The following is a 288,358-nucleotide window of genomic DNA, read 5'->3' on the forward strand; positions in this document are numbered from 1 at the left end:
ACCTCAGATCCTATGACTGCACAGGCCATGTCTCAGATCCTTCGAATAATACAGACCAGACCAATATTCTATTTCCTCCAGTTTAACCTTCCCCAAACTAGTATTCTTCTGAAAATAACATATGCATTATGTATTCATTTATTCTGCAAATGCTTAGTCAATATTTACTCTGTGCAACACCCCTCTTCGAAAAAGGTTCAATGGACTGCCATTGCCTATTTAATTAAGTCCAAACTCTTTGGCTTTGCACTTGAAGTTCCAAAGAATATCTACATTTTCAATTTGATCTCTTCCTGTTCACTGAGATGGACTGTGGATTCCAGGCTGACTGCCACTCCATGAATGTCTTTCATTGTATGTGCCTCTGCATTTCTGTTCATACTGCTCCACCCACTTGAAATGTCCTCTTCCATTCTATCTGGTGACACCCTTCCCATCTCTGTAGGTTGAGCTGTGGTCCCCTACTTCCCTTAGCAATCCTCAACATCCCCAGTTTTTAATTATGACTCTATCATTTAACGGTCACTATTCATTGACTTATAACTACATACTGCCTTCTACCATGACTTAGCTCTTCATATTTGTGTCTTACCTTTGCAGCGAGGTTGAAAATCTGTTGACTATATAGGTAGCTTCTTATTACTTTGTACTCCCTACAACACTGAATATAATTCATACAATGGAAAAATCATAAAAAAATTTTCTGTTTAAACCACTTGATACAGGAGGGATATGAAAGAGGACCTGTACCTTCCTAACTCATCCTTTCAATCATTTTTCTCTCATCGGTTACCTCAAGGGGTCCTAGATGACAATAACAATAAGAAAAATATAGTAGAGCTGTTTCTTTATTGGATTTGGGTTCTAGAAACAGAGTATTAAGTGCAAATATTATATAACCAAAATTCCTTTAAAAATCTCTTAGGGAAGTGCTATATTGGAGATCTACCTGGTGTCAAAAAATTTAACAAAGCCAGTTTTTCTTCCAATCTAAAAAAAAAAAATGTTTCTTCAGTTTATCCCCTGATTAAATAGCTAAGAGCCATGCTATATAATGTATATGTATATACAAGTAGTAAAATCATACTCAGAATGGCAAGATGCTCACAGTACAAAGGCATGCAGCGAGGGAACATGTTTCTCATACTTATTACAGTGTATGGACTCAGTGAATGTGGAATGGTGGAATGAAATGTAAATTCTCTCTCTCTTTAGTCATTTGTTTCCCAAAACTTAAATGCTTGTTCAGAGGGGATCTGAAACTACTTCTTATGTTATGAAGAATTCTAAGATGGTCCTTAAGATTCCCACTCCCCTATGACCCACACACCCTCCTCCTACTGCGTGTGGGCCAGACCTCTGAATATGATGAAGTTCACTCCCAAGACTGAGTTACCGATCAGTTGACTATGAGTTCATCAAAAGGGAGATTACCCTAGGTGGGCTTGACTTAATGAGGTGAGTGCTTAAAGTGACTTGGAGCCTTTTCTGAAGAAAGAAATGAAGAGACTTAAGAGATTCATAGAGTGAGAGGGCCTATGACATATGGAGAGGGCCATAGGACAAGGACCTGCCAATTGCTTCCAATTGCTGAGAATGATTTCAGCTGACAGTTAATATCAAAATTGGGCCAACAAGTCGAGAGAGCTTGGAAACATATCTCCCTTAGTCTCATCTCTGGATGAGGGTATACTTGGCTTACATCTTGATTTTAGCTTTTTGAAACCATAAACAGAAGGCCCACTTAAAACGTTCTGAACTATGGACCCATGAAAACTGTAAAATAACAGATTTTAAACTGGCAAGTTTGTGGTAATTTGTGACACAGCAAAAGAAAACCTAATACATCAGCTTCCTATGTGTCTGACACATAGGAATAATGTGTGCTAAATACTTTAAATATGATTTTTTTATATTACCTTTACTGTAGAGCTAAGGGTTCTGAAGTTTAGAGAGGGTACATACTCTGCCCAAGTTTGCATAACTAGGAAGTGACAGAGACAAGAGTCTATATCCACATTTACCAACAAAGCCCATGTTCTTAACCGCCACTGATAGGAAAGCTGGGCATTCTTAATAGGCCTTACTGCCTCTGCTAACATCTCAAACTCTCTCTGTACTTTCATCAAGCTCTGCATGGTTGTTCACTCCTTACTGAGAACTTCCTCACTTTAGTGACACTGCAAAGAACCAGTTAAATTTTTTCGTTAAACATCTGTGAAATGCCTACCGTAACAAAGCACTGAAGGAAGTGCTGGGGGAATTCAAAGACTGATCAGACTGAGCCTGACCCTTAAGCTTCTTGCACCACAGTGGGAAAAGGAATTCATGCATAAATATCACAAAGGAGTAACTAAGGAGGCAGGGTGGAACTAACTACCCAGCCTGGAGCTTCCAAGAGAAAACATTTGTCTGTTAATGTACCTGAGAAAGGGGTATTTATAGAGTAAGATGCAGAGACATGTTTTCATGCTCACGTCAGACAAGATTTTATATTTATGGGGGTTTCCTCGTTCGGTAAGATTGGGAAATAAATAATAAGTCATTGGATGTTTGCTTCCAAAACTTTAGATGATACCAGTAATAACTTCATTTATTGTTCCCTCACTGTAAGCTAAGCAATGTTCAAAGTACTTACAAGTTATTATCCTATTTAGTTCTCAAAAACCCAACAAAATAGAAATTATTATTATTGTTACTGTAATTTTGCTGATGAGGAAACTCAGATACAAAGAGGTTAAGTAACTTGACTAACATCACAAACTCTGAAGTTTGACTCTGGTACATACACTAGGACACATTCCACAACATGACCATTTTATTTGAAAAGGAGAATAACAGCCATGCATAAAATGAGGTAGGTGAAGGGAGACAGATATTTGCTGCAATTGGTCACAGAATTCATCTATGTTTCTCAGCACCCAAGGCAAAATGGGAGATAACTTGATGTACACAGCCTTCCTAATCTGAAAACATTTACTGAAATCTAAGAAAAATTCATAACTAGGGTCCTTACATGAGGAGCATTTTGAATGACATTGTACACTGTATCTTATATAAGATTTTGACGTGTTCTGAGATTATTATAAACCAAGAACAAAATAGTATAGTGAAGTTCTGTGAAAGCATGTAGAAATTAGTTAATAAAGTACAGTATATACTTTTTTACTTGACACAGTGGGAATGGCTGGTTAGCAGTCCTTTCAAACTGCAGATCACGAACCATTAGTGATCATGAAATTAGCTAAGTTTTTAAAAAATTTTACAGACATATATTTATGTTGAAGAGGGGGATACATCACAAGTTCAAAAATAAATATAGACATACCTTGGAGATATTGTGGGTTTGGTTCTAGACCACTGAAATCAAAAGAATATCAAATGAATTTTTTGGTTTCCTGGTGCATATAAAAGTTATGTTTACACTCTACTGTAGTAAATTAACCGTGCAATAGTATTACATTTTTAAAAACAACGTATATGGGGAATACACACACGCACGCACACACACACACACACACACACACACACACACACACACACACTGGAATATTACTCAGCCATAAAAAAAATGAAATCTTGGTTTTTGCAGTAACATGGACGAAGCTAGAGAGTATAATGCTAAACAATGTAAGTCAGTCAAAGAACAGCAAATACCACGACTTTACTCATATGTGGAATTTAAGAAAAAAAAACAAATGAACAAAGGGGGAAAAAAGACAAACAATAAAACAGACTCTAGTTAACTATAAAGAACAAATTCATGGTTACCAGAGGTGGGTGGGAGGGATGGGTTAAATAGGTGATGGAGATTAAGGAGAGCACTTGTAATGAGCAGCGGGTGTTGTATGGAAGTCTCAAATTGCTACATTGTACATCCAAAACTAATACGACACTGTATGTTAACCATACTAGAATTTAAAAAACTTAATAAAAAATGTACATACCAGGGTGCCTGGGTGGCTCAGTCAGTTTAGTATCTGACCCTTGATTTTGGCTTAGGTTCATGATCTCATGGTTTGGGAGTTCAAGCCCCGCATCAGGCTCTGTGCTGACAGTGTGGAGCCTCCGTGGGATTCTGTCTGCCTCTATCTGCCCCTCACCCACTCACTCTATTTCTCTCTCAAAAATAAATAAAATTAAACTTTAAAAAATGTACTTACCTGAAGAAATATTTTATTACTAAACAATGTTGTCATCTGAGCTTTCAGCGAGTTGCTATCCCTGATCACAGATGACTATGACAAATATAATAATGATGAAAAACTTTGAAATACTGAGAGAATTTAGAAAGTGTGACACAGAGACACAAAGCGAGCAAATACTGTTGGAAAAATTACACCAACAGACTTGGTCCATGCAGCGTTGCCACAAAACTTAAATTTGTAAAAACTGCAATATTTATGAAGTGTAATAAACTGCAATAAAGGGGCATGTCTGTATTGTATAATAAAAATTTTGGTATGTTAGTGGGTTTATATGTACATATCATCTTATAAATATGATTTACATTTTTTTAAGTTTAAAAGACACTCGTTAATTTATGCTATTCACCCTGTCAGACTATCAGTTATTCAGCTGGGATACTGTCAAAGCTTCAGCTTCATAAAAGATCACCTAAACTGAAGTCATTACAAAGTGTTTGGAGTTAGCACTTTGAGTTGCTGACTAAAAGGAGACCCTCGTGCTTCAGATTTAAGGCAAAGAAGTGGAAAGGAAGTCATTTTTGAATCAAAGACGTTTCTATTTGTGCTGAGATGGAGAACTGCAGGAAAGTGTACAGGAGGGACAAACATTTTTTTCATGAAGCCTGAGATGTATTTGATCTATTTTTTTTTTTTTTGAGAGAGAGAGAGGGCAAGTGGGAAAGGGAGAGAGAGAATATTAAGCAGGCTCTAAACTCAGCCAAGAGCCTGATGTGGGACTTGGATCTCACGACTGTGAGATCATGACCTAAGACGAAATCAAGAGTTGAACATTTAACTGAGGAGCCCCATATTTGAAATATTCAAATGCATGAGTACTCCCCTCACCCTGCCCCATGCACAATTAGGTTGGCCAAATGACCTATGGGTCCATGATGGTTGTGGTTTCATCACTTGTCTGGCTGAAATTATTAATAGCTTGCCCTTCCACTCTCAAAAATGTCCTGGATGGATGACAAATTATGTGACCACCCTTTCCACAAGCAAGGAAAAATGTCCCTGGCCTGGAAGTATTCTGTAGGGACAACCTGGCTACCAAAGATGTTCTATCCTTTTATTCAAATTAGGATTTTCTCATGCTTCTCTTTCTCCTGGTAAGCCCTCTGAGAGATACCTGTCAGAGGAAACTCCATGTTTTCCTATTCAGAAGTGTCAATAAAGAGCAGAGAAACTTTTCTCAGACCAAAGTTCATTAAAGTTACTCTAAATTAAAAAAAAAAAAAAAAAGAATGTAGGCATACTATCATTTGGATGGTCACAATTAAGACTGCTGTGCTCAAGGTGTTTCTGTTATCCAGTTAAGATTAAGCAGTACTGTTATAATATCTGGGACATAATAACTTAAGAACACTAAAGGTGTTCTTAGTATATATGTCCTGTATTCATGAAAAGTTGGAGACAGAATGGCATCACAGAACACCACAAAAACGAAGGTTTTACTTTCGTACAAATAGAGAAAATTAGTGGAAGAATTGAGAAATTAAGTGATGCATGACAGCCAAGACAGTCTGAAATCTAAGGCCCTATACCTTACCAGTTAATAGCATGCTCAGTTTTCAAGTGGCAACAGTTTCAATAGAACAGTGTCATCTGTGATATTAACTAATGCTATTTATTTCAACTTTACTTTTCAATTTTGAAAATATAGGGTTTTGTGGATTTGAGAGTTGTGTAAAATCATATGTATATAGAATTTTATACACCGTTCTGTTTCTTTTTAAATAAATAATAAAACACTGGAGCTTCAGAAAATGTTCTTGCTCCTTAAAAGGGGGCTCCCATATTACCAAAGTTTGAGATACATTACAGTGAAAAATAAAAGTTGTTTTCTAAGAAAAAGAAATGGAAACAACCAGGCTTTCTGGCATATTGGCTTAAAAGAAATGTCAGTTTAGCAAAATGAATGTAATTGCCAAGAGTATGAAGTAACACAGGCATGTGCCCTCTTCAACCAGGCTCTCTCCTGTCTGCTTCTCCCTTGTCGGACACACTGCCTACTCAGACCTTACTCTTCTATTTATCAACTCTTCCTACACGTATTTTGGTTCACTATTGTCTATTTTCTTTCTTTAATATACACAGTATTAGTAGCCCTTTACCTCAATCTGTTTCAGCTCAGAAACTTTTCAAAAGAGAAGAGAATAGATTAAATAAAATAACGAGTACGTAAATACTTAGAACAATGCCTGAAATATAGTAATGGCTCAAAACATATTTAGAGACAATCTGTTTTACTCTAAAAATTAGGCAACCAAGATTTAGAAAGTTAGAGCCTATTTAATGTTACAGATAGAGTTAAAGGCAGAAGTGGCTCCAAATCATATTTTAAATAAAGAAAAAAGAAAAACTCTGGAGTAACTGATAAGTTTATGGAGAATAAGATTTTTCTATAGTTTCTGCAAGTGCCACTTTAATAATCTATTTTTTGACTGTCCTTGATATGCTGAAGTACAATTTCTTTTTCTATTTTAAGACATTCTCATCTGCTGTTCTGCCCTTGGATATTCCTTGTAGGTTTGAAGTATCCTCTAGAAGACAATTATGGATTTATCCATTGGCATTCCAACCTTATTATTGAGCCTATTTCATTTTAAAATTTTCCCACACTGTATGCATGCCTAAGCATGCTCATAATACAGTGGGTTCTCTATTTAATTTACATCTCTCAGTCCAATGCACAAGCTTTTGAAAATGATTTGACTATTCTTCCAATTCACTATGGAAAATTTAAGTATTGCAGCCTAAAATATGCCTGTATTGTTTTCATGTAAGAGTGTAAGAACAACAAGACTATATTCTTAAAAATCTAGATCAACTTTGAAAAAAATAACAAGTCCCCTAGTAGAACTTCAGCTAATTCTAGAGTGGAAGTGCTGGCAAGTTATTTAAGGATATCCCAACCAATAAGCTGAGACACTTCATACATTGTGATGTTAGGTTTCCTCAACCTGAGTATTCAAATTTTGATGAAGTTAAAGAGGATGTAATTGTGTGTCTGTGTGTGTGAAAGAGAGTGACAGTGAGAAAGATACAGATCTCAAAGCAAGAGGACCTAGCATGAAATGCTAAGGGCTCAGGTTTCATCCTGTAGGCAACAGGGAGACACTGAAGAATTTTAAACAGGGTAATGACATGATGGGATTTTGTTGTCGGAAGACAACTTCAGCAGCAAAATAGAGTGGACTGTGTTCCCACCAACAGTGCAAGAGGGTTCCCGTTTCCCCACATCCTCTCCAGCATCTATAGTCTCTTGATTTGTTCATTTTAGCCACTCTGACTGGAGTGAGGTGATATCTGAGTGTAGTTTTGATTTTTATTTCCCTGATAAGCAACAACGTTAAGCATCTTTTCATGTGCCTGTTGGCCATCCGGATGTCTTCTTCAGAGAAGTGTCTATTCATGTTTTCTGCCCATTTCTTCACTGGGTTATTTGTTTTTCAGGTGTGGAGTTTGGTGAGCTCTTTATAGATTTTGGATACTAGCCCTTTGTCCGATATGTCATTTGCAAATATCTTTTCCCATTCCGTTGGTTGCCTTTTAGTTTTGTTGTTTCCTTTGCTGTGCAGAAGCTTTTTATCTTCATGAGGTCCCAATAGCTCCTTTTTCCTTTTAATTCCCTTGCCTTTGGGGATGTGTCAAGTAAGAAATTGCTGCGGCTGAGGTCAGAGAGGTTTTTTCCTGTTTTCTCCTCTAGGGTTTTGATGGTTTCCTGTCTCACATTCAGGTCCTTTATCCATTTTGAGTTTGTTTTTGTGAATAGTGTAAGAAAGTGGTCTAGTTTCATCCTTCTGCATGTTGCTGTCCAGTTCTCCCAGCACCATTTGCAAACTGGTGCAGCCGCTCTGGAAAACAGAGTGGAGGTTCCTCAAAAAATTAAAAATAGATCCTGTGACCCAGCAATAGCACTGCTAGGAATTTACCCAAGGGATACAGGAGTGCTGATGCATAGGGACACTTGTACCCCAATGTTTATAGCAGCACTTTCAACAACAGCCAAATTATGGAAAGAGCCTAAATGTCCATCAACTGATGAATGGATAAAGAAATTGTGGTGTATATACACAATGGAGTACTACGTGGCAATGAGAAAGAATGAAATATGGCCTTTTGTAGCAACGTGGATAGAAATGAAGACTGTTATGCTAAGTGAAATAAGTCATACAGAAAAAGACAGATACCATATGTTTTCACTCTTATTTGGATCCTGAGAAACTTAACAGAAGTCCATGGGGGAGGGGAAGAAAAAAAAAAAAAAGAGGTTAGAGAGGGAGAGAGCCAAAGCATAAGAGACTCTTAAAAACTAAGAACAAACTGAGGGTTGATGGGAGGTGGGAGGGAGGAGAGGATGGGTGATGGGTATTGAGGAGGGCACCTTTTGGGATGAGCACTGGGTGTTGTATGGAAACCAATTTGACAATAAATTTCATATTTAAAAAAATAAAAAATAAAGAATTCGAAAAAATATATATTAAAAAAAAAGAGTGGATTGTGAAGTGTAAGGCAGGAGGTAGGAAAAAATTCAATAGCTCAGGTGGGCTTAACTAAGGCAACACCAATGGTATTAAGACAGAACAATAAAAAAGGGTAAAACTTGGTTATTATCTAGAGGTAAGAGTGAAAAAAAAAGGAAAGAGAAAAACTGAACACGACTCCCAGGTTTCCAGCTTGAGAAGCCAGACGGATGGAGGTGCTTCTAAATAAAATGAGAAGTATGCATAGAGAAAGATTAAGGACATTCACTCATATGGCCACAATTTTCTCAAGAAACTAGGAGGCAGGAGTATCTTCTGAGGGAGAAGAGGAGAGTGTTTATCTAGAAAAATTGTAGACAATAGTGGAAGTTCAGGAAAGTCACTAATGGGAAGGGAAAAGGAAGCTGGCTCAAGAATAGCCAAAGTTATTGAGCAGTGTAAAAGTCTTAGGGGAGGCAGGTGAACATGAATCTGTAATGAAATTAATCTGCACAGTTGTGTGAATATGTAATGAGATCAATCTGCACTACTATATGGTTTTCTTTTTTCCCAAATAATGCTCGGCCATCTAGGTATGACAGAGGCAGATTCAGGGACTACTGGACTAATCCAGAGTTGCAATTTGAAATATCAGAGGCAGTTGAATCCAAAAGTAAGGGGAGATAAAAGCACTGTTCGAAAAAATTTTTAAGGCATCAATCTTAGTGTTTAGTATGATAGATAAGGAAAGGAAAACAAAAGAGGAATGAATAGTTTTAAGGGAATGAAGCTTTAAAAACTACAGGTGTCAAGGAAACTGGATTATAGGTGTTCTTTTAGTGTTTATTTATTTCTTCAGAGAGATAGAGGGACAGAGTCCCAGCAGGGGAAGGACAGAAAGAGAGGGGGACACAGAATCTGAAGCAGGCTCCAGGCTCTGAGCTGTCAGCACAGAGCCTGACATGGGGCCTGAACCCATGCACCATGAGATCATGACCTGAGCCTAAGTTGGACGCTTAACCGACTGAGTCACTCAGGCACCCCAGAAATTGAATTATAGTCTTAATGAGAATAAGAGAGTAAAAAAGTTGGAAGGACAGGGGGTACTGAGATTAAATTTTCCTAACTACAGAAATTCTAGATCTGTGCTGTCAAGTATGGTTAGCCAAGAGCCACAGTGGCTACTTATATTTAAAATAATTAAAAAATAGATTATGTTCCTCTGAAGGAAGATATCATATGTTTTCACTCTTATGTGGATCCTGAGAAACTTAACAGAAGACCATGGGGGAGGGAAGGGGGAAATAAAAGTTAGAGAGGGAAGGAGGCAAACCATAAGAGACTCTTAAAAACTGAGAATAAACTGAGGGTTGATGAGGGGTGGGGAGGAGGGGAAAGTGGGTGATGGGCATTGAGGAGGGCACCTATTGGGATGAGCACTGGATATTGTATGGAAACCAATTTGACAATAAATTTCATATTAAAAAAAAAATATGTTCCTCTGTCACATTAGTTACATTTCAAGTGCTCAGTAGCCATGCACGGCTACCATACTGTCCATATTGCACAGGTCAGGTAAAACACTGCCATCATATAGAAAGCTCCATTGGAGAGTGTGTCCCTAGATAATGCCAAGTTTTAGAAAATGCCCAAGAGTGTGAGCCTCTGAAGACAATGAAGACAAAAGGCATTGAGAGAGAGGCAGTAAAGGAACCAGAAAGGCAGGATATTGGATGGGCTTTCCATAAAGGTGTTGAATTCAGCCTTTGTCAGGAGTTCCAATGGAGAAGATATGAGCCAAACACTAAAGTCCTCAGTGAATGCAGAGTGTTAGCAGGTAGATGAACACAAAACCTTTGTATGGAGTTGCAATGTGCTTCCTAATGACAGTATATCCTAAAACCCTTTAGGCCTAGTGTAGTGTCCTTTATTTGTGAAACACACTTGACTGACTCAATCTAGACCCTATCCCAGAGAGATATTCCAGATCCTACTTAAACCTCTCCTGAACCATTCTCCTCGTTCAAAAATCACCTCTTCTGAAACTCCATCAACTTGCTTTGGCCAACTCAACACTGTGGGGTGGAAAAGAAACCTGTTAACCCTATATAGTCAGGTTAACTAGGTAGTTGAAAATAATGTGCCTATGGGCAGAGCTCTAGTTTCATATAAAACATTTAACAGAGATTAGCTATAGAATATATGACAAAAGCCATCCTTCTTAATCAAAGAGCACAGGTAGTTTGTGTATGTCTATTCTGCTTATTAAACACATTTGTTATAATTTAGGACTTACACTGAGGTTTTTTATAATTGAGTCAAGAGGCATATCTATCTCTCTTGGGATAATGTGTAGAAATGCATGGGGCGCCTGGGTGGCTCAGTCGATTAAGCGGCCGACTTCGGCTCAGGTCATGATCTCGTGGTCCGTGAGTTTGAGCCCCGCGTCGGGCTCTGTGCTGACAGCTCAGAGCCTGGAGCCTGTTCCAGATTCTGTGTCTCCCTCTCTCTGACCCTCCCCCGTTCATGCTCTGTCTCTGTCTCAAAAATAAATAAACGTTAAAAAAAAAATTAAGAAATGTGGTACAGCTAGTTGGCTATTCATGGCTATATCATACCGAACGATTTCCAGTAGCATCAGAGGTAATTGCCACCACCATGTTCTGTTTTTTCTTAAAAGTTGGCAGTTATGGGGGCGCCTGGGTGGCTCAGTCAGTTGGGCATCTGACTCTTGATTTAGGCTCAGATCATGATCTCACAGTTTGTGGGATCAAGCTCCACATTGGGTTCTGCACTGTGGGGAGGCTGCTTGGCTCTCTCGCCTCTCACTCTGCCTCTCCCCTGCTTGCATGTGTGTTCTCGCTCTCTCTTAAAATAAGTAAGCTTAAAAAAAAGAAAAAAAAGTTGGCAGTTATGAGCTATAAGTCCACAGTAATCCATGCCTACTCACACCAGTTCATGAGTCAGCACTGGTTCCTTAGTCTTCTCATTTCTCTATCCCTCACCCCCATGATTAATGTAACAGTGGGAGAAAAATACTTACTGTTTTGGAAAGGCTATTACACCTTGTTTGGATTAGTAACTATTAGTCTTTCTCTAACTTAATAATTGTAAGTTGAAATAAGTTCAGTCCCCCTTTTCTATCACCAACATTAATCTCTCTTACTTCGTCCATTCATCTTGACACCTGCAATTTTACTCCTACTTGTTTTTAAGAACTAGAAAGAAGCTGGGTCCTGCTTATTTTTCACTAGGCTATACGTTTTTAGTCTCTGTTGATTCTCCTAGGTTGTACAGTTATTTGTGTGTAATAGGCTCTTCCATAGCAATATGCAGCAGAAAATTCTTTTGACAAGCCATAGCAAGCTTAATTGAGTCATGACGCATGCCATCAAATAGCTTCCAGGGAGGCAAAAAGCCCTTTTTCTAAGGTAGCATATGACTTCACCGAGTTTCAACATGACTATATGATCTCACATAACTAAGGAAATTACTTTTTTTCATTTGTGAAGTTACAGGAATGTATGGAGTTAACATTTGATTGAGCTAATTAAATTTTAAAGAGCTCTCTGGTCTACCAGGCTTTCTTCTTCCTTAGACTTAGAGAAACCTATTTTTAAAAAATCTTAGCATTAAATTACAGGTCAATTTTTTAAAGTTGGTTTGGTTTTTTGTTTTTACTCTATTGTTTAATCAGCCCCTAATGAGAATCTCAAATCAATTCTTGTTAAATTTTCATCTTATTTTAAATGTCACACAGTAAGTAATATTAATAGAAACTATTCTGTTAAGATAGCGTTTCTGATTCTCTCCCATTGACTTTGCAGCCTGAAGCCAATCCAAATTCTGACATTACTTGTAATGTTTTCAGGACAGATGCTGTTAGGGCTTTCAGCACAACTGGTAGGATATCAGCAGACATTAGTTAACTTGTGAACCTTCATCTGAATATCCTTCAGATACCCATGGGATCTGGGTGATATTATAGCTCCAATGTCAGCCTGAAAAGTAACATCAGTAATGGGTACCATCCTTACTTCCTCCCCACTGCAGCAATAAGGCAAGGAAGGGAGATTGTAAACCACTGGTTTGAACCATATAAATGGGTTGTGCTATCTGTTATATTTGTCCCCAAAGCCAAATTTACCTAACACATAATATAAGTAGTCCCATTCAATTGCATCAAAGGACTTCTTTGCATCTAATAAAACTGTTGCTATTGGTTCCAATTTTCTCTTTGTATTCCAGAAGAGTTGCATTAGCCTATGCAGATCATCTGATGCTTATCTTCTAGGTATAAAGCCTTCTTGAATAGGGCCTATTAGATTTGTGATTACTTTATTTAGTCATGTAGCAAGTGTTCTGGTACCTATTATGTTACACCTACTCACATTGTAGGAAAGAATATTTTTTACAATACTGCTAAGGGGGTAACATGCAATCTTGAATATGAGGCTATATGGATACATATAATAGGATAAAGGACTGTATGCCACCTTGATTCCAAACCATAGATAATATCCAATGCTTTAAAAATTCAGTATAAACCATTTAAATGCATTACATTTATTCACAGTCTATTTCTGAAACTAGTGGCTATTCAGTGTGCTGAAGGCAGAGAGAAGTTAATGTGTTGGTAAGCAACCTAAATTTTTATAAAGCTATTTTGAAAGTAACTCAATGCCACAGAAAGTAATATCAATTACTCCTTGCTTTTCAATTGACATTGCAGGGCTGCTCCAAATTTCTATTCTTCCGTTCAGCATCTGCAAAGAAAAGGAAGGCACAGAGCACCTCCATGGGAGATTTCTGGGTATGACAATCAGAAGTATTTTAGAACACACCCTGAAAGACTCTAGTTTTTTTCCAAGTACTGATGAACCTTTGATGCTCTGTGACTAAAGAATTGCATACAAGTGAAAAACTAAGTGATGGAGAGTAAGGGAGGGCCAGCTGATAAATTTGGGGGTTCCTATAACCTATGTCTTTTGAGACAGCATAGTGTAGGGAGAAGGGCCTGGGCCTTTGGATCTAGTTTTCACCTTGGCTCCATTCTTTACTTACCAGAATAGTACAAACGGCACTGAGCTAGGGTTTTCTCATTCACATAAGGCAGTTACAATACTCACTCCTCAAGTTGTTTTGAAGATCAAAAAAGATAACATGTATATAGAGAACTTAATAATATTTGATGCTCCACAAATGCCAGCTGCTTCATTATAATTAATGTTAATAATAACATAAGTTATACACACACACACATACACACACACACACACACACACACACACACCTACCTCTATTTGCATTTTTCAGTAATCACAGGAAGGTCAAATCCAATGGCACACTGAGTATTCAGATTAGGCTTCATGGCAGCATAATGGAAAAATAATGACATTCAACAAAGTGCACTGTGAAAATTTACTTTGTGATTAACCTACAGAGAATAAATGCACTTTTAAATCTATAATAACTGAAGAAGGGTTTCAAACTCAAAAAAAAACAAAACAAGCACAAACTTAAATAAATAAATAATAAGTTTTCCATTATCATTAATTTTCTGTATTAATCCAGTATATTTCATTGAGTCCAAGAGATCTGGTTTTTCATTCCCAGCTATAGGAAACTCTTTATATATGCTTGCAAATTAAAAAAAAAAAAACAAAAACAAAGAAACATACCAAAAAAAAACAGTTAATGAGCAGTCTGTAGTTTAAATGCATAGAATATAGTAAACAAATTCAAAAAGATTCAGCTTCAGCAGAATTTTCTATTTCTATAGTCAGTTTATTTTTTTAAGTTAATTTCCAAATAGATATTCTCTTTTGAAGTATGCTGCAGAATTTTTCTTAATAGTTGGAAAAGTACATTTGGACTCTAAGTGAAGTAATTTCTAGAGAAAACACATGATCCAAACCTGAAGCTAAAACCCTAAGTTCATATACAGAAATGTATACAAGATTCCCAGATACATGTAAACAGAAAGAGTCACTCAGTAAATGGTATTGGGCTCTGGTAATAGTATAATCCACTCTCATTAGGCATCTCCCTCTTGTGCATTAATATGTGACATCATACTCTCATATAACATTTCATAGCAGAGTGAAATAAAAAGCCCCTCCAGATTGCAACGGTAAGATAATCAGATTCTGTAGTGCTCATTATGACTGCAATTATGTAACAAAACTCTCCAAATATAGTTCAGTTATTGTAGTTATTAATCATTCTGGTTTTGTTTCAAGTACTTGCTTTATAGCCTGCTGGATAGACTCCATTATTCTACAACCTGAATGTCGAAAGTCAAACTTGCGCATGTGAATCTGCTGTTCTAACAGCCTTTCAACATAATTTACCCTTTCAATTTGTATTTGTGAATACAAAAAAAAGTGGAGAAATAAAGCTGGTGTCAATAGAGTCACTGACCTTTGCAGTAAACAGAAGATAGTCCTTAGCAGAAAACAACGTGGCAAATAAGAAACCTATTTTCTAGAACTAGAAATAGTGCTGCTTAAGAAGTTAGTCTCAGAATTCTAATCAGTTCTTACAGAAAAAGGATAGGGGGTGGGACTTCTAAAGAATCTGTATATTTGATAAGGAGAAAAATTATGAAAGGGCCAGGAAATGTGCATTTTTAAAGGTTCAAAGCACTAACATCATGGATAGAATGTATTCCTAAACACATTATGCATAAAACCATGTATTCTGACTAATTTAACTACAAAATGCCAACTAAAAGACAGGAGATGTATTATACAGAACAAATACCATCTGCAACACCTTAAACCAGTGCTATAGATGTATTTTCAGGAAAAAAATACACCTGGAAAATTCTCAAGCCTAAATTCTGAGATGCCAAGTATTAACTAAATAGGATTCCAAACAGACCCAGGGAAAATGACTCCATAATTATTTAAATGTTAAAACAGAAAGAGCTCAGGAAAACAAATAAAATAACACATTGACATGGTTTACAAAATGTAAGTCACCAATTTCACGTAGTCCATGATTTTTTCAATTTGGCCACATACATTGGGCCCCAGGCTTTGCCCTTATCTGGTATCACCAAGAGTCCACATTCCTGGCCAGTGGGAGCAAATGTGAAGTCTTGGGAGCAAGTCCTTGCCATTTCCTTAATGTCCACGGGCATGATGTTACTGTAGGAGTTTAAAATTTCACTGATGACATCTTGATTTTCTGCCTTGGAAAGTGTGCATGTAGAGTACACAAGTAACCCTCCAGGGCGTAAGGCCTTAATTGCAGACCTGTGTGTCATCAGGAAAATGGAGAAGTTTGGTTAGATTCATTAAAAGAAACAGATGAAGTCACAGGTCAAGGAAGCTTATATACTTGAAACTACCCTTACTCTGATTCAGGCTGCAAGAACTTTGGATATTTTCTAGCCTTACAACTATTTCTTTCTAATGTATCCCTGGATGACTTGAGAAAAATGATAATCAGGTTAATCAACATGGGAAAAACAGGCAGTGTGTTTGACAGGTTCCTTGCTTTGTTTTTTCTTTTTCTTTTTTTTTTTAAGAATAGGAAGATGGGTGGGGCACCTGGGTGGCTCAGTGGGTTAAGCATCTGACTTCAGCTCAGGTCATGATCTCATGGTTTGTAAGTTTGAACCCCACATCAGGCTCTGTGAAGACAGCTCAGAGCTGTTAATGTAATGGGTTTGTCTTTGAACATACTGAGTGGTACTAATAGGTAGGTGGGAAGAAAACATCTGAACTTCAGGAAAGGAGTTAAGGTTCAGTGATAGCTGAAGTCATAGTAGTAAATAGGATTTCCCAGGAAAAGAGAAGAAAATAAGTGGTCTGGGGTGCCTAAGTAGCTCAGTTAAGCGTCTGACTCTTGATTTTGGCTCAGGCCATGATCTCACGGTTCAGGAGTTCGAGCCCCATATCAGGCTCTACACTGATGGTGTGGAGCCTGCTTGGGATTCTCTCTCTCTCCCTATCCGCCCCTCCCTGGCTCGCTCGCTCGCTCTCTCTCTCTCTCAAAATAAACAGACTTAAAAAAAAAAAAGAAAGAAAGAAAATAAGTAAACTAAAGACAGACACTAAGAGAATACCTACATTTAAAGGGAAGCAAAACTTAGAAAGGAAATAAAGGCAGCTTCACCAAATGAATATGTAGCTTTGAGAAAAGATGGAAAGGAAGGTGGTTTTTGTTTGTTTTTTATTTCTTTTAGGGGAAGACTTAAACATAATTGTAAATGCAGATCCAGGAGAACAGTCCCAGGACTTCACACTGCAAATGAAAAAGTTATTAGCTTCAGAAAAGAGGGGTTACAGCTCTTCATCTAAAACAATGTGGGAGCACGAACAGGGAACTAGGATGTTGGAAGGTAAACAAAAGTTCATGACACAAAGCCTTGATAATAAGAGGGGAGTGGGAAGTAAGGTAATCTCCTGAGAGAAAACTAGAAAGTCTTAGTTCTGCTGCTGTGGTGATAACCTCTGAGCAATTACTACTCAAGATTTTTTTTTTTTTTTTTAAGAAATCCATGTTCTAGAATCTGTACCAGATTTAAGTCTACAGACAGCCCCATGTCTCACATCTGTATTTAAAAAACTAGAGCACAGGCCAATAAATGAGGTTACCCACATGATCAAAACTAGTTCAAATTCTATTCCCTATTTTCAATTATTAAAGGATTGAAGAATTCTAATTCAAAACAAAGAAACTGATGACAAGGTTTTCTTTCCTCAAACCTCCTAGACACACTTAAACAGTAAGGTAAAAAATATATACATATGTATATTTTTAAGTACAGACTCAAAACAATAAAATAAATAGGACAGAATTACTAACAAAAGATTTCAACACATTTCTGAAAGATGATATGCAGACAGGGGAGTGGCAGCAGTTCACCAGAGTGGAAAGAGCCTCTCATGGTGAGGACAGCAGCCACAGAGGGCATAATTTGACCTGTTGAACTACAGAAGAGTTTGGGACCAGGAAATACCAGAGGTGATGTGATGGGAGTAAAAAGTGAAAACAAAGACACTGATTCAAAGCATATGTAAGAAACCATGGAGGGGCACGTGGGTGGCTCAGTTGGTTAAGCATCTGACACTTGATCTTTGCTCGGGTCATGATTCTCTCTCTCTGTCTCTGCTCCTCGCCAGCGCACGTGCGCTCTCTCTCCCTCTCTCTCAAAATGAATAAGTAAACTTAAAAAATTACATCACCATTAAAAAAAGAAAAAAAGAGAAAGAAACCATACTCCCATACTTAGCAAGTCAGGAAGCCAAGAAAAAGTTGCAAAGTTTTTGTCTAAGGAAGTTGAATAAATTGTTTCGGGAGACCTAAGACAGTCACTGTAAGTGTTTGTCCCCGAATCCAAAGACCTCTACATTCTACCTTGAGGAGAACCTCCAGGGTAACTGCCAGCTTCTCATAAGGTGACATCACGAGGCAAAAAATTCCACCCCTATAATAAACTTCCTAGTACTTTATTGTCCCATTAAATAAAAAAGTACAACCTGCCAGATAATTTCAGTTGAAAAATGCTTAAGCAATGTGTAAGAGCAAGAACAAAATAAACAAACGAACAACAACAACAAAATGGCCTAGGAAAAAACAGAAAATTCAGAAAACGAGACATAATAAGACCTAATAAATGCAGAAAGATCAGTAAAGATACAGCACCCACAGAACAGTAACACAATGCCATGGAACAGGACCAAGGAAAAGGCTCATAGGTATTAAATATATGTTCATCATGATAAAGAATATTTTGTAGAAGTGTTTGGAAGTTAAGGTTGAAGAAATCTTCTAAAAAAGTAGAACAGATTGACTGAAAATGAGACAAGTAAGGTCAAGCAGATCCAAATTTCAATTAACAGGAATACCAGAAAGGTAATACAGAGAACTGGTAGTGAGGGACATTAAATCAATGAAATAATAAGAGTAATTTCCAGAGATAAAAGGAGTGTTCATCAGTAGGCTAGAAAGAACTCATCAGTAGGCTAGAATTATTATTTATTGAGCATCTATTATGTTGTGCTTTGTTCTACAAGTTAGGTATATATTAAAATAGAACAACAACAACTATAACAACAATACCCTTTGATTTCATGAAGCTAACATTCTAGCTGGGGGAGATAGAATATTAAAAAAATAATATCAATAGTAAGTCTGTCATGAGCTAAACTGTGTCCCCCCCAAAATTCATTTGAAGTCTTAACCCCCAGTACCTCAGAATCTTACTGTATTTGGAGATTGGGTCTTTGAAGAGGTAATTAATTTAAAATGAGATCTTTAGGGTGGGCCCTACTCCAATGTAACTGGTGTCCTTATAAGAAGAGGAAATTTGGACACAGAGTTACAGAGAGAAGACCACGTGAAGACGCAAGGAAAAGACAGATAATCTACGAGCCAACCAGAAAGGATTCAGAAGAAACCAACCCTGGGACCCTGATCTCAGACTTCTATCCTCCAGAAACATGAGAAAATAAACTTCTGTTGTTTAAGCCACACAGTCTATGGTACTTTATAGTAGTCCTAGAAAACTAATACAAAGTATATACTCACCAAAAAACAACTTGTGAGTGTGTGTGTAAACAAATACATATATACATACACACATACATATAAACCATAAACCTAAACCATATATATGTATGTATATGTGTATATGTATATATATACACACACACATTTTCTCTATATATGTGTATGTACATATATATGTATATATTTATATACACACACAACATATACAGTAAAACCTTGATTGCAAGTAACTTGTTCTGCGAGTTTTCCATGAGACAAGCAAACATTTCTAATAAATTTTAACTTGATAAATGAGCAATGTTTTGCAATACAAGTAGTACAGGATGCTGAATGTCACATGATCACAACTGAGCCAACGGTTCTCGAAATTCGCTTTGACATACAAGTGTTTTGGATCACAAGCATGTTTCCAGAAAGAATTATGCCTATAAACCAAGGTTTTACTGTATATGGGTGTATGTGTGTTTGTGAATTTTTTCCTCACCAGACAATCCTCTAAGTCTCTCAAAACAGTGACTGCATGTCTAACAACTTAACTCAGTTCTGACACTATTCACCTGGAGTTAGCATCAGATCCCACAGGTTAAGGGCTAAGCCCTACAAGGGTGCCCTTCAGATGACAACCGGAAATCCAGGCCACTTCTGACTAACCTGCCATATGTTAAACGTTCCCACAACCCCTGTCCAACAATTTGGTGGAATGGCTCACAGAACTCAGGAAAGGAGTTTACTTACTAGATTACTGTTTTATTATAAAAAGATACAATTCAGGAACAGCCAGATGGTAGAGTTGCAGAGATGGAAGAGTATGAGTTTTAAAAGGGGTACAGATTTACTGTGGGCTTTCCAGGCATGCCACCCTCCCAGCACCTCTTCCTCACCAACCTGGAAGCCCTCCAAATCCCTTCAGTGTTTTTTATGGAGACTTCATTAAGGAGGTGTTATTGATTGAAACATTAGCCACTGGTGATTCTACCCAATCTCTCTGGCAGGGGAGGCAGATGGGAGGGAAGCTGAAAGTTCCAACCCTCTAAACACACGGGTGGTTCCCAGAAAGTCCTTAGAAACTTTCCAAAAGCCACCTCATTAACATAAACCAAGGTGTGGTTGAGAAAAGTTTATCAATAACAAAAGTTCCTTTCATCTTTACAAAATGCAAACATTATAACAATAGATGTTCCTATCCCTCTTACCATTGAGGAAATTTCAAAAGTTTTAGGAGCTCTGGCCAGGATTCAGGAACAAAGACCAAATATATTTTCACAATATCACAGGTTGCCTATTTTTTTTTAACGTTTATTTTTGAAGGGGAGAGAGACAGAGCATGAGTGGGGAAGGGGCAGAGAGAGAGGGAGACACAGAATCCAAAGTGGGCTCCAGGCTGTCAGCACAGAGTCTGATGCAGGGCTCAAACTCACCAACTGTGAGATCATGACCTGAGCCGAAGTCGGACGCTCAACCGACTGAGCCACCCCGGAGCCCCTATTTTTTTTTTTTTTTTTTTTAAATCTAGCAATAGGTTCTATGTAGAAAATTCAAACAGGATAAGAGGGTTAGAAGAGTTTGGATGGAGGAGACGATTGCAATTTTAAATGGGGTAGTTGGAACAGGATGACATTCAGGAAGTGACATTTGAACAAAGATCTGAGGAGGTAAGGAAGTGGCCATGCAAATATCTGAGGGAAGAGCATTCCACACAAAAGGAATAGCCAGTGCAAAGACCCTATAGCATACTTGAGGAAAGAGGAAAGAGGGGCTAGAGTGGCTAAAGCAAGGTGGGCAAGGGGGTGGCAGGACGAGATGAGATCAGAAAGCCAAGAGGGGAGGGGTGCAGAAGGTCTTAGATTACTGTAAAAGCTTCAGTCTTATAATGAACAACAACAAAAAAAAATCCATACTTAGATGCATTAATGTTAAACTTTAGAATTTCAAGAACAAAAGATGCTAAATGCCTCCAGAAAGAAAAATGGGTCACCAATAAGGGTTCATGAAACTGACTGGCATCAATGGTGTCGCTCACCCCAAACCCTGGAAAAAAAGCAATTTAAAGTGGATGCTACTTACTGCCAAACTGTCAAATAAATATAGAGGAGAAATACAGAAACTTTTCAGATATCTGATGACTCAAAAATTTTACCTCTAGCAAAATGAGGAGCTCAATCAAGAAAGGGGAGAAATGGGCGCCCCTGGGTGGCTCAGTCGGTTGAGCGTCCGACTTCGGCTCAGGTCATGATCTCACGGTTCGTGAGTTCGAGCCCCGTGTCAGGCTCTGTGCTGACAGCCTGGAGCCTGGAGCCCACTTCATATACTGTGTCTCCCTCTCTTTCTGTCCCTCTCCTACTCTCACTCTGTCTCTCTCTCAAAAATAAACAAACATTAAAAAAAATATTTAAAAAAAAAAAAGAGGGAGAAATATACTGAAAATAGTAAATGTAACACAGAAAAGCAGTGAGGGGAGTGAAGCCCAGGATGATGACTACTCAGGAGCCCTAGAGGTAACTACTCCAGGCTAGAATGACAGGGAGATCATTAGAGCGAAGTGAGAAGGGATGAAGAGATGAAATGACTGAAAACTAAGAAAACCTTGAAGATCTGGTATATGCAACTAGACTGGGGCTGGGGGGAGGGAGGAAAAGAAGAGAGAGAGATTTTCCCATCAAACTGGACTGTAGGAAAATTTTCCTTTCAGTGGCACTTGATCATTACACTGAAGCAATAGAAAAGAAAATTTAATTCCAAAGTATCTGTCCATTCTGCAATGAACAATATTTACAGAATTAACATACACTGATTATGGGTTTTCAATGTTCAGAATCATTGCATAGACTGATCTTAGTAATGCTTCAGAACAGATTTTTACGTCCCTGAAAGAATACTGTCCAACCCAAACATAAAGCTACAGACATTGGGAAGAAGGGAGGGAGAAATGGAAGGCAGAATGGGAGTACAAATATTCTTGTAACACAAAGAGAGAAACCAGGAGATAGTGGCCTGATTATTGCAAAAAAGAATAAAGCTTGAAGTATGCCAGAGACACATTCCAATACTAACAGAACAAGAAGCATAAGTATAAGCATGCAGTGTACTAAGTTTCTAGGCTGAACGAGAAAGAAATGAGAACAGGGTAAGAACTCAGGGTGTAGAGTGTGGTGTGAAGAGGTAAGGGTGGCGTAAGTGAGACAAACCTGAGCAAGAAGTCAGTAGTCAACGTCCAAGGCTGTTAGGTTAAGAAATGACAGCTAAACGTACTAGTCAGAGGTTTGGGAGTTATGTACAGAATAAGTAAAGAACAGAAATAATTAGAAGTGTTGCCTATGAGGAATAAGACTAGGGAAAGAGGGAGGAGGGGTAGGAGTAAATTTCCTTTAAGTAAAAGCTCATTTTTATTTTCAATTTTTACCCATATGTGTATTTCTATGATAATACAAATTAAAGGAGCTATGACAGTAGGATAAATATCAAAAATGTTCCTACAGATGTCAGTTATTTTTTTTTCTTTTTTTACTCTTAAGGAATTAACTCTCTAGAAAACTTATTCCCTGAGGTTCCAGATAACTAAAATTTTATGGTATTCAGAATTTCTAGGCTCTTCATGTATTCGTTTACTGATTAAAAAATATTTCGGGAATTTCTTACCACTGAAAGCCTATTTAACCTTCAGTGTTCGTTGGCAGTGTCTAAAAAATTTCTTATATTTACCTTTTAACTGTTCACTGTGCCCTAAATATCCCCCCCCCCGCCCACCACACACACAAAAGGCTCCTATCTAGACACCAGACATGTGAACTATTGTGTTCACATTTGTGTAGAGCCTGTAGTAGGAAGAATAATGGCCACATGGCAAAGTTGTCCATATCCTAATCCTCAGAACCTTTAAACACCTCACGTTAAGTGGCAAAAGGGTATTTGCGGATGTGATTAAATGAAGGAACTAGAGATGGGAAGATTATTTTGGATTATCTGAGTATGCCCAATGTAATCCCCCAAATCCTTAGAAATCAAAAAGAAGGCAGGAGAGTCAGAGGAAGAGTTGATAACCATAGCTAAGGCAGGAGTGACAGGATTGCTGGCCAAAGACCATAAACCAAGGAATGTGAGCTGCTTATGGAAACTGTAAAGGTAAGGAAGCAATCCTCCATCTCAGTCTGTTTAGGCTACTGTAACAAAAATAACAGACTGGGTGGCTTAAACAATAAACATTTATTCCTCACAGTTCTGACGGTAGGAAGTCCAAGATCAAGGTACCAGCAGGTTCGGTGTCTGGTGAGGACCTGCTTTCTGGTTCACTGATGGCCCTTGTGTCCTCACATGGCAGAAGGGCTGAGGGAACTCTCTGGGGTCTCTTTTATAAGGACACAAAACCCATTCATGAGGGCTCCACCCTTATAACCTAATCACCTCCCAAAGCCCCACCACCTAAAACCATCACCTTTAGGATTAGGATTTTAACATCAATTTGGGAGGACACAAATGTTCAGTCTACAGCACTCACCTAGAGCACCCAGAAGGAATTGCAGCTTTGCCAGCACCTTCATTGTGAACTTAGAACCCTCAGAAGTGTAAGATAATAAACTTGTGTTACTTTAAGCCACTAACTTTGTTGTAATTTGTTATAGCAATAAAAAATTAATACACACCTAGTGACAGGTTTTTTTTTTTTAATTTTTCTTTTACAGTAACCTACTAAGGTATTAGCAGACTTTTCTAAAACTGCATAAATTACAACTACACTCATTTTGGATCATTTTCTGATTATAGCAATGGGTATAAAATTTTCTTTAAAAAACTCAGATTACTGTGTAAGGGATATATACACAGTTTGAATGGAGATCTTTTAAACCCCCACTAAAAGGACTTTGTTCCTAGTTCCACAATTAGCAAAGCCAATGCCTAATCAAGTAAGTATGATTCTTTCTTATTACAATTATACAAAAGTACACAGAAGCCTCATCATCTACAAACAATATGTTCCTGGCCTAATGGAAATTTAATTAATTTCTACAATGTTGGCAATGTTGGCTAATTCTTCTGTTTTTTTTCTGTTTCCAACATTCATAACTTATGTTTCTAAAATTAGGTTGGTATAAGTTAACTGGTCACATTAATTCCTACAGAAAGAAATTGTATGTGGCAACACAAAGGCCTTTTTACAAATTGGGTTAATCTCAACACCACAGGGCAAACTGTTAGGGATTTCTGTAAAATGGTTGTTGCTATTTTGCTGCTGCTGATGGTTGTTTGTATACCATTTTTGTCCTTTTGCTTGTAGTAGTTATAGATTTCAAGAATACCATGATTTTGTATTAAAAGATCAAGGAAGGGGTGCCTGGGTGGCTCAATTGGTTATTCATCTGACTTTGGCTCAGGTCACCATCTCATGACTGGTGAGTTCGCGCCCCGTGCCAGTCTCTGTGCTGACAGCTCAGAGCCTGGAGCCTGCTTCGGATTCTGTGTCTCCTTCTCTCTCTGACCCACCCTTGCTCATGCTCTGTCTCTCTCTCTTTCAAAAATAAATAAACATTAAAAAAAAAAATCAAGGAAAATAGATAATGTGAAAAAACTCACTCCCAAGGTTCAGACAGCTGGGAATTATTGTAAAGTATAAAGATATCTTTATAATGAGCATTTATCAAAACATATAATAGTTTCTTCAGTTTGACACATAAATGGCAACAGGTACTTAATTTTAGTTAAGGCTACAGTATATAACAACTGCATAATCAGATTAGTTCAATGGTTTAAAAACCAATACTTCTGGTATTGGCATCTTGATAAATTAATTTAGTATGTGTTTCACAATATACTAAGTGAAAATTAACACACTTCTAAAATATAAGTACTTAAATATGCACTACTTTGCCTACTATAGTTGTGTCTAGGATAAATCATCTGCTTCTATAATAATTCACACTTTGAAACAGTCCATAAGAACCAAGTAATTATTACTTCATCCCAATCATAAAAAGACTATATATTATTTTTTAGACAGTATGGTGGGAGAAGGGTGTGATGCTTCAAGACAGAAATGATTACAATCAGAATGGAAGAAAGATACTGCTTAGTAGATCTTAACAAGCCCAGTAAGAAATTTAAAATTCCAGAGAGAGGGAAAACACATTTAGAAGTCAGAGAGACTTGAATAATACAAGTAAACTGGCAAAGCTGTGGTCATGACCATATAAATACGTAAGTCAGGACTAGAGAAGAAAAATAAGACATGTTGGTTCTGGGGTCTGGTAGAAGGCAAAAAGGTTCTCTATGATTGTGTAAATTTCTGTCCATGAAAAGTTCTTTTTCTTTTTTTGGTTTTTAATAATAGGAAAGAAAACTAAGTTAACTAAGCAACATCCATTTTGGCATAATGGTATCCTCTGCTAACCTTTTCCAGATGAGCTGTGGCCCTGTGGTTTCTCAATGACTGTAAATTTCACAGCTTAACAAGAACCTGAGTAATGGGATATTTTTCATCTATGACAGAACACTAACTCTACTGCATCGAATTACTACAAACCAAGTTGTGTTAAGACTGCCATTATTTACCACTGAATTATAACAGATGCTAGAGAGATGGTCAGCAGAGCTAATTATACTTGCCAGCAGAAGGCAGAAAAAGATGTCATGACTGACTCTAATAGATGGAGCGGAAGTATTATTTTGATCAGATTAGGTAGAAGGCTAACCTAATACCTTAAGGTGAAATAGAAACTAGTAGACATTATCTTGGGTTAGCTATATTACTGAATACACAATGCCTAACTATAATGCAGAACTGGGGGAAGTACTTCTAAAGGAAGCAGATATGCCACATAATATAATCCCTCTATCATATCCCTGAAACATATATATTGTCTTCAGAAACCTCCAATCTAAGTGGTTATCACGCTTAATCCTACTTGAAATAAGAAATTAAGATTCTACCTCACAACACTGTTGTAGGAAATAAAGCTGGTATTAATACTATAGCACAGAATAAAGTGGGAAATGCTTTTACCTCAAGCACTCCTAATAGAAAAAGAATGATGGCTTTCTTGCCACAGAACCTATGCTAGATAGCCTGTTGCTTTATGGCAGGTATTGGCTATACTACTGTCTCCAAATCTTTGGTTGTCTTTCAGTATATTATGAAATAAGCTGAAAAGCATTTTGTGCTTGAACCACCTAGTTTATGAAGCAACTAAAAACAAAATAAAAAATATTCTTAAAAAAGCCATGAAATTAAGAATAAAATGTTAAACTAAATTATCCCATTTACAAACAGAAAACCTTAGCTGATTTTTGGCACTTCACAGAGCATACCCGAATGATACTTCAGGTCTACTATCTCTTGTACATGCCTTTGTGAAATCCAAACGCTCTGCAACCTACAGTTGTTCTAAGTTTGTGGCAGACTCATTTGGCTTCAAAATCTGACCTAAATTGATGTGAGGCTATTTATGGTCAAGACTTAGCCCATGTGACATAACTATTCCTAGGTTTTGTTGAAAACATATTAATGTTTGATGACAGGGTGTGGCCTCAGACCCTACTGGGGGCAGTGGGTGACATACCAAATATCTACTACATTACCTTTTTAAAATCCAAAAAAAATCAGAATTCTGAAACATATCTGGCCTCAATGATTTTGACTAAGGCTTCAGACTTGTATTTTAGATTCAAATGAGTTACAGTGCAAAGTTACATAAATATCTTCTGTACTATATCTACATGATAAATTAGCCACACCGTTAACTGATGAAAGCTTAATTTAATTACTTTTAAAAGTAAACCATTAAAATCTTAACTTTAAAAAGCATCAGATAAGTACGTCTGCAGTCTGTATACAAGAGTCCATCAGTGTTTTCCTATTCTAACATCAAGTAAGAAAAAAAATTGGTTTTGTGTTCTCTCAATACACCAAAGATTCCCCCTTCTCCCCAAAAGTGTTTTGATTTGTACATGTGTATTTTTTATTTTATTTTTTGTATTTCTTTTTGTATTTTTTGTATTTTTAAAGAACACTTTGTACAATCAATAATAAAGCCTTTTTATCAGGAGTTTATTTTGTCATTTTGTTCACTGCTTTTCACTGAATCTCTTTATCCTTGAAAGATCTGCTTAAAGAGAAACAGAGAATTAAGCCCCAAGAGCCATGTAAGGTACTGGCTTAGACATAAGATGAGAATGGGGCACCTAGGTGGCTCAGTCAGTTAAGCATCTGACTTCAGTTCAGGTCATGATCTCACAGTTCATGAGTTCAGGCCCCGTGTCGGGCTGTGCTGACAGCTCAGAGCCTGGATCCTGCTTCAGATTCTGTCTGTCTGTCTCTCTTCAGATTCTGTCTGTCTGTCTGTCTGTCTCTCTCTCTCTCTCTCTCTATACCCCACCCCTGCTTGTGCTCTGTCTCTCAAAAATAAATAAACATTAAAATATTTTTAAATAAAATAACATTAAAAAAAAGAAATAAGATGAGAGGACATTGCATTCCCAGCACAAGAAGGGAGATCACCTTTGTATTTACAGACTGGTCCACATAGTCTTCCAGCTACCAAGAAGTAAAGTATGTAATGGCTGAGTGGGGGAAAAAAAATCATTACCTGACTGTCATACCTTGAAAATAAAATGTATTATTTCCTTAATCAAAGCATAAGTTCAATGACCTTGAAAAACTAAACGCACACACACACACACACATACACACACATACACACACACACACCCCTAACTAACATGTCTTGGAACCCTGGCAGCTATCAAAGTTCCAAACTGAAGGTATTTATTTAACTTAACCAAAATTGAAAACATGATGTAGGGTGTTCTGTTGTTCCTAAGGCAAATCTCTGAATCTCAGAGAATGTTATTTGAATAGCTCCTAAAACAACCTAACACATTTTTAAAATACAAATTCCATTTTTCTGGTCTATTCTTTTGGTCCTTGATTAGAAATCTGGCATTCTGTTGCGAGGGTCAGTGTTAATTAGATCACTAAATTTAACTGTTTTCTGCATTTAAAAAGAGTGAACCAAACTGCAGAAGAAAATAATCAGCGCGGCAATAGTGCCATCTTTTGACCAAAGCAGAAAGTGATTCTCTCCCCCTTTCATTAATTCCTCATGATTTACTATCAGGAGATAAACAACATCTTTGTATGTCTTCCTTGTAACGTGTTTGAAGTGACAGTCACTGACCCTCTTACAACAATTTCTGGTGTAGAAGTAAAGCAATCATAGATGTCTGTACTTTTGAAAAATTAAGAATACAGCTAAACATTACTGTGATTAATATATTTATTCTTCATCTTTCCTCTCTTCCCTTCTACCAACATTAAAGCATCAAGGCAATAGCTACCATCCGTTCAGATGTAAATACAGGGAAGCAATCAAGTAAAATGGACTTAAAGATTCCTTTATTGCCACAATATTATCAAGCTTATTCCCTTCCTCTTAGAAACTCTAGTATTAAACATTTTTTTTTAAACCAGCTAAGAATGTAGTTAATTTTAAAAATTTTAAATGAGCATAGGAGCATCAATCCTGAAATGGGTCCCCTGTAACCATTTAATATTCAATTCATATTTCAGAGATTCTATTTAATACTACTTTATAAGGTTACTGGCAACTTGTACAGAAAAGAAAAACATTTGTATAATTAATACTGTGAGAAACGTATGATACTACTGGCAGTCTTTGTATCTTACTACTCAAATGAAAAACTAAATCCAAAACTGAAAAGGTTAAATGCTTCCAGAGGACACTGCACACACAGCACATGTTCCTCTGTGAAGAAATTTTTACTTTTTTTTTTTTTTTTTAGAATAAAAGAGAATATTCCTGAATCAATGGGAATATGGATTTGGTCCAGGAATCAAATGAGATGTTGATTCCTATGTTAGCCAAGTGAAGGACAAGTGATCAGTCTAATTAGTAATGTTTCCTTATGTTTATTTGGTACTTAATTTAAAGAGCACCTCACACATGGAGTCTTAATAAAACCTTATGAGATGCACAGGGTAAACAGTCTGGCCCAATTTATCAAATGGAGGGTCACAAAGACTCAGTGACTTGCTCAAAGTTACACAGTTAATTAATGCAGCACAAAGACTGTTATCCTAATCTCATACCAGGAAAAGGACTGCAAGCCTTACCACTGCTATATACCCTGAAGCAAATGTTACCACTGCTAAAATAAGTATGGAATCTAGGGCAATAAGACAGAGCATGCCACATGCATACATTTTGTCATCTCAACTGTCCCACATACTCACCTTCAGTGAGGAATAATCATATACTTCCAGGTACTTTTAACAAAAAGAAACTAAGAATTAATAGGTCTGGCACTATGACCTGCAACTCTTGGCTACCTGTTCCTTTTATAGAATATACAACCTTCACCTATTCAAGTGCTATAGCACAGAATTTATGATGAGCTAAATGAAAGCAATTACTTCATGTTGACACATAATTTGAACCTCTTCGCCAGTCTGACATCTAAATCATAGTTGTAAAGAATTTTCACAAACTACACTCAACTGTTAGAACCTCTGAGTTAGTCACTCCATTAAAATTCCAAATAATTTGGAATAATTCGTAAGTACTCCAAATTCCAAAGAATCTGGAAATTAATTTAGCCAAATATTATTTACACAGCCTTAAATAAAAATATGTTTTCCTGGGGCACCTGGGTGGCTCAGTTGGTTCAGCATTCGACTCTTGATTTCCGCTTAAGTCATGGTCTAGAGGTTTGTGGGCTCAAGCCCCCCATCAAGCTCTGCATTGGTGGCACAGAGCCTGCTTGGGATTATCTCTCTTTCCCCCTCTGCTCCTCCCCCGCTCGCACACGTGCACTTTTGCCCCCTTCTCTCGCAAAAATAAACATTAAAAAATAATATTTTCCTCAGAAGTTTATTGATAAAATGATTACAAAACCAGACTAAAAGGTTCATTTTCAGCTTTGATCTTACCATACTATTTGATTCTGTCATTCATCCTCAACCTCAAGAAACATTCCCCAACTTTGGTTTCCTGGACACTTTGTTCACTCCTCCTTCTACAAAAGTCTAACGTTCCCTTTCAGCCTCCTTATCCACCTTTCCTCTACTTCCTATCCATTAAATATAAGTCTTCCCTAGAATTTTATCCTTGGTTTATTTTTTTTAATTTAATTTAATTTAATTTAATTTAATTTAATGTTTATTTATTTATTTAAAGAGAGAGAAAGCAGGGGAGGGGCAGAGAGAGAGAGAGAGGGAAAATGAGAATCCCAAGCAGGCTCCAGGCTGTCAGTGCAGAGCTCAACGACATGGGGCTGGATCCATGTGAGATCATAATCTGAGCTGAAATCAAAAGCTGGATGCTTCACCGACTGAGCCACTCAGGTGTCCCTAAAGATTTTAAAGTAATCTCTCCACCCAACATGGAGCTTGAACCTACAATCCTCAGATCAAGAGTCGCATGCTCTACCGACTGGGCCAGCCAGGCTCCCTTCTTCCTAAAGTTGGATGTGTTACATGTTATCTCATTCAATCTTTCAATTAAGTTTTGAGACATGAATTCTTATTCTCACTTTGCAGATGAGAAGACCAAGGCAAGATACCTAAGCAACTTGTACAAGGCCACTCAGTAAATACACAAACCAAGATTCAAATCCAGGCAATAGAGCTCTACAGTTCATGCTGTTAACCGAGGTGTTACCCTTGACACCTTCTTTTCCTTCCCACTCCAGAGCCAATCAATCACCAAGTTCTACTAATTTTCCATTGAAATTATCTTGCAAATCTAACCACACATCTTCCTACTAATCAGTTAGTTAAGGCCTTTGTCATCTAATTCTTGACTACTGTTAAATTCTTCCAAATTGGTTTTCTTGTTAAAGGGTATTCTTGTAAATCTTTGTAGCCTCCCAATGTTATTGTTATCTGATCAAGGGATTTCCAACTTGTGACAAACACTTTTAACTGTTCCCTAATACCAGTTCTCACTTTCTTCTGTAGTAATGCAATTTTTAATTAGATACAGTTAAGGCCAGTTTCCTAAATTGCCTTTCACTAAAGATAGTCATAGGACTAAGTATGACCCAGGAGATGTGAGTAGAAGTAATGTGAGGTATGTTCTTTTGTTCCTTCCTACTAGTTGCAATGCAGATTAAACAGCAAGAGCTGGAATAGCCACCTTGGAGCATGAGATAGAAGAAAGATGAGGTCTGGATCTCTGATGATTATGGACTCTGGCAATCAACTGATTGCTGGAACAACCTTGAGAAGCCTACTCAGGCTTTTACTCACTTAAGTCACTATTATTTTGAGTCTTTCCCTTTGTCTATTTCTTTCTCTATCGGTTAGATTACAAGAAAAAATGATCTTATACCGAATTTGGCACCAAACGTGGACTTGCTTTAGCAGAATCTAAAATGTAGAACTGGCTTAGTAAGAAGGAAATAGGGGGCATGTTCAAACAATACTACCGGCTGGAAAGCCAGTGACTATTAATTTTATATGTGAATTTGACTACGCCATTGTGCCTAGGTATCTGGTTAAACATTATTCTGGGTATTTGGGGGTAAAATCAACATTAAATTGGTGGTCTTTGAGTAAAGCAGAATGCACTCCATAATGAGGTCAGACCTCAACCAGTCACAGAAGGCCTGAACAGAAGACTGACACCTCTCTTGAGCAGGAAGGAATTCTACCAGGTGGTAGCATTCAAACTTGAACCACAACATCAACTTTTCTTTAGATCTCCAGTCTGCTGACTCATCCTGCAGAGTTTGAACTTGCCAGCCTCCATAATCATGTGAGCCAATTCCTTAAAAAAACTCCTTCTCTCTGTATATATACACACATCCTATGTTTCTCTGGAGAACCCAGAATAATACAGCCAGTAACCCTTATTATGCCACAGAAAAACATTTAATAAAATCATTGTTTATCATATCTTGGAAGATAGACCATATGCTAAACAAAGCTTATAGAACTCTAGGGTGACTAGAACAAAATCTCAAAATGTTACTCTAGGTTAATGAAAGAAAGCTCTGAAAAGATCGCAGTAATTTGGAAGGAGCGCTGGAAGGAATACAGCTCTCCTAAGGAAGGCTCTCTGCCCATGGGTTATAATCTAAATCAACAAAGAAATTCGATAATTTGGGCCTTGCTAGGGTTGAAAGAGTCGACAGATTCCATGCCCCAAAGTAAAGCAGTGATCAAAAGGTATTCCTGAAGAGGCAGCTCTTGCAGAGATAAGACAGTGGCCCCAAGCCTCGCTCTAGCACTTCTGAGCAAATGTTCTTATTCGGACAGTGGGATTTAGTCCAAAAACAAAGATGTTTCTTTCACACCTCATCCAATAAAATGGAACATACTCTGATATACACAACATGAATAAATATCAAAAACATGCTGAGAGAAAAATTCCAGATAATAAAGAATACATGCTGTTTGATTACATTTTATATAGTTTGAGAACAGGCAAAGCTAATCTACAGTAAGAGATGTCAGAACAACGTTTGCCTTTGGTGAGTGGAGCAAATGGATTCTGAAGAAGCACCAGGGATCTTTCTGGGCAATGGAAATATTCTATATCTTGATAAGGTTGTGGGTTACACATGCCTATGTAACTGTCAAAATTCCTTGAACGCACATACAGCCTCGTATATGCACATGTTAAAGATCCACTGGCTCAACTTGTAGGTGGGGTAGGGGGTAGCTCCTCCAGCAATTATGGGTTCTTCCTTCAGCTACCCTGAATTCTAGACCATGTTCCTGTGCAGTTCCATAATGAAATGCACGTGCTAGTCTGCAGATCACCCATATCATTATAAGCAGATGCTTAGAGGTGATAAGAGACCTATGAAGGTTCTGGTGCTAGAAAAACGTGGCTACTCTGTCCTTCTGGGTTCTAGTGTGTCTTTGTACTCCCCCCCCCCCCCACTTTGTGTGCTGGTTACTAGCCCTGGTTAACTTCAGGTTCCACACCAGAAGTAGAGGCACAATTATACACAACTTCTACAGACTGTTTAACCAGCTTCTATGGATTCAGTAAGATCTAATTCCTAGAAGATCCCTTACTTCACTTACAGAGATTCTTCTCTGACCAAACCCTAACTAACAGTCAGTCAGGAATACCTTGTTCCCTGTAGAATGAGACAATATTGTGTAAGTAACTATCAAGTCAGTAAAGGAGTTAAAATTCATTCTTTGCCTCATCTTTCTAGGTGTTTAGTAAATTCTAATGCTTACATAATTATTTTCCAGTTTCCTTTCGATCAAACTTTTATTCATCCTTCTAGACCTATTTCAAAGTTCACATAATCTCCGAAACTTCCACTGACTTCCCATGAAATTCCTTCCTCTTCTATTTTTCCCAAGCAAGAAGTTTTCAGCTCCTTGAAAACAGGGTTTATATGATATGCATTGTTGCCTTTTTCATGTATAGCACAACTGGAAAGTATGTTCTCAAAATATATTCATTAAATGAATGAATGAATGAATGCCACCTCAATTAAGAGGTAGCTCAGGCAGAGAACTTTTCAGTGTAAAACAAAAGAAATACTTCATTGCAACAAGTTGCTTCATTGCAACTAACACTCAAAAATTCTGAATAGGGAACAAACAGCTCAAGCAAACTACAACTCTCATGTTGTAGAACAGATGGAAATGTTAGAGGCCAGAGGCTTTATTTGGAAAAAAAATAATAAAGCTTTTGCCAACAAGTAATTTATAAAAATGAGATATTTATAAAAATGGAAGGTTTTTTCCCTTGCTAACAGGGGTAGATAAACTCCTAAAAAAAGTAAAATAATCTATTAAGGAAGGTTGCTACATAACAATTGTGGTCTCAATTCTGATTGAATGGAATAGTTTGGTAAATTTTAGTAAATGAACTTGACTTTCCATAGGGAAAACCATGGCCACTACTTTAAAACTGAGATATGTGGTATTGTGATCTTGTGATATATAATATATAATAAGATCTTGTGATCTTGGTCTTCATTCCTTTTTCTGACACAGAGCTCCTAAAACCTTGAAATTTTCTAAGAGTGATTGTAACAAAGGTTTCTTTTGTTACACTAATGAGATGACTTTGGACCTCAGCTAAAGAAGGCTACTGGTTTCCAGGGAAACCAGTCATATGACCAGGGGATTGGAACTTTCAGCCTCACCCTCGAATCCCTAGGGAAGGATGATGAGCTGAAGATTTAACAACTGCCAATGATCAACAATTTAATCAACAACCATGCCTACATAATAAAGGCTCCATAAAAACCCAGCAGTTTAGGTCAGAGAGATTCTGGGTTGGTGAACATGTAGAGAAGCTGGGAGAGAACGACATGCGCAGAGAGTGCATGGAAGCTCTTGCTCTTTCCCATATACCTTACATTCTGCATCTCTTCCATCTGGATGTCCATCTGTATCCTTTCTCATTTTCTTTAATAGAATTGGTAATAAAATATTACCAATATCTATCTTCTATCTTTAGAAGATATCTCTAATATTACCAGTATCTACTAATTCTGTCTTCTTTAATAGAATTGGTATTCTCTGAGTTCCATGAGCTGTTCTAGCAAACGGAACCAACAAGGGGGTCATGGGAACCTGTGATTTATAGCCCATTGTTTAAAAGCAGGGTGACAAACCTGGACCTGTAAGTGGCATCTGAAATGTGGGTGGGGGCAGCCCTGTGGGACTGAACCTGTGGGATGTGACACAGCAGGTAGAGAGTGTCAGACTGAGTTAAACTGTAGGACACCTGGCTGATATCACAGAGAATTCCTTAGTGGTGTGGGCAAGAACTCCCCGCCCCCCCCAACCACCACATTGGAATTAATACCAGAACCCTTTCAGACACCAAAAATACCATTAAGACATACTTAAAAATGAAGGTTACCCTTGACACTGTCTTTCTGGACACATAAGGGAAATTTAACAGAGAAAGTTAGTGTGGGGGGCAGGCAATTGGATTTAAAAGGAAGAAAATAAATCTAGTCTTAAAAAAAATTATTACCCTAATTTGATATACTAAATATTTTAATTACTACAAGGTAATTAACAAATAATAAAACCACAACTTTAGCCGACTGTTAGGAGCTCACAAAGCTTTTATGTTTAAGTTGTTCCTTTTCTGTCCCCCCACAATCCTAAAAGTTTAATTCCTCTATTTTTTGTATCATTTTTTCCTCTGAGTATTTCAGGATATTTCCATTTCATTTATTTTTCCTTATCATCCCATATTTTTTTCCCATGTTACATTGTTGGCTTCTAGTATTCCTTTAGAATTTTTCTATTTTTGTTCCTTATTTCTTTCATTTTTCCATGGCCTGTTTCTCATCATTTCCACTCTGTTTGTATCAGCTATTTCTGCTGGCAAATAGCAGTCTAAGAAAGCAAATACCACTATTATGTACTATGACCAAAGAAAACATTAAGGTGAAAAGTTGAAGCTCATGTACAATCTATCAAATAAATGCAGATTCAAAATTAAGTTTCAGATACTTTAAGCATCTAAAACACAGATATTTCTGGGTTGATAGTTACCTAGTGCTATCATCAGTTTTAAAAGTATTATTTTACAAGCCTTGAGGGTACCCTTCACTATGCTCACAGTAAGTAATCAAATTTCTAGATATCAAACTGTTTATTATCAAAGAAGTTCTGCAAATTCAAGATAGAGAAACATGACCAAGCTTGCTATTTTCAGAGATGCCATACCCAGCAGCTATTCCTTTATCAACCTAAGAAACAAAAATAATGCTGATAATTATCTCCTCTCCACTGGCAGAACTTTTTACCTTGAAGAAGGAATATTTTTTATATAGTATTTTTATATGTGGTAGAGTGGTGTGATAAAAGATGCTAGATACTCCTGAAATAAATTATAAACAAGTTTTAATACATTTCTTATACATTTCTACTTGGAGATCTTTAGTATATTTTCTCAATTGTTAATTACCTCATTAAGATGAACACAGGAGGGTTGGTTAAGTTTGAAAAGCTCTCTGCTGAGACTGAATATAAAGGAAGACAGTTTTGTGTTGTTTAAGTTAGGAAGAGTGACAACAGACCACATTAGGTCTGCCTAACTTTTATGTAGGGTCTTTAATCTACTATCAAATATTGTCTCTTCACTCATACAAAGAAAAAGAACTAATGAAAAGCTTTGAAGAAAACCACCAGAATTGACTAAATTTTGGCTCATGGCAAACATGCTTATAAATGAAGACAGATTCCTTCTTACAGATTTAAATGGTCTTTTAAAGTTTTTTCAAACTTTTTTTTTCTTTAGTAAAAAGAAACTTTCTTCAAATGACAACCTACAAGTTTAACCAGATGAAGATATGCCTCTAGTTGGATCTAGTGTAGTATAAGTCATCCCTCTCCCTCCCCTCAAGATGGCTCCTACAACAGTGCTACAGAATCCCTATGTCTTTATAGAGCAAAGCTTAAAAGCCACTATTGTAAATAATTGTTTAGAGGAAAACAACAGGCTGATATAGCATATGTTCTCTGATCACAATAAAAATTAAAAAATAATAAGATAACCAAAAAATACCCATATGTTTGGAAACTGGAAACAAACTCACAGTAAAAAAAGATCAACAGGGGTGCCTGGGTGGTTCAGTTGGTTGAGCGTCTGCCTTTGGCTCAGGTCATAATTTCACAGGTTCATGGGTTGAAGCCCCATGTCAGGTAGTCAGGCTGTGCACTGACAGCACGGAGCCTGCTTCAGATTCTCTGTCTCCCTCTCTCTGTGTCCCTCCCCACTCACCTGTGTGCGCTCTCTCTCACAAACATTAAAAAAAAAAAAAAAAAAAAAAAAAAAAAAAGATGAACAAATTTAAATACTAGATCCTGAAAAGACATAAAACTTGACAAACCTCAGGCAAGACTGATTAACAAAAATAAAAGAGAACATCATTTTAAATCCTGAAGACACTAAGAAGATAATAAGGAGATACTGTATACAATTTTATGTCAATAAGTTTGTTGACTTGGATAAAATGGAAAATTACTAACAACAAACTCTCATAAAACTGATTAAAAAAGAGAGAGAGAAAACTTAAGAGTCCTGTAACCTTTAAAGAAACTAAATCAATGGTCAAAAATTTTCCCACAGAACTCCAGGCCCATCATGGCCTCCACGGCAATTTCTATCAAATATTCAGGGGAAAAAAATACTTGCAACTTGCCATAAACTGTTCCAGAGAATATAAATGAGAACCTACTCTTGAATTCATTTTATGAAGCTCCTATAACCTTAATTCTAAACTCTAAGAATGTTTCAAAAATGAAAACTTATAGGCCAGTTTCACTTATGAACACACATGGAAAAAATCCTAGGCAAAATATCACACAGAATCCAGAAAAAAAAATCACCTATATATATATTTCTACATATTACAGAATCATGAGGGTTTTTGTTGAAAATCCAAAAGAATCTATAAATTTTTAGACTTAATAAATTTCTCAATATCGTGAAATAGCAGGAAAATGTCAAAACTGTCTGAATTGGTAGACTTAATGTAATTCCAATCAAAATCCCTACAAGTTTTTCATGAAACTTGAAAAGCTGATTCTAAAATGTATATAAAGATGCAAAGAACTGAAAATGGTCAGGATACTCTTAACAAAACAGAATGAAATAAACAACAAGGGAATATCTGTGCCTACATATTATGATATTAATGCCATGGTAATTAAGTCAGTATAGCATTAGCTGTTGGGTCTATAAATAAAGCAATTGAATAGAACAGAAATCAGACTGATGTTAATGTGGACATTTGATTTACAAAAGAAGTAGCACTACAGACTCCTGGCAAATGGACAGACTTTTCAATAAATGCTGTTGGGAAAATTAAGTATCCATGCACAAAGTTAAAAAAAATGAAGAATGGAGAAGGAAAAGACGGAAGAAAAGAAAGTAAGATTCCTACCTCCCACTACTAAGCAAAAATCAGCTGAGGTGGATTATAGACCTAAGTGTAAAAGTTAAAAAATAAAGCTTCCAGAAAATAACACAAGAAATTATCTGAGGTATGGAAAAGACTTCTTAAAATAGGCCACACAAAAAAGCATTAATCCTAAAAGAAGACATAGATGTAATAAATTATACACAAAAAGCAATAAACTCTTCTTGTAAAACAAAAATAAAAGAACCAAAACACCAAGAAGAGTGAAAGGGTGAGCCGCCATGCCACAATATGGGAGGAGATATTTGTGCCACAAAATTGTGAAGGGACTGATGTTCATCCTTCTTGCAAGTTACACAGGTAGCATGCCAGTTACAGGGATGTAGGTAGAAGACATGAAACTCCTAAATCAGAACTAATGGATGGTTAATTACCTACAAAATAATAGCAGCCAATTCAAACAAAATTTGAATCTGCCTTGTGTTACCACTGGTGCCCAGAACATAAAAGGAACTCAATAAACACTTCTAGAAAGAATATATGGTTAGGGGAGAACTGTCACCATCCTTGCCACATGTTTCTATGAAGAATGAAGAGATTCTTCCTCCTCCACCTACAAGGCAGGGGTAGGCATTTTGTTGGAGTAAACAATGCAAGACTCTCCACCTACTTACTTGAGCCTCTGCAAACAAGGAGGAGAAGTAGCTAATGTAGTCAATGAATGGTATCCACTGTTATTATTTTTACTAGTGATGGAGCCAAAATGGAAAAATCACTATTCATGGAACATCACAAACTTTCTTGTTCTCTTGGACCTGACTAACCTCTGGCACAAGTCCTACCCTTTCATCTTTTTAATCATGTTTCAATGCACAGGATATAAAGGGGAAGGGGTTTTACTTTTTAAGTGTTTGCTGATTAGTTGAATGAATTCTAAGAGTTAGATGTGGGACTGGAATAAGAGGTTTCATCAGAGGCACCGGGTTGGGGTTTAGGGTGAGCTAATACAAAGGACTGGATTGTCAAATCAGATTCTCATGAACCTACCTACTATCAAGATTTATTAATAATTTCAAGTACACAAGTAATCAAAATGCACAAAAGAAGCAGGGACATCCAAAGTGGCTACCTCAGTCTTGCTTATAGCTCAGAATAGCTCAAACAGAGCTTCTAGCTCAGAATGTTTTCTAGCTCAGATAAGAGATGAGTTCTCTAAGCAAAGTTCACAGGTAAGTTCACACAATGGGGAGATGTCATATTTCTAATATATCTTAAGGAGTTGAAAAGCTTGTATGACGTTCTCTAGAAAGCTGTGTCTCACAAATCTACAGATTCTAGGCTGTGTTTACCACAATCCTAATCAGGGATATTCTGCTCAAAAAATGACATAAGTAGGAGTTCTCCTGACAGCAAAATTCATTAGTCTATTCACCAAGGAGGTCAGTTATCAACATGTTTAACTGGGTCACCTGCCTTCTTTCTTTCCATGGGAGTGCCTCCATAGAAATCAAGAGAAATGGATCACAGCCCAGCTGCTAACTCCTTTCCCAGAGAGTTAGCAAGCTCTTCCTGGATCACTGAAAAGGCTGATGTTTTAATCTCCACTAGGATTTCTTTTTTAACGTTTATTTGTTTTTGAGAGAGAGAGAGAGAGAGAGAGAGAGCGAGCGAGGGAGGGAGGGAGGGAGACACAGAACTCAAAGTGGGCTGCAGGCTCTATGCTGTCAGCACAGAGCCCTACATGGGGCTGAAACCCACGAACCACAGGATCACGACCTGAGCCGGACGCTTTACCAACTGAACCACCCAGGCGCCCCTCCACTAGGATGTTTTGTACCTATACCTATTTCTTGCATTTATGATATCCTATCATAAGAAAGTCTTTGATACTCCTAACTACCTGAATGAATGAATGAATGAATGAGGGATTTAATATGCAGTCATCTCAAAAGTATATTTTCAAAGACTATTTACTAATTAACATGTTCATGGGGCACTTGGGTGGCTCAGTCGGTTGAGCATCTGACTCCTGGTTTTGGCTCAGGTTATGATCGCACAGTTCATGAGATCCAGCCCAGCATCAGGTTCTGTGCTTATGGCATGGAGCCTGCTTGGGATTCTCTCTCTGTCTCTCTCTCTGCCCCTCCTGTGCGCACACACATGCTCGCTCTCTCAAATTTTTAAAAATAATAATTAACATGATCATAAATTAAATAGACAAAGATACTGAATTCTATTCTGATTTCTATTATAAATACTATATGCAGTCAAAGAAGTTAAGTTGGTGTAAGTTTCAATGGGTGGCTTATTTTCTGCTTTATATTTCTTTGTATTTTTCAAATGTTTTATGAGGCTAAACTACTTCCATGTTAGGAAAGGTTATTAGAAAAAACCTCTTCAGTTTAAATATTTATCTGTTGCTTACTTTGTAAAATTTGCTTTGTTACACCCATACTCCATCCTTAACATGACCAAAGTTGGGTGTCCCTCCTCTTGTTCCCTCTGTACTCTATTCTACTACCACATTCTTGCCGCATTTTAAAACAATTGCCTTGAGGACCTTGAGAACAAGGAGCATTTCATATATATTTTAGTATCTGCAATGCCTAGCAAAGTTCTGATATAAAGTACTTAATAAATGTTGGATAAATTAATAAATGCTGATAAAATCTTATTTTCAAGATTGTATTTTTTTTAATATGAAATTTATCATGTTCCATACAACACCAAATGCTCATCCCAACAGGTGTCCTCCTCAATGCCCATCACCCACTTTCCCCTCCCTCCCACCCCCCCCATCAACCCTCAGTTCATTCTCAGTTTTTAAGAGTCTCTTATGATTTGGCTCCCTCCCTCTCTAACTTGTTTTTTCCCTTCCCTTCCCCCATGGTCTTCTGTTAAGTTTCTCAGGATCCACATAAGAGTGAAAACATATGGTATCTGTCTTTCTCTGTATGACTTATTTCACTTAGCATAACACTCAAGATTGTATTTCATATTGTCAATCTATACTTGAGACATTTTTAGTGTTGAAAATACAATAGATACAAACTTTGGATGTCTCTTCAACCTTTTACAATTGTATTTAATGTGGAATATTTTGATCTGTACAATCTTAATAAAAAGAAGTGTGTACTTTGTGCAAATTACAGATTTAAAAAAAATTTTTTTAATGTTTATTATTGAAAAAGGAAGAGACAGAGTGTGAGCAGGGGAGGGGCAGAGAGAGAGAGACACAGAATCCAAAGCAGACTCCAGGCTCTGAGCTATCAGCGCAGAACCCGACGCAGGGCGCTCAAACCCATGAACCGTGAGATCATGACCTGAGCCAAAGTCGGACGTTCAACTGACTGAGCCACCCAGGTGCCTCAAACAAATAACAGATTTTTAATCTGAGAATCTCTGACTCCTGCCATCTAACTTGAGAAAAAGAAGAAAAAGGAGGAGGTAGGGGAGTAAGAGAAGTATCAGCAGTAGCAATAGTAGCCGTAGGGGTATTAAGGGTTTGCTTGTGTTTTCTGGATTCCAAACATACGACTAAGCATATCATGATAGTATGCAAAGCTAACTGAATTAGTTGACCTTTAAAAAGAAAATATATACATAGCTGAAACACTGGTGGAAATCTTCCATTCTAATAGACCTGTATGTCCAAAGATTATTTTTCCAACATGAATATATCAACGTTTTAGTCACTGTGTTGATGAATGATGAAGACTCAGGCTTCACAGTCACCAGGTATCCCTTATCTCAGCTCAAGAGCATGACAGAGGAATTGTTGGTGATTTTTATTTTTTTAATGTTTCTTTTAAAACACAATTCTTGCTGTCAGAGTACCACTTTTTAAGGATAGTTATCTGGATGATTTATACAAATTTTCAAAATGTTACTGAGTAATCTAAGCTTCCTTTTTCAATGAGTTCACAAATTGGATTTTACTTGTCAAGTAGTGAGAAAAAAGAACCAGAAGGGGTCAGTATTTTAAATGTGATTGATTTTCTCTGGGTAAATAGATGACATGATACATTACTGCAATAACATACCAATATTTTTGTTATAAATCATACTCTTCAGTTCGTGCTTTCCCACCTAAAAATCATGTAAACTTCTCTTGCACAAACACCATGGCACTTTCTAGAGACAACATGTATATCATTTTCAGCATATTTTCTCACTCTGTTTATCCTAATACATTTAATAAAAATGAGGCAAGAGAACCTGATTATGTATGTACACAGTTTGTAACAGAAACGACTGCTCTCAGAAATTATTTTGAGAAATGATAATAAAGATATACTTTCAAACGGTATTCAATTAATAAAAATGTCTTATGTTCAATTATTCCTTATATCATTGTCCTACATTCTCATCTTCTGAAAATGGTTTGGGGACACATGTGTAAGAGAGTTGTATACAGTTTTATCTTCCTGTATTGTAAATTAAATAGAAGAGTCTAATTTTTCCATTTCTGTATGGATAAATCAAAGGGTCCTCAATAAGTGTACAATGAAGCCATATGCTTTGGTATCTATCTACTGTCATCATCGTGCCCTCTAATAAGCTTTTCATGCTAAAAAGAAAAATCAGGTTTGATCACTGTTTTCATGATTATATGCATACATTAATCTTTAAAAGAATTTTTTAAAAAAGACTTACATATCTACTAATATTAGTCTTTAAAAAAAGTGTAAATCAAGAAACTTCTATTAAAAAAAAGTATCAATTTTAGGGGCACCTGCGTTGCTCAGTCGGTTAAGCATCCGACTCTTGGTTTCAGCTCACATCATGATCTCGTGGTGGTTCGTGAGTTCAAGCCCCGCTTCCCGCTCCACACTGACAGTGCAGAGCCGGCTTGGGATCTCTCCCTCTTTCTCTGCCCCTCCCCTGCTCACTCTCTCTGTCTCTTTTGAAATAAATAAATAAACTTTAAAAAAGTACCAATTTTAATTTAGGTATCACATTCATAAAAACATGTAAGATTAATATTTGGCTACAGAGTATTGTGTTTTCAAAAGCTACAACTGTAAACAGTGTGTAGATGGCCTATTTAATATAAATATGAATGATTTCTGATAACGTAAATGAATATACAGCCATAGAGAACATAAAGTATCTTTGTGTACCATAACCTGTCAGCTGACAAATGCAAATACAAGTCTAGTCTTCAACAAAACAGTACAAAAAGTTTTCCTTATTTGCCTCTCAATTATCCTCTTGTTTTCTCCCTCCTGAGTGCCATCTTCTGTCCACAATATCAGGCCAGGCAATATTTGCTTGCTTGCCTTCTAATTGCTCTTTGCAAATGTAAATAAGGATCTACTATCAACCCTTTATACTTTTGACTAAAATTCACACATCAATATATTTACTCTCTTGCATATGTTTGCATTTGAAACCTTTTATTTCTTATTGTGGAATAAAAGGATTACCTTTTGTTAAAGGGAGGTAAGGCAATAACTAGGTGAAAAAGATTTCGAAAAGAGTAGGGAACTTCTTTATATGTGGTATGGTGATAGAGCTATGAGAAAATTACTATATATGTGTGTACACACCCACACACATATTTCATTTTCTGGAGTCAGGGGCAGGTGATACAAGAGAAATTGTGGCTAGAGTTATCATTTTTTCCTTTATCTTTTTAACTCCCAGACTTGTAGATGTCAGGGAACTAGAACTGCTTTCTGTGCCTAGAGCTTGGGTATCCCACGCTTTCCCCGGTATCATCATAATCATACCGCAAAGGGATCCAAAGTTTCAACTAGTCTAAGTGGCTCTGAAAACTCTCACACAGACCAAGCATCAGGGACAGGAAGTGCAGAGTAGCTGGTCAAGGAAAAGAATACGAGACAGCTGGTATGATGGTGCTCCCCATGTGATTACATGAAAATCTACACCTGTAGTGATTGAGAGGTCAGTTTTGCACCTGTTCGATATGCTACTAAAATGATGTAGCGCTAAAGCCACTCCTTTTGGAGACTAAGACAATGGGGGAGGGGAGGGGCCACTAAGGAAGAGGCTTCGTTGTTAAGGCATAAGAAGGTGCCTATGTGAGGTTTATACAAATGCAGGACCTTCATGATGATGACTGTAATGCTATATGATGTTATATATAACATAATGATCTCGCATTAGACTGTGCTGATAGCTTGGAGCCTGGAGCCTGCTTCAGATTCTGTGTGTGTCTCTCTCTCTCTGCCCCTCCCCTGCTCACCCTCTGTCTCTCTCTCTCTCTCACTCTCAAAAATAAACATTTTTAAAATGTAAAAAGAAAAAAAAAGGAATAATGTAAACATCCAAAATTAGAAGATTAAATAGCATAGGATAGACTGACGCTATTTAATATTTCACAAAAGTTGAAAAGAACAAAGTAAATCTACAAGGAAAAAAAAAACTAAGAAAAATTAAGTACAAAAAAGCAAGTTTCAGATCAATATATACAAAACGATAGCAGTTATTTTTTAATGTATTTCTCTATGAGCATGTAATTGTAAAATGAGCTATAGAACAAGTTTGGAAGAGTGTGCTCCAAACTTAAGTCCAACAGTTAACTCAGTGAAGAAAGCTGGTATTTGGCTGGGTCTACGTCCAAGGGGGCTTTTTGCTTCATTTTCATTATCTGAGTTTGTTTACAATGAAAATGTTTGCATTTAATAGTTGTACAATAAAATATATTTTTTAAATGCTATCAAGAGATCAAGTAAAATTAAAATTGAAAAATATCTATTTATCCATTTAATGGATCTTTAGTATTTTTAACAAGCATAGATTTGGAAGAATAAAGGGAACAGAAAATAGATTACCATGAATTGAGACAAAATGGGAGGAAAAGCAATCGACAGAATATAAAACACAAAAAGCTTAATAATGAACAGGAAGAAAAAGAAGTATAGGGAGGCTTTTTCATGAGAGAAAGAACAATGATATTCTCAGGAAGCCTGGTTGCTTAATCACACCTTAAAAAAAATTAGAGGTCACAATGGTAACAAGCCATCATAACACTTATTGTCTATTACAAGGCATAAGTTATAATAATAGTAAGGCCCAGAGTAGCTGGAATAATTAACCAAGAAGCCAGATCAACATGCCAAAGCTAATAACCCAAGAGGTAGAAGGGGAAAAGTGATATAAAATTCTCAAAATATCTTAGGGTTTAGTAGATGAAAGGCTGACACTGCAATCATATGAACAGTTTAAATGCCAGATGAGTAACATCTACAATGTTACAATCTACCTCTAATGGGTACTAACCAGAATAGCCATAATGAGCTGATACTTAATCCGGTACAAGAACAAGACTACATATTAGTTGACTGTAATACTTAGATAATGGCATGTATTCATTGTTGTGTATCAATCAGAAATTGGAAGCAAACCACATTGTCAGCAGTGTATAAAATGTTAATCATTCTTATTCCACATGTAAGAGAGAATAGGTGATAATGCATCATTTAACCATATTTTAAATATTTCAGAGAATTTTTGTTCAGCATTAAACAACAGGAATTGCTTGAGAGTGGAGTATAAGTAGAAATCTCTTTTAAAACCAGCACGGTATGTCTCACAGTGTCTCTTTTTAGAGGAAAGCCAAGTATCTCTTGGTGGTCACATGCTTCTAGAAAACTCTTAAAGGGCAGATAAGTGCTAACAATAAACTACAACTTCCTAGGAGGCTGACTCATCCAGAACAATGTGTCCATTACCAACAAAATACAACCTGGTCCAAAGCTACTATTATGGGGGTGCTGTTCAGGTCCTGAAGAAAGAATAGGGTGCCGAACCCTAGATCTGAGACAGTCCAGATATGCAAACAATTTTAAATGACAACACACAGCAATACCAAATTTCATTGAGTGGATAGGAGTAGTGAGTCCTTAGAGCAGGAGAGCTGAAGGGAAAAAGGTTAAGAATTTTCTAGATACAGCCTTTGGAGGAATAATTACCAACACCTACACAGGAAACCCTCCATTTGGGGACTTCTCTGTGTCATGATTTGTCATGCCTATTTAAATTACATTAGAAGCCGGAATAAACTTTTGTATTAATAGCCCTCACCTCAAGAGTTCTATCTGCAGAACAGGCAAATTGCTCCTTTGGCTTATCCTCCAGGCTGCCTTCTGAGAATCAGAAGAGAACAACCAATTTCGATCATTTGAACACGGAGCATCAACTAACACCTAGAGAAAAAAAGGATATATGATGCAAATACGTAGTACATGGAGAAGCTATGTAAAATGTGATTAAAAAAATAGCTAATAAATAAAGTCATTTCTTTTAAAGCCAAAAATATATCATGCTAAATTCTTCATGACCTTTCTTCAGTAATACTTTACACTTCCAGTGTTTGTTTTTCTGGGGGGGGAGGGGGGGTAACAGGAGAATTAAAAGTCTACTAACGTATAATCACATTTCATACTTGACAACTACAGCAAAAATTTTTACAGAAGTTACTCATTTTAAACAGACATAACTATATTTCTGAATTCTCAGCATTTACTCTTAAGAACTAATATTTCAATTTTGGTTTATTGAAATGTTCTCTTTTTCTTCAACTGTCATACGCTGATATGAAATATTACCAAATTAAAGCAATACAGTGCACATGTTTGTACACTGACCCAAATAACATCTGATCTTTTCCTGAGTATCTTTGAGGCACTTGGAAATGAAAAACATTCAATAATCCCCAATCCCAATGTTACCGCTTCCTTTGAACCATGCTGACCATCAAATAAAAACTGCTTCCTTGTTCACTTTATCAAAATTTCCCAGTGTACTGAGAAATTGTATCAGGCTATGTCTGGAAGCAGATGGAAAACAACAACAACAAAGCAGCATAACAGCGGTATCATTGGGAGTCCATCAGTTTGTCACAATGTAATAACAGTACCTTGTCAAACATTTCAGGCTGGGCATCTCCCATTTCTCTGCCATCCAATTCAGACACTTTAATTACATTTACCAAAGGCTGCGGGATGAATGATTCTAATGTCTGCCTCAGCCACCTCAATCTCAGACTATCATGTTCATTACAGTGAAGATAACCTAAATATAAAGGATTAAAAAGTTTTAAACTGAATGCAATGGAACTGTTAAATTTCCACTTTTGACCAAATAAATTTCAGAAAGAAATTCATCATAATCATGCAGAAATAGGGCACAGAGATAAATATTATGATTATGTTTAAAAAATAGCAATACACACACACACACACACACAAATTTATAATAGTCATGCCTTACACAGCCCATCAGCTCTGACCACACACTCATTCAAATTTAATTATGGATTCCTAAAGATATGCTATGCAACCAATACCTCAAACACAGTTCTCCCCTAAAGCTCTAAAGAGCAAATGATATATTTGGTGTATGATCTTTCTTTTCCGTTTTTGTTTTTTTTTTTTTGTTTACTTTTGAGAGAGAGAGACAGACAGACAGAGGAGTGAGTGGGGGAGGAGAAGAGAGAGGGAGACACAGAATCTGAAGCAGGTTCCAGGCTCTGAGCCATCAGCACCAAGCCCAAGATGGGGCTCGAATCCATCAACCCTGAGATGATGACCTGAGCCAAAGTTGGATGCTTAACCAACCAAGCCACCCAGGCACCCCAGTTTTCCTTTCTTTCCTTCCTTCCTTCTCCCCTTTCCTTTCCTTCTTTTCCTTTCCTCCTTCTCTTCCCTTCCCTTCCCTTTCCACCTCTCCTCCCCTCCTGTCCCTTCCCCTTTTCTTTCTTCTTTCTCCTTCCAGGAAAGAACATATTAAGTAAAAGAAAGTATATGGTATATGGGAAAAGACACATAAAGTGCTGTTGGCTCTATGGGAAATCATGGGCTCAAGTTATGAGCTATAAGACTCTGGAGAAGTTTCTTAGCTGTCTTTAAGAGTCTCAGTTTCCTTTTGTGTCAAATGGATATTATACCTAGTGAAGGGATTCAGAACATGCATCTCTAAAACATGCCACTTTGCCCTGTTGATTATTTTGAGTTAAAGGCACCTGAATAACAGCAGATGCACAAAGGGCATTTCTGCCTTTCTCTTTCTTCCTGAAAGCCAGAGATGAACTCTCACATGACAGACACTCTCCCTATACCAGAAGGAAAGAAATATTCTGATCATCAAGAGATGAGGAGTTAGGGCCCAGAGAAATCTGCACAAATAGACCTTGTTAAAAATTCTTCCTGTCTTCTCCCCAACATGGGTTACTTTTCCACAACTGGCACTTTATGTTCAACCTAGTAATATAAGCACTTAGACTTGGCCACTTTTTTGGATCTTTGTTTTCTTGTGGCAACTCCCATATACATGTAAAATTCTATTAAACAAAATTTATATGCTTTACTTCTACTAACCTGTTTTATGTCAGTCTCAGCAAAATGTTATCTCCTCTACACTGGCTGCCTTAAAAACCTGTTCAGTTTAAAACGTGATACTTTAGTAATATTTCTAGCATAGGACTGCAAAAGTAGTAGTAACAAATGTTTATGATTATTAACAATTCTTGAGTCCTTATCAAGCGCTAGGCCTTGCTCTAAAAACCTTACATGTCAGGGGGTGGGCCTGGGTGTCTCAGTTAGTCAAGCATCCAACTCTTGATTACAACTCAGGTCATCTCAAGGTTTGTGGGATCAAACCCCACATCTGGCTTCATGCTGACAGCGTGGAGCCTGCTTGGGATTCTCTCTTTCTCTCTCTGCTCTGCCCCGGCTCACATGCTCTTTCCCCCTAAATAAATAAACATTAAAAAAAAATCAAAAACAAAAACTTTATATGTAGGGTCACATTTAATCCTCACAAACCTGAGGTAGGTACTTTTTTTAAAGCTGAAAAAAAATTTTTTTTTTATTTTATTTTTGAGGAGGAGGAGAGAGAGAGAGAAAGAAAGCATGAGCAGGGGAGGGACAGAGATAGAGACACAGAATCCGAAGCAGGCTCCAGGCTCTAAGCTGTCAGCACAAAGCCTGACATGGGACTTGAACTCATGAACCATGAGATCATGACCTGGGCCAAAGTCTGATGCCCAAGGACTGAGCCATCCAGGCTCCCCCTGGTACTTTTATTGTTATTTATATTTTACTAATGAGGAAACTTAGACCATGAGAGGTTAAGTAATTTGCCTAAGTTCAGAACCAGAAATCCAGACAGTTCCAGAGCCCTACCTATCATTAAGCACCTCTTAAGCATCATGCTATATACTGTTTCTCACTATAGAAGGCACCTATAAATGGTTTATTCCCTAGTGAAATTGTGATTTGTCTTTTCTTTATTTAAATATATATGTACATATCTTTTTAATGTTTATTTATTTTTGAGAGAGACAGCACATGCACACAAGTGGGGCAGAGGCAGGCAGAGAGAGAGGCACAGAGAGAGAGAGACAGAGAGAGACACAGAACCTGAAGGCCTCAGGCTCTGAGCTGTCAGCACAGAGTCCAACATGGGGCTCGAATTCATGAACCATGAAACCATGACCTAAGCTAAGTTGGAGGCTTAACCAACTGAGCGACCCCAGGCACCCCTAAGTATACATTTTCTTAAAATTAATTTAATCATTTAAAAATTGTATTTATTTAAATTCAAGTTAGTTAACATAGAGTGTAGTATTAGTTTCAGGAGCATTATTTTCTTCTGCTGTGTCTGTTAAGTTCCCGATGAGCGAAATCATACATTTGTCTTTCTCTGACTTATTTCGCTTAGCATAACACACTCCAGTTCCACGCATGTTATTGAAAATGGCAGTATCTCATTTTTTTCAATCACTGAGTACTATTCCATTGTGTATATATACATCTTCTTTATCCATTTATCAGTCAATGGGACACTTGGGCTCTTTCTGTAATTTGGCTATTGTTGATAGCACTGCTATAAACACTGGGGTGCATGTGGCCCTTCAAATCAGCACTCCTGTATCCTCTGGATAAATACCAAGTAGTGCAATTGCTGGGTCGTAGGGTAGTTCTATTTTTAATTTTTTGAGAAACCTCCATGCTGTTTTCAAGTGGCTATACCAGTTTGAATTCCCATCAACAGTACAAAAGGTTTCCCCTTTCTCCACATCTTCACCAACAGCTATTTTACATGTTTGTATATATTTATATATATCATAGACGTTATATGATATATATAAATATATAATCTATGAATACAAGCATATGTTTTAAAGTTTATTTATTTATTTATTTACAACGAGCGAGAGAATGTGTAAGTGCAGGGGAGGGGCAGAGAGAGAGGGGGAGAATCCTAAGCAGGCTCCACACCATCAGCACAGAGCCTGACGTGGGGCTCAAACTCATGAACCAAACCATGAGATCATGACCTGAGCTGAAATCAAGAGTCAGAGGCTAAACTGACTGAGCCACTTAGGCACCCCTACAGGCATATTTTTAAATGCACAAAAGTACAAAGAACATCAAAAATTACCTCAAACCAATTGTCTTCAGGTAACCATTTAACATTTTGATAATCACACCACATTGCTTTATGTGTATACTCATATAAAACTTATATAAGTGGAATTATATATTATCCTCGAGTTGTTGCATCTCATTTTTCATCTACCCTCTCCACCAGCTGCCCATCAAAAGGAACTTAAACTATCAACCCAATATAACCCTCGTTTTCCACATATACTATGCCAACACTTTAAAAGAAACACTACCAAGTCAACAGGTAGAAATATAAGTAATTGTTAAAGGCTGCTAAATAGTACATGAGATGGAGACGCCATCCTTTATTCATCCATTACCAATCATTGGGCATTCACATCGCTGTCACTAATAAAGCACAGTAAACATCTTTATACAGTTATCCTATTATAATATTTTATTATTATGACACAGTTTCAGAGAAATGGATAGGTTAGGGCAGGGGAATTTTTTACTTTTAGTAAATATTACCCGGTCCTTCCAGCAAACTCCCACAAGAAGTGTTATTATCAAAGTGGTGTTGTAGTATAACACGAGATGGGATGTTGTAGTATAATCCTTGATCTACAACACAATTATCTTTTCATTTCCATTTGCCATTTGGTTTTGCTTTTCTGTCAATGATTATTCTTATTCTTTGTCCTTTTTTTTTTTCCCTGTTCCACTATTTGTATTTTTTTCTACTAGGTAAGAGATATTTTCATAGTATAGATACTAACTCTCTATCTGCCATGTGATCTGCAAATCTTTCCTAAATTGCATTCTGAATTTATTTGTAGTATCTTAATTCTAAGATAAGTTTCACAATTTTTTAATAGTCAATCATACCACTTTTATAATTTCTAGGTTTTTTGGTCTTATTCAAGGCAGTCTATTCAGACTAGATTTTCAGGTCTGACTCAGCTCAACATTCATGCAGGCCATGTCTGGCCTCATCCCACAGGAATCACAGCTTGCCAAGAGGGAAGGGTGAGACACTCCTCTTTCATGGAAGACCTTAGGCAATCCTCACAGTTGGTAATTTAGGTGCAAGATGATAAGAATCACACTGGGCAGGTGTAGGAGCTGTCCTGGCTTAAAAGCTTCATGTCCCATAGGAGACAAGATCTCCTCTAACAACTCTATAGGCACAGCTTCCAGGATCCCCATGAGGGACATGCCAAGTTACAAGAATCCGTGTACTCAGGAAGGCCCAGTCAGGGCATCCCCATGAGATCTCTGGGGCTTATTTATTCTTTCTCCAAGTGCACATGGATTTTACCCTTCAGGGTCTTTTTTATCATGAGCAATGTTGCCTGGAAACATAGTGACAATATGTCCGGTTACCAGGGAAACAAAGCTGGAGTACTAAATGAAGGTGAAATTCTAATGTAGAGGAGAAATATTTTTGTAAACCCTTTGCTCAAATATATATCTGTATAAATATACATGCATTTACAAATCTATATATATCTACACATATGTTGTTGTTTTTTGATTGCCACTCCAGGATTAAAAACTTTTAATGATTTCCCATCATCCATTAAAGTTCAAACTAGTGATTTATTTCAAGGTCTGTGATAATAAGCTCTCACAACAACCTTTCAATTTTGCAACCTCCTGCTATTTTATCAACATACTCTGTGCTCCACCAAATTTGACTGACTTGTCCACTTCTCATGCATACTTCAAACCTCTCTTACAGTACTTACCATAATTTGTCTTAGGATAGAGGTTTGTGTGTGTTTTGCTTACCTTTCCTACTACCAGTGTGACATGACTTCTATACGGAAAGTGCTCAGGAGATGGCATCAATTTTGTCAGGAGCAGAAAAGAGTAGAAAATTACTTAAAGGGGTGCCTGGGTGGCTCGGTCAGTTAGGCATCTGACTTTGGCTCAGGTCATGATCTCACGATTTGTGAGTTCGAGACCCACGTCAGGCTATGTGCTGACAGCTCAGAGCCTGGAGCCTGCTTTGGATTCTGTGTCTCCCTCTCTCTCTGCCCTTCCCCCTCTCACTGCTCTCTCTTCCTGTCTTAAAAAAATAATAAACATTAAAAAAATTTTTTTTGAAAAGAAAGTCACCTTATTTGCATTTGTATGGGTAGTATACTCTTTTTTAATTTAGTTTATGTGTTTCAAATGAAAGAAGAGAGATCACAACCAACACAACAGAAATACCAACAATGATAAGAGAATATTATGAGCAATTATATGCCAACAAATTGGGCAATCTGGAAAAAATAGACAAATTCCTAGAAATATATAAACTACCAAAACTGAAACAGGAATAGAAAATTTGAACAGACCCATAACCAGTAAAGAAATTGAATCAGTAATCAAAAATCCCCCAACAAACAAGAGTCCAGGGCCAGGTGGCTTCCCATGGGAATTCTACCACTCATTTAATAGGTATTAAAGTTAATACCTATTCTTTTGAAGTTGTTCCCAAAAATAGAAATGGAAGGAAAACTTCCAAACTCATTCTATGAAGCCAGCATTACCTTGATTCCAAAACCAGACAGAGATCCCACTAAAAAGGAGAATTATAGGACAATTTCCCTGAAAAACATGGATGCAAAAATTCTCAACAAGATACTAGCAAACTGGATCCAACAATACGTTAAAAGAATTATTCACTATGGTCAGTAGGATTTATTCCTGGGATTCAGGACTGGTTCAATATCTGTAAATCAATCAATGTGATACATCACATTAATAAAAGAAAGGATAAGAACCACATAATACTCTCAATAGATTCTGAAAAAGCATTTGACAAAATACAGCATACTTTCTTGATAAAAACCCTCAAAGTAGGGATAGAGGGATCATACCTCAAGATCATAAAGGCCATATATGAAAGACCCACCACTAATATCCTCAATGGGAAAAAACTGAGAGCTTTCCTCCCAACATGACAAGGATGTCCACTCTCACCACTGTTATTCAACACAGTTTGGCAATCAGTCAACAGAAAGAAATAAAAGGCATCCAAATCACAAGGAGGAAGTCAAACTTTCACTCTTTGCAGATGACATGATACTTTGTGTGGAAAACCCAAAACTCCACCAAAAATGCTAGAACTGATACATGAATTGAACAAAGTTGCAGGATATAAAATCAATGTACAGAAATTGATTTTATTTCTATACACCAATAATGAAGCAGCAGAAAGAGAAATTAAGGAATCGATCCCATTCACAATTGCACCAAAAAACATAAAATACCTAGGAATAAACCTAACCAAAGAGGTGAAAAATCTATACACTGAAAACTATAGAGAGTTTATGAAAGAAACTGAAGACACAAAGAAGTGAAAAAAACATTCCATGCTCATGGATTGGAAGAACAGATATTGTTAAAATGTCAATATTACCCAAAACAATCTACACATTCAATGCAATCCCTATCAAAATAATACCAGCATTTTTCACAGAGCTAGAACAAACAATCCTAAAATTTGTATGGAATCAGAAAAGACCCCGAATAAGCTGGAACATCACAATCCCGGATTTCAAGCTGTATTACAAAGCTGTAATCAAGACAGTACGGTACTGGCATAAGAACAGACACATAGATCAATGGAACAGAACAGAGAACCCAGAAATGGATCCACAAACGTATGGCCAACTAATCTTTGACAAAGAAGTAAAGAATATTGAATGGAAAAACACAATCTCTTCAGCAAGTGGTGCTGGGAAAAATGGACAGCAACATGCAGAGGAATGAACCTGAACCACGTTCTTACATCATACACAAAAATAAACTCCAAACAGATGAAAGACCTAAACATGTGACAGGAAGCCATCAAAATCCTAGAGGAGAAAACAGGCAACAACCTCTTTGACCTCAGCCACAGCAACTTCTTAGTAGACAAGTCTCCAGAGGCAAGGGAAACAAAAGCAAAAATGAACTACTGAGACCTCATTAAGATAAAAAGCCTCTACACAGTGAAGGAAACAATCAGCAAAACTAGAAGGCAACTGACCATAAGAGGCTTTTAAATACAGAGAACAAACTGAGGGTTGCTGGAAGGGTGTTGGGTGGGGAAAGGGCTAAAGGGGTAAAGCACATTAAGGAGAACACTTGTTGGCATGTGCACTAGATGTTGTATGTAAGTGATGAATCACTAAATTCTATTCTTGAAATTATTATATGTTAATGTAATATAATATAAAGGGCTAAAGGGGTAAGCGCATTAAGGAGAACACTTGTTGGGATGAGCACTAGATGCTATATGTAAGTGATGAATCACTAAATTCTATTCTTGAAATTATTATATGTTAATTAACATAGATTTAAATTTTAAAAAATTAGTTTACGTGTTTATTTTGGGAGGCATTAAAGGATTTGCTAAGGCAGCTTATGGACAGGCTAAAAGCTCTTGTCTAAAAGCTTGAGATCACTAGAAAACAACCTAAGACAAAAGTTTGTTACGGAGGGGATGCAATCCCAAGGAAGTCAGAGCGAGAGAAAAAAGGAAGTAAATCATGCAAAGGGAGAGCACAAATGTAAAAGGGTTTGTAATCAAGCTGGCTACAGCACTGGTCAGTCTCTCAGGATATGTCCACAGTCTGAAAATACTGAGCCTTGGAAGAAACTATGGGGTTTAACAATATAGGGAGGAAGAACAATGAATCTGCTGGCATCTTCTTGCCTCCTGCCTCTCATTGGTTAAAGTCCCTCTCAATAGCTGCTAACTCCCACACACTTCAGGTCTGTGCTACCTGGCCCTAGCCAGAGAGTCCCAAGGCCAGTTACAGCAACCACTTAAGTGTGGTGATTTCTGCTGGTCAGCTAGCCGCTATCTGGAGGCTCCTCAGTTTGTGGCAGTAGTAACATCAGCAGCAGATACCCGCAGGAATAGCATGAATCTTTTCTAGGGTTTCTCCAGTCTGGAAACAATTCAGGTGTCTCCAGCCCTGACGTGAGGAATGACAGTAAAGGTGAAGCCAAACATATCTGTGGTGGAGCATAAAATGGGGCCAAGGCAGCTCCCCAAAGTCACACCTTGTCCCCATCAGATCCTAAGAGACTCAAAGGAGAAAAACATGTCTCTAATTATTTTTCATTCCACTTCTCCCTTTTTCTGGTTTAAATGTTTTACATTCCATTTCCATTATTTTATTAGTAAACCTAAAGATTTTAACATGCATATGTAAAAAAAAAAAATCTACATTAAGTCAACCTTTACCATTTTTCCTAAAAGATATAAGAATCTTTTAATTCTCCTTCTCAAACTAGATGCTATTATTACTGTGCATTTGGGTTTTATTTGGGCTTACCTTTTTTAACTGCACAAATTATTATCATTGTCTTCTACAGTCAATGGCAGATTCTTCCCATATATTTCCCATAGTCTTTGATCTTCATTTTTTCTTGTATGTTTTATCATCCATCTACAATGGCTTTCCTTCTTCCTGAAGCACATCCTTCAGAATCATCGGTAACAAACTTATACTGTCTCTCTCTTTGTCTAAAAACCATGTCCATTTCACTTTTGCTCTTCAAAGATATTTTGGTGAATGTATTTCTGGATTTACAGTCATCTTTTCTTAGGACATTGAAAATAGCATTCCTCTGAATGCTAGTTTCCATTGTTACTCTCAAAGGTCAATCCTCAGGTTGTTGTCTTTTGAAGGTAAAATGTCCACTTGACTGCTATTAAGATCTTCTCTTTATTTTCAGTGTTCTACAACTTGACTATAATGGTCTACACTGGCTTAGTTGTGCTTACACAAATTCAGAGAGTTCTGCTCTCATCATCAAAGTTGAAGACAGATGGTTTTCCTTTCAGTCCCTTGGAGAGGACAATTTCTTCCTAGTTTACCTTACATGGAGGGTATACCATTTTGGAATCTCAGCTTTATGTAAGTTAACCTCCTAGCAGATGCTCTTTTGGGGAGGCTCAGTCTTCTATTCTTACATTTTCAGAAGTAATGAAAAACATGCAAATTTTTCAGGTTAAGCAAATGCTCTCAAGTGAAAAGCTAGCTTCAATGCTTAGTTGATCTCCTAGGTTCCCATTATCTCTTAGATTTTGGTCACTGAGTATTTAGAGATCATTGACTGTGTTTTTCTTTAATATTATATCTTACATTTCTTAGTTGTTTTCAGTGGGAGGCTTGGTTAGGAGATCTAGTTTGTCATTCTGCAAGAACCGAAGTCTTAGTTACTTCTATATCCTTCACATCTCCACACCTTCACATCCAATGCCTTTCACGTGTAGTATGTGCTCACTAAATGTAGCTAACTTGATTTGAAACATGACATTATAATAAAGAATGAATTGCTAAAACTGAAAATCAGGTCAGTTTTTCATTAAATTATAGCTTTTGTCAAGATTCTCAATATAGCATTTTAAAATACCTCTTAGTTCAAATATAGTTTTATGTTGTACTACTGTTTGGTGTAGATGTAGATTTTATTTTAAAAATCTTAGATTGGTTAAACTTTTTTAAAATATGTAATATATGACATCACAACCCAAGTCTCATATATATATATATATATATATACACACACACACACATATATATAATACTATATATTATATATATGTACATATGTGTATATATATGTATATGTATATGTGTGTGTATATATATTATATATATAATATATATATTATATATATATATAATATACATATATAATACTAAGACTTCCTACATTGAAGCAGAATTAACTTCAAGCTTAAATTGTCAAAAATAAACCAACTCTTGGTAATTTTTCATCTAAGCAGGAAAGGAAGTGAATTTAACAAATACTTGCAAAAGTCATTGAAGCTTTACATCTATATATGGTAGCCTTCGTCCATGGAAAGAAACTGAAGCTGATAGTTTCATTTATTAATTTATTTTGGTGCAACTGACTTAAAAAGAAAAAAAACAATTCTGCCTATTTTCATTTCTGTTCATTATTCCTTAGAGCCATAAGCCCTAATTATGATTGTCTGAGGAATTAGATTTTCCTCTCAACACAAATATTGAAATAATAATATTGTCCATGTATTACAAGTGCTATGAAAGCTAATGATAAGGTTCTCCCAGATATCTGAAAGCAATGTTACAAATTCACAAAAGAACAAAATGGTAACAACAAATTTGTTAAAACATGGTTGACGACAGATTAAAATACACTTGAGAATACACCCACATCAAGATCCTGGTTTACTAAGTACCTGTTACGGAATGGGCGTGGTGCTAGCAGCTGCACACACAAGTGAGAACTTGCGCTACTCTCAAGAAGCTGTCTAATGGAGGATGCTGGTAACATCAGGAGACCTCAAAACACAGTCAAGTGTACATTCGTGAAAACCTGAGTTCAGAGCACAGCTCTGCCACTTACCTAGGACAATTTAGGTTAACTTCTCTTTGTCTTGTTTTCATCTTTAAAATGGGGATAATAGTGCCAACTAATGTGGCTGCAGGGTTAAATTAAGAATATGCACACCAGAGATAGTCACACTGTGTTCCTCAGAGCCCTAGGATTTCATAAACGTATTTATACAGAAATTTTGATTTATGCAATGTGATTAACACAGTCCTTGGCACATACTAGGTATTCCAAAATGTTTTTATTACTAACAAAATAAATAAAAAGTGCACCTAATGCAGGGAGTTCTGGAAGGCTTTCTAAGAAAGTTGATTCCTGAGTGAAAATCTGATGAAAAAGCAAGCAGGGCAAGAGGTAGAGAAAAGTGATATCTGTAGGGTGTGTGAAAGGCCTGGAGGCCTAAAAGGAAGCAGGAAGCAGAATAAAAGCAATTCAGTAAAGAAAGGAGTCTTTCTCATCTTTTCTACCACCAAAGGCTAACTTAGATGGCAAAGGTATTACTGACAGCAAAGAGAATTCCATGGAAGGATAGAGCCCTCAGCCAGAAAGTTGATGAAGCCACTCTACCAAGCTAGGTCATTCTTAGTATGTTAATGCCTTCCTATTTAGAGTAGAATTCTTTGCTCTTTTTCTACCAAGACCAGGACATAACAAAGGCTGTGTTGACAAAAACAAAAACAACAACAAAAAAACAATGGCACAATCCATCACTGTGCTAACATGTGGGTGCAGCTGGACCAAAAGAGAAGTACACTAATTTCCTTAATCATCCTAAAATATGAGCTTTTTAATCATTCAAAGCTGTGAGCCTCTTGGCCCAGAATAAAGGCCAGTGCTGATCTAAAGAAATTCATTGTATAAATGCACATTTAGTTGCAGCCATCATTATAGGTTTTGCTTTTAAAAGCTTATTTTAGCATTGCTTCTGCATTCCAAATTCAAGCACTGTAGCTAACCTAATTTGGGCTTTGAGCATCAGCATGAAGACATCTGTACTTCTTACTAAACCATTATCATTAGTCCTACTTAGATGAAAAGCTACTTTACTTGGAACACTGCCTGTAGTTCATTGCCCTTGATGTAAGAACAGGAAGATTCCTCTCCACTTCAAACTCCTAGAATATCAGTTTGCATTCAGATTCCTAATCAAATCACCTTCCCTATCATAAGTATGTAAAATATTTATAGCCTACCTACTAATGAGGATAATTTAGGATTAAAATGCTCTCTTCAAAACGGTACCCAAATTCGACATTTCTCTTCCATTTTTTTTTACAATACTAAAAATTCTGTATTCAAAACTGATGTAACAGCCAAAATAAGAATACTGTCAAAAGAACACAAAAAGAGTGAAAATAAAAATATTCCTTATAACACATGATTCCATAAACCTTCAGGTCATTATTATATTTGTTATAAAAATAATAAAATAACCTTACAAAATGATCTCTTTGGTTGTGATTTCTTACATTAAAAAATATAGCAAGCTTCAATAATGGAGGTTTAACCACAATTCGAAAACACACAGCATGTTTTCTCCTAAATACATATTCGTACCAATGACTAGTACAACTGGATTCACAATTCTCATAAAAGTTTTTGAAATCTATTTCAACAGGGAGTGCCCTCAAAGGAAGATATAAATTAAAAAAAAAAATAAGGAAGATATAAATTAGTCTTCAAACTGGGATATGTATGCCCTAGGGATATATAACAACTTTCTAAGGGATAAGGAAGCTTGGATATTTTTAAAGGAAATCGATTTTCAGGGGCGCTCGGGAGGCTCGGTCTGTTAAGCAGTTAAGCGTCTGACTCTTGATTTCAGCTCAGGTCATGATCTCACAATTTTGAGGTTGAACCCTGCCTCAGGCTCTGTGCTGACAGTGTGTGGAGCCCGCTTAGCATTCTCTCTCCCTTTCTCTGCCCACCCACCCCCCTAACTAGTGCACTCGATCTCTCTCTCAAAATAAAAAAAAATAAACATAGAAGAAGAAGAAGGAGGAGGAGGAGGAGGAGGAGGAGGAGAACAGGGAAGAGGGAAGAAGGAAAAAAGGAAGAAGGAAGAAGAAGAAGAATCAATTTCAGATCATCAACTTCCTAAAGCAGAACACCAGGGCATCTCTTTTCACAACGACCCTTCACCAACCTCATAACTGAGGAGCATGCTTCCCACCCATCCAGAATCTTATTACTGCAAATTGTGCCAGGGTGTAAAAACTTCCAAAGCACCAAAGGCAGTTAAACACATGGGTACCCTGGCTGAGAAAGTAAATGAGTTAAACAACTAGGCGATGTAGCCTTTTGTAATTGAGATGGTTTGTAATCCTTTGCCTTCAACAATATCAAAAGCAGACCAGAGTGCTCCCCTAACAGATCATTAAAATAATGCTTGATTAAAAATATCTGTGTGATCTGGGGTCCTAACTCAAGAGTTTAAAGAGCTTAGTGAAATTACTGTAACACAATTTCCACCATTTCCACCATCTTATCTCTATGAACAAAGGCATTTACATTTATAAAAATAAAAACATCAAACAAAAACCAGACGTAACTGTTGCTAAACCCTGTCTTCTCAAGCTGTAAGTAATATTTATCCAGGGAAATCTGAAATAATTTTTTGAAACAGTCTCACCATCTAATTAAGAATTTTTGATGAATGTTGACTCATTACTTTTAATATTTATAAAAATGTACATTTAAATACATTTCATCATTTTTGTACTCATAATAGTAACAAGTTACTTCCAAAGAACTTTTCAAAATCTTTTAGAACTGCACTGTCTAACACCATCCCCGTTTGCCACATGTGACTATAAGCCCTTAGAAGGTGGCAGCTAGTCCAAACTGAAATGTGCTTTAAAATATCCACTTTAAAGACATTCTAAGAGGGGCGCCTGGGTGGCGCAGTCGGTTAAGCGTCCGACTTCAGCCAGGTCACGATCTCGTGGTCCGGGAGTTCGAGCCCCGTGTCGGGCTCTGTGCTGACTGCTCAGAGCCTGGAGCCTGTTTCCGATTCTGTGTCTCCCTCTCTCTCTGCCCCTCCCCCATTCATGCTCTGTCTCTCTCTGTCCCAAAAATAAATAAACATTGAAAAAAAAAATTAAAAAAAAAAGACATTCTAAGAAAATTAGAATGCAAAATACTTCATTAATAACTTTTATTTTGATTACATGCTGAAATAATATTTTGGATGTACTGGGCTACAATGTACTACTAAAAGTAATCTCAACTGTGTTTTTCTACCTTTTTTAAATGAGTACCTAAAAATATAAAATTTTATGTACACTTCATATTATATTTCTACTGGACAGAACTTATAACCAATGATACAAAAAATGGTTTTAAATATGTATATTTTTGTTGCTTAAAAGTATGACAAGGTATCAATACAAGATTCTTAAGTATGAAAGTAACAATAAAAAATGTTTGTTATTGGCTTATCAGGATTCATGTTATGACAGATTTGTGTTTATGAAATGCTGCAGTTGTGTTCAAAATTATCTGCTAGTATTTAGCTGGAAAAAAAAATGCTATTACACTGATTTCCTCAGCTAAAACTTCCATTCTTCTACATACTGTCCTGATTTTCAGGCTTCCAAAGTCTGCAAACTCAATCTTATATTTCTCCTCATGTACTTTAAGTATTTTGTAATACATGGCTATTTCAGAGTTGTCAATTACTGAAAGAAAAGCACACTACCTGGATAAGCGCACTGCAGCAGAGCTATTGATTTACCTCCAGGAGCTGCACACAGATCCAGAACCTTCTCCCCATCTCTTAACTCCAGAGCCAATACTGGGAGAAGAGAGGCGGCATTCAGGAGATAGTATTTTTTTAGATTTCCAATTTGGTGTCTTTCTGAAGGCATTCTGTCTGGAGTTTTACTAAGGTAACACTTCACTGATTTGGGATAGTAGGGTAAAGATCCTTGAAAGAGTGTGTGATAGCCCTTTAAACGTAAATCTCTTTCCAGTTCAAAAGAATAATTGAATCGGTTAAGAAGGACAGCATATTGCCAGCATGATGGTGTTATTAGTATATCCCTAGAAATAGAAAAAGAAAAACAAATAAACATTAGTATTACACACACCAATATAATTTTGTAAGTAATTGAGTGAATGGGGTCTTAGTCTACACTTACCTGTGTTTTTTTTCAGAGTCAGGGTTATTACCATCGACTTTGCCCTTTTGCCTCAGACCATGATATGGCTCAGTCTACTGGTGTTATGACATCCTGCCTTTATTTAAAACTTTGGCATTTTATTCATCATAGGTTTTCTTTCTTTTGCATCAATTGTGCCCATTAAGGAATCATTTATTTTGATTATTGGGTTTTAGGGGCCCCTTAATATCTGCATCAGAAAGGAATGCCTCCTATGTCTCAGCCTAGTCCCTTCCTGCACAACATCTTTCCAAAAACACGTGTTTTTACATAACTCTGAACACATCAAAATAGATGTCAGTCTATCACTCTGCACAAGGAAGGGTTTTTCATAAAGACAAAATTTAAAACCTGAGACTGCTAATATTGGAAGGAAAAATACTATCATTAAAGAGTGTTTAAAGGAGTGAGTGTTAAAGTCTTCCTCTCATGAAATCAAAGTATGGAAAACTAACTATAGTCAACTCTATCGTAACAGAGTTAATGAGGTGCTCAATGGCTCAGATGATACAAAACCAAGGATGATTTAAAAATCACTTATGGCTTGATAGTGCCACCCACCCCCCCCCCCACACACACACACCTCCACCAGCAGATTTTACCTTCCTAATTTCTTATTCAGTCCAACATCTAGATCTCTTAACAGTCACAAGCTCACATCAACTGACAGATGATACAGCAGGAAATATTTAATTTATTTACAAGCTGACCTTTCTAGCTGAGTTATTTGGGAGCCTCATTAACCATGGTCAATTAAATAAATTCCAGCTGCTACTCACCCTGGAGTTGCCTATGTGAGAAATGGCTGAATTGAAATGTAACACCTGCGACTGGAATTGTGCCATGTGAATTTCAACTGGGGACTAATATGTGAAACTGCTTTCTCCTTCACTGCCTCTTACTATGATGGTGCATCATCATAGGACCCAGTACCTGTTTTAGGAATTCTGGAGGATGACAGCCTCTTTTTTTCTTTTTTTTAACATTTTATTTTTTGAGAGAGAGAGAGAGTGTGTGTGTGTGAGTGGGGAGGTGCAGAGAGAGGGAGACACAGAATCTGAAGCAGGCACCAGGCTCTGAGCTGTCAGCAGAGCCTGACGCGGGGCTCGAACCCACGAACCGCGAGATCATGCCCTGAGCTGAAGTCGGACACTTAACCGACTGAGCCACCCAGGCGCCCAGCCTCTTTTTTTAAGAACATGCTTTGCAAACTTTAGCATGCATCCAGTGTCTATAAAAGACTGCTGAGCCCTACCCAAGGACTTTCTGATTCAGTGGGTCGGAGATGCGACCTGAGAATTTGCATTTCTAGCAAGCTCTCAAGTGAGAATGATGTTGCCAATCTTCGGGGCCATACTTTGGGAACCAATGCATTAAAATGGACCCAAAAGGGAAATCTGTGAACATCACTGCTGTAACTCTTACTTCAGTACATCCTAATCTTACCCTCCAAACTGGATGAAAATCTACTCACAATTTTGAATCACACAGTAACAGAGAAATAATGGTCAGAAACATAATTCATACAGATTGGAGTGGCTTGGCTGACATGTGTCCATCCCTTTAGCTAACAAAGGTAGGTCACTTTCAATTGGTTAATATCTGACAGAGCAAATCTCTATTCTCTTTTTTTTCTTAAGAATTTCCAAAGTGATTTTAGAATGTTAGTTCTTTCAGATGAACTTCAGAAATCAGTGTGTCAGTTAATAATTTATAAAATATCTGCGAACATAGATAGAAACTTTGACTGGGATTATATTAAATGTACTAAATTTGGGAAGAATTAACACCCTTATTGCAGTTAGTCTCCACACTGAACTATATGTTTATGCATTTATTCACATTTTCTTTTAGATCACTTAGTATAAAGGTTATTAATCTTGCATATTTCTTTTCAACCTTATTGTACATAAAAGGACAGTTAGTTTAGGAATGCTAGTTATTTTCATATATTATACAATATGTTAAATCTTGAAGGATAAGGAGGAATTAGTTACAGGACAAAATGAGAAAGAAGTTCAAGGGCAAAGGCTATAGCACATGCACAGGCACATTCCCATTTGGGGAATTAAAAGTAGTCTAGGGGCGCCTGGGTGTATCAGCTGGTTGAGTGTCCAACTTCAGCTCAGGTGGTGATCTCACAGTGTGTAAGTTCGAGGCCCGCATCAGGCTCACTGTTGTCAGCGCAGAATCCGCTTCGGATCCTCTGTCCCTCTCTTTCTCTGCTCCTTCCCCACTCCCACTCTCTCAAAGATGAATAAACATTAAAAAAAAAAAAAACAGTCTAGTGTGGTTTATGGAAGATTATATGGGTCAAGTATAAGATGATAAAGTTTTAAAATTTTATCCTGTATGTGATGGGAAGTTATTGAAGGACTTTGGGAAGACAGCCTCACTGGATTTAAAAACACACACGGCAGGATGAGGCAGGAAATCTTCAGAAATTGTCCTCATTCTTTAACAACTAGATAAAACAAGAACTTGCTTAAACAAATTTTCTTGGGAATGCAAGCTGGTCAGCCACTCTGGAACAGTATGGAGGTTCCTTCTAAAAATAGAACTACCCTACGACCCAGCAACTGCACTACTAGGCATTTATCCAAGGGATACAGGTGTGCTGTTTCGAAGGGACACATATACCCCAATGTTTATAGCATCACTATCAACAATAGCCAAATTATGGAAAGACCCCAAACGTCCATTGATGGATGAATGGATAAAGAAGACATGGTATATATATGTATCTATGTGTGTGTGTGTGTGTGTGTGTATGTATATGTATATATATGTATATATACATGTATATATATATACACACACACACACACAGATACATACATACACATATACATGTGTATATGTATATATACACATATATACATACATACATACATACATACATACATACATAGTGGAGTATTATTCAGCAGTCAAAAAGAATGAAATCTTGCCATTTGCAACTACATGGATGGAACTGAAGGGTATTATGCTAAGTGAAATTAGAGCAAGACAAAAATCATATGACTACTCATATGAGGACTTTAAGAGACAAAACAGATGAACATAATGGAAGGGAAACAAAAATAACATAAAAGCAGGGAGGGGGACAAAACAGAAGAGACTCATAAATATGGAGGACAAACTGAGGGTTACTGGAGGGGTTGCGGGAGGGGCTAAATGGGTAAGGGGCACTAAGGAATCTACTCCTGAAATCATGTATGCTAACTGATTTGGATGCAAATTTAAAAAAAATAAAAAATAAAACAAGTTTAAAAATAAATAAATATTCTGATTCCTCCTAACATATACCCTGCCCTACTGAACTACTTGAAGTTCCTGGAACATGTTGTCTTTAGCCTTTACTGGTCTCAGTATAAACTGCTCCCTCTGCCTAGAATGACCCTTCCTCTGACCTACAATGACCCACCTGTAGCCTGGTTGACTTCCCTACTCTCTACTGAGGGGGGTGGTTTTGGATTTCTCTCCCCAGGGAAGCCTTTCTACCCACAACCCAACTAACCTGCTCCACCTCACCCTGATACTAATAACAAAAATACTGATTATATACTTACAATATGCATTTTGCATGCTTACCCCATGTAACTATCACTACCGTGAAGAGGAGCTATGATACCCATTTTTGAACTTACGTAACTAAAACTTTCAGAAATTCGGCAACTTACCCAAAGCTACATCACTCCTAACCAGAAGTACCTGGTTCAAAAATCTGGCTGACATAGTGTGAGATCTGGTACTGTAGCATTAGTGGCATACCACAGGGAGAGACAGAGAATTTGCACCTAACCCTCACTTAGTGTCAGCGCCCTGGCCTGCCATCACTTCTAACACTGGGGAATAGCCTGACGCACACTGCCCTGAGGACCCGACATGTGACCACTTGATGAACGGGCTACTCAGGCTGGTGCTTCCTAGCCCTGAGAAAACAAAACTGCCTATTAATGTAGATCTCAGCTCCCCCTGCACTCAGCTACCAGTGGTGTTCCTCCCTCCAGCATGGGCATGTGCGTGTGCACACATACACATACGCACGCACACACACACACACACACACACACACACACACACACAAACAATTCTTCAGTGCTTGTGATGGCAGGATGATGCCCCTGAGGCTGGCATGCCAATGGCTACTCAAGTCCAAAGCTCTGACTGGATGGGCAAGTAACCTGTCAGACAGTGGATGGGGTGTAATTAGAGGACTCAAGAAGACATTCTCCACTCTCAAGATTCATGAGGAGTCTGAAGCTGTTCCACTTACTGGTCTTCAATGACAGAAATTCAAGTACATCAGCAGCCAGATGAACTGGGACCCACAAGATGAGTGACCTGCAAATGTTTTGCTAGTACCTCCAACTGACACCATTTTGAAAAAAACTATGTACCCTCTGGCACATTTTAAGTTGACATCAAAATCTTCACCATATGTTTAAGAATGTAATTTCCAGCATACTATAAAAATTGACATTTTAAAATATAAATTATACCACTTTTTAAAATGTATCCAATGGAACCTAAATACCAGAGTGATTTTGAAACCCATCATTGTCCATTTAAAAATTCATGGACTGACTCTTCTTAAACAGGTGAAAATTTTACAGCTCTTTTTTCTATTTACATTCTATTTCCCCATATCACTTTATCCTAATACATTTTCGTGCTTGAAATCTTTTATTGCCTTATTGTACTTCTCTGCTACACACACACACACACACACACACACACACACACACAAAGTCTATATATACTAAATTTGTTTTCCTTGTGGCCTAAATCTCTGTTAAAATGGAAACTTGTTAGAGCTGTCATTACAAAATTGATGAAAATAACCTATTACTGATTTGATAATAATTAAACATAAAAAGAAAAGGTGAGGGGTGCCTGGGTGGCTCAGTTGGTTAAGCATCCAACTCTGGATCTCGATTCAGATCATAGTCTCACGGTTTATGAGCCCTGCATAGGGCTCTGGCACTGACAGCATGGGGCCTGCTTGGAATTCTCTCTTCCTCTTTCTCTGATGCTACCCCACTCATGCTCTCTCTAAATAAATAAACTTAAAAAAAAAATTTAAAGAAAGGAAAAGTGATAGGAAATGGATCTCAATGAAATGAGCTTCACCTGCCCCCATACATCCAGAGATGAATATTACCTAGTGCTATACTGAGTCAGGGTTCAAATCAATTTTATTCCTATTTTGTGTTCACAAAGGTTGATAAAAAAACTTCACTTACATAAATGGGTGGGAATTTAATGTTTTCCTATAGCAGTATCTCCCCTTTTGACTTGTATTTCTTCCTGAGTAATTTTCCCAAATTATTTAATGACCTATCTTCAAAAATACTTTAAATGATCGTTAATTGACAACTGAATTGGAGCTCCTTACTTTTGTTAAAAGCAAACCTTGGAAACCACATGACCTGTCAAAGATTTGTTAGTCATTAGTCATTTACTTTCTAAACCCTTACAATGACATTCCAACAGCCTCTGGCATATGGAGGTGTTGACACCCTGGAAAAATGCAATGTGCAAGAGTCAGGAAGGTTAAAGTGTGTCTTTTTTTTTGTAAAGTGGGAGAAAGACAGTAACAGAAAGGCAGGTTTTGAAAGGAGAGTAAATACTCTCTTAGGCACATGAGGAAACTGGTTTTCTGAAAGAGCATACATGAAAACTGAGAATCTAGAAGTTGATTGCTGTAACTTGCCTGTGCCCAAATATCCCTTGAAAAATTATATAATGTATTATTTTATAATTATTTGATTTATACATTATTTGATATTATTTTCATTCAATTTTTTTGTGAGTTCTTCTTACTGTTCTATTCTCCACTCTACCTTCCTACCTAATGATGAGGATGAAAAATCATTTTATCTAGGTATTGCTAAGCAAAATTAGTATAACCCTGCCAATTACAAAATCAATTAAATTTTTATGGTTAAAAAAATTAAAATTCCTTTTATGGGGAGGCTGGGTGGCTCAGTCAGTTAAGCACCAGATTCTTGATTTCAGCTCAGGCCATGATCTCATGGTTCCTAGGATGAGCCCCATTCAGGCTCTGACAGTGCAGAGCCTGCTTGGGATTCTCTCTCCTACTCTCTGCCCCTCCCCCCCCCCACCCCACATGCACGGATGCTCTCTCTCAAAATAAAGAAATATTTTTAAACATACAAAAAAAAAAAACCCCTTTTGTTTTATTACTATTGGTATCCACTAGAAGGTGGTCATTCAATCATTTTAAAAGTCTGGTTTAGAAATGAATGAATTCATGGATTCATTTAAGAGCACCTAAGTATGCTTGAGACTTTTATTTTTATTCTTCAGAGATTCTTTAAAAAAATTTTTTTTTTCAACGTTTATTTATTTTTGGGACAGAGCGAGACAGAGCATGAACGGGGGAGGGGCAGAGAGAGAGGGAGACACAGAATCGGAAACAGGCTCCAGGCTCTGAGCCATCAGCCCAGAGCCTGATGCGGGGCTCGAACTCCCGGACCGCGAGATCGTGACCTGGCTGAAGTCGGACGCTTAACCGACTGCGCCACCCAGGCGCCCCTATTCTTCAGAGATTCTAATGATGAACTGACCACCTACTGTTTCTTGCCATTGTTTCCTTAGTATCTCTTATAGAAGGGTAATCTAATTCCATATTTGTTACCTACAGTACCTCAGATAGGAAGTCCTGAGTGAAGGTTTGTGTTTCTGGTAAAGACCAGCAAAAGGATGAAAATGCTGCATATCTACTCCCTTGTATCAGGAGATGTGTGCACATACTCCCAGGGCTGGGACTCCAGACCCTTCACAGCAGCACATGCGGTAGAGGAAAAGGCATGGATTTTTAAATCACAGGCCTGAATTGGCCATTAAAATTGGTACTTTCTAACTTCCGAATTTTAAAGGGGCTAAAAGTTATTACTTCACAGGAATTTGCACAAATTAAAGTTGAATATTTGTGTAAAGCCAACATAAGGAACAAAATAAGAAATACAGACACTAGTTCATTTCTGTTTTCCCCAACCATCCCACTCTATTCCCTTCACAGATTCTGGTAGTGGAATCTGGTTATATAATATCTTTTCCCCCATATGTGAATTATGTGAACTCTGGATTAATGAGAAGAGTGTCTAAATAAAAAAACATATATATTTTACAGACATGCCAGACTTAACTGAGGCTCTTTTGTTTTGCTTTCTACAAAGCACACACAAAATTTCCAAAGTTCATGTAAAGATTTCCAAGTAATCCTCTCCTCATATATATTTGAAGGCAGAATGAATATACATATATATTTCATTCATTCATCCGTATTATATATATATATATACACACATATATACATATATATATATATATATATATATATATATATATATATATATAAAATCCATCTTTGTATCCCAATACTTAGCACAATGCCTGGTTTATTAAACACTAAATTGTGAGTAAGTAGATGAATTGCTCGAGTCTCAAGGTATTGGTTCTTCAAGACCCTCCCTTGTTGGGAGACAACTTAATAAATTATGAGAATACAATCTTGAAAGAATTATAATAGCTCTATCAACAAAATGCAATGGAAACACAAAGGCAGAACTAATTTTGTCAAGGGTATATGAGACAGCCTGATGGAGGACTGGGTAATAACATTAATAGTAATAAAAATAATGCTATCACGTATTGAGGGTTTACAGTTTGTCAAACAATATTCTAAGCACTGTGTATGTATATGAAATCATTTTATCTTCCCAAATAATTATTCGAGATAGATCCTATTTTACACATTAGGATAGTGAGGCAGGGATGTTAAGTAACTTACCTAGGTCATATGCTACAAGATGCAGAGGTAGGATTGAAACCCATACTTTAACCACTGTACAGAGGGGAAAAAGGAGAGTGTCATTCCTTGCAGAGGGAACAGCATATCCGATCCCAAAGGGATGAAGGAGCCTGTCTACCAGGAGAATGTATTTAGTACAAATAGAATGCTGCAGACAGCAGGGGAGCAGAGGAGGCGTGTACTCCAGGGGTGGCCCAATGGCACGTGATGGCAATGAGAAGCAGCACCACACAGAGGGTAAAACTAACTCCCAAGGTTCTTTCAAACGTGAGCTGTGTAGTACTGGGCAAGTTAAGTAACCTCTATCTGTCTCGGCTTTCCTATCTGTAAAATGTCAATAGTAGTAACTACCTCAGAAGGCTGTACAGAGGATTATGTTAGTATTTGAAAAGTGATTAGAATATTGCCTGGACTATCGTGCCATAAAGCAGCTGCTACAACAAGCCAACAGATAAATACTAAAGGTAGGAGACTATGGAAAGAAGCTAATGTAATATGCCAAGTAAGAAATGATGAAGGCCTAACTCAACAGTAATAGAGGGGATAAAAATGAAATCCAAATTAAGAAATTTCTCAGGAAGAAGCAAAAGCTGGGCATTTAAATTTTGATGGAGGCAGGGTAGTGGTGTATGGGAGTACATAGTTTGGGAGCCCCCAAGACCGATTAAAGTCAGTCCAGGTAAGAGACACGTGGTGTAGAGTGCAGGAAAGATCAAAGCGTGAAGGTTTCGGTTGTCCTTTCCAGGGGAATCACAGATGAGGACAACTTTTCCCTGCAACAACATGTGTCAATATGTTGTACTGCCAAGTAGGAAGGCTCACCCGAGACTTGGAGTCTAGATTTTACTGGGGTTCAGTCACACAAACATGATCAATTGGCTAATCGTTAGTCTCCAGCTCCTCTGGAGGTCGCAGGTCAGAGAGTGAGCTGATACCATGGCCCACAGCCGCCACCATAAATCACAGTTAGACTTTCCAGTGTGGCCTAGTCCCCTGGGTATACAAAGACACTCTCAGGCGGGACATTCCATGGGCTTACAGATAACCTCCAAGGAGCTGAGGGCAAATGCCAAACTTACTTTTGATTCAGGTTCATTCTTTATCTTGAAGGTGTGGAGGAGGAGAAGAAACATATTAATGGTGACACCTTCAGTTGAGATAAGATATGCAAGTAGCAAATGACAACACAGATTTGGAAGGGAAAAATAACACGCTTTTGAGATTGCCTAGTATGAAACTAAGTGAAGTCGCCAGAATATACTGAGGACTACGGAACAAAGTTTGTGGAGGACCGCAAAGCTTGAGATGGCAGCATACTGAGGGAAGTTTAAAGTCCTACCATGAATGGGCTTACCTGAAGGGTAACATGTAGGCAACAAACAGAGCAAAACTTGAACACACTGTAAACAACTTTAAAGGATTCTCAAAGGGTGACTTGTTTAAAAAAAAAAAAAAAGCTATTACAAAACAGTAAAATTTAAATAAATATTAAATCTTCCCCACTATCTAAATCTGTTAGATAAGAAAGGAAACAAAAAATGTTGAGTAAATTTCTAGGCAGAGGACAAAAATGCACTCACCTTTCCCTGGAAGTAAACAGACTCTGCAAGCATGATACCATGTCTTCCGAATAAAAGTTAAAGAAACCAAAAATATTTGTTTTTATTTCCCCATGCCATCTTCCATGCTCAGACCATTTTCTAAACTCAGCCTTTATTTTGCCCATGGCAAATTTAGCACATTTATGCAAAACTTAAATTACCATGAAAACCCAATAAAAAGACAGATGAAGCAGAAGGCACAGCTAATTAGATGGATTTGAGGTTCATTGCTCATTTTGTTTAGGGTCAAACAATAATTTATAAATCTGTCTGAGCACATTAAATAGAAAAATAACTCATTACAGGGTAGGAGTAGCCAGACTACTATAGTCTGAAAACAATATACCTTTCAAAATCTTTATTTTTTTTTTAAATCATCCATATATGCCTAATTACACCCCAGGTGTGCAAATAGGGATTAGCAGTGGGAGTTCTTGAACCAGAAAGACTGGACACAAATCCCTGCTCTGGTTTTATCAGGTGAGAAACGGGAAACCCTAGAGCTTTGTTCTAAGGATCACACAGAGTCAATATCATCTGGTACATAATAAACATACAGTAGGTGTGTGGTTATTTGGATATAGTACGTTAAGTAACTTTGCACACCAAAAACATAATGAATTTATTGCACTTTACTCTCGTTCTTTCCTCTTTCTGCTCTGTGCCAGAAGACACCCATTTAAAATCTACTTTTGAAATAAAAACCACAATTATAAACAACTTTTTCATATTCTAGCATTTACAAGTTTCTAAAACAGCGTAATTTGTCCTAAAATGGTCTCAGAACAGCCTCAGACTTTACCATCAGTCACTGTGTAATCTGTTTTAAAAAACGCTTAAAGCTATCGTTTGTAAATGAGAAACTGTTATTGAGTTGATCCAACAAGAGATTAAGACAACAATGCAACCAAATTCCATGGTTTACAGCCACAGAACTTTTTCTTTTCCCTGAGCAAAACGTATTGGGCTTTTGCCCCTGGCTTCAGAACTAGCGGATCTTTTTTCAGGCTAAACTGCCTGGTTCTTTTTGCTGAGGTAACTCCTGTGAAGTCCCAAGGCCTGGCTTGTCCTCAGGCCTTTGCTGGCACCCTCAGGCTCTGTTAAATAAGACAAGGTACTCCTGCCTATTTCTATCAGGATATTTGTGGAATTAGTAATTTATAAACTATGAACACCAGACTGCAAGCAGATTAGACACGGGGACTGTCTTGCACTTTGTACACCACAAAGCACGGGATATACTATATAAGAACTCAATGTAAAGAAGCCATGGAGTAACACTCTGACCAAAGGTAAAACTCACTAAACACACAAATCAAACTTCTATGCATGAAATGTTTGTTTTCTGTAATACATTTAAAGAATCTGTGTGTGTGTGTATGTGTGTGCACGTGTGTTCAAAACATAGCCAGACATGGACACGGGGAAGACATAGGATTATCAAATAAAGTCACTCTAGCTAAGACAGAGCAGTGCTAGCTGTAAATAGGTTGTTTCTTCTGAATTCAGAAACCAGACAAAAGTTTTCAGATTTTTCTGCTACAGAATTAATTTTGTCAAACTGGTGGGCATTCCTGTTTCAAAGATCAAAACAGTTGCTCAAGCAAGGGCATAACAATTTTTTTCTTACTATCACTACAAAGTTTTCTTTCTCCCCTTTCCATTTTCCTATGATTCCATCTATCTCTTCCTAGTTCTTCCCTTCTCTAGCCCCTGTAGGAAAAGGGAAGCCAGGTTTAGATTCTTTCACCCCTTCTCCTCACAGCACCCCAACCCCCACAAAAGGGTTTACTTGTGTTCTATCATAGGCATCAAGAGATATATTACACTAACCTTATTGTATTCCAGGCATCTCCAAGTTCTTTGGAATACTGTTTTTCAAAATGATCCAATACAACTTTGCAAATTTGTTTTGCAAGCTTCCTCTCTGATTTTGTTTTCAGCTATAACAAGAAAACGTTGCTGACACAATCTAATATTACAAATTTATTCAACTTCAAATTAACACAGTTATTTTCTTAAGAACATGTTTTAAAATAATTACTAGTTCTTGCAAGGGAGCAGTACCTCAAATGCAACAAAACTGTATTATGACATTCTATTTATGAAAAAAGAGGGTGTCTTCAAATAATTATTAGTCAAATGGAAAACAAAGGTTAAAGAATTAGTGGCATTAACAGAAGCTGTGTTAAAGGAACAAAATTAACTTAAATAAGCCAATCTAGGTGTTAACATTAGGGGAAATTGGGTGAAAAGCATATCGAAGTCTGTATTATCTTTGCAACTTTTGTAAAAGTGTTCTAAAATAAAAGAGCTTATTTCAGAGGGGGAAAAAAGTCACTCGATTCCTGTGGAAACTTCCTTGCAATTGGATTTCAGTTACTCATCCAAACTTAATCGAGGGCTTGGTACGTAACATCGTTCTAAGCTCCCAGGACAGAACAGTGATAGTCTCAGTCCTTGAGGAGCTTGCATTGTGTTCAAAGCTGAGGGGTGTAGGTCATAAACTTTGAAGACTAGATTGCAGACAAGTTACTTGGGGTGCAGGGGAGTCTTGGGAGAAAACGACTGAGAACGCTCACGAGAAGGCATCAGAGCATTCAGCATTATTCTAGGGCTTTGGACAGTGAAGCCAGAGAAACCAACAGCTCGCGAAGTTCCCCCATCCCGACCCCCACCCTCGCCGAGGCGCCCAGCTGGGTCCCAGCCCTCACCCGGGTCAACATTATCCCGCTGGGAGATGCCAAACAAGAGGTCTAACCATCCAGCATCCAAAACCTCCAGGAAACCAAAAGCACAGCCTCACGCGCGAGCTTGACCCGCATTCCCTTCCAACCCTCACTTTTCCGGTTCAACTTCCCGCGAGATACTGCTTTGCCAGCGTTATAGAAATCTCGCCAAAAAGATCCCGCGAGAGGCACGCGTGAAGTTCCTTCCTCGGGAGGCAGGTAGAGGCGTTACTTACTCCCAGGGGCGTGGCTAGATCCTGGGGCGGAGCCTTGAGAGGCCAGAGCTTCAAGTTGAACCTTTCACATTAAACGGATTGCTGTGTGCTTGCCGCTCAGTTAAAAAAAAAAAAAAAAAAAAAAAAAAAAAAAAAAAGACGAAAGAAAGAAAAGGAAAAGGTGTCTTTGTTACTGTTAGGATTTGTATAATGACCATTGTTGAAAAATGTTCTCAGGAGCTAAGCTAGTTACTGCATTAATCTACCAAGTTTGATGACCCTCTCACTTAGCTCAGATATTCAGAACTCAGGGTAAAAGGGATGGATATGATGAAGAAATTAAGGCACCTATTTCCTAGAGATGGTCAATTGGGATAATCTCTTTTAACAGGGAGGGTTAAATGATTAACTGAAATACGGTAAAGCATTTAGCACAAAGAGGAGGAAACAGTAAATGCCCAAATGTTAGCTGCTGCTATGTATTCTCTTCACTCTCATAATCTTCGAGAGTATTATCATCACGTTCTGATACCAAAAGCCTCAAGACCAAGATGACCCTACACACTAGCCTCCCACCCACTTTTTACTAGGAGCAGTGTTACTGGTTCTGAAGAAGGTTTTACACCCAGTTTATTTGCTCTTTTAGTGTTACTATTCAGTTGCTCCCTTGTAACAGCAATCAACAATTCATCAGGAAATCAGGGCTTCATATGGTCCCTGGTATCTAATGAGCATCATCATTTTGAGACCTTTGATGCTCAAAATGTCAGTATAGGCATATATCACAGGTATAAATCCTAGAACAGTGTAAAATGAAAATGTTCATCACCTCTAATGTGATTAGAAGCTTAATATATTTACTTATTTACACAAACCCCCTTTTTAAATCTAATAATGCATACGAATTCATATTCTAAAAATACATTTAGATTTGGTGCAAAAGAAAATTATAGCATTAAGGAGCCAAGTGATTAAATGCAGTTTGTTGTGTAGGGAAAAGTCATTAGTCTACCTTTCAGCCTCCATATTTGAGATTTTATATTTTTTCTGTGCTCATTACAAAATCCTGCATTTAATGAATTAATGTGGTAGTATATTTGCAAAATAGACATTGTCAAGACTTTTAAGGAGGTAGTAGAAATCATACTTTATTTCTATTAGGGAAAGGGGATGTGTAACGCTTAGAAAGAGGTCATATTGGTTCTATTATATTGTTTTTTACTTTTTTAGCATGTTTCTATTTTCTGATATTAAGTAAGCTAATGATTACCGAAGAAAATGTAAAAACAAAAGCCTATGAGAATGAAAAATGGGCATGATGCCATTAGAGATCATCACTATTGTTATATTGGTGTATTCCTCTAATTTTATGCATTTAAAAAAATTTTTTTAACGTTTTTTATTTTTGAGACAGAGAGAGACAGAGCATGAGCAGGGGAGGGGCAGAGAGAGAGGGAGACACAGAATCCAAAGCAGGCTCCAGGCTCTGAGCTGTCAGCAGAGCCCAACACGGGGCTGGAACTCACAAACCGGGAGATCATGACATGAGCCAAAGTCGGATGCTTAACTGACTGAGCCACCCAGGCGCCCCTGCATTTTCAAGGTTTATCAAACAATATGTATAATGTATCCTCTGTTTTTATAAGCATTTTCTTATATTAAAATTCTTCATATACATCATTTCTAAAAGTTGCACAGTGTTCCAAGGTATGCAGGTTACTACACTAGCTACCCCCTTACTATGGATCAACAGTTTTGTTCATGTTTCTTTGCATGTCTGATAGCCTTATAAATTTTTTTATTATGTCCTTAATTTGAGGTTTTCAAATCTCATTAGTTATTATATTTCTTTTGTAAATATCACCTCATGTCCACTTACCTATAGATGCCTGAGTGCTATTTTTATTTAGAGTGTTAACCATATCACATTTTCAAGTACTTTCCCATTTTTTCTTACAATCCTTTGACTTTAAATGTGAAAATACTTTAAAGTTTTATGCAATTGATTTTGTAGTTGATTCCATTGCTTTTTGGCTTGGAAATTTCTTCTCACAGAGGCAAGCTATTATTTGTTTCTTCCTGTCTTTTTTTTTTCTTTACAGTTTGATATTTAATATTTAACCCATTACTCTATCTAGAATCAACATTAATGTATCATGAGAATGTTAGTGGACTCCCCCTATCTCACACCAAATAGCTACTGAAGAATAAACAAAGCTCCACACTGAATTTTAAAAATAGAAACTGTTAGCAGACTTGTTTTAAATCACTGCAGATATAACAAATTGAGCTGACACAAATGCCAGCAATTATATATTTTATTATTATTACTAAAGAATAAAGCAACTTAATAAGGACCTACACTGGGCAGGAAAGGAATTTTTACATATCTAAGCAATTTTATCACAAAGCCATTTGATATAAGAAGTGTTTCAGTGGGCATCTGGGTGGTCCAGTCGATTGAGCGGCTGATTTCGGCTCAGGTCATGATCTCACAGCTCCTGACTTCGAGCCCCACATGGAGCTCAGAGCCTGGAGCCTGCTTTGGATTCTGTGTCTCACTCTCTCTGCCCTCCCCGCTCAGACTCTGTCTCTCTCTGTCTCTCTCTCAAAAACAAATAAAGATTTTTAAAAAGTGTTTCAGAATAGGTATACTTTATAGGCTTCTGTATGTTTTATTAATTTTCATATTTACATAAAACATTTCTCAAAACCCTCATGTTTGTAGAGAGGTTTGTGTGTCAAAAAGGTAAAGACAGGCTTTGCAGTAAAACAATCTAATACCAAAAGACCATTAGCTCCTTACAATGAATGGCAGAAAAACAAAACAGAGAAATTCACAATCAAAGCAAGAGAACAAAGCATAGTTAGAGGCAATCTTGAAATTTCACCTCAGGAGAGTAGCTAATTAGCAGAGACTCTCATTTTATTATTTTGGTCCCCAAAGTGGTATGTACAAACAATCCACTGGGACTGGGAAGTAAATATAACTTGTATTTTTATTTAACTTTATAAAAACTTAAAAAAAAATTAGGGAGAGGTACATGTACAAAGTACAGCCAAACATGTATATAACTGTTAGGAGCTGAAACTTATCCCTTCAAAATTCGTATGTTGAAGCCCTAAGCCCCAGTACCTCAGAATGTGACTATTTAGAAATACTCTTTACAGAGGTGAGTAAGTTAAAAGAGTCCTTTAGGGTGGGTCCTAATATAATCTGACTGGTATCTTTATAAAAAGAGGGAATTTAAACAGGCTGAGATGCTAAGAATAAACACACACAGTATAGAGACCATGTGAAGAAACAGGGAAAAGGAGGCCATCTATAAGCCAAGGAGTTAAGTTTCAGAAGAAACCAATCCTGCCAACAAGGTTCCAGACTGATCTTGGACTTTCAGACTTCAGAACTGTGAGAAAATTAATTTCTGTTGTTTGATCCACCAAGCCTTCGATACATGTTATGGCAGATCTACCAAATACAATAACTTAAATATTTACTGGAAAAGAGGTGTCATAAAAAAATGGAGACCACTTACTCATTTACCTAGATCATAAATTCTGTTTCCTCATCAGCACACAGAAAGAATTTACAACTCAGGCTCTAAACAAGCAAATAATTATATTCCTATTTTTCCTTCAATTATAAACAGCTTTCCTTCGTGAAAGGAAATTCATTTCTGGGCCACCTGGGTGGTTTACATGGTTGAGTGACCAACTCTTGATTTTGGATCAGGTCCTGATCTCACGGTGGTTCTGAGATCAAGTCTCTCGTCCTCTAGCTCTGAGCTGACAGCAAGGAGCCTGCTTGGGATTCTCTCTCCCTCTCTGCCTCTCCCTCGTGTGCACATGCACTCTCTGTCTCAAAAATAAACATTTAAAAAATTAAGTAAAAATAAAGGCAATTAATTCATTTCTGATTTCCTATCTCCCCTCTCCCCCTGCAAAAGGCTTCCATTAGTGCGTCCACAAAGCCAATGCATTATTGTTATTTTGATAATTTATAATCATACTTTAAAGTAAGTCTTGAAATATCTGAATCTGTTTTTTGGATCAGATGGAATATTTTCTTGATAAATAGTATTAGCAGAATCTCACTTGCAAAGTCTACTCCACATAGAGAAAACTTAAGTATTTAAAGCCAAGGATAATAAAGTTTATAAGCGACAGCTTTATTTATATAAGCAGTTTCATTTTTGATAAGCTTTTGACACCTAGAAGTATTAGATTAGTGCAGAACAGGAGAAATCGAATAATATGAAAGACATAGCACATAGAACTAAGTATCAAATAAAATAAAATATTGTTCTAGTAAAAGAATACTTAGTAAGAGATCAGCTGCAAATATAATGGCACATTCTATAATGTTTCTGGGCTATTCAAAATAAATTTTATATATTAAGTCTTTCATTTGACACTTAAAAGACCATTTAATTTTAAGCTTGCAGAAAACATGGCACTTAATTTTTACAAAATTGTAAGTTTGATTCTCCCATGATAAAAGTAAGTAAAATTTTAAAAATTAGTCTGAAAAATTGAGGAAAACACACAACCAATAACTCTAAAAAAATTCATTATTAATGTTTTGGAACATTTTTTTCTAGTGCTGCTATCATAGTGTCATGGTTAGAATCACTTATGATATTGGATATATGTTATGTATGCCTTTTGCATAAAGAATTCTGCAATAAGTAATTATTTTTGAAATAAGTAAAAATATTATCTTTGGATCAGTAGCAGCTTTAACAAAATACAGACATTGGATCATCTAGAATCATAAAGTGATATGATGTTATTTTTAACTGCCTTTAAAATGACAATATTCTTTTCTACAAACATAAAAACTTGTGTGCAGAAAAAAGGTTCCATATAAATATCATTATTTTAATCTATTGACTTAAAATTTCTTCCAAAAGTCATATTCAAAAAATCCTTTTCTATTTTATTACCAAAAAGAAATCATTTAAATTTATCAAATGAAAAGCAAAGCAGGATACTGATATAAATTATTTTTATTGTGTGAAAATGTCATAATTCATGATGATTATGAACAAAAATACAGCATATAACAAAATAGGCATTTACTTGTTAAAAGCAACCTGGATTTACAAAACTTCTTTTAAAATATTTTTAGAATGCTTTAAGAATGCAAATTACTTTTTTGAGAGAGATATAAAACATTTATTTCACTTTATCATATATTTAATTTCAAAATCATTTTTATTCATTTCTAATAAATGAACTCAATAATTACTGTACACTACAGTAATCACTGGTAGGAAACAAAAAAATTTAACCTTTGTTTATTCTCAAACTAGATGAAAATTTAAAAGATGGCAAAAGTAAAAGTTCAGTTTTTTAAAAAAAATGACTAAATGTAAATGTTACAAAAAGGAGCCAAAAAGATGTACAAACAAGTTTTTCTCTAAAATCCAATTCAAAATTTACATTCTGCTTTCTTGTGTTGCTTTTCCTTACATTTCAGCCATTTATCAAATTTAGGTTGTTATAAAATATGACTAAAATGTGATGCTCCAAAGTTAAACTTTTAAAGTAAATAACCATATTAAACTGCCTTAGACCTACTTAATCTTGTTATTGTTAGATACTAGTATATGTCTGTTGTCAGTACAAGTTACCCAACTTACCAATTTTAACAAGGTGATAAGGATTCATATTGTATTTTCATATTGCATTTTCACCTTGATATAAACGTACACTTTCAATTAAATGCAACATTATGAATCTATTACTCAAAGTATATTTCTAAAAGTTTGTCTAAATGCCAGACAAGTAGAGAATTCTACAGATGCCATTCTTTACTGCAAGAAAAGTGCTATTATTTTAAATTGGGAAATTATTTTGGAATTATTTAGTAATTTTAAGCCAACATTTTTATTCCTATTGATTAGTTCCCAAGCATTTCCTGGTTATAAAACACAAGTCTCTGTACTTACAGTGGCTTTTTCAGTCTTTCTGCCTTTATTTCCAAGGCACAAAACAATTAGAATAACCTAAAAGAGTCATTGAAGCTTCTGATAGAATGAGGGGGTGACAAGGAGCATCCTGATCTGAAAAGGTCTATCTTATAAAAGAGGTGTTCATTAGGAATTTTAATAATATCTCACATAACATTTTTATTCATTTAAAAAGCATATAGGTCAAAAAAGTATTTCAAGTCTCCTTGATTTATTGTGATCATCACCAAAAAAAAAAAAAAAAAAAAAAGCAAATGACAAAAAAATTGAACTCTCCTTGGGTAGTGTTTTCAAATAATATAATTTGGTAGAGTAAAGATCTAAGAATCTATTTTTAAAAGGCATTACTTTAAAATTAGGTAAAATTAGAATGTACACTTCAAGGACAATACTATTATGAAATATACCTTAAACCATATAAATATGTCCTGTTTGTGTAGTTCATGTTTGTCAAGTAAATCAACTCCATTTCCAGACACAATTTAAACAAAGCATCTATAGAAAAGTGCACAGTCGATATCATAATAATTAAAATTCTTATAAGTTTTAGAAAAATATAAAAAGTTAAAAACTTAGGTTATAAATTCCCAAGAATTCCCCTTCCATGCACATGTATCTTACAAAAAATGTTTAGAATACAATAATAAAGACTATTAAACATATAGTAAAGAAAGTGTGCAGAGTCCATTGGCTCTTTTTCTGAAGAGGTTTTCCTTCAGGAATATGCCCATGAGCAGGACTGTAAAAACCAGAGTCAACAGTAACTCCTGCTAACTTGATTCAAATGCTCATCCCATCTATTGGTCATTTTCCTTCCTTTTTTTTAAACCATGAATAACATGGATAATTGTCATATCAGCCAGGTCTTTGGCTATTTATCTCACTGAAATCACTATGGTTATCTTGCCCCAGTCATCAATGCTTAGGGTTTTTCTTCTTTGAGAAGGAAGGTCTTCTAGTTGATCTTGCAGATCTTTAAAAAGCTCATCACATGACTCGGTTATGAAACCACATCATGAGCATCACTGTTAGGCCTCTGTCGTGCAGACAGGGGAGGCAGTGGCTTCCCATAGAAATCTAAGAAAAGAAGGGATACCAAAAATATAAAACAAATGTGGTAAATCAAAATTTTTGATACAATTCATTATTTACCAACCAACACTTTAAAAGAGTAGAGCACTCTGACTTGGCAGGAGAAACAACAGGTGAGGAGAATAGAAAAAAAAAAGTCAAAATTCCAGAAAACTTGAATAGATTCAAAACACAACCAGTAGGATAAATTCCTAACTCTAGATCATAAATTAATTTCCACTTGATTTAATAAAAAGCTATATCTAATATATATATATATATATATATATATATATATATATATATATAAATAATTGTTATTTCCAATCACACATTCATTTGCATTAGAACAAACAAATAAAAAATATTCAAAATCGATGGAAACTGTTGCCAAGGCCCTGGTAAGTCAGTATGTGTATAATCCATGTTCTCATCCAATGGCTATTCTAGGTATTTTGGGAAAAGAGTTAATTATCTTAGTTTTCTGGTAAGTCGTAATCTTTTACAATGATGATTTACTATTAGTGATTTAAGACATATCTGATACAAAGAAAGTCTTATTTTATATTTCTTAACAAGTTCCTGTCCCTTAATTATTATAAACTGGCTTAAATTTAAGAGAATATGTAAACCTTCAGGAGCATCTGGGTGGCTCAGTTGGTTGAGCATCTGACTTCAGCTCAGATCATGATCTCAGGGTTCATGAATTCAAGCCCTGAATCGGGCTCTGTGCTGACAGCTCAGAGCCTGGAGACTGTTCTGGATTCTGTGTCTCCCTCTCTCTCTCTCTGCCCCTCCCCACTCACACTCTGTCTCTCTCTTTCCCTCTCTCTCAAAAATAAATAAAACATTTTTAAAAATTTAAGAATACGTAAACCTTCAGGAAGTAATTCTTTCCTAGCCTATTACCTTAAAATTATTATAGAAGCAAAGATTTTTAGGATCACTTGAAATAAATATATTAAAAATGTATTACAGGTCTGTTTCCAGTTTCACATATGTGGAGAGTTTGGCTAACTAGCCCCTCATGCAAACAAGCACATGCCCTAGATAAGAGCCTGCAAGGTCACAAGTAAATGTAAGTGCCTGATATGACTTCCCCAATGCCCTTTGTGACCAACAGTCTCCCTCACCTTCCAGGGCCTTCCATGAGGTAAGACTATGGTGGAGCTTCTACACTCTTTTGTTTTGAACTCACGAAACTGGCCTTAGCATGTGCCCCAGTTCCTACAGGTTTCTCTGCTTGTACCCTGCCTTGATCTCCCCCTGTGGAACCCTCAAGGTATGCCATATACTTCCTCCAGAACCTGTGAATAATAAATTTCTCCCACTTTGATTTCTCTTGTGGTCTTTTTGAACCAAGGTTTACCATCTAGCACCCAGAGGCCCTACTTAACAAATGTCAATTTAACAAAGTCATAACAGCATTTAAGGAGATTGGAAGTCACCACTGCATGCTATAAGAAGTAAAAAAAGCTGAACAGACTAAAAAAAAGAAACAACAATTTGTCTCAGATCCTTAAGGGGGGGTAAGTCATAAGACAAACCACTGCCCCAATACCAAAGACAAACTGGCAAATATAGGGAGTCTCAGTTTACCAGAGCAGACATTCATGAACAGAATCTGTGGAGGAAACCAGTGCCCGGTAAGAAAACCCGAACTGTAGTGATGAATTGCTGGAGGCTTAGTACACAGAAGTCTGAGAATAAAAGACTCCAGGGGGACTAAGTCATAAGAGGATCCCCACAATACTGTGAGATTTATCTCTAGGAACTTAAGCAAATTCCCACAATAAATACGGGAGAAAAGTCCCCTCCTGCTTCTGGCAAGAGAGGGGAAAAGAAACCATTTAGAAATACCCCATAGCACTCTGTTCTGGGGCACAAGACCTGCTGTCAGGAGAAACTAGTTAACCAGAACCTAACCTAGTGGGGTATTATCAAACCCTAACTGATCTCAGGAAGGAAATGACCAATTTCAGCTGGCTCTATCCATTCTGTGCATTCCTTTTCAGCAGAAAAAAAAAAAAAAAAAAAAAAAAACAACTGAGAAACTTTTGTGAAGTTCATAGTCCAGAGGCACAGGCTCACTAAAAGACTAAGATCTAATCATAGACATATAGAACACTTCTCCTTCCACCACACATCACCACCATATTACTAAATGCCAATTTGTAACAGTTCTTTTCACCTGGGACATCATGTCAGGCTATCAAAATAATAATAATAATAATAATAATAATAATAATAATAAAATAATACAAGGCATTCAAAAAGGCAAAACACCCAGAATTTGAAGAGCTAGATCAAACATCAGCAAAAGACATGGCAGGAATGTTGGAATTATCAGGCCAGGAATTTAAAACAACTATGATTAATAGACTAAGGGCTTTCATGGATAAGTAGCATGCAGGAACAGATGGCAATGTAAGCAGACAGATAGAAATCCTAAAAAAGAACCAAAAACCCGCCCCCACTGTTACCGAAATGAAGGATGCCTGTGATAGGCTTATTAGTAGACTGGATGCAACTGAGGCAAGAACCTCTGAGCTTGAGGATAAATCAATAAAATCCTCAAAAACTGAAAAGCAAAGAGAAAAAAGACTGGAAAAACAAAAACAAAACAAGAGAACATCCAAGAACTGTGGGACAAGTACAAAAGGCATACCTTATTTATAATGGGAATATCAGAAGAAGAAAGAAAAAAGAACAGAAGCAATATTTGAAGCAACAATGACTAAGCCTTTTCCCAAATTAATGTCAGACATCAGAGCACAGATCCAGGAATCCAGAGAACACTGAGCAGGATATATGCCAAATGAACCACATATAAGCACATCATTTTCAAATTACAGAAAATAAAAGAAAATTAAAAATCCTGAAAGAAGCCAGAAAAAAAAAACAAAAACACCTTTCCAACAAAGGATCCAAGATAAGAATTACATGCAACTTTTCCTAAAACACCGTGCAAGCAAGAAGAAAGTAAAGTGAAATATTTAAAATATTTAGAGGGAAAAAAACCACACCCACCTAGAATTCTGTACCCTGCAAAACTGCCCTTAAAAAGTAAAGGAAAAATAAAGACTTTCTCAAACAAAAATTGAGGGAATTTATTGCGAGTAGACTTGCCTTGCAAGAAATGCAAAAATTAGTTCCTTAGAAAGAAGGAAAATAATATAGGTCAGAAACTCAGATCTACATAAAGAAAAAGCATTGAAGAAATAAGTAAAAGTAAAATGAAAACACATTTCTCTTATTCTTAAATGATCTATAAAAGTTTGTTCAATGTATTTATGTATATAAACATATTTATCTTATGAATGTATGTATACATACATATATACACTTATGCATGCTTATATATATAAGTCAAATGAATGACATCAAGGCACAAAGAACAGGAGAAAGGAATTAAGATTATTTGATTACTGTAGGCACTTCAAGTACCCATTAAATCATATAGTATTATTTGAAAGTGGACTTGGATTGGTTGTAAATGTAAATGCAAACTCTAGAGAAGCCAGTAAAAACGGTAAAAAAAAAAAAAACAAAAAAAACAAAAAAAAACAATTAGTATACCTGATGTGCTAAGAAAGGAGAGAAAATAGAATCATATAAAATGCTCAATTAAAACCAAAATATGCAGGGACGCCTGGGCAGCTCAGTCGGTTAAGCATCCTACTCTTGATTTTGGCTCAGATCATGATCTCATGGTTAATGAGACTGAGCCCTGTGTCAGGGCTATCAACGCAGTGCCTGCTTGGGATTCTCCCTTTCTCTCTGTCTGTCCCCACTTGTGCACATGGACTCTCTCTCTCAAAATAAATAAACATTTCAAATAACTAAATAAATGAATAAAACCACAAAAGGCTGAAAAAGAGTGAAAGACAAAAATAGGAACAAAGAATGAGGGCAACACATAGAAAACAGTAATGGATATGGTAGATATTAATCCAACTATACCAATAATCACTTTGAATGCTAGATGGTCCAAATTCAACAATTAAAAGGCAGAGAGTCAGAGAGGATCGAAAAGTACGATCCAACTATAGGCTATCTACAAGAAAACCACTTTAAGTATAAAAATGTGTCAGCAGAAAATGGCTTTTCAAGCAACTACAAATTCAAAACAACTAGTAAGCTGCAAGGATACCCTAATAAATCTTAATGTAATAGTATAACATAATGAATTAAGAAAGGTATGGATTTGAAAGCTGGACACACCTAAGTTCGAATCCTAATATTGTTACTTGGTAGCTATGTGACATTGGGGTATAGGTTCCCTGTGCAAAAAATGGGGATATCACTGCCCATTTTACAAGGCTTTTAGGAGAATGAAAATGAGATAATGGTACCTGAAGTGCTTAGCAACATGCCAGGAACACAGAGCATACCATTAATATTATTGCTATATCATTATTATTTAAATTAAAACAATTATTTTTGATAAATTTCAAGTATGACTTTTCTTATTTCTTATTTTCAAAATTAATGAGAATTTTAATACGTTAACAGAACTCACAATTAAACCAGAGTGAATATAGTTTCTAATATGGTATATTTAAGTTTATTAAACAACCAAAACTCCAGAGGTTCCTGGGTGGCTCAGTCTGTTGAACATCCGACTTCGGCTCCGGTCATGATCTTACGATTCATGAATTCGAGCTCCATATTGGGCTCGCTGCTGTCAGCCTGTCAGTGCAGAGTTCACTTCAGCTCCTATGTCCCCCCTCTCTATCCCTCCCCCACTCATGCTCTCTCAAAAAATAAACATTAAAAAAAAAAGTACCCTCCTACAAAGAAAAATCACATACACGTGGCAAGAAATATCTTTTTCCCTCCCAAGAAATTATTTTATTTTTACAATTTATTTTGTATTATTTCTTTGCCAGGAAATAAAATCATTCATACAAAGTAGGTTTCTTATTGCCTTAAATGTAGGGAATATATGTTGATGTTAGTGCCCAACTGATAGGACCAACTTAATTGCTAACACACATTTTTATAAAGAGCTTCAAACTTTTTAAACATGAAATTGAAGAGTAGTAAAACTACATACAAAATTTTATCTTCATTCACATTTTAAGATATGAAATATTCTTTAGTGCATTTGGTGTTTTTAGCTAACAGAATCCTTGATATATTTCCCATAATGTAAGATACATGTTAATGAAGTATGGATTGAGAGTGTTTACATAGTAAATACACATTCTCTTTTTAAGTTTCTTTTCTCAATGCATGTCTTAACTATTACACTGAGCAAGCATTATAGACATTAGAAAAGTAAAATGAAATTGCTATCAAGGTAAATGTCTATTATCAAAGAACAAGTAAGAATTTGCCTTAAAAATTCCCAATATAACTATAAAAAATTGTTTTCCAACCGAGTAAGTTTTAAGTGCTAAGCCAATAGTAGTTACCTTTTAATTACTACTCTAGTTCATCATGTATCTGTTGTTTACTTGCCATTAACCAAGTGCAAAGAAATGTGTACCAAGCTAGAGAAAAGAAGAGAATGCAATTTTAAAATTTGCAGCTATCAGCATCTCAGATAAACCTTAAAAAATTATTTTTATTACAATTTTTAATTATACCTGTTTTCTTCCCTATTAATGAAAGCAGTTGATTGTACTTTTTTTTTTTTTAACCCAGGTTATGTATACTTAGATTTAAAATTTATGGGAAAGGGGCACCTGGGTGGCTCAGTTGGTTGAGTGTCTGACTTCAGCTCAGGTCATGATCTCACAGTTCATGGATTAGAGCCAAAGCCCCGTGTCGGGCTCTGTGCTGACAGCTCAGAGCCTGGAGCCTGCTTCAGATTCTGAGTCTCCCTTTCTCTCTCTCTCTGCCCCTCCCCCGCTTATGCATGTGCACTCACTCGCGCTCTCTGTCAAAAATAAAGATTAAAAAAAATTTCTAACTTATGGGAAAAAAAACAATAAAAATATTTTAAAACTTGTGAAGTTACAGTGTTTTCTTCTCTGCTCTGGGAAGCTACATTTATTGATACATACTGAAAATTAACTAAATTATTGGAATATGGTGGTCTTAAACTTAGCTGATTTATTACAATTCTTTCCCATGAGTTCTAATTTTAAAACAAACACAGGAAAGTGAGGATGAACAAAACAAAATAACCTTCTCAACCCATTTTTGACCTTTTTCCACTTGCCCTTAACTAGCTTCCCCCTGCATGCTACCATTACTTCTTTTCTCCTCATTCTATAAAATTTCTCTCAGAAACAAGAAACTATCATTCCTTCCCGCATTCATTCAGTAAATGATTACAAAGCATCTATTACAGGCGAAGATTTCATACTGTGTGATAACAACTGAAAAAAAAAATCCATCTGTAAACCCTCCACCCACCAGGGTCCCTTCTTTTCTCCTGAGTTCTTGAATCTTTCTGGTACTGATTGGCCAAAAGACATTTACAAATAAATAATAAGCCTACAGACACCTCCAAACCATATCTCCTTCCTCAGGTATTTTCAGTCTTAGAGACAGCACCAACCTTCCAGCCCCTTGAATAAATAATCCTCTATTCCTCTCTCCCTCGGCCCATACATCCACTCATCAAATATTAATTACTATAATTAAGATATTTCCAGGGTGCCTGGTTGCTCATTCAGTCAGGCATCAGAATTCGGCTTAGGTCATGATCTCACTGCTTGTGGATTTGAGCCCCGTGTTGGGCTCTGTGCTGACAGCTTACAGCTTGGAGCTTGCTTCAGATTCTTTCTCTGTCTCTCTGTTTCTCTCTCTCTCTCAAATAAATAATCATTAAAAAAAAAAAAAGATTTTTTTCTGCGTACATTTTTTACTCTTCATTCCAATTTCTATACCTCACTTCTCACTGTGACTGTTACAACAGCCTCCTAGATGGGATCTTGACCTCAAGTATGGCCACCATCAAGTCTGTACTTTCCATTGTGACAGAAAATTATTTTCCTAAACAATACACCTAGTAACACTACTTCCCTGTTCAAAAATGTATAGTGTCTCTTGGAAAATTATAGCAAGTCCAGACATCTTAACATATGTGTAAGGGACTTCACAATCTGACCCAAATCCATAATTCCAGTTACAAAACTCTTTGAATAAAAGTATTTTATGCAGTTTGATATAATTTCAAGTTACATGATAATGCTTTTCTAAACTTCTGATTTTTCTTTTCTGCTGGTAAATGGATCTCCATAGTAAACCAAGTTCTAGATTAGGTAAACAGAGCTATCAAAAAGGGAACTGGGTATTTTTTTTATTTTTATTTTTTTAATGTTTCTTTATTTTTGAGACAGAGAGGGACAGAGCATGAGCGGGAGAGGGGCAGAGAGAGAGGGAGACGCAGAATCCGAGGCAGGCTCCAGGCTCTGAGCCATCAGCACAGAGCCCGACGCGGGGTTCGAACTCGTCAACCGCGAGATCGTGACCTGAGCCGAAGTCAGATGCTCAACCGACTGAGCCACCCAGGTGCCCCGGGAACTGGATATTCTTGATAGAGAATTTTAATGAGCTACGCTATATATAATTACACTTTCGCATTCTAGAAACATTTTATTGCAACAGCCTGACCTGATGGTCTGAAATCAGAACTTCTGCCTGTTGTACAAAGCAGTTCTCTATACCCAGCTTCCCTTTCTCTTTCCAAATGTGGATTTCTAATGCCATGTATTGGCTGAACTACACCTTATGCTAATTTCATCCAAAGAAAACTGTTTTCTAGAGTCAATAAGTCTTTCATAACTTTCTATTTAGCTGAACTTCATTTGGTTTACTGATTTAGTCTCTGATTTTACAAACTGTGTTGATTTTTACTTCATTCCAATATTCAGCGGCTGAGTCAACTTATTAGAAGCAGACAAAAAACAATTATGAAGCATTATCACTGAGTACACTGAGCATATACAGGGCAATGCTGTTTTTAATACTAAGGATAATTGTAATTTCTCATATTTAACTTAAATTGCTTTAAAACTGTCCCCATTCCATAACAATTTACATAATTATGTAATGGATAAACATAAACTATGGTTATTTTTACCTCTGTATTCCAGAGTAAACAAATTATATAGAGCCAAAAGTCACTAAAGAATAAAAAAATTAAATAAAATAAAAAGAGTAAAGTATAATGAAAAAGGATGGTTGTGGATTTGAAAGGCTTCCAAAAATAAAAGTTTGTCAAGGTAAAGAAAAGTGGATTTAATATGTATATTTTAAAACTGATCCTTTTGCATTACCATTATGACGTGTTTCACCAAGAGGCTCAAGTTTTGGAAGTCTAGTGACTTTGGGGGTTCCCCAGCCAACTAAAGAAAAAGAAAAACATTTTAAAACACTGTTAAACAATGTCTCTTTAGGCCTGTTGAGAGGTTCCCTCCCTTGACAGGAATGTATATATTTGATGCCAGGTCATATATGTATGTTGAATGACACAGTACTGAATAACCACAAAGGCATTTGAAATAGTTTTTATTGAAAAATGTAATTATAGGCTGGTAACATCTCTTTTAAGTTTTTACTTTAGTTAAAAAATATAAGCATCTTCACCACCATCAAAAATTACCTTAGGCTACTATTCTAGCTTCTAGCCAAGGCTAAAAGAAATTTCTTCTAATAAGTGAAATACTAGAAATGAGTCTTGAAATAATTCTCAAAGGAAAATATTACCACCTAAAGCCTTCTAACAGGGCTAAAAGGACACCACAAATATATACATTCAGATATTTATTGAGCACGTATAGTATGTGAGGTACTATGCCTAGTGCTGAAAAATTACAATTATTGTGCAGTTAGTATGTCTTAGTGTTTTACATGCAATATTCCTTTTAATTCTCATAACAACTTAGAAGGTCAGTATGTAAGTCGGAAATATATTGGAAAAATTCACACATCTTGGTTTTAAATGTTAACTTTCAGGATGAAAGATTCAACTATTTAAAAACTTACATTAGCCATCCATTCATTAAACTTAAATTCCTTTCAGAAATCTGGACAATGATACTTCAAATAGGACCTGAATTCATTCTAGAAAGTGCTGGTGTAAAGTGTCCTTATTAATTTTACTTTTTTTTTTTTTTTTACTTTTAGGAAACATTTTTTTCTGATTAAAAAAGCAATGATAAATTTTGAACAAAAGGGAGAAAAGAGCTTTTCATAAATTCACACAAAAATAAATATACTGAATAAAACTACAAAATTTCTTTATTTTTCTTTACCGTTTAAAGCAGTAAATCTAAATTCAGTACCAATATCAATTTACTCACCAGGAGGAGGAGGCGGGGGTGGTGTTGGACTCTTAGGAGCAGAGTCATCTGTATTAACAGGTTCTACACGGTGACTCCTTTTTATTCTTAGTTTCTTAGTTTTCTTTTTGCTGTTATCTATAAGAATATAAACATTGAACTATATGCCTTTGAGAAAATGTAAACTTCTACAATAAAAAAGAATGGAACCAGACTACTGATATTATCATTACCATAAAAACAGATCTTCAAACTTTGGAAATTGTTACCAGTAATGAAATGTGAATCTGCTTTCACTAAGCATAAAATTTTAAATGATTCCTTATTGAATTAATACTTAATGAATATGACACAAATGGAAAAAAGCCTGTATTTTAAGTTTTATGAGAGATTATTCAGCATACAAAAAAAGTTCACATTTCCAAAAGTAACTTGTATTTTTTCCAAATGTCATATCAAGTAAATATAATTGTCTAATTCCAGGCATTCTCATGAAACTCAGAATGGCCCAGGGAAAGGGGAGAGATGTTGATTTGTCTCAATAGAATATACAGAATGATTCTAGGTATAAATAATCCAAAATTAATCCTTTGAATGTGAAAAAAATACCCTAATCAAACTTAAACACGTTACCCCTTAAAATAACCCCCAGACAAGGTATGCCCAATATAAATAAATATATGTAACCAAAATCACATTATTGGACATTGCAGAATCGGTCTTCTTTCTAAAAAATAACTATAGATTCTCACTTAAGCACATATAAACAATTTAAGGCCATCTATGCCATTAACATGTAAATTTTAACAGTGTAAACCATATGGCCATGTAGTTAAATAACCAAACATCAAAGTTACTAAAGTATTTTAAGTGACAATCTCAAACTGCTTAAGTTATATGTATGTAATACATTTTATAAAATGGGAATTATCTATTATGTGAGAAATAGCCAACATTATGAAATCTACAAGGCAATGAGAAATATAAACATTTTTAGAAACACATACTTTTTCTAAATAAAGTAGTGTCATTTGAGACATCTTACTCCACAGAGAAACAAAGACATCGTTTTACAGTTAAATCATAAGCTTTACAGATGAGAAAAAGGGAAGAGAAAGTCCAGAACCATATGGTATTTCAGGATGGGCAGTGGCTCAGGGTCATGAAACAGCACAGGATAATGGTCAGATGATCTGTCCCAGCTACAGACAAGACATATGATCTTAACAAGCTCCTCAACCTCTCCAAGTCCCTGATTTCCTATTCAAAATAATGGGAATAATATACCCTAAAATTATTTACATTAAATAATATAATCCTGCATTAAATAATCTAAGGTATCTGAAGCCAGGTTCTAAAGCACAAAAATGTTACTTATTACTATTATAGTTATATGTTTGACTATCTTAGATCTTCTTCCTACACCGTACTTTCAAATAATCTGCCAAATATTTTTCTCTTTAACAATGTGTAACTGTTCAAAGTTCTTTCAACATATTGGGAGGCCACTTTAAATCTACTTTCTGTTTAACTCTGTTAACAGAGCTACAAGGGTATGAATATGGCTGCCCTAACTTCCCAACTTACAAAAGGTATAACTTTCAAGTCTAATTTTTTAAATCTGAACCTCAGGGATTGAGATCTTATTTTTATAATGTTTCTGATACCATACAAAAATTCTTTTTTAAGATTTATTTCCTTATTTATTTATTTAGAGGGAGGGAAGGAGAGAGAGAATCCCAAGCAGGCTCCATGCTGTTCGAACCATGAGATCATACCTGAGCTGAAATTACAGTCGGACACCTAACCCATTGAGCCACCGAAGCACCCCAAGTATGTACAAAAATTCTTATATACAATGGAACCATACTGCTAGCCAGAAATTGCAAGGATGTATGATTATTGGTTCATATGTCAGGCCCTGTGCTAGAAGAACTGTAGGGTTATTTTTGTTTTAAGTACTAAAAGCCCTGTGGGAAAAATATGATGCTTATCCCCACCTTAGAGATGAGGAAACCAAGACTGAAGAACAATACACTGTAACACAACAAATATCTCGATTCTATCCCAAGATGTCTGATTCCAAACACAGGCTGTCTACGAAACCAAAGACATGAACTTCCCGTTAAATCACAAAACCACTTAGAGAAAACAAAGCAATTATGAACTGAAGATTTTGTATGATATTAAAATAATAGGAAAATGGCTACTGGCTTTAAATACGTTCATGGGGCATCTGGGTGGCTTAGTCAGTTAAATGTCCAATTCTTGATTTCGGCTCAGGTCATGGTCTCATGGTCTTGCCTTCTAGCCCTGCATCGGACTCTGCGCTGACCGCACAGAGCCTGTTTGGAATTCTCTCTCTCTTCCTCTCTCTCTATCCCTCCCCCCTTCACCCACTCATGCTTTCTCTCTATCAAAGTAAATAAAATAAAAACTTTGTTCAACTGAGTAGGTCTGCATTCTATGGAAATAACAAGTCAATAAAAGAAGTGACACTGATTGCAGTATTATGAAGCTTAAAATAAAACCCAAATAAAACTCCCTAAAAGAGCCTTAAAGGCTAAATATATTTCAAGGATTCCTGGGACTGTGTGCTATATTCCAAATTTATGAAACAAAATTGAAAACAGAATTTTCTGCTGAAATTCATTTCAATTGCAAAGGATCACATTTTAAGGTATCATGAATAAAAACATAAGTTAGCAAATTAAGGAGAAACCAAAAACCATGAGAAAACCATGATAAATAATGCATTTGGAGACAAAAAATATTATAGTACATTTTTTGTGAAAACAATCATGACAAATGATAGATGTATCATTAAATTCTGTGTATGTGTGTGTGTGTGTGTGTGTATATACACATATATATACATATTTTTTTAAATATATTTATCACCTAGATTTGTCACCTGATTCTGATGATCGCTGGTCTGTATCATCTTCATTCTCCAACTGCTGTGTTAATGCCTCTTTATAATTTTCAACTATTCCAAGCTCATTGTTTTTTTGGCTATTGTCACTGATCTGGCTCTGTGTCTCTATTTGCTCATTCTCCGTTTTATGTTTCGGGGGGCAGCCATCACTGTCTTTCTCCACACTGTGTCTCTTTTTGTCTTTTTCAAGTTTTCTTTCATTCTAACAAAAATGAAATATATCATTTTTAATATAAAAGTTGTGTATCTAAGACAGTTTTAAGGGAGAAATCAAATAATCCAAACGCATTCTGTAACTTCAGGGCACTGTGATATTTTTATTAAAAAAAGCATTCGTTGAATATATCATTAAAGCATACTAATTGGTAAACATGCAGAAAACACATATAGTATAAAGAAAGAAAACAAATAATATCTGTAATTCCACAATCAAAAGATGATCTCTACTTGGTGCATGGTCACTAAGAGGTGGTTTCTTCTCCTACCCCACATATGTACAGGTACACCACCCACAAACATACATGTGATTGAATGTCTCTCTATATATGCATATTTATTTTATGCATTTGTTTTTTAAACAAAAAAGAATTTAAGAATGTATATTTCTTTCCTTGTCAACAAATATATGAAGTGCTTAGACTAGTATCTGACCCATAATAAAGTGTTAGTTATATGTGTTAGCTATTACTACTTTCATCAATTACATTATCATTTTCAAGGTTATAACGTAATTTACCAACTCCTAATCAGTAGACAAATTATTTTCAATTTTTCATTATAACAAATACAGTTATGGAATTCGTTTTTTAGAATAAATTCCTAACAGTGGAACTATTGGATCAACAGGTAACTAAACACTTCCCTTCAGAAAAGCAACAGTGAATTTACACTCCAGGCAAAAGGTTAAGAGAGTGACATTTCCCCATATCTTTTTCAATCCCTGTATACCATTATCTATCTTTTACATGTCCACCAAACTAATAAATACATATTTTTACCTTAGTGTTAGTTTCATTTTTTTTTTATTGCTAGTGAAAATGAACTATCAACTACACTTACTGTCATTTTTATTTTTACTTTTATCCATGGTAACCCAAAACCTTTTTTTTGTCCTCCTAGATTCTCATTATTTTCATAGGAATTGCTAAGGGTTTGTTTGTTTGTTTGTTTGTTTGTTTGTCTTACGTGTCTCAGATATTTTTCATTAGGGTTTGTTTAGAGTTTTTTGCTTTTAGCTTTGTAGAACAGATCCTTAAAAACAAATATAATAAGACCTATCTGTTTTTTACTTTATGATTTGTGGCTTAATTGTCCTGCTTTAAAAGTTTTCCTTCTCCAAGTATATGCAAATATTTAACTATATTATGTGCTAGTACTTTTTTTTTTTTAATGTTTATTTATTTTTGAGACAGAGAGAGACACAGCATGAACGGGGGAGGGTCAGAGAGAGAGGGAGACAGAGAATCAGAACCAGGCTCCAGGCTCTGAGCTGTCAGCACAGAGCCCGACGCAGGGCTTGAACTCACGAACCGCAAGATCATGACCTGAGCCGAAGTCGGACGTTTAAGACTGAGCCACACACGTGCCCCTGAGCTAGTACTTTTAAGGCCACTTTACACATTTTACACATTTAAGTCTTCTGGAGTTCAGTCTGATATTTGCTATTCATTAATTTTACTTTTTTCCAAATGATTGTTCAGTTATTCCATCTCCCTTTTCTCTCAAATATAAAATGTCACCTTTACCTTACCCTAAACGCTCATGTATAATTAGGTTTGTTACTATTTGTACCATTGACAAGTCTCTTCTGGAACGAATACTTCACCATTTTTTTTTTTTAATCTATAGTAAATTCAAAGGAATGCAAGGTGATTCTCTAAAATGCAAACATTTTAAAAGACAAGTTTAACGGAAGGAAAAAAATACTTGCTCAGTAAAAAGAAGACTTCAGGTCATTTGTTTTCATTTACTTCATTTCTTTACTGATTATTTTCTTAAAATTAGCACAGTTTAAAAGCATAGTAACTTTCCGCATGCCACTAATTAGTTCAGGGACTTTCAATATAAGGTATGCTACGCTGCACACCATATTGTTCACATCTTTATATTGTGAAAAATACACTGGTGATAGAAGGACTAAGGCCTTCTAAGAAATTTACAACCGTGGTGCTATAAAATAATTGGTCATTATTTACAAGGTGAACTTTATTACAAATATAGAGTAAATTAATGTTTCAAAGTGCAAAGTCAAACTTGATTTCCTTGTCTACCAATATTTTTTAAAGAACATACAACAAAACTTGGAAAACATGGTATTTAATAGGATAGAGATAAATCAATAGGTCAAGTTATTAAGACAGCTTTAATATACTTAGAAAAGCATATACTGAAGGTAAATGTGGCGGGGTTAATAAAAAGATTAAATACAATTAACCTTCTGGTATCGAAGCAACCCAAGACAAAATATCTCCTATTACCAATTATTCTGCAAAATAAAGCAATACCAAAACCATCCAATCATCTTCTTACCTGTGGAGCTGCCTCCCTCCTCAGCAGCAGCCCCAAGGAAGAAACAATCATCCACCTTTCCAGATGAGGACCTGTGTGGAAGGAGGCAGTGACAGGGGAAGAGGAATGGAGAACATACAGGTGGGACCAGCGAGCCAGCTGCCACATTAAGCTCTGAGTGAATGGAGAGCAGATTTAGAAAGCTCTGCCTCGAAGGAGGCATGGCTGCGGATGGTGACTGAAGCAGGGCCAGCGCAAACTCTGGACACCCAGTGGAGAAATGAAAACGAAGATAGAGACATACAGACACACATACACAGCTCCTTCTTCATGATTAAAATCTACAAGTTAATTTTGGTAAAATTTCTGACAATCAAAATTAAAATAAATGATACTCATATATAGGAGAACTTATAGTTTCCAACATTCTTAAGTATTCTGGGAAAGTAATTAAAAATCATTTACATACTCTAAAATGCATCACAGGCATCCAAATATTACTTTAAAGAGATAGTAACAGCAATACAGGGACAAAGTGTAAAAAAGAGTAAATACAGCTATCCTATGAAATAAACGACAAAAAAAAAAAAAGATTTAGCAGGACAGTAATTATGGCAGTTGCCACATTCAATCTTCGTTTTCATTCTCGGTTAATTCAGGAGTCATCTCTCCTTTTTTATATCAGATCAAAAAGTAAACTTTACAAGGAAAAAAAAGCAGTAAGCCTTTAATCCATCTCTCCCATTTAATTTCTTTTAGGAATAATCTCTGGTGAAACACTTCTCCCCACCTCCTTTCTCAACTTCTAACTTTATAACTTAAGATAGAAAAAATCACATTTGCCACCATCCGTACCTCAAGGATGACAGATGCGATTGGCTGGAAAGGATTAACAATAATTGGTTCGGAGTCCAACTCAGCCAGGCTGCTGTTTCCATTGAGTTCCGCCTGCTCTCGTTCTCTTTGTTCTCTATTGTTTGAGGGAAAAGTTTTGGAATTCCTTATGAGAAAACGCTGAACCATGTGTAAGAACATTTGTAATCGGCTTAACGCTATTAAATTTAGTAAGTTAAACATCTGGACATGGCTTTCAATTACTAGGAGATTTTCAGAAATCCTTACTTCTGGTAATAGGCCCCTAGCCACGTGTAATAATTGGAACTTTTTATTTGAAGTATAGTTGACCCACAATATTACATTAGCTTCAGGTGTACAACATAGTGATGTGACAAGCCTATACATTATGCTATGCTCACAAAGGTAGCCACTGTCACCCTACAACACTATTATAATATTCTCTATGCTGTACCTTTCATCTCCATCAGTTATTCATTCCATAACTGGAAGCCTGTACCTCCCACTCCCCTTTACCCATTTGCCTGTCCCCCCCTCCTTCCCTTGGCAACCACCAGTTTGTTCTCTGTGCTTCTGGGTCTGTTTCACTTTGTTTTTCATTTGCTTTTTAGATTCCACATATAAATGAAAACATGGTATCTGTCTTTCACTTATTTCACTTAGCATAATACCCTCTAGGTCCATCCATGTTGTTGCAAATGTAAGATCTTGTTCTTTTTTATGGCTGAGTAATATTCCACTGTTAATCATTTGAATTAAAAAAAAAAAAGGAAATGCTGACAAAAATAACATTCCCTATGACTGACTCCTTAATGTCAGTGGTAGTTGCTAATTAATTTTCTACGTGCAAAGGTTTATATTCACAGATTTGTTAATTACTCTCCCAAACAAATGCTGTCCTCTTCATTGATGTTAACAAATAAGTCCTTGGGGCGCCTGGGTGGCGCAGTCGGTTAAGCATCCGACTTCAGCCAGGTCACAATCTCGCGGTCCGTGAGTTCGAGCCCCGCGTCAGGCTCTGGGCTGATGGCTCGGAGCCTGGAGCCTGTTTCCAATTCTGTGTCTCCCTCTCTCTCTGCCCCTCCCCCGTTCATGCTCTGTCTCTCTCTGTCCCAAAAAAATAAATAAACGTTGAAAAAAAAAATTAAAAAAACAAAAAACAAATAAGTCCTCTTGTTAACAGCCTTCTTCAGGGCTGTGTCAAACTGTATATCACATATGGAGTAGATAACAACTGTTGCTGCAAAGAAGTAAAGAAACTATAAAACTAAGTTGCTCTATATCACTCAGATTAAGTATTTCCACATGAGTTACTACTGAAACATACACTATCTCTGTGATTCATAGTTAATATTGCCCCATACATGAAGAATAATAAGTTACTTTTTAAAATGAGTAGCTGGATGTTCACCATAAGTGTGGTCACCATCTGTCAGCATACAACTCTATTATAATACCTTAATATGTTCCCTTTGCTGTACCTTTCATCCCTGACACTTACTCATTCTGGTAGCTGGAACCCTGTACCTCCCACTCTCCTTCACTCATTTTGCTCCACCCCCAACCCCCTCCCCTTTGGCAACCACCAAGCTCTGTTTTTAATTATAAATTAATATACTAGGGTCCCTCTGTAGGGGACTTCCTTGGCAGAAATTTGTCCCCCCTCCCTCCGCCATTTTTTAATGAGTTGTCAAGACTAAAAATCCTGGCCAGTTATATAAGAACTGTGTTGTGTCTCTTTTACCAAGTTGATGCCAATCCCTGGGGCTTCTTGATGTCCAACTAGCTGGTTTTTCCCTGGTAACATAGATATGTCTTTCCAAGTCTCTATAAAACAACAAAGTCACTGAATATTTTAACTAATGTTTCCATACAATTCTGGCTCCTCTACTGTACTACTGCATGTATTACGAGCAGGGACCAGATCTGATTCATCTCTGTATTGTCAGTTTCTTATGCTGAATTCAAGACAGAGATATTACTCAATAAATTTGTTGGAGTGAAAAAAATAAACAAGTAGCTGAAGACAGAAGAATAAGTATTGTAGATCTACAACTACACTGTAAGTATGGTAATATGAATGCTCATTACTATGACATTTATTATTCTCTATTATGGAAATATATATCCTTTCATTCTAAACCTAGGAAGCCAAGAATTAGAGATTTGCAATTTATTACCTCTGTGACTTTGGACTTATATCTAGATCTTTAAGCCTCAGGTTTCCCAAAAATGTTTATAAAAATATGTACTTCATAAGGTTGTGCAAAGTACTCTGTACGTGAAAGTACTCTGTAAATGAATATACCTACAGGATGGTAATGTTATTCATTTATTAGTAAGCAATTTCAGGTTTCTGGCACTGACATACTATTTTCAGATATCAACAACAGCATGTTTTGCTATTTTTCAAAAATATCTGAACCTTTAATTAAATAAAAAGTTTTTTGTTGTTTTTTTTTTAATAACTCTTCTTTAAATGCCACTTTTAATTCCAAAGTCTCTCTGCTCAACAGGAGAGGCCTCAGACCAGAAGTGGCGTGGCTAGGAAAAAAGGAGGAAAGGAGAATGGGTATCACAAAAGCCACAACATGTCCTAACATCATCTAGAATATCTTTATGGAAAAGGTAAAAACTTGAAAAAAAGTGACTAACATTAGACGACTTCTTTCCAACTAAATTTTTTTCGTTGTTTGTTTTCTTAGTGGAAGAAAAACAAAAGAGTCTTCAGAAAACCGTGGTCATGTATTTTATTTTTATAAATACATAAAAGGTATACTTCCATGAATGACTGGTTGTACCAAGCTTTATATCACTAAAATATGATACACTAGGAGAAAAAACCCAAAGACTCTCACATGTACCAAAATAAAACCTCACACTGGTATCAAGAGAGACCTAGATGAATGATCTGCTCATATTCTTGAGTACTTGGAGATGGAGAGTATGTCTCTAGAAATATTTCTTTCCGGGGCGCCTGGGTGGCGCAGTCGGTTAAGCGTCCGACTTCAGCCAGGTCACGATCTCGCGGTCCGGGAGTTCGAGCCCCGCGTCGGGCTCTGGGCTGATGGCTCAGAGCCTGGAGCCTGTTTCCGATTCTGTGTCTCCCTCTCTCTCTGCCCCTCCCCCGTTCATGCTCTGTCTCTCTCTGTCCCACAAATAAATAAACGTTGAAAAAAAAATTTAAAAAAAAAGAAATATTTCTTTCCTTTAGGTCCTATCTCCAAATTAAATGACAGATACCAGTAATCAGAGGGTTTCTTCAACAGTGTAAGGAAGCATCTCACAAAGGCATCACCAAGAGCACTTAGTGAGTTCTTGCCTATCAGACTACAGCTATGTTAAAGTACATGGAAAGCCAATATTATTTAGGTATATGGAAGATAACTTTATATCTTACAGGAACTCACTGAAAAATCTTCATTTTCCCCCTCCTCTACCATATAACAATCCAGTGAAGAAAGAAAGAAGAATCATGGGATTAAGTACTAAACTCAACTTCTAATCAAATCTGAGTACTTTCTTCCAGCATTAAGATTATTATAAATGATTTCATGGTAAAAGTTACTTTTTTTTTTTTAATTCAGAGTTTGCTAAATTCCATTTAAGAGTTTGCTCTCAAGCAACGTATTTTAAAAATAATTTTTAAAACATCTTTTAAAATACCGAGACACTGCAATTTTTTTTAATTTACATCCAGTTAGTTAGCATATAATGCAACAAAGATTTCAGAAGTAGATTCCTTAATCCCCCTTACCCATTTAGCCCAATCCCCTCCCACAACCCCTCCAGTAACCCTCTGTTTGTTCTCCATATGTAAGAGTCTCTTATGGTTTGTCCTCCTCCCTGTTTTTATATTATTTTTGCTTCCCATCCCTTATGTTCATCTGTTTTGTATCTTAAAGTCCTCATATGAGTGAAGTCATATTTGTCTTTCTCTAGTTTCGCTTAGCATAATACCCTCCAGTTCCATCCATGTAGTTGCAAATGGCAAGATTTCATTCTTTTTGATTGCTGAGTAATACTCCATCGCATATATATACACACCACATCTTCTTTATCCATTCATCCATCAATGGACATTTGGGCTCCTTCCATACTTTGGCCATTGTCAATAGCGTTGCTATAAACATTGGGGTACATGTGCCCCTTCGAAACAGCACACCTGTATCCCTTGGATAAATGCCTACTAGTGCAATTGCTGGGTCGTAGGGTAGTTCTATTTTTAATTTTTGAGGAACCTCCATACTGTTTTCCAGAGTGGCTGCACCAGTTTGCATTCCCACCAGCAGCAAGACACTGCAATTTAATCTACTTTCTGACAAAACTAGTGCTGAAGATCAGATTTTACTTTAGTTGATAGATCCACTGGCAGCTTACCTTCTATCTTTGCTTAGACTAAAGAAGGCTTGCTTGCTTGCTTGCTTTCTTCCTTTCTTTTTCATTTTTTTAATGTTTACTCATTTTTGAGAGAGAGAGAGAGAGAGAGAGAGAGCGAGCACGGGCAGGGGAGGGTCAGAGAGAAAGGGAGACACAGAATCTGATGCAGGCTCCAGGCTCCGAGCTGTCAGCACAGAGCCCGACATGGGGCTCGAACTCACAAACCAATAGATCATGACCTGAGCCAAAGTCAGACGCTTAACCGACTGAGCCATCCAGGTGCCCCAGGAAGGCTTTCTTAATCTATTGACATATTGAACCCAATAATTCTTTGTTATCAGAGATGGTCCTGTGTATCACAAGATATTTAGCAGCATCCCTGGCCTCTACCCATTAGATCCCAGTAGCAAGCACTCTACCTACTCCCAGCCGTGACAAGTAAAAATGTCTCCAGACATTGCTAAATGTCCTCTGAAAAACAAAATCACGCCAAGAATTGAGAACCGCTACAAGAAATAAGAGAGAAAAATCTTCAAATTCTGGGAATTAATAAATACCTACGGAATAAATTTAATTACTATAACACCACTAAGAAAATTAGTACACTCTCACTCAAATTTGTGTAGAGAAAGATCCACAGAAATGAAATATTTACCTAGTGTCTTCCTTCATATAGCAAGGGGAAACTGAATAGACAAAACTATAAAATTATTCATAAAACTGTGGGGTTCTGGACTTTTCAAATGCACTGTGGTACAAAATTAATCTACTTACCTTTCTTCTCGTAATTTTCGCACTCGTTCAGCCCTCTCTCGTTTCTCTTGTTCTTCAAGAGCACGCTGTTCTGTTGTGTCTCTTTGGATGCGTTCATTTAAAGCATCAAAGTCTCTTGCAATGATATGTAGGAGCCAGTAAAGGCCTTTTTTAATGGACTTGTCAATTTTCTTTCCATAGCCCAAGACTGCTGAACAAGGTTCCTGAGAAACCGAAATTTATTTGACTTAAAGATTAAAACTAAGAGTTCTCCACAAAAATGTTTATAAACTATTAAGTGTAATTACTGGCAAATCAAAACTAATCCATTAATTAATTATATGAAGCATCTGTTTGTTTAACTTATAAAACACACCTTTGCAATGATTACTAAACATTAGTACATATAATCTGATATATTTTGTGGATAACATCTGTAAGCTGTGAAAGACATTACAAGAAGTCGACAGTGCCAATTATAATTTTAAACAAACTCATTGGAAGACAAAACTGCACTGCCAGAAGAAAAATACCCCTACTTATTAAAAACAGCAGAAAGTTTTAATTCCTTATACCAGGGAATTTATAGCATTGAACATCTTTTAAGATTGACACCCTAATGGCCATCTTCTGAAGCCAGAAGGAGTGACTAAATCTTCTGTCTACCTTTCTTAAGATTGTAGGATAACTCTCCTGATAAAATCTTCCAAACTCATTATAACCTCTCCTATGCTTACATTTTGTATTTATAGTAGAGCATGCTACAATTTTTTTTGTTTTTTTTAACTTATTTTTGAGGTGGCGGGGGAAGAGAGACTATGAGCAAGTGAGGGACGGGCAGAGAGAGGGGGACAGAGGATCTGAAATAGGCTCTGAGCTGATAGCAGAGCCCGATGTGTGCTCAAACTCAACAAACTGTGAGATCACAACCTGAGCTGAAGTCAGACACTTAACTGACTGAGCCACCCAGGCGCCCCTCTACAAAATTTATAGCATGACATGTTTGTGTAACTTAAAGTTCCTATGAGCAATATCTTAAACAAAAAGCAAATCTAAAGTCTTGGAGATCATGAAAGATAGTTTATGGAAGCAACAACCAAACAGAAAAACAAATGTTATAGTATTAAATAGTATCAACAGAACAGGGAGAATGTGATTTCCTGGGTTAAAAAAATTTTTTTTAAACACTAATAAATTATTTTGTTAGCTGCCTACCACCTAATTGCCTATCACCTCTACAAAAACATATCTCATAGGGCAAAAAATCACCAAAAACTTACTATTTGACATAGGCACTTGTGCTCATTGACCAATTTTTCCAGAGATAGGCATTCAATCACATCAGCTTCTCCTAAAGCCCCTTCCTTGTCTTGTTTATTTGCCAACCTAGAGACACATAAATGAAGTAGTTTTATAGCAAATATATAAGCATAAAGTCACTTAGAATTATTTTGATCATGTTCTTCTTAGTCTAAAGATTTAAGCCTACTGATTACAAAACATACTGGTTTTAGAGAGTATTGTAGTATCTATGTTATCATTTTCACTTTATTTATTACTGCTAAAATAAGTTTGTAAGATTTGGCCTATATAAAAGGAAATCAAGTAAACAAAAGTGTCAAGAAAATAAGCAATAGGTCAATAGGCCAACAACAAAACAAGCTATAAAGAGAAAAAGAAGTGGACTGCTAGTTTCCACAGCCCTCAGCAATCAGTTCCAGCTTTCACATTAATTATGTCCTTATCTTTTTTTTTAATTTTTTTACTTTAACATTTATTTATTTTTGAGACAGAGAGAGACAGAGTATGAACAGGGGAGGGTCAGAGAGAGAGGGAGACACAGAATCTGAAACAGGCTCCAGGCTCTGAGGTGTCAACACAGAGCCCGACGTGGGGCTCGAACTCATGGACCACGAGATCACGACCTGAGCCGAAGTTGGACACTCAACCGCCTGAGCCACCCAGGCACCCCATGTCCTTATCTTCTTAAAATACAAACTGCATCATGTTTTCAAACACCCAGACGTTCATTCTGAGCCTGTACTATTGGAGTTCATCTATATTTTCAGTGTGTGAATATGTCCACATAAATGTGCAACCTATTGGAGAGGTGGGGCCACGTTTTAAAATTTTTTTTTTATGTTTTATTTTTATTTTTGAGAGAGAGAGAGAGAGAGACAGCATGAGTGGGGAAGAGGCAGAGAGAATCCAAAGCAGGCTCCAGGCTCTGAGCTGTCAGCACAGAGCCCGGTGGGGGGCATGAATCCATGAACCACAAGATCATGACTTGAGCAGAAGTCGGATGCTCAACCGACTGAGCCACCCAGGCACCCCGGGGCCACTTTTAATTTATTTGGCATAGTATTGGGCATAAAAAACATGACACTCAATCAGGAACATATTGAGGAAAAACAAAATGAAAAACTAAAATAAATTATTGAAAAATAGGAATTACTACAAAATAACACCGTTTGCCTATCAGATGGCAGAGGACAAAAGTTTAATAAAACACTGTCATGGTCAGGGTTTGACAGACATTTCAGAGCCAAATATGTTATTTAACAAATATATAGAATAATAAATCTAATGAACCCTTATCACCTATCTTTAAAAATTATCAACATTATGCCATTCTTGCTCATCTACTATCTTTTACTTGCCCTGCCCAGTCAAGTTACTTCACCCAGCAATTTAAAAATTAAAAAACATTACCATAATACACTATCATGCCTAAAAAAAAATTAACATTCCTTGATATTTTTTATGTTATGTCCAAATTCAGATCCAAACAAGATACACATTACAATGTATTCGTTTAAATCTTTCTGAATCAATATCATCTGCAGTCCCAACACACCCACCCCTGCAACATTACCACCACCACCTCTTTTCCTCCCATGACATCTATTTGTAAAACAAAACAAGCCCTATTTCTATAGAATTTCCTGTGTTTAGTACGATTCAGCTAATACCCTCCTCATGAAGTCATTTTAACGTGCATTTCCTGTATCTGTAATTAGATACACATCGGTAGATGCGACATCTGTAGTTAGATGTACTGGTTGAAATTATGACAAGCATATTGCATAGATAGTGCTAATATGATACTTAGAAGGAATATTACATCTAGTTATACAAGCTTTAGTGATATTATAATAGATCAGTGGATTCGTCTAGAGTCAGCTTGATTCGTCCAAAATAAAGTTCCCGACTAACCTTTCTTTCATCTAATGATTTTAACAGGCATAATGACCTTTGCTTAATTTCATTATTTTACAAGAGCTTATCAAATCATGATGTTTCTGGTTCTATATTCCTGCTGAATTTACTAGCTATGTTTTGTCTAAAGAATCAACTTTCATCAACTACTCGATAATGCTTAAATACAATTCAGATAAAAGTCAACATAAATGTTTGATCCTTTGCTTCATTTCCTAGTTTTCCTAAGAGTGAATTGGTGCCTTAACAACCTCCAAAGGTAATCAAGTTGCTTTCTTTGGTTTGTGGAGGGATAGATATCATTATGAACTCATGGATTTTAGAGGTGCCTGTCTGGCTCAGTCAGAAGAAGAGCATGTGACTCTTGATCTCAGGGTCCGGAGATTGAGCCTACACGTTGGGGGTAGAGATTACTTAAATATCCTCAAACACACATGTATATGATAACGTGTTTTAGTTTCTTTTAGTCGGTGTTCTTTTTTGAGGCTCAAAGTTACAGATTTTTGGTCATTGGGAGTCCTCTTTGAACTAGCTCCTGTGTTCTTTTGGCACAACTCCAGTAATCTTTGATAGCTTCTTTGCTTTCCCATGAGAAACTATATCCCAGGGGCGCCTGGGTGGCTCAGTCAGTCAAGTGGCCAACTTCAGCTCAGGTCATGATCTGACAGTTCATGAGTTCAAGCCCCACGTCAGGCTCTGTGCTGACAGCTCAGGCCTGGAGCCTGCTTCGGATTCTGTCTCCCTCTCTCTCTGCCCCTCTCCTGCTCATGCTCTGTCTCTCTCTCTCTCAAAAATGAATAAACTTAAAAAAAAAAAAAAGAAAGAGAAAGAAAGAAAGAAAGAAAGAAAGAAAGAAAGAAAGAAAGAAAGAAAGAAAGAAAGAAAACAATGTCCCAGACCTGAAATCATCAGTTTCTCTAAGGTGCCCTGATTCCTTTCAGTAAGGAAGGAACTGGTATTTTAAAGACCACAATCTGGGGACTATGGGCATTTACTGCTATTGACTTGCCATTGCTTCTAGACCCTTTCAGTGGATAGAGCTAGGAAAAATTGGTTTAGAAAAAAATTAAATCATGAGCTCATAGTGATTTTTCCATTTTAAATCAAATATTAGTTTTTACTTAGCTTCATTTGTAGTTCTTTTTTCTTATACTTAAAAACTTCAGTTTGTAATCACACCGACATTAACAATTTACCATACAGTATAAAGAGTTTCAACACAATACCAATATTATTACTAAAAATACTTCCAAATGCAGGTTAAGATCTCATTGTGGTTATTTTTGTCTCTAACATATTTCCCACAAAAGATGCATGAGTCAAAATACTGGTTTTTAAAATTACTTGGAATAATGCTTCTCTGTGTGGCTATGCCAACATCTAGATATGTAGCCACGTTCATTTGTTTCAGGCTTCTTTTGCTTTTTACATACAGTTTTATTATTTTAAGATTTAATTTTTAAAACGTTTATATGGTTCCAAATTCAAAACTGTAAAAACAAGGTACAATCAGAACTATTTTCCATCTCTGTCCCTGTCCCTCTATTCCTTCCGTTCTCATCTAGGTAACTATTTTCATTAGTTTTTAGCTCATCCTCCCATTGCTTCTTTTTGAACATATAAACATATATATGGGGGAAATGGTATTTTAAAGTACACAATTTGGAGACTATGGAAATTCACCATTATTGATTGGTGGGGGGGAGGAGTATTTGTGTGTATATCCACCTTTCCTTTTTGCCTCAAAAACTACTACACTATATACACTTTTGTGCACTAGCATGCTTTTTTTAATTGTAAATTCTACAATTACCCTGTAGTATAAAGAAATCTTTTTTATTACTATATTCTTTATTAATGAATAAAACGGTCATTATACAGATGTTCCATTTATTCAGCCAGGCCTACATGGAAGGGCTTTTGGGTTGTTTCCAGTGATTTGTTGTCACAAAGAGTGCTGTGAAGAGTAAGCGTGTGATGAGTTATTTCTTATTTTGGAAACATTCCAAGGATATAGCAATTTCCCTCCTCTTACCCTCAAATCATAACAACTCAGGCAGCAAAAAAGGGAGAGTAAGAAAATTCAGTAAGGTGAGAGAAATTTCATTTCTAATCCTTCCTGTAAGTATTTCACTCCAATGAAAATTAATTTTGAATTGTTATACTGTATATTATAAACAGTATCACATATTACTGCACACCTTTAGGTTTTCCATGCTGAAACTATTTTAAAGTGAAAATAGCAAGTATAAGTAAAAACAAGAGTGAAGTGGAAGGTTTAAATATGAGCTCTTTTCCGGCTGGTATGGTTCTGAAATTCAATGATTTCATGAGTTAAGCCCTTGGGATTTCCTAAAATAAAGCAGAATTCAATCATCTTAGAGTAAATGGAACAAAAAGTCTTCACCCCAAGCTTGTTTCCATTCCTATTTATTCCAAATTCTGTAATATTTAGCAAGTTTTAATACCTAAAGAAAGCAAAGTAACATCTATTTAAAGACAAACCACCTTTTTCGTAATATCTTTTATGCATAATACAAGATCAAAATTACAGAGCCTGTGCCAAATGCTCTATGTAGGCAGTTTAACAAGGACTTCCTGTTACCGGCTAGCTCCAATGAAAATGATCTTCCTTTAATCTAAAGAATAGGCAGCTAACAGGCAAAACCGGATCCTCCAGGTGTGAAGCAAGCAATTTGTTCTTCTCGTTTGATACTAACAGCAAAAGGACAACTCTACGTCTAACTTATTTGACTTCATTATTTGGCTTTCAATTACATTAACTAGATGAAAACCATACAGAAATTAGCCTGTGAACTATAAGACACAGGCTTAAATAATTTGATTGAAACGTTACAGATAATTCAGCTGTTCTCTCAAGGGCAGGACTCCAACACTGCAGGTGGAAAAGCAACAAAAAGAACAAGACAAAGGTAAATAAAACTACTTTTTTGTACTTTTCAATGCAAGACATCCATAGACTGAAATGTGTGACATTTAAAAATAGCTCAACAGATAATTAAAGTTACTGGTTTGCTTAGATTTCGACCAGGTAACTGATCTGTTCATTTATACTGCTATATCTTGAATAAGGTTTGGGTTTAGAGCTCTTCGAAATAAACCACTATAATAAAAATCAACTTTTTCTTTTAATTCCTTTAAAAAATAACTTCTCATTTTGGAAACACTAGAAAATCAGATCCTCTAAAAACAAACTTAAAACGCTTTCTTTTGTAGACTATAAATTAGTCATACTGTGCTTACTTTCAGAATACTTTTACATTTAATTGTGAAAAGACGCTTATGTCCATACACATATACACATTGACACACATGTATAATATTTTTAAAGTTAAGATAATTTCCTGTAAGATCTTAATTTCTTCATTGTTTCTGAAAATCTTTTAAATTGGAAGAAATTAGATAATAACTTTGTTGTAAAAGGACTACAGTAAAAATATCAAAGTACTCAGATTTTTAATGTTTCAGTATATTCTATATTCTATATTTTAATGTTTAAGTATATCCTAAGTACTTAAATTATAAAACTTAATATAAATATATTTGATTTGATGGTTTTAAAACTTAAGTCAGTACTATTTAAATGCAACATATATATAGGTAGTCTGATATGTTCAGAATTAAGTAATCTATAGAAGCTTAACCAAAACCTATTTTATTTTTTGATATTTCTTCCAAGTTATTTTATAATTCCTACCGTGTTAGATCTTAATAAATAGCCCATTTTCAATCAAAATAATAATGACTTTTATTAAATGTTTTAAGGGTGGACTTGAAAGTTGGCTATGATATATTTAGAACATATTATCTCCATGGCTATGTAGTTTTAAACTTAATATAAAAATCTTTTCATGTATGTACAGCTTAATAAGATAAGTGGGAGTTCAAAATTATACCAAAGTCTTAAATATTTAAACAAAAATGGTCTTATTGTTACATTACGCAAGGTAATTTAACAATTTATTTACAACAAATGAGTAGAATAAAAAAGTACTGAAAGACTGCATTATAAAAAATATGAGATAATTTAAACTCTGAGAAAATATATGCAATTTTCAATATTTCTTTTTAGTTTGCTTTCCATATTTAAGCAGCCCAAGAGGTGAATTTTCCATGAACAGATGCTTTCACTTTGAATTAGGAAAATGTTACAAGTTGTCTTCACACATAAAAGCAAAAGAATACTCTATTTCATGTTGGATAAAAACTGGTTACATTTATTAAAATAGTGTATTTAATACAGTAACTGTAGAAAGAAATTTCTTACTAAAAAAATCTATAAATCTGTAAATATCTGTCTCAGGGTGTATGTTTCTTAAAGCATTAGGTAATTTTTATTCATATTTCTGTTTCTGAGAATGTTCCCTGTTTGTAATAGGGCGGAGAAAGTTTTACATCATACAAAGTTTACTTTTCTATTTCCCAGAACAAATTGTCAAAGTTGATTACCATATTTATAAATTAGTCTTCTTTCTTTTTGCAAATATCCTGTTTAAGCTCAAGATAAGTCAGTTATTAACAGTACAATTAAAAATTGTATAGCAACACAGTAAGCTAAACATACTGACAGAGGATTCATATTTGGATAGAAATCTTCCAACATTAAGAAAAATACATTTAAGGTACAAAAAGATTATATACAATGGTAGTCTCATCAATTTCATGTAGCCTAAGCAATTACACATTTATGGCTTCATGAACTCTGTCTCTTCCAACTTTCAAATTCTAATATACTTACATGTCTCACTTTACTTAATATTCTAATTTATGAAGCTGTAAAATTAAGAGGTTAAATTGGAAATAGTTATGCATGTACTTATGAGAAGGTAACTACTAGGAAATACAATTTATACGTAACATGTAAGTGCAACTGAGTACCTCCTACATTAAGTCAATTTTGGGGCAGATTAAGAAGAATTTAAGGAACATTCTGAACTATGTTAACTCTGTAAAGATAATCACCTATGACTTTCAGTCAAGATATACAGATATCCCACCCTCTTGCCACAAACATATGGAAGTATGGGGTGCCTGGGTGGCTCAGTTGATTAAGGTTTCGACTCATGGTTTCAACTCACATGATTTGTGAGATGGAGCCCTACGTCAGGCTCCACACTGACAGCACGGAGCCTGCTTGGGACTTCTCTCTCCCTCTCTCAAAATAAAACACATTAAAAAACAAAACAAAACAAAACATGTAGACATGTTTGATGTAGTCTTAAGGGAAAAAACACAAAATTTAAAATTGCATCATTACATTTGAAGTAAGAAAGGGAAATTTCCAGATGCTAGAATTGAAGAGGCAACACACAGCCAAAATGGACAGCAGGAATTAAAGCTAACTCCATGCAAATACTTTACCTTAGAGGCTGCAGTTTAGAATTTGTGCATAATAGGGGACTAAAACTGAGCTTCCTATAGTGGTAAACTAGAAAAAAATAGAATATAGTTCATATACAGTTACAGGAAAATCTCTGTTGGATTTAATGTCAGGATTACAGTGGGAGGTGAGGTATCCACTGAGGCTATAAAAATCAGTAAGAAAAAAATCCAGACCCATATGTATATACCTGGGCTATAGAAAAAGCACTAGAGAAAAATCAAGCCCATATTTATAGTACCTGGGCTAAGAAGGCAAACTCCAGAGGGCCCTAGTCATGCCAAAAACAAACAAACAAACAAAAAATGGGTTAAGGATGTATCCATAATGCAGAGCACTCAGGACATCCTTGTATAATACAATCACCTACTACTGACAAAGGTCACAAAATACACCTGCCCACCACCAGAAGAAACAGTCTGTGGCCACAACAAAGGAATTTATTCCTAAGAAACCAGAAATAATCTAATAATTTAAGGTATCTTTAACATAAATACACTTTAAATGTTCAAAAGAAATATGCTGTCTCTCAAAAAAATAAAATAAAACATTTAAAAAAAGAAAAGAAAGAAAGGCATTGGATCTATAAATGAAGATCAACACAGTATAAACTGTATCACTGATTTTATATAAGCATTATTTACTATAATATGCATGCCATGATACATAGCACTGAAAGGAAGTCTGTTTTTCCTTTAATATCAGTAACATATTTACACCTACAGAATAAAAGATGTGGAATATTTACTTGATTTTTTCTGGAAAAATTATTAGTATTAATGAATAGAAAATACTATCAATATATTTTGGATTCCTTGAAGCATGTTTTATTCAAATATTAAAATGTGAAAAAAAAACAAATATTAAAATGAGGTACACAAGGGAACTAATCTTTCAAGAACAGAAACCCAGGAAAAGACAACCTTAACAAGGGTGAGAGTCAAATGTGTTGGTTTCCAAAATCAGTGACAGTAAAATTTACTTTTCTAAAAGCACTTACAAAGGCATACTGTGTTACAATAGCAATCTGAAATATTCTATTCCTTAAAACATTTTTTCAAACTATGATGCTTGAGAAAAAGGCTTTTGATGGTACTGATCACTTATTGCTAATTAAAACAAACAAACAAACAAACAAAACCGTATCTATCCAGCCATAAAAATGTTAGAGGGGGTTGTTTCAGGATTTGTTCTAAACCATGCAAGCAAGGAGAAAGTTGGGGACACTGCGGTTCTTGAGAACTGTGAAATTTAAGCATTGCCAAAAACTACTTAGCCATAGATAAGCATTAAACAGGACTTAATTTTCATGAATATAAAAATCAGAATCTGTTTTGTTTTGGTCCCTACCACCCCCATCTCTCATCTGAGCCTCTAATACTCAGTCTTTTCTTTTTCCCATGTTATCAAGGATAAAAGTCAGTTCTTTCAAAACTAAAAGTGCAAAAAACAACATAACTATATAAAGCATAGTATATACATTGTAGCTGTAAGAATTCATAGTAACAGGTTAGTAGAAAACAGAAATCTGTGTACATATATAGAAATGAAGTATTACTTCTTATCTCTCTTATCTCAGCCTATGACTGTGAGCCTAAACAAAATATAACAATACCTATCTCTACCATGGTATCAAGGATAGGATTCAAAGATTCTTGGAGACTTTCTGTCACATAGGTATATGAGATAGAATTAAATCTTTTTCCTCTTCTAAACTGTAAAGTGCTTAATTTGGTCTAATTATACTACAGGTTATAATAAAGCTGCAAACAACATAATTATTTTAGCTCTGATATACTATATTACCTTCTGCAAGAACTTTATTTTAGTCTTTATAGTAATTATACCAATTTATTATAGTACTTATACTAAAAACACTATTTGATACAGACCAACTTCATTTAGAGCATATTTCACTAGGATAACCTATTTCTAGTCACTATAGAAATCAGAAAAAGAACAGATCTGCAATCAGGTAGTCTTGTATCTGAATGAGGTTCTGCCACTTTTTAGTTATGTGGCCTCTGGCAAGTCACTTTACCTTTCAGATGCTAAGAAAGTTAGAGGAATAGCTAAGAAAGTTAACATCCAAATAAGGGGAATTTTAAAGAAAGTAATACAAAGAGAATGGAAAAGATGAAGTTTTTGAAAAATTAGGAACCCCTTCCCCCCCCAAAAATCCTAAATACATCAATTTCCAGACTGAAAAATCATTCAACTTCCAGCAAATAAATGCAAAAAGATGTACCCCAAGTCATGTTATTGTGAAAATTCAGAACAGTGAGATTAAAAAGAAAAGGCCAAGACTTTTATGAAAGGAAGGGGAAAAAAACGATCCTATTTAAAATACCAGGAATTCTATGGCAGATTTCTTAAGGGCGACAAAGAATGTTAGATAAAAATGCAGCAAGGTTTTCAAAATTCTATGGAATATAATTTCCAAGTAAGAATTATATCTGCAGAAAATCTGTCATTCCGGTATTAAGGATAGAATAAAAATGTTTTCAGAAATATAAGTGATCACCACATTTATGTTTTAAAAGGAAACTATGGTATGCCCCCAAATCAAGGGAATAAACCAAGAATAGAGATGACGAACTAGGAATCAGGAGGAGATAAGACACAAGAAAAGAGAAAAATATCCAAACATAGCAGCTGTGTAGTAAATCAGGTCATACTAGAGGGTTTCAAGAAAGAAGCCTCAGAAGATGGAATAACAACATGAAATAAAAGAAAAAGAATACCTACTATATTTGAATATATTAAGAGGGTATTTTCAGTTCAAGTCAAGAGTTTACAGTGAAGTAGTAATGCACATGTACAAAATTAAGCAACTAAAAACCTGAGGTAATTAGTATTTTCAAGAGAAATTTAAAAGTTACATGGTTCTTGATCTGAGTAGTGGTTACATGGATGTGTTCACTTTGTGAAAAATCATCAAACTATACATTTTTATTTGGGACACTTTCTGTATATGTGCAAATACTTCAACAAAAAGCTTTCTTAAAGTGAAAATACACATTTCCTAGCCTTATCCACTGAAAAGGCCTAGAAACAATGAAAAAAATTATCTGAGAAAGAAAATATAGCCATACTACCTTTTGTGACTCTGGTATATGTAATATTTGGGTAGTCAGAATAATGTAAACACAGAATACTAACCAAAAATTGTGATATAACTATACTGAGAGGGAAAAATTGAGGGAAGACTGGGGGTATAATGTGGTTAAACCACATCTTTCATAGCAGAGATACAGTAGAATATTTAAAACTGAAAAAGCGGAAACACCTATGGAAGCAAATTACCTAGAAACAGAGAGTTTAAAAGTAACATACAGCTAAGGGGCTGGAAACAACTGCCTTTGGGAATGGGAAAATGGAAATGAGGCGTGGTGGGGCAGGCAAGGGTCGGCTGTATATCTTTACAAGCTTTGAAGTGATTTGACTTCTTAAACTGTCTATGTGTGCTAATTTGAGGAGAAAAAAATCATATTTAAAAAGCCAATTTAAAAAAGACAAAGTTTTGGGGATGCAAGCTGGTGCAGCCACTCTGGAAAACAGTATGGAGGTTCCTCAAAAAACTAAAAACAGAAGTACCCTACAACCCAGCAATTGCACTACTAGGCATTTATCCAAGGGATACAGATATGCTGTTTCGAAGGGGCACATGCACCCCAATGTTTATAGCAGCGCTATCGACAATAGCTAAACTATGGAAAGAGCCCAAATGTCCATCGATGGATGAATGGATAAAGAAGATGTGGTGTGTGTATATATATATATACATGTTATATATATATATATATATATATATATATACACACACATTATATATATAATATATATAATGTATATATAACATATATATGTTATATATACATTATATATATTATATATAATATATGTATATAATGGAGTATTACTCGGCAATCAAAAAGAATGAAATCTTGCCATTTGCAACTACGTGGATGGAACTGGAGGGTATTATGCTAAGTGAAATTAGTCAGTCAGAGAAAGACAAAAATCCTATGACTTCATTCATATGAGGACTTCAAGAGACAAAACAGATGAACATAAGGGAAGGGAAACACAAATAATATAAAAACAGGGAGAGGGCAAAGCATAAGAGACTCATAAATATGGAGAACAAACAGAGGGTTACTGGAGGGTTGTGGGGGGGGGTGGGCTAAATGGGTAAGGGGACCTAAGGAATCTACTCCTGAAATCATCATTGCACTATATGCTAACTAATTTGGATGCAAATTAAAAAAAATAAAATTAAAAAATAAAAGAAGGAAATTCTACATTTGCAACAACATGGATGAAACTGGAGGACATTATGCTAAGTGAAATAAGCCAAACAGAGAAAGACAAATGTTGTATTGTGTCACTTACATGTGGAATCTTAAAAAAAAAAAAAATTTCATTTCATAGAAACAGAATAGAAATAGAATGGTGGCTGGGGAAAGACTGAAATGAGCAGAGATAGGTAGGTCAAAGAGTACACACTTTCTATTTAAAGAAAAATAGGTTCTGAGGATATAAAGTACAGCATGGGGACTGTGGTTAATAATATGGTGTATATATTTGAAAGTTGCTCAGAGTACATCATAAGTATTCTAACCACACATGCAAAAAAAGGCTAATTATGTGAAGTGAAGGATGTATTCATTATGTTGAAACTGGTAATCATTCCACAATGTATATGAAGTCATCACACTGAACACTTTAAAAATATACAATTATATTTGTCAATTATTCCTCAATAAAGTTGAGGGGGAGATTGGAAGAAAAGCAGTGTAAACAAAAGAAATTACCTCAGCCAAAAAAAAAAAATAAAAGCAGACAAAGTTTACAAGCAACCTGACATCCTAAGCACTAAGGGGAGGGGTTTATTGTCAGCATCAATAAGGTAATACCAGAGAGAGCATATAGATAAGGAAGTAATAAATAATGCTAAACCAAACAAAGAACAGTAGGGAGCTATTCAAGACACATCATTAAGCTAACTGACTTTTTAGCATCAACCTCCCTCTACACCAGAAAGAGGGTGAGTCTTTACCAGAAGTATATAGTAAATTATGGGTGGTAATTCTGCTTTCACAAAGTTGCCACATGAGAAAAAGTTTCTACAATCACTTCCCAATGTTTTTGAGTGTTTTTAAATATCTTCACCAGCATGATCATCAGACATTTAATAAAATACTGAATACAAAAGAGCATATAGATGATCCCAGCTTTATGTAATATATATATATAATGTAATATATATATATATAATGTAATATATATATAATGTAATATATATATAATGTAATATATATTCTGGGAAATTTATATTATATATCTCACACTGGATGAAGCACTAGTCTAGAAGCCAGGAAATCTTGCATTATTTAACCAGTACTACCATTAACAAGCTCTGGGTAAGACATTTAACTTTTCTGATTCTCAACTTTCCCATAAGAAAAATGTGGAAATTGATTAGCTAACTTATAAGGCTTCTTTCTGGAATCCCATTCATTGCCTTGGCACCCCATTTCCTACAGCCTGGGTACTATCCCATGGCTCTTCATCTTCTCAACAGTAGGTCTCATAGTTCAAATACCACCTTAGAGAAGATTTGCTTAATTGATCCATCAAGATCTAAAATTGTCTCATTTATTTGTTTAATTGTATATTGCCCATCTCCCCTCAGAGAGTAAATTATTCCAGGACAGGTACTATTAAATAAATACTACAGTATTTAAAACTTTGCATATAGTAAGCCTCAATAATTATTTGACAGAATGTCAGTCCTTTAAAACCAAAGGAATATTATTAGGACGCTGGTTTAACTTTTCGTGCAATGCAGGCCTCATTTCCACATCATCAACTGGGTCATCAATCAAGAATCTTGAACATCTCCAGTGACAACAAGCCTATTAACTCATGAAGCAGTTCATTCTATCTTGGGACAACTCTACTCATTTGAAAAGTCTTCTTTACACTAAATCAAACCTCTCTCCGTGTAATTTCCACTCATGTCTCTTGGATTAATGCCAAGTTAAGTCTGGTCCCTCTTATACATACAGACCTACACATTTCAGAAAACAGTTGTAGATACTCCCTACATCTCTGTTGAAGGAAAAGTATTTCCATTCTTTTCAGTGATTCTCCTTGTATTATGTCCCTGAGATTGTCTTCCAATCCCTGAGATTGTCTTCCAATCTCAACCTTCCCGTGATAGTATGGAAATTCCCAATTTTTGAATTCTTATCTCAAATCATCAGAACTTAACACAGTCCTTCTCTTATTTGCTTTGACTAACATAAAGTCAGTGGAACAAATATCTTTCTTAGTCAATCTAGACATGACAATATTATTCATGAAAGCATAATGATTATTCTAATATAAAGCTCATAATCAACTAAAACCTCCAGTTATTTTGATCAGCACTGCATGAAGATAGGATCTTCCATTTTATAGATGTAAAGATGCTTTCTAAATAATTAGTTGCAATATTTTATATCCGTCCTGGTTAAACATAATTTTGTTCCTTTTAGTAGAGTGTTCTATGGTATTTTAATCTTTGAATCCCAACTCTGTACTTGAAGATCTCTCCAAATTATGTGTCATCAACATATTTGATAAGTATGCCTTCTGTGACAACACCCAAATCACTGATAAAAATATTTGCATAAGCAATATCAAACACTTATATCCCATAGCATAACAGCATAACATTAGCAATACTGGCTGATTTTTCTCTGGCTTATACTGATATTATGTGTGGTTCAACACACTATTTGTAACTCCCCAACAGCTTCTTATCTGCAAAAATATCATGAAAGGCATTATTAAATGCCCTTCTAAAGTCAAGATGTTCTATGAAAATATTTTATTAACATGGATTGTCTTTTTAAATATATTTTTGTTTTTATCTAAATTCCAGTGAGATAACATACACACACACACACACACACACACACACACACACACATGTCCATAATTTGGAAGTAAATAATACTGCTATAAACATAGGGGTACATGTATTCCTTTGGATTATTACTTTTGTATCCTTTGGGTAAATATCTAGTAATGCAATTGCTAGATCATAGGGTAGTTCTATTTCTAACTTCTTGAGGAAACTCCATACTGTTTTCCAGAGAATACATCAGTTTGCATTCCCCTTACTCATTTCATTTTATATATATGCATAACAATGAGTGTATATATAGTACATATACATAAATCAATATATGTACATATAAATTATATATGTATATACATACACGTGTATAGACCTAAACACATATATACGTATATATAAATTATATACGTATATATGTGTGTGCATGTATATGTGTGTGTGTATATATAATGTACACCAAATTTAATCCTGTGGATAACTACCAACACAGGATGTGATGTCAACCCTATCAGCACCCCAAAATAGCATTTTATATATTGTCATTTCTGAAAAAATAGCACTTAATATGAATTGGTAGAAATTTTGTTCTAAGTCTGGATATCTTTGCAAAGGAATGCTAAGAATAAGGAATCAGCATAATCAAACCAAGCATATGTGGATATAATGGATATGTATATATATATATACATATATATATGTGTATATAATAGATAAAAAAACAATGCTATGTCAAATGTGTTAATCAATCTAGAAGCCTCAGAAATTAAAAAAAAAATCCAATATTATCTATATTGCTTCCATCTTTCCTATGGAATCTGCCGTGTCACTAAAATGCATATTTAGCAAATGAGTTTAACATTACATAGACCAAATTAATTAGGAACAATATCTTTAGTAATAAGGGCATTTTCAAAGTGCCCTTTTACTCCTAAAAGTTGAAGATATGGTCAAATCTTCCATTTTAAGATATATCCTCCAGATGCACAAAAATCTATTAAATGGCAGAATCATGAGATGAGACTGAACTACTTATTTGGGGGCAATTGTATCTCTATCACTGCTTTCTCAGCTATTTCACCCAACCGAACAGGACTCATAGTAGGCCCACAGGGTATGCAGTAACTTATAAATTATTTTACATTACTTTTCCTATTCAGTTATCTTTATGAGGAAATACTTACTGATTTTTCTAATTTTTCAAACTCTTTTCAGAAAACTAGGAGGATTTTTCCTGGGAGACACACATTAGCTATGTGAAGCCAACCGTTACTGAGAGAAAATGCCAAACTTTTCTTTGTTCAACACAATCATTTTTGCTTCTTAAAAGGAAACGGAAGATGAAAGACCGACTTCAAGAACTAAAGCAACGAACAAAAGAAATCGAACTCTCCAGAGACAGGCATGTGTTGACTACAGAAGCAGAACAAGGGGTGTTTTTGCAGCAAGCTGTTATTTATGAAAGAGAGCCGGTAGCTGAGAGACACTTACATGAGATCCAAAAACTACAGGAGAGTATTAACAATTTGACAGATGATGTTCAAAAATTTGGGCAGCAACAGAGAAGTCTGGTGGCTTCAATGAGAAGGTTTAGTCTACTTAAGAGAGAGTCTAGCATTACAAAGGAGATAAAAATACAAGCAGAACACATTAACAGAGGTTTGGATGATTTAGTAAAAGAAGTTAAGAAGTCAGAGGCTGAAAATGGTCCATCAGCAGTGGTGACAAGGATACTTAAATCTCAGCATGCTGCGATGTTCCGCCAATTTCAGCAAACAATGTTTACATACAATGACACATTAGCAGCAAAGCAGGAGAAGTGCAAGACATTTATTTTCCGTCAGCTCGAAGTTGCTGGAAAAGAAGTGCCTGAAGAAGAAGTAAATGATATGCTTTATCAAGGCAAATGGGAAGTTTTTAATGAAAGCTTACTTACAGAAATCACTATCACTAAGGCACAACTCTCAGAGATAGAACAAAGACACAAGGAACTTGTTAATTTGGAGAACCAAATAAAAGATTTAAGGGACCTTTTCATTCAGATATCTCTTTTAGTAGAGGAACAAGGAGAAAGCATCAACAATATTGAAATGATAGTGAATGGTACAAAAGAATATGTTAACACTACTAAAGAGAAATTTGGACTTGCTGTAAAATACAAAAAAAGAAATCCTTGTAAGGTATTGTGTTGTTGGTGTTGCCCGTGCTGTGGCTCAAAATAAAGAAGCTATTTTAGACATTTTTTCCAGTTGTAGAATGAAGGATGTCCCATATTTCAGCATCTTTCTTCATTTTACAGATCCATTCACATACCTTTCATCATTATTAAGTCATAATTTTCCTCTTCAGCCCTTATCTACTAGACCAACAGAAACTTCTTCAGTCAGGGACAAAGCAAGTCATTTATTAAACCAGTATAGCTAGTTAACTTTAAACTCACAAGTTAACTACTAAAAATGAGATCAATGATCTTATGTTTCCGTTCAGGTACCAAGCTCTATTATGTATTTTGTAACTTTTAATGCCTTAACAAGATGAATGTAAGTGACAACTGCTTAACCAATCCTTCTGGCTCATTTGAGAGCATTTCAGTGGTAAATTAAGTGCATGAAACAAGACCTCAAAAAGTGCTATATTAAAATCAAACCAGAAGCTGTGTCAAATCTTTTATGCTCAGATGGGTAAATTAACTCGGTGGTCAACAAATCATGGAAAAATCCAACTATGTACTGAATGACGAGTCTGGTTGGTAACTGAGAGCTGAATCTAGCTTAAGGCCTAAGAAAGTAAGGCACTGTTTTCCTGAACTTGGGTCCATTCAGGACATTGTAGTACAGATCAGGAAGGTTGGCAAAGAAAGTAAAAAATAAAGGCAATTGCATTCTCAAAAGATTCTCTATCACTTTACGGTGAAGCTGAACACTGCACAATGGGCTAGGGATATAGTCTAAACTCACGCAGGAATAGAGTTTTGGAATTCACATTTTAATGGAGAAAGCAGGTAAAAAACAAATACAAATATTAGATACTGTTAAGCTCTTGGCAGAAACTTAAGGTATTGAAAAACTGACTTTTGGAATGGCTTCTTTTCCTTGGGTGGTCAGTGAAGGCCTCTCTGAAAGGGAACATTAAATGAATATCTAAATGATGAGGACAAGGAACAGTATATCCCAGGCATAGAACAAAGAACCTGAGGATGATATAACTTACTCTGTTTAAAGAAAAATGAGCAGTACAGCTGTATCATAGTAAGAAAGGAGTAATGAGGTAAGAGATAAAGTTAAGAAAGGTCAGCAGGGGCTAGATGAAAGGCTTTGTTGGCCATGTAAGTCCGAAGTTTACAGCAAGTACAATCAATGTAAAGCCCTTAGACTGTCTCTAGCCTGAAAATGACGTTATGTAATTTATCTGAGAAAAATCATCTTGTCTGCTGTATGTGGGTTAGAATGGATTTGAGGCAGATGAGTGGAGGACAAGGATGCAGGTATAGAAAACCACCAGAAGGGTAATTCAGCAATCCCAGTAAGAGATGGTGGAAGCCTGGACTAGGATGGGAATGGAGGTGGGGGTGGGGGTAGCATTACTAACACTCAAGGTTAATACAGTGTGTTATGTCTCAGCATTGTTCTAATAATTTTACAGTTTTGCCCACAAAAACACTAGGTACGGTGAGGTTAAGTAACCTGTCCCAGGTCACAGAAACTGTGAGAATCAGAATTTGAACCCAGGCTGTCTGATTCCAAAACAAATTCTTAACTACTAGGTACTATATAAGTGGCGATGAAAAAAAAATTAGACTAACTTGTGATAGATTTCAAAGCTAGAATCTACAGGAGACTGATTGGATGATCTCGTGACCCTGGGATCATGACCTGAACCAAAATCAAGAGTCACAGGCTCAACCAACTGGGCCACCTAAGTGCTCCAGAGGTGGGTGATTTTAGAATGAAGTTACCTAAAAAGTTTGTAGATCCAAAAAAATCAAATACCCAGAGAAGAGCCTGAGGCATTCCAAAATTTCCACCTAAAGTGGAAGAGTTAATAAAGGAGATTGAGAAGAAACTATTAATGAAGTATAAGGAAAACCAAAAAAGTGTGCTACAATGCAGAGTGTTAAAAGGACAAAGTTTAGGAAGAAGTCAACCTGACGTAAAATAAGAACAGCAAACTGACAATGGATTTGGCAAAGTGAAGACAAATCGTTGACTCGAACATGAGCCATTTCAAGGATTTGTAGGGATAGAAGCACAAGAGAAGTACGTTGAAGAAAGAATGCGATATGAAGTATAGCAGCCACTACGAAGTATACTTTTCAGCTATGTGAATAGAGGACTGTGAAAAGGAATGAACTGCTTGAGAAGAATGCAGGGTCAAAGGATTCCATAACACTTAAAGTTAAGAAGTCCAAGAGCACATCCTGCTAATGGGAATGATCCACGCTGGCAAACTCTTGATATAAGAAATGGAAGGGATTATATGCAAAAGTAGAAAGGATTGGGATCTATAGTACAAATGGAGAAGGTGGCCTTGGATAGGAGCAGAAGCACTTTTTCCATATTATAGTCTCGAGAAAAGGCAATATTTAGGAATAAAAGCAGATAGTTGAACAAATTTGGTGGTCCTAAATGAAAGAATTCTTACATAAGTTTCTACTTCCTTAAAGAACTAGGAGGCAAAATTATTAGTTGAAAGCACAGTGGAGTTGATGGATAACAGGAATATACATATACATAACCTCCTAACACTATAAAATAAATTTTAAATTATAAAATACAAAGAAATTGAAGAGCTTTCTGCTGTGTCAATTATCAAGTATTACCAGAGAAAAAGATGTTTCATCTATGTCAGCTCCTAATGTTTAAAGAACTTTATAAAAAAGATAAATTTAAATCCAATGACAAACTCTCCACCTAATCAGGTGGTGATAAATTTCTTCTGCCCCTTCTGAAGTTGCACTATATCCTTTTATCTATGACATTACTGATACTGGTTTATAATTGTTCCCAAATTGTTTATCATGGAAACTGAGAACATTAAGTATTATTTAATATTCACTAGCATAATTATGTCCAAAAGCGTTTGTAAAACTGTAGAGTTCTATTAGTATTTATATCTGCACATAGTGCTTTTACAGCAAGACTTAACACAGAAAGATTCATGGCAAAGAAATATATCACATATAATTTTCACTGTTATATTTTAAAACTAATTAGAATCACGCTGGGAGGACTGGATGGCTCAGTCAGTGGTGCAGTGAAGCGTGACTCTTGATCTTGGGGTTGTTGAGTTCACGCCCTATGTTGGGTGTAGAGAAGGGCGCCTTGGGTAGCTCAGTTGGGTAAGCATCCGACTCTTGATTTCAGCTCAGGTCATGATCTCACGGTTTGTGAGATCAAGCCCTGTGTCAGGCTCTGTCTGCACTGACAGCACGGAGCCTGTTTGGGAATCTCTCTCTCTCCTCTGCCTCTCTCCCCAGCTCATATGTACGTGCGTGTGCTCTCTCAAAAAGTAAATAAATAAACAAAATAAAGTAAAATCTTAAAAAAAAAAAAAAAGAATCACCTAACCTAAGCAAAAAAAAAACCAGAATACTTAATTGGTTGCTTAACATATTTTACATGTTATCCACACACTTACTAGGCACTAAAAGTATTTTTTTCCCTTAAAATGATTACCTTAAAGGGAAAAACTAAGCATTAGAGGGACAATATTAGAAAATCTACTGGTAAAATTACTATGAGCACCTGGGCTCATGTTCTCACCTACTAAACTATGTCATTTTCTGTAATCAAAAGCTTCATGTAGCCTGAATTCATATAATGAGACATTTTAAAAGCTCTCCTAATTCATCTCCATCCAGACACAGCATATCATCAACAATAACTATTCATATCCATCATCAATCACACTTGCAAAGCCACTAGTAAAGCACTGCACTAGCTGCTTTAAATACATGATCTGAAATTCTCATGACAACACACTTACTAAAATCCTTATTTACAAGTGTAGACACGGAAACTCAGAGCAAATAACCTCCCCTAGGCCCGTCTGACTTTAAAGTCAGAGATTACAACTTGCAGCTGTAAAATAAATAAGTCATGGGAAGGAAAAGTACAGCAAGGGAATACAGTTGATGATGTAGTAAGTGTATGGGGACAGGCGGTAACTACACTTAACCACGGTGAGCATTTTGTAACGTATACACAATTGCTGAATCACTATGTTGTACACCTGGAACTAGTATTACATGTCAACTATGTTTCAACTAAAAAAGAAATTGGAGGTTATGTTGATTCCAGTGCAATTCATACTACTGCAAAAGTTACTCACTTTTTTCTATTGGAAAGGTCTTCATCTGTTCAGAATATCTAATTTTAGTTTTTTAAAAATTAAGTTATAAATTGTTAAAGCAAGAGTATACAGGGGTACATGAGGGTAGATAATATATTTCATACCTTAATCAGAGTACAGGTTAATCTCTATTGTACCTAGGGGAGTAAAAGGAACACTTTCTAAGTAAATAAACAGGTTAACATGATTACAGGGCAAAAAGTTTGAATAGCATCTATTTTTAATCTCTTCAGTCACTTTTACTTTTCTACTGAAATGGTTCACATGATTATATACAGCTGAATACAAAAAACAGAATTACAATATTTTACATCTACTTTTAATACAAGAGGTATTTAACCACTAAGTCCAAAGAAGTGAAGTGACTTGCCAGACTCATAAACAAATGCACACCAGCTCTTAGAATTCAGGTTCCAGACTCTCCATCTTCTCTCTAAACCCATGGTTTGTCAATTTTTCACCATTATTTCAGAGATTTTCATCAAAATATTATGCTTATTAAGTAGTAAAGCTATAGAACTGTAAAACATAACTTCTGAGCTAATAAAGCTCAGAAGCCTAATGATGTTCTATGATTCTGACCTTTCAAGAGAACTCTCAAGGCTGTGACATAAAGTGACATTTGGCTGAGGCTTCATTTGCAGTGACACATGCTATCAGGCTGGTGTGCAACAGCATGTCAGGCAGAGCCAGAGACTGTCTAGGACCTTCTATTGTGTTGATCTAACTTTGCTCCCATAGCATGAAAGAATTCTGGCTCCACCAATTTGCAGTTTTGTGATTATAGACAATACTCTAATTTTTCAGGTTTATTTCCTTCTGCTGAATGGCTAAATTTTCTCAGAGGTCTGATATTGTTGTCTGTTTGTTCATCATTCTAGGGTGGGAAGAGAAAGTTATCTAGATGTTGAAGTTAGTTCTGAGAGGCTTTGTGGGTCCTAAATCAGCTAGTTTAGGCTCAGTCAAGGGAGGAACAGAAGATGAGATGAGATGCTGTCATTAAATTTTGCTCCTGATCGGTCCAGATGTTTGTGGACTGGAAGGAAGCAGCTAAGTGCAACAAGGGGCACTAGAGCCTGCCTCCTAATTCAAGTAACCTTGCCCTGCCTCTCCACAACCCACCAGAGCTCCTAGCACTGAGCTTAGCAGGGTTCTTCCCACTTATTGCCTAGTGGACTCTTCAATGTCACACCTATTACATGCTAGGGTTGTATCAGTTAAGCACAATTTCTTATCTGCATGGGGCAGTGAAGGCTACCTGAAGGACTTTAAGCAGAGGAACTGTAAAATGATCAAATGTGTATGCTAAAAAGAGCTCTCACATTCTTTATATACTCCTGCATTGTTTCACTTGTTACAGCATGTACCAGTTTTATAAAACATCAAATTTTTTGGTAAAACACCAAATTTTGTAAAGTTGAAAAACATCAAAAAAAAAAAAAAAAAAGAAAAGAAAAAGGTTCCTGCTAGCAATGCAGAGAAGAGCTTGGAGGATGGGATAGACAACAGAGAGACTGGTCAAGACCAGTAAGTAACAAAGGGAACAATGTAGAGGGGATGAAATGAAGTACATCAAGGCAAATAGAGAGGGAAGTGGAGACTCAAGCCATATTAATACAGTAATATCAACAAGAGGAATTACTTGTAGGTCAGAGAGAAAAAGGTAAACAGGAGAATTTCCAAACACAGGTTTGGGGTAGATATTTAAGAGGGGTTTAGAAACATACAAAAGACAATGAAATACAGGGGCTTCTGGCTGGCTTAGTCAGAAGAGCATGTGACTCTTGATCTTGGGGTCATGAGAGCTTACTTAAAAATGAATAAATAAATGTATATACATATATACGTATATGTATATATATATATACTTTTTTTAAAAAATAAAAATTAAGGGGAGTCTGGGTGGCCCAGTCAGTTGAACATCAGACTCTTGATTTTGGCTCAGGTTATAATCTCACAGTTCATGAAATCGAGCCCCACATTGGGCTCCACACTAATAACACAGAGCCTGCTTGGAATTCTCTCTCTCCCTCTCTCTGCCCCTTCCCTGCTCATGTGTTCTCTCTCTCGCAAAGTAAATAAAACTTTAAAAAATACATAAAAATGTAAAAAGGTGAGGTACAAATTTTCATATATTATATGCAACTGTATATATTATGAATTTTGCAAGACTATGCATAGGAAATTCATCAGAATGTTAGCAGTGGTTGGCTCTGCATGGTCAATCAGCTTTTTTTTTTTAAGTTTATTTATTTATTTTGAGAGCGGGGGCTAGGGACGGGGGGACGCAGAGAGAGGGAGAGACAGAATCCCAAGCTCTGTCAGCACAGAATCCGATGTGGGGCTTGAACTCACAAAACCTGAGATCACGACCTGAGCCAAGATCAAGAATCGATGCTTAACCAACTGAGCCACCTATGCACCCCTTGATCAACGTTTTTTAACTCATTCTTCCCTACATGTTCTAAATTTATTAACAATGTGCACTTTTTGAATGTTTTGTATACTTTTTAAGCACACTCATTTCAAAAAGCAGTTTACCTTTATTAATAAGAACCCTTTGGTTGTAAAATTCCCCAGATGAAAATTGGGCAAATGGCAAATCATTCTATATTTCACAAGCATATTATAGTATCCATAATGAATTCTCATGTCTTTGTGAGATCTCACTGACCACAAAATTATAATAGTGAAGCAATCCCCTAGTTGGAGGTTTTCTGGGTTTTTTCACCTCTATTCTGATAATCTATTAGGTGAGGGAGGTGAAAGAATTGGAAGCAGGCCTCCTGCTGTCATTTGATTCTTTAGTGATAACTGCAGTCGCTTATGAACTGCATGCTCCCATCTCGGGGCTTTTCCACATACATCTGCCTGACTGCCTCTCTCTCCTCAAGTGTCATCTCCTCAGTAAGACCCACTATGATTATCCTGATTACAAGAGCAACATACCCCTGCCATACCACCACCATAGGATAAGAGATCTTTACTTTTTTTTCAATATACTTATCACCGCATGTCTGATATAACTTATTTATTACATTTACTGTGCGTCTCCAGCCCTAGAATGTAAGCTTCTGAGGCCACACATGGATTATATTGTTTTGATCCCAGCAGTATCCCCATCACCAGAACAATGACTAGCACATAGTGGATGCTCAGTAAATATTTGCTTCATTAACACATGCACGAATTAATAAATGAATAAATTCAGTAAATGACTATTAGGTTAAAAACTACACACACGATTATGTTACACATGAGCATCAGTCTTCTCAGTCATTAATACTTTTTACTTTAGAAGACGCTGGTTCTTTGCTTAAACGTGTAGAGACTAATTAAGCCTATGTGGTTCAACAAAATTCATTCTTCATATATGTCTATTAAACTTCCCTTCAGATTCAATAAAGGTAAGAATTTATTACACAAATCACTTTTCTAATTGGTTAAATGTATAAAAATTAAGCCATAAAACCTGTACTAATAAATAATGCCATAAAGTCTTACTTCGTGTAATCAGAGCTTCCAAACTGCCTCATTTAAAAATGTTCATTTACTACTGAGAACCAGTAAGAAACTCTGCTGATAATTTCTCACTTAACCATGTGGTAAGCAGGTTTTTTTTTTTTTTTTTTTTTAATCCTCAGTAATGAAACAAGCATGAGGAAAAAGGACAAGAAGGCAAGGGCACACATTCAGCTCGCTCTGATTTTAAGAGCAACTTAAAGAACTTTCACTTTATACTACGTCTTATAGGTACAGCACCATCTGGTGTTTACTATGCAGAAAGGCTATGAGGGCAGGTGGTGTAAAAGTCCTTTGTCACTTTGTAAAGAGTGTTAGGCAGCTGGACAAAGTGATACAAGCATATGACTAAGTTGATAACACAGATCACATATTCAATTTGGAAATACAGAAATAAAAATTTGGCAATCAGTGTGGCATTAGAAGAATAAACTTCTTAAATAACTTCCAGACAAGAATACTCTTTAAGAAAAACAGGACAAAGGCAAAACATAAATAAGTTATTAAAAAAGGGCAAAAAATTTTCTGAAAACCATTCTAGAATCTTATTAATAGGTCATTTCAAAATGCAAAATTTGATAAAAAGTAAATTATCAAACAAAACAAAGAGTTTACATTTGAATACCCAGAAGATTGAAGTATAACTCTTCTTTATAATATAGCCTCAACCCTTAATCCCTACAGAGAACATCACAATAAGGTCTCACTATATAAACAATCCCGTTAACTGCATACATTTTATTATACTAGGACATGATGATTTTAGCTTACTCAGCTTATTTTAGCTTATTTTGGAACTTAGGTAAATTTTTTTTATTGGCTAATGCCACTGCTCCTGTGTTTACAATGACACCAACATTACTTACACCAGTATAGGCTTTCCCGATATCCTAGGATGTCTTAGCACTTCTGACATTGTCTCTTTTGTCTCTTCCATTCTCTCTTCATCACTGGAATCCACAACAAATATTACCCCATAGGACTCAGCATAGTAATTCTTCCAGATACCCCGAATTCTTTTTCCACCTCCCAAGTCAAAGATGGTGACTTCAAATTTTCCTTGTCTGAGGTCAATTTTGGAAAATCCAACAGTAGGAGCTACATCTTCAGGATACTCTGTTTCAAATGACACAAAAGAAACAACCTTAGACTTTAAATTAATAACATTAAATACACAAATTAAAGGACATAAAAAGTATTTTTCATAATTTAGTCTTAATTGGAATGTTTATTATTTGCTTACACACTAAGCTTTACATCTAAGCATACTGGTAGATATGGGGAAGGGTAGATACTATAAAATATCCAACCAGAATTTATGCTCCATGCAGACAAAAATTTCTGTATTTTGCTTATTTGTTTTGTATTGACCCCAGCTCCTAGAATAATGTCTACCATATAACAGGTACTTAATAAATATCTGTAGAATGAATAAATAAACTCTTGCCTTTAAGGCTATTGACTCTCCAAGTTAAAAACAATAAAAATTTCAACCCTTGAACACTACAGCCATCCCCAGGGACCATTACAACTTCTGTGAAGCTATAAAGAAAAACTGAATATTTAGAGAATAGTTGAGAAGAACCAAAGAATGGGAGAAGCTATGAAGAGTAGGACCACTCTTTTCAAACTACTGAATTAAAGCTACAACTGAAATAAAAAAACTTTTCAGGACAGCTTACAAACATAGAGCAGATTTCATTGTTTCCAAGGAACATGTTTCATATGTTTTCATAAATTTAAAATTGAATTTTTTTGGACTTCTGTATATGACAATACAAAGAAGGCATAGGATGCATGATTATAACTGCCAAGGGGGTGGTAATAATGACAACATTAAAAAGATAACTAAGGTTCAAGAAAGACTTCAGCTAGGAGCTCAGACTTAGGCCTCAAAGCTAGGTAGTATGTAGACAGGCAAAAGAGTGAGCTAAGTAGCAGAAATAGCAAAGGAAAGAAAGTACAAACTGAACTTTGGCGCAAACCCTTAAGATTGGGAATGCAGACTTAAGAGAGTTCTGAAGACAGAGAAATGGAAGCTGAAGGTATTTCAGCAGACCAATCATATAATTAATGTGACTAAAGTAGTGCTTTTTTAGGGTACATCTTTGCAAAATCTCTAGAGCTGACTAGAAATGAGAGTGACGGCCACTTTTCAGAGAGATATGAAAATGAGAAGAATGGAAAGAGAGAACTCATGAAACATTAATAGAACCTGGTGATTCAATGGTTATGAAGAAGAGTTCAAACTTCATGTTTGTCTCTTTCACTCTCTCTTCACCACCAGAATCCACAACAAACATTACTCCATTGGACTTTGTTTACAATGGTCACAATCTACATTAGGCTTTTTAAATTAAAATCAATTAAAATTAAATTAAAATTTCAGTTTCTCAATAGAACTATCTAGATCTAAAGTGCTCAGAGCCACACAAGGCTAGTGGCCCACACTACACTAGACAGAGCCAATACAGAACATTTCTATCATTGCAGAAAGCTCTGTTGAATAACACTAGTGTTATTATTCCCACATTCAACAGAATATTTGCTATTACAAAGATAAATTTGAAAGGCATTTGCTGCTAGGCTTAGGTGTGACTGGGCAACAGACTTGCCACATACTACTCCCTTTCAGCAACTACTTTAGTGCAGTTTAAACAACTCCCTAGAGGCACCTGGGTGGCTCAGTTGGTTAAGCCACTGACTTTGGCTCAGGTCATGATCTCACGGCTCATGGGTTTGAGACCCACATCAGGCTCTGTGCTGACAGCTCAGAGCCTGGATCCTGCTTTGGATTCTGTGTCTCCCTCTCGCTCTGCCCCTCCCCTGCTTGCGCACGCTCTCTGTCTCTCTCTCTCAAAAATAAACAAACATTAAAAAAAATTTAAACAACTCCCTAGAAAGTTAGCAGAGACGTTACAAGTCACACTTTTCTAAGATCTTCTTTATCTAGGAGAAAAAGAAAAGTTTAGAAGCAATATAAGCAGCGTGATATTCCTAAAACAGGATTACCCTAGACATCTAAAACAAATGGATCTAATCCAGGCCAGAATTGGTTTCCATAGTTAAAACAGGCAGCCATCTTTGAATACGAGTTTAGAGGTGCCCCCAGGAAATTATCAGTGCAAATAAATCAACTATGATGGAGTAGGGATGAGGGAACTAATACGTATAGACACCTACTCAGTACCAGGACTTTGTTAGGCATTAGGATGTAAAGATGAATAAGATAGGGTTGCTGTCCTCAAAGAACATACAGTACAATATCAACAGATATGTATTAATGGAATTAACACAAGAACCTATATTTCTATGAAAAAAGTCTAGAGAGGATACTATAAGGATGTTATAGATTACATGTGTCCATGCCCCCCCTTTCCCCCACCACCTTGCAAAACTCCTATGTTAAAACCCTAATCCCCAGTGTGTTAGGGAGGTGGAGGTGGAGTCTTTGAGAAGTAATTAGGTTTCAGTGAGGTCATGAGGGTGTAGTCCCCATGATGGGATTACTACCGTTATAAAAAGAGACACAAGAAAGTTTGTCTTGTGTCTCTCTGCACCAAGTAAGAACACAGAAAGAAGATAATTGTCTGTAAATCAGGAAGAGGACTCCCTCATCAAGAACCCAACCATGCTGGCACCCTGACCTCACACTTCCAACCTCCAGAACTGTGAGAAATAACTGTTGTTTAAGCCACCCAGCCTATGGTTTGGTATAGCAGCCCAGACTAAGACTGAGGGCATTCAAGAGGAAAAGGGTAAAGAGGAGGGAGGGGAAAGTTATGGTACACAAAGGCTTCAGAAAGGCCGTGAAATAAAAATGAAGTCTTAAAAACCACAAAATTATAATAAAGAAGGGAGAAGAACATTCTAGGCAGGAGACCAACGTAAGCACAGATAAAATGATGGCAACATTCTCAGGAAACCAATTCAAATTAGGTAATTTTTTTTTTTTTTAATTTAACGTTTATTTATTTTTGAGACAGAGAGACAGAGCATGAACAGGGGAGGGGCAGAGAGAGAGGGAGACACAGAATCCGAAGCAGGCTCCAGGCTCTGAGCTGTCAGCACAGAACCCGATGCGGGGCTCGAACTCACGGACCGCGAGATCATGACCTGAGCCGAAGTCGGACGTTTAACCGACCAAGCCACCCAGGCGCCCCCAAATTAGGTAATTTTTTTAAGGTTATATGGTAGGCAGAGCCAGGACTCAAATCCAGGTCAGAACTTTAAAAGTCTTCCCTCCCTGATTTGTCTATCCTTTCCTCTGGTTCCTACTCACGGTTCTGTGTTTCAAGACTCAGGACTAAATGTTCTGGATACAACTTCCCTATAAATCCTTTCTGATAATTCCTTCCTACTTTCAGTATCATCTGCACTATCATAATATTCTGTCTTCTTGCTAGTCCTCACAATAGCCTATACCTTCTCAGTAGCTGGGACCAATCGTTGTATCCTTAATACTTAGCACAAAGTATATAGTGGCTCAACATTACAGACTGCCATGACAGCTGAAGCTACTGTTCTTACATCCATCCTTCCTTTTGTCATGCCACATATTTATCCATCCGTTCATGCTAGTAGCCATTTATCATGTGTCTATTATAGATCAGGGATCATAGAAGAACCAGGGGTACAAAGACAAATGGTTCCCAACCCTGAGGATTTCGGTAAAGTATATGCGCTAAGACAATCTCTGCGAAGTCCAAGATAAAGTGAAATATATCATCAATAACTTATTTATTGAGCATCTATTGTATGCTAAGCACCGTGCAAGGTCCTAGATACACAATAATAAGATCCATCTTCTGACCTTACAGAGCTCTTACATAGAGGAGAAAAGGGGAAACATAAACAAACAACTATAATACAATGAAGATATTTTATTTTTTTTTCGACGTTTATTTATTTTTTGGGGACACAGAGAGACAGAGCATGAACGGGGGAGGGGCAGAGAGAGAGGGAGACACAGAATCGGAAACAGGCTCCAGGCTCTGAGCCATCAGCCCAGAGCCTGACGCGGGGCTCGAACTCACGGACCGCGAGATCGTGACCTGGCTGAAGTCGGACGCCCAACCGACTGCGCCACCCAGGCGCCCCAATGAAGATATTTTAATATCCAACAATGCTAGGGACCAATTTACACAACGAAGAATTTTGCTACCCAAAAAACAACTGTTCCTTAGAAATTATTAGGAAATAGCACTGGACAGTCAGAGAATCCTAGTTTTTTAGCTGAGCACATACCTATTTAGGATAAAAACTTAAATCCCTAGCCTCTGTGGCAGCTAGGAATGGCTATTAGAACATATTCTAGATGGTGAGCTAGTGGTGTAGCATTAAATGTTTAACCTCTCTTGCAGGACTTTGATATGTAGTGTTTGTCATTTTCCATGGTGTGAATACTCCCACTATGGCCAATTTCAAACTACCAGTGTGAGGTACCTGAACACACGGTTGGGAAGGGATATACCTAACTGGATCTCGATAGCTGATATAAGCCAATAAGAGCAAGTAAGAGCCAGCTCCAAAATACCACTGAAGTGATGTGGCAGCTTCTAGTCCATGCCCTTAAAGGAAAAGAAAATGGCCTCCCTTCCACTTTACCTCTTCCCTCAGCTGAAATGCACAGTACTAGTGAGCCATCTTGGACCAGGTAGGCAAGGGAAAAAAAAAAAAAAGAGGAGAAGGAACATAACACCATGGGGGTGTTATACCAGCCCTACACTACTTTTGCATGCACTATTATGAGAAATAAAATTCTATTTTGTTAAGCCATTGTTATTTTAGGTCTCTTGTTAGGACAACTGAACCTATATCCAATGAATACAATCACTTTGACAGCTATTAAAAAAGAGAAGTTGATTGAAAGAAGCAAAGGTCAAGGTATGGGAAGTATTCCTTGATTAGGAAGCTATAACATTCTAGATGAAAGACACTAAGGATGTGGATTTAGACACTACAGTTAGAAGAGAAGCAGATATATCCCAAAAGAAATGTCGGGGGGGGGGGGGGGGAGAAAGGGAAGAAAAGAAACAGAAATGAGGCAGAAATAAGCTGAAGAGTGGAAGCCATGGCAGATATGTTGTAAGAAGACCACCTACTACACCTATGGCATGGCTGAACTGAGACACCAAAATGAGCAAAACTGCCCTTTGGGAATTTATGGTCTGGAGAGGTGAAGAGATACAGGAACAAAGGGGGTAATTAAGTAGTGATACAAGCAGGTATAGGTAAGTATAGTCCAAAGCAGAGGAAGTAGCCAAGTCTACTGATGGTGATGGGAATGGGTAAAGGTAGCAGGAGGTTGGAAAAGACTTCATAAAGGAGACTATACAAAAAAACCATCTTTAGAGACATTTAGATATTCTGCTTTAAAAGCAGATATTCCCTGTACTAAGACAAGTGGGAAGAGCATAAACAAATACAAAAGCATGAAAAGGTTCCACTGGAAAATTTCATGTAGCTCTATATAACTGGAATCTTTAAAAAAAGAAAAAAGGTAAGAAATCAGCCACTGGAGTAGGCTGAGGAGTAAACAAATATGAGATAAAGAACAAAAACAGAACCAGAGGGGAGCTCAAAGTGGAAAGCAGCTTTGACTTTTTGTTCATGATGTAACACCCTGAGTATTTCTTTCTAAACTCAGAAAGAGAAACTGATGGATATATGGAGGTGAAAATCAGAAGAGAAAGATCCTAATGGAAAGAGGATGTTCTAAGTACACACAACAAATTAGATAGTCTGATTCTTAGATTCTACTCCCTTGAATGTAAGGCTTTGAAGAAATGGAAGAAGTGAAGATGTTTAGATGGGCAGTCATGGCCTGCAGGCCAAATCTGGCTCACTATTTTTATATGGCCCTCAAGCTAAGAATGTGTTTCACATTTTAAAATAACTGCAAAAAAACCCAAAAGGATAGTATTTCATAACACATCAGATTTCAGTGTCCATAAACAAAGTTGCATTGGAAGGTGGCCATGCTCATTTGTTTACATATTGCCTATGGTTGCTTTTGCATTATTATGTCAGGGTTGTATAGTTGGGAAAGAGACTGCGTGATCCTCAGTCTCAAATATTTACTATCTGGCTCTTTAACAGAAGAAGTTTGCCAGCCCCTGGTTAAGATGATGACAGTCAGTGCTCTGCGAGGATATAAGCTAGGAGATAGCACGAGGGGTACCATAAGAATCCACAGATAATAATACACAATTTATATCTAATATTACATGGTAGAATATGGGGTGGCAAAACATTTTCCTTCAAAAGCAAGTTTTGCAAGGTGTTAATTTTCTTTCATAAACTTCCATAAATAAAAGCCCCTGACTATTTGGTATGCGTATCTTGTTGCAACATTCTTTTTCAGCAAAAAATATATGTTAAGTTTCTTCTCAATTCATACTCATGCTTGGCTGATGCTACATCTTCTGGGTACACAACAAACTCACTAGCACAGTTGCTTCTATGTTGTAGTAAACAGCATTAAATTAAGACTAAGTAAATACATCCAATGAGATGTAATATAAGTGACATAAAACTCTTCAGTAAAAAAGAGGCCCTACTTTTAACATAACTATAAAAATTACATATCATACTGAAAAACAATCAAGACGCGCAAGGAAAGACATGCTGGCTAACTGTATTTCTACCTCCGTTTGATTTAGGTGCAGCCTTGGGACTAAATTCTGGCCAAGAGAATGCAAGTGGAAGATAGGTATCCTTAAAGATGGGCATGTCCTTTTTTACTTTTTCCCTCCTGTGCTGAGAAGACAGATGTAATGTCTTTTATCTGATCAAAGACCTCAAGGATCCTCTGCACCTCTGCATTTATTCACATCTGAAACATGTTAATAGGCTGGTACTAGTAAGCTAGAATCTATTCCCCATATTAGCCACAAGTCTACTAAGAATATAAAGAGATGGAGTGTATACTATCTGTACCAAATGATTATGTAACAAAACAATTTACATAAATAAATAATTCGGAGTAATTTAATAAGAAACATTTTCAACTTACCTCCTTGGATTCCCTTTGCCGTTGCCGTTTTACCAGCATTATCAAGTCCCACCATCACAAGAGTCACCTTTCTTAAAATAATAAAAATTTAAAAATCACTTTTGAGTTAATCCAATATCAGGGGAAAATAAAAGCAAATTCATTCACTCAAGCAACATATAAGGAACATCTACTACGTATAGGACAATCTGCTGGACCCCAGGCAGTTCAGTAATGAATGAAACAGATTCAAAAAACAAAATTCTTGAGAAATATCCTTGAAGTGTCATCCTTTTGTTCTATAAGCAAAAAAGGAAAAAAATAAAAGAAAGTTGTACAAGAGAGAGTACAAAAGGTAGAGAAGAAATAAGAGAAAGAAGGAAAAGGATTCTAACACATGAGCTACTTATCATGGCTAAAGATTCACACACACCAACGGTGTGTTCAGCTCTGTTTTTAGATATGCAGCACCTTTCCAAGTATAAATCTTAAATACAGTATAATAACATGATTATTAACTTAAGTGCTAACATATTTTGGAAGAGTGTTCCTAAAATTATAAAGCTTAAAATACTTTTGATGACATAGCTAAACTTCAGAGAATCAGAAAAAAAAAAAAAAGTCTAGTTCAATTTACAATCGAAGAAACATAAACCCAGACTTGTAAGACGACAAGTTGCTTAGAGTCAAAACCAGAACCTAAGTCACTTAATTCCTAGAGACTTCTTAAACCTGGCATAGGTATAAAGGAACAAACCTATTATAATGGTCCTATTACCTTGGCAATTCAGTCTACCACTAAAGCTCATTTCTGTTTCAGGCTGAACCACTGCACAATACAAGTGGGAAGACCATTCATTAACACCATGGATTTGGGAATATAGAGAGAAAGTCGCAGCATAACACAGCTGTTGTGTTAAAACCACAGGGCCACACTCCTATGCGATACAGTCAGGGTTTCTGCCAACTCATCTTCACTGAGGATCATCTCAAGAAGAGTTTAAAAAAACAGAGCTTAGGGGGCATCTGGGTAGCTCAGTCGGTTGAGCGTCCGACTTCGGCTCAGGTCATGATCTCGTGGTCCGTGGGTTCGAGCCCCGCGTCGGGCTCTGTGCTGACAGCTCAGAGCCTGGAGCCTGTTTCGGATTCTGTGTCTCCCTCTTTCTCTGACCCTCCCCTGTTCACACTCTCTCTCTCTCTGTCTCAAAAATAAATAAAACGTTAAAAAAAATTAAAAAAAAAAACAAAAAACAGAGCTTAGATGTTAGAAGGGGTGTTCTTTCATCCCACTAGCCCTCACTCTCTTGGATATGTTGTGTTGAGTTTTTTTGTTTGTTTGTTTGTTTGTTTTTAATTCCAGATGTCTTCAAAGGATTCATATAACAAAAAGAAAGGACAGAGTTGAGGTGTGAGGCAGACAAGTTAGGGGTTGCACACTGAGGAAGAACACACTCGGTCTTGCAAAAACCAAACTGGTCGCTTATTAAACCAATTAAATAGTTACTGACCACCCTCTGGACGCTAGACACCAGTGTTCTAGGTACTTGAGATATACCTTTTTATTCAAATGACTACAACAAAAAAAAGCAAACAAAAACAGACACAAAAACTCTTCCCTTACTAAATTTACACGTTAGTGAAAAGAAACAATAATAATAAATGTAAGAAATAAGTACATTATAAGCTATGTAGTATGTTAGAAGGTGATTAGTTACTATAAAAAGAAGAATATAGAGTAAAGCAGGCTAAAGGGAGGCAGGAATGGAGATGGGAGCCAGGTGCAGTTTTACATTAGGGTGATCAGGGCAGACCTTCTTGAGAAGGTAAAATCCAAGCAAGGCCTTGAAGGAGGGAGTTAGTCATGCAAATATCTAGGGCAAGAAAGAACACCCAGGGCAAAGGCATTAACATGGGGGTATGCAGGAATGTTCTAGCATCAGCATGCAAGTCAATGTGGTAAAACCCAGTGAGAATGGAGCAGGGAAGGACAGGGAGCAGGGAAGGACACCAGAGGCCAGATCATGTGGGGCCTTGTAGTTGAGGGCTTTGGTTTTTGTGAATGAAGTTAATTTACTCTCCATATTAATTTCCTTTGTTATCCAAGAGCCTTAGTCTTCTAAATGTTTCAACCATCTCTACCCACCATGGGAAATGAATGGAAGTATATCTAAGCTTGAGTAAGTGCAAGAATAAAGTAAGCCACAATTAGCAGCATCCCCTTACCCCAACCTTGTCAGCCAGTGGTGGGGTCAATGGGAATGTCAAAGAGAACCATGACAGATTACGAATTTAAGGAGCTGTCCAGACTTCAAGATGTATTACAAAGCTGTAATCATCAAGATAGTATGGTACTGGCACGAATTTAAGGAGCTGACGTTGTATGTGAGGTCCAGATATCTCTGTGCATACAGAAATTTTGCCTGCATTATCAACTTCGAAAAATATGAATTTACTTCTTAAGGAAGCTGTGTGTGATTTTTAAGAATATAAATTTATTATTTTGTTTGAAGAATTCATAACTACTAAATATCAAATAAGATTTAAACACAAAATAATTCCCTAAACAAAATACAATAAATGATTATCCAAAAGAGATGGATGGATAATGTCACATTTATATAATATTTTAGGTAACTCAAGTTACTAGATATACAATGAATTAGATTAAAATGATATTAAATTCAATTGTCCTCTGAAAAATGTATGATGCATTTCAAGATCCCCCATGCTTCAAACCTGACCATAAACCAAAACAATTACCATGAGGGAACAAATGCCCACATTATGCTTATGTGCATCATTTATTCTATAAATATTAATTATACACCTGTACAGAGCAGCACACAAACATCCACAATCCCTAGCCCTCCTATACCTTACAACAAGAAACAGGTTGCTGTCCTTCCTTCTGTATTACACAGGTTGCATCTTAACGTTTTCTCTCCATTCTTGTCTGTCAGCCTAAAAAAACCTTCCAAGTAATTGCTATTACACATTTTGAAACACTGCTCTTAAAGCTAGCTACCAAAGATATTTGCTTTTTACTTTAAAAGCTTTCCTTTCTAGGGGCACCTGGGTGGCTCAGTCAGTTAAGTGTCTGACTCTTGGTTTCAGCTCAGGTCGTGATCTCACCGCTGGTGAGTTCAAGCCCTACACTGGGATCCGTGCTAAGAGTGTGGGGCCTGCTTGGGATTCTCATTCTCTCTCTCTCTCTCTCTCTCTCTCTCTCTCTCTCTCTCTCCCCCTTCCTGCTTGTGCTCTCTAAATAAATAAATAAATAAGTAAACTTAAAAAAATGCTTTCCTTTCTTACTAAAATATTAGGTTCAAACAAAAAAAGTCCTTCAAACATACAAATCACTTTGGAAAATTATAATTATGCTGAGACTGGCACAAAATAAGCCTCTCTAGATTTCTTTTTTACTTTGACTACTGTTGAAAGTAGTTAATTTTTTAGATCATTATGCTATATACTTGAAAACATGACTTTAATTAAATACTTGAGGTCATTAAAGTCTTAATGAATAAACATAACATTAGCAGTACAAATAAAAATCAGCATGAATTACTCCAATCTCTGATAACAAAACATTGAATTTATACTTTCAGAATAGAATGGATTTAAAAGGTTAACATTCACCTAACACTCAAAATCCTATGCAACGTTTTAAAACATGAAGATGTACAATCTAACACATGTTAAAATGTACATGTCATTACACCTGCTTAAAGTGTGGTAAATTATTACTGGGAACAGTTGGCTGTGGTACAAAAATGGAAGACATTCTATGTCTTTTAATCTTATGATTACTGATCAAGTACATTAATCCTTCAATTGAAAAAAAAACAGTATACAGTGTTCTTAGGGTCATAGCATCTGGAAAAGTTGACACTAGCAAAAAAACAATCATTTAGTCATTTGATCAGACAGTAATTCAATACAAGTACATTAGGCATTAGGCATTACAGACACAAAAATGCCTGAGACATGGTTTTCTATCTCAGTGTCCTCATCTTCTAATGAGAGTGACTAAAACATAAACAAATATTAGCACATTGTGACACTATGACAGTTGAATATGCACATCTATATATGCAAGATGTTTAAGTAATACAGGGCAAGATGATTTTAGCCTAGAGATACAGATACAGAAGATCAGGGAAGCTTTTTACACAAGGCAATATCTCAGCTAAATTGTTAAAGTGGAGAAGTTTGCCAAGCAAGGGAAAGGTGCAAACAGAAGGAGGGAGAATGAAGAGATTCCAGACTGAGAACACTGCCTGGGAAGATACCATACCAAGGAGGGGAGAACTGGCAGGATGTCGAGTTGCTAAACCCAGGGGTTAAGAGCACACCTCAGTAGAGCCGTATTAAACAAAAGGAGACCATGCTTGCTAGAGGCTCATCATACATAATCACGACTCACTACAACTACACATTGAGTGTAAAGGAAACCTGATATACTTCTGCTTTAGGAACTATTATCAACAAATAGTTAACAATGTGACCTTCCCAGAAGTTATCACTTCATTCTTATTGCAGTTTATCCCTGAGTCTTTAATTATATATCAAACTAGAAAGGCTGGGATGGGAAGGACTATGTTTTTACCAGGAACAAATAACAGGGATTATGTGCAATCTGATATATTTGCACACAGTTGGTATTAGAGAGACCTGTATTCAAGTCCCAGATTTGCCACTTCCAAGCTACATGACCTGGGCCATGTTATTTAACTTCTTAGAATTTTATCAGTAAAATGAGATTATAACAACTATCCCATAGGGATGTGGTAAAATGAAATATGACAATGCAAGTGAAGTGCTCAATGTCTGTGGCACAAAATAAGTGCTCAATCAATAGCTATTCTTACTATACCACAAAATTTAAGCTAGGGAGTCCATGAGATGAGACCACAAAAACAGGCAGGAACCAGATTACAGAAGAGAATGAACAGGTTTCAGTTTTACACACATCGACAGCAGTGCTCGCTCATCTCACACTGAAGTCTGAAGCTGTAGAAAGATCTGTCTTGGGTTTATGAGACATACCTGGTAATTAAAACTATGAGAAGAGATGAAAGATCCCAGGGAGAGCGCAGGATGGAGAAGAGCCAGGGGAACATGGCACCCCAAGAACCTTTGAAAAAACTCTTAAAACTGCAGTCAGAAAGAAATGAGACCAAAGAAATGGCTGCACCGGGAATAGTTTCCAGAGGGGTGAAGAGACAATCAATATTAAATACTGCAAAGTTTTGTAAAATAGAAGTATCTTTTATATAATTGCCCCAAATTAAGTAACTCAGAAGAAAATGCTCTCATCTTTTCCCAAATCCTGCAATAACCAAAGCTTTGAATTTACACAGTATGTCTCAACAGTTCAAAGCTGTTTTATCCTATCATTTACATCATACCGTCCCTGCAAGCAGAGCAGGTACAAGTTACTCAAGGCTATAGCGCTAATAAGAAGTTAGTCAACAGAAGTTTCCATGGGAAGTTTAAATACAATGGTTTGTAAAAATAGTAATAATTATTTTAAAGGAAACTTGAACCATTTGTTTAGCCTGTAATTTATTCACATCATATATATGCACACAGGGGCGCCTGGGTGGCTCAGTCGGTTAAGCATCCAACTCCAGCTTGGGTCATGATCTCACGGTTCCTGGGTTCGAGCCCCATGTCAGTCTCTGTGCTAACAGCTCAGAGTCTGGAGCCTGCTTCTCCCTAGCTCTCTGTCCCTCCCTGGCTTGCACTCTGTCTCTCTCTTTCTCAAAAAATATTTTAGAAAATATTTATATACATGCACAGAGATAAACATGTGACTCGTTTTCATCAAGGAACCTTGCAAGTATCACCTCAGACTTAGGTCTGTCACAATCATAACCTAGTTTATGGACCTAACAGAAGGTAGATTACCTAGTAACAGGGATACTAAGGTCATGAATTGCATGCGGCTAATAAAACCTAATCATGATGTCGATGGAATCTAACTATAGCATTTTTCTGCTTAAAATCCTTAAACAGACTCAAGTCCCAACTCTGCAGACTCCTCTTCTGACACTCTCCTCCAGTAGGCCTAAGTCCTGCTATTCCCCTAGTCCTTTCTGTCCTTCCTGACCGTCCATGCTACCACAGCAAACAGACCTTAACTTTCTCATGCAACTTCTCACATAGTGTCCTCTACTGGAACTTGTCAATCAGCTCGGGAGCCCCAGGATCAAACGTGCTGGGCACACATTAAGCATCTTTACGGAATGACACAGCATAATATATTTTCTGACTCCCCCATTTGCCTGAGTAAACATTATGTAAAATGAAAATATATAATTTTCAGTTGATAAAGTATTACAATGGATTTAATTGATATTAATCTTCACATAAAAGTAACCGTTCAATCTTAGAGAACGTAATCACAATTATTTATCTTCTTACACCAAACTGACCGAAGTTTTCTAAAGAAGTTTACATGCCCAAGTTTTCAAGGAAATAATTAATGGTGAGAAAGATTTTTAAAACTGAAGTAAATTCTGAGTAAAAAAAAAAAAAAGTAGGGATTAAGAGTCAAAAGCTTGTTTTATATATTTAATCTCAGAGTCTCTTTGTTTGTTTTTTTTTTTTTTTTATTTTTGGGACAGAGAGAGACAGAGCATGAACGGGGGAGGGGCAGAGAGAGAGGGAGACACAGAATCGGAAACAGGCTCCAGGCTCCGAGCCATCAGCCCAGAGCCTGACGCGGGGCTCGAACTCACGGACCGCGAGATCGTGACCTGGCTGAAGTCGGACGCTTAACCGACTGCGCCACCCAGGCGCCCCTCTCAGAGTCTCTTTGTATGTAACAGATAAATAATTTGATATGTCAGAAATATAAGCAACATAATACTGGGCTTTTGAACTCAGATTCAGAAAATATTTGAATTATTAATCTTCTCTGAGTGATTTTATTGCGATCACTTGAACATCTACAATTCTAAACTTCCTGATCTATCAACTAAGGAGACAATACCTCAAATGAGATAATTACATAGAAACTATTTCTAACTTCAAAAATATTTTGCAAGTTAAAATAAAATATTTCACTAAAACACTAAGAAAAACTGACACATCAAATTGATATTACTGAAAATATTTGGAACCACATAAAGCAAGTTCCAAAGTTAAAAAGTAATGTAGACACATGTAGAAGACGACACGTGGGAACATTATTTTATGATAAATGTACAAGAGAAAGAAAAAAACCTACCACAAAAAAAAATTGATACAATAAAAAATATTTACCAAAAAAAAATTATGGCGTGATTTTATTGTACAAGTGCATTATTTGCTGACATTTTAATTCAAACTGTGGAGTTCAGGATAATGTTACATCAAAATCACTACCTAAATTTATGGAGCATTAATAAATAGCAAGAGGACCAAACTTGAGATCATATGCTAACTCTGAAATCTTAAGTCAAATTCTTAGTGTCAATTTATTCATTCCTAAAATATAAAGAGGTAGAATACGAATGTCCCTAAGTCCTTTTTATCCTAAAATTCTAAACTTCGTACTGAGGATAAACAAGAAGCCGTAGGGGTTTAAAAAGAAATGTGAAACATTCCAGTTCTGTGTACAGCACATCAGATAATCCTTGCTAATCTGTATGTACAGCTTAATTAACAAATTAAAAACTCAGCAATTTCTATAAATGGCCTAGGATTTATAGTTATATTTATTTAAACCAAAAAACATGGCTATGTACGCCTTACCAAACACCACAGTGATGTACAGAAAGCATTAATCTGCAGTGCTTACTGTAACATCTGAGTCTCTTCCTTTAGACTGGGCCAAATGAATAACAATTTACTAATAAATTTGCGGTAAAGCTTAGATAGGCTGAATTGTAACAACAAAAAACACAGGCAGACAAGAAACTAATTCTAGCTAGTGGTTACCTCTGGGGATGGATTGGTAGGACATTAATAGGATGTAGGGAGCTTCAAAGATTTGTTATCTATTTTTCTTTAGAAAAAAAAGCAGAAATGTGCTAACCAAAAGTTAATACTTGTAAAGTCTGGGTGATAAGCACATGAGTACCTAGTATATTTTTCTTTTTGTTTACATTAATAGTAAAAATACTTTTAATTTATTTTTTAATGTTTATTTATTTTGAGAGGGCGTGCACATGTGCACATGCAGGGGGAGTAGGGGCAGAGGCCAGGCAGAGGAGCGGGGAGGGGCAGGGGGAGTAGCATAGAGAATCCCAAGCAGGCTCTATGCTGTCAGCACAGAGCCTGTGTCGCAGGGCTCAATCCCACAAACGGGAAGATCCTGACCTGAGCTGAAAACAAGAGCCAGATGTTCAATTGAATGAGCCATCCAGGTGCCCCTACCTATTTTTTAATTATAATATTATATAACTCTTGTTGCCAAATTTTTTTCATTTAAATTGATATTAATTTTCTGCTTCTGTTAGGTGAGTCACTTCTGAATTCATGCCCATGGGAAGCTTGGGAAGCACAAATTTCTTCAAGATCCAGGCAAAATTATACCGCTTCCAAAATCCTGCTTTCTATTCTTGCTAAAAATCTTGGAAATCGTCTTTCAATTCTTGCATATTCTATCATATTTTTTTTTTTTTTAATTTTTTTTTTTTCAACGTTTATTTATTTTTGGGACAGAGAGAGACAGAGCATGAACGGGGGAGGGGCAGAGAGAGAGGGAGACACAGAACCGGAAGCAGGCTCCAGGCTCTGAGCCATCAGCCCAGAGCCTGACACGGGGCTCGAACTCCCGGACCGCGAGATCGTGACCTGGCTGAAGTCGGACGCTTAACCGACTGCGCCACCCAGGCGCCCCTCTATCATATTTTATATGCACTAATGCACTAATACCAAGATGCTACTTGGTATAAATAATAGGCATTCAAAATATGTAAATGATAATATGTAAGGGTAAGGACCTGTTTACAAGGTCCAGAATATACTGACCACCATGGCTTGGGGGTCTGTGTCCAGGATGAAGCCTGTTCCCTATACACAAAATAAATTTCAGTAGAGTTTTAAATGTTAAAAATTAAAATATGAACATATTAGAAAAAAGGTGTAGGTGAATATAATCTTGGATACATATAATGGAATATAATTATTACATTGAAAGAGTGGTGTATTTAAATAAAAATTTTAAAAATTTTTTTAACACTTATTTATTATTGAGAGACACAGAGCATGAGCAGGGAAGGGGCAGAGAGAGGGGGAGACACAGAATCCGAACGATGCAGGGCTTGAACTCACAAACTGTGAGATCATGACCTGAGCTGAAGTCGGACGCTTAACCGACTGAGCCACCCAGGCGCCCAATAAAAAAAAAGTTTTTAATGGTTATGCTTCAAATGCCACCAAAAATTTGCAAATATAACAAATCAAAAAAATATATCTGCAATATATACTACAGAGAAATGGTTACTACTATATACATTTAAAATCTCTTTTAGAAAATTCAGTAAGAAAATGCACTTGCCTTGATAGAAAAATAGAGAAGGAAATCGTTGGGAAATTCCCAAAACAAGAAATACAAAAGTCCGAGGGAATTGATCTCGAATTCCATTTCTAAAAATATTTATATAAGGATGCCCACCCAAGCACTGCTCACAATAGTGAAATATTTTAAATATCCTAAATATCTAATAACAGGAATGATTAAACATTCTTTGGTGAATGTATAGAACACACTATTCTGCTTAAAAAGATGAGAAACGTGTAATGTTGCAAAAAGATGTTAATTATGATTAGAGCAAAAATAAATAAAAAGCTGTGAAACAGCAACTGTATTATCTATTGTTTAAAAATTCACACATATGGAAACTATCAACAAAACAAAAAGGCAAAGAATGAGAGAATATATTTGCAAATCATACATCCAATAAAGGATTAATATCCAAATGTATAAAACTTAGGAGAATATACAGACACAACTCAAAAAAAGAAAAAAAAAAAAAGCAACCTGATTAAAAAACAGGCAGAGGACATGAACAAATATCTTTCCAAAGACAACTACAGACAGACAACAGGCACATAGTGATGCTTAACATCACTAATCATGAGGGAAATGTAAATCAAAATTATAATAAGATATTACCTCATACTGGTCAGACTGGCTATTATCAAAAAGACGAAAAATAACAAGTGTTGGTGGAGATGTGGTGAAAAGGGAAATCTCATACACTATTAGTGGAAATGTAAATTGGTGCAACCACACCCATTATGGAAAACATATAGTACGGAAGCTCCTCAAAAAATTAAAAATAGAACTACCATATGATCCAGCAATTCCACTTCTGGGTATCTATCCAAAAAAACAAAACTACCAATTTGAAGAGATATATGCACCCCTATGTTCACTGCAGCATTATTTACAATACACAAGATACGTAACCAACCCAAGTGTCCATTGATGGACAGATTTAGAAGAGGAACTATATAGATATGCAACGGAATGTTACTTGGTCAAGAAAAAGAATGAAATACTGTCATTTACAACAAGGATGGACCTAGAGGGTATCACGCTAGGTGAAACAAATCAGACAAAGACAAATATCATATATTTCATTTATATGTGGAGTCTAAAAAACAAATAAACACACAAACAAAACAGAGACAGAGACAAGAAACAAACTTGGTTACCAGAGTGGGGAGAGATGGTGTGCAGGTGAAATAGGTGAAGGGGATTAAGAGATACAAACTTCCAGTTATAAAATAAATAATTCATGGGGATGTTATATACAGCATCAGGAATACAGTCAATAATACTATAATAACTTTGTATAATGTCAAATCATAATTACACTTATCATGGGGATCATTTGATACTGTATAAAAATATTGAGTAACTATGATATACACCTAAAGCTAATAAGATATTGTATGTCAATTACACTTCAATAAAAAGAAACTTTACAGATATGTAAGAGATTCTACACCAAAATGGGAATCTTTGGGTATGAGATTGAGGGTAACTAATATCTGCCACTTTTTTGCTTAGCCATCCATGCCATCAAGCCATCCTAGAGGACCAGTGAGAAGAGCTGAATAAACATTTCATTACAAAACATGGATAAGTAGAGACAAATACAAGGTGCAAAGCAAACACAATGAAAGGGTAAAGAATCTAGCTGGAATGCAAAGACAGTTTCCTGAAAGAATTGCCCAACTGACAAGTGAGGAATGATTAGGAACAGCCAAAAAAAAGAAGGGCATTTGGTGAGGTATGGAGGGCTAGAGAACTTAAGTACCCCAAAACTGACACAACAGGAGGAAAAAGGAAAAAGACCACTGGCAACAGTGTAGAGAATCAATCAGAAGGGAACAGTGGAAAGACTGTCAAAGACATCTGGGGGAGAAATAATGGAAAGTTTAGCTAAAACAGAGCAGTGGGTATGGAAAGGCTAAAAGAGTGTAAGACATATAAGTGGTATTAAACAGGTAGAAACCAAAGGACTTGATGATTTGAGAGAACAAAGCACAAAGAGGTATCTAGAATCACTCCTGGCTAGATTTGGGTAGGGATTGAGGATTCTTGTGGAACAGGATAAGTAAGTCTTCAAGCAGTAGAGGAGTCTTTGCTGGAAATATGAACTTGAGGTCAATGTTTAAGTAGCCGCTGAAGTCTCTGTGTGGTGAAATTGCCCAGGAAAGGAGAATATACGGAAAAAAAGAGAGAGTTGAACACAGAATCCTGGGGAAGACTTGAGAGTGAGATGAAGAAAGGCTAAATGCCAAAAAGAGACAGAAAAGACAACAGATAGAAAGGTAAAATTTTTTTAATTCAGAAAAAATAAAATCAGAGAATTTCAAGAAGAGAATGGTCTTACGTGTCAAATGATGCCAAGAGATTGAAAAGAATCCATTGGATTTAATAACCAGGCAGCATCTGGTGTAGCAGGAACAACTTCTGGGCAGAAGTCTCCTAATGTAGGAAGTTAAGGAATGCATGAGAGGAAAGGAGTTAAAGTGTCAGAGACAGGAATCCATAGCCAACTCTTCCATCTGGAGTGAAGGGAAAAAGCAATCATAGCTGCAGGGACAGAGGGTTGTTTATCATGGTGGGCACAGAATAATGGCTTCCCCACAACGTCCACATCCTAATCGCTGGAACCTGTGAATATGTTACCCTACATGGCAAACCGATTTTGCAGACACAATTAAGTGAAGGATCTCTTATGGAAGCTTATTTTGGGATGGCCCAATTCAATACAAGAGTCCTTATAAAAGGGACTCTTAAATGTCCTGGTAAAAGATCAGACAAAAGAGATGTTATGCAATTGGCTTTGAAGATGGAGGAAGGGGGCCACAAACCAAGGACAGCAGGCAACCTCTTCCCAACCCCCCCCCACCCCGCTTCCCACCCCTCTGGAAAAGGCAAAGAAAAACAGATCCTCTCATAGAGCCTCCAGAAGGCATGCAACCCTGCTGACCCATTTTAGACTTCTGACCTCAGAAATGCAGGATAATAAATTTGTGTTTTAAGTCACTAAGTTAATAGTAATTTGTTACAGCAGCAATAGGAAACATTTGGTTTGCGTTGTTTTTTTTAAGTAAGAGAGGCTTGCGCATGTTTGGCACACTAAAGAAAACAGATCAATGCTATGAAGACAAAAGAGAGACTTTGTATTTTTGACAATAAAATTTAACAAAAAATTTTGGGGTAAAAGTTTAGGTTTATTCTTGTATCCCAAAAGTCTTCTCTGTGATCTCTGACAAAATGCTGAATAACTGAAGCTCACTAGGAAATGGGAAATCACAAGAAAATCAAAACTTTGTTATAATTTACTCTTGGTTTAATTCCAAAGTCAACATTATTTATAAGGAGTAACAAATTTAAGGTTTCTTTATAGGGTAAGCCTAAAAAAGTGTCATTTTCACGGACTCTTTCCTAGCACGGTACCTGGCACATGGTATTTTCTCAACAAATGAATGAATATCAAGTAGCAGGTGCTAAATATGAATACATCTAGCATTCCAAAATGAAAGGTTAAGAAGTGGACTTTTTCAACTAAAGGCTTAACTAGATGTTACATGTAAATTGAAGCTACACTACTGTTAGGAAGACACTTTCCATCAGCTATTCTCACTTAATACAACACTCTTAAGGCACAGAGATTATCACCCCCATTTAATCGATGACAAAGGAGGGGCCAAAGTGGTTAACTCATGTAATTATTAAGCAGTGGAGCCAGATTTCAAACCTAAGTCCTTAAAACAGTGAGTGTGTGTGTGTGTGTGTGTGTGTTGGAAAATAATGTGTGGATATTATAAAAACTGTATCCCATGCTTCTCTGTTTGAAAAAAAAAAAAATCCCATTACAAAAGTCAGGAAAAACACACAACGGGTAGTTTCCAACTCCATACGCAAAAGACACAACTTCTTAAGAAATTCGAACCCGTTTAAATAATAAGAGTACGCATTCTGAGGAATCTGAAATGTAACTAGGCAAAAAAGCTACCTCCTGCTCTCTCCCTCGGAGACGATTCAAACTGGGAGCAAAACCATCCCCCGCGGCCTGGAAGCGACTCTTCCCGGAGGAAAGGTGGCGCCCCAACAGGCCCCTCAGGGGGCAACTGTCCAAATCCCCTAGGACGGCACCGGCCAGCCGGGTGCAGCTTACCTGACGGGCTCCCGCCACCGCTTGAACCAGCTGCAGCAATTGGCCATCAGACTGAACATCCCAGGCCGCTCCTCCCAACGCCTCCCATCCGAGCCCCGAGCGAGGAAGGGCCCCTAGTTGCCCCGGGCCGAGTCCCGGCGGCCGCAGCCGTTCCGAGGCACCTCGGAGGCGGAGAAGTCTGGAGTGGGGTCGAGGTGGTCAGTCCCAGCGCCAAGTCCCGGTAACCGCGCCGGCCGGCGAGCGAACAACGGCCTCCTCGCCCAGGCACAGCTCGGCCAAAGGCGCAGACACCCAGACCCGAGTAGTGTTAGCTGAGCCCCGCCAGTGAAAACCCCGCGTCGACGCGCTGACGTTTCTCCCAGGCGCGGAAGGCCTTCCCCAAGCACCGCCTTTCGCTCCTCCAATCAGCATTCGTCGGCCCGTGGTGCGGGCCGCTGAGTGGCTGAAGGGTCGGGCTCCCCTTCCCCCGGGACGGCGGGGGGCGGGGAGGTGGCGCTCGTAACTAGGCAACCGGAGCGTCCACAGATGAGTTGAAAAATCCCCGACAGATCTTGGGCAAGTCCTCTCTGTATACCCACACAAAATGTGTTGCCAGCCGAGGGTGTTGTTCCTCGTGTGTCTCTAACCCCAACTGAGATCCAGAGAGCTTACTTAGGTCTTGTGCGTGTTTTGTTTTGTTTTGTTTTGTTTTGTCAAGCAGGACTGGGATCCTTTGGGACTCCGGTAGACTGCACAACTGCAGAAACAATGCCCTGCGACAGTTATTATAAGTTAAGGACGAGGGGAAAACTCATTTGCTAACTATCCAATAATTCAGATGACAGTGACGTTTTAATCTCTATAATGTTTATTGCTGTTTGTTACAGAAAATGTAAAATGATATTGTGGGGGGTTATGATTTCAAAAGAAATAGTATGTTCATTGTAGGAAATGTGAAAAACACTGAAAAAAACATAAGATCAGAAAACAAGATCTCACATTCACCACCCAAAGATAACCAATGTTAACATTTCAATATACTTCCTAGGATTTTTAGAAAGTATTCGGTTGCTAGCTCTTTGGTTTCTGCACGATGGAGATGATGATATGCTGTTTTTGTACTATGTCTTATTTTATTTACAAAGATATGTAATGTCTGCATTTGTTTTCATACTGTTTTGAAAAAGAAATGACAAGGGGCGCCTGGGTGGCTCAGTCGGTTAAGCGTCCAACTTCGGCTCATGTCACGATCTCGCGGATCGTGAGTCCGAGCCCCCTGTCGGGCTCTGTGCTGACAGCTCAGAGCCTGGAGCCTGTTTCAGATTCTGTGTCTCCCTCTCTCTCTGACCCTCCCCCGTTCATGCTCTGTCTCTCTCTGTCTCAAAAATAAATAAACGTTTAAAAAATTGAAAAAGAAATGACAAGTACATTCCTGTAGGGAAAAAAATGCATGCATGGTCTGTAGGAACCTGTGTGTCTATTCCGTTTCTACTTAAATGATTTTTTTCAAATCTTGGTAAGAGGAGAGAGGGCCCTGTAATGTCCAGCATATCCAGGGGAAAAATAACGGTTTGGGACTACAATAGATTTAGCTTTAAAATTGTTCTCTGTTCTTCACTCATTCATGTAACCCTAATTCAAACTCATATACATCTCTTACAGCTTGCTATCTCTGAACCCAAGCACCCCATCTGCCAAATGTCAATGAAAATACCTACACTGTGGGGATGCTAAGATGATGAAATGAGAGAAATAAAGCTTAAGTGCAGTTTCTAACAAATAACAGCAGATTTTGAAGTTGGTGTTGCTTGCCTAATAAACATTTATGGCACATGACCTCCCACCTCTTTCTCCCAATTGGTAGGACCTTGTTTAGTATTTTTATTGTCCTAACTTGATAACTTCAGTTTTGTTTCCAGTCACTGCAGGCTACATGACCTCTCCTGGTTTTCCTAAGTGAACCTGCCCTTCATGCCAGATGCTTCCTCTGCCTGGACTGTCCTATCCAGAAACAATAATACTTCTATTCTACAGTGCTAATGGGAAAGTTAGATTATACTTTCATGAATTTTCTTTTCTCACTGTTATCTGTTTCTTCTCATTTTCTAATATCTGAAGGTATCTACCTTATCTTGTCCAAGGTTAACCACTTTCCTGCAACTTTGACAAACATCACTTCTCAACTTTTCTGAAATCCTGTTCCTTTGATTATTTATTTTTTTAACATTTCGTTTATTACTTTTGAAACACAGTGAGAGACAGAGCATGAGTGAGGGAGGGGCAGGGGTGGGGGAGACAGAATCCAAAGCAGGCTCCAGGCTCTGAGCTGTCAGCACAGAGCCTGACATGGGGCTCAAACTCACGAGCTGTGAGATCATGACCTGAGCCAAAGTCCAACGCTTAACCAACTGAGCCACCCAGGTGCCCCTGATTATTTATTCTTGATCCAACATGTGAAATACATCCCTCCCCATGTTATTTTCCTAGACCTTTGGCTATAATTTCCAGGTGGAGAAGGGGTAAGAAGGCAGGGCAGGAAAGAGCCACAATTTCCCCTTAGCTATGAGCCAGGTTAGTTCTCTTCTGATGACTCTACTTTCACAGCCTAACTTTTTAAACTGGTAGTTTACCACTAAAAGCCTAAAGCACTATTTTTTTTTTCTGTTCCCTCTTTTTATCAATGTACTGTGATTGGGCTTCTCCTTCATCAAACTATGCAAAACACATTTTTAAATGTAACCTCTATCTTCCTAATTACCAAGTCAGTTCTCATTTTCTTTTTTATTACTTAATACATTTAATACAGTTAACTCTTTTAAAACTCTTTCCTCCTTTGGCTTTTCACAATTACATACTATTCTGGTTCTCTTCTGATCTCACTGGTCACTCTTCCTTCAGCTTCCAATATGTATTCTCCAGGATCTGACCTTATCCTTCTACTTTCCTTTTTTCCTTTTTTAATTTTTTAACATTTATTTATCTTTGAGAGACAGAGAGAGACAGAGAGTGAGTGGGGGAGGAGCAGAGAGAGGGAGACACAGAATCTGAAGCAGGCTCCAGGCTCTGAGCTGTCAGCACAGAGCCTGATGCAGGACTTGAACTCACTGACTGTGAGATCATGACCTGAGCCGAAGTCTGACGCTCAACCAACTGAGCCACCCAGGCGTCCCCTTCTACTTTCCTTTTCAAAAACATGTTCTCTTAAGGGTGCCTGGGTAGCTTAGTCGGTTAAGTGTCCAACTCTTGATCTCAGCTTAGGTCATGATCTCACGGTTCCTGAGATCTAGCCCCACATCCGGCTCTATGCTGACAGTGAGAAGCCTGCTTGGGATTCTCTCTCTCTGCCCCTCCCCTGTTCCTTCCCTCTCTCTCTTTCTCTCTCTCTCTCCTTCTCTCTCTCAGTAAACAAATAAAAAATAAAGAAAAACATGTTCTCTTGAAGAATCCAATTACTTACTTCTGTACCTGAAGGGACTTACCATGCAGGTGTTTCTTCAGCATTTCTGGAACTGTACTCAACACTCTTCCCCTCCCCCCCCCCCCAAATATACTCAACCTCAGCTCTACTTCTTGTCTTCCCTGAGAATGATACATTACCAAATATTTCTGGTGTCACATATAGATGGTCAGTTAGTCAACTAAATTGAGTACTCATTTTTCAATACCGTAAGTGGTTTAGTAGACATACGCACTGCATACTATTTCCAGTTTTCTTTTCCTTTTCCTTTTACAAGCATATACAATAGTTATTCCTACCCTTTAGAAATCATGCAACTTGCTTTGTCCAGTGAAATGTGAGCGAAATGGTAATTGTGGAAGACTATGTTGTTAACTTTGAAGTATTATGAAACCCAAACAGCGTGGAATGCTGAGCCAACACATGGAAGATGTCTGTCTAGAAAGTCCTGCAGTGAACTTTCCATAAGCAAGAAGTAAACACTTAATCACTTACCTTAAGCCACTGTATTTTCATGACTATTTCATCTTTGGGTACTCTAGTGTATTCTTAATAATGAAAACCATCTCTCTGTCATGATTCTAACTAAGACTCTTATTTCTTCTCCCAGAGATTATTTAGCAGCCTAAATGTTACTTGATTTCTTTTTCCAGCTTTATTGAGGGATAATTGACAAAATTGTAACATATTTGAAGTGTATAATACGATGATTTAATATATGTATACATGGTAAAATGATTCCTACAGTTAACACATCCATCACCTTACATTGTTAACCTTTTTTTTTTTGAGAACACATTTAAGAACTACTCTCATAGCAAATTTCAGTATATAATATAGTATAATTAACTATAGTCACCATGTTGCACATTGAATTCTCAGAACATATTCATCTTAAAACTGAAAGTTTATATACCCTTTATCAGTGTTCCTCCGTTTCCTTACTCCTCAGCTCCTTTATTTCTATGAATTTTCTCTTTTTTAATTTTTTTTTTTAAAGATTCTACATATAAGTGATTCAGTACAGTAGTTGTCTTTCTCTGTCTGGCTTATTTCACTTAGCATAATTTCCCAAAAGCCATGTATAAATGTGAGATATCTATTATCTATCTATCTCTATCTCTATATCATATGTTTTCTTTATCCATTCATCCATTGATTAAACTTAGGTTGTGGTTTCCAAATCCTGGCTATTCTGAGAAATGCTGTAATGAATATGGGAGTACAGTATCTCATGATAGTGATTTCAGGGGTGCCTGGTTGGCTGAGTTGCTTGAGGGTCCAAATCTTGATTTCAGGGTGGGTTGGAGCCCAGGAGTGGGGAGCCCAGGATGGGGCGTGGGGCTCAGCGCTGGTGGTGAGGAGCCTACTTGGGATTCTCCCTCTCTCCCTCTCTCCTCGGCCACTCTTGGCGCTTGCGCTCCCTCTCTCTCTCTCAAAATAAATAAATAAATACACTTTAAAATATCCTTACATTAACATTATGAAAACCCATTATTATCCCCTTTTACAGATGATGCAACTGGGGCTTATAGAGGTTAAGCAATTTGCTTTAAGTTACAGAACTAGTGATAGAAGTATCGAGATTTGAATCAGGCGTTTTAGCTCCAGATGCCCCCTTAAACATTACATAACATTTCAAATGTGTATGTCTAAGCACAAAAAGTTGGGGTTATATTGCAAAAAAACAAAACGAGCTGTCTGAAGGTGATGGAATTGATATATTTCTCATTTCCTTCTCAAAACATATTTTGCTATAGTTTTTTTTTTTTTACACCATAAATGCAAAAACAAAATAAAAATGTAGATGATCAAAACTATCCCATTTTTTTCCATTCTCTCTCTTCTCTGTCGCCTTCCTGGAGTTACTCGCTTGTAGGCTTGACGAATGTCTTCATCCCCAACATCAGAGTGTCTCGGCATGATTTTTCCATCTTAGCTCGGATACCCTGTCCTCTGAGTCCTCAATGTTCCCCGGCCCCTGAGCCTCTCACCCTAGCTCGCTAGAGGTTTCCACTGCGTTTAAATTCCCTTCTCGGGCAAGTTCACATTGCGGAGACTGGGAACGAAACGCAGGAGCTCGGGAGCGGGCGAGGAAGGTGTCTCCACCGTGTTTACTAGGCCTCCAACACTCTCCCGGAGCCCTGCCCCCCAGCGTCGAAAAGCTTCCTGGAAAAGTCCTCGTTATCACTTCCCCTCTCGGGCTGGGGGCTGGGAGCGGGCGGGCCCCCGCCCCCGGCTCCCGCTGTTCCACCGGAGCGCTCGCTCGCAGGCGCCGCCGCGCCGCAGTCCTCGGAGAGCGGCGCCCCGGCTCGCAGGTCCCCGCCGCGCCGCGCCACGGTCCGGGTCCCCGCCCGCGCCTCCGCCCGCTCCGCGATGAGGGTCCTGGGTGGGCGCTGTGGGGCGCTGCTGGCGTGCCTCGTGCTAGTGCTCCCCGTCTCCGAGGCAAACTGTGAGTAAGCAATAGCGTCCTGTCTTCTCTCCCCAGCAGCGCCCTCTGAACCGGGAGCCCTGTCGATAGGATTTTCTCGTCTGGGGCTGCAGCCTGCTAGAAAGTTTCCAGTAAGTCCCGACAATCTCCGGGCTGATGGAGGCAGCCGGGGATCTAGCGGGCAGTGTAATGGTGGGGCAGGGGCGATATTGCCCTGCTCTGGGAGTCAAGCGCTGCCTACAGGACAGATTCAAGAACCCGGGTGACACTAAATATCAGTGAAGGAATTACAACACCTACCCACTGGCCCTCAACAGCTGAAGTTCCCAGTCAGAAGACAGGGATGAGCACCTTCCAGTATAACAATAGGGGGGAAAGGGCAACCTACTATATTTTATACCCGTTGTACAAGTGGCTGTCCCCAGGCAGCACCCCTTGTTGCAATTTACCTCCCTTTTGCAATTTCTGGACTTTGAGCTTGGTTTGCTTATCTCAACATTGACAAAACAATTGTTTTAGGATCACTGCTGGTTTGCATGGCAGTAGGCAGATGTCATTTTCTAACCTTGAAATCAAAAGGACTGTTAAATGTTGTGTTTCTCGGATCATTTTGTACTATTTTTGACACTGTCACTGATCTGAGGTCATGGCATGAATTCTTTGTGCTTTATTTTTGTATTTCCAGTTCTTTATGTTCCCACGGGTGGATTCAAGGCAGGATATTGAGTTTTCTCTGTAAAGTGTATAAGGAATATTGAGGCATTTAGTACATTTTGATTGCCTGTTAATTTGTTTTCTAAAGTTTAAGCATGCTCCCTGATTAAAAATGCTTACTTGTGCTACATTTTATTCTCAGGAAATGGCATGGGAGAGATAAACTTTGAATTGCAAAAACGTTTAGGCTGCTTCAAGCTCCTGTGGAAACTTTTCAAAGGTGGTAATTTTAGGAGAATTCAGCAGGAATTTACTAACATTCCACTAGTTATATCAGTTACTGATCAGGATGAATGAGGTATTTTAAAATTCTAGTTTGCAGGTTAAAATATCATCTGTTGATTTTATATTAAAGAGCTACAATAGCAGCATTTCTATTCAAACCACTGTCATTAAGCCTATATGTAGACCACATGTATGAATTTATGATTTATATGTTCATTAGAACAATCAAATATTTGCCTGGTAACCAGAAAGAGGCAAAACTATCTTCCAACATTCACTCCTTGTCATCACAAACCCTTTCTTTCTGTAGATATTGTTACATTTTCATTGAATCTAGACAGAGTTAAAAATGATGTGAATGTCTGTATGTATTACACACAGGTAATCAAACCATACATATGAAGAGATGCACTTGTTATATACAAACCCTGATAGAATAGAGAAATTAATTGTACGAATACATCACATAAAGAATAGTTGGCCCTATATTGCCTTTATTTTTAATAAATATGAGTAGTTTCATTGGATTAAAAATCATCTCTGGTTAACTGATGAGGAAACCAAGATACAGCTGGAATGTTTTTACTCCCTAAGATTTTAAATTTGAGATAGAATTAGAACTCTAAATATTTGATTTATAATTCATTGGTTAGTCCATAGAGATATAGTTGCTATTTCAAGAAAAAGGTTTACAAATCACGGTTTTAGTTTTGAGAGTTGTTAGAAATTGTCCAGTTCAACATCTTCCTTTTAACAAGAATTGGTCAGAGATATTAACTGAATTTGCAGACATTTGTATATACAAAAGATTTTTAATATCTCTTATATTTAGAATAAATATGAGAAAGAGAGACAGAAAAGGAGAGACAGATTTAAAATATATACTGTCTACATATTTCATCATTTGCCACTAAGAATTGTGGTGAAGAGAAATAGGAGAAAAGAGATCTTCTCTGACTAGTTTGGCCCTATCCAGAGTTCCTCTTGTAGGTGGATATAGTGAGTGTACTCTTAACATTACTGACTCATATTTTTCTTCTCCTTTTCACTCTCTTCTCTCCCTAACTATTCCATTCACTGTTTACCTGTATTCTCTTATATTCCCTTTATTTCAGAGTTCAAAATGTTGCACTGGTGGAGAAACTTTTTTAAGGTTGGGATGAGTTAGAGACAATTTCTGCTACAACAACCACAATACCCTTTGCCACATTCTCTTGTCATCAATTCTATGCTAGGTTACATAAGTACTGCTTCATAATAGACCTTTTCTGTCCACCACGTTCAATATCCTCTTCAGCGTCGGGCTCTGGGCTGATGGCTCAGAGTCTGGAGCCTGCTTCCGATTCTGTGTCTCCCTCTCTCTCTGCCCCTCCCCCGTTCATGCTCTGTCTCTCTCTGTCTCAAAAATAAATAAACATTAAAAAAAATTTTTTTAAATAAATAAATAAATAAATTTTCGACATATGAGAAAAAAATGAGAAGCTTGATAACACAGATATCCATATTCTTTAGGTACAAGCAACAGTAATGAACTCTTGCTAACTAATGCAGAAAGAAAGAAAGAAAGAAAGAAAGAAAGAAAGAAAGAAAGAAAGAAAAAATGAAAGAGAAAGAATGAAAGAACAAAAAAGGAATGAAAGAAAGAGAAAGAAAGGAAGAAAGAAAGGAAGGAAGAGCAAGCTGAGTGAATTTATTAGAAGACTACTGAATGGCATGGTGAATAACTCGACCTACAGAAGCCAGGAACTTGGGCATTTCTGTGATCTATACAGTGGGAACTCATGCACTCACTGTTAGGAGCTGCCATCAGATGACTGGGTTCTAACTGCCTTCTAGTCCTGGGTGTCCCCGCTCATGATCAAAATTCCTAGGAGAGAGAGCTTGATCGTTTTGGAGAGTCCTGTGACTGACAGGTCACTAGAATCAGGTGAAGTGCCCCGACAGCTCCAGCGAAGGGATGCGTCCTGCAAAGGAAGCAGAAACAAGAGAAGTCTACACATTCTAATTGGTTGTACAACATTCACGTATGCCCTTCTTTCCATAAACGCCATTTGGAAATATTCCAAGTATAATGCAGATATTTTTCATATAATGCAAATAACTAAGGTACAGCAGAAAGGACCTGCTTCTTAGAAGATTCCAGTCACCACATCCAAAGAGGAAGGCTCAAGGCTACCATTTCCTAGTTTAGGAGATCATTGAGTGATGTGCCTGCCTCCTCTCATGGCAATGTGCTATGCCTTATGGATAAAATGATACATTGTAGTGTACCAATACTATAATAATAATAACAACAACAATAATAATATAACAATAATAATCAAAAGACAGCGAGGGAATACAAGTACTGACTTTAGGGTGAACTGTCTTTCTTTCTTTTGAGCTGGACCTGGTATTTACGACCTCCTCCTTCACTACCCAATTCGACTTGTCTCTTGCTTTCAGGTAGTTCTCTTATGTTTGATTTTTTTGTCTGCTCTCTGAGATGAACCACACCCTTATTCAGGAAGAATCTGAGCCTTGTTCTAGCTGTGGTCGGTTGTATCCATCTCTTTGACAATTTCTATTGTGCATAATAGTCATCTTGAGGGAGCAGCACTCCTTCTAGCCTTGATTTATATGTGGCAACATCACTCTTTTGCCTTGATTATTGTCATACCAGCACAATCTTCTTAATTTTTTTTTTTCAACAGGAATAAGGAACTTGAAATGGCTACATAACAGTCTCAGCTTCTAATTCAGTGGAAATATATTAAGTCCCATGGTGAATGCATTTCTTCTTGGTTTACCAATTTTGAGATGAACAAGGGAAGAAAGCAAAAACACTGGGAATGGGTCATTGAATTAATTTCTTAGGCTGTTGTAACAAAGTACCACAAACTGGGTGGCTTAAACAACAGAATTTATTGTCTCACAGTTCTGGAAACTAGAGGTCTGAGATTAAGGTGTCAGCAGGATTGATTCCTTCTGGGAACTGTGATGGAGAATCTGTTTCATGCCTTTCTCCTAGCTTCTGGTAGCCTCAGACATCTCTTGGTTTATCGATGGCATTTTCCCTATGTCTTCACATCATTTTTCCTCTGCACGAGTGGTTCCATTGCAAATTCCCCCTTTTGATAAAGACATCAATCATATTGGATTAGAGCTGACTCTTATGACCTTGTCTTAACTTGATCATCTGCAAAACTGCTTTTTCCAAATAAGGTCATATTTGTAAGTAGTGGGGGATTAGGTCATTACCATCTTTATAGGGGGCACCTTTCAATCCATGACAGTCAGTAAGCATCATATCATGACAACTACTTCTTCCCTTTCTACCTTTATTCCTGACCTGTGTATTTTAGCTTTAGGGGGAAAAAGCACTAAATTTTATGATGTCTAGCACAAAACATGTACCACATTTTTTTAAGTAAGCTCTATGCCCAATGTGGGTCTCAAACTCACAACCCCAAGATCAAGAGTCGCTGACTCTACCGACTGAGCCAGCGAGGGGCCCCCAAAACATACCACACCTTTTAACCACATTTTGGAAGATAGTGTTGTGTCTGAAAAGGCAGTAACAGAACCTTCAATAATTGGTCAGTCCATCATGCTATAAGGCTAGCTCCTTTCAGGTATTAGGGTACACAGTAGGACCCATGAACACCATAATCAACATCCTATTGACGTATTTCCTTAACCGTGGAGTTAATTCTTTAGTTAGAGGTAAAGTTGTGTGGTTAGCATAAAGCATTAAGTAAGCCTAACAATAGTGATACCGATAGAAAAACTAAATCTAAATACAGAATAAATATCTCTGTGTCTGGGAACAGTGTGCTGCTCCTGCATGATAAAAGAGCCCTAATTAATCAACCATTCACCAGATATCTGATTGGATTTTGCAATGCGTCTAATCTCTAACAGCAGAAGGAATGGTAATTTTGCCAGCAAATGTGGTGTCTTTTAGTAGTAAGAGCCTAGTAGATCTGAGGGAGGAAAAATCTGTATAGTTGAGTCAATACGTAGTGTCCATCCTTGCCACCTGGTATGTGTATCGAACAACAGTAGACCCAGTGACACAACAAGTGATAACCCGAGATAGCCTTAGCACCAAAGGTACCCACGGACTTGTATGTTTGGCCTTCGTGGCATTTTAAAGATCAGGAAATTTCATCGAAAAAGTTTGTGTTATGACTTCTCTTGAAAAACAACTAAAGGGGGAGCAGCCACCTGGGTGGCTCAGGTCATGATACTGCGGTTCATGGGTTCAAGCCCCACATCCCGCTCTGTGCTGACAGCTCAGGGTCTGGAGCCTGCTTCAGATTCTGTGTCTCCCTCTTTCTTTGCCCCTCCCCTGCTTGTGCTCTGTCTTTCTCTGTCAAAAATAGACATTAAAAAAAATTAAAAAGAAAAAAAAGGAAAGCAAATAAAGGAAGATCTGGCCATACTGGACACACATTCAAAGCTGCCTTCTTAAGATAGAATATACTCTATCTAGTTAACCACAATTCTAAGCATTTCCTGTCATCTCTCATTAAATTCTCTTCTCTTATTTATGGTATCTACCTGAAACTTGTAGATTTCTGAGTTTGTGACCCTTGTACTAGATTGCCTTGGAAAGGAACACAACTGACAATCCTTAAGTGGATCATTCTATCCCCTCTTATTAAGAACTTCTCTGGTGTGGTGCTATGTTGTGAGTATTCAACTGGAAAAGAAATATTCTCAGCTCTGGGCAATTCTTTCCAAACTTCCTTGTCTCTAGACCTGATATCTAGCTCTTTTTAGGTCTCTGAACAACTAAGCAGACCATTTACAACCATTCAGGAAGCAGAATAGATCCTGATCTCATTCCAAGCAAAGTGGACAATGAGAAATACTGCTTATATGTCTGCCCATTGTGAGGTTTTTGTTTCTCCAAAAATTCTATTTCTCCTCAGGATTCTATTTCAGCCGCAGGGAGGCTGTAGTTTGTTTATTTGTTCATTGTAAGCTGTATCTTCATAGCAGATCTACCTCTTGCTCATATTGGTACATTACAAAGAAGTATCTGTAAACTAGAGATTTCATCTTCTGTAGGTTGATTTGCATCTTCAGTAGGTTGGTCATGGGCTTTCCCTCCTAAGGCTGTAAAGGGAGCTTACAGGAGGACTTCTTCAAGTTAGAAAAGTGAGCAACCTGCTCAGGCCACATAGTTTTGCCTTTAGTTCCATCTTGTTCATACCATTTGAACATGTCACAGTTGAACTGCCGTCGTAACTAAATTTCTGGCTAGACAGAAAAGGTAGCAGCTAGTTCACGATGAGCTATTTAAATCACATGGTCACCAGGTATCCTGTGGTCAGATTTGCAGATTTCACTGAGGTCCAAAAGGATGCCAGGAACAGTTTGTCAAGGGTAGACTAGTTACTTGCAGAAAGAAATGTGACTTGCTCCCTAATCGGAAGGACCTCTATGGAAATTCTTCTTTTGGGACTTGCTATGGTACCCGGTATAGGACCAAAGTACCCTGCCATCCTATGGACAATTTGACACAATTGGATCTGATGGGTCACTGGCTAGTCTGACTGACAGACTGCTTGAATTGAACTTTGAAATAGGTAGAGAGCATTTTCTTATTCTGGTTCCCATCTACATCTGGCACCTTTTGGATTCATAGGGTAAATAGATCAGAATAGAACACCTAAAAATGGAATATGCCTCAAAAATGAGAGGTCCACAAATATGTATTCTTCCACCTTAGTGTTGGACACCTAGGTTTATAAAAGGTTGTCTCTCACTTGGGCAGTAATATTCTAGCATGACCAAACTGTTGCTGAAAATAGTTCAGTGCTCTCAGGGGAATGGATCAGTTTGGAGTTTGAGTTTTATTGGACCTATAGTTAGGTAGTTTTAGGACACAATTCCCATAATCAACTGACCCCATAAGCTTCAGTTCTAATGAGAAACCTTAGATTTTAGATGCTTTGCTTCCCCAAAGGCCAATATCTAATAATCACTAAAGGTTTTTGGGATCTTTTCTCTTAGTGCAGTTGCCCAATGCAGTTAACTTGCTTTGGAGAGAACAAGGAGAAAAGTTCACAGTATACAGGAGGCTTCTTCAAGGGCATCTCTCCTCTCCTCCATTCGAGAGGTTCTGGATCCATCAACTGACTCAAGATTGGTGATTCAGGAGACATGGCGATTTCTTTGTATTGTGACTGAAGTACAGCCTCTGTTTGCTAACCCACCTAGTTTTTGGATAAAAAAAACCCAGTGAAGAACTTTGTGGGTTGTCTTCCCATCTCATTCGAGGAGGATCTTCACCTGTTAATTCTTTCTCCAACATTCAATCACTACAACACCTTGACTTTGATTCATGTGAATATGGGCTGCCACCTAAGCTCAGCCACCCACCCCCCAGGTTCTTCCCATTCCACCTGAGATCTGGGAGCCCATTTCTATTGCAACCTCTCCCACCAGCATTTCTGATCCAGGGAGAACAGCCAGTAAAATCCCTTTTAGAAGGCCCAGTGGTTTCCTTAATAATTATTTCTGTGATAATCTTGAAAATGCCTTCTTTTATTTCATACTGGGAGGTGGGATGGGTAAGTGAGGAAGTGAATAGGTAGGAACAATGTGACAGATTCAAGCCAGAATGTCTGTCTCCTAGTCTTTGTGAATTCTTGCTTTAATACTATGCCAAGGAATGTCTGGATTTTGAGTCATTTTAGGGTGTGCCGAGGTTTTGTCTAGGATGGCATTAGCCAACCAAGCCACTATTAGAACTGAAACTGGTGGCCCTAGCTAGCACATGGGATGGAATCGGCAATATTAATACATTCAGCCTGATGGAAAATTACACATGCCTTTTCTATTGGTTTTCTATTGTTGTATAACAAATTACCGCAAACTTGGCATCTTGAAACAGCACAATTTATTATCTTGTAGTCCAGGCTCAAGTCCAGGGACCTGCTCAGGGTCTCATAAAGCTAAAATCAAGGGGTCCACCAGGGCTGAGATCTCATTTGAAGCGTCCTCTTCCAAGTGCACTGATCTCTCCAATGAGAGGAAGGAGAAGGGAGACCAGTGGAGGAGGTGGACTTGTGCGCGGAAGTGACAAAACTCACTTCTGCTTATAGTTCTGTTAGTTCCAACCCAAGGAAGCACATGGAATATTTGGTCAGCATTGTTTCTGTTACAAATATCTTTCCTCTAAGGTTAAGATTACTATTTCTTCCTCTAAGAGAAACACAAATACTTACTGCTTATTTTACCTTTGGTAATATACTTACAAAGTGTGAGGTTGTAATAACTACTTGTTAAATAGGGAGGGCATAATTAACTGTGCCCAATAGACCTAAGCTGGGGACATACTCTGATGACAGTGAGTTGGCGGTTAATGTAGCAAGGTGAAAAAAAATAGGGTAATAGGTGATACTGAAATTATTTCTCTTGTGAGAACTGTTACTATTTTAGATTGAAAAGTGGCTTTAGGTTTAGAAAGTGAAGTCCTGAACACATGATCTATAGCTTTGCTGTTCTAGAATAGTTCATGAACCAGTAGTGGGAGCATTACCTGTGAGCTTATTAGAAATGAAGCCTCTCTGGCCCCACCCCAGACCTACCAATTCAGAATATGCATTTTAAGAAGATTCCAGGTGACTCCTATGCACGTTTAAAATTTGAATCATGTTTGGTCTATAAGGAGATAGCAGAAAAGAGTGATCAATGGTTTTGCGTAAGAAGTGAGCAGAAATTTACAGGGGTGGCAGTAGGGGGATAGCAGTAGGAGGCAACCAGGGATACAGAAGGGGAGAGGATGTCAGAGAGGGGAGAAAAGAAGCAAGCACAAGGCAAGAGAATGCAGCTTGTGAAAAGGTCTCCAGGAAGAAATTATTAGATGTGAGATGGACAGAGGACCTTTAGGAACTGGCTTTTTTTTTTTTTTTTTTTTTTTGAGACTCAACTTTAAATTGCAAAAATTGCTTTAATGTAAACCATAGCCCTTTGCACCTTCCCCCTGCCACCTACCCCCAGTGTTTCTTCAGAAGAGGTTATTTCCACATTTAAGTTGGTTAAGAACGAAGAGAGGAGTTCCATAAGATGCAACGGAGTTGAACAGTTTACTGAAAGCTAACACACTGAGTGAGTAGTGACTCATAAGAACCTCAGCTACAAAAGAATGCAGAAGTCTTAAGAGACGTTTTATCAGGTATGTGATTGGGGTTTTGGTCACCAGTCAGTGAATCAAAAAGCGCAAGATGGAGGCACCTGGGTGGCTCAGTTGGTTAAGCATCCAACCCTTGGTTTCAGCTCAGGTCATGAGCTCGTAGTCGGTGAGTTCAAGCCCTGCATCAGGCTCTGCTCTGTGAGTGGGGAGCCTGCTTGCGATTCTCCCTCTCCCTCTTTTTCTCTGGCCTTCCCCCGCTTGTTCTTGCTCTCTCTCTCTCTCTCTCTCTCTCAAAACAGATAAATAGACTTAAAAAAAAAGGTCACGTTGGTATGTGACATTAGCAAAACTCAAGCTATTTTTAAATTGTTAAGCTTTGATTGGGGGTAAATGTTTTGTTAACACTAAAAGAAAAAACTCACCTTGGTGATGCAAAAACAGATAGTAGTCTTGACTCTTTTTTCTATTAAGTGAAGCAAATCCTTTTTACCTAAATATTCCTATTTTATTGTACATATATTTGGGAAATACATAAGTAAATAATTATAATAATATTAATTAATTAATAATATTAATAATTCATTAATTTTAGACAAGAAAATACTGTGCACACAAAAGACTGGAAGAAAATGGATAACATTTTAATAGTGAGTGTCTTTAGAGAGTAGAGGCATGATGCTTTTTTTTTTTTCTTTTCAAATTTTTATGTAAATTCTAGGTAGTTAACATACAGTGCAAAATTGGTTTCAGGAGCAGAATTCAGTGATTCATCATTTACATACAATACTCAGTGGGAGTTATGATGCTTTTTATTCCTTGTTTACCTTTTTGTTTTTAATAACTATAATAAATTGTGTTATTACTCTAGTATAGGAAGCAACCTCATATAAGAGTTTTGTTTATATTATATTGTTCTAACTATAGAAATTGAATCCTCCAGGCTTGAGGGGAAGTGAAGTAAGGATATTTATCTAAATAGATTCTGAGTGTTTCTACAGTAAGCAAAGTAATATAAACTGATTCTAGGCCATTAGTACAATTCTTCTTAGTCCTCTTGTTCATTTTTTTGGAATGGACTTTGAAAAGACACATTCAAGAAAAATGGCTTTTAAATCTTCATAAAAATGGTGAAATTATAACTTCATGTGTTTGTGTGATAGTTTCCATATTTCAAAATGGTGTCTTTACATTTTCTCATTGATTTCTACAGCTGTTCTGTGATTCACCTTCTCATCTTTAGGAAAATGTTACCTTTACTCCCCCTCTACAGAAAGTTATTACCCCCTCTTTCTTTTCCTGCTCTCATTTGAACTTCTTGAGGAAGTAGTTTATTCTAGCAGTTTCTATTTCCTTTCTTCCTTCTGGTATACCTCCCGTTGGTATTGGTGATGGGGAATTTTAATGGTGATCCTATTGTTAAACCAACTACATTTCACCTCTCATCGCAAATCATGGTAATTATTATTAATAACTTCCTTGCAACATTTGACACTACTGAAATTATCTTTTTGAAATTGACCTCCTTTTATGTCTATAAACATTATCTTCAACTTTTCTTTCTCTCCTGGGACACTTGGGTAGATCAGTCGGTTGAGCATCTGCTCTTGATCTCAGCTCAGGTCTTGATCTCAGGGTCATGAGTTCAAGCCCTGCTTTGGGATCCATGCAGGGTGTGAAGCCTGCTTAAAAAAAAATTATTCTTTCTTTCTCTATATATGTGTGTTACTAATTCTACTTCTGTTGTTTTGTTGATCTCTGTTTTTCCTTAAATATTAAAGTTTCCTTGGCTTCCACTTGACCTTCTAGCCTCATCGAACATCTTTTTCCAGCTTAAACTACCAGCTATATTCTACCAACTCCCTAACATATTTAAACCATTCAAGTAATCCATGATTAATATAATCTAATTTGGGAATACAGATATTCACTGTAATATTGCACTAAACAAAAAAATAAAATCCATCTGTAGTTTATTAGCCAGAGACCAAAGTATTGTTTTGCTTTATATTCTTTTAAGCAAACTTGTCTGCATATACACATTCTTAGAAATTAAAATACATAAATACAAGAATGGAATTGTGCTCTAATACTATTTTTTTTCTTTTATTATTATTATTTTTTTAATGTTTATTTTTGGGAGGGGGCGGGTAGGGGCAGAGAGAGAGGGAGACACAGAATCCGAAGCCGGCTCCAGGCTCTCAGCTGTCAGCACAGAGCCCAACGCAGGGCTAGAACCCACGAACCATGAGATTGTGACCTGAGCCTAAGTCAGACACTTAACTGACTGTGCTACCCAGGTACCCCTTTTTAAATTTATTTTTTATTTTATTTTATTTTTTTCTAATATTATTTTGAACTTGATGTTTTTTACCTAAATATATGATGATGCACCAAAACCCATAAAATATCTAGGAATAAACCTAACCAAAGAGGTGAGAAATCTATATACTGAAAACTGTAGAAAGCTTCGGAATGAAATTGAAGAAGACACAAAAAAGTGGAAAAACATTCCATTCCCATGGATTGAAAGAACAAATATTGTTACAATGTCAATACTACCCAAAGCAATCTACACATTCAATCCAATCCCTATAAAAATAACACCAGCATTCTTCACAGAGCTAGAACAAACAATCCTTAAATTTATATGGAACCGGGAAAGACCCTGAATAGCCAAAGCAATCCTGAAAAAGAAAACCAAAGCTGGACGTGTCACAATTCCGGACTTCAAGCTGTATTACAAAGCTGTAATCATCAAGACGGTATAGTACTGGCACGAAAACAGACCCATAGATCAATGGAATGGAATAGAGAACCCAGAAATGGACCCACAAACATACGGCCAACTAATCCTTGACAAAGAAGGAAAGAATATCCAATGGAAAAAAGTCTCTTCAGCATATGGTGTTGGGAAAACTGGACAGCGACATTCAAAAAATGAAACTGGACCACTTTCCTACCATACACAAAAATAAACTCAAAATGGATGAAAGACCTAAACATAAGACAGGAAGACATCAAAATCCTAGAGGAGAAGATAGGCAAAAACCTCTTTGACCTGGGCCACAGCAACTTCTTGATATTTCTCCAGAGGCAAGGGAAACAAAAGCAAAAGTGAACTATTGGGATCTCTTCAAGATGCAAAGCCTCTGCACAATGAAGGAAACAATGAGCAAAACTAAAAGGCAACCGATCGAATAGGAGAAGATATTTGCAAATGACATATCAGATAAAGGGTTAGTATCCAAAATCTATAAAGAACTTATCAAACTCAACACCCAGAAAACAAATAATCCATTGAAGAAATGGGCAAAAAACAAAGAAGACATCCAGATGGCCAACAGACACGTGAAGAGATGCTCAACATCACTCATCATCAATGAAATACAAATCAAAACCACAATGAGATGCGACCTCACACCTGTCAGAATGGCTAAAATGATCAACCCAGGCAACAACAGATGCTGGAGAGTATTTGCACCTTTTGCACTGCTGGCGGGAATGCAAACTGGTGCAACCATTCTGAAAAACAGTATCGAGGTTCTTCAAAAAATTAAAAAATAGAAATACCCTATGACCCAGAAATTGTACTACTAGATATTTATCCAAAGGATATAGGTATGCTGTTTTGAAAGGGCATATGCACCCCAATATTTATAGCAGCACTATCGACAATAGCCAAACTATGGAAAGAGCCCAAATGTCCATCGACTGATGAATGGATAAAGAAGATGTGGTATATATATACAATGGAATATTACTTGGCCATCAAAAAGAATGAAATTTTCTCATTTGCAGCAACGTGGATGGAACTAGTGTGTATTATGCTAAACAAAATTAGTCAGAGAAAGACAAGTATCATATGACTTCACTCATATGAGGACTTTAAGATACAAAACAGATGAACATAAGGGAAGGGAATCAAAAATAATATAAAAACAGGGAGGGGAACCAACCATAAAAGACTCTTAAATACAGAGAGCAAACTGAGGGTTGCTGGAGGGATTTGGGGTAGGGTGATGGGCTAAATGGGCAAAGGGCATTAAGGAGGACACTTGTTAGATGAGCACTGGGTGTTATGTATAAGTGATGAATCACTAAATTCTATTCCTGAAACCATTATTATACTATATGCTAACTAACTTGGATGCAAATTTTAAAAAATTAATTAATTAAAAAAATAAAATTAAGATATGATGGCTTTCATATCCATAAATTCTGTCACACTTTAAAATAGATTTATAATTTTCTTTCATATATGTTCATCATAATATATTTAACCAAAAATGGGGGCGCCTGGGTGGCGCAGTCGGTTAAGCGTCCGACTTCAGCCAGGTCACGATCTCGCGGTCCGTGAGTTCGAGCCCCGCGTCGGGCTCTGGGCTGATGGCTCAGAGCCTGGAGCCTGTTTCCGATTCTGTGTCTCCCTCTCTCTCTGCCCCTCCCCCGTTCATGCTCTGTCTCTCTCTGTCCCAAAAATAAATAAAAAAAAAACGTTGAAAAAAAAATTAAAAAAAAAATATATTTAACCAAAAATGTATCTTTGGAGATTTACATTATTTCCAGTGTTTTGCTTGTATCAATAATACTGTGATGAACATATTTGTAAGTGTTTCTTTACATTTGTCCATATTCATTTCCTCAGATTAATTTCCTAGAAATAGAATGGTTAGCTGAATGTCTAAAGGCTTTGGGTATATATTGTTAGATTTCTCCCTGGAAATTTGGTTTTAAAAGTAGATTTTAAGAGTCCCTAATTCCTCTCATCTTTACCAACATTAGACATGAACTTCTTTTTAAATTTTTGTCAGTGCAATAGGAATAAAAATGGGGGTGACTTTCTTGGGGTGGGAGAGAAAAGTAGTCCATTCTGTTTTTCAGTTTATCCATTAACTTTTTTATTTCAAAATCATATTTTAATTCTCTCCTCCCTTTTCATAGCAGCCTACTTTTGTTTTATGGATGCCAGATCCTCTCAATTTATTTTAGGATATTTAGTATACATTTTTAAGTTATCTTTTGTGTCTTTAATACCATCTTTATATGAACATTAGTATTTCTCATCAGCTCCAAAAATTTTTCTACCTGTACTTACATGATAATTTCCTCTCTCCATAGCCTCTGTTTTCTTTCTAGAACTCTTCCAGAATTGATCCTTCATGACTTTGACTCTCATGTTTTTATATCTTTAAAATTTTGCTCTATATTCCAGGAGATTTCTTTAACTTTTTCTTTCAAACCTTCTATACTGGCAATCATATTGTAAATTTCTTGAAGTATTTTTTTTCTTTGATTTTACTTTCATCCTTTTATGGATTCATTATCTTCTTAAGTCACTATGACGATATTCATTAGACTTTAAAAAAGTTTTTTTAAAGTTCTCTTCTCTGAATTGCCTGTTTTTTCTCATATTGGTTTTCTTTTTCATGCTATTGGTAGCTGTCAATTTTTTTCCTCCATATTTCTGAGGATTCTTGGTTGTCTCTTCATATTTAAGCAACAGTACTGGGTAGGCTTTAGGTGACTCCGTTGTGTGGCTTCCTGCTGGTCTTTTTTTTTTCTTCCTTTCTTTTTTTTTTTTTTTAAAGGGAGAGTTAGCAGGTAGCTCTACGTACACTCATTACATGATTCATTTATACAATTAATGTTTATTGAGCCTACTCTAAGTGTACTGCTTCATGTATTTTGTGATGTACTGGGAAACCAGTGCTGTGTCATTGCTGGACTTTCAAATTAATCTTCTGCTTCTAGTTGCCTTTCTCCCACTCTCCCACTAAATGCTGTATGACAATCTTTCTGAGCTTTTATTTCCCAAAGGCAAGAGCATTCTTACTTCTGTTATATCTCTATGGGTGTATTTTGGGTCAAGGCTTCCTCTCCCTTATTTATTAATAGGTCTTCCTCAGCTTTCCAGCTTCTGGAGAATTTGTTAAAGTTCTTATCTGCCAAAGACCCTTCCCATTGTCTCAACTGTTGTTGGTTTTTCCTTTTTAAAATTCGCCTGCAGTCATTTTAATGCTGTCTTGGATAGAGAGCAGATAAATGCTCTTTAACATCACTAACCATAAACACCACTTTCCATGTCTTTAAAGAGCATCTAGAAATAGTCACCTATCTTCTTGCCTTATATGTTAGTCTGCTTGGACCACTCTGACAAAAATATCATAGACTACATGGTTTAAACAAGAGAAAATATTTTCTCACAGTTCTGGAGGCTGGAAAATCCAAGATGAAAGTTTTGGCCACTTTAGTTTCTAGTGAGGACTCTCTTCCTGGCTTGCAGACCTTGTTTTCTCACTGTGTTCTCACGTGGCCTTTCCTCAGGACCCATATGCTTGCAGGGAGAGAGAAGGGGGGGGGGCCTGAGGGGGTGTGCAAACTTGCTAATGTTTCCTCTTATCAGGACACTAATCGTATGGTATTAGGGCCCCACCCTCATGACCTCATTTAACCTTAATTATTTCCTTAGAGGCCCCTTTTCCAAATACAGCTGCACTGGGGATTTCCACTTGAACATATGAATTCAGGGCGTAGGGGATGGGAGGTGGACATAAACATTCAGACCATAATACCAAACATTCAGTCCATAATGCTTTGTCAAGTGGAACACAATTGCTTAATTTATTATTTTTGTTATTATGGAATGAGAGAGGTAGTTTTTTTAATTTTGTGGCTAACTTTTTTAAGTGAGCCTGAGTTTCTGTATGTTAAGTGTACCTTTCCTTATTACTTGTTTTACTATCCTTCTTGTTCCCACTCCTTATCCCAATCGCTTTCTCCCTTTTTTAAAAGAAATTATGTTATTCCATTGTTATTTAGACTGTATCTTATAGCGTTTTAGAAAGTCAACAAGGGGCTAGCAAAAATGTAAAAATTGAATTCTAAGCATTTATTCAATACTATACCAATATTCCAAATAATCTCATTTTCACATCAGCACTTAAAGAAAAATATATCCTAGGAGTCAAAGAAGCATCTAGAGTCTTTCTAAGTCTTGTTTCATATCTGGGAGATATTGCAGGAAGTAGGATAGTGCAGAATTAGGCCAACTCTTTCATTGTTGCGTTTAAAAACGTCCAGGAACAGTTTGCCTGTTGCTTTTCCAAACATAAACACAGACACAGGCCAGTGAACTAATAATATTAATTGATGCTATCCTAACAAATAGGTCAAATAGAACAAAAACACAACTTTTCCTGGGCTGTAACCTCTTGGTACATGACGTCAAAATCAGATGGTGTTTTGGTGTCCTAGTGTGTAGGAGATAAAAAAGACAAGGAGAGCTGACTGCGTGAAATATCTTGTGCACGTCATAAAAGAGGCCTCCTGCTGTAGCCTCAGGAAGTATAGCCTGCAGTGTGGTAGTTGAGAGAAGAAAAGAGAGGACTATAGAAAATTCTTCTCCACACCTTGCCAAAATCTGAACTCTGAGTCCCTTCAAATGAAGTACCGTAATTTATCACTCACCAAGAGCAAACAAGTCAAATGAAAGAAATGATTAACGTAGTGTTTTGTTCTGTTTTGTTTTCTGGGTAATAAGCTGTCTTTTGGGTAGAAGTATTTGTTGTTTTGGAAGGAATAAGTGAAATGTACCACTTTCTCTGTCTATGGCTACAATCAAAGGTTTTAACCTTGGGTAAACAATAGCAGAGTGTTTGATTTGTTCTCCCCCATCCCCACCCCCTCTAGAATAGGGACTGGAAATTAAAGTCATAATTAAATCCTGGAGTAAGGAAAGGTCCATGTCACTCCAGTTGTGGCTAAACAGTTCAGGCATTGTTTCCCTCCTCATCCAGAATGGGGGTTGATGATCGCATTTTTTTTTAATGCCATCAATGGCTTTTCAACTTCTAAATGAAAGCCGACCTTCATCTCTTCTAATCCAGATGTTTCCAGGACTCAGCTTTATATGTACAACAGGTAACTCACAGATTATTTCCTCTTTTTGTTTCCCAGATTTAAATTCTTATCCAGATCTATTCCTTATACTCTTTTAAAGTATTTCTTACTAGCCTATTTATTGCTTAGTCGTCTTGAAGAATGGATAATTCACCTTTAGAGAATACTTTTTTCTAACACGTTTCTAACCTTTAACATAAAAATATGAGAAGAATCAGTTGCTCACCGACATAGTCCTCAATGTAAACAAAAGTAAGAACTTTAGAGAAAAGTAAGTGTAATAGCTGTCTTCAAAAAATTGACTTAAAAAAAGATTGAAGTGTACCATGCATACAGACATAGCATATCTTCCTGAAAGCTAGGCCAAGCTTCTCTGAAAATTGGTAATAAGTATACAGTCTGGCAAATGCCTAATTAAAAATCTATCTTTGTGGGGGGTGCCTGGGTGGCTCAGTCAGTTGAGCGTCCGACTCTTGGTCTCAGCTCAGGTCGTGATTTCATGGTCATGAGTTTGAGCCTTACATTGGGCTTTGTGCTGGGTATGAAGCCTGCCTTAAAAAAAAAAATCTATCTTTTGGTTTTTCATAGTCCCTGCAACCTTCATATTTTAAAATATCCTTCCTCAATTAGAAATATTCTGTGGGAGAAATCTTTATGGAAAAAAATGAAACATTTTACATTTGATTATCATGTGATTATTTTAAATACAATTGGTAATATCTGGGCATATGTTTTCCCATCATTATTAACTAACAGTTTTTCTATATTACATGCAGTTCTATGTTTCTCAGGCTTTGACTAATGAAAACATGCCATTTCAACAGTTGGCACATATGAGGCACAGTTATATCTCAGAGTATTGTCTAGTTGTTCTATTTGTACATTGAAAGCAATTTTCCCCTGCTTCATCCCAGACTGAAGCAGAAACAAGGATTCAAACACTCTGCCAACCCAAATTCTACCAGAGATTCTCAGACACATTTTCTAGGGTAGTTTTTCATTCTTGGGATGCCAGATAAGTAGATCCTGGGGAAAAGAGACAGAAAGCAGAACTAAAACAGGATGAGCTTTTGGAAGGAGGGATGTGAGAACCAGCTTTGCGAAGGACAAGAGAACAGAATGGAGAAGATTCAGAGGATGGACTTTCCTAAAGCATGAACCTTCTTCATCTCCCTTGTCTGAAACCTCACTCACATCTGACTGATCAGTTTTGGGCAAATTGCGGATCTGTGGTCCTCACCCCGTGAACAGATGGTAGCAAGTTTGAAAACTTAAGTGGGAAAAGGGCCTGAGGAAAGTACTTCCCTGTGACTGTGGTGGAACTGAATTGAACACTGGGAAATTCTCCTGTGAGCAGAGGCAATGCTAATACTTATTATTAATAATGCTTAATTATTAATAAGGATAATGCTTATCCTTATTACAGGTGCTTTGATGAAGTACCAATAACAATAAATTACTTTTTTGGAGATAAGACAATCAAATTTTGTGCTCAAAAAACAAAGATTTGCCCCCACAGAAAGAGGAACATTTGAAGGCTGTTAAGCAATGTCAAGAAAGAATTCCAGTTAATGTTTGAACAATGGTTATGTTATTGACGTAGTTGTTGAACCTGCTATGGACACTGTTTGAAGAAGGGAGGACTCAGATAAGTTAAAAATGTGAATAGTTCCATCATTCTTCTAACTTGAAAGACTCTTAACTGAACCTAATAACCTGAAATTTTGAATCTGAATGTAACACATTTCAAGCAGCAAAGTTGAGTTTTAACAAAGGCTTACTTGAAATACTTCCTGACCCAAAGAAGTGAAACAAATGACTAGCCACAGTGTAGTAATGCAAAAGGAGAACATGTTTTGGAGGCAGGCTTGGCTCTGTGATCAGCTGTGTGAACTTGGTGAGATGAACTCAGCTTCCCTGAGTTGTAGTTTGTTCATGTATAAAATGGGACAATTACTGTCTACTTAGAACAGTTGTGATTAGTATTGAAGGAAATCATTTAAAAACAGCATACATATGCTTATATACCATGACTATTCTGATAAATAATGGAACTTTTTAATAATGGAGCAGGCCAGCAGGGTGGATGCTTTTAGGTGGATAGACGGAGGCATCTGGTTAAAGCACTTCTAACGCACATATTTTTCTCATCCTACAGTTCTGTAGTTTTTAATTCGGATCTGTAATGTCATGTTTATATTTTTTTGAGAAGGAATAGTAGACTTCTTTGAAAGCACACTTGTTAAATGGATGGGTTTATTTTCTAAAGGGCAGTAAATGTCTTATTGAACATATCAAACTTGTCCATGCCACAGTCACATAATTTCTTTTTTTTTTTTTTTAGATCAAGTACATTGTGGTCATTTAGTGGCAGAATATACAGAGGAAAGAGCACTTTATTAGAAGGATGGGTATATTTGAATCCCTGTCCCATTAGACCACATCCTAACTCTATGACTTTGGGCTAAATCATGAAGCCTCTCTCAGCTTAAGTTTAAGTAACTCAAGGAAAGTGGGGATGATAATTCTACACTCTAGTTTATTTCATTATTTATGTGAGGATCAAAATGAAATAATATACACATTGAAAATTATTAAGTACCATGACAATTTAAAGCATTATTGCTTTGAACCTAGATGAAATAAAACATAAACATTCAAATCTAGACAAAATTAGTTATTTATTGTTAGCTTCATTATCCTTTAGGACGGAGGTGTTAATAATTTTCCTTTTTAGTATTCCTCTAATCAATGGAGGAAATGAACCCTCTGTCTGTTTTTTTGAGAAGCAGCAAATGGTAATGGATAGTCACAGGTCTGGACATTGGCATCTAAGTCCTAATTTTGCTATTATAACTTAGGGTAACTATCTTGCATGCTCTTTATGTGAGTTTCATCATCTCTGAAATAATGGAGGCTTTTTTGTTTCCTTCTACTTCTATAAACTTACATAAGCATTCCTTTAAATGTCTACCTTAGTTCTCTCTGGACACTTGAAAGCTTTCCCTTTCACAAATGTGAATATAGTCTGTGTTATCAACCCTGTTCTATGTCCTGTAGCAGGGTCCCTTGCAGGGGACCAGATATTCTTAGATACCAATATTAAGATCTAAAGTCCAAAACTTAACATTCCATAAGGAAGAAATACCAAAGAGTGATGTTTATGGTTAGTTTCCTAAGTGCATTTGACCTTGATTTTTTGGTTACTTAATCACTGTATTTATCTTTCAAAGAATGATGCTCTTGCTTTCCCCAGAAAAACTTACATATTTGCTTTGAAGTTCAAAAGGGACATGTTTTTGCTATATTTATTATAAAGTAGCGTCCTTAAGACTATTTCAAATAAATGAAATAATTGGCCATGTCAGACTCTTTCATTGTGGATAGGACTACCATTTATCAGTCAGTAGCACACTTGAGAGGTAATGTGCTCACAGAAACCCATCTGTTAGACACATAGTCAGCCTTGATTTAATCTTGATCTTAATGAACACTGATAAAAATGGTAAAACATAGAGCTAAAAATGTAACCCAGACACTTTATTTATTTAATCATCACATTTAAACATCTGTTTTGGCAAGTAGGAGAAATAGTAACATTACTTCCTTCCCTCTTGAAAGATTTTTGATTAATTAGTTCTTTTGCTTTTTTTCTTCCTTCTATTGTCATCTGTTGTGTGTGCCTTATTTACCAGGTAATAAGATAAATAAGAGAAAAACAAAATTATCTATTTATATTACTTGCTTATCTTAATGAAAGAACCATTTGTGGTTAAAATCAAGATTAAAAAATTATTTGTAGATTTTATTTTTGGTTTAAAAAATTTGTAATATAAAACAATGTTCTGTTTACATACTAAAGCAATGACACCAAAGCTTCATACTGTCTTTTTTTTTTTTCAAATATAATTGCAATCAGTAGTTTGTCTTCTCAAACTCTTTTCTATGAATTTGTCCACGTGATACTTACATATCTACAAGTATGGCTGATATATATATCAGGTTATGCTATAGGTGTGGCATTCCACAATTTTCATTTTTAATTTTTTTAATGTTTATTTTTGAGAGAGAGAGCAAGCTGGGGAGGAACAGAGAGAGGGAGACACAGAATCTGAGGCAGGGCACGGGGCTCCAACTCACAAACTGGGAGATCATGACCTGAGCTGAACTTATAACCAACTGAGCCACCTAGGCATCCCAGACAATTTTCATTAAAAATTTTTTTTTAATATTTATTTTTGAGGGGCGCCTGGGTGGCTCAGTCGGTTAAGCGGCTGACTTTGGCTCAGGTCATGATCTCGCGTCCGTGAGATCGAGCCCTGCGTCGGGCTCCGTGCTGACAGCTCAGAGCCTGGAGCCTGTTTCGGATTCTGTGTCTCCCTCTCTCTGACCCTCCCCCATTCATGCTCTGTCTCTCTCTGTCTCAAAAATAAATAAACGTTAAAAAAAATATTTATTTTTGAGAGAGAGAGAGTCAGAAAATGAGCAGGGGAGGGGCAGAGAGAGAGGGAGACACAGAATCCGAAGCAGGCTCCAGGCTCTGAGCTGTCAGCACAGAGCCCAGCGCAGGGCTCGAACTCACAAATGGTGAGTTCATGACCTGAGCCGAAGTCGGACACTTAACTGACTGAGCCACCGAATGAGCACACATTCTCATTATTCATTGTCTTAATGCTGTTGTTATTTAGTTTGCAAAAGTTGTCTATACATTCTATAACGTGTGATTTTTTTTCCATTCTATATCATGAAATATTTTCCTCTAGTCTGTCGCTTGATGTTGAGCTTTGTTTTGTTACTTTTGTTGTTGTTTTTCAGTTGTTTAAAATTTGTTATGTAGTCGATATTACCAAATTTTTTTCTCTTTGCCTTCTGTATTTTGTGCTTTGTACAAGGTCTTCCTTGTTTCAAAGATTCCTATTTTCCTTTGTATGAATAAATCAAGTGTTTTAGCCCATCAGGTATCTTTCAAATAGCTGATTAGACCGTACTCCTGCATTTCTCTATCTTTACAGAGATCATGTGGTTTTCCATTAAAATTGAGAAGTTTTGTTACTCCAGCTTTAAAGATGTGTGGTTGTAACTTTTGATATAGACATTTCAGCATGATGCTTTTTCCAGTATGGTCATAATAAAATGAACATTAAATATTGTCTGGTATGTTTGACCTTGTGTGTGAACTTGAATGATTTGTGTGGATCATTCTACAAGTGCTATAGTTTGCACACCAAACCCGCTCTTTGAATTGTTAACCAAAGTGCTTATGTACCTGCATTTTTTCTTCTCAGTTCACCTATACTGAGTTTAAATGTTATGCAATTCACAATCAGACAATGATTTTAATTCTCACTGTTCAATAAAATATTTTAAGTGGAGAAATGAAAGACTTACTCTCCCCCCCCCCAACTTGTTTTTTCCTTCAGTTTTGTCAAAGCAGCGTGCTTCACAAGTCCTGATTAGGAAACGCCGTGCAAATTCTATGTTTGAAGAAACCAAAAAGGGTAATCTGGAACGAGAATGTATTGAAGAACTGTGCAATAAGGAAGAAGCCAGGGAGATCTTTGAAAATAACCCGGAAACGGTAAGAATTCATGAAAGCTAATAAGTTAGCATACTAGCCATACAGTGAAAGACTGAACATTTCCAGCTTGAATCCGCGTTCCCTTGTGTTCCTTTACAAAGTTAATTGTGTATATCGCCTTCCACGTGTAACCACTGAAGCATTTCAGTAGGGAGTACCTTCAAAGGAAAGTGGGCTTTGTTAGGGAGACACTGCTGCCATAGCCATGTGCTCTGCCCAAACTATGATTTCCTTATACTTCAGAGCCAGCAGTGGTTTTGACCTCATGGTTTATAAATACTTTCTCCCAACCAGAATTTGGTGGTATTGGGTAGATGGGGAAGAAGGTGTCTCAAGTGGTGTGTGTGTGTGTGTGTGTGTGTGTGACTGCATTATCACTATACTTCATTAAATCTCTCCATTGGCATTTTTTACCAGGCTTTAGAAAACAAGGCCCTCTGATCCAGAGTTTGGTACATAATTGGTACCCAGTGAATACTTACCGAAGAATTCATGACTGTATTATATTCCCTGAGTAGAATCTTTAACAAAGATCCTTGGGATGTTTCCTGAGTCCACCTAATATGATCAGTAATTCCTGGGGTTAGAATATATATATATTTAGTGTCTACATTTTTCCAAGTTAGTCTAGAAGAATTTAATCATAAAGACCACTAAATATCATACAGAAATATGGAGCCCTCGACCTGATCTGTAGTCCCCCGGTTTCCCTGGGGGAGGGTGTTTGCTAATATGCCTGTGGAAAACAGGATTATAAACAGTGCCTCTAAAAGTTAGGATGAGGATGACCGTGAGAATTCAAATCTGATACCTCTCAGGGTTACCTCAGATGCTTTTCCTGAGATGAACTATGTAACCAACATGAAATGAGGGAGAAGACATATACAAAGTACTTCCTTCAGCTTGGCAGTGGCTTCTGGGACCGTGACACTGGATGAGAGAGGATGAACAGGAACATTTGTCTATATTAGAGAACTTGTCCAAGACAGTAACAGCTTGTGTTCTCCACAGTTCCTCTTTAATCCTTTTACCTCGACATATTCTAATAGGTTCAAAGACATTTTTTTCCCCAAGATATCCAAGGAATCGTTTGTAATATTCTCCAGGATTAAGTCAACACGTTTCTCTCTCAGTTTTGTTGCTTTGTGTGGGTAAGCAATTGACAAGGCAACAAAATTTTATTTCACACAATATAGCAGACCAGTACTCTTGTTGTGTGGGGTGTAAAATATTATATTGTTTATTATAGAAATTTAAATACCATAGTATGTATTTATATACTATATACTATACTGTAATATACTATACTATAATATATATATATACACACACACACATATATGTGGTATATATAGCATACCTCCCTAGACTTCAACAGTTATTAGCAATCAGCCATTCTTGTTTTGCCTGTTCTCTACCCCACCCAGTCTAATTTTTGTTTTGTTTTGCTGGATTACTTAAGGCAAGCCTGCATCCCTGAGATATCATATTATTACATTGCCCATAAATACTTGAGTACATATGTCTAATACCATAGATATGTTCTGGTAGCTTAGCCTCTGAATAGCAAATGGAGAGTGAGGTAGAAGACCATAGTGGAGAAGATGGAAAGTAGTGGAGAAGGGAACCTCATTTATGTGCTTCCTCTCCTCCACTTTCTGACATTGGCCTCATATATGAAAGCGAAAGATGACAGAGAGAGTAATGAAGAAAAGGGAGAAAGGAAAAAACATTTGTGACTGCTTCTCATTTTCTATCCCACCCCAGCCTCTCCCTGTCCATGCTGTAATAGTCCGCACTCCCAGTATCCACCTTATTGCTCATCTCTTCACTGCCACTAATATCTTCCTTTCCCCTCACATCATCTCTCTTTGAACCCATTCGTCGTTGCTTGTCCTCTTGGCTTTTGTTCTGTAGAGGAAAACACCACTGTTGGAATCACTTGGTGGGAGATCCCATCCTTATAAACTAGTAGGTAAGTGTTGTGTAGGTTTATATGTGAGAGGAGGCAAGAGTGAAGACTTTGACTCTATACTGGACCAGGTATGTTCCTTACTAGAGTATGTTTTTCTGTTGAAGCACTGGTTTTTTGTGTTACTAATGTTACATATTAGATATATTGTGGCTTAAGATGGCTTTGGGGAACCAGCCTAGAAATGTTACCTGCAGAAATCATTTTTAACATTTTTCTCCATTTGGTAAAGTACATTCCTTAGCCCAAATTACCGATTTACAGACAAGCTTTTGGTACGTAACCAATTTGTAAGTAAGGGATTACATGTACAGAAGATGCTAAAAGATAATGTTCACTTTAATTAATTTCAAATTATGGCACTGTTATTCAGCATTAAATCTGGTGTGTGTCATCAGCATGACATGAAATGTGTCACCTGGGTATCTGATCATTATGGAAAAATTAAAGGAGTTACAAATAGAGGGCATATGTTATATTTAACATCTTCATTAGAGCCTGTTTTCAGATTAGAGGCTTTTGTGACATGATTTTATTGATCAATATTGAGTTAAGCTAAGCATCTTATTGACTTAATGTTATTAGTTACCTACTCTTGCTATATTTTACTATAGCAAAAATGTAGTTATATGTAATATATTTGGAAAATTATAGTTATATGTAATATATTTGCACCATTAATACAAAACACATGATAAAATTGAGTTTTAACTGTATAGTGAAATTTAGGCTTGCTAAGATATATTTTTCTCTTTTCTTTCTTTCTAGGATTATTTTTATCCAAAATACTTAGGTAAGTTCAAAGAATCTTAATCATATAATCTTAGAAATGGAAAGGAAGTTAGATTTGATCAAGTCCAATCTTCCATCCATATATTCCATCCAATATAATTTAATTTGCCTTGGGAGTAATATCTCATTTTATATTCAGTTTTGCTGTCCTTTTATTTAAAGACATGTAGAAAAATTTGAAATGGTTCTTTAATTACCATGTGGCATTTTGACTTTTAGCCTTTTTCATTCTCATATCTTTCTTATAAAGGTCTATGAGCTGTTGATAAATTATATTTATATATCAGGACATTCTTTATAAGCATGTGAATTTTCATGGATTACCTTTTAAAAATTTTTATTTAATGTTTATTTATTTTGAGAGAGAGAGAGACAGAGCGTGAGCAGGGGAGGGGGAGAGAGAGAGGGAGACACAGAATCCGAAGCAAGCTCCAGGCTCCAAGCTGTCAGCACAGAGCCCAACGTGGGGCTTGAACTCACGAACCGCAAGATCATGACCTGAGCCAAAGTTGGCGCTTCACCAACTGAGCCACCCAGACACCCTGGATTATCTTTTTAAAATTGATACATAGTTAACATACATACATATAATGTTGGATTAGTTTCAGGTATACAACATAATATTTAATGTGTTTGTATATATTGCAAAATGATCACCCAGTAAGTCTAGTTAACATCCATCACCACACATAGTAAATTTTTTTTCTTGTGATTAGAACTTTTAAGATCCACTTTCTTAGCAACTTTCAAATATTATTAACTGTAGTCACCATCCTATACATTATACTCTACGACTTGTTTACTTTGTAACTGGAGCTTATAGATTATCTCTTAATGAAAGGAAAGATCTCTATACTCCCCAGAGCTTATGACAGAAATCATCATAATTTAAATAGTTATAGAAATCATTACTAGTATCTCTCTTTGAAACATCATTTCACCATTCCCTGAAGTATCCCTACCCATGTTTTGCCTTTGGATACCATTCTGGATTCTCAAGGAAGGAGGTGGTATTTCTACACCCAAATAGATTAGATGATTTCAACTCAATAGACATGAAAGATAACAAGGCTCCAGTTTGCTTTAAGCAAATGTTGAGATATATTAATATTACTTGGGGAAGTTGTCAATATTTCCAAACAATAAAAGTAGACTATAATTTGCAAATCTGCAAAAATACCCTTTTTCTGATGGAATTCTCTGTAGGTCCAACCTACACAGGCATGCTCTCCCTCCTCCTTTAGGCTCAGAATATTCACCATTTGTACCTCTTTCCACCCAGCTCTTATCCAAGCCAATTTGAGGGTTCAAGCACTGCAGAAATGAAAAATCTACCTTGGAGAAAGAATAGTAGAAATGTGATCTTATACGCACTAATAACTATGCAGCTTAGAGTTATTAATATAATGTTGCAAATAACTTTCTGTTAAATGCATTTCTCTTGAAATTAGACGGTTTCATTATAGTTTAGGGCTTTACTTTTTGTTTGCTTTTGTTTTGCTTCTGAAGTTTCAGAGACCATCTTTAGATGGTCTTTAGATTTATACCTTTCCCCTTTTCCTAGGAAAATTTATACTGAAATGATGGTATGTTCTTATATTTTCCCTTCAGGACAATTAGCAAGAGAAGAGCCCAAGACTACTGGGTAGAACACCCTTTTAGAACCACGTGCCCTTTTTCATAATTCCTGAAGTGGTTACTCTTACATGTTTTGTATCCATGACGGTCTGAATTCTTACTTATGTGGCATATCCTGAGCCAAGGAGACTTAACTGCAGTATACTCCATCTCATTTTACCTGTGTTAACAGTTGTAAGACATCAGTTCAGTGGTATTTCTTAGATCTTCATGGCATGACCCATTTGAACCCATGTTCTGTGGGCTGCGGGGTGTTTTCCAGCTGACTTATTATAATTTCTTTCTATAATTTCCAATCTAATACGTATCTACTGCAAGATCTTAAAATTACTTTACCTCAAGGAGCCCGAGTTTTCTCAGTGGTCAGATGGATAACAGCAATTTACCAATACGTTTCTAGCAAGAAATAACATGAGATGATGTTTTGAAAGTACATAGAGGAATATGTTATGCTAGTCCTTTTTAGTTTTCTTCCCTGACTCCCCCTCTATTCCCATTTTCTTTTTTTCCTTCCCTTTTCTAGCTGCTGATAACAAACTTAAACAGTTTCCTTCAAATTTGGAAAGAGGACACTATAAAAACTGTGTAGTAATATTACTCATGTCTATAGATGTGAAAATGCAGCAAGATTCTCTAAAATCTTTAGCTGCCGTATCTTAAAGAGCAACGGGGTATAGATACACATCCATGAAAAAGTTCTCTTCTTTTGTAAAGTTACACATGTAAAGTTACTCACTTTCTAAAACAAAAATTAAGTGTTTATACTGTTAAAATGGAGAAAAATTAGAATATCAAGGCTGCTTCAGCTACTCAATTTTAGGTAGGAATTTACATATTTTATTTAAAAACAAAAGATACTATTTGGCTATGAAAAATTAAAAGCTTAAAAATAGTATTAATTCTTGTTTCTTAGGTTTATGTAATGAAGCTGTGTTTCTGCAGATATCAGTACTCTAGAAGCACAGACCTTTGATCACAGAGTATATTTGGATGAAGATAAATAACATTTTAATACAGTATTATGTATTCTGGGGAAGTGCCTTTAATAAAATACTTTGCTTTTTTTCTCCTTTTATGCTTCTCAACTTCCTCTTTTCTGGCTCGACTCAACTTTTTCTTCTCTTTGCTTATCTTATGTGGCAGCTTGGTAGAAAAAACAAGTGCAAACAAAGGAAAAAAAAATGAAACACAAGATGTGGGCTCTACTCCTAGGTCTAAAAATTTCTACTGTGTCAGGTTAAGCAAGTTATTTAGCTTTTCAGGTTCTGCATTTAAATGTACACCATAATTATATTTTCTAACTTTGGACCTATTGGGAATAACAAATAAGTATATGTATGCAGATAGGTTTTTTACTGCATGGAACTGTCTTGAAATGTAAAGTATTATTATTTAACCAACTCATAATATAAAAAATATATACTTTTTATTATGTTTTATTTTTTGATTCATATTTTATATTTGGGTCTTTAGTTATGTATATAGGCATATGCAATGAATCCCACTGCTGAAAACAGAAAAGAAATGCTCTACCTAACTTAAACCTTTCTGTCATTTGATTATGTGCATTCTAGAGGCCAATGGCCCTAATTGGAAACAAACAAACAAACAAACAAACAAACAAAAACTTTGTAATCCTGTCCTTGGTAAATCTAACATAATTTTACCAATTATCATAGCTCATTCAGAAAACTTGTAGCAAGATAAGGACACCTAAGAAATTAGACCACTAATACTAACACAGTGGGCAGTGTTTAGATTTAGAGATTCAGAGGCTTAGAAAGTGGTTCAATTTATCCACATATCCTATGTGCTGCACTGGAAACATAGAATTTGGTCAGAAATACTCTGGGGCTTCATTATACAAACATAAGTTTTTGAGTTGTGTTCTTTCCTTAGAAAATAGAATAAATAACTCTACCATTTATATGAGCCTTTAAAATATCACCTGATAGAATGGATGATTTTATTAATGGGAGAGAAAATTTTTGGAAAAATGCTAATTCTGAGCCTAAATATAAACGTTAGAAATAAGTTTTAGTTATTTAGTTCTTGCCAAGTTGGCGAACTAGCCCAAACTGCTGACTCCTTCTCTTAAAATCATCTCAGGAGAAACATTGGCATTCCAGGCCCTAATGATAACAACATAAAATGAAAAACAACAAGAAATGTGAGGAATCCATGGGTGAGCTGAAGTCTGGATTTACCTAGTGTGTGTGGGGACTGGGTGGTGACCTCTGAAGCAGCAGTGAAAAAACACATTGGAGAATTTACAAGATGACCTAAACATACAAATCAAGAAAAATTCTTAAATTTGACACTGAATAGCAAAAAATAATAACAAAAATAGACATGGAAATAAGTTAAAAAGAAAACAAAACAAAAGAGAACATTCACAAAAGCAAAATTGCATTTGGTGCAAAGGTTATTAAGTTAGCCTGATCTTTAGCAAGAATAATTAAGGAAAAAGAAAAAGAAGGAAAGAGGAAATGCCAAAATAGAAGGTGTAGGATAAAAAGAAGAAATACTAGAAGTCCAACATTGATTGAATTTATAATGGTAAAATAAAGAGTATCATAAAATAAAATATAATCACAAAATAATACAAGCAGCTATACCAAAATATATTTGAAAACTTGATAAAATGGATACATTCCTAGAAAAGTAGGAAACATCTATAATTTTACATGAAGATATAGATAACTTGGTTATAAATAACTAGTGAAAAAGTAAAACCTCAACCAAAGCCCTCTTCCGGATCTCCTAGATCTAGATGTTTTAGAGATGACTTCTTCCAAATTAAAAAAAAAAAAAAAAAAGTTAAATTTTCTCTTATAAAATTGCCCTAGAAGAGAGAATAAGATTCTATGCTGTGAGCTTATTCAGAAAGGCTGGTATAATCTTGATTCCAAAATCAGGTAAGGGGTGCCTGGGTGGCTCAGTCGATTAAGCGTCTCAGGTCATGATCTTTGGCTCAGGTCAAGATCTCATAGTTTGTGGGTTCAAGACCCACACTGGACTCTGCTGACAGCTGGGAGCCTGGAAACTGCTCCGGATTCCGTCTCCCTCGCTCTCTGCCCCTCCCCCACTCATGCTCTGTCTCTCTCTTTCAAAATTAAATAAAAATTTTAAAAAGTCAAAATCAGGTAAGAACAACACAAAAAAATAATATGATATCCAATCTATCTAAAATGTATCAAAGAGAGTATATCATAATAAATTAGGTTTATTCCAGAAATTTAAGAGTGGTTTAACATCGGAAAATCTATCAATGTAATTATCCATGTAAATAGTATATTATTACTTCAGTTCATACAGAAAAAGCAGTTGATAAAATTCAGAGCTTAATTATAAAACCTTTTTGTAAACTATAATTTTCAGGGAACTTTCTGAACTTGGTGAAGGTTATACAGAATAACCATATAATTTACAAATTTTGATACTTTTGTCCAGGACCAGTACTACCCAGTAGTAGGACTGTTCTGGAAAAATTGCCATGTATGGTCACTTTAATGATATACACACAACTGGAGAGAAAAAAAAGAAGGAAAGAAAGAAAAAGAGGATGGAAAAAAAGGAAGAAAGAAGGAAGGAAAAAGTCAAAATCTGCAGTAATTATACTTACTGGGTAAAGTTTAGATATAGTCTATGGTTGAGGACAAGAAGAGAAGCACTGGAAGTTATAGCCAATGAAATAAGGAAAGAAAAAGAAATAGGAATTGTATAGCTCATGGGCAAAGTATATACCTAGCATTAATTATAACTGATACAATGATATGCCTAGAAATAAAAATGATCCGTAGACAATATATTAGAACACATAGGAGATTTTTAGATAGCTCTCAGACTAGCCTATAAAAATCAATAGTAGTTCTTACACAAATAGTAGTCCACTAGAAAATGAAAAGATGATACCTTTTTCTATAGCTGCAAATTCTGTAAGATCTCTATAGAAAAAAATTTTAAACGTGAATTAAGGATATAGAGGATGAACTGAAATCATGGAAAGACATTTCATGATCTTGAATTGAGTAATGCTAAAGAGAGATCAGTTAACTGCAAATTGATCTATATATTCAAAGCAATCCCATTTAGAATTTCAGATTTTTTAAAGGAATTCAGTAAGTTCACTTTAGCATTTAAATCAGGGAATAAAAGTTCACCTATGTCTAAATAAACCTTTAAAAATATAAAAGGAGGAAGTACCTCATCAAATATTAATTCAAAGCTATAAAGAAAACCATATAATATTGTCAGAACATGTAGACTAATCAACCTAGAGAGTTCAGAGACCCATGTATATATGGCAACCTAATATCTGATAAAGATGACACCACAAATCACTGTGGGTTGTTGAGAAGATGGTGTGGGGGAGAATGGCTAACTCTAACCAGAAATATAAATCTGGGTTCCTAAGTACCACCAAATGTAATGGTGTATTCTAGGTGGAATAAAGACAAAAATGTTAAAGACAAACCATGAAATTAAAGAAATAACACAGTAGAATATCTTTGTAATATCTTTGTAATCAACAGCATGGAAAAACACCTGCAAATTCACAAACCATAAGGCGAAGTATTTGGTAAATTTGATTACAACAAAGTTAGGAACTTCTCTTAAAAGAGACGTAAAAGTTTAAGAGACAGATAACAGAATGAGAGATGATATTTATAAATGTTTAAATTTCTGCAAACCCACATGAACGATAAATAACTGCCAATAGAAAAATGGTTAGTAAGTAATGAAAATTTTCGGAGGAGGAAACTCAAAAATTTTTTATTTCTTTATTAAATTTTTTAACGCTTGTTTATTTTTGAGAGAGAGAGAGAGAGAGAGAAAGAAAAGGAGCAGGAAAGGGGTAGAGAGAGAGACACACACACACACAGAATCCAGAGCAGGCTTCAGGCTCTGAGCTGTCAGCATAGAGCCCAACTTGGAGCTCAAACCCACAAACTGTGAGATCATGACCTGAGCCGAAGCTGGAGGCTTAACCAACTGAGCCACCCAGGTGCCCCTCAAAAGTTTTTTAGATGACATAACAGTATGCTGCATCTCACTAGAAATCAGAAAAACAATATGCAATGTTGCTTTATTACCTATTCTGGCAAAAATTAGACAGCCAAGATAGAAATTCTTGTGCTCTCTGGTGGGAATGCACCTCTAGAGAGTCACAAAGTACCTGCCTATCTAATGATCTCACAATTCTGGACCCCCTAGGTATCAATTTCTTATGCATATACTAATGAGACACATATGAAGATGTCCATCACAGTGCACCTGTGGAGGTGGGATGTTGGGGGCAACCTGAGTATCTTTTATTGGTAGAGGGGATTATAAAAATGGTCGTTGCTTGCCATGGAGTAATGTTTAACAAGCAATAAATTAGAAACAATAACTTCCATGCAGCAGCATGAAGTGCTCATAAACATATAGTGCCCCCTTACCCCCTGACTTTGGATGGCCCCTGGGATTGCTTTGATCAGTAGACTGTGGCAAAGGTGACAAAATGCCTCTTTCATTGGCCTGGCAGTTTCTGCTTTATTCCTCTTGGAAGTTAGCTACCACGAAAGAAGTACCACTTTAGGACCAGCCTGCTAAGAGAAACCCAACCACAGTGAGAAGCCCTGAAACATGACATGTGTATAGAGAGAAATGCCAAGGATCCTGAGCTGTCAGCCATGTGAGTGAAAAACCATCTGGGAAGTGGATCTTCCGATCCTAGCCACCCTGGCTGACTCTTATGTGCAGCAGGGACAAACAGCCCAACCAAACCCTTTCTAAATATTTGACCTAAAATTTAATCTAAAATGGAGTTGTTATTTAAGCTTCTGATTTTGGGGGTTGTTAGTCAGCAAAAGATAATAAAAATACCACTTTTTTAGTAAGTTGTGATTAGCTGTACAATGAAGTAAGATATATACGTGTATATATACATACATATATATTTATACAATGTCGTCTTGAGGGACTATTAAGAAATGTTATGTTGTTGAGACTAAATGACTCCTAGTTAATTTAAAGTATATAAGTAAGTATTTTATTTTATTTTTTAAGTATATAAGTATTTTATCTGTTATTTCAGCTGTTATTGCTGCCAGATTGCTCTAATTTCCCAGAGTTGTAGTGAGGAATAACATGAATGAAGTAAACCTACTTTGTAATACTGAGGCATTACACAAATATTATTATATTAATCTATATGCAACACTAGGAAAAGTACAAGTTGCCTACAGTGACCAGAAACACTAAGTTAGTCTATTGATTTAATTATAGATGCTTTTAAATCAGGCTCTGATCTACAGACTTGAGGGTAACTTTAGGTCTCTGCTGCAGAATGAAGAACATAGACTTATTTGCGAATAAATTTTTTTGTTAACCTAAGATCGTTTCACTTCTTGCTTTAAGATTATTCTCTGAGAAGACGCTTCCATAAACCTGTCTTTCCTTATTGTCATCTGTATGTATTGTCATCTCGCTTATAGATACTTAATTTTTCAAAAAGGTGGATGGAAACATTTAGGGCTCACGTTTTGAATGCTGAATCCTATAAATCCACAGGAACATAAATATTCTATCACTTTGGATAATTTCTACTTCCACCATGATTTCCGATGAGGTAAATGTATCTACTCTAAGATTACATTTGTGTTTCCAGATTGTCTTGGCTCTTTCCGAGCTGGATTGTTCACTGCTGCACGTCAGTCAACCGATGCCTACCCTGATCTAAGGAGCTGTGTCACTGGTAAGCACCGCTGTCGTCCATTTGAGTAACAAAACAAAACAAAATAAAAATCTGCAAGTAAATACACCATGTAAATATAACTGATGTTTAAAATCAACGAATGAGCCCTACGAGACTTGTTATGCCCAGCAAGGAGATATTTTTGACATCATTTGGAAAAGTGTTTTTTCAAATGCATATGCTGCTCTTTTACTCAAAATAAAAATTCCACCTAAGGTTTAAATTGAACAGTGTTCCTTGTTTACTAAGCTTTAGGTCATTGACTTCAGAATTTTATTCCCAAACAGTTTTATTTTGGATGTTGTTGCATAATCATGTAGTATGACCAAATGTTACGGTTGATTGATAGGTCAAAGTGGAGCCGTGTTTATTCTTCTAACTTTTGGCATCAGTAACATAAATGTGAAAACTGTTTGAATATCAAATTAGCCTTCTCCCCCTAAAGTTCACATAGGGCGTAGTGATAATTCTGGTAGATTATTTGTCTCTCATTACCCATTTTCCCAATTGAGAGTCAAAGAGACAAAGGTGAAATTGCAAGGTGTAAATTGGGATGTTTATCTAGTGAACATTGTACATATAGCGTCGGCATTATCTAAATATTCATTTATCTGCATTTTCTCTAATTTTAAGTTGGTTTTAATTACACAGGTAAAACAGTTTGCTGAACAAACATATTTAATTCATACTTTATTTATTTATTTTAAAGTTTATTTTTTGAGAAAGTGTGAGTGGGGGAGTGGCAGAGAGAGAGAGAGAAAGCCCTGGTGGGGAAGGGGCAAAGAGAGAGAATCCCAGTCAGGCTCCAAGCTGGTAGTGTGGGGCTGATGTGGGGCTCAAACTCATGTACTGGAGATCATGACCTGAGCCTAAGTTGGACGCTTAATCTACTGAGCCACCTAGGCACCCCTACTTTATTTATTTATTTATTTATTTATTTATTTATTTATTTAATTAAAAAAAATTTTTTTAACGTTTATTTATTGTTAAGAGACAGAAGTAGAGCCTAAGCATGGGAGGGGCAGGGAGAGAGGGAGACACAGAATCCAAAGCAGGCTGCAGGCTCTGAGCTGTCAGTACAGAGCCAGAGGTGGGGCTCGAACTCACAAACTGTGAGATCATGACCTGAGCTGAAGTCAGACGCTTAACCGACTGAGCTACCCAGGCGTCCGTACTTTATTTTTAATTTACCAAAATATATGAAAATAATTTGATAACTTGCTAATTAGCTTGTTTTCTATCATTGTAACTAATACCTATTTTATTACTACTTTTCAAAAAACTTGATGATTTTATGAGGATGTTTGTTGAAAAATTGGGTGATTAGGTTTTGACTAGGTTTAAAACTTTTTTTTTTTTTGCAAGTCACAGAAAATTCCTTAGCTAACTTAAGCAAAGGGAAATGTGTTAGAAGGATGGAAGGAACTTTCAGAGTTAACTAGGAAGGCTTGAGAAACAGAAATGTACAGGAACCAAGGGACCATTGCAGTGTCTAGTGGAGGGAGAGAGACAACAAATTAGTAAAGAAGCAAATGGGCATATCATTTAAGATCGTGATAAGGTGCTATAACATTTTATGAAGAAAATAGCCTTCCCTTGGGCATCACCAATACTCTGCTACCTGTTGTCCAGTGTCTGGAAACCACTGTTTTATGTATTTTGAGCAGGAAGATAAATCTAGTCCATGTTACTTCTTCTTAGCCAAATTGGAAGTCCCAAATTCATTTTCTCTTGATACTGAGTAGTTTTATTTGTTCTGCACACCTCACTGAATCATTTTAAGGATCAAATAAAATAATTTATATGAAAAATATCAAATTACAGTTAAGTGCTGTCTATATTTGCAAATAAAAAGTAGTTCCCTTTTGCAAAATAATTATAAAGGTTTGTTTAGTGGAATCAATTTTTTTTTTCAGGAAGTTATGTGTTTTCTTTCTTTTTTTCCTTTTTCTTTTAATGTTTTATTTAAATTTCAGTTAGCCAACATAAAAGCAATATTAGTTTTAGGTGAGCAATATAGTGACTTGATACGTACATACAACACCCTGCGCTCATCACAATCGTAACTCCAATTCCCATCACCCATTTAACCCATCCCCCCACCCATCTCCCTTCTGGCAACCATCCGCCTCTTCTCTATAGTCAAAAGGCAGCTTCATGGTCTGCCTCTCTTTTTAAAAAAGAATGAAATCTTGCCATTTGCAGAAACGTGAACGGAGCTGAAGAGTATTATGCTGAGTGAGGTAGGTCAGTCAGAGAAAGACAGATACCATGTGACTTCATTCGTATGTGGAGTTTGGAAAACAAGGCAAACAATCATAGAAGAAAAAATAAATATGGACTCACTTTTCTATGAAAAAGTGTTACTTGAAGGAAGGGGTTGTAATTTTTTTTGGTATTGATTACAGGCTTCGTGCACAGGATTTCTATTCAAGGGCATATAATTCTTTTTTGTACATGGCACGTGGTAAAATTAAATAGTTGTCTATCTCCTTCAGCCATTCCAGACCAGTGTAGTCCTCTACCATGCAATGAAGATGGATATATGAGCTGCAAAGATGGCCAAGCTACATTCACTTGCGTTTGTAAATCAGGTTGGCAAGGAGACAAGTGTGAATATGGTACGTATGGTAAACCCGCCTGGCTCGTCTGGAGTGACCTCCTGGGAAGTTCTCCAAAGGCTTTATCTCTTTGAAAACAATCTGTTCTTCCCTTTTTAGATATAAATGAATGCAAAGATCCCTCACATGTGAATGGAGGTTGCAGTCAGATATGTGATAATACACCTGGAAGTTACCACTGTTCCTGTAAAAGTGGTTTTGTTATGCTTTCAAATAAGAAGGACTGTAAAGGTAAGTGTGAGAGCAAAGTTCCGCTACAGGAATTTCCCCCAGAAAATGCTTGGAACTCTCTGGTTCTAAGTGCTTCTAATATATATACGTTATTATCCACCTTGAAGCCTTATGATACTAGGGGACTGCCTTTTAGGTTAATGTTTATACTCATATTTTGTTATTTATAGAATTTTTCAGTGTTTTCTTATTGTATTTTATTACTGAGTATTTTATTGTTTTCTTACTGTGTGTATGTGTGTGTGTGTGCCTGTGCACGTTTGAATAAAGAATTTCATCAAATGGTGATAACGTGAAGTCTCAGTGCAAATCCTTGCTTACTAGAATCTTTGCAAAACCATTGTTGGTAGTTTTGTCAGACACTATAATATTATGCCCTTTATTCCAATAAGGTAAACATGTATACAAAGTATACACCATCTATACAAAATAGTGCACCATAATCCAATCCTTTATAACCTCTTCCCCTGTAGGTCGTATTTCCTTGTTAGAAATACCTTTTGCATATCCAGTATAAACCTTTCCTCTTGCACCTTATCTCCTGTTGCAGTTTTGGGAAAGATGAAGAACTTGTTTTCTTTCTCTTTATACATTTAAGATCTCATCTTTGGTCATAACTATTTTTTTCCTTCAGATTAAAAAAAATTCCTGTCAGGTTATTTCAGTAAGTCATTTTACTAGTGTATTTCTTTTGTTTTTCTTTGTCTTTATGTTTCCCTTCAATTTTTACTTTTTCTTTCTGCCTATTGTCCTTTCTATTTGACTCCTTTATCTGCCATAGGTAAATATTCAAATATTTGTGCTAGGTGTGTGGATGACTAAAAATGAAATTTCCCAGCCTGGAGTTAAATTTTGCCTTTAGAAATTGGGAGCAATTTTCCCTTTCCTTCCTTCCTCCCTCCCATGCCTCCTTCCTTCCTTCCTTCCTTCCTTCCTTCCTTCCATTCTTCCTTCCTTTCTTCCATTCTTCCTTCCTTCCTTCCTTCCTTCCTTCCTTCCTTCCTTCATCCTTCCTCCTATTCCTCTTCTTTTTGCTGTGAGGTTGAAAATTTAGTAAGTTAAAACATAAAGTATCCTTGTTCAACTTTATTCATATCTGCTTTGGGAAATCCCCATATTGAATTCATATTCAAGAGATGATCTGTCCCTCATCGTACTATAATGTTTAGTATAATTTACTATATTATTTAAAGTGCAGTTAAATGACTCTAAAGTGAACTGCATTCATTAACAATTATTCCTGAACCATTGTCCCAATTTGTGACTATACATCTTTCTCATCTGCCTATTTGAAGGTCTGTTTGAGGTTAGAAATTTAGAATACTAGTATTGTTAGAACACATTATAGAAAGCCATCATAATGCAGGAACCATATGCATTCTATAAGCAAATAATACCCATTTACACTTCTGCATCTTAGTACTTGAATGGTCTGTTCTTCTAAAGAAGTTGTAACTTATATTTTTAATTAAAAGGTATTTAATTCTTATCCATTGAGTTAATACACATGTATACAAATTATTACAAGAAGTTCTCACACGTAGAATGTCCCTGATGACCAGAACATGTGTTCTGGTATATTTCATTTACTCAGTCTTTTTTTCAAATATTTTTTTCTTATTAATCTGTTTTTTTTTAATGTTTGTTTTTTGAGAGAGAGAGAGAGAGAGAGACGGAGCATGAGGTGGGAGAGAGATAGAGAGAGAAGTAGGCACAGAATCCAAAGCAGGCTCCAAGCACAGAGTCTGATGTGGGGCTCGAACCCCTGGACCGTAAGATCATGACCTGAGCTGAAGTCTGATGCTTAACTGACTGATCCAACCAGGCATCCTGATTTACAGTCTTTATCTGTAAACTAGGTGATAGAAGAATATGTGTATAGCTATTACAATAAGGCCTTTGCCAAGATGTGGATATGCTTGAGATCAAGTTGCCAGTAATTGTCTAAAAATGGAAGAATGAAACTTTTTATCAGACATTAGATGTCAGTGTAGAGTAATAAAATCAACGTACTATAACTTGGACTCATATGATTTAAGTAATTCTCTGCAATATGCCTGAAACCAATAATTTTAGTCATATGTTTTTACTATTTTATTTTATTTTTAACGTTTATTTATTTTTGAGAGACAGAGCGTGAGCAGGGGAGGGGTAGAGAGAGAGGTGGACACAGAATGTAAAGCAGGCTCCAGGCTCTGAGCTGTCAGCACAGAGCCCGATGCAGGGTTCGAACTCATAAACCATGAGATTATGACCTGAGCTGAAGTTGGTCGCTCAATCCACTGAGTCACCCAGGCGCCCCTACTTTCATTTAAAAATATGGATTTTATAGCTCTTTAAAAAAAATGAATATTTTATTTGAGGTAATTGTAGATTCACATACAGTTGCAAGAAATTATAAAAAGAGATCCCATGTACTCTTTGCTGAGTTTCCCTTAATAATAACATTCTACAAAACTACAGTACAATATCACACCTATGACATTGACATTGATACAGTCATGATACAGAAAAATTCCCTTACCACAGGAATTGATTCAATTATTTCTGTGCATGCTTTTTTTTTTAGCTAGAGTATTATCTGAAATTTTGGTTATTAGTCTGTGAAAAAATTAAACTCTCAATTTTTTAGAGTAGAAAATATTTTTCCTATTCTGAACTTGTCTGTCTCCAGAGATTACAGATGAGAAAAGTTCACTAAAATAATTACATCTCCATTGAACTATTTCTGTCTCTTGCTTTGTTTTTCTCATAGATGTTTTTTATCTAGTGACTAGCTGCAATCAATACTTTATTTCCTACTCTACCATGTAATATAATAAATGCGTCTGAAATTTCTGGATATTAATTTAGCACTAAAGTTTGTATTGGGATTTTATAAATACTTTGAGACCTTACTCAATTCCATTTAAAAAAAATTTTTTTTAACGTTTACTTATTTTTGAGACAGAGAGAGACAGAGCATGAACAGGGGAGGGTCAGAGAGAGGGAGACACAGAATCGGAAACAGGCTCCAGGCTCTGAGCTGTCACCACAGAGCCCGACGCGGGGCTCGAACTCACGGACCGCGAGATCATGACCTGAGCTGAAGTTGGCCGCCCAACCGACTGAGCCACCCAGGCGCCCCTTCAATTCCATTTTAAATTTGAATCACTCTTGAATACTTTAGCCAACAATAATAGTATGTAGATTTAGCTAGGGTATATTTCCAAAGGAAAAAGTGACTGATGAGCCACCTCTTTTTTATTTTTTATGATTGTGATAATACAGAGTGAATCTACTTTTAAGAACATACTTCAAAAACATGCATTTAGGGGTATATATTAAGAATATGGTGAATCTTTTCTCCCATTTATTCATGTAATGTAACCCGGTAGATAAGAAAATAACTACAGCCCTCTCCTTTTACATAACTATAAAGAACATAGCAAACATCAAATTCCCTGTATGTGTGTATGAAGAACTCATATTTAGTAAACTAAAACATGGTGACAGATTTAAAATTTTGTTATTCCCAGGCCACTCTCTTTTCTCATTACATATGTTAAACTAGATCCAGGAAACACAAATCAAGCATTCTTTGCTAGTATTCTCTGATATGGGAAAAAATATATTTTTTTTAATCTATTGGTTTCATTTATAGATGTGGATGAATGCTCAATGAAGCCAGACATTTGTGGCACAGCTGTGTGCAAGAACATTCCAGGAGACTTTGAATGTGAATGTGCTGAAGGCTACAGATATAACCCCACATTAAAGTCTTGTGAAGGTAGAGTTGTGGTGGTATCATTGTTGATGGCACAGAGGGTGGGTTTGAGTCCTGCTTTCCTATTAGAAGCACTGGTTCTGCGTGAAATCAGCAATCAGATGTTCTACGATGGCAAGCTCCGTGATGTAGCTTGGTCGGTTTGGGGGTCATTGGCTTCCTTCCAGAATAACAGTACGTAAGACACATGGTCTTTAGGTCTGGGGTTGTGCAGTCTGTTTGCCCTCAAAGCTGTATATGAATTGGAGATCTCCCGTGGATGATAAAAATACGTTCACATCATTTAAATAATATTCAAAGACGAAAAGCATTTCAACCTGGAAGGAAAAACATAAGCAAATGAAAGATAAGTTGAAAAATCACTTAAGGTTAGAAAATCACTGAAGGTTAGAAACCTTCAGGTGTATGCCAAGCTTGTGGATGATTTTCTGTGCGTGTATTATTATGTCATTTATTCTCAAATAGGAAATGACGTAGTTCTGTGATAATTAAATACGTGTAAAAGAAAAATCTCATCATAATTAAATGATAACTGAGCTCTAGAAATTTGAGAAGTATTGATTAGTACTGTCAGCACCTGCGCATTTGGGAGAGCCCTTTGGACTCATTACTTCATTTGGCTGAAGGCGCGCTGCCAGGTGCGCCCCAGAGGCTTAGATATTTGGGGGATTTTTTTTATCATGGATATATGCAAATAGACTCATATCCTCCTTTAAATTTTGTAAAATTTCAAAATAAACTTAATATCCTAATTAAAACTAATCAAATCAATAGTGATTTTTCATAGTGGAGATATATATACATATATATACACATGTATATACATGTGTATATATATGTATATATGATATAAGATACCCTTTTAACCATTTTTAAGGGTACAATTCAGTGACATTAATTGCTTCCACATGGTTACGGAGCCATCAAGGCTATCTATTTCCAAAACTTTTCATCATCCCAAACAGAACTCTGTAACCATTAAGCAATAAGTTTCCCCTCCTTCCTCTCCTAAACTCTAATCTACCTTCTGTCTCTATCTACTTTTTGGGAGATAACCTTTAATCTAATTCCTCTCTATATTAATTTGCCTAAATCAATAGTAATTCCAGAATAAGTTTTTTTTTTTCAAATATATGTGCTTCTCTTGATATTTTGATGTTTTGCCTCCCATACACTCATCAAAAATTATACCCTCCACATACCATCTCTCTTCTCCCACGACTCCAGATAGAAATTACTGTGGTAATATTCAGATTTATTATTAGCCAACTTCATTGTGTATATTGTAGTTTTATTCAAGAATGACAGATTTTTTTTTTAAAAAAAAGATGCATGTGTGGTACCTATGTACAATATTCAAAGTACTTTATACGTCATTTTTTTTTTGTAAATCGTTTATTACTTTGGATTTGGCAATAGGTTTTTTTTTAATGTTTATTTATTTTTGAGAGAGAGAGAGAGAGAGAGAGAGAGAGAGAGAGAACGCACAAGCAGGGAAGGGGCAGAGAGGGAGAGAGGGAGACACAAAATCTGAAGCAGGCTTCAGGCTCTGAGCTGTCAGCCTGAACCTTGAGATAATGACCTGAGCTGAAGTCAGATGCGTAGCTGACTGAGCTACCCAGGCACACTGAATTATATGCCAATTAATTTTAATGCTAAGGGATCACTAATTTTGGAGTTGTATGTTGAGGCATTTTTATGGGGGAATTGATATGCCATGAATATATGTGTTTATGTACTTGGGAACTTTCAAAGATTGCAGGGTGCATTCATTGAAAATATCAAGGATCCTACGTAGCTCTGAAGTGTACTTTAGATGAAGTGTATCATTACAACTTTTCAAGAATGATTTTCTCAAAATATGGAGTGAGGACAGGGCCATACCAAAGATTTCACAATATGGGAGATTATAGTACCGTGAGGTGTGTTTTTCTTTTTTAATTGATAAGAAATAAAGATATAACCTTAAATATATTGCCACCATTAATCACTGCATTATGGAAAGTCAGATGTTCTCGATATTATTTAATACCCGATTACATTAACCTTCAGTTAAAAGGGATCTTTCTCCCCTTCCCCTCTCTTCACTATCTGCTCCTCCTCCCCTTCCTCTCTTCTCCCTTCCTTACCCTTCCCTTTCTTTTCTTCCAAGAAAAGAATGTGAAGCAGTCTTAATGGAATTTATTTAGTCAGAAATGGTAGTTATCCTGAGACTCTTAGTCTTTTTTCCCTCAAATTCAAAAATTGGAAAATTAGTGTAGTTGTTATATTTTTACTAATTATTTATTGCTGAAAGTTATACATTACATTTGTTGCTTTAGGTGTATAAATAGATAGGCATTACGTTTGTAACTCATTTAAATTTCTGCCAAGTGTTGAAATGTGATTTCATGTCACAGAGATTCCTTTCACTAAAGAATCTATTATCACTGATTATCTTACACTAACATCAGAATACTCCTCTTGGATTGAACATTTAGAAGATATTAAGATTTATGTTCTCTTTTACCCCAGATGTGGATGAATGCTCTGAGAACATGTGTGCTCAACTTTGTGTCAATTACCCTGGAGGTTACTCTTGTTATTGTGATGGGAAAAAAGGATTCAAACTTGCCCAAGATCACAAGAGTTGTGAGGTAACATTTTGCAACGTTAAACTTCCCGTCTCTTTTCTAAAATGAGAGAACTGGGTACTTATTTCCATATAGCTGAGGTAAGTCGGGGAAATACAGATATTCTATAATAATTGCTATAGATCTAGCAGGCTCAGAGTCACAGCCTATTTACTAATTTTGGTCATGTAAGCCATAAATATTGGGGATAATTAGTGACTAGGTTTAAAAAAGGCTGCAAGGTCATAGTTCAGAGAGCACTCATCTGTATAGCCTATACATTTACAAAATCCAATGTGTATGTTTATTTAAAAAATTAAGACAAGCTGAGGTTCATACTTCTCTTTGTGAGGAAAAAAATCTTATGTAGAAACCTTAGCAAAAACATTTTCCTACATATACTTTATCCCACTCTTGACGAGTCTGATCACGTTTCGTCATGTTGGTACTTGCAAGAGGGCTCATAAAATCTCAGGTGGAAATAACTGTCAGGATAGGATTCAGTGAGGTTTAAGTACATCAAAATTCAGAGAGGTTGATTTTGTTAATCTGTATGTCTCAAACTTGCTTTTAGTTACTTGGATTTAATTCATTATTGATCCAGGAATTGAATGTTGGGGGTAGCTTTTCCTTCACTGAAATAAATAGGTCAACATCTGAAGCTTTTCTCCCCCTAACTAAGGATCATGTGTTAGTGATTCTTGGTCCAACTCCGGCATTTCTTTTCATAAGTGAAGGTAAAATGTTATATGATCATGAAGCAGACAGTAAGAAAAAAAAAAACAAAAACAAAAAACAAACAAAAAAACCCACCTCAATAATGATTTAATCATGTATATACACAAACCTCTGTATCTGTTACCAAGATAAAACTGTCTATGTCCAAGAATGAAACATTCAATATATGCTACCTCCTTGGTAAAGACAGGGAAGTTGAGATTATACTATATCTATGTAGTAACTTTGATTTTATTGAATGGAATTCCATGCCGCGTGAATGTCTTCTTTGTAATTTTAACCTTTTATTATTTTAGTATTCATAGTAGTTACACATCACCATCTTCCTTAGAATAGGTTTGTTAAAGTTCTAAGAGGAGATGAGATGTTGTTTCCGTGCCGTGTGCACAGTTCCCCCAGAACATCCCTGTATGTATGCCTGAAAACTTATCCCTAAAAATCTTTCCATTCTATTTTTTTTTTATTTTTTTAATGTTTATTTATTTTTGAGAGACCGAGAGAGACAGAGCATGAGCGGGAGAGGAGCAGAGAGAGAGGGCAACACAGAATCTGAAGCAGGCTCCAGGCTCTGAGCTGTCAGGACAGGGGCTGATGCGGGGGTCCAACTCACAAGCTGTGAGATCGTGACCTGAGCTGAAGTTGGACGCTTAACCGACTGAGCCACCCAGGCGCCCCAAAATCTTTCCATTTTAATGTTTGGTGTTACTCTTAGGAAAAAAATACTTGATATTAAATTTAATGACTCTGAATCACTTTTTTGTAAATTCCTTGGAGACTAACACAATCTATTTGCTTATATTTATCCTATCTAGGTTTTCTAGGCATTCTCTTTGATGCTGTCAGGCTGAGTCCGAGAACCTGGGTTGAGGTGGGGCGGTGTGTCCCCACGGGATCATCCAAGAGGTCCCTTGGCTTTGCAAAGGGTAGAAATCAAATGCAAACCGGAGAAAGTGAAAGCAGAGTTTATTGAATAGCATGAATAACAGAGTATAGCAGACAGAGTGTCTGGGGGGCACAGAAAGGAAAAGAGAATGAGTCTCTTCGTTGTTTAGGGTTAGGGGTTTATATTGGAAAGGGTCCAGAATACATGTTCCTTCAGGAATCTAGATAGGGTTCAATCAAAGGCAAGTGGTGGTGGGTAATAGTCGTTATTTTATGATCATAGAAGGTAGGGGGTATTGATGCCAGCATCAGCTGGGGTTTATCCAAGGCTAATGTCCTGCAACATGTTTGGGATCTGGCTCTTCTTAGATGTTATCAGGTGTTTGGGGTCCCTAGGACAAAATTCAGAAAATGATCAACTTTCTTGTTTCCCCTGTGGAGTGGGAATATGGCTTCTTTGGTTTCTATATAGACTCAAAGTGAAATAGAGAACATGAGTAAATAGGGCCTGGCAAGAAAACAGCAGAAATGGAGACTTTCTAAAATGGATTTCCTTCAACTTCCCTACTTCAGCTTCACTGTCTAGATAGTATATTTTTGCTCAGAAAATTTTTTCTTAATAAATGAATGAGTGTATGAGATGCTACTTATTGGTATATTAATTCTTCCATGATTTCTGACTCCAGTTTTTTTTTTTTTTCTTCCAATGTAATTCTTTGAAAGCATCAGAACTGCAGTTAGTTAAGGGGATACATGTTGTTACTGGAAGGAAAAGGTTGTGTTTTGTTCTGAGATTTGCAAAGGAAATATTAAGGACAAAAATATAAAGCCACACACATTGAACAAGACTTTAAAACATGTGTTCTGGGAGGTTGTACTTATGGACTATATAAGGAAGTAAAAGCTGTTGCTTTATTACCAAGGGTGTTCTTTATTAATGTATCCCAAAGAATACATTTGACAAGATCACTAGGAACCAGAGAAAGAATGTATAACCTGACACAAACAGCAAGCAATAATCTATGCATTTTTTTATGTGCTTTGTTTCCTTTTCTCCAGGCTGTTCCAGTGTGCCTTCCCTTGAACCTTGACAAAAATTATGAATTACTTTACTTGGCAGAGCAGTTCGTAGGGGTGGTTTTATATTTAAAATTTCGTTTGCCGGAAATCACCAGGTGAGGTACCAATGTCAGTGATAATCTCTAGAGGTAAGCAGGTAAGGACAGAAGAAAAGTGACCAAAAAGGTTTGAAATGTATGAAATTGCACTCCCAATTAGATAATTTAGATATATTATCAATCAGATAATTTAGGGAACCCTAACGTTAATTCACCCCTTCACACATGTAATTTTCATGCTAAAATCATTTGGGTCATTCTAGGCTGACCTTCCCCAATGATCATTGTACCTTAATCCATCCTTCTTTCATTTCTAGTGAATACAAATTTACTGAGAAGTTGGGAAAGTAGATTTAATATATTTGTCAAATTTTCATTCTTCTTTATACATGTTATAAAAGCTAAGTAAAAAGAAATACTGAAAGTATTGCTTTCAGAATATAGCTGTATTCATAATTACTAAGGAAAATTCATAAGATTGTGTAAGTGGTATTTTAAAGAAACACATCACATGATTTTAGTTGATTGTCTGAGTAGCTTATCTGCTATTCCTGTAGTTAGGTTGTGTCTAGGGAAAGAATAGTTGTTGATGATTTAGAGTCATGATTCTCCTTTAATTATCAAATTTTCTAAGAGTCATATATGATTGAAACTAGAAAAAAGGAAATTAGAATTTTGTTGTAATAATAGAAAGGGAATGTATTTAAGACTGATTACAGAATCCATATTTTAAAATATTTTAATTAGATAAGCATGCATATGTACAATTTAATTCATTAGATACATGAATGATTATTCATTAAATAATTCAACTAAATTCATAGAAATTGTATCCTTAAGGAACATTATTCTAAAATTCACTAATGTAATTGTGCTCCTTCAACACTCTTTTATCTACCAAGACTTGGTTTTCCCCTTTAATATCTCAGAGCAAATAATGTCATCTAGTGACATAGACTGGAGACAACATTTCCTTGCTAAGATAATAATGAGAATGAGAGAGAAAAAGGTTAATTATTGCATACCTTTAGTCACTGTCAGGGGGATTCATTTCTGACAATTCACAATAGCTTGGGCTGTAACACGGAATAACATAAGCCAAATTGTTATTTTTTCCAGTATTTATTTGTCCTTTATTTATATAGTTTAAACTTTTTTATTGAAGTTTAATATATATATGTGTATAGAAATAAACACGTATCTTAAATATACAACTTGATGAACTGTTTATAAACTGCCACCTGGTAACCAACACAAAGAATAACTAGTGCTTTGTTGTGGCTTTTTTCCTTTTTTTTTTTTTTTTTTTTTTTGCAAATTCCTTCAGCTCAGTCTCCAATGATCAAATACTTATCCCACCCTAAAGTTAACAAATTCACTCTTCTTTTTCATTCTACAAAACTTCAGAGAAAGAATGAATTGTTCCCCGGGGTATGTTGATGTATTCCAGACAAAAAGAATGTAGAACACAACTCTTTGTGTTACTGGTGTAGCATGATTTTGCAAAGAGAAGGAAATTATCTCCCTAAGAGGATCAACTTCTGGAAGATCCTGAGCATACGCAGATTTGGGTTTTGACAAGATAATGCCTGCTTCACATCAGCAAAATGTGATGATTATGAAAGAGAATAGAGGTCCTTATCCTAAGCAAAAGTAAATAAACAAAATAATCTGAGTTCAGTAAATCCCTACTACATTGTTATCTGTCCAACATACTTCCCTCCACATAACCTCTTTAAAATATTTCTTTGGAATTCTAAAGATTAAAACATTTATTTCATCAGACTTTCTTTGTTCTATTTGAAGTTAAGTCTGTTCCCCATTGCATATAGTGCCTCTATGAAGTCCTGACTTTTTTTTTTTAACTTAAATCACCTTTATTTTAATTTAATTCAAGTGACTAACAGTTGTACAACTATTTTTTTTCTATTCCCTGTTTGTCTTTTTTCAATCATTTTGATTTGATGGTTTCTTGGAAATGTTAATGCTAATTTTCATTACAGTGTCATAGGGCACTAATCAATACGTGTTATTTTTTCTTAAAATTTATTTATTTATTTTGAGAGAGAGAGAGGGAGAGGGAAAGCATGGGAGGGGCAAGGAAAGAGGGGGAGAGAAAGAATCCCAATCAGGCTCTGCACTGTCAGCGTGGAGCCCGATATGGGGCTCAAACTCACAAACTGTGAGATTATGACCTGAACCAAAATCAAGAGTCGGACGCTTAACTGACTGAGCTGCCCAGGGGCCCGGATACATGTTAGTTTTTAACCCAGCATTTCCTCCCCTGTAATAGCTACATATATACTCAGTGTCTTAATAGCAACAGACATTACCCAAACTCAGGTACCCCCAAACATATGACTAGACTATATCTTTTCAGGTCTCCTTCCATGTGCTCTAGTGTAATGATTGATACAATTAAAGCTTTGGAGAACTTTTTTAAATCAAGCTAACAGATCTATCTTAGAGTTTTTTACTTTACTTTTCTTACCACACACAAAGACTTAATTATGTTTGCAGTCATCCAGATGCTGTTTTGTATATCTCTGTGAGTGATTCCTTCCTGACATATATGAAGTCACAGGGAAAACAGGCCTTTTGATGTATAAACCAATCATGAGATGGTAACATCTTTTACTAATCAAGGATAGAGCAAAAAAAAAAAAAAAAAAAAGGAATCTTAACATCAGATTATATAGTGTATAAAAAGCTCCAGGAGAGATACAATATATCTAATATTTTGTACATATGTATGAATTCCAGCATTTACAAGAGTACCTTCAAAACAAATGCCAAAAAAAGATGAAAAAGTACCAAAGCATCTGTTCACTGGAGAAAAAGTCTCCAAGAATACGAAAGAAAATAGAATACCTTGATTTTGAGCATACACAGAGCCAGATATAACACATGAACAGTCTAATTGTGCTCTACTTTTTTACTAATTCCAGGAAAGAAAGAAATACTTGACTCTTTCAACATATTACTGTTTCTAGTATAAGAGAAAAAGAATAATGCATTAAGCATTGCCTATTTCCCTGTTAAGGCTGTCTCTTTGCCCATTATATAGATTTTCAGCTGAATTTGATTTCCGGACCTATGATTCAGAAGGTGTTATCCTGTACGCAGAATCTCTTGACCACTCATGTTGGTTCCTGATTGCTCTTCGTGATGGAAAGATTGAAATTCAGTTTAAGAATGAATATACAACCAAAATCACAACTGGAGGCAAAGTTATTAATAATGGTTTATGGAATACGGTATGTCTTATAGATTTTAGAAAGAATATCTCTACTTTAACACAGTTTAACATCATTAATAATTTATTTCTATGGTGATACCAAATCAAAATGGAGTTGATTTATTTGATGTTATATGAAGTATACTACATACGCTGTAAATCCTTGAAACAGTCTGAGAAATGATAATGTCACAGAATATATTTAGGGTTTTTGTAACATTGTTTTCAGTTATTTGCTTAAACTACTCTATAACTTTTTACCTTTTTTAATGACTTATTGATGTCTCTCCTATAGGTTATTAGCGGGCATAACAGTTTATGCAAAGATACTACTGATCAAGGACAAAAATACTGAATAGCCACCAATATTTTTTAAATGAAAGAGAAATGCAATAGTAACATAGAAATACACATCGAAAGACTGGTACATATAGTAATTAATTCAATTTTGAATATTAGCATATAGATAAGGAACCAATTTGTATAGAGTGTATATACCAGCCAGTACCAATTACAGTGCTCTTTTAGATAATCACTAAAAGTGAGCCTAAAATGGAAGTTTTCGTGAAGGGATTACTTTCATCTATAATGGGGAGAACTCTTTTCTGCAAGAGTCATTGATGTTTTCAGCAGGTTCTAACTGAGAAATCAGCTTCACCTTAGAACGTGGTACCCAAAAGAGACACTTTATATGCCTGTGGGATCTGGCAAGAGGTCTATATTGAAAAGACATGTGACATCATCACTACATTATTTCATTTCTTTATTTACCCACTCGTGCACTCATATATTAACTAAGCCTTTAGTGAGCACTTCTAAAATGTTAAGTGCCTGGGGCTCCTGGGTGGCTCAGTCAGTTAAGCATCTGACTCTTGGTTTTGGTTCAGGTCATTGATCTCACGGTTTGTGAGTTCCAGCCCTGCATCCGGCCCTGTGCTGTCGGTGCGGAGTCGGCTTGGGATTCTCTCTCTCTCCCTCCCTGGCCCTCCGCCACTCATGTTCACATGTGCCGTCTGTCTCTTTCTCTCTCAAAATAAGTCAACTTAAAACAAAGAATTGATGAAAATGCTAAGTTCCTGAGTTCAAGGCACTAGAGCTATGGCAAGAGATTTTCCTTGCTCTTGAGCTTACTTGGTACCTCACAATTTAACAGGTGATGCCTTATGAACTAATACAATATAATGTGAAATCATTACAGTACAGGTAGCAAATAAGGTACAGTTGCGCACAGATATGGTTTACCAAAAATGGGGCTATCTGTCCTTTGATAGCCATAGATTTGGGGCTCTGGACTCTTAAATACACTTTTTTTAAAGTTTATTTATTCTATTTTGAGGGAGACAGGGACAGCGGGTAGTCGGGGAGGGGTAGAGAGAGAGGAAGAGAGAATCCCAAGCAGGCTCTACACTGTCAGTGGAGAGCCTGATGTGGGGCTCAAACCCATGAACTGTGAGATCACGACTTGAGCCAAAATAAAGAGTTGGATGCTTAACCAACTGAGCCGCCCAGGTGCTTCGGGGCTCTTGACACTTGGCCAAACAGTGTCTGCGCATGATCAGATGGCAACTGTCAGAGAAATCACTACAATTTTCTGGCTTCTCCAAATGCTCTCATTAGCGTAGCTTTGCCACTACATCTTTCCTACTGCATCTATACGTAGAATACTTGGCTCATACAGCTATTCCTCCACTGTCCTAGAGAATACATTTTTAAGTTTTTAAAAAAATTTTTTTAATGTTTATTTTTGCGAGAGAGAGAGCGCATGCGCACACACACACAAGTGGGGGAGGGGCAGAGACAGAGAGGGAGACACAGAATCCAAAGCAGGCTCCAGACCCTGAGCTGTCAGTAAAGCCTGACGTGGGGCTCGAATTCACAAACCGTGAGATCATGACCTGAGCCAAAGTTGGACGCTCAACCGACTGAGGCACCCAGGCGCCCCATTTTTTTAAGTTTATTTATTTATTTTGAGATGGCAAGCTTGAGCAGGGGAGGGGCACAGAAAGAGGAAGACAGAAAGGCAAGCATACCCCGCATAGTCAGTGCAGAGCTCGAAGTGGGGCTTGAACTCATGGACCACGAGATCATGACTTGAGCCAAAGTCGGACACTTAACCGACTGAGCCACCAAGGCACTCCTGAAGAATACATTTTATTGCCTCGTGTCCCCACATCTCCTATCTAAAAATCACTAAAATTACTTTTTCAGCAAAAGAGAGCAAACAGAATTTTTCTGATCAATTGATACAAATTGAGAATGTCAGCTGTTTGGAGGAGAATTTAGATACATTTTAGGTAATATAGAATATATATAAAGAAGGTAAATATTTACCTGCAAGGCTAACATCTTGAGTTGCAGATAGTGTTTAGTAATGAATTATCCATGAATGATATGTTAGAGGCAGGATTCTGGATTGGATAGAAGGCAGCTAGCTATTCAGTTCCATACATTTTGTCTTCTATATTTATGATTCTTATTAAAAATAAACTATTATTTAATGATATGCCCATATTTTAAATAAAACATAAAATTTCCCTTTGTAAATTGAATACAACTTGGCATTAAGAATTTAAGAATAATAAGGAAATCAGAGAAAAACTTTAATCTGGTAATAAATTTGATGCTGGCTAGTTTTTAAAAATTCTTAATTTGATATTTTAGGAATTTATGAATTTTCTCCCCCGCCATTTAAATAAGATTTCTTTTCTCCCTATCTTTCATTTAAAAAATATTACTTCATGGTATTTTTACCATTTTACAGTTTTGTTGGTTTGTTAATAACTTGTACAGTTTCAGGCAAATTTATGCAGACACAGAAATTATCTCAAAGAAATAGATATTTTAAGTAAATGCTTTAATTGACAAAGTTAAGTTATATTAATCATTAAGCATTAATACTTAAGTTACATTAAGCAAACTGGAGTGTTCACTTAGTACCATTTGCTTCACTAATTTTAAATAATTTTAAAATTTCAAATAAAATACTTTAAACTTTTTTAATGTTTATTCATATTTGAGAGACAGAGACAGAGTGCAAGCTTGGGGTGGGGGCAGAGAGAGAAGGAGACACAGAATCTGAAGCAGGTTCCAGGCTCCGAGCTGTCAGCACAGAGCCTGATGCGGGGCTCGAACTCACGAACAGTGAGATCATAACCTGAGCCGAAGTCAGATGTTTAACCAACTGAGCCACCCAGGTGCCCCTCAAATAAAATACTTTGAAAATAAGAATTTAAAGTGTAGAGCTTAGGATTGTTGTAATTGAGATAAATAGAATGTGGGTAATTGTTAATTAAAATGGTTATAAACCATAGAAATAAATAAGGCTATATTATAAGTCATTACATCTCATATTTAGGTATAATTCCAATATTGGTGGGAAATTTGTACTTTGTACCATATTTTTATTCATTCAAAAAGGTATTTATTGAGTGCTTTGTGTGCTGTTCCTTCTTCTAGGTAGTGAGGCTACAATAGTGATTAAAACAAAATCACCACTCTTGTGGAGCTTGCACTCTAGTGGTGAGATGTTAACCACGAATGCATGAACAAAATAGCTACGTCAGATAGTGGTTAGTGCTCAGAGGAAAAGGAAAAGCAAGGCCAGGCAAGAGTCATGATGGTGAGTGTGCATGTGGAATCAGGAAAGCCATCTCCGATGAAATCACATCTGACCGGAGACTTGAGGGCACAAATCATGAGCAATATATGGGGGAAGATGATTCTGTGCCATATGAACAGCAAGTACAGACCATCAGGCAAGCGGATGTGATTGTTGTGTTTGAGGAAAAACGCAAAGCTCAGCATAGATGCAGTGGAGTAAGGGAGGGAGGGAGGAATAGAAAATGAGGTTAGAAATGTGGTCTGGAATAACACCAGGTAGGGCCATGGGGACTCTATTGAGAAATTAGATTTTATGCTAAGTAGAAAGACCTAACATGATTTTGAGAAGTGACATGATTTAATTTGCATATATGTTAAAAGATAATCAATTCTAGGGGCACCTGGGTGGCTCAGTTGATTGGGTTTCGACTCTTGATTTCAGCTGAGATCATGATCTTATGGTCTGTGGGATCGAGCCCCATGTCGGGCTCTGCACTGACAGTGTGGAGCCTGCTTGGGATTCTCTGTCTCTCACTCTGTCTCTGCCCCTCTCCCTCTCCCCCGCCCCTCAAAATAAGCAAACACTAAAAAAAAGAAGATAATCCTAATCAGGACATGATGACTTTGTGGAAACTAGATAGTAGAGAGTAAGAATGAGACAGGATATGGGCTTATGAGACCACTGGACCACTGTAGTAACTCAGTGGAGAGAAGATGGCATCTCTGACTAGAGCGTTGATGGTAGGTGGTGAGAAGTGATCAGATTCTGGATATACTTTTGAGCTTCAGCCTTCAATTTAAGGTAGATAAAAAGTTTTGAATATTCAACATAAAGAGGGGTTTAACAGCCATGAGATTGATTATTGTTTATCTGTGGTTCTAAACTGTCTCATCAAGTGCCCATATATTCATAATGCTCCTTTCCTGTCCTATAACGAAATGCATTAATAATGTAAGCTACTTTTGCATATCCCTAGTAGAAACCAATATAATACCCTAATTACTATACAAAGAAATAAAGGGAAGTAATTTATAAGAAAATAATACATATTTCAGTATATAAGGGCTCAAGTGCAAGTACAGTATTTGTCAAAGCTTGCTCCTATATGTAGAATAATGTGAAAGCTGCAAATGAAGACTCATGCTGGAGTATTGTATTGGCAATTCAAATACTGTAAATGCATAGATACCATCAGTAAAGGTGATCTTCCAAAATAGTGAGAAACTCTTGGTAAAGATCCATGCAAAACAAACATCAATTTATCCTTGGTTTGCAAGACTGTTGATATTCTTGAAAAATTCAGTGAATGCTGAAATGGTACAAAAAATGTTTTGTGTTCATATATGCCAAACTCAGATAAGCATGAGTACACTCTGCATGAATATCCTGCAGGGATATTCAGGAGGTTTGCAGGATATTGGGCATTTTATTATTTTGCATGACGATCCTCCCTATTACAGGTATCCAGCATCTTGCAATGTCAGCATGCATCCTACTCATTGCAACAGCTAAGTACCCTCCCCACCCCCAAATTTTCCAAATGCCCTAGAGTGGGAGAGTAGAGCCCCCATTTAAAAGTATTTGCATGACTAAGGGGAAAAAGGTCTGAGAACTGAGCTCTGGGGCTTATTATAGAGGTTGAAAAGAAAAGGAGGAGCCCCCAAAAGAGACAGATGGAGTGGTAAGACTTCCAGAAGCAAGCTAGACTGAGGTTCTAGAGGCTAACTTAAATTTCTCCAGAAGGGGAGAGTGTGATGCTAAGTGAAATAAGTCATACAGAGAAAGACAGATACCATATGGTTTCACTCTTATGTGGATCCTGAGAAACTTAACAGAAACCCATGGGGGAGGGGAAGGAAAAAAGAAAAAAAGAGGTTAGAGTGGAAGAGAGCCAAAGCATAAGAGACTGTTAAAAACTGAGAACAAACTGAGGGTTGATGGGGGGTGGGAGGGAGGGGAGGGTGGGTGATGGGTATTGAGGAGGGCACCTTTTGGGATGAGCACCGCGTGTTGTATGGAAACCAATTTGACAATAAACTTCATATATTGAAAAAAAAACATTTCTCCAGAAGGGAATAGTCATTTGAGTAAAATGATACTGATTGGCTGCATTGAGGACAGAGCATTGACCAACTTTAAATCTGTAAATGTTACCAAAGTTATTTTACAATAGAGCATAATTTTTCTCTTCCTATAGTGGTGCTTTAACATGCCTACCTTTTCACTTCCATTACTGATGAGTAAAAGAAGAGTTTTCATTTTGAGTGCTAGAGTGCTAGAGGAGATTGGTTCTTCAAGTCGTCTTTTTGGGAGGATTTTTTATTGTTGTTTGCCATCACTTTCAATCTTTTTTAAAAAACCAAACCACTTTCAAAATTGGAAAAACCCAATTTAATTTTATGTATTGTGTTTCCTTATGACCTCAATTACTTTTGAATTTTGAAATAAAATATAATTTGTATGTAATGAACGGAACACTAGAGATACTGATTTCTCATAATTTATATTAAAAATTTATTTCCCTTATTGATTCCATATGTATACTTCCAGACAATTGCAAAATAAGAACACTTAAAAGTTTCCTAAGATTTTGTATAATTACACACTGGGGTTGAAAGATGTATTATAGGGGCGCCTGGGTGGCTCAGTCGGTTAAGCGTCCGACTTCGGCTCAGGTCACGATCTCGCGGTCCGTGAGTTCGAGCCCCGCGTCAGGCTCTGGGCTGATGGCTCAGAGCCTGGAGCCTGCTTCTGATTCTGTGTCTCCCTCTCTCTCTGCCCCTTCCCCGTTCATGCTCTGTCTCTCTCTGTCTCAAAAATAAATAAAATGTTAAAAAAAAAATTAAAAAAAAAAGAAAGATGTATTATAATTGAATGTTTAAATTTAAAAGAATAATATTGATTTTTTTACCTTAAAATATTCATTTACTTTTCAGACAAGAATTATCACTTTAAAACACATTTTTACCACCTTTATAGTAATTAGACATTTCAGATGGGTTTATGACAAATTAATTATTACATTAAAATGATTATTTTGAAAAATTATTTACTGGAATAATACCAGGATTTTTTCAATCTTAGTGTTTCAAATGACATGCAGTGATGTTTGGTTGTTTGATAATTTCTGTATTTTTAATTGTAGGTCTCTGTGGAAGAATTAGAATACAGTATTAGTGTAAAAATAGCTAAAGAAGCCGTAATGAATATAAATAAACCCAGAAGCCTTTTTAAGCCTGCAAATGGATTTCTAGAAACTAAAGTTTATTTTGCAGGATTACCTCGGAAAGGGGAGAATGTACTCATTAAACCGGTAATGATCCAAGCTTCTATCATTTATCATGGATGAATTCCTCTTGTCTGTAATAGATTTGAAGATGTGTTTTTCTTATAGTCAAAGAAGTTATTTTGTTGAACACACCAACTGTGACAACTTGAATTGAACAAGGAAAAATCACATAGTGATCCTTGAAAGTGTATTAAGGAAATAAGAAAATGAATGTCGTGTTTTTGAGTCCATTTAAATCCCCAGTGTTACTCATGGAGAAGTAGGCCTTTTCAATTCTCAAGCATCAATTCAATGTCAACATAACTGTCCATATTCAGCTATTGCAGATACAAGTACATTTATTTGAGTCCCAAAATACAATATTTTATGGAAGCCAGTCAAAGAATTTTTTTAGGTCTATTTTAGGACTTAAAATTTGGGAGATAGAATAGCGTGTAGGATAGAACTTCTAAAAATCTTAAAAAAAAAAATCTTTGCTGGGAGTACAACTTCAGCCTGTCATAAATTGAAGTTATAAATAAAAGATGATTTTCTGCATATGATGTTTGTCTAATAACCATGGAATAGGTTTTATGAAGGAGACTAATCACTGTCCTTGAAGAGCTTTAAAAATTTCATTTGAAGTCACAGGCCTGCCAATTATACTTGCTGATTTACCTTAAATATTTACTATTTTATATCCATCTTTTACTCATGGCAATTCAGTTACCATAACTTTTGAAAGATTTCTGCAATATGGTATAAAACCTGAATTGGTTAACCCATGTCAGAGTGAATATATCTGTTCCTTTGAAATTGAGAAATCAAGACATTTTAAAAGTAAAATAAATTATTCAAAAACTATTGGTAAAATGGCTACTGTGTGTCTCGAGTCTGGATGCTTTTTTGACTGAAGAAAGCAAACGCTTTTGTTCCCGAAGACAGTCACGGTCTGATGGCAAGACAAACCTATATTATAAATGCAACTAAAGAAAGCAGCTTGCAGCCCAGGGCCATAGCTAGTAGCGCACATGGAACTTGAGAGCCGAAAAACCATCTCTGGCTGGGAAAGGCCAGTAGGACTTGAGGTGTTAAAAATCATTAGGATCCCAGTGGGGCTCTGTGATGGCATAAACTGAAAAAGACTGTCCATCTGAAGGATACCTTAAAAAATTAGATAAAATTCGAAACATTTAAAATATTTTAAAATGTCGTCAAAGAAAGGGTTTTCCCTCTAAATGAAAACTGCATCTATATTCAGTTAAACCACTCTGAGTCTGACTTGTTTAAGTTGCACTCCCTGACCTATATTTCAATTGGTTAGATTAACCCTCGTCTAGATGGATGTATACGAGGCTGGAATTTGATGAATCAAGGAGCTTCGGGAGTAAAGGAAATTATTCAAGAAAAACAAAATAAGCATTGTCTTGTCACTGTGGAGAAGGGTTCCTACTATCCTGGTTCTGGAGTTGCCCTATTTAGCATAGATTATAGTAAGTGATTTCTCATTTTACTTCTCTTTTCTCATTAATGACTCAATTTATTCATTGACAAACTTCAGTAATTCCTTCAGTAAACATTATGGAGTACTTACTATGTGCCAGGAATGGTGTTAGGCTAATTCATATTGTTATATATTTTTTAAATTAACTTTTTGAAGTATATTAGGGGGAAAAAGTAGTTGAATATGCTTATGTTATTATTTAAAGATTATTGGCACATAACCTGATCAATTTCAAGTAAATTCGATTAACCTATTTTAAGGTTCACCCATTTCTCAGTTGTATTGAGTCTATTGATGAATGCATCAAAAGGATTTGTCTTCATTTCGGGCATTTTCATGTAACTGTTTCTTAAAATGTCCACCCCTCTGTTGAAATTGTCCATCTGTACACATTTTCTACCTGAGACTTCAACTTATTATTCATAATTATTTTCAATTCCCTGTCTGATAGGTCCAATATCTGAGTCATAGCTAAGACTGGTCATGTTGACTGCTTTGTCTCTTGACAATATGTTGTTTTTCTTTGTTTCCTTCTGAATTGGATAATTTTTTGGTTTAAAGATGAGCAACTTATGTAGAATAGTAGAGACAGATAAATAATATTTTTGTCTGGAAATGAGCATATTTCTGCTTTTGCTAGGCCCTTAATAAGGTGGTTGAATCAGTCTCATCAAGAGTTGAACTGCTTAAGCTTTCTTGTTTCCACGAGTATTCTTCAAATTCCTTTATTGTTACCTAGTGCTTATGGTAGGGAATGGTTTCTAGAGGATCTTTCTTAATAGCTGATCCATCGTTAGTTTTAGGTATTCTGTTTAGGGTATGCCTCAAGAAAGTGTCTCTCCATGGTCTTGCTTCACCCCAGAAGAATGCTCTCGTTACTTGACATTTGCTAGCAAGGCATTGGGGTCTGGAGAGCATTCTCTAATGTTCTGGTACAGATTCAATTTTTGGCAGATGTTGTATCCTTTGACTTTTCTTTTCCCCCCTCCCAACCACCAGCGGGGGAGATACCTAATGGTCAAGACTCAAGATGTTTTTCTGCTTCTTTTCCATGGTAGGTGCTCTTTGGTTGTTTGTTTTGTTTTTTTTCCAGTTTCCTTTCCCTAACCTGAAGATGTAATGGGTCTTTGCATGTGTCCTAATGATGACAAAGTTTGTTGCCTTTCTCCCAAAGCTGTAAGGCTTTTGTTGCCTAAAGAAGACAGAGAAGGATCTGGGTGGGACTTTGTACACTCCCTTCAGGTTACTGTTCCTCTCTTCTAGGTCTGCACCAGGAGGGAAGCTTTCTCTAATTTCTTTCTCTGCCCCATTTTTCTCTTGAGTACCCATTTAAGGTCTATGAAGAAGAGCCTATAAATGGGTGTGGATTCCTCATGTGCCTGAAGTTCCCAGGGTTTCTGTATTCTCATATGAGCCCCCATTTGGAATTATCAGTTTGTTAATATTTTTATTTAAATTCTTCTCATCAAATTGTATAGCATCCAGTGTCTGCTCTGAGTAAGAGAGGAAACTCTTCCTGTCTTTCCATGGAAGCACTTATCTTTCTTCAGATTTCTGCTTTGTTAGCTGCTCTGCAACCGCAGCTCCTTGACAGTTCAAGAAAATTGTGTTTAAGTATATAATTGGTCTTTTGTTGTTGTGGTTGTAAGGGCAGGAGCAGTGCTATTTCCAGTTTTGTCTACAGTCTTAAGCAGAACAGGAGCTCTTGCCAGACTGATCCAGGTTTTTGTGTGTACAAATAATATATCTGTAATATCCTAGGACATACATCTTTGTACTTTTATATGATTAATTCTGTAGGAGAGAATCTTAGATTCTGTCCGTCAAAGATTATGCAAATGTATAGTTCCTGTTGCTCAGTTAGATGCTTTTCCAAAAATGTTTTATGAATTTACACTCCTACCAACAGAATAAGAGAGTTTGTGCTTGAGATTTGTTTCCAATCTGAGAGTTGAAAAATTACAATTTGTAGTTTTATGTATGGTTATCCCAGTTTCTACTGAAGTTGAATATCTCTCCAGATGCTAATTAGCTATTTTTATATCTTAACTATCTTATTAGGTTCTTTGTCTTTTTCTGTTTAGGAGTCCGTTATTTGAGTGACTAAATTTTGCGTCATAAATTTAATGTTATTCTGATATCTCTGCTTTAAGAAAAAATTATATATATATATATATATATATATATATATATTTTAATGTTTATTTTCGAGAGAGAGAGCAGGGGAGGGGCAGAGAGAGAGGGAGACACAGAACCCGAAACAGGCTCAAGGCTCTGAAGCTGTCAGCACAGAGCCTGACGCGGGGCTCAAACCCACAAGCTGTGAGATCATGACCTGAGCCGAAGTCGGATGCTTAACTGCCTGAACCACCCAGGCGTCCCAAGAAAAAAATTATATGTGAAATGTGTTTATTTGCAGTCTACGAAGTCTTGCTACAGTTTTAAGGATGAATCTTACGCTGGTACTTTCTGTATTCCTAACATAAGTTAATGCAATGTCTTCAACATTAGTTCTGTATATGATTTTTAAAAAATGTTTTAACTAAAGTTGATGACTGAATGCAGGAAAAAACTAGGCCCACAATAATTTGCTTGAAGGAAAAACTCCCTGAAGAGAAAATGAGGGGTGGCTGGGTGGCTCAGTCGGTTAAGCCTCCTACTTCCGCTCAGGTCATAATCTCACGGTTTATGAGTTCAAGCCCTGCATCGGGCTCTGTACTGACAGCTCAGAGCCTGGAGCCTGCTTCAGATTCTGTGTCTCCCCCTCTATGCCTCTACCCTACTTGTGCTCTGTCTCTGTCTGTCAAAAATAAATAAACATTAAAAAAAATAAAATGAAAAGTTATATTGTGTCTGAAAAAAATCACTTTCATAAGTAATTAGCTATTTCATGGATAACTTGAAAGTGATCAACTTTTTAAAAAATTTTATATCCAAATTAGTTAGCATATAGTGCAATAATGTTTCAGGAGTAGATTCCAATGATTCATCCCCTCCACATAATACCCAGTGCTCATCCCACCAAGTGTCTTCCTTAATGTCCCTTGTCCATTTAGCCCATCCCCCACCCCAAACCCCTCCAGCAACACTCAGTTTGTTCTCTATATTTAAGAGCATCTTATGGTTTGCCCCCATCCCTATTTTTATATTTTTTTACTTCCCTTCTCTTATGTTCATCTGTTTCATATCTTAAATTCCACATGAGTGAAGTCAAATGATGTCTTTCTCTGACTAATTTTACTTAGCATAATATACTCCAATTCTATCCACGTTGTTGCAAATGGCAAGATTTCATACTCTTGATTGCCAAGTAATATTCCATTGTGTGTGTATATGTATATATATATTTATATATGTATATATATGTGTATGTGTATATATATATGCACACACACACACACACACACACACACACACATACTACCTCTTCTTTACCCATTCATCAGTTGATGGACATTTGGGCTCTTTCCATACTTTGGTTATTATCAATAGCACTGCTATAAACATTGGGGTGCATGTTTCCCTTCAAAACAGCACACATGTATCCTTTGGATAAATACCTAGTAGTGCAATTGCTGGGTCGCAAGGTAGTTCTATTTTTAATTTTTTGAGGAACCTCCATGCTGCTTTCTAGAGTGGTTGCACCAGTTTGCATTCATACCAGTAGTGGGATTTCTCCGCATCCTCACCAACATCTGTCATTGCCTGAGTTGTTCATTTTAGTCATTCTGACTGGTATGAGGTCATATCTCATTGTGGTTTTGATTTGTATTTCCCTGATGATAAGTGATGTTGAGGATCTTTTCATGTGTCTGTTAGCCATCTGGATGTCTTCTTTGGAAGAGTGTCTATTTGTGTCTTTTGTCCATTTCTTCACTGGATTATTTGTTTTTTGGGTGTTGAGTTTGATATGTTCTTTGTAGATTTTGGATAGTAACCCTTTATCTGATATGTCATTTGCAAATATCTTCTCCCATTCTGTTGGTTGCCTTTTAGTTTTGTTGTTTCCTTCACTGCGCAGAAGCTTTATATCTTGAAGAGGTCCCAATAGTTCGTTTTTGCTTTTGTTTCCCTTGCCTCCAGAGACGTGTTGAGTAAGAAGTTGCTGTGGCTGATGTCAAAGAGGTTTTTGACTGCTTTCTCCTCTAGGATTTTGATGGCTTCCTGTCTTACGTTTAGGTGTTTCATCCATTTTGAGTTTATTTTTGTGAATGATGTAAGAAAGTGACCAGGTTCAATCTTCTGCATGTTGCTGTCCAGTTTTCTCAACACCATTTGCTGAAGAGACTGTCTTTATTTCATTGGATATTCTTTCCTACTTTTTCAAAGATTAATTAGTCATACATTTGTGGATCCATTTCTGGGTTTTCTATTCTTTTCTATTGATTTAAGTGTTTGGTTTTGTGCCAGTACCATACTGCCCAAAAGTGACCAACTTTTAAATTAATATTTAAAGTTACATTATAATTTCTGTACATTTGCATGTTTATTTTAGTTTTAGTTTGTTAATATCTTATTGTAAATTTACTTATTTCAAAATGATTATATTTTATATATATATATATATTTTTTTTTTTCTCTTGAGTGGAAATTAAGGATTAGGAGGAAAAAATGTAATAGCATTAGATGTGGCTAAGTGGAAGATCATCTTGTCAGGGGGCCATTATTTTCTCCATTGACATTTACCTTTTCAAAATCTACAAGCAGTATTTGGGCTATTGCTATATATTACTTCTTATTAAATAAGGAAGACTTTATTCAAATTGTGGATTAATATTTTTAGGAATTACAGTATTTTGGAAACATATCAATTCAACACATGTTTGTTGAGTGACTGCTGTGGAGAACAACATGGTGTTAGAGACATGTAGAGCCTGTACTCTAGTGGGACAGACAATTAACCTAGTAATGAATAAAAAGGATGTTAACTAACTATTATGACAAGAGAATCACAGGAGAAGAGTTCCTGTTAGAATTTCAGAGTCCAGAATTGATTTCAGAGTATTTCTCTGCTATCAAATATCTAACTCCCCTTTGTATAAATCCTTATTTTTCCTTCCCTCTGCTTTGAACTCAACCCCCCCCCCAACTTTAAGGATGAGGAATGGTGGGGTGGTGGGGCTATACCTAAGTGTTCCCTCAGAAATGTTATAATAAATTCAGTGAACTTCCTTCTAAATGTGTGCTTTCAAATATGACCACCTTGAGATTTGACCAGTGGTGATTATACAGGTGGAAGGAATATCTGTAAAAGAGCAAACAGGGAAAATTCATAATAATCTGAAATACCACATCTAGAATTTTATTCTAGAAAGACCAGAAGAATGGGGCTTTATTTATTTGTTTTTTGCCTGCATTTAAAAAAAAAATGGCTTTTGTTTTTCTGTGGGTTTTTTTTTTTTTTTTTTTTGCCTAAGTTATATAGATCATTGAGAAAGGAGAACTAAAATCTTTAGTATTACACAAAAATGGCTTTGAGTATGAATAGGATTGGAATAATTCCTTCTGGTGTACTTTAGGAGTACACTGATCCTGCTTCTGTTTTATTGTTTAAACAGATAATATATCCAACGCTGAGGGCTGGCAAGTAAACGTGTCCTTGAATATTCGTCCATCCGCGGGCACTGGTGTTATGTTCGCCTTGGTTTCTGGTTACACCGTGCCCTTTGCCTTGTCTTTGGTAGACTCCGCCTCTGAAAAGCTTCAGGTAACTTTACTAAACCTTTGTGATTCTTGTTTTTCTGTTTTGTTTTGTTATCTGTAAAGTGGATATATTAGCAGTATTTACCTCAAAGTGCTATTTTGAAGATTAAATGAGATAACATATGCAAAGTATTTGGCACACAGTCTCTAGTACATCAGTAAAGACTCCATAAATGTCCATTATTATTACTTTCTTACTGGCTTATTTCCAAGGTCTGATCTAAGAAGTAGGAGAAATTGAAAAGCCTGTTACTGCATCTACAGCCAAGATTAGGTAGACTCACACACAGGCTGCCTCGAGGTTTCCCAGAGTTCATAGAGATCCACCTTTATTTAGAGTTCTGGAAGTTATCATGGGAGTCTGTGCTAACACCATAAAAGTGAGTCTGATTAAAATTCAGTCGCAGATATTCTGTGCCTAATTATAATGTTTTGTGCTCTCTGGCACTCTTAATCTTTTCTCCCATGAGTAAATTAGAAAGAACTAGAGAAAAGTAAAACCAGTCCACCTGGCTTCTTGCTGGCAACTCTGATTTCAAATTAGGAGGAAGAACAGGAAAAAACCTCTTGGATAAAAGCAAACATGACCGTTATCAGAAGATCTGTATTATTCAGCCTTCTATTAGAGACTAATAGCTCTGACCATGTATCATCGACAGTAGATTCCAACAAGTTATAACAAGAAGCTTGTGTTTATGCCCAGGTTGGTTTGGATGTTCTCTGTAGCTTTTGGAAAGAGACATGTAATTGAATCATGTCTGTAATAATACAAAGATGTGCTGTTTGCAGACTAATGATGATTGCAGAGAGTTGCTGGTGGTTAAGCATAAGCAACCTAAGAGATCCTGCCAAGTTTTTATCTCCAGTCTACCACCAGGAGCTTACTACATTTTAGATTTCAACTTGATTTCAACTTTTTGTTTGCCTTTTTTTTTTTTTTTAATGAAATGGAAATCCTATCTTCAGCACTACATCCATGCAGTAGAGGACATTAAGGCATGCCATGTCTTTGATGTTTATTTGGTCTTTTCCGTGTTTGACTCCATGGCTGCTGCTGCTGCTTCTCCCCCCACCGCCCTCCTCCTGCTCCCCCTCCTTCTCCTCCTTCTCCTTCTTCATTTCCATGTCAGACTGCCTTCTCAAGATCTGTGTGCAGCGTTTCATAACATTATTTCACATACTATTGATCATACTGGAACAGTTTGTCAGCTGGCCACTTTAAGACTCATATTAGTGAGTTCAAGGATATAGACATGTATAACGGTAACAGATCTCCTCAGACAGCCTGTATTTGTGAAGTAGAGACTTAACATAGGTATCTTGGATTCTTAAGTAAATATTTCAGACTATCTTTCTATCGTCTCATAACATCCATGTTCCTAGTCCCCATTTTATTTTCTGTCTTTTTACATTTCCTCCACATACACATATGTTATATGCATAGATCACTGTCAACAAGTTGAGTGATTTTGTGTATCAGCACTTTGAAAAGTTAACAAAATGAAAACATTCTGTGTTTTGAATATCATCTGGTGAATACTCTAACTTAGTTCTGGTGAACCCTGGCTTTTCCCTCTCAGGAGTTCTTCGCTCACTTTGTCCCAAGTCTTAACAGGATTGCTTGTGTGGCACACAAAACCCTTTCAGTCTTGCTGGCATGTGCTTACTAAAGCACTTTACATTTTCCAAGTCTTTTCCCCAACAAAGGGTTATTCAGCTCCTTCCTCTTTCACATGTAAGTGTTGAAGTTAGGAAGGCTCACAAACAGAAAAATATTGCTTAAGACATGAGTTTAGGCAGACAACTCTCTTGGCTTACTGAATTTTTAGAAGCCACTATACATCTTAGCTGACCCTGAAATTCGTAAAGCTAATGTATATTTTAAAGTTATGATTATTATAACAAAATTTTTAAATTTAAATTGGGAGACTCTATCATACTTATTTTTTCCTCATTGTAAGTCAGTTTTTGAACTTAAAAACCCCAAAGTCACTCTTAAGTGGCATTACCATTAATACTTGCTTATATTTTGTCTTTGCTCTGTTTTTCAGGATATCCTGGTATCTGTCGAAAATATGGTAGTATCTCGGGTAGAGGCCATAAGTCTGTGTTCCAATGAACAATTCCATCTGGAAGTAAGGGTCAACAGAACCAGTCTGGAACTGTTGACTCCACTTAAAAAAGATATCATCTACTCCGAAGACCTTCAAAGTCAACTTGCCATTTTGGACATAGCAATGAAAGAAAGAGTGTCCACTTACCTGGGTGGCCTTCCAGGTATCTTCTTACTTTTTTTTTTTTTTCAAAGTTATCTTTAAAACATCTTTCAAAGTATGTTTTTAATCAAATTGATACTATTTTAAAATTTTCATTTTAATAAAAGGGCATTAGAAGGGCAGACAAAATTCCGGTACCCGTTAGTCTTTTCCTGGGGATTTATATTGACATTTTATTGGTACATTTTGTTTATTAATTGTTTTTAATAGTGAACTAAAACTAACCAAGTTTTGCTGACTATCCTAGTCAGAACATATTTATTATTGGGGCGCCTGGGTGGCTCAGTTGGTTGAGCGTCCAACTTCAGCTCAGGTCATGACCTCGCGGTCCATGAGTTCAAGCCCTGCGTCAGGCTCTGTGCTGACAGCTCGGAGCCTGAGCCTGCTTCGGATTCTGTGTCCCCCTCTCTCTCTGCCCCTCCCCCACTCATCCTCTGTCTCTCTCTGTCTCAGAAATAAATAAACATTAAAAAACTTAAAAAAAACATATTTATTATTTCAGTTCATCCTCAAATAGTCTTGTGAGTTTAACATTTATTCTTTAATTCATCCATCATTTGTTTACCTTATATTTATTAAGAACCTACATCCCAGGTACCAGGGACATAGTAATAAAAAAAAAGATATGATCCCTGTTTCTAAACCTTTTACAATCTAGTGGTAGAGGCAGTCATTAAATAACCAGTTAGGAAAATATGAGGATAGTTAAAATAGTGATAACTCCTATGAAGGAATAGTACGTATTGCTCTTAGAGCCTGAAAATGGGGACTTGGTCTGGTTGTGGGGGCCAGGAATGAGCTCTCTACAGAAAAGGCTAAGATGTAAATATGATAAATTGAAGGATTAAACTTAACCAAGTAATGGGGTAGGAATTGGAATTAATATGCAAGTGAAATGGTCTATATGCGGGCAGAATGGGGGATTGACACGCTTGAGGAATATATAGAAGATGGGTATGGTGAGAGCATATTGAGCAAGGGGATGGTAGTACAAGATGAGGCTGTGAACTGGGTGAGGATTTGTAGACCTGGTCTGGGGTCCTGAGTCTTCTTGTAAGAGCCATGGGAGTCTTTAAAAATTTGTAGGCAAGCAAATGGTATATCAATATACCATGCGTGATGGATAGAGATGGGCAAGTGGAAGGCAAAAGTGGATGAGATGAGCTGGGGGCTAATGAAGTAGTAACAAACAGAAGCAACAAGCATACCGTCATCAATCAGTGCCTAGTGACCAGTCTGGGCATGTTCAGACTGCTTCAAATGGATCCCCTTGTTTAATTTTAATTTTAAATAGACCTGTGAGGTAGGTGCTATTATTATCCCCATATTACAGATGAGAAAGCTGCCGGACTAGGATGATGGCAGTGAAGATGGCACAGTGTTTAGATTGGAGATGTATGTGGAAAACAAAATTAATAGGATTTGGGGCACCTGGGTTTCTCAGTTGGTTGAGCAACTCTTGATTTCAGCTCAGGTCATGATCTCACTGTTCGTGAGATCAAGTCCTGCATCAGGCTCTGTGTTGACAGTGCGGAGCCTGCTTGGGATTCTCTCTCTCCCTCTCTCTCTGCCCCCCCCATGCCTCCCATGCTTCCCCCCTCAAAACAAATAAATAAACATTAAAAATTTTAATAGGGTAGAAAGGCAGGTGTAGGGATCCCCTTCTTAGGTATCTGGCATGTCCAGTTTCATGGGTGGAGATTCCATTTACCGTAAGATGGGGAAAACTGTAGGAAGAGCACATTCATCTTTTTTTTTTTTTTTTTTTTAAAAGCTGGTTTTTATTTTTTTTTTTAATTTTTTTTTTTTTAAACGTTTATTTATTTTTGGGACAGAGAGAGACGGAGCATGAACGGGGGAGGGGCAGAGAGAGAGGGAGACACAGAATCGGAAACAGGCTCCAGGCTCTGAGCCGTCAGCCCAGAGCCTGACGCGGGGCTCGAACTCACGGACCGCGAGATCGTGACCTGGCTGAAGTCGGACGTTTAACCGACTGCACCACCCAGGCGCCCCAAGCACATTCATCTTTAATTTAATATTGGAAAATATGAAATTGGCATCGATCTTTCATTTTAAATGGCAAAAATAATTGAGGGAGAGAGTTTTTGAGGAATATTTTCTGATACCATTTTCAGGTTATTCTCCTAGGAAAATTCTGAGTTTGATGTCTGGACTTCTAGTAATCTTCATTATATTACTTTAACTGCTCAGGGCCTTCATTTTTGTATATGGAAATTTTATCTGGGTTTTTGAGGAATAGAAGTAAAGATTCTATAAAAGTGATAGATTATGGGGCACCTGGGTGGCTCAGTCGGTTAAGCATCTGACTTCAGTTCAGGTCATGATCTCACAGCTTGTGAGTTCCAGCCCCGCATCAGGCTCTTTGCTGATGGCTCGGAGCCCGGAGCCTGCTTCGGTTTCTGTGTCTCCCTCTCTCTCTCTGTCCTTCCCCTGCTCACAGTCTGTCTATCTCTCTCTCTCTCTCTCTCTCAAAAAATAAACATTAAAAAAAAACATAAAAAAAATTTTTAAAGTGATAGATTAGACAGATAGAAAATTTAGCATTGTTAATTATTACAAAGTTACTTAAGTTACTGTGGATAATTATTAGGAAGTATAATTATTGTTCAAATAAATGAATTCTATATCAAAATCTACCTCCTTATTTACAAATTAGTTGAATGCAATTTTTGTAAATCAGACAACGAAAGAGTTCAAAAGAGGTAAAACTGTCAAATTTTAGTGGTTCCAGGACTTTTTCACCAACACTTCAGATTGACTTCAGGTAAGACGTGTTTAGAAAAAGAGTGAGGAAAATTGAGGAGAACTGTGACAATTGGGATATTAGGAGTAGAAACAATGGGATAGGTAAATTACCAGTTAACATGCAAAATAGGCATATTGAATTGAACGTTATGAATTAAAAATCAGCGAAAATTGACGATTCTGAGGATTTTTATAATAGTGGCATAATCTTTGATGCTCTGCCAGACTTGAAAGGGTTTCATAAAAAATGCTGTGAGCCCCTAGAAAAGTATGGACTTTATTCACTGTACTGGCAAACTAGAGGTAGAAAATTTGAACTGAATATTTTTTGCATAAGGCACTAAGGAAGAAGAATAAAGGCTGAAAAATGGGCATTGGGAACTAAATTGATGGAGAGAAGATGCCAAAAAAGAAGCAAGTATAGAGATGGCTGTTGTTACGATGAATCATAGCTCTTAGGAATTCAAGGGTGTAACTCAAGTATTAAGTCTGTTGAAGAAAGTGAAAATGTAGAAAGGCCCAAAGACCCTAAACTAGTCACTGAAGCATTATTAAAATTATTTTTTAAAACACCAAACAGCACATAAAAGTGAATTCCCTATCATGAGTTGCCATTTTATGCTCAGCAAGAGGCTATTTTTTTGGGAAAATACAGAAATCTGCTTTTATTCTAGCAATAATAAAAGAGATATATTTATCATGACATTTTAAAAAGATTTCCAAGTAGCTATAGCTTGGATTTGAAAAAATGATTTAAAAATGCTTATAAACTATTGTTCAAATTTAAAGAGAAAATAATAAGGGCGCCCGGGTGGTTCAGTCAGTTAAGTGTCCGACTCTTGATTTCGGCTCAGGTCATGATCCCAGGGTCATGGGATCGAGCCCCACATCTGGCTCCACACTGAGCATGGAGCCTGCTTGAGATTCTCTCTCTGTCTCTCTCTTTCTCTCTCTGTCTCTCTCTGACCCTCTCTCCTGCTCTCATGCTCTCTCTCTCTCAAAAAAATTTTAAAAAGAGAAAATAATAAAGTAGAACATCGCAAGTAAGAATATGTTCTTTTCGACTCTTTTTCAAGTGTGTTTACTTATCTTAGGTTTTGATGAGACTGATTGTGTTTCTGAAGTCAGAGGAACTCATGACATGCTGAATCCAGTGCCAGGCACAATACTTTATATACATGAGTCACTTAATATAAATTTATTGGATAGAATAACATTACTAACATTTGCCTTATGATTAGAATTAGGTTGGAAATGGGAAGTCTGAATAGTTCCTCTAGTTGTAAGCAAATAAGATGCCAAAAGTCTTGGGCTAATATTTTAACGTTCTGTTTTTACAGATATTCCGTTCAGCGCCACGCCAGTGAATGCTTTTTATAATGGCTGTATGGAAATGAGCATTAATGGTGTTCAGTTGGATCTGGATGAAGCCATTTCTAAGCATAATGATATTAGAGCTCACTCATGTCCATCAGTTTTGAAAAAAACAAAGAATTCTTAAGGCATCTTTCCTGTGCTGATGATATTTTTTTCCTGTGTGTAATTATACTTACGTTTCAATAATAGCTGAAGGGTTTTTACCTGCAGCGTGCAGGCCTTGATTATTTTATGGTACTTCGACTTTCCTGGAATTTCAAAAAAGGTTGTTTTTCAAGAGAACAAGACCCTTTTGTGATACAAACCACATTAAAAAATTCTTACCTCTATTGCTGCCTAGAAATTAAATAATGAAATACACAAACATTTCTAATTTGAATTTTTTTTTGCTACGAATGACATTTCTTCATGTTTATGTTTGCAAAAGTAAAATTTAATTTTATCACCATGAGTTGGTGCTTAAATATCTGTGTTTTTTTGGAAGGCAGGGAAGTAAACTCAAACAAAAGTGCATGTACTAAATACTTGTGATCATAGCAGATACTATTTTATTTATTTTCGTTATTTCCTAATGAAGGCAGAAGGAGAGACAGTGGCCTAAGTATGAATTGAGTGGAAGGCTTTAAAGCTTTATTCCCAGCAGCTCCTCAGGCGGACCAGTTTTGGCTTCATTTTTCTTTCTCTTAGCTTCACATTTTAACCGGTGGCTCTCGTGAGTTACAAAACAAGTGGGACACCTGTTCACGAGAGCTCATGGTTCTTGCTGGTTACTAATTGGAGTTCACAAGGATGAGATACTAGATTGTGCTGGAATGGGCGTGGAAACCCGGGACGGGTACACTCCTTAAATTTGGCTGTGTGGGGGCGCACAGGGACATAGTTAAGATTGTGTCTTTGGAATGAGGAGGTAAGGATGCCAAGTCCTTGTTGGTAATGCATTTCCAGTGGCAGTTTTATCACTCCCAAACCTACCAGTCACATTAGGTAGGTACCAAAGGTTTCCTTGATAGTTTTGGAAACAAATTTTTTTTTTCTACTGTAGATATTTTATAGCATGTAAAACATAATCGACTGGGGTATTTTCTAAAAATTATGTGAATCATATCTATATTCTATCAACTCTTTGAACAGAAGGTATAATTATGTAATATACATGTGAGTCTTCATACAGTACAGTAGTTCTTCAGTTGAAAGGTGTAAAGCTCAAATATTTGATCAGTAGTTATGGGTAAGGTGTATGCTGGAGCTCAGAAAGGGAAGAAAAGCAAAGGTAATATGTGTTGAGTGTTTGACTCATACCAGAAATTGTGCTAGCTCATCTTACTGGCTGTAATCTTTCTCCCAATTACTACGGTGTACTATGGGTGATGAATTCAGTCAACAGCTATGGACAATTATGTTGGTGTAAAAAAGCAAAGAAGTACGAAAACTGAAAGCATATGGAAAGGGAAAAAAAAGGAAAGGAAGGAAGGGAAATGAATTTTCTTTGCGGAGGAGTTTTCACATTCTTGCTTAATTATGCCCAGATACGAGGACAGCTATAGGGATCAATTCCACATTTTCCATCAGAAACAGAAAACTTCCAACATGCAGTGACCTTCATAGAGGCTCCATCTTTCTTTGCGATGCATGTACATGTGGCTTGGGGCGGGGGGGTATTTCTTACAAACAAGATTCATCCGACAATGATTTTGCACATGGGTTACTTGTTATACCAGACTTCAAGGCTTCCCAGAGAACTTACATTTGAAAATTGGATCTTCTCCTATAGAAGGGGATAAATCCTTTTTCTTACTAAAGTTTCAAATGGTGGGATCTAAAGTCTTACTCTGTTAGTAGTCTCCAGACGGAAAAACCACTGGATACATCTGATCTTTTTTCAAGTTGATCTTCAGGGGGTTGGGTCAATATTTAAATGACATAGGAAGAATCTAATATCATTATCTGGAGTTGCCAAATAATAAATAAATGTAAAATAATAATAAATTATTTTATACAGATATAAATAATAAATATAAAATGTAATTAAACAGAGCTATATTGAACATGGGTTGAGGCTGGAGCCTTCAGGGATGAATACCTTACTGAGCCAACTCAGCATGGACAAGGCAGCCACAGAGGATTAACAGCTGGCTGTTCTGGAAAATAGGTACAGTCCTAGCCTGCTTTGTACGTGTGGCTAGCAGGTTACCAGGAGGGGATCCAAACTAGGTCGTCTGAATCAAGAGTCCATGTCCAAATTCAAAAATCTATATTGCTCTTATATCCTTACCAGTTATCCCACCACTCAGTAAATGTTAATTGTTGGTGTGAACAAAATCTATATTCAGTTCTGTATACAACTTGCTATGTCTTTGAGTCTCAGCTGATAATATTAATTTGATAGTTTTGAAGACAGATTAATATTACTTAATTAAATTAAGGAAATGCTGACAATGACTCTGAAAATGTATATAATTAGAACTCTGGGCTATATATTGTCCTAGGAAAACAACGGAGAAAATGTTCTAGTCCTCCCATAAAAATATTCACAGTCTAGGAGATAGTAGAGAAATGGTACAAGTAATTCAAATGTGAGCCTGAGTTTGGTAAGAGGTGCAACAGGGGAATAAACCGTATGCAGGGGGTTTTGGTGAGGGAGAAATTGATTACAAGTGCAAGCCTAGTGAGTTGCTATTTAAATTAGGCCTAATAAGATACATATGAATTTCTTGGGGCACCTGGGTGGCTCAGTCAGTTAAGCATCTGACTCTTGGTTTTGGTTCAGATCTTGACCTCACAGTCATGAGATTGAGTCCGCATTGGGCTCTGCCCTGAGCATGAAGCCTGCTTGGGATTCTCTCTGCCCCTCCCTTCTCTCTCCTTCTCTCTCTGCCCCTCCCCTGCTCATTCTCTCTCTTTCTCTCTCTCTCTCACACACACACACACACACATACACACACACACTCAAAATAAACATTAAGTATATATATATTCATATACATATATATACATATATATGAACATATGAATTTCCATTAGTTTCTCTGCTTCCAAGTCCTCTTTCCCATAATGTTTTGGTAATCTCTCACACAGAGATCTTATTTCAGCATAATTCTCAAAATCTCCCTTATTTCCCTATTGATTATTGCATGAAGTACAGATGATTAATCCTAGTTGTCAAGAGCTTTTATCATTAAACTAGTGAATCTCAACCCAAGATGCTTATTAGATTCACTGGCCCCATTGCAGACAACTGAATCAGAAGATTCCCGTGGATAACCAGAGTCACAAGGCACGGATCCAGCCTCTGGGTTCTTCCCTCTGTCTCCTTTTGTCTCCCATGTGCATGTGAGCTCACAGGGGCACACAGAAAAACAGACATAAAGCAAAAAATCAGTGAAAAGTGGAGATAGGAGAAAGGGAGAGAGGGACAGGTATGAGAGTGTGTGTGAACAAAACCAGGAGGAGAGGAAAGGACAAAGAGAAAATGAGAGGAGATGAGAAAGACATGAAAACAGGTTCAGTGAAAGATTTGGTAAGATACAAAATGAAGAAAAGGAAAGAGAAAAAGCAAAGGACACAGACAGATATTGGTGAAGAGAATATGATATAGAGAAAAAATATAAAAAGAAATGAAATATCTACTTTCCTCTAGACACCTAGATAGGAGTAGGTGATATTAGTAGTGACAAACTGAGATCCACATAGAAAAGGGATTAGAGAGAGACTCAGATAATGAAATAGAGATAATAATTTATAAGAAGAAATTTAGGGGCGCCCAGTTGGCTCATTCGGTTAAGCGTCTGACTTCGGCTCAGGTCATGATCTCCCGGTCCGTGAGTTCCAGCCCCACATCGGGCTCTCTCCTGACAGCTCAGAGCCTGGAGCCTGCTTCAGATTCAGTGACTTCCTCTCTCTCTGCCCCTCCCCAGCTCACAATCTGTTTCTCTCTCTCAAAAATAAACATTAAAAAAGAAAAGACATTTAAAAGGAAAAAGTGAAAGAAGAAAGGTAGAAAGAGACAAACAGAAAAGACTAGATGAGCATAGAAAGAAAAAAAGAAGTAGGGAGGAGATGAGCCAAGCGTAGGCAGACAGACAGAAGGAACAAATATAAATGGAAAGAAGGAGGGAAAGAGTGCCAGAAGAAAAACAAGAAAGGGGCAGATGTAGAAATAAAAAGAATATGTCCGGGAAGAGAAGCAGGAACAAGAAGAACATAGTAATAATTAAAAGAGGAAAAAGTAAGAAATGAGAGAGAGAGAAAGAAAGAAAGAGAACCAGAAATATAGAGGAAGGCAAGAAGTAGAGGGGACGCATTCAGTTTACCCAAGGTGAGGGTGGCAACTGTAAGACTTGGGGCTGGAGATGATGTTCCATGCTGGGAGGTGGAGCTCTCGGCCAAGTATCTGCTAAAATAGGGTACGCCCCAGAGTGTCCCCAAAATCATCAAGGAATCCTCTATGGGAATTCATAGGTATGCTCTTGTACCATTCTGCCAGGAATGGATGGAAAGGCTTGCCACTAGCATCGCTGGCATGTTTCTTGCCTTATTTGTGACCTCTTTGAAATTAGGGGCTCGGTCAGTTTACACCAAAAGGAATTGTCAGGAATTACATCTGGGGAAATGCAGAGGAGAGAGGGCACTCTTAAACATGGTGTGAGATCGATGCTACAATTGGAACAGTGAGAACTTACATTTCATTTTTTCTTTAAGTTTTTATTTATTCTGAGAGAGAGAGAGGGAGAGAGAGAGAACGGGGAGGGGCAGAGAGAGAGAGGGGGAGAGAGAGAATCCCAAGCAGGCTCTGCACTGTCAGTGTGAAGCCTGATGCGGGGCTCAAACTCACAAACCGTGAGATGATGACCTGAGCTGAAACCAAGACTCGGGCGCTTAACCTACTGAGCCACCCAGGCACCCCAAAAACTTTTAAACCCACTGTCGTATGAGAATCCAAGCATCATAGCCTGTGGCTGCTGGCCTATTAATAGTGGTCTAGTTATATAAATGTGCAACCCCTAGGAGTGAAGGAAAGAAAATCCAGTCGTATTTGCAAATGACAAGTTTATGAAAACTACTGAGTTACAGAGAGTGTCATATCATATTCCACAAAGGAAGAACTTGCTTGAATTGCACCCTCCGGTAGAATGAATTGTTAAGGTAATGTAGCCATCTCCTTATACCTCTTTGGAACAGCTTCTCTCGATTTTTGACATTCCTTTGTCTTTGTTATAGACCCCAAAACATGTAGAACAATTAGTTTTGGAAACTAATTGTCTGGAAATTTAAGTAATGTGTTTTTATTTTCCTTGCAAGCACCACATTTTTCCAGAATCTCCCCAAAGCGTGAAACTTGCTGTTGAACATGTTGCTCTTGGAAGGCTTTGGCAGATGCATATGAAACTAAAAATAGTAGCTTTCAAAGAAAATTTTTCTCTTATGCCAGGCCATTTTGAGCTGAATCCTCACACTCTGTGGTATCTGTACTTTCCCGTCTGTTGTTTAAAATACTCTAGAAATGCCTGAAAAGACTAGGGATATATAGCCTTTTTTTTTTTTTTTTTTTTTTTGAGATAGAGAGAGCCTGCAAGCAGGGGATGGACAGAGAGAGAGATGGTGAGGAAGAATCAATCTTAAGCAGACTCCAAGCCCAGTGCATAGCCTGAGGCGGGGCTCAATCTCATGATGTGAGATCATGACCTGAGCTGAAATCAAGAGTCAGACGCTTAACAGAGCCACCCAGGCTCCCCAAGGGATCTGTAACTTTTAAATAGTAATTGTTATTTCACTCTTAGCTCAATCTAGCTTCCCAAGAGCTCTGTGCATAGAGCGTGGCATCTAATCATGAATCTCCCTTCAAGATCACAAAGATGTCTTTCTCGCTCCTGCCTTTCTTTCCTTCCATCTTTATTCCTTCCTCCCTTTCTAGTAAGGAAGATTAAGCCTTACAGGCCCTGATTGCTTGAAAACTATTGGTATAATAACATCAAGTCTTCCTGGTGATCAGATTGTTTACCCCAGAGAATTATCTGTGGGGTTTCTGAAGGCCATGAACTGCACGTGATTGTAGGAAAACTTCTGAAAGTTTTGTTGTGGAACACATACAATATGCTACACTTGTTCTACACTTGTAGGTACTTGGGCTACATGAGTGAAAACCTTGCACCTATGTACAAATATAGTCATGGGAAAAAAAGAAACTAGAGGTCCAACCCAGAAAGCAAAAGTATCTTCTGTGACTCTTTGCATATCATGGCTTAATTTAAATCAGGTTTTACTTTGTATTCCAGATTTCAGTTTACTTTTTTACTGCTCATGTTTATTAAAAAAAAAGTGGGAGGGGGCACCTGGATGGCTCATTTGGCTAAGCATCTGACTTCGGCTCAGGTTATCATCTCACAGCTTGTGAGTTCAAGTCCCACGTCAGGCTCTGTGCAGACAGCTCAGAGCCTAGAGCCTGCTTTGGATTCTGTGTCTCCCTCTCTCTCTGCCTCTCCCCTGCTCCTACTCTCTCTCTCTCAAAAATAAATAATAAAACATTAAAAAAAACTTATTTGAGTCTGGAATTCAGATAGAAACCTAATCAGTAGGACCAGATGATATCATTGAGAAGCGATCCTTCAGGCTCTGTGTGAACACCTTCACTGATGCAGGGCTCACTATTTGAGAAAGCTCCTTTTCTCTTTGCTCAGTGCATTAGTTTGGAAGCTTCAAGAAGCAGATACCAAAAAGGTATTAGGCAGATGTTATGAACTGAATTGCATGTCCACAAAATTTGTATGTTAAAACCTTAAACCCCAGTGTGGCTGTATTTAGACATAGGGCATTTGAGGAAGTAATTAAGGTTAAGTGAGGTCGTAAGAGTGGGGTCCTAATTCAATACAACTGCTATCCTTATAAGGAGAGAGAGAGAGAGAGAGAGAGAGAGAGAGAGAGAGAGAGACAGGATGTACGCACATAGAGGAAAAATCATATGAGGACATAGCGAGAAGAAGGCAGCCATCTGCAAGGCAAAGAAGAGAGAGGCCCTAGGAGAAACAAACCTGCTGATACCTTGGTTTTTGGACTTCCAGCCTCCAGAACCATGAGAAAACAAGTTTCTGTTGTTGAAGTCACCTGATGTGTACTATTTTATTTTGGCAGTCCTAGCAAATACAGCAGGCAATAGATTTATTGGGAGAATCACCTATGAAGGAAAAAGTGGGAGACAGCAGGAATGGGTAGGGAGAATCTTCAGGTAGCCAGGTATGTCTGATACCCATACAAAGAGAGAAGGAAATAGATGATAGGAAGAGTCTAATATCTCAGTGTAGTTCTGAGAAAGTTTCATCTAGGTTGATGAGGACTTCTTGAAAATACTGTCCATCAGAAGAGTTTTGCACAAGGCAGGAGTGGCCTGGCGTAAATGCTGTAACTGTGGTTAGTTATTGGCTGGGAAACGTTCCAGATGGATCCAGGGAGGGAACAACTGCAGCTGTCAGTCAGCTGTGTTCCAACAGCAGGTTCTCAAAGGTGGTCTAAGCAGCATGCTTCCCTATCTGCCACCGTCAGCTCTCTGAGAAAGCTCTCCTTATATTAAAAGAAAATCAGAGTATCCACACTTAACACTAAATGCTCCTCTATTACTGACACAAACGAATTAGGATTCTATCGGTTGCAAGTAGCAGGAATTCAGTTGGAACTAGCTTACACAAAAATAATTTTTAGAAAGGTATTTAGTTGACTTTCAGAATTTAAGGGTAAAAACTGTTCCTGAGGGTTGGATTGCTGTAATAAACGAGGAAAGTTTCCTCACATTGTTTCTCATGGCTGTTTCTCTCTGAACAACTATAGTTTGCCATAAGAATACATACTGGTTTCCTCAACTATTGAATTGGAACATCATGGAATATGGCTGCCAACTGTTTCTGAATTTGCATATTCAGGTCACATACAGCTCAGAGGTAATATTTTTTTCATCTCCAGTTCCAGAATTCCAAGGGGAATATTTGAGTGGCCCAGCCTGGGTCAAGTGTTCATTCTGAACCATCAACAATGGTAGGAAAGCAACAATGGTGGGCTTACATTAGACCAGTGGTCCTCAAGCTTGATTGCACAGCGAAATCACCTGCAGACCTTTAAAAATATTGACCACTTACCTCCATCCCCTTCGCCTCACCCCCAGACTCCAAACTCCAGCCCAGGATTCTAACTTAATCAGTTTGGTGTGCCATTTGGTCATGGAGAGTTTTAAAACTCTGCAGGTGATTTTAAGGCACATCACAGGAACATGCATCACCCATGAAGCTAGATGGGTGGGAGGGGGGGTGGGAGTGCGAACAACCGCAAAGAAGCGGTCCTGGCAACCACCTGTAGATTCCCACCATGAAGTAAAACTTTCCATTGTTTCTAAGGAACCTTCTTACTTAACCTATTCAATAAAAGCTATATTTCTACACCCCATTTTTAAAGCATGTCTTATTTTGCCACGTTTTTGGTTAAAGATTTTATTAAAAACACATGCCAAAAAAATCCTTCATGTACCATAGGAAAAGTAACTTACTCTAGCAGGTAATATATATACCTTATAAAAATAATATTTGTTTAAAAAAACCCTCTAACTTGAAATATACTTTTCATACAGAAAGAAAAGCCTGAAAACATATATGCTTCTAAAACAAACCAAACTTTTGGCATAAAACTTACGCTAGCAGATAACTCCTTTTTATAAATTACTTTCTTCCATTGTGGAGGAGATACCACTTTGCCAGTGGGATCTACTGAGGCCAACTCTTTTCCAGGTTTCATGTTCTGCCTGTTCTGGTTCTTCAGAAATGTTTTAAAGCAACCCTGGTTGGAATACAATACTAAATTTTTTCTTGAATTTATCTTTATATTGCTTTGGAGAGTCTTGGTAAAACCTGTTTAAATGATTGGTTCTCTTGTAAATTACCATGCTTTCTGATGTTATCGTTCTATTTGGTCAGATACCAAATTTTATTCCCTCAAAATGTATTTAAATATTGTTTCTACTTTCTCACCAATGCTTCATATTGTTAATCTTTTTTATATTTTGTTAATCTGATGAGAAAAAAGTGGCAGCTTGTTTTTATTTGCCTTTTACTAATAATGGCCACTAATAGTGGCTGAGAAACTTTGCACACATTTATTGGAATTTTATGTTGACTTGGTTGGGGAGAAGAGGCTTGCTTGTTCCTTATGTGTTTTGCGATTCAATGGTTTGTCTTTCTTATTGAAGTCTAGGGGCTCTTTATATATCATAGATATTAAATATCATCTATTATTTATCGTATAAACCATCTATCATCTATTATTTATCACTGAATGTTCCATTTGATTGGCTCAGTATATTTCTTTGGTTTTTACTGTTTTCACTACTACTAAAATAGTGGTAATTTTTCTTCTCTGTACACTATGCTTCATTTGTTTTAATTACTAATTATATTGGCTAAGACTTTCAGAATATTGCTGATTGTTAACAGTTGTTCTTACATTGCTCTTGATTTTAATGGGATTATTTTTTCTATTTCACCATTAAGTTAAAATTTGCTGTTGATATCTAAAAATATTACTTACTCATCAATTTATTTATAAATTACTTAACAGTAATACTTTATATTTTTCTAGGTTTTTTTCCAGATTGCTTATTGAAGCTTATCATGTATGTCATTAGTGTCCACTGGGATTATTTTTTTCTTCTTTAATATACTGTAGTTAGTTATATCAACAGATTTCCTAACATTGAACTATCCTTGTATTTGTCAAATAAAGGGTTTTTATTTATAGTATATTCTGACACTTTTATATACTCATAAGTGGGGTAAGTCTAGATAATTTTTCTTGGTTCTGTCTTTGTCCAATTTTTCTATTCAGATTATGCATGATTGAATGGGATTGCCGGTGATGCTGAATAAAATAGCACAAACTGTTTGGCTTATATAACAAAATTCATTGTCCCGTGGTTCTGGAGGCTTAATGTGAACTCAGGATATCAGCAAGTTTGGCTCTTTCTAAGGACTGGGAAGGGAAGATATGTTCCTCCATCTCTCTTTGTCTCACAGATGGCCATCTCCTGCCATGTCTTCACATCATCTTCCTCCTTATATAATTGTTTCTAAATGTCCCCTTCTTAGAAGGATAGCAGCCATATTAAATTAGGACACATATTAACAATTAAAATTTTTTTTTTATTTTATTCATTTTGAGAGACAGAGAGAGACAGAATGCAAGTAGGGGAGGGGCAGAGAGAGAGGAAGACACAGAATCCAAAGCAGGCTCCAGGCTCTGAGTTGTCAGTACAGAGCCTGATGTGGGGCCTGAACTCATGAACCGTGAGATCATGACCTGAGCCAAAGTCATGACCTGAGCCAAAGTCTGACACTCAACCAAATGAGCCACCCAGGTGCTCCTTTAATGACATCATTTTGACTTGATACTTAGGGTCTGTAAAGACCCTGTCCCCAAATAAGGTCACATTCTGAGAAACTAGGGTTTAGGGCTTCAACATACAAATTTTGGGCAAGCACAATTCAATACACAGCGGGAGGTTTCCTGTAGTTAGGAATTAGGTAAAACTTTTGGGATAGAAGGAAAAAATACAGGGTAAATCAACAGATATTCAGACAGTAGAGGCATGTCTATGGGTTTTGGGAAGTTACAATATTCCAGTTTTTGATTTGAAACATCTTTTGACTCAAGAATAGCTGATGTCAGGAACTATCCTATGAAATACAAGCTGAATTTTAGAATAGAAGTATATGTGTGTCTGAGGCAGGTAGAGAGAAGGTGGGGGGAGGTGTTGAATGTGTCGATACTTAACTAGCGTTTCTAACAGGTCTATTATAGAAACCCCTGTTTTGCTGTTTAGCAACACTTCATATTCTTATCCTGCTTTCTCCACACTTCTTCTCCCTATACACACTAACAGTAATAATCAAAACTTGCTAAAGGGCATAAGATGCCTCTCCTGAGGAAAGGAAAACATTGCCTATTGCCAGAATCCAGAGCTCTACTAGACTCAATGAGTGAGGGCTGTGAAAAGATGAGACCTAGGCCAAGAGAGAACATCCAGCTCCAGTCGTATAGCAAGTAGAGGTAGTGGGGAAATAGGCAAGTGATTCTGAGGGGGTAAGGGGATGCCTGATTGGTAGCAATTTAACAACAAATTTGCAAAATTCTTGAATATTCAAGAATCATCTCTCACAAGTCTGTCTGAGCTATACCACTCTTAATAGTTCCTCAAAATGTGTTTCCAGTGTAGTCATCCAAAACCAACACATCGTTTACTGTACTAGTTTCCTGAGGCTGCTGTAACAAATTACTACAGACTTGGTAGCTGAAAATAACAGAAATTTCTTCTCTCACAGTTCTGGAGGCCAGAGTTCAAAATCTGGCAAGGTCATGCTTCCTCTGGGGGCTCTAGAAGAGAATCCATTCCTTACCTCTTCTAATTTCTGGTGGCTGTCAGCATTCTTTGGCTTTCTTGGCTTGTGACCACATTATTCCATTTCTGTCTCCTTCTTAACATTGCTTTCCCTTCTGTGTGTCTTTTTGCTGTGCGTCTGTCTCTTTCAATGGCCTTTGCCATTAAATTTAGGGCCCATCTGAGGTGCCTGGGTGGCTTAGTCAGTTAAGTGTCCAACTCTTGGTTTTGGCTCCAGTCATAATCTCAGTCTTGAGATTGAGCCCAGTGTCAGGCTCTGTGCTGGATGTGGACCCTGCTTAAGATTCTCTCTCTCTCTCTCTCTCTCTCTCTCTCTCTCCCTCTGCCCCTCCTCCCTCCTTCCTTCCCTCCCTCATTCTCTCTCTTAAAAAAAAATTAGGGTCCACCTAGATAATCCAAATGATTTCTCATTTCAAGTTGTTTAACTTAATCATGTGCAAAAAAAAATCTCTTTTTCCAAGTAAAGTAACATCTGTAGTTTACAGGATTAAGATGTAGGCACATATTTTTGGAGTGTGGGGGGACACCATCCAGCCCATTACATTTACTATAGTCTAAAATTCATATTAGAGGGGCGCCTGGGTGGCTCAGTCGGTTAAGCGTCCGACTTCGGCTCAGGTCATGATCTCGCAGCCAGTGAGTTGGGGTCCCGCGTCGGGCTCTGTGCTGACAGCTCAGAGCCTGGAGCCTGCTTCAGATTCTGTGTCTCCCTCTCTCTCTGCTCCTCCCCCACGCACGCTCTGTCTCTCTCTGTCTCTCAAAGATGAATAAATGTTAAAAAAATTTATAAAATTCATATTAGATTGATGTTAAAATTTAAGAGAACAGAGAAAATGAGAGGAATATTTTTTTTTAATATTTACTTTTTGAGTGACACAGAGAGAGTGGGGGAAGGGTGGAGAGAGTGGGAGACCCAGGATCTGAAGCACACTCCAGGCTCTGATCTGTCAGCACAGAGCCCGACATAGGGCTCAATCTCATGAATTATGAGATCATGACCTGAGCTGAAATCAAGAGTCAAACATTTAACTGACTGAGCCACCCGTGTGCCCTGAAAGTGAGAGGAATATTATGTTATTATTATGGACATGAAATCTGGAGCCAGACTAGTTTAAATACCAGTTCCATCCTACCTAGCTGTTAGCACTGTTACTTATTGTCTCTGTGCCTCTATTTCCTCATCTGTAACGTGAGATAATAATGCCTGGTTTATTGGGTTGGTTTGAAGATTAAATTGCCCATAGTAATATATGTGTTTGTTATTAGTATTTTTATTATTGTTATTATTAAGTAGAGGGAGGTTGGCTGGATTCCTAAGATTCATTAAAATAGTGGCCTTTATTAAAGATTGAAAATCTTCTACTGTGCAAGACCAGAAATTTGCCATTTAGAAGTCCACAAACTAGGTTTGAAAGGAGTGGACTAAAGATCCAACTTCATTCATCTGTACATTCCAATTTTGTCTCAGGTCTGTCTTGAAAATGGTAACAGGCTGCTTTGTTTTCCTGGTTCCTCTTTTGCATTGGAGAGGAGAATGTATACCTTCTACTTGATCGAAATGGCTTAAGTTTGTCCCTTTCTCCAACAGTTCCAGATTTAGGAAAAAGCAAACTTTGAAAACCTTGAAAGATGTATTAATGCTATATGCTTTCACCATCACAATTTGAATCAGCGTTGCTAGAACATTCATTCAGTTTCATTATGGTGCAAGAACAGAAATGCTAGTCCACTAAGCACTCATGTTAATGTTTATTTAATAAAATAAATAGATTCTGACACCCTGGTAAATTATGTGAGGGGGAAGGTAAGAAATATAAAATATAATTAACTCACATAAGTCATTTTGATGCCTTTCCTCTGCAAGTATTAAAATGTCTTTGTTGCTTCCTCTAGGAATTACTTAAAACACTGACATATTATGCTTCTTCTATAGAATTTTCAGATAGCCAATTATGTGGTTTAGAAAGTTAAAAAAAAGAAAAACTCTAGAATTCCATTTTCAAATTGACCCTCATTTGTAGACCATAGATTCATTCAAATAAAAATTATCTTCCACGATCTGGTCAATTACATAGGCAATTACTATTTAATGCTTTGTTCTATTTTCTGACTTTAATTTTAAATCCAATTCAATTGAACTTTTAGTTTATTTTGTTTTTTTTAAATTTTTAAGATCCCTTTTATTTAATTAATTAATTATTATTATTATTATTTTTTTTTTTAACGCGCTCCAGCGGGTTTTATTAAGGAAAACTTTTGCACGGTTTACTTTTCACCCGTGTGTTCTCGCATGCTTCTAATGACATCAGAATCACCTGGATCATGACGGCTGCTGTGCAACAGTATGCAGTATTTCCCACACGCTGCACCCCGTTCAGTAGTATTGCCACTGTAGTGACGGACGCCCGTTTTGGCCAACATGGCACAGTATCCCTTTTCGGATTTCCTCAAGGCAGGAAGTTGTTGGGGAGGATGACTAGTTTTGCTTGCCATGTGTGATCATTTCCAGTCTGCTTGTACCCCAGTGCGTACGTTCCACTTTTCACAGTGAGTTGGAGCCTAGAGTTGATTCACTCCAGTGACTTTTTCATCGTCTTTGTGGCCACCCTCTTCCTGCCTTAGGCGCGGGATGGTCCCAAGCAAGAGCAGTTGCCAAGATGGATGGGAGTGAGAAAGGATAAGATCTCTTTTGTTAAAAATAAATATAAGACCCTTCTGGGGGTGGGCAGAATGGGAAATGCTAAGTAATTCAAATAATTGGTATGAAAAATGTCAGTTGTAATGAACAAAACTGTGTTTCTGAAAGCAGCTTTTTATCTGTGTTATTATTCCTCACGTTTAATTTGCCTGGCCAGAAACTAGAAAGCGTCAGGCTGTTAGATCCAAAAAAGTGGTCTCGTGACCATGGTGAGGTAAAGTCAGGAAAATAACGTATATTTCGAAGTTATTCTTAGGATTCTCTATTACTCTACATTTATGCGACTACTCAGTAATAACGTACGTTGAAAAAATATTTAGCTTCATTAATCGCATAATAAAATGTACTGTTTATAAAGTGTATCTAAGGGCTGAGAAAAGCAGCTCAATATTTATTATGAGTTATCCAAATTTAACACTATGATCAGATGACTTTCATTTTTGCTCTTAATAACTTAAATTTTATTTTATTTTTTTATTTTTATTTTTTTAAGTTTATTTATGTATTTTGAGAGAAAGAGAGAAAGAGAGTGAGCAAGCAGGGGAGGGGCAGAGAGAGAGGGAAAGAGAGACTCCCAAGCAGGCTGTGCACTGTCCGCACGGAGCCCGACGTGGGGCTCTGTCTCGCGAGTTATGACATCCTGACCTGAGCTGAAATCAAGAGTCAAACGCTTAACTGACTGAGCCACCCAGGCACCCCATTAATTACTCAGGTGCTAAAGAAGCCTTTTGCATGAAGTTTCTCTCCAGTTATGCTTTCAGTTAAGTTCGTAAGTAAAACAGAAGGCAACTAGAGACAAAATGACAAGTTACCACACATCCCCAGGTGCTTTCTCTGACTCCTACCTTTTCCCTCACCTGCAAAATTCTCCAGTGAAAAGACTAAGAGTAAATCCTCATTGTAGACAAAAGTGATGAGTCTGCTTAAGCTTATTTTAAAAACAGGCTACTTCCTTGGTCACTAATTGCTTTGTTTTATGTGTAAGTTCCCTGCAGAGTTTCCAAGGTCCTTCATAATCTTTTCTCCTCCTATCACAGTACTTCCCCAGCCATTATCTCTACCTCATTAGGTCAGTTACTCTGTGGCTTTTCACAGGTACTACTAATCTAGCACTTAATCCCCTTGCCTTCATCCACTAACAGAGCCCTCCCTACTTTAATCCAGACTTTTTCAAATTAATCCATCCATTTTCCCTTGTAGCACCTGATCCCACTTATACACTTTCATATACACTGATTATTTACAATGTGCCCTCCCAGGGACTGCAATTTTTATGAAAGTTGGGCATTATCTCTACGCTAGTGCCTGGCATTTGTTAAGTAATACATATTTGTTAAATACTTTTGTTTATAAGTATTTGCTTTACTTCCTCTCCAACTTGCAACAAATTTGCAAATATTCTCATATGGGGAAAATACCTGTTATTCTTTTTGAATCCACAGATGCTTCTGGACAATCTGTCTGCCTCCTAAAATACCAGTGACTTCATGGATACTTCAAAAATCGAGGCTCATTAAAATCATGAGGCACTAGTGAAGGTCAAAGGAAGAACAAGCAAGAAGGTGGGAAAGAATGAGGCACGTGAGTTTCCTAAGCACTTTTTTAGCACACAGAGAGGAAGTATGTTATGCTTCACCTACTATCTCATCTAAAAGAGAATATCACAATAATGAAGTTTTTTGGAGCTGAATGTTTATGGCAGAACATTTGCAGGATATAAAGGAAAACATTGAAGGCTTCTGTGTTTCTGTTGTCTCTAAAAGGAGGCAAGAACAAGACATTTCTATGCAAGTCCACAACCAGATGATTTAGGGCAAAATGCATTGCACTCTAAAGAGAGATTATCTTGTAGGGAAGATATTGACATGCAAAGATGCATCCTATTTTCCTCCTCATTCTTGGAATTTCACATCCCAGGCAAAACAGATGACTCATATTACTGTAGAACAGCCCACACCCACAAATCTTGCCAGAACTGTCTCCAAGGAAATCCTCAACTTTCATATCAACCTGGTCATGTCATTATTTTTCAAATACTCTTACAAAAGGAGTGTTTCATCATGACCTTGACATCCTTGGGAATAATTCAAATGAACTCTACTCCATCACAAAGGGAAAAATCTCCCATTATTTACATTTAACAGACCTGTTTTTCCCCCTCCTGATTTAAAAGCCCAATATCTGACTACATTTTTTTTCCTTTTGTACATATAATATTTTTGCCTACAATACTGCTTTTTCTCTCTGTCTGCCTTTGAAGATAGACTCATATTTCAGTCTTAACTTTGTTTCAGGTCAGTAAAGTCAAACCAGAACTGTAACGTTTTTGGCAGAACATGTCATGGTCTTTGAGCAAAACCTGTATTTCTCCCTTCCTATTGTTTTGCACTAACCTTGACTGGGTGCTTTTCAGGCTCTCGCTTTTGCTCACCAGTTTTTTTGTTTTTTGTTTTTTTGTTTTTTTAATTGAAGTAAAACTCACATAACATAAAGTTAGCCATTTTAAAGTCATTTGGTGGCGTCGAGTGCATTTACAATGTACTCACTAATTCTTTTACTTCTCTCGAGTTGACCATATTTAACAAACTTTTGTTATCTCTTCATGACTGAGCTCAACCCTGTGCCTTCAGCTCTCACCAGTGTCTAAATCCTCTGAGAAGGCAGAAGCCTCACAGACTTCCTAGCTTTTCACCCCTTGTACCCCTTCTTTTCTCAGCGGTGCCTCTGTCATATTGCCTCCACTTTGTTGGTACCCTGTGCCCCCAAATACCCTCTTTCCTTTGCATTTTTTTTAAATGTTTATTTATTTGAGAGAGACAGGGAGAAAGGGAGAGAGAGAGATGAGCGGGAGAGCATGTGTGCAAGCAGGGAAAGGGCCAAGAGAGAAGGAGACAGAGGATCTGAAGCGGGCTCCATGCTGACAGCACAGAGCCCCCCCCGAGGGGCTCCAACTCACACCCGTGAGATCATGACCTGAGGTGAAATCAGGCACTTAACCAAGTGAGCCACCCAGGCTCCCTTTCCTTGCATTCTTAATCAATTCTTTCTTCTTTCTACCTGTTTCCCTGGTCCATGATTTCTCCACTCTGTGAAAGGCTTTAGTCCATTCTTTTTTTTTTTTTTTAATTTTTTTTTTCAACGTTTATTTATTTTTGGGACAGAGAGAGACAGAGCATGAACGGGGGAGGGGCAGAGAGAGAGGGAGACACAGAATCGGAAACAGGCTCCAGGCTCCGAGCCATCAGCCCAGAGCCCGACGCAGGGCTCGAACTCACGGACCGCGAGATCGTGACCTGGCTGAAGTCGGACGCTTAACCGACTGCGCCACCCAGGCGCCCCAAGTCCATTCTTATCTCTTGACTACCGCCTGCTTTTCTAAACTTCTCAAGAGAGCCTTCGTATTCTTTTGCTCATTTTAAAAAGTCATCTATTTACAACTTAACCCATGCCCCAGATTCCACTAAAACTGTTTTTGCAAAAGTCACCTCTCATTTACCAAACTGAAGATCTTAATTATAATTTTCAAAGACCTTTTAACCACATTTGACCCTGTTGACCAGGGCCTACTGTTTGATCTGAAACACTGTTGGTCTTTGGTTTTTGTGCTATGTCTCTTTCAGGATTCTTTTTCCATCCCCTCTGGGAAAAAAAAAAAAGAAAAGAAAGAAAACATTGGGTGCGGGGCCAACTCTGGGAAAGCCATCCTTTAAATTGAATTTTTTAAAACTTCATATTTGGCTTTCTATTCACTTTATACACTTCCATGGTTGACTTCACAATCTCTCATTCCATCTCCTGTCTTCTGTTTTAGTTGTTCTGCAAACTGAAAAAACAGCTCCAACAGCAAATGAGAATGAACTTTTGTCTTGTGAAGGTTTGGAAGCATAACATGAAATTGTTCACCCTAAGCACAAAACTACTTCGAAGGTCTGAGTTTTATCTTAATTCAGGTGGATTTTATATTCCACTTGATATTATATTTATTGTTCTTTAATTTATAAAACTTGTAACTAAAATGTCAGGTGAGGTAGTCTGTCCTTGGGAATGATTATTGTGTTTGCTTAAACCTCATGCCATGTACTGTGGGTCCCCCTCCAATTCTCTGGGGATTTGGTGACTCTGTGTGGCAGTGAGAGGCATTTAAGCTTTCCTCAGTCACTTCTGACTTTGAGTTCCTGCTGTTTCTGATGTAGTTCATTTTATTTTAAAAAAAAATTTTTTTTTCAACGTTTATTTATTTTTGGGACAGAGAGAGACAGAGCATGAACGGGGGAGGAGCAGAGAGAGAGGGAGACACAGAATCGGAAACAGGCTCCAGGTTCTGAACCATCAGCCCAGAGCCCGACGCGGGGCTCGAACTCACGGACCACGAGATCGTGACCTGGCTGAAGTCGGACGCTTAACCGACTGCGCCACCCAGGCGCCCCTGATGCAGTTCATTTTATATACTATTTCACTATCCTTCTAGTACCATCCATCCCCGTCAGAACACCATCACCCCAAGTGTAGAAGATAAACTTCTTTCTCCGCAGTTTTCCAAATACAGCTGACACAATGAATTCAAAGGTGCAGCACTCAGCAGAGTTTTGATGTACCTGATGACAGTTATTTAAAAAGTAACTTCAAAGCGACATTAGCCATTCTTGTTCATCCGTATTCGCAGTTACCCATCAAGCGATACCTTTCCGTTTGCCTCGGCCTGTCCTCTAAGGATGTTCTGCATCGACACATTCTGAGAATCATTTTCTTAACGTTTTCCTGGAAACTGAATTCTTTCAGCAAGAGCTACGCGCCATGAGCTTAGTTTTAAAATTTGTTTTCCTATTGCCAATGCTTGAGATCACTTGTCCTAGGAGAACACCCTGTAGTCTCCTATGACTTAGTGTAAACTCACTGTGCTGCTAAGTATATAGACCCTTTTTGTGCATATTCCGTTTTGAGAGGTCAAACTCTTTGGAAATGACTTCCAAAGATGTATCTCTGGCCTGACTTCTACTGAGCTTTTGTTCTGTATCTTTAGAACATCCCCAACACATCCCTGGCATTTCAAAATTAACAGAGCCCGAAATTGCACTTTTTATTAATTCCTGCAAGTCTGTTTTTCCTGTTGTGTTCTTTATCTTAAATAAAAGGATCATCATTCACTTGGGCGCTTTCTCTGCGAACCTTTCATCTGTGACCTCATGCTTCTTTCTTTCCTCGCTTCCTTCGTATGTATTCATTTGGTTACCACATCTTGTCAATTCTACCACTGAAATATTTTTGGGATTTGTTATCTCTTCTCACTTACCACTTACAGTACTTCTGCCCTCTGCTCACTTCCTCTCCCACTTGGGTGATTGCATTTCTCCTTGCCTGTGTTTCCATTGTCATTCTCTATATTGAATTCCTTCTATGCATTCCACAGTTCAGTTAACTCTCGATGCACTTATTTTCTGAACAATTCATTTACTGAACAGCTACTGTATGGCAAGCATTGTGATAAATGCTAAGGATAGGAAAAAAAAAAAAGCAGCAAATGAGTTTCTGTCCTCAGAGTTTCATTTTAAGTTTCTGCAGTTTTGGTTATACTGTTTTCTCTGAATTAAAAAAATGTATATTTAATTAATAAAAATATATACATTCAATTAATAAAATATGTATATTTAATAGATTTTATTCTAGTGTAGTTAGCATACGGTTGTAGTCATACAGGTGTACAATTTAGGGATTTAGGGATTCAACAATTCCATATATTTCTCAGGGCTCATCAAGATAAGTGTACCCTTTAATCTCCTTCCCCTATTTCACCCATTCCCCTCCCCCCCCACCTCCCCTCTGGTAACCTTCTCTTTGTTCTTTATAGTTAAGAGTGTGTTTCCTGGTTTCTCTCTTCCTCTCTCTTTTTCCTTTGTTCATTTGTTTTGTTAAATTCTACTTATGAATGAAATCATATGGTATTTGTCTTTCTCTGACTGACCTATTTAACCTAGCATAATACTCTCTAGCTCCATCCATGTTGTTACAAATGGCAAGATTTCATTCTTTTTTATGGCCGAGTAATATTCCATTGTATACGTATATCTCCTTTATCCATTCTTCAGTCAATGGACACTTAGATTACTTCCATAATTTGACTATTGTAAATAAGGCTGCAATAAACATAGGGGAAATTAGTATTCTTGTATTCTTGGGTAGTAGTGCAAGTACTGTATCATAGAGTAGGTAGTTCTATTTTTAATTTTTTGAGGAACCTCTTTACTGTTTTCCACAGTGGATGCACCAGTTTTCATTTCTACCAACAGTGCACAGGGTTCCTATTTCTCCACATCCTCTCCAATACTTGTTGTTTCTTGTGGTTTTTGATTTTAGCCATTCTGACAGGTGTGAAGCGACATGGCATGTGGTTTTGATTTGCATTTCCCTGATGGTGAGTGATGTTGAGCATCTTTTCAGGTGTCTGTTGGCCATCTGGATGTCTTCTTTGCAAAATGTCTATTTAGATCCTCTGCCCATTTGTCAATCAGATTGTTTTCCTTTTGGTGTTTACTTGTATAGGTTCTTTATATATGTTGAATATTAACTCCTTAATGGATATTTTATTTGGAAATATCTTCTCCTTTTCAGTGCATTGCCTTTTTGTTTTCTTGATGGTTTCTTTTGCTGTGCAAATGCTTTTTGTTTTGATGTAGTCTCAATAGTTTATTTGCTTTGTTTTCCTTGCTTTAGGAGAAATATCCAAAAATAATGTTGCTACAGCCAATGTCAGAAAAAAATTTGCCTGTTTTCTCTTCTAGGATTTTTATGGTTTCAGACCTCACATTTTGGTCTTTTATCTATTTTGAGTTTATGCTTGTATATGGTGTCAGAAAATGGTTCAGTTTCATTCTTTTGCATGTAACTGCCCAGTTTTCCCAGTACCATTTATTTAAGAGACTGTCTTTTCCCAATCATTCACTCTTGTTTCCCTTGTCATAGATTAAATGGCTGCATAAGCATGGGTTTATTTCTTTTTTATTTTTTTTTTTTTTAAAAATTTTTTTTTCAACGTTTATTTATTTTTTTGGGACAGAGAGAGACAGAGCATGAATGGGGGAGAGGCAGAGAGAGAGGGAGACACAGAATCGGAAACAGGCTCCAGGCTCTGAGCCGTCAGCCCAGAGTCCGACGCGGGGCTCGAACTCACGGACCGCGAGATCGTGACCTGGCTGAAGTCGGACGCTTAACCGACTGCGCCACCCAGGCGCCCCAAAGCATGGGTTTATTTCTGGGCTCTCTATTCTATTCCATTGATCCATGTGTCTATTTTTGTACCATACTGTTTTGCTTACTACAGCTTTGTAGTATATGCTCAACTCTGGAATTGTTATAAGCCCTGCTTTGTTTTTCTTTCTTAAGATTTCTTTGGCTATTTGGGGTCTTTTGTGGTTCCATATAAATTTTAGTATTATTTCTTTTAGTTCTGCGAAAAATGGTGTTGATATTTGGATGGAGGTTGCATTGGATCTGTAGATTGCTTGGGTTTTATGGACATTTTAACAATATTAATTCTTCTGATCCAGGAGCATGACATATCTTTCCATTTGTTTGTGTCCTCTTGAATTTCTTCAATATTCAAAAATTTTCAGAACACGGATATTTTTCCTCCTTGGTTAAGTTTGCTCCTAGTTATTTTATTCTTTTTGGCATGCACCTCTTTTCTTAAAAGAGAGGAAACATCTTAAAGTGGTGAAGGTTGGCAGTCATTTGTACACTATATATCTCTACCGATCCTACTAAGTATTATGACCTCAATGTAATCTGGGTCAATCAGATCCACCTTCATTCTACACTTGAATGAGACTGAGAAGTAATTAATCTGGTTTATCATTATGAAGAGTTTTGTAGTCTCCAAAGCTAGAGAGTGATCCTTTTTTTTTTCTATTGAAGTTCATTGAAATAAATAAACTTCTTTTATATAAAACTACTATAAAATTCATTAGCAGATTGTGGACAGTCACTATATTAAGTGGAAGAAAATTATAGAGACCAAAAAGTTAGGTTGAAAGTTACGGTCATGTACAGTAAAGCAGAGATGGATGCATGCAGAGATGAAGATAAAATAGGCATGAATAGTTCATGAGGCTCTGGAGGCCCAGAGGGAAAGTTGGATGGATCTAGTTCTGGTTCTTCAATAAGGTTTGGATGCTTATACTGCCATCTGTTTGTGTGAAATAGCTTTTGTCTTAGGTCGGGTGTCCCAGTCTAAGGGGGCATTAAGCAAGGTCTCTGTGAAATGCCTTTAGTGTTAGGTCACTTTCTTCAATATAATAAGACATTAAGCAAGGGATTCATATGCAAGTCATTTATTAAAAAAGCACTCCCAGATAAACTGATAAGGGAGTGAGGGAAGTAAGAGAGGGAAAGTAAGCAGCAAGGGTGCTATTTCAAGCAAGGGTGGTGACAGCCTTATTCAGTAGGGGAATTTGGAATGTAAGATACAATGCACTGTTTGTCTTAACTCAAAGCAAAGTTGCTGGGCTTCCATATTCCCTCACCAATCAGTTGTTGGCTTATAGCCATCTTGGGAGGCAATGGTGATTGTAAACTCTCGAGGGCTTCCTGCCCTCTGCTTATGCTGCCTCAGATGCTTCACTAGCTCAAGGCCCTCCTTGAAAGAAAATGACTTGAGTGGCCTCCAGAACTATGAGATAATAAATCTATTGTTTCAAGCCATCAAGTTGTGGTAATTTGTTACAATAGCCATAGGAAAGTAATACAGATTTCATTAAAGAATCAGCAGACAAAAGGGTACTCTATCAAATGTTATACAACTTTTAAAAATAGTTAGTCTCCATTTGTATAACCAATCCCATCACTGTCTTTGGATTGCTCTTTGAGTAGCACTATACATTTCTATCCATGTAACAGATGCCCGTTCTTTGTAAAAACTATCTTAAATGAGTATCTGTAACTTGCAGTCAAAAGAAAGTTGACTAAGATTGCCTCCATTTTTTTTTTTCTTTAAAACAATAGACATGTAGCTAAGGTGACCAGTACTCCTTCCTTGATGTTACCTCATGGCCAGACCTTCTAGATGCCCTTCATCTTCTTCTTGGGGTGAAGATTCTGGAGACTTTAGATTTGTAGCCCTGCCATTGGCAGCTGCCCCCGACACTCCTGTTGAGTCAAGGACACCATGACTAAATTAAATTTTTCTGGGATTGACAGGCAATTAAATAACTTGTGGACTGTCTCAGCTGTGGTCTCACTTTCCTTAATTATTAAGCCCTTTATTTTTTTTTATTTTTTTTTTTTAAACATTTTAAATTTTTTTTTTTCAACATTTATTTATTTTTGGGACAGAGAGAGACAGAGCATGAACGGGGGAGGGGCAGAGAGAGAGGGAGACACAGAATCGGAAACAGGCTCCAGGCTCTGAGCCATCAGCCCAGAGCCCGACGCGGGGCTCGAACTCACGGACGGCGAGATCGTGACCTGGCTGAAGTCGGACGCTTAACCGACTGCGCCACCCAGGCGCCCCATATTAAGCCCTTTAAAAATGTCAAGATTCCATTAGGTATTTTACATGTTTTTGTTATGTCTATTTACCGGGTTTGTTTTGTTTTCGTAATAGACACTCATATAGCCAAAATAACAGTTAATCTAATCTTTGGGTTAGATAAGCTCCCTCTCTACTCAATACTTTCTTTTCCTTCTTCATTAGGATATTTACCTACTAGGTCATTTTTTTTTTTTTTTTTTACTCATATTCTGACTTTATATCTGTTGATAATTTTATATCTTCTAAATTTAATAAGCAATTTGTGGTTGGTGTTCAATGGAGAAAGTAAAATAGGAAAACAAATTAGGATGTCATCTCACAAAGTTGTTTGGTGTGTTTAAATTTATGGTCTGAGACAATATATTTGAAAACACTTGGCGGGGCGCCTGGGTGGCGCAGTCGGTTAAGCGTCCGACTTCAGCCAGGTCACGATCTCGCAGTCTGTGAGTTCGAGCCCCGCGTCGGGCTCTGGGCTGATGGCTCAGAGCCTGGAGCCTGTTTCCGATTCTGTGTCTCCCTCTCTCTCTGCCCCTCCCCCGTTCATGCTCTGTCTCTCTCTGTCCCAAAAATAAATAAACGTTGAAAAAAAATTAAAAAAAAAAAAAAAGAAAACACTTGGCATTTCTTAAAACAATATATAAAAGTAATAGAGTTTGAATAACCACAGTTTCTTGCTTTACACTACTGATTAAAGGTAAAAATTTCATCCGCTCATTTAATACTTTCCAAAGTGAGAGAAATCATTAACAGATTTGCATTTCTCTGTAGTTTTTGCTAAATTTAAATTTTAATTATTTTTTGTTTCTGAAAAAAAATTCAGACACTTTATAAGAACTTCTGTATTTAAATCCAGAGTTACTTCCTTACCAACTTATGTTTTTGATTTCCATGTTCTTATCTCAGAAGAAAAATATTAACTTGTAATATAAATCTGTTAAGATAATCTTGTTATTATACCCATTCCTCAGTATTAGATATGACATTGAAAATTAAGCAGCAGAGAGTTAAAAGTTGGATTTTGTGCTTTTGAAAATGGGTATAAATGATCTAATTGAGAAAAACATGATATTGGGCTGTATGTTTAACATTTCCAATTTAAGTAGCTTTGAAACACCCCTTGTATGCACTTAAACTTGTCCATTCATGTACCCAGGTTTTTTCAGTTAGATAAAAATGACACTAGGGTTATAAATCATCATTTTACCCATAACTTGTGATTTTGGAAATATATAAATGACATGACTTTGAAAAGTTGATAGACCTTTTATATAAGATACCCAGAATATTAAACAGTTCTGAAATAGGAAATGTTACTTGCTCCCTGTGTTTTTATCAGTTATGTTGATGTGCTTCTGACTTCAAACCCAGCCTATCCAAGCCTGCTAGAGAACAAGTTCTTTGGCTTAGATCTGTGGCATGAGGTTACTGCAGCTAACTCTTTCAAGGCTGTTTGGATAAAATGGAGGTGATCAGAATGAACCAAAACAAATAGCCCATTTTATCTCTTTTGGGGTCTTTTCACAGTAATCCAAATAAGCTGCTATGTGCTTGAGTTACCACACGATGGTGCTAAGTGAATGCTCTATAATGAGAGCAAGCCCTAAAAAGACTCCTTTTCAAAATGTATAATGGAACAACTGAAATTATCCACTTAAAACATAAATGTGGCCTAATTCAGTTTTGCAATTCCACAGAACGTTCTTCATAATGAAAATATTGTCAATTTATGCTCTTTTTATTGAAGTTTTCTCTCCCCCACCATAGACTGACAGAATTAGTAGTAAACCCTGGAAGCAAGTAGATGTGAAAGATGTTGTCTTGAGTTTATTTCTAGTGAAAAGAATTATCAGGCATTTATAGTCAGAAGGTAAATAATACCATTAGCTCTTTATCAATGTATAACTCTTATAAACCTTGTTATTTCATTTCTATAAAGTGTTTTCTTCCTTTTGCATTATTAATTCTCAGGACACCTCTCAGAGGTAAGTAGTAAACTAAATAATTACTACCATTAAGATGGAAAGTCATGTGCCTAGATATTAAAATTTCAAGATGGGGGAAATAGTGAAATTATCTTTTACAAGGGGACAATTTTGTGGTCAACGTTAGTGCTCCTATCAAACAAACTGAAATAAAACCAATGGGGGGAAGCACATATATTTTAAAAAGAAAAGTGAGGCAACAGAAGGTAAGATGAATTTGGTTCTTAATACTTGAATTTAACCTCATATTCTATCTTGTACTCATAAAGTGTAGGACTAAAAAAAGAAAAAGTCATTCTTATCATTCATACATTTTTCAGGTGACACACTTTTTTCCATTATTGTTTTTCAAGCGCCTTATTAGTTTGAGTTTTTAAAAATGCCTTAGTCAGTTCAACCTGCAGCAGATAATCTGACTCTTAGTGGGTTCATTAGGAAGACACTCCCACTAGCCTACCCGGGTTGCCCTTTGATTAATAGAAATTCCAAACTCCTATATAATCTCTGTACAGTATCTTGCTCTCCTCCATTATTTTTGCTTATCTGAAACACACCTGAACAGAGTTCCATATCTTGGCTTATTCATTATTTGGCCCTACCTGACACTGTATGTTTCCTTAGTCTCCTTGGATAAAAGAAATCAATCACTGATATGAATTCTCTAATTTTTTCCTTAATCTTCCCCAGTGGAAAACCAAGCACAGAACCCTTAGTTGTCTTTCTGATGCTTCTGAGAATGGGTAACTACTGACCTGTTTCCCTTTACTAATTTACTTGGATGTATAAACTATACTATATGCACAATCACATAGGTTGTGTATTAAAAGACAATATTCCTTGGCTCTTCTGATTTCAGTTTTGGAGAGGTCTGTTCTCTGTTTAGCTTGCTGCCTTAAATTACTTTTGTGGGCAGAACACCAAAGCTGTAGAGGCAGGGCTCATGTAATAAACTGCTCCTCTCCTCTGCCCCCTTCCTCTCCTCACTCCACCCTTTCTCCCTCTCCCTTTCCTTTCCTGCTGTCTCGTCGCCTCTTCTTAAATTTGGAATTTTAGGTTCTCAAGCACAGGTGAGAATGACAAGAAATAGGTTGGGGGTGGGGAGCGGGAAACTTGTAATTGTTAAATTACAACCCAAGGGACACAGTGATAAACATCAACTTGAAGTTCTTTCGAACTAGGTTGCATGGCTATTACAGGCATATGCAAACTGTATGTAAATAAACTTGTGACCCACTTACATATTGATCTTGGAAGTCTTAACTTCTTAAATGCTGCTCAATCTATCATGAAGTTTCTCTGTCCTCAGCATGAAAGATTGCCTCTATTAAAAATAATACCGATATTTTCACCTCCATCGCTTTAAATATGGAGCCAAAATAAGCTTTTGTGAACTGTTGCTTTATCCTGTCATCCTCATCTACTTGGCCATGATAATTACACTACTGTAACCAGCTTGAATTTTCTTTGGTTGTAATTCTAAAATGATCCATGTTACTGTGATGAATATGTGTTTTTATGGAGCTGGCTTCATTTCCTCATCCTCAGGATTGGGTGATCGTGTTTCCTCTCTGGATGAATTAGAGTAGTATATTTGAGATTATATTTCATTAGTTTTATTGCTGCTTGTTAAAGTTTTATTATCCTCTCTGTTTTATATTTCAGGCTGGCAACACTTGCCAGCAGTGCTAAGTGACTTGATATATATGAATCATAACTTTGTGACCTAAGAATATGCTGTCTGCAAATATAATGGTGCTTCAGAAGTGATACTTTATAATGCTATTAAACACATGCATTCACAGAATAGCTATCTAAAATTAAGGAACTTTATTTCAAATTTTCTTTCATCCCAGGCCAAGTATTCAGCACGTTTCCTAAATGGTACATAATATGCTTTAAGTAAGAATTCATTCATTCTGATGATTTTCATTTATTTCATGTAATCGTTATCTGCTATGTAATCGTAATTCATTAGTGTCTTTAAAGTTCTCTAGCACTTAGGTCAACTCTGAAACTACTTGGTGCTACTTAGGTTGATGTCTCTTTACTCAGCTGAATAAACAGTTGAGTAGGTATAATGGATAGTTACACATCGCATAATTGAAGTAGGGCTAGACAGGTTGAGGGTTGAGTAGGAAGTACGTATCATACCATTATAGAAACCTTATTCCTCTGGACTCACTATACTGTGGTTTCTTGTTCTGTAAATGGAGATTAGGCTTAAAGGTAGCACTCCTTGATACATTTATAATAATTGTTATTATAAAGAACAATTATTTTAGAGGACATGATTCAAATAAGTCACTTAAAATTGGACTCCTTAAGAGCAAATTTTCTTAAACTTTTTTTTCAGGAAAAGGTAGTATTTTAGTTTTCTAGTAAAGAGAATATTACCTGCGATCACCATCCATAATTTAGTCTCTCGAAGGAGAACGATTCTTTATGGATGTTTATGGAGCTCCCACTCTATGCCAAAGGATACTTTGAATTATATTTAACACATTGTTATTTTTGGGTCATGATACTTTATGTCATTGAAACTAGTAATTGGTACAAAAATCTTTAGTTAACTAGATGTTCACTACCCCTAACATAAAATTCTTGGGACATTTTAGAAAAGAAAAAGAGAGCATTATGTATTTTTACAGGGTTTTTCTTTCTTGGTAGTACTCTTAACACTTAAAAAATTAAAAAAAAATTGATTGATCATGTTATCAAACTCTTTACTCATTAAAAGCAAAATAGGACAAAAATACAATCTGTGTGAGAGAAACAGGCAACACGGAAATGCCAACGCACCAGGTCTTGGAGCAGACAGAAATCCCATGCTTGCCTTCCGGTGAGTGGCCATGTGGTGAGGGCCAGTGAGCACCCTTTCCCTGCACTGTGTCCCAGCATTTCATCTCACGTGCCAGGAAGCACTGAAGACATTTGGCATCTCCAAGGTTGGAGGACTCTTGAGGTCTCTGTGGTTTGACTGACTGATGGAGATTTCTATTCAGTTTCTCACTGATTCCCAAAGTCCAAGGGATCCTAAAAGAGAGATCCAGAGATCTTCTGAGAATTTAAATTTTCTTCTGAAGAGCCTAGAGTTTGAGAACAAAATAAAGCATAATAACAGTAAAGTATTTTGAAACTGAGCATCCACACTTGATGGGAACAGCAAATGCTAATGTGTCCATGCTTACTCCTTCCCACTTAAGCCCTGGATTTTCTCCTTGCCTCTGACCTCCAAGGAAAATTGTTTCAGTTCCTATGTTACTGTGATTCTGTTTTGGGTCAATGAATTAAAAAAAAAAAAAAAGGGAGGATGGAATATTTACTTTGGGAAGACAAAAAAAGAATAGTGTTAGAGGGGCACCTGGGTGGTTCAGTTGGTTGAGCGTCCAGCTTCAGCTCAGGTCATGATCTCATGGTTCATGAGTTCAAGCCCCACATTGGGTTCTGTGCTGTCAGCGTAGAACTTTCTTCAGATTCTCTGTCCATCTCCCCTCCCCTCCCCCCACTTGCGCTCGCTCAAAAATAAAGAAAACATTAAAAAAAAAATAGTCTTAGAAGGAAAGTGGGAGGAAGGAAAGGCAAAGACCTTCAGGGGATGGTGGTGGGGCTGAGGAGAGCACTTGTGGGCCTTAAGAGCATCAGAGAGGAAGATTTTTAGGAGCTGTTGCTAATCCATGTGGGGACAGTTAAGAGTTGCAGGGACGGGAAGAATGAACATTAGAGATGATGTGTGGTTTTTAAAGTGTATTTCCAACTTGTCACCATTTTTTAAGTGACGTCTTTAAATGATTTGAATGTCTTTTAATTCCTTGTAATTACTCTATTGTGTTTATTTGACCAAAAGTCTGAGCTGAGCCTGGATCACCGGAGCCTGGCTGTTACCTGAGTTATTGTCTATTTCTAGAAGGCATCAGGTTGCCAAATGTAGGAAACGTTTGTGGTCATTTTGCCCATCTCTTGGTGGGGAGCTTGCACCATTCCATCTTTCTCGGGAGTGCAAGGATGGAAGTATGATCACGCTTCACATTCATATTCTAGGCCCCTTTACTAGACACGTTGTTTTCTCATCTCCTTGGAGTAAAGTTCAGGATAATGAATTAGAAGATGCTTAGAAGAATTAGGACAACTTTCGATGAGTGTAGGAAAGTGAGCCTATAAGAGAAGTCATAGAAGGAGCCTGACTCAATGTCCCTGAGTGGAACTTCATTCCTCAGAGAGGCTGAATGTTTAGGAGTTCTAGGGATCCCACTGAAACCGTCACTGAAAATAATTCACTGCTCGGTGTTTCATGTTTAAAGAAGAGATGCTGTGATCCAAATAATGAAAAGTTTTAGTTATTATGCTTCTCCCAGTAGGAGGAATGGTAGCAGTGATCTCTTGTCATGTTGGTCAAGTTTTAATACCACTTTTCATTTCCTTCTGGTTGTCCCAGAAATGACTGAATTCAACACATACAAACCCAAATTCAAGCTTTTCTCTTGTGAGAGTTGCCTTCAGACTTACCTTGATTTCGTTCTCTTGTTCCTCAAGATTTGGAACTTAGAAATAATCTTTTCTTTCAGTCTTCACCCTCGTCCAATCTTTCATGACCAGCAATTTCTTCCTTTACAATATTCCTTAGACCTTGATTATTGCCAGTGATATGATTGTACTCAAGTTGTTCTTCCAAATGGGGAAGCTTGGCCCCTTCCTCTCTCTCCATTCTTTTATGAACAAAAGTCAGCCTCTGGCCTTACAGTACTGTCCACTCCTTCCTCTAATGCTCAGGTCTGTCTCCCTTTCCCATATGTGATAGTAATCATTGCATCACTCATGGGAACCATTGTGTGCCTTATTAAAATGCATTATTTCATGTGTATCTGTCCTATATGTTTAATGAGTTTATAAGCTATAAAAGTTACTGTACTTTGTTTCTTTCCTCAATTATTGTGTCTTATCCTCAAGTATCTCTTTGAATGTGTATTAAAGTGCCAGCTTCATAAGTTCTCTTTACCTGTTGAATTTAATCAAAGAAGCATTTAGTTGCATCATGCAGGGTAAGAGATGCTGTTGGCAGTGCAATGAGCAAAAGGAAGGGACCACAGCCGTATTTCTCAAAATATCCTGTCCTTGAAGCAGAGGAGAGTGGTGAGTGTTTAGGCGGCTGAAGAGTAGGCTAAGCAGTTGTAATCAAATATGTTGGCTACATCCCGTTTAATCCTAAACATTCTGGGGGATTTTCTTATTCTAACTCCATGATATTATTTGTTTTAATATAAAAACAATTTTTTTAAATCATGAACAAATTCTCTTTTGACTCTGTGCCTCCTAAATCTTGTGATGAAGTCACTGAATGGTCCAGGAAAATTTGCCTGATAAATGGCTTTTCTCATTCTTTCAAAGATATCTTAGTTTGAGATACTAGAAACGTGTTGATAAGCCCAGCATCATGTAGAAGGTGAATAGCAAATTCAGGTAGGGCTGACTAAAAACCAGTGAGGAATTCTCCTTACAGAGGTTTGTATGTATTTTCACTTACTGAAATTGTGAACAGTAAGAGATTTAAAATTGAAAACCTTCAGTGTTTGGGTCACAATAATTTGTGTTTTATTTATCGATTATGTGTTCAAATTTAATGACCATTTTAGCATGTATCTCTAAAATATGAGGTCAGTTAACATAAGTTTTCTATGATAGTTTAGTTTTATTTCTAAAGAGATCTATTGAACTCAATATTTGAATGCAATGTTCCTTAATTGTTTTTAAAATAAAAAAGAAACTTCTATTACAAGGTTAGGAAGGAACTGGTATTAGAATATTAACATGAAAACTGATTTGTACAAATAACACACACATATAATATGGTCAAATACTTTAATGTCATGTATTTAAAATATTTACTATTTTCAATTAATTATGCACAGTATCATTAATGATATAATACATTTATTATGTAAAATTATATTCATAAGAAAATAAACAAAATTGTACAATTATATAAATCATTACATAAATATAATATGCAGATTAATTATTATCAATATTATGTTTACAATCTCATTTATTCTTTTTTCTTTCCTTAGAGACAGCACACGAGCAGAGAGAGAGAATCTGGAACAGGCTCCACGCTCAGTGGGGGTCCATCTCACAAACTGCGAGATCATGACCTGAGCTGAAATCAAGAGTCGGTCGCCTAACGGGCTGAGCCACCCAGGCACCCCTCATTCCTTCCTTTCTTATTTGCAGATATGGTTGCAATTATTTTATGGCACAATTGCAAACAAATGAAACATTACTGAAAAGTTAAATGAATTAAAATGAATCCAACAACACGCACCATTAAAAACATCTCTAGCATTACCCACTTGGAAATTGCATATTAATGATCCGTGTTATCTTAAAATGTATTGAAATAATGTAAATGTGGTGCTCATATTTATTGTAGACTAGCCTCTGGCATTCTGGTAGTCTTTGAAAATTTTCTTTATGCTCTTGACAAGTTAATTACCCTGATGTCTTCCCTCAAGTTTTATTGAGTATACTCTTCTTGTCAAACATTTTTAATACTTCCTTCTACATTTCAGGTTATGTGAAAAATATATTAGATTTTCAGATTTTCCAGCTGTCAAAATTATGTTCAAATACCTCTAATTGTAAGTAATTCCAGCTTTCCAGAGCTGCACAAGGTTATTCACATCTTTTTAGACGGAGAGACTGATCCTGAGAAGTTGTAGGTGAGTCCCATAATTTCCGTTGTTAAAGAGTAGACAAAGGTAGATTTTGCTGCCGTGTGGAAGCCCCTAAGCCTGCTCTTCACACCGGGTACTTTCGGTTCAGAGCTGAGTCAAGTTTAATTCATTGGGGCTCCTAGTTTTCTCAGGAGTATTTGCTACCCGTGATCAATGCCTACAGCTATACTCAACAACACTGGTGACATTTCAGTCATAATGGATGTGGTTTTGAGGGGAAGTATGGCCTTATGCCAAGTACCTTTATAATCCAACTAGGTAGATAAGGGCCTACTCCATTTACAATTCCAAACGTGTCTCATTTTATTTGAAACTTGTTTCCTTTGCATAAGGATTTGTAACAGCTATGATATTTTTCTCCCCTTAAGTTGTCTTAAATCTAAAGTCTGAAATATTTTGAGAACAGTTTTCCGATATTCTTTGTATGCATTAGTTCTTAGATCTTTCTCAAATGTACCTCTTTGAGGCCCAGCAAAAACTTGTGCGGTATAAATGTTTTCTGAAGGTTTACATTGCTTTTCTAAAAGCAAACTATATAAATATGTATCTTACTTACAAATATGCATTAAAATATGTGTCTTTAAAATACCTTAAAAATGGAAATAAAACAGTTAAAACAATTCATCCTCGGTCAGCCAATCAATAATACTCATTGAGTTCCTGTCTGAGCTAGAACCGCGGAGAGGCCTCAATTGATTTAGGACATGCCCCCTGCTCTAGTTGATCAAATGTTACAAGAAAACTCCAGGATGTTTGCAGGACATTTGTCTTTGAAGCTTATTAGATTAGCAAACAAAAAGCCCAATTAAGGGAGAAAAGCCCCTCTCTTTTTAATCATTATTTAAAAAATTGTTGCCATGACCAAGTACCTGGAATGTTGCCGACTTATGGTGGTATTTTTCAGTGAGTAAGGATCTTTCAATGGATGAAAATACTAAAGCTGAGAGAATGAGAAGTTAGAAGGTGCTGAAGATCTTTGTGTTGCCCCCAAACTTCTTCCCACACTAGGCTGTTTCTAACTTCAGCTGGCTGTAAGTATAAAGTTTGTAACTATATATTGTAAAACTGATACCATAAAAGTTTTATTTATTTTATGATAAATAGTGTAGTCTGCTTTCCTTTACAAACTCAGTGACCTCATAGTTTACCGTTGCTTCTTAATGTAAGGCAGTGGTTCTCAGCCTTGGCTGCATATTAGAATCACCGGGGGAGCTGTTAAAACACATCGATTCCCCAGCCATCCTGGATGTTCTTTCTTAATTGGATTAAGGCGGAGCCCTGGCATCTGTATATAATAAAAGCTCGCGAGGTGATTTAATATACAATTAAGGTTGAGAACTACTGATGGGAGAGGGAGAAGGGGTTTTATTTGAATTATCTGAAACAAACCCATCACCGGGCATATTAATATATCCTGTGTGTATAGTGACCCGATGTATGTTTTGAAAAAGCTCTCCCACTAATGCTAATCTTGCAATAGACCCCAGTGTGAAAAATAAGTCCCTTTGTGTGCTTGGTTTTGCTGTCCATTTGCAATTCTGGAAAAATAATGTTGGCAGGGGTTTGTTTATTAAGCCACACAAAAATCAGTCAATGTCTATCTATCAATTATTTCTGTACTTCATGGCATATTAACACCCTAGTTTGATTTGTTATAATATTTACAGCTGAGGTTGGGAAATTTGGGGCTAGGAACACAGGACATATAGGTTTTGATGGAGGGAATGGGACAACTTAGCAGGTTTCAAACAGTGTTAGAGCCCTGTCACCCAGTAGAGCAGTTACCGGAAAGAAGTCAGCTTCCTAATTGTCCTTAGAGCGAATCCTGTGTCTGTTTTTCATAAGCATCCTAAAATTTTATTAAGAAAGCTATTTCTGTTGGGTCACTAAATACACTGAGAACTTTGTCACTGACTATAGCCAAACTCAGTGACTTTGGATCATTCAACTTTCTTATTGTTTCTATCTCCATCTTATTCATTTGAAATTTTCTCGGGGTGATTTGCAATAATGAGATTTGGAGAAGAAAAGTTACGTCTTTTTCATCTTGGATTCAGTACTTGTGGACAGATGAGAATATGTATGGTTCATTTTGAGTATCAACTTGACTGGGCCACAGTAGTTTCTATGAAGGTGTTTTTTGGTTATTAACATTTAAATTGGAGGACTTTGAGTAAAGAAGAGCACCATCCATAATGCAGGTGGGTCTCACCCAATCAGTTGAAAGCCTCTGTAGCGCACACACACACACACACACACACACACACACACACACACACATCCTGTTCTGTTTTTCTGGAGAATCCTGACTAAAACAGGTCATATTTCAGAGTTGGAAATCATGGGGGTTACTGTGGGCTTACCTGTCCCAACTCCTGATCACTGGACCAGCAACATGAGCATTCCACTGGAACCTGTTAGAAATGCAAAGTCTTGAGCCTCATCCCTACTGATTCAGAAACTCTGTGGTGTGGCTGGCAATCTCTATAAGTCCTCCCAATATTTCTAATGCACACTGAAGATTAAGAACAACTGTCATAGGCCACAGGGAACCTTGGGAACTAGCATCATCCACTTCCAACCTCACTCTCACTGTATTTTTTACAGATGTTCCATCTAGGTAAGGAGGAACACAGATCAGTCGTTCTTAAACTTGGGTGCAAATTGAAATACCGTAGGATTCATTTAAAAATTCGAATGCCTAGGCTATAGTCTATACCAGTTGTGAGTAGTTCTAAACATTGCCTGGATGATGCCAATGTGTAGCCAGGTTTGAAACCAGAGGCATAAAGAAGCTTCATTTTCTTCTGGGAATAGACAGAACATTGTTATAGTGTCATACAATCAAAATGTCTTCTGGGTAACTATAAATCATAAAATATAACAATGTAACCAGCATATGTTTTCTAGAGTTTTACATATATGTTAACCCATTCAATCCTCCAAACAACCTTATAATTATCCTCCTTTTGCATATTGAGGCAACGGAAGTGCAGAGAGGTTAAGTAATTTGGCAAGAGTCACAGAAAGTGGCAGAACAGGAGCTTGAACCCAGGCCCTTGGTTCCAGGGCTTTTTGCTCTTTATTATTAATCAATACTACCTTGCAAATATCAGTCGATGTCACTGAACACATCCTTTGCTGCCGCCAGCTCACCACTTGAGGAATGCTGGCATTTGCCATCTTTGCTAATTTGCTCCCAGGGATCTAGGCAGGCATTACAGTGCTGACCAAAGTCCAGAACATGTTACCATTCCTTGAGCACTTGAACAAAAATAGACTCCTGGAAAATATCTCGAACTAGAAAAAAAATCTGAATGACATGAAGGGTTTTTTTTTGTGTGGTTAGCCAAGAGGAAGGAAAAATGAGCAGTTTCTGGTCGCTGACAAGGAAGGAACTGTCCTCTCTTTATGTTATTAGGCTGACATTGGCCTGGCCTCTTCATAATGGAGCTGTATAGTATCATCAAGGATATATTTGTGTAGAGAAAAACACACCCACAATTTCACAAAGGTTTTCAATCAATTGTTGCATGCTCTCATTCATGACCAGTGTTGTGTGTGATGCAAAGAAAAATACTGCATCTGCGTTATGCGCCTGTTAAATGCTGGAACTTTCTAAATATAACATCCATTGAATCTATTTAATGTTCACCATGTTAATTAAATTTGGAACTTTTTCTGTTTTATTTATCATTTTACACATAATTAAATTTGGGGTCTGGCCATGGCCATTGGTTACACAATCATTTACAGATGTCTCTACAACAGGTTTGTAATTCAACTTGCCAGTATCAGGGTCTGATTTTTTGCGAAGGAAGTAAAAAAAAAAAAAAAAAGAAAAGAAAAAGGAAAAAAAGAAAAAGAAATCAAAGGAATAGTTGAAGAAAAGCTACAGTGACTTCTTTGTGGACTTCAAACACCAATCTGATGGATTTTGTGTGTTAACACCATCTTTGTGTTACTTGAAAATTTTAATACAGCAGCGATTGTTCGATTCCACAATATGGATTTGTCTTAAACATAATTGCGGGCTATCTGTGTTGCTGGGTGGTAAAAATGTGCTGAGTAACTCCCTTTCTGTGAAAGGCAAACTCACACAGACATGAAGCTTGGTGTATATTCTATCTAGCGCTTTAGTCTCCTGCTCAGAGAGAATAACTTTTTCTCAGTTTAGAGAGGCACTTGGCCCTTATTTATGCTATGGGCAAAAAATTTAGATTTTGAAACATTCCTTATGCACCTTAGAACCCTTGGTTATATGTTTTTGTTTTGTTTTTATTATATTAAAGTAAGAGAGTATCTGAAGAAATTTATCAGTTAAACTTCGAAAATGGGTCATTTCTTCAAAGACCATTAAGCAGGTGTAGAAATCTATTCTTGGCAGTCACATCACAAGAATTCCTATGGAAAGTCTATACTGCAATTGGCCTATTTTCTGTAATTGTAAAATTATTGGTTGCAGAATAAAGAAGAGTACTAGTGATCTTTTCCTTAATGAAGCCTACTATTATTTGTTGACTAGTAACAATCTTTAGGTTATTGCTATTATTGTGAATTCAGTGGAAGAGTTCCTTTAAAAGCATGAAATATAAAAACAATATAAAAAGTGTAAAATTTCCCCTCAAATAATAAGAATCCAAGGAGTTACAATTTATAAGTAAAGTCACTCTTACAATTAGCTTAGCCTCGATTGTTTTGTTAAGCCTAACACATATTCTCTGAAATAGGAGTAAATCATACCTGATAAGAGACCACCTACTTACTTTCAATCAGCTGTTACTATGTGAAAAATTCCATAAATGAATTTTACATATTAATACATTAATAAAATAACTCTTGGGGCGCCTGGGTGGCTCAGTCGGTTAAGCGACCGACTTCAGCTCAGGTCATGATCTCACAGTCCATGAGTTCGAGCCCCACGTCGGGCTCTGCGCTGATAGCTCAGAGCCTGGAGCCTGCTTCAGATTCTGTGTCTCCCTCTCTCTCTGACCCTCCCTCGTTCATGCTCTGTCTCTCTCTGTCTCAAAAATAAATAAAACATGAAAAAAATTTTAAAAAAATAACTCTTTCATATCCATTTGTGTTTGTGTATAAGAGATTTTCATCTGTGGTGATTTAGCCATGAATACTTTTCTATAAGAAGTTAAGAGCATAGTTAAGATAGAGTTGTACATGACTTACCACTATGTGTGAATTGAGGCTGGCTCTCAGCCCTTTTTCATTCATTTGCCTTGACTATTATTTAGTAGAAACTGATACAAAAAAAAATGATGGTCCTGCAATGGTATTATAAACCTTCTTATCGGTTAAGATAGATATTTAGGTCTTAGGAAAGGGAAGATATATGTATATCACGAGGAACTTCTTCCAGTTGCTAAAAATAAAGGTTTTATTGAGACATCCATTCTCATATTTATGTCACCTTTACTTACTCCTTGACAGGAAAAAAAAAAGAGGTGATTGCTGATTTAGTCAAACGAAGTAATGTATATAAAAGGACACTGTAAACAACAATGCAATTTTAACATTTGAGGTATATTTTAGTTTCCAAGGGAAAAATTCCCCCACAAATATTGCTGACAAAGCAAGTAATCCATTTAAAGGGACTAGAATATTAATATAATCTTTCAGCAATGGTTTGAGGCAGTAGACAACTTTGAAAGGAGATGATGAATTTCCTAAAGAAAATCTCAGAGAATATATTATTTATACAGGTTCATCATATTTCTCTTGTCTCTTCCTTGTCTTTTTCCCTTATGTATTAACATTTTGTATGGCACTGTCCAAGTTAGTTAGTCCTCTGAATGCATTAGCTACTAATGATTAATAAAAGTTAAAAAAAATTCAAATATTTTGAATTAAACTGCATTCTCTTTGTAACAATGGAGTTTTTAGTATCCTAGAACAGACAACACAGCTGCATAGGCTTTAAAAATATAAATAAAGGGCAAATACTGAACACAAAGGAGATTAGTGAACTGGTTCAGAGCATGAACTCTGGAGCCACCTAAGCAGCTCTTCTACTCACTAACTTGCGACATTTGGCAATTGACTTCTGGGTGCCTCAGTTTCCTCCCCTGTAAAATGGGACTAGTCATGTACTGACCTCACAGAGTGGTTGTGAAGATTGTATGTTAACACATGTACAATGTGCACGCCTTAGCTCTATTAAAAACATGAATTAGAAAAGCACTTGAAATTGAAGACCTGTGTAAAAGGCTAGAGAGTTAGGATGCGATCTGGGAAGAAAAAGGTAGAAGGGAAATCATGGGGATTTTCTTTTGCAGGCATGTGCCAGTTTCTTTCTATTCACTGTGGAAAGGTCCGAGGAGGAGGGAGGGGTCCTGGGAAGATTGAAAGTAGACACCGGAGGCTGCCGAGGAGAACCGGTGGAGAGGATGGACGAAGAGAGTTAGGCAGTGAAAACCAGGGAGATCAGTGTGGATTCAAATGAACGTTTGAGAAACAGGTGTTCATTTGCATCAGGAATGTTAGGGAAAACCATTTAGGAGTGTCAAATGAGTCATACTGCAAAGAAGGGAGGGGGTTCGCTGCGGCTTTGGTAGTGAGAGGAAGTTTTGTGTCAAGAATTTTGGGTGATAGAATTTATTTCTAATGGATTATATTATAATTCTGTAAGTATAGTAGAATAATATAAACAATAGAATTTATCGTGTATACGTATGTCTGTATATATGGAAATGGACGGATAGATAGGGAGAATTATTTATTGAAGGTTAAGGTTAATTTACTTGGAAGTCGCTTTTTGAGAACTCTCGTTTCTTAGACTTCAGAGGTGAAAAAAACCCCAAATAGATGAAGTCTAGGCATGAGGTGACTACAGGGAAACTCATGCTCCTGGTGCAGCTGTGGCTAGACAATAGTTTCACAACCTCTTTCCATATTCTTGTTGGTGGCAGTGAGTGAAGATACCTGAAAACAAGTTATGATACCTGATAAGTGTGGCATAATCTGATAAATTTTAAAAAATATAATTTTTAAATATTTTCAAAATAATTCCCTCTCTAGCTTTCCTGGGGCAATATACTAACTGAATCAAAATATATTTTATATCAAATGCCAGTTAATATTAAGCCTGGTCAGGCCACGTAACTGTCAAAAATGAACAAAGTGATAAATTTCAGGCTACTTTTTAAAGCTGATGCCGAGATCCAACTGTATTCCTGGATTTCCCATTTTATTGATTTAATGTGCTAGTTTCAGAATTTTGGAGGCAAATGTAGATGAAATATAACATGTTTTCTTCTCTTAGATGAATAAGTTTTACGTGTTTCATACATCCTAATTAAAGGTTTTTATTTTATCTCAGTAAATTTATATTAGAAGTTATAAACATGAACCTGTAAACATTTGGTTTCATTTGGTTCCAAAATTCATTTTTTTTTTTTTTTAAGGAATATCTGTCTTCTCTGTTAGATGGTAATGCTTTTCCTCTCTGTGTGTCTAGCACGGGTCTCTTCCCATTACCTAATTGATGTCAGTTCCATTTACTCCTTCCTAGTTCCTCCCTTTTTACTGGAGGTTCAGTACTTAAGTCTTTTCTTTATGAAAAGTTCTCATGTCTCCTTTGAGCATTTTTTTGTCCTATAATTGTAGAGGAATTGTATCATTTATAGACCTGTTAATGTTCTGCTAATAATTTTCCCCTACAGTGAATTCAGGAGTTTCCGAAGGAATCTTCACTGAGTGTTATGAAGTTGGACTTCTTAACCATGAGGAGTAAACTGTCCTTTTTACTGTGTAGAACTTCTTTTTTAAAAATTATTTTTAACGTTTATTTATTATATTATTGAGAGAGAGAGAGAGAGAGAGGGAGAGAGAGAGAGAGAGCATGAGCCGGGGAGGGGCAGAAAAAGAGGGAGACACAGAATCTGAAGCAGGCTCCAGGCTCTGGGCTTTCAGCACAGAGCCCATGGGGCTCAAACTCACAAACAAGAAGATCATGACCTGAGCCAAAGTCAGACGCTTAACTGACTGAGCCACCCAGGTGCCCCTACTGTGTAGAGCTTCTTACCCGCTACTTAAATCTAGTTCTGTTTTATAGATTATCATAATTTAATCTCTACCATATTTTTATTTTTTTATTAAATTTTTTTTTCTTAATGTTCATTTATTTTTGAGAGAGAGAGAGAGAGGCAGAGTGTGAGCAAGGGAGGGGCTGAGAGAGAGGGAGACACAGAACCTGAGCTGTCAGCACAGAGCCCGACCCAGGGCTCGAACTCACAAACCATGAGACCATGACCTGAGCCAAAGTCTGATGCTTAACCAACTGAGCCACCCAAGAGCCCCTCTACTATGTTTTAAAACTAAAGGCATCAAATGATTAACATTGTGATTTTAACCCAAAAAGAAAAAAAAGTTCAATGGTCATATTTTCTCCGATATGTATCTTTAGCCTCAGATTAAAAGATGATGTATAGAAAAGACTCACTCTTGGTAATACACATGCAAACAAGGAGTTTGGGCATCAAAAGTCACTTCCAAGACCTTAACCTTAAGGTCTGATAAGTAATTGTCCTTATTTATATATCCATACATATCTATCTATCTCTATCATACATATGATGAATTCTATTGTTTCCATTATATTGCATATATATTATAATATATATTTCCTTCTTTCCTTCTTTAAAATATTTCTTTAGGGTACCTTAATCTAGAGTATGTACTTGGTAGGATAATAAAACTTCTAGGGACACCTGGGTAGCTCAGTCGTTTGAGCACTGGACTGTTGATTTCTGCATAGGTCATGATCCTACAGTCATGGGATCAAATCCCACAATGGGCTCTGCATTGAGTGTGGAGCCTGCTTAAGATTCTCTCTGTCTCTCCCTCTGTCCCTCTCTCCCGCTTGTGCTCTCTCTCTCTCTGAAAATAAAATAATTATTTTCTGGGCAATATTTATTACTGAGTCAAAGAATATACAAAGGTAAGGCCCTGCAAGCTTACACTCTCATGAGAAATTAAAGTTTAATTTCCTTTCATCCTCTCCTTGCCAGCCATGCTCCTTCTTGCTTTTCCTCAAACAGCCAAATATACTCCTGACTCAGGGACTTGGCACTTGCTGCTGCTTCTTCTGAAGTGCTGTGCCTTCAGATATCATAGACTTAGTCCCTTTGTGTTTCCAGGTTCCCATCAAAATTCACCTTCACCGTGAGCCACCCCAATCAATGTGTGCAATCTCAACCTCTCATCTCCTCATTTCATATCCTCCCTTCCTACTTTATCTTTTTCTTCTCGCCACTAATTCCGATCTAACACATCATGTATATTATTTGTTCATTTTCTATCTTCCACAGCATAATTCAAGGCCCATTGGGGCAAGGCAATTTTTTCACTATCATATCCTCAGTGCCTAGCAGAGTGTGGACACATCTAAGTGCTCTATATATGTTTGTTAATTTAATGATTGAAAACAAACAAAAAATGGTTCCATGATGTTTGAACATATACCCGAGCTTTTCCTTTTTCAAATGTAGTCTATGCTTAATGTAAATCTCTTCTTCTGTGTATAAGTCCAAACAAGAATTTTTGGGAAGCATAGAATTAGTTTAAAAACTCTATGGTACTTGAAATCATCATTGTCGATAGAGGGTCAACGTACTAAAGTTCTACATGCTTTTTGTGTAAGACCCTTGGATAAGTAAATTATATTTTTTGTCATATGGCTTTCTTTATTTTTATTCTGAAGAATAAATAAGTAAATCAGCAGGAAAAATATTTAGATAGGTGGTATGCAATGACGCCTTGGGGAAATGTATTTGATGACTTACAATAAACTACGTTCCAAGCAAATTATAATTGCTGCCCAGGAGAGAAAAGCAAAAACCAAGAAATTGTGTCTGCCTTTATTTGGTGGGAATTGTGTGCACATAATGCACTTGACAAAAAAAATGACAAAGGAGAGGTAAAACTATTCATAGCAAAATATTTATAATTTCACCATTGGGTATGAGTCAAATGAGTCTGCCTCAAATGGAGGGAAGTCATAAAATTTTTCAAAAGCAGTCCCTGGAAAAAGTAACGAGTTGACCTTTTTTTTTAAAAAAAAAAAAGCCTGTTCTTTGTGCCTGGCACCTTGCTAAGGACTTTGCACACATTAAAATGCTAAATCCTCAAACAACACTGTGAATTGGTGTTCTCCACTTTTGCAAATGAGAAAATTGAATCTTAGAGAGGTAGGTACCTTTCTTAGTTAATACACAGCTGCTAAATGATAGCACAGAGACTCTGCCCTCAGTCGCCCTCTTAACTACCAAACATATTGTATATGGAGGCCATAACTTGGATACAATCTTAATAGCAGGTGCAGTAAAACCTTTCTGTCTGTTTAAACTCACGTCCATGGGGCTAGACATCTTTAGGGTATCCCTTAGGATTAAATTACTGAACTGACAGCAATAATGAATGTATTTCATATTAACTTTTTAACACTGAGTTTTTCATAGCCAAAAGAAGAAGATAATACCAAATCATGGCAAATGTATGGTCCTGAATTTACATCAATTCTTTATCTAAATCCTGAAGTCAAAGTTTTGGCTAGATATAATATTTGAAAGAGTTAGCCTTATAAGAGCAGACAATTGAAAAAGAGAAAGGAAGTCAGGAGAGAGAGCTAATTAACCTTGCTGATTCATAGATGGAGAATGCCCCCTGTCTGTCCCCTTAATAGTGAAATGTGCAGCCTATAGATAGAAACAAAGGGAGCCATAGAGCAGTAAAGCAAATGCGAAGCTAACAACAACTACAAGTAAACAACAACAACGAAGATTTGGAGTGTGGTCCGGGTGTAGCAAACATCTGAAATTGGGACAGAGATGATGGAGATTGGAGATTTGTGAGTGTGCAGGCAGAAGGAAAAGTCTTGGAAAAAACAGCCATTTGGTTGTTTGCCCTCCTTTTTTATTGTGATCGTTCCTTTAAAATTTTTTTAAATTTATTTTTTATTTTTTAGAGAGAGAGAAATATTATCAGTCTCTGTTTTTCCAGATTGTTTTTTACTTCTATTCTTATTGTCAACTCCCTGACCAAGGACTACCTATGAGATGTTTTCAAGGAAATTTGATTATGGTTACCAGTTTACCAGTTCTGCTGACTTGGATGCTTTTAAACAAACGATCTCTTTCTTAAATTCTGGAGAATCTAATATATATGTATGTATATATATTATAAACCAATAAATTTTTCTACTTTTTTCTCCTTTCTTTGTTTAAGTTTCCCTTGCTACTCTTAAAACTATACCCACTTTTCCCTAGCTGTGAAATTCTTCCTATGTTGTTGTGTTATATTAGTCATAATCCATTGTGGATTTTATATTCTGTGATAGTAACTTAATCTATTATAGCATACGCAGGTTCAATTTGTTTACTTCAGTGACCTACTATGCTAGAATAGTTAAAAAAAGAAAAAGCCAAGCTCCCTCATGTGTCTTTTAAGCCAAATTCCCTCTGTCCAGATGGTTCCTGCTACCAAGCCAGGAAAATGTAGAGTCTCTCTATTTCCTGCTGATTTGTTTATAGTGGCCCTTGATTGCTATTAACAATCCCCAGCTGTACCAGCTACCTAGCCCTGTCTCCCTTCCACTGAGGCTACCCTCATTAACCCTTTGGGGTCAGTTCCTACTTCTCTGCTGTCTGATCCTTCCTCACTCCTTGCAGAAGAAACAAAACTTCGGTTCTGAGAACCTAGAAAACTGTACAGATACAAATAATTAAATCCATCTATCAAGGGGTAAATGGCAATGCTGACACCTGAGTGACTCTAGAAAGGGCTTTTTTGACTTTCATTTTTCTTAATTTCGCACTCATGCAACCGTACGTGTGTTCATTCTCAGTCACTTTTAAGAGAAATAATGAATTCTGAAGGTTCTAAAAGTACAAAAGAGGGGCGCCTGGGTGGCTCAGTCGATTAAGCGTCAGACCTTGGCTCAGATCAATATCTTGCAGTTCATGGGTTCAAGCCCCGCGTGGACAGCTCAGATCCTGGAGCCCGCTTCGGATTATATGTCTCCCTTTCTCTTTATCCCTGCTCATTCTCTCTCTCTCTCTCAAAAATAAATAAACATAACTTTTTAAAAAATAAAAATATAAAAGTACAAAAGATTCATGGATGCACATATATCTATCCGTTTCAGATTGGGGTTTTTTGGGGGAGTATTGTAGGTAGAGCTTTGTCAAATCTGTAAGATTTTTCACTACTCAAAGCCCACTCTTGACTACCAGTTCCCACTCTTTCCTTGTATGTGCTATTTTAGGTGACTGAGACATAAATAAAAATATCACAGCGTTAACAAATTTCCATTATGCTCAGAAACGGATATTTCTGTAGCCTTTGTTTGAAGTAGATGGGATGCTCTGTAAAGGAAGCAAAAAAAGGAACGGAGTGAGGAACAACTCAGCTTTCATCATTTTAGCACCTCAGCCGAGCTCAAAGCAGATGTGGCTCCTTGAACTAAAGTGAAGTGTCTTTTGCCTTCGTTATTTTATCTCCTCTTTTAATGTTCTTCGGCCTCTTTCTGCCCTAAATATTAAGCTACAAATTCCTTTTCAGATTTTTTTAAAGTGCCTTTTTGTCTTTTACTAGGGTGCTTGATAATAAGACTTCGTATCCACACCACATGTTCCAACTGCCAGGCCTTGTAACATACACTTTATGTGCATTTGCTCTTTTATTTCTCACAAAGGCTCCTGAGATAGAGTTGTAAATCATTCTCTTTTTTTTTAAAGTTTACTTATTTATTTGGAGGGAGAGAGAGAGAAAGAGTATGAGTGGGAGAGGGGCAGAGGGAGAGGGGGAGAGAGAACCCCAAGCAGGCTCTGTGCTTGTCAGCATGGAGCCCAGTGTGGAGCTTGATCTCACGAGTGATAAGATCGTGACCTGAGCGGAAACCAAGAGTCCGATGCTTAACCAGCTGAGCCACCCAGGCGTCCCAAATCATTCTCCTTTATAGAGGGAGATACTGAGACTTAAGAGAGGTTGCATACAACCACCATCTGGGTAGTTCTTTCCTAAGAACTCATTGAACAAATGCAATATCCAAGTATTTTTCTCCAAACAAAAGTCCTGAAGCTAAAGTGACTGAGGAAGAAGGATCTGGAACTGTTGCTTTTGGGTAAACAATCTGAGAACAGGGACCAGAGGGGCTGGCTATTAGAGGGTAGCAGCAAAGCCTTCTGGGAGCAGCAGTGGACAGATGCTAGATTACATTGATCCAATAATCTCACTTCTTTTCCCTTCTGAGGGCAGAAGAACAGATTGCTTCTGTTTTCCTCACTGGATAGTAGAAAGAAATCCCCACATAATAGGTATAAAGAATATACATTTTTAACATGAAAAGACTTCAAAGCTCTCTGATAAACTGAAAATGCCATAGGTAACATTTATTAGTCACAAGTCTCATAATCTAGCCTACTAAATGTTTTAGTCTGTGGACAATTTTTCTGGTATTTTGTAACCCAATTCTTGAGAGCGTTGCTTTTTAACTATACTAAAATTCGGCAACCTTAGTAGATTGTATATTGGGTCATAAATCATCTGGGGATTAATTTTGCCACTGGGCTCCCACTCTTTTTGAGCTTTTGATCCTTTAGCTAATCTTAATGGCTCCTTTGTTTAAAAAAAAAAAAAACATTATCAGATAGTGTGTATTTAGGGCTTTGACCAATGAATTCAGAATGCCTTGTACTGTCTCCCTAGGAGGGATGTTTTGTTTGCGGGAGCACAGGTTTGCTGAACGAGTTCCCCTGGTACAAATACACTCTCTGAGACAGCACATTACAGTGCGCTTTAAGTGAACAGATACATTCCAAAATTAAATGAGGACTTGGGGAATTGCCCACATTTAACCAAATAACCAGCTGTGCAAATGTTAAAATGCAATTGATCTACGGCAGTATTTGGGAATCACGGAGGGTCGTTTAGTTCAATACTCAGATGGTTACCCAGCAGGGCTGGAGACTTCGCAGGGCCAGCCGTGACTGATATTAGTCATTACTGGAGATGATCAAAAAGGCTGACTGAGCCTCTTTTAATCCAGCTACCGTCCCATGTGTGCATCCCACCCGCCTCAATTCCCTGGTCCTGTAAATTTCTTTTTAAAAATTTGGTTAGGGAGAAGTGTTTTTGGTACATTTTTTTCCCTTGTTGATTTCTTGCTCCTACATAGAAATGACAAAATTAGACATACAGATATATGTATGTGTATCAAAAAACAAATAAGAATCTTAGAAATGTTCTGGTTATCTCTTTCTTTCTTGTTTCTTGTGAGTCCACCCCTCATGCTTTCATCAAAATTTGCTTTGATGATTTTGAGCCCCTGAAGTCCATATTCACTTTGTTTTTCCTTTTATATAGATAAAAACCTCTTACACAAACCCTAGTCTTCACACTGTTGTATTTCCTTTGTTTTTCTAGTGTGTTGGATCTTTATTTTTTCTCTCAGCTCTGTTTTAATGACTTATTTCTGGTCACTGAAATAATAGTCCTGGTGTATATATATTGTTTTCTTGCCAGTACATAAAATAATCCATTGATTTATTTAGGAAAGGTATGCATTCCACTTAAAATTTTAAGAGCATATTTTCAGGTTATTTAGAATTGAGTTGGTGTAAAATATTATTGAATTAGTAGTTGAATCTTTTACTCTTTAGATAAAGCCTCTTATAACAAAAAGAAAAGTATTTCCTTCGGGCTTCATATAGCATTTTGAGTTTCTAAAGTGTTTTGGAACAATAATTTGGAACATGCTTACAAAATGTAATTTTATTTAAATAAAAATAAAGTATTTACTATTTGAAAGAATAGCTTAGGGTTGAAATTTCACATTTTCTGATGAGATGCAAGCCAAAAAAAGAGTCCGTTAGAATTATTTTCTTTTACTTAAATAAATAGCAATTACAATAGAAAATGTAGAAAAATCACACCTCAGGAGAGCGTAGAGATTTATGGAAGGCAGGGTTAGAGTGTAAAAGGGTTGAAGAACCAAAAAATAGAAGGAAAATGAAACCACCAAATAGACAAAAGCTTTTTTTCCCTCTGTATTTGCTTCAGTGGAATAAAACACTGGTCCAAGAGGCAGAAAAACTGGTTTTAGTGCTCTCTATCCCCTAACGAGTCACAGGATTCACTTTCCCATGTTAAAAAACAAAACTCAAGTACATTTTAAGGATCTTGTTGGTTTTATTCAATGGTTCATGAATTGGACAGCATCCCATGTAGCAGATAGAAAGGAGCTGCTCTGAAGCGCTGTACAAAATGAAAGTCATTTATAGGCAGAAGGAGGCAGGAAAAGAAAGTTTCTAGCAAAGAGTCAAATGTTTTAAAGTCATTTTCCTATGGGAGATGGAAGAGGTCTATTGAGGGGATTACCTCACTATGCTGATCAAGTAATTCTAAATTGACTGCTTAAAGGTTACATTCCTGGGAGAGGCTGGAACTACAATTATGTTAGGTATTAAGTACTGTTTTGCCTACATGAGGCTTAGCGCAAGTGACTCCATTTTGGTCCTGTTGTCTTTTTTAAAAAAAAAACCATCACTAAGTCATTTATTTGCAGGTGATTTCTTGTGGTCCCTTTCTGCTCTAAGGCTCTATGAATTCTAGAACTATTGACTTAGAGATTGTTTCACGAACCATGAGTATGAACCAACCAATCAAATGACAGATATCAATGTTATCAGACGTAGGAGTGACCCTCCAGATTTTCAATCACCATATTCTGAGCTTCTGAGCCAAAAACTGAATCTCATCTGAAGTTCCTGAAAGGTTGGATATGAATAATGAAATTCTAATGCATCTTGAATTCTGCATTTCAGGGGCAAACTTTTTAAGTTTAGCTTTATCTTCTCTCATGGCCTTAGAATTTCAAAAGATAGTCTCTTTTGTAGATGATTTGTGTGGAGAACAAGGACTAACTGGTACTTCCATTGCACTCTGTATATTTTGAAGTTAGACTTCTCTTTGTATCTCTCACCACTTAGAAGTACAAGGAGTTATCAGGACGCATATTTAGAATAAGTTTCATTATCTAGGTTTAAACACCAATGTTTCTTCGTGGGAGGATTGTTTAACTTAAATTTGCAAAGTTACTGGAATGCTTAGTATCTAGGGTCAAATTGCAGGCTTTCTTTTGTCTCCTTTCATGCGGGGAAGAACCTTTTTTTAAATTTTTATACTGAAATTATTATTCTCTTTTACATTATCTAACATGGATCACAATGCTTTTAGAATACCTGTAAATGTTTGATGAGTCTGATGGAATTAACATGTCCTCTGATAACAGTGGTGGGTAGATGAAGAATAATTCTACTCACCATCCAAGCTACATTTGTTCTGTCATTTTGAGAAAAGTTGGGTCAACTTTTCTATGAACTTGCTTTTGAATTTGCAATCTAATACTCTGCCAGATTCTAGGCAAGTGCCTTCAAATAGTTTAATTTATGTTGTTAACCTCACATAAAACTGATAGCTGTTTAAACACAATATTCTTTTCAGAAACAAAGATTTTGACCCTGGGCTGCTTCTCAGCTCTTTTCTGATAAATTCAGTTTCTGTTTGCCACCTAAGACTAAGTAGTTCAATTAGTTATTTGAATAGACGATCCTCACAAAACCAATTCAACCTCTCCAAACCAAAACTCAACAAACGTGTACACAAAAGTTCTGGGTTAGGGTTAAAATAAGATCAAAGGAAAAGGAGAACAAGGGAGGACAGTGATTGGAGATGCAGAAAGAAGTTGCCAGAAAAGGGACGAAGGAAGTCACCAAAGAGGTCTGGTGTGAGGTCACCATGCAAGAAAGGTAGAAAAGAAGTTGTGTTATAAAACATTGCAAGACCAGGTATATAGAAGATGGAATATAATGGTTAGACTAGTAAAGTGTATTCATGCCTTCAAATTATTGGGAGAAAGTGAGGGCTGAAATCAGAAATGTAAGACTAAAACATGGAAAAATACTTCATTTCACTGATAACTGGCATATATGAGGACACAATGCCCTTAACAGAAATTGAGTGATAATAGCCTTGTTGCTACTAAAACCAATTATAAGTAGCAAAATACATTTACCTTTTTATGACTGAATATAATTAGATTTGCATTATAAATAGGGTAGTATATATTATGGAAAATATGCAAAATGTGTGCAAATTGCATCAGGGCTTATTGAGAAGACAAAATTATGGGAGAAATAATGATTAACCGTGCTAAACTAAAAGTTCCTGTATATCTAATTACTACCCACTTTAGCCACTGATATGATCCAAACTGTAGTCTAAGAATTTATTTTACATGTTTGGCTGTAATTTGGTGTTTTTAAAACTTTTTGGCTGGATAGCATTTGTGTTGACCTTATTTCTGATTAGCTACTTTCGTTGATGGAAAGCCAGTGATGATTGGAATTGGTTTGTGGTGTAAATGGGGGAGAATTTTCATTATATACTTGGTATTTGCCAACCTTTTATTTTAAAACGAAAGCTCCACTTTTAACCTAGGCACAGCCCTAGGAAAATGAGAATTTAGTGCAATGAACTAGGCCACTTATTTATTTGCAATTAGTATTCTTCTCTCAATAATACAATTTTCACAGTCAACTGCTTGGCTAAATTAATTCCTTTTGTTCCTCCAAAGTGTATTCCCTTTAAACATGTTCCCAATGGTTAGGAAAGCTGCAAGTGAGAAATGTGATCTGTGATGTCAATGATAAGGCTTTGTTTTATTGTATTACTCTGTTATACACATAAAAATAAATACATTATTCCCAGCAGCGGTATTGTTGTATTAGTCAGATTCTTTAATACTGCAGGAAAGAGGCACACGGGAATTACCTTTGGCAAAGGGAGCTTGTTAAGCTTATATAGAAATATTGGGTTGAAAGTTCTTCTAAGAGAGTACTGCCCTCTTTGGAAAACCGAACCCATAACAGTATTACCAAGGATCTAACAGGAATATGAGACATCTTTTCATTTAACATTTCTAGTTCTAAAAATGAAGATTTGATTGGCTTGTTTTATCATCTTTCCGTAGGGGGCAAGATGCTCGGGTAGAGTTTCAGGCTAAAGCTTTTCAGACATGTTTGGCCTCCCTTTTGACCTGCTCCAATGTGGTTGTCTTTGACTACTGCACTGATTATTGCTGCAATCAGTTGTGACCAAAAGACTGGGGTTGATTTCACTCAAAATATATTTGGAAGTGTCTTATGCAAGAAAGAACCAGTTCTGGCCACTTTTCTTGGGAGGCTTCTGTGGATTTGGCAGTCATCTGATGTCACATGGATCTCCCTCCAGCATGCCCAGTAAAAACACCATTCTGTTAAATAAACATTATCTCTCTTATTTAAATTAGTTAACTTAATTAAATTGGTTGTTTTCTTATTTAAATTAGTTGGAAAATGTGGCAGGAATGGAAGGATTCAGAAAAAAAATTGTTCTATGTTAAAGTGCTAAAATCTAAATGTCTTATCAAGAGACTAGTTTCCAGTTTCGTACCTTCCTTCCTTGAAATCACACGCGTTAAATTTGAGTGTATTACATATATGAAGGAGTTAGTTGGTAGGCATTGTTTCATAAAAGTTAAAATTTCAGGGCTTGTTATAACTATGATCTGTAGAGTTAGCTGTGAAATGCCTGAAGTACGGAAACCAGGACTTGTCAGAGACTTGTGAATTTCGAATGCTAGCTCCTGGGTTGTGAGTCTGCAGAAACCTTGCCCAAGTTTAGAGCTCAGCTTTATTGCTATAAATAAAAACATTGCCTATTCTTTTTTTTTTTAATGAGGTATTCATAGAGAACAGAACAAATATAAACTGCTGGCTTTCCTCCCAACAGGTTTTGCTTTTTTAATGGGATACCTTATGAGGCAGTTAGCAGGGAACAACTGATACACTACATTTTTGGGTGAGGTTGGCAGTAAAACAGTAAGTGGAAGGGAAGAGGCTCCTTAGATAATTCAGCAGGCTCATAAAACTGAATTTTAAAAGGAGCTGTTGAATTCAGTTGTCACATCTTAAAAGAGCTTTGGTGTGCTCTGGGAGGAAGTTTCTAGTAGGTTTAAAAGGGGATTTTGACACACAAGCCACAAAAGATGTGGGGCTTAACATTTCCACTGACCCCGTCACACCAATTAAAAACAGAGGACTGGGGAGAGATAGCTTGGCAACTTGAAATCAGGCAGGAACAGAGGTTAATTATTGAACTTCCCTGGCCGTCTGCACACATGTTTAAAGGTTGAGAGAAACATTAGGCTGTATTATTTTGATGACTCCAGGAGAAATACACCCATGTTGTTTACAGGATGTGTGAATAAAGCTAACTCATATGGCATGTTTACTGTATGTGTCATATTATGTGGTAGGGCTTTTCTCTTTAACTTACAACCCTAAACACCTTTGTGTTGGGTCTTATTATCATCATCTCTATATATCAGTGAGAAAATGGGCCCAGAGAGGTTAACTGATTTACTTAAGGCCCCACAGATAGTAGGAAGCCCATCTGGAACTGGGGCCCAAAGCTGACTGATTTGAAGGCCAGAGTGTCTTTAGGCACTTGGAGGAGTTTATTTACTGTTGTTCTAGGACCAATGAGAAGCCTCCTCATGGAGTGAATATGGAGAACTGCTCATTAATTAAAAGAATATTAAAGAACTTGTAAATAAAAAATGAATGCCTCATTTATTTATTTGTTCAACAATACCTGCCTTGACACATTGCTGTGATATTCTGTGTGTGGCAGAATAAAGTAGGAATAAATAGGCCACAGTATCTGTCCTAATAGGGAAGAGAGATGGATATATTAATGAAAATCACAGTATTATATAAGAAGAGCTAGAATATGGGAGCTTCAGATAAAAGGGCAAGTTCACCCTGATGTTATTCATTTAAATGTGTTCTTTGGAATTTTTTATTGAGGCAAATGTTATACACAGTGAAAGGTATAGACTTCACATGTACCATTTATTGAATTTTGATAAAGGCATATACCTGTGTAATCAACACCCCAAACCAGACATAGGACATTTTCATCATCCTAGAAAGTCCTCTCATGCCCCATTTCACTCATTTTCCAACCCATAGTAACATTGTTTTAACTTAAACTTCATACAAATGAAACCAGTTGGTATGTTCTTGTTTTTGTTGTTGTTGTTGTTGTTGTTGTTGTTGTTGTTTTTGGGTTTTTTGGGGGTTTTTTTTGGTCTAACTTCTTGCTCTCAGCATAGCGTTTTGAAGATTTATGCATGTTGTGGATTGTATCCATGATTTCTCCTTTTCTATTGCAGAGTACTGTTCCATTATATCAATATACCACTGAACAATTTTGTTTCTCCTCTTCTGTACCAATTTTCTACTTGTGTATGGCAAATAACGTCAAACTCTAGTTCCTTCACTAAAGCAGTGGTCTCAAGATATTTTTGGTTGTACCAGCTATTTATTTATTTATTTATTTCTCATATATATATAGATCATTATTATTAACCCATATCTCAACATGCAATACAGATTTAGGGTGAGATTTTCCATTACTGGAAGTATATATATGTTCATATTTCTAGGTTTTTTTCTTGATAATTTTTATATTTTTGGTGATATCTTTTCCGATCTGATTGCGTTCTCATTGATTTCATTTTGTAATGTGGCCAGTGAGGCTCTCAGACTAGGATTACAGTCATGTAATTGTGGCCTCTTGCCCATTTCACGTAGGCTTAATTTAGTGGAAACTAGATAATATGATTTGCAAATTCACTTGCTGGTCTACAAATTCACTTTCTGGTGCAATATAAATGTGAACCAAAACATGCATCAATAAGATGAAAGCAAATGCATAAGTAAAGGAACTTCCATCTCATTTTTCATAACTGTGGATGTCACACTCTCTTCTCAGGACAGCTGAATACTGTAGATGACATGAGCATCTGACATATATATCACCTTAGTGAGGGGACTAGTGTCAGTCTGTACATTAAAATCTTGTAAAGCGTAATTACATATCTCCTTTTCTCTTTTATTTATTTAAAAAAAAGGTTATTTATTTATTTTGAGAGAGTGTGTGTACGTGAGTGAGCAGAGGAGGGGGAGAGAGAAAGGGGGAGAGAGAATCCCAAGCAGGCTCCGCACCATGAGCACAGAGAGCCCACCAGGGCCCCAAACTCACGAACCACTAGATCATGCATGACCTGAACTGACATCCAGAGCTGGATGCTCAACTGACAGAGCCGCCCAGGTGCGCAGTCTTTTTCTCTTTTAAGTATAAAAAGTGAATATAATGAGAAATGCTAACATTGTCTACACTCAGTACAGTGGTTTGGTTTATTTACCTTCCGGGGTGTGTGCACGCCACTTTGGAGACCCCTGATTTAGAGCATAGGTTCGCAGAAAAATTGTGGACCAGCTTTCAGTCAGAACACTCATTTTTAAATCAGATCACACTCACGGACTGGAGAATACTATACCAGTCACTCTGTATCTTTGGACTTATTCACAAGATAAGGTATTTCAACTGTATAAGCTCTAAAGACCTCCCTGGCGCTAACATTGCCTGAATTCCCTACGTCTTTGTGTCTTTTTTACCCTCTCGGGAGACTCATCTCTTCTTAATATAATCTCCTTCTTATTATTACAGCGATGTTCCCCTCACTGCCTTTAAAACAATATTGTGGGTTAAGTCAGTCTCTAGCACACCTTTCCCCCCCTCCCCCATAGTTCAGCTGTCATGTTTCAAAAAGACTCCTAGCGGATGTTTTGCCAAGAGTAGTATGGTATGTAGGTGGCTAAGATGGGCAAACCCGGGCCACCCAAGTGGTTAGATAGTGAGGCAAATGTTCAAAAGTCAAGGATGAAAGAAAGAAGGTAAATTCCTGCAGCATATATTTCTGTCCCAAAAGAGTTGGCGATAACCGTACAGCCCTTGGAAGCTGGTGTAGTGACAGCAGGAAGTTTTATTTCATTGTTTCATTGACCAGGACTTAGTTATTTTTCTGTTGATGAGTAGTTATTTTTCAGAATACTCACCTTAATGAGAAAGTTCAGCATAGTGCGAAAGATCAGTATAATAGCTGACAAGTTGGAGTACTTTGAATTTTGATCTTCTTACCATTGAATATTGGAATTATTAACTTTAGGAAAACAAGGGTAGTCATTTAATTCATTTAAGAACTATTTAAAAGGCAGAAATAGAAGAATGAAGTAAGATTTGGGAGAAAAGCTGGGTTGGATTTTGGTCAGAGTTAAGTGTCAGGCTGTAGCATTGGGGTTTAATCCTGTAGGCGATGGGGAACCATTGATATTTTTTGAATGGGTTAGGACGTGGTTGTAAACCATGTGTTAGGGGAGAAAATAGATTGCTGACCATGCATAGGATGAAATGTAGGAGTTAAAAACATAAGCAAGATACCTGGAGGAGATCAGGCTCTAATGATGGGAGTGTGTGGAATGAAAAGATTGAAATAGATCTAAAGGGGAAAAAATACTTACATTCCTGACTGACTAAATATAAGGACGAATGGGAAAGCATCAAAGATGACACTGAGATAGTCTAAAAATTACTTTCTCTGAAATGAAGGCATTTAAATGCAGTCATTATAAATATACATATTTACATCATACATCCATATGATATAAATGTATATGTGTATTTTTATCACTTAAATTCGACCAATGCAAAATTTTCTGAAGGAGAATTATTATTCTTCAGGAAAAGAACCATGAGGAGTATACTAATGAAAAACATGAAGGTTTGCTCTCACCGTCTTCTTTCTACCCCCTCTGGCAGTGCTGTAATGAGTAGCTATTAGTATTTTACTTGTCACCAGCTACTCATGCAAAATACATTAATAATGTTGAAAATGGTCATTAGGAAAGTTAATTATTTTTAAAGTGTTAACTGATTATTGTATAAGTATTATGTATTCACTAGTTATTATTCCTTTCCATTAATTATATATAATTACTTAATTCCGTAAAGCAGATGATTCTTGTTTTGCCATGCTGTTCACTTCTGTTAATCTGGTTTACCAGATAATCCTTTGTACTAATGCAAAAATATGCACTTGAGTGTTTAGGGTAATTTGATAAACATTCCTTTGTTAATCCTAATGACTTCTTGGTATCAAAATGAAAACCTTTTTTTTGCTAGCTTGTGTCTTATAGTCACCATCAAGTTGGCAGTTGAATACTATCTGAATAAACAAAGATAGTGAAACCATATATAGTGCTGGATAATCCGTGGGAATTAGCCCATTTCCCCAAAAGGGAAGGAAAATAAATCATACCTAAGATACGGAATTAAATTATTCTGCTTATCTTATAAATACAGAAACTTGAAAGAACACAGTTTTAATGTGAACAGGAAGTAAATGAATATAGACAAACATAAATATAAATCATGTAGACATAGGAGTCTTCCTTATGTCCGCATTTATGTCTACATGCATAAATTCAAATTTATTTGCAGATCGATCCAATTTTGGGACACAGTTCATTATGATTTGTGGCACCTTGTAGATAGAAACAAATGTTGCATGAAACAATTCAATATTGTGCTTCTTAGTAAGGTGCTATTGTTTCTATTTTCAGCATATCTGTCTTTGGTAGTTCCCCCGAATGTTAAAATGATGGGTTTGAGTGTCAGCAAATTCTATCTGTTACTCACAATAGTATGTTTATTTTTCTTATACTCTAATCCCCATTAGAGACATTCATTGCAATTTCAATCCTATTTGCAAGTATCTCTTTTCTCTCAAAATATGACCACCAACATTTTATGTAATGGAAGCTTAGAAGAAAATGGTTAAGAAAGCAGACTAGTGAATAATTCACCATGAAATAAAGTGGTTTAGCCTTCTATTTTCTGCCATTGTAGTATGTTAGAACATATTTCAAAAATCATTTCATACCCAACTGATAGAATACTTAAGGGAAAGATATAAGTATACACATACAGGGATTTCATATAGATGAGTGGTTGAATTTCAGCTTAGACCAAATGGGCATAGGAAATCATTTGTTAGTCAGGAACATTTCAATGGCAGAAAATGTGAATTAAAAACTCACTGCTCTCATTTGTCAGGGTCAATAAATCTAAATATTACTAATTGTCATATAAGAAATCATTTTGCTTAAGATAGAAGAATGGCATTCATTTTAAGAAGATGAGCTGTTCTGGGGCGCCTGGGTGGCGCAGTCGGTTAAGCGTCCGACTTCAGCCAGGTCACGATCTCGCGGTCCGTGAGTTCGAGCCCCGCGTCGGGCTCTGGGCTGATGGCTCAGAGCCTGGAGCCTGTTTCCGATTCTGTGTCTCCCTCTCTCTCTGCCCCTCCCCCGTTCATGCTCTGTCTCTCTCTGTCCCAAAATAAATAAAAAACGTTGAAAAAAAAAATTTAAAAAAAAAAAAAAAAAAAAAAAAAGAAGATGAGCTGTTCTATTCCAGGTAAAAAGAAAGTGAAATAGTTTGCTATTTCTTTTTTTTTTTTTTTTTAATTTTTTTTTTTCAACGTTTTTATTTATTTTTGGGACAGATAGAGACAGAGCATGAACGGGGGAGGGGCAGAGAGAGAGGGAGACACAGAATCGGAAACAGGCTCCAGGCTCTGAGCCATCAGCCCAGAGCCTGACGCGGGGCTCGAACCCACAGACCGTGAGATCGTGACCTGGCTGAAGTCGGACGCTTAACCGACTGCGCCACCCAGGCGCCCCTAGTTTGCTATTTCTAAGCAAAATCATAAACTACACAGAATAAACAATGGAAACCAAATTGAGGGATAAAACCAGTTGATGTGGTAGAAAGTACATTAGATAAAATGGTATTTACTTGGAAGTGATTTTCTAACTGCAATGTAATCTACTATTCTAATTTACTATTGTCATGCGAGTTCTAATTCCATTTTGGCGAACTAAGTAGCCAGGGACATTCAGGCAAGTGATTCATCTTCCTTTGACCTAAATTCTCTTCACTCGAAAGTAATATAATTAGATTAGATAATCTCCAAGGTCTCTTCAAATTTCAAAATGCTATTTTATTAGAGTTCAAATAAACATGCAGGGTTTAGATGTGTTAAAAACTATGTAATTGATTACGTAAATTAAGAACTCTAGATCCAGATGCATTTAAAAATGATCTCTAAGTGTTAACATTTTTTCAGCTCTGTACTTTTGTAAATTTAGGTTCAGCATTTCATGCATGTGGATTTGAAAAAAAATTGTAAATATGTGTGAATGATTTGTCATCTACGTTTTTAAAGGTTAGATTATTTAATTTTAGAGATTATAAGAAATGAGAGAAGTTTCTAAAGGGGTAGTGAAGAGTTACTTCTCACCTTTATAATATTATTTTTTCTTTATTGCTATATAGCAGAATATATTTCAATGTAAAATATAAGCTGATTTAGCAGTCATGACTAGACTTCATTGAGTTGGTATGTATGATTTCACTAAACTCATCACAGAGAAATCTGATAAATATACAGAATTTTACCTTTTTCTCCTTCACATAGTTTGAGGAAAATGGGTGTTTATTATTTTCTCTGTGGAGTTAGCTTGTGATTCAATATATTGGAATTCTCCATTGAAGTTCTCTATCTTTAATAAGTAACTAATTAAGAGAATTTTTCCGAGGAAACACAGGAGCTCAAATTTGAGTCACATTCATTCAATTAAAAGCAAGTGAACTTTTGTTTTGTTCCATGCAGTATTTTCCTTCTACCTGTTCTTTTCTAGCTAACACTAACTTGAAAGATAGGGTAGAATCTTTAAAACTAATGGTTTTTATTATAACAATTTGTTATCATTTGTATTTTTACCAACCCCTTTTAAAGCCCAGCAAGTGATTCATAGATACCTTCCTTTAAGAGCAATTTGGCTAGTCTCTGGATAGTATCAGCATTTCGCTTTTCTTCAGTTAAATTTACCAAACAAAAGAGAAGAGAGAAAAATGTCTTATCCATAGCATGGATGCATTTTTAGGGGAGGGAGGTGATATAAAGATAAGATTTGCATTCAGAGATTCAGAATTAATGGAAATCTTAGGAAATATCACTTATTACATATTCTCTTGTGACCATACTGTAACTTCTTTTGGAGAAAATAGTACTATTTTCATATTCTAGGTGTTAGAATGGAAACTTAGACTTGCCGGTAAGGTGCAAAGTCAATACATATTTCTGGAGAGAAGCTAAGTGCAAAGTTTATGAGAAAATAGTTCTCCTTTCCTTTGACTTCAGTGTAGCAAAACTCAAAGTTTCTAAGGCATATGATCATGGTAGAATTACCAGAGGGTGGCAAAATTAGTTCTATAAATGTACTGTGGTACTCTGAATATAAGTGATAAACATGACCCATATCTCTAATCAGAAATGCAAGTTCATTTGGGCATCTGCTAAGACACCTCAGTTTAGATCAGTCAAAACTAATCCACGTAACTGAAAGCTAATAATTGAGCAATGCAAAATCATGTGTGATTTGTAGATAATTTCGGTGGCAAAACCTTTTTTGTCTTCAAAAAATGTCTTTTTCAGAATTCCAAACTATGCAACGGATAATGAGATTTTATTTGTATAAATTTACAATTAACTCTGTATTTGTTATACTTACCTGCAAAGCCACCATTCAGAACAATATTCAAGTAATCTATACTATGTGTAAATAGTATAAGCACCCTAATTAAAGACAGAGTTGTCAGGATGAAAAAGCAAACCCATTTATACGTTGTCTATAAGAAACTCACTATAAATATAAAAACATAGCTATGTTAAAAGTTACATGATGGAAAAAGATGAACAAGGTAAACGTTAATTACAAGGATGTGGGTGTGAATATATTAGTATCAGGATGAGTAAACCTCAGAACCAAGACTATTTGCGGAGATCCAGAAAGCTATTGCATGATGATTAAGGGGCCACTTCATCAAGGAAACATATGAATTCCAAATATGTATGCTGCTAATGACAGAGCTTCAAATTATGAAACCCCAAACTGGCAGAAATAAAAGGATGAATAGACAAACCTATAATTACAGTTGAAGATTTTAACATTCAGCTTCTTCTGTGTCCTCACAGAGACTTTGTGTGTATGTGCTTGCTCCTCTTCCACTTCTTATAAGGACACCTTCCTATAAGGATACTGGATTAGGGTCCCACCCTTATGACCACACTTAATTACTTCCTTTAAAGGCCCTATCTCCAAATACAGTCCCATTGGGAGGGAGAAGGGTTAGGGCTTCAATATATAAATTTGAAAGGAACACAGTTCAGTTATTGTCATTCCGTCCTCTCACCTCCCAAATTCATGTCTTTCTCCCATGTGAAATCCATCCCATCCCAACAGCCCTCCCCAAATCTTAACCCATTCCACCATCCATCCCAAAGTCTCATCTAAATTTCGTCTCAACTGGGTATGGGTGAGGCTTGAGGTATGATTTTTCTGACTCATAATTCCTCTCCAGTTGAGAACCTATGAAACTAGACAAGTTATGCGCTTCTAAAATACAATGGTGGGACAAGCATAGGATAGACATATTCCATATTCTCCCCTATTCCAGAAGGGAGAAGTTGGAAATACAAAAGGGATGACAGGTCCCAAGCAGGTAAAAATCCCATTAGGTCTTAAAGCTTGAGAATAATCCTCTTTGGCTCAATGTTCTGCCCTCTGGGCCCATTGGGTGATGGTATCATTCCTTGGTCCTGAGGTGACAGCCCACCCCTTCACCTGTGGATGCTCTTGTCCCTGAAGCACTGGACAGCAGCATCCTGGCCCACAGAAATCCAGGAGGTGGCCCCACCCTCTGCAATCACTGAGCAAACAGCCTTGCACCCTGGGTCTGGGATGGGAGTGGCATTCCTGATAGTCTCTGAATTGCCTTCATAGCCATTCTTTCCTTTTCTTGAAGGATAATGTAAGTTCAAAGCTGGAGAGTTCTATCATTCCGTCCTATAGAAGCCAACAGCTTTCCTTCATTCTGTCCCATTTTGTCTTTAGTCCAGCTGGTAGCACTTCTGTCACATTTTTAGATATTTTTCATAGGAGCACCCTGCTTCATAATACCAACATCTGTATTAGTCTGCTCCAATTGCCATAACAAAATACCACAAAGTGGTTTAGGCAACCGAAACTTATTTTCTCACAGTTCTGGAGGCTAGAAGTCCAAGATCAAGCAAGGTGCCAGCAGGTCAATTTCTCATGAAGCCTTTCTTGCTGTCTTACAGAAGGCCACCTTCTCATTGTGTCTACACATAGCCTTTCCTTTCTATGTCAGTGGAGAGAGAGAGAGTGAATGAGTGAGCTCTGGTGTCTCTCCTTGTCTTATAAGCACCACCTGTATGACCTGATTTAACCTTAATTATTTTCTTAAAGGTCTTACCTACAAATACAGTCATACTAGGAGTTAGAGCTTACAATTATGGATTTTGGTGGGAGAGGGGGTATAATGGTCCAGTCCATAACAATAACAAATCCACAACACTTAGTGGCTTAAAAACAAAACATTGATTTTGTTGACAAATTTTCCATTGGGCAAGGCTCAGCAGCTAAGCTCGCCTCTGCTCCATTCAGTGTCAACAGGGGCAGCCAGAAGCCTGGTGGTTGGAGTCATTTACTCCTATGTGTAACTAGCAAACGCATGTGGTTGTCCTGGATTAAATTTAGGAGCTGTCAGTTGAACACCTACAGGTTCCATGTAGTGGTCAGTTTCCGTAGCTGAGTGTCCCAAGAGACTGGAAAAGAGCTAAGCAGAAGCCACACCATCACTGATAACCCGGCCTCAAAGTCACACAGCATCACTTGAAGTATATTTTATTCATAAAGTCCCACTCAGTTTCAAGTGGAAGAAAGATAGACTCTACTTCCTGATGGGGGAATGACAAGGATCCGAAAATATTCGGTGGAACAAAAAATATTGCTGTGGCCATTTTTTTGAAAATACATTCTGCCTCAGGATATATGGTTAACAAGCTTTGAGGGGTATCAGTTGGAACTTTCTCTTTGGTTTACCACTAATCACGTCTTCTCCTGTAGTTTAGGAAGTAATCAGTCATAATATATAGGTTGTTTTTTTTTTTTATTTTACTTCAGAATCATCGAAAGACAAGGGCAGAAGCTAATGGGAGTTTATTCATGGCTCAGCAATTTGCAGATTTATTGGATGCTATTTATATTTAATATACCTACTTATAAATTTTTTTTTCAACGTTTATTTAATTTTGAGACAGAGAGAGACAGAGCATGAACGGGGGAGGGGCAGAGAGAGAGGGAGACACAGAATCGGAAACAGGCTCCAGGCTCCGAGCCATCAGCCCAGAGCCTGACGCGGGGCTCGAACTCACGGACCGTGAGATCGTGACCTGGCTGAAGTCGGACGCTTAACCGACTGCGCCACCCAGGCGCCCCTAATATACCTACTTATAAAAAAAGGCAAGAATTTTGTCACAGACTTTTAAAACTTGTTTTCAACTGCAAAGTGGTTGGATATAAAAAACAGGAAGAAAACAGAGCACTATGATAAACTTCTTTGGAAAATATTTTGAAAGCAAATGAAAGCCCATAAATGATTCTATAGCTAAGTGTTACAGGTGGAAGCAAACATGTGATCCATTTTCTCAAGCTAATGTGTTAATATCACTTAACTGCTTGAAGTTACTATCTCAAGCATTTGTTAGGATTTAATAATACATCTAATAAAATAATAAATTCAATGAAAATATTTTATTTTTACTCGTTTTTGATTTATTTGTCTTGATAACTTTAACGGTAACTTTTAATAACTATAAACTTGTTAACTTTTAATAACTGTAAACCTCCTCACTTTTGCATAGTTTACTAGCTACACATCATGTTACAATGGACTTTTGTTCTAGAACTTTGTTAGAGAACATTGTAAAGGAAATCAGAAATCCACTCTGAATGTTTCCTATTGTCTTTTTCCTTTTTTCACCAGCCACTCCTTTCCTTACTGCTTCTCTTAGTCTCACCTTTTCCTCAGTTTTTAACAGTGGAGGTGACAAAACATAGGAAGGCAATCCTAAAGTTTGGGTGCTCTTGAGGACTTCCAAGTAAGAAGCCAGTTAGTTAGCTTGTGCTGGTTGTGGAGACATGATTGTTGGCATGTTGTGACCTCACAGGAACTGGCTGGTTTGTCTTCACTTTGGTGCCAGGCAAAAATGAGAAGCAAAGTTGTGTTAAACCACATAATAATTCTGATGGGCATTACATTTTAAGTTTGTCCAGAAAGAAGATGTATTTGTGAATTGCAGAACACTGTATCTTTTGAGTAAGAAGTAAAAACCTAAAATGAGGTGAAATAGTTTTATGTGCAATGTTGGAGTTGCCCAGCATTGTTTTTCAAACGTGTTCTTATTTTTGTAGTGACATGCAATTATTTAGACAATTTTAGTTCTGGCTGCTATAACAAATTATCATTGAATGGGTGGATTAAATAACATCTGTTTATTTCTCATAGTTCTGGAGGCTCAGAAATCCAAGATCAAGGTGCTTGAAGACCCAGTAGAGTCTGGTGAGAACCTACTTCCTGGTGTAGACAGCTGTCTTCTTGCTTATCTTCACAGGGCAGAGAGCAGAGAGAAGCAAGCTCTCTGGTGATTCCTCTAAGGACACTTATCCCATTCATGAAGGCACAGCCCTTATGATGTCATCTGATCCTAATTACCTTCCAAAGTCCTGATATTCTAATACCATTAGGGGTGTAGAGTTTCCATATATGGGGGGTTAGGGGAATAGGGTTTCCATATATGAATTTTGAGAGGAAACCAACATTTAGTTCATAACCAGTAAGTTCTTGTATGGAGACATGAAAAGGAAAATTAAAATACAAAAAAACAATTACATCTACATTTAAAGAAAGCAAAGTATCATTTTTAGAATAGGTAAAATGCGTTAACTCCATGATTGAAATAGAACAATTAGATGTCAGTGTATGAGATACTTATTCAGAATCTATGGAAACCTATCATCTATGTCTCAGTAGATGTTTCCTATATTACTTCCCATGATAGAATGTCATGCACACTAAATACTGGAATACTTTAAGGAGGACACTGTTGTATGTCACCTGGATTTAAGAGAATGATTTGTTCAGCGTTGAATTTTTCTGACTTAAAAGATGAACAAACAGATAAATAACAACCAAGCTTATGAAGACAGGTTCTTGTTTTAATTTGGCACAGTTCTACCCTTAGAAAATTAGTCAACCAAGGCATACAGATCAAGTCCTATTTATTTTATTGCAGTTAAGTCATGAGTGGACATTTTCCACACCATCCCTTAAGAAATAAACAATAAGGTAAGTTACTTGTTACACTATTTATTTTTCCAACATGAAACTAATTAGTGAGCTCATTCTTTTAACAGCTGTCCCTGTTGTTCAGGATTTTCTTAGGAAGATCAGGGCCACTGGATGGAAAGTAGATCTTAAAAATCTAATAGTAATAATAAAAAACTCACAGAGCATGTCTGAGGAGTTAAGTAAAAACAATAAATAAGTCATTTTACAAGAGTTCAGTGATCTTGAACTTCCTATTCCACTTATCCACATTAAGGTTGTATTGGTTAGTGTCAGGGGGAAATCTTACCCTAAAATGGAAAAATATTAGCAATGAGTCAACCTCAAAGGGTTCACAATGAGTTTGAAT

At 36.8% G+C, this 288,358-nt stretch overlaps 4 protein-coding genes and 1 pseudogene across 6 annotated transcripts; 2 read left to right on the plus strand and 3 right to left on the minus strand.

Annotated features, from left to right (window-relative positions):
• Window positions 1-14,442: 14,442 nt before the first annotated feature.
• NSUN3 (NOP2/Sun RNA methyltransferase 3) lies at window positions 14,443-74,208 on the minus strand. Its single transcript, XM_047100324.1, has 6 exons — window positions 74,114-74,208; window positions 73,233-73,342; window positions 61,493-61,836; window positions 46,944-47,098; window positions 46,109-46,230; window positions 14,443-15,918 (listed from the first exon to the last, which is right to left on the minus strand). The coding sequence occupies exons 1-6, from the start codon at window positions 74,123-74,125 to the stop codon at window positions 15,648-15,650; spliced, it is 1,014 nt and encodes a 337-aa protein (XP_046956280.1). The 5' UTR covers window positions 74,126-74,208; the 3' UTR covers window positions 14,443-15,647.
• Window positions 74,209-80,592: 6,384 nt separating this feature from the next.
• ARL13B (ADP ribosylation factor like GTPase 13B) lies at window positions 80,593-149,384 on the minus strand. Of its 3 annotated transcripts, none has more exons than XM_047100100.1 (10): window positions 149,102-149,384; window positions 135,486-135,556; window positions 128,335-128,584; window positions 103,346-103,451; window positions 102,087-102,289; window positions 96,933-97,047; window positions 93,546-93,771; window positions 90,653-90,769; window positions 89,627-89,695; window positions 80,593-81,395 (listed from the first exon to the last, which is right to left on the minus strand). In XM_047100100.1, the coding sequence occupies exons 1-10, from the start codon at window positions 149,158-149,160 to the stop codon at window positions 81,319-81,321; spliced, it is 1,293 nt and encodes a 430-aa protein (XP_046956056.1). In that variant the 5' UTR covers window positions 149,161-149,384; the 3' UTR covers window positions 80,593-81,318. The 3 variants fall into 3 exon arrangements, with proteins under 3 accessions (XP_046956056.1, XP_046956058.1, XP_046956057.1); XM_047100101.1 differs by lacking the exon at window positions 80,593-81,395 and adding an exon at window positions 86,663-86,887; XM_047100102.1 differs by lacking the exon at window positions 89,627-89,695.
• STX19 (syntaxin 19) lies at window positions 118,936-119,817 on the plus strand. The gene has a single exon (XM_047100103.1). It carries the CDS (start codon window positions 118,936-118,938, stop codon window positions 119,815-119,817), a length of 882 nt encoding a protein of 293 aa, XP_046956059.1.
• A 5,380-nt stretch (window positions 149,385-154,764) lies between the features above and the next one.
• Window positions 154,765-224,811, plus strand: PROS1 (protein S). The gene is made up of 15 exons (XM_047099241.1): window positions 154,765-154,989; window positions 177,358-177,515; window positions 180,256-180,280; window positions 188,573-188,659; window positions 191,158-191,280; window positions 191,380-191,511; window positions 195,155-195,280; window positions 197,792-197,913; window positions 200,569-200,684; window positions 203,695-203,884; window positions 210,612-210,779; window positions 212,059-212,227; window positions 217,797-217,945; window positions 219,993-220,218; window positions 224,324-224,811. The coding sequence occupies exons 1-15, from the start codon at window positions 154,914-154,916 to the stop codon at window positions 224,482-224,484; spliced, it is 2,028 nt and encodes a 675-aa protein (XP_046955197.1). The 5' UTR covers window positions 154,765-154,913; the 3' UTR covers window positions 224,485-224,811.
• Window positions 224,812-238,050: 13,239 nt separating this feature from the next.
• Window positions 238,051-238,376, minus strand: LOC124527264 (60S ribosomal protein L30-like; annotated as a pseudogene).
• Between the last annotated feature and the right edge of the window lie 49,982 nt (window positions 238,377-288,358).

This window comes from Lynx rufus, unplaced genomic scaffold (assembly GCF_022079265.1).
Source record: "Lynx rufus isolate CCGP_SWC_20201006 ecotype Redwood Valley unplaced genomic scaffold, mLynRuf1.p SCAF_5, whole genome shotgun sequence".
Taxonomy (NCBI): domain Eukaryota; kingdom Metazoa; phylum Chordata; class Mammalia; order Carnivora; family Felidae; genus Lynx; species Lynx rufus.

What these genes read in the sequence shown, in the direction of transcription:
- ARL13B (XM_047100100.1), bottom strand. Translation starts at nt 149,160, where the DNA reads ATGTTCAGTCTGATGGCCAATTGCTGCAGCTGGTTCAAGCGGTGGCGG. An exon ending in CGGTGGCGGGAGCCCGTCAG is followed by an intron (nt 135,557 to 149,101) that starts GTAAGCTGCACC and finishes TATTATTTTAAG; the next exon opens with AAAGGTGACTCTTGTGATGG. An exon ending in TCGCATCTGTCATCCTTGAG is followed by an intron (nt 93,772 to 96,932) that starts GTACGGATGGTG and finishes CATTTTTGTTAG; the next exon opens with AATGAAAGAAAACTTGAAAA.
- STX19 (XM_047100103.1), top strand. Translation starts at nt 118,936, where the DNA reads ATGAAAGACCGACTTCAAGAACTAAAGCAACGAACAAAAGAAATCGAA.
- PROS1 (XM_047099241.1), top strand. Translation starts at nt 154,914, where the DNA reads ATGAGGGTCCTGGGTGGGCGCTGTGGGGCGCTGCTGGCGTGCCTCGTG. An exon ending in AAGATCACAAGAGTTGTGAG is followed by an intron (nt 197,914 to 200,568) that starts GTAACATTTTGC and finishes CCTTTTCTCCAG; the next exon opens with GCTGTTCCAGTGTGCCTTCC. An exon ending in CGTTTGCCGGAAATCACCAG is followed by an intron (nt 200,685 to 203,694) that starts GTGAGGTACCAA and finishes CCCATTATATAG; the next exon opens with ATTTTCAGCTGAATTTGATT.
- NSUN3 (XM_047100324.1), bottom strand. An exon ending in GCTGCAGTGCGCTTATCCAG is followed by an intron (nt 47,099 to 61,492) that starts GTAGTGTGCTTT and finishes CTTTATATTTAG; the next exon opens with GTTATCTTCACTGTAATGAA. An exon ending in AGCCTGAAATGTTTGACAAG is followed by an intron (nt 46,231 to 46,943) that starts GTACTGTTATTA and finishes TTTTTTCTCTAG; the next exon opens with GTGTTAGTTGATGCTCCGTG.